This window comes from Nilaparvata lugens, chromosome 8 (genome assembly GCF_014356525.2).
Source record: "Nilaparvata lugens isolate BPH chromosome 8, ASM1435652v1, whole genome shotgun sequence".
Taxonomy (NCBI): Eukaryota; Metazoa; Arthropoda; class Insecta; order Hemiptera; family Delphacidae; genus Nilaparvata; species Nilaparvata lugens.
In genome coordinates, this window is record NC_052511.1 from 41,303,270 (window position 1) to 41,583,737 (window position 280,468).

Sequence of the window (280,468 nt, forward strand, 5' to 3'; positions counted from 1 at the left end):
TTCAAGGACGCGCCCACCGAAACCGGTCTTTCTAACTATCAATAAAATGTGTGGTATTTGACAATTTCTTAGTCTTTTTATTTAAAAAATGACATACATGAATATTTGAAAATTAGGAACGCAGAGTGCTGCCTGTAGGACGTGTCTATGTTTTTGTCTTCAACTCACGACTGAAACAATCAATGTAAACAACATCTAGCATGTGGATTTTATTACCAATGTTGACAACTGTAGGTACAGAACGTCCCAACTTTGTAAAATGAATACAATCCTACTTATTACAAGAATAATAACTTGGCAGCACGGAGTGCTGCTACGCGCCCACCGGAAGATTAACCATTGTCAATCTCTGGTAAATGGTGTAGCAACCAAAACCAGTCTTTCTAACTATCAATAAAATCTGTAGTTTTTGACAGTTTCTTGATCTTTTTATTCTAAATGAATAATTACCACAATATCAACTTCTCAACTACACAAAAAGTCCTCCTTTAGCATGAAAGGAAGGCTCTCTTGCAGTAGATATTATGGATAGTATGGTGAGCTACGGTGTACGTTGTCTGATATTAATTCATTTATTCCATTCACATAATTACAACATCAAATGAATGATTGAGAGAGAATCAACCGGATAAACCCAAAACTGTTTCTCTCCCTAATTTTTATAGAAAAAATAGTCCGATGAGGTTATGTGAACAATTCTCATAATAGTCGCAGGATCTCATTGGTAGTTATACGGTTACACCCAGTTTTGAAGAAGCCTGTTCACTCAAAATCCCGATTGAATTTCACGAGAACCAATCAATGAAGACTCCTCTTATAAAAACCTTTTTCGATAGGTTCTCGGGGAATTAGAGCGTGATTAAAATTAAACAGGCTTTTGTTGTGGCAAGCCTTATAGGTTTGGAAGTATTATTTGAAATATTTGAAATATTACATCCCACAAGTATTATTTGATCGACTTGCAGTGGCATTATACTAATACTTGTAGAACTATGAATATGAGTAAAAGTACTAGTACAGTACTATTACTCGTAGTTTAATGTTACACATGTACTGGTACTAAAATAGTGTTTTCAGTAGTGTTTTCAGTGTTTCCAGAAGCTTTAAGGGCTGTAATTTGATATTAGGTATTGATATGAGTATCTACTGAGCTCCAACTAGAATCAGCATGAACTCTGTTGTAGATTACTCTATAGATATGAATATTTTAGAATCACTTGTTAATTAGACTACTTTTCCTTTCAATCATCTTCCTCTACTTTTCGCACTATTCTCTCCCACAAATTCTCCAGTCCTCTTACAATTTTTCATTTCCATACCCCTTTCATCAAGTAATCATCGGACTTGATTACATTTGAAACGAAGCATGATCAACAATACATAGTGAACTGTTGGCTTATTCTACCGGGGAGAAAAACTGGGCGATATTGAATTCTGGACTCATCGAATGTCAGCTTAGCAGGGTTTTGTCCTGATAGAGAGGGTTTAGCTCCCACACACGCGTCACGGTATCAACAACGATACACCGACTGACATTAAAAATGATGCAGTGCCGTTCCACGGGAAGTGTGACGTACAGGAGAGGGTTGGAAATTTGATAATGGGAATTTTTAGGGTGTGGAAGGAGGAAGGGGGAGGACGGTCATTGAAATGGATATGAAAACAAAAGCCGCGTAAAATTGCAGTAACAGCGTCGCCATTCATTCATCACTGCATAATCAGCAACGTTACAAGTCATTGCACATTCGAAAATGACCTTTTCCCATCCCTCTCCCATGCCTTCGATCTCGTTGTGTTTATGTTTGCAAATTTAGTGGCTATTATTATTCAACCACCAAAATAATAACATTTTACAACAATTCAAATCGTTGGTTTGGTGAAGCCTGTATTCTGCTAGCATGGAGGAAAGGGTGAGAATTTTCCATCGTCCCTAAAACGTTTTAGTGCGTTTGATGTTACTTTTTATTGATTCTCAATGGTATTCTAGTGAGTATTTTAAAACCTCTGTCCAATCACGTGCGATAAGACGTGGGAGTGTCATTTTTTCTAGTGAATGTCATTGAGCATTGTCAACGAACGTGTCATTGAACATGATAACAGATAAAAAAGAAAAATATCCAACTGTTATCCAGGTGACATTTACGATTTCCTTTCATGCCTTTTTATTCGACAAGGGGATTCTATCAGTGACTGATACACATCACTTCTTTGATCATTTGTGCACGTCGAACATAACGCAGAAATTGAAGAGTGAAAAAATGACTGAGCGGAATGCACTTCTGTTCATAGGATTACAAGAATAATCCACACAAAGAGAAATTTTGTTCCAATAGATTGAATGATATCCTTGCAAAATGAGCTACGAGTGTATATGTGTTGGAGGAGAAAGACCATTCTGGGGATTTGGAGCTTCATGATAATAAAATATTATCATCATTTTCACTAGTGGGCCAATGGATATGGTAGTGAAATTTGCAAGATGGAGAAGGAAAGAATCTATGGTATCTGAAGCAATTTCAAGTAGTAATAAAGTAGAATCTACTCTATTGCTTTTGAAATTTTTTATCGATAGAACGAGAGTTCTCACGAGCAACAAGCAAACCGGAAGTCTAAATGCAGACGTGAGCAGACGCAGACAGACGGACGACTGTGTGAGTTCATTCACAATGGGAACATTCGGTAACCTGGGGAGGGATTTTTCCTCTGTCTGTCTTCATAAATCAGTCTGTTGCAGTTTGCGCTGGCCTATATAGAATTGTTAAAGTCTCTGTCTATTCAGATCGAAAAGAAAAATATCCTTTCCACATTGAGTGATGATTGAGATATTATGAGAATTGATGTACTTAGGTCTGTTTTCTTTTAAATATTCTACAATTGAGTTGGGAATTATGAAGCAAAACTCCACAACATATAGCCAAGTGTATATACAAGTGTACATGAAAATTCTGATAGAATGCTTTTGAAACGCAATGATAAGTTAGTGATAAGAAACTCTCTAAACTCTCAGTCTCATTTTCCAGTTGAACTGTGAATCAAGTTTGGAATATTCTGATACAATCGTTCTTGGAATATATCAATAACTCTTTTATTGCTTTCTTATCATTAAATACACTTCTCAGGGGAAAAACATAGAATATATCTAGTAGTGGCTGAATAAGCAGTCTACCCATTCAAAACCAAGGAGCTGCCTGATTGGTCAATGTGTTGATAAGTCGCCATTTCAGCCTCACAGCCTCACAGCCTCACCAACAGGAAACAAAGAGCTTGAGAATGCCAAGTCAATGGTCCAATGAGACTGCTCTTGGTGGTCACTCCATATTCTCTGATGCCTTAAGTTAGTTCAGCCTTTCTTCGCTGCAATTATTTTTCTCTAAAACCTCAATAAGTGATTTTAAACCAGTATATTTTTAAAACAGATAACTATGATAATTATGGAGTTCCATTGATATGGTGTTCAAGCAATTAGCATAATTGGCCCGCTACAAATTATTAGAATATACTCCAGGATAATTGCTTAGGAAATTTGTTTGAAGATATGATAACTGGAGTCAGGTTGGAAAGAATATTGGACCCAGGGGCACCAAATTGCTGAATTCGGCCCCGCTGATAACATCTATTGATATCCATTCATCCAGGTTATTCATGTGATTCAGGCTTATAAATTATAAACTATAGATAGATTTTTTGTGGATACTTTACAACAATGAATGAAACGTTTATTGGAAAAAGCAAAGGAATTTGTTTACTTGTTCAGAAAAGTAAGTTTCATATTCCTATTGAGAACTGAATTCATTTGCGTACGATCTTGAAGTATCAATTTCAACCAACCTTGAAATTAAGATGATGTTTTGTACCTTTTGGTCTGTTTCTCACGTTCTGAATGAAGCCCCCTGAAAAGCATCAGTTGTATCTTGACATCTAATACAAAGTCCAAAATCCAAATGAGTGTAAGGTTGTAGCATATCGAAAACTGAATCACGATGTGTTTGGGATCATATGAAACTCCATACACTTTTTGAAAACTCCATAAACGATTGTTAATCTTGTAGATCGGAAATTACACAAGTTATACAAGTTCCAATCCCCGAGTTGAACCTTGAATCACTCTGAAACTAATTCTAGTCTCAACTCTCCGGTTATCTTGTTTTCAATCGACAGAGCTGAGATTGAGATTGGAATTTTATTTTGATAGAGTTTTGAGAGAGAACGGGAGACATAGAGAACCCAGAAAAAGTTATTATTGAGTTTCGGAGTTGTACTCAAACTGAAAATAAACTTTTGCAATCCGAAATGACGTGAACTGGCGGATAACTGAGTCATTCAGAGTTTTCAAATTGAGAATATCTCTTCGGTTTGAAATAACCGCAGGGCATAGAGCTCCATCAAACTAGAATCAATACTGGATACTTGCCTACAATTGAAGGACAAAGTTCTTGATTTCGTCAATAAAGAGACAAACTTATTCGACCTATTCCCATATCCTATCGCAAGAATAAAAATATAATTTTTCAAATCAGAATCAATACTGGATACTTGCCTACAATAATAGAGGACAAAGTTCTAGGTTTCGTCAATAAAAAGAGACAAACTCATTCGACGACCTATTTCTATGTCCTATCGAAAGAATGACAATAATATTTAAATCAAGTTTGCTTGAATTATCAAGCTAAATAAATCGAATGAGAAGTCGATATCAATAAAAAAGAATCAGTAGGATGTGAATGCGATTTTAAATTATGAGACTTTCATGATGTTTCCAACACTAGACTAGATTCCATCAACAGAGGCAAATTGTCCGATCTATTTTGACATCCTATTGTGAGAGAAAAAAGTCAAAATAAAATCTAGATTTGTATGATAAACGTTGAAAACAGCATAAGATGAACACTCCCAAAATATTATCTAATCCATTTTTTTCGAATTCAGCAGTAAGTTCTACAAATATAACCCTACAAGCTTGGAACTCATGAAATTAGAAACATCCATAATCAGAATTTAATGACAAAAGAAGAAAACAGTAATAAATTAATAAGATGTTGGAAGAATTATAAGTAACAAGATGTTGGAAGAATGACTAGCTTAGCAGCATTAGGCTATCGTTCTACTTGAGCTCAAAGCTCACTCAATATAAGTGAGCCTATTTCGAACATTGTAGCTTTAGACTTCAGAATGGGATTCACCTTCACACAAATATCAAATTTTATGAAGTAGAAGGTTGACAACAACTGAAATGTGTGATGGATAGATTAGACATCATTTAATCACGTAACTCTTGAATATTTGGAGAAGCGAAGTGTTACATCCTTATTTCAGAAGATAGTGTTTTTACTGACTCTGTGAAAGGGAGGAAATGAAAATTTCTTGAAAGCATCGTTCCGAAAGCGTTACCCAATTTCGTATGCACTTATAGTACAGACTAAGTTCAAATACTTTTTTTTAATTCAAGTTTATTCACAACACTGACATTTTTTTACAAATATTTTTTAATGCAATTATTATATAGAGACAGTATCATAATGGAAAAAGAACGATATATATATATATATATAGAATAAAGAAACTATATCTCAATGATATAATAGCCTAAGGCTCCACCATTATTAACTTGTGCCATGTGCTAACACTACGTTCAACGCTAAACCACGTTTACTTGTAGATATGGCTGAATAATGTTTCATACGGGGTTTAAACGAACAGCTGATATTTCACCCTGCAAACCAATGTACCTAGAATGTATTCTAGATACCTTGGTTCAAACCGAGTTACAGACCCCAGTAAACTGGATTAGAAAATTTGTTTCTACTGATTTCTGGATCGAAATTTAAAATTACAAGATGATTCTACGATGTACTAAATGAGGTCCAATGAGTTATGAGATATGTAGTAGTACATTCTCTTTGATTGATCACATCCTAACCTAATAAACCTAAAAGTTCCGCCGATATTAAAACTAAGTAAATCAAATTGAATCTCACTATAGAAAATAAAAACTATTTGAGTGATGAAAAATAAACTATTCAAATGATGAAAAAATAAAGGCGGTGTGTGAGTAATGTGTAATTCAGAACAGAAAATTTGGATAAATATTTTTTTCATTCCAGGAACAACAGTCACGTCTTCAGCAATTTTTCCTCCATCAATTTTTTCATGTTTTGCTGAACATTTCTGAGCTCAATCATACCTTCCAACTTCACATTTTTGTCACAGGTAATATTCTCTAGTGGTGTACATTGATTTCATTTCCTTACTTGATCTCTCCACTCTCAACACACGATCAATCACTTCTTCCTGTTAGTTGAAAATAATTGATTATTTCAATTTAAATTTGATTATTTTCTTTCCAATTATTGAGATTTGTTGAGAGCATCATGTAATTATCACTAGAGCAAGGGAGCTACAATTCTATATACTAAAAAAAACATCTCAGACAAATGTGAGTATTTTCCTGCAAAATTCAAAAATTCAAATTGTTTTTTTATTCTGATTCAAAAATCAAATACATACAAAATTTCAAATACATCAAACATCAAAAATGGAAATAAAATACAAAAAGCACTGAAGAAATTGTATAAAATATAATTTATGTAATAAGGCTTTCTACGTGTATGATGTATTATGAAAAAAAAAACAAAGCTTTTTTGAAACAGAATATTTCTAGCTTGCTGTAAGCATATAATGCTTAACGCGTGCAAGCAGGAGTGCTTATACTATAATTGAATAAAATCAGAAAGAAGAAAAAAAAATTTTTGGGCAAGAAAAAAATGAAAACACACACTCACACATTCACTCACCTCTCATACATTTCCAGTTTGGGCTTAATTACTTTTTGATATGATTTTCAAAAACTATAATAATTATTATGTCGAAAACTAAGAAAGAATAAAAAACATGTGTTCTAAACAATCAGGCAAGATATTTCTAAGCCATTTAAGAATGTAATATTTGAACATTTTCCTATTATCAATTCTCTTTGCCTCAAAAGGTAAATTATTGAAAAATTTCAGACCTAGAAATACAAACGATTTCTGGAAACAAGTTAGTGGTATATGACCTGGGAAGCCTTAGCAGATCAGAAGTGACTCTCCTAGTTTGATAATTTGTTCTCTCCCTGAAAAGTGCCTGACCACTGTTTCCAGACATTACAAAGAATAGGTATAAAACTTTGAAAACATATATGTATCTTAGAGGCAAGCATTTTATATCTTGAAAAAGGGGAAAGGCATGTTCATATCTTCCTGATTTTTTAACAGCTCTGACAATAGATTTTTGTAAGGTTATAAGTGGTCTCAAGTGGGTAATGTAAGTAGATCCCCAACAACTTATTCCATAATTCAGTTTAGAGTCAACAAGAGCAAAGTATAACTGTCTAAGAATGGTGGTTGGAAGAATCTTATTTAGAAAATAGAATTTTCTCAGGATATGTAAAAGATAATTTTTAACATAACGTATGTGTAGAGACCAGGTAAGCTTCCCATCCACTATAACACCTAAATATTTGATGGAGTCAATTTGCGTGACAACTTGACAGTTACAATAATTATTCCGCAAACAATCAACGTGGAACTTCAAACCAGATGGTAAATTCCAGCTTGACGACAGTGTGAACAGAATATACTTGGTCTTTGACAGGTTAAGAGACAGATTATTGTATTTGAACCACAACAACAACCTATCAACATCAGTCTGCATCACACCCTCCAAATCCAAACCATCCAACCCACAATATGCAAAAGCAGTGTCATCTGCGAATGACACTGGCACACCATTGTAGTTGCATGAGAAAAGGTCATTTATGAATACAAGAAATAGGATTGGCCCAAGGACCGATCCTTGTGGTACACCACAATCTACTACCTGGACCTCACTATTCACACCTCCTATGACAACATATTGCACCCTTTCTTTCAAATAGGATGAAAACCACATATGTGCAACACCTCTGATACCAGCATTATATAGTTTGTCCAGCAGAATTGTGTGGCTTACTGTGTCGAATGCCTTTTGCAAGTTGCAACTTTGCAAGTTGCTCGGAAGTCCATATTATTGCAAATTGAGATTCATGATCTTTCAAGTCTGCCGATAAAAACCGATGGTAGATTCTCTTTCTTGTAAAAAAATTAATTGAACAGCAGGGCTGAATAATTGTTTTCAAGACCAATAAGGATCAACCACTACTACTCCAACCAAAAAATTACAGGTCTGATGCCAACTATAAACGGAAACGGAGTTTGAAGTATTCAATATTTGAAAAGAGTACAAAATGTTGGTTATAAAACTTCAGCTATAGTAAGGTCCACGTTATAATGGCAGTGTTTGATTAGCAATGGAATTGCTATCCTTGTCTATCATTCAACAAAGCGTATATCTCTTTCTCGCTTTGCTCTGTTGCCAGATCGTCTTTCAACAATGTAGTATTAATAATTAATTAACAAAATATTTCATCTTAATTTTGAAATTATTGAAAGAAATAATTTCTCGCTTAATAAAATATAATTCATTATTTTAGATGAGAATGAACAGTCCTATCTTTCTCCACTGCCATTATAACGAGGACCTCAGTATAGAAGATATAATGCAGTCCATAATGGCAGAAGAAAAGTTATCGTCGAGAAGAAATTAAATTGAAACGTAACGATCATTTCAAATTCACTTCAAACTTTCAGAATATATGTACGGTACTGGGGTACAATATGGGGAATATATGTACTGAATATATGTAATGGGGAACATTGATATTAGCGATGAAGAAAATTGAAAGTTAATCTAACTCCTGGAACGGTACCTTAAATAGCTGAATTTTGACTTGAAAATATTAACTTACAATAATAACTCGTGAACAGTCTCTTGTAGGATTTTTCTCTAGGTGGTGTATTCCCAGCCATCCTTCGGGGTAGTAAATATTCTGGATGGTTTGTACAGTTCTCTCAACAACTCGATCTCCTGCTTCACTATGCAGAGAAACCATTGGTAACAACAGAGTAATGCGTGGCTTTCTCACTGTTTGGAACAAGTTCAAATAAAGTTTTATTTGAGAGAGAACTTGTTCGAGATAATGAAGTTGAAAGGTGGGTTTGATATAAAATTTATAGTTTTGAAAATTCTTGAACATCTTCTCTCAAGAGTAAGAGTTGCGATTAGCAGACAATATTTTGAATTGATTTCACTTTTAAAGCTGTGTTCACATCAAAGTTATTAACAAAATGTTTATTTTTCCGTCCTTATAGATTCTATCAGATTGAACATAACTCTTATCATACACATGATGTTTGTAAGTGTTTGTCAAGTTCCTTTTAATCTAATTAACATTGGAAATGTTTACTTGGTATAATAGCACCATGATGTGGTATGTGAAACACAAATGTTATGCTACTTTTTTGCATAAAACGACTCTGTTTCATTAGTTTTGAACTACTATAGATGTCAAGTGAGTTTTACTGATCAATCACTGTAAAACCAAGAGTAGAAGAGGAATATCTTGTGTGTGAGTTTTGAAAACTAGCATTACTCTTGCTTTTCAATTACAAGACAGAGCTCTGCCAATATTCTTTTCAATAAATGCCAATACTTAGGCTACCTACATCAAATCATAATTCTCAACACAGCTCCATTACATAGATTCAGAATATTATGTTGGAAGGTGAAGTGATAAGGATCGAGATTTATCAGATTCTTTAAAGGAATCGAATTGAATGAGCTTGGAGATGAATTTGAATTAATTAACTTAGGGGTATGATAAACATAGACTGAAGAATGTGTCAATATATGACATAGATAAGTGAATCTGTCAGAAGACAATGATAAATAAAGATCTAGGATGTTGAACAAACTAGAAGATAAACAAAGCTGAACAATATGAAAAATTTAGTAATAAAGAGTAATTGGTTTGAAAAATTATAAATTATCCTCAAAAATTTAATAGTTCAGCTAGAATCTGATTGATTACTCTTCACTCCCCCACATGACAAAGAAATCTGTACAGTATAATTTTAGACAAAAAATTAATTGGAGTAACCTAGATTAAATAGAATTAAAATTTAAATTCAGCCAAATTATCTACATAACTAATTCAAAACTAATATATCAATAAAACTATCAATAAAAAATTCAACATTTATCAAAACAAAAACGAATAATCTAGAATAAAACAACTACTACAGTGGGTACAACAAAAACTACTGTCAAGCAAGTTAAAACCCCGCAATCTACTTTGGATTTATCCCTTATCTCACCTCTTTTTCGCTTACGTCGAAACCGACAAAATTTCAACCATTTGCAACAAATCTTTCATGCATGAATGTACCTGAAAAAATCAGCAAAATTTTAGCTATTTTTGACGTGAAAACTGTGTTGCACAGTCATGAAAAATCAAAACAAGGGAAGATTTTTATTTTGGAAATTTATCTGATCAGGTGATAAGTGATAACTTGAATGTAGATTTCATGACAAATGGGGATTAGGTCATGAGAGAATATGGTAGAAGTTGGGGGTAAATTTCAGGTGTTTCTGACTGTATTCCGCATTTAATCACCTGTTTCATTTTCTAAGGAGTTGCTCACAGGAGATCAAAACCTACGTGATTGGTAAAAGTGACGTCATTCAGCTACTTGGTAATCGTGGTACATATTATTATTATATCATGACCCCCACCGTATAAGTCTATGAAAATTAATTCATATTACTAGTTGAAAATCTATGATAATCTCATAGAAACCCATTGAGCTGTATACACTGCAAAGAAAATATCGCAGTCCGATTTCATATATAAGCATCTAGAGACGTGGTGTGGTGCGTTTTTGGACGTTACTTCAACCATCAGCACTCTTCAACGAGAGTATTGAAATCCTTTCAATGTCAAGTGAAAAACGTCAATAACAATCTTCATTAAGAAATGTAAAAAATTAACATAACGTCCGACAGCGCTCCACCACGTCAGTAGTAGACGTTGCTACTATATTTACATCGAACTAGACTATTATGGTCCGGTCGCATTTCAACCGTGATTGATTTCAGAGGAAGGTCTTTTTGATAAGACGGCTTATCTGATTGGTTCTCGTTGAATTAATCACGATTAAAATTAACAGGATATGTGCAACCGGCACTATATCGTTGAAAAAGTGTATAACAGTTCGTTGTAAAATCGAAATGATGTAAATATTTTGAGTAAAATAATTATTGAAGAAAGATACCATTTTTCTACACAAAAATACAGTCCCTCCTATTTGTTTACATTTTTATCCTTTTTCATATTTCCAAGGAATATTTCAAGAAGGGTGAAAAATTGAAACAATTTTAATGTAAATACTGATAATTTTAAATAGGTTTATTATCATTCGAAATCATCTCGAGATAATATTATCACAGAGAATGTTAACGTAAATCATAATTTATTATACAAAATAATTTTTTGTTCAATCAAAATATGAAATTAATAATATCTGGATCTATGATTACAATAAACTTACTTATCAATTCTAAAATTCAGATACTGTAACTCAGGTAGTATTAAAACCCACTTTTTCTCCATTGCATATTTCGGTTTGAATCAATGAGAAGAGAACATGAGAATACAAAACTCTACATAAAAATATGTTTAACTAATCAATATTTACATAAACTTACAATCATCCTAGACATTTGCTAAGGAAAAATATGAGATTGGAGGATTTTTTATCGAAGTTGTGAGCAGCAACAGGCCAAACTCTGTACTCTATAGCAATAATATTTTACACATTGGTGAGTGATGATTAGTCGTATCAACTAAGATTTCATCAACTTGAAGTATGAAAAAATAATAAGTTATGAACGTTTATGCTCACAACAATTAATCAATAACAGGTTTGAATTGAATAATTATTCAACTGATACACTTAAAAATTACTCAGGTTATAACACATATTCTATTATAAAATTACTCACATATTCTATGTGATATAACACATATTCTATGAGAGAGAAGTAAAACCAACGTAACTCACCAACCACACAAGAAATACACACTACGGATAGCACCATTAATTTTCAATACAATAAGCACCGTCAAGTTACTCAAACTATCAAGAGAATAGTGTTAGCGGTTTTATTATTTGAGGTAATTGGAGAACTAACTATGCACTTATTCGAAAAAAATGAGATAACAATTAGGTTTATATTATTCGAGATAGTGGGGAGAGACAGGGATGTATAATTGTTTCCATTACTTGACATCCATCCCTTCCATACAATATTTCACAGAAATATATAAAAAATACAATATGTCATAGTTTTACTAGACAACTCAATTACTTGATTGTTCCTGTATTCATAAAGTAAACATCCAGGGAAGAAGTATACTATATTAATCGACTGATAATTACTGTACGGGAACAAGGAATTGAAGAGATCTACATAAATTTAATATAAAGGAGGGATGATTATTCAAATTCTACTAAAATTAATGTAATTTCCACATATCGCATTTTGGTTGGTATAATTTCTCAAGAAACTATCATATTTAGCTGGTCTCAAGTTATCAATAATATTATTTTCCTACAGTTACCTTGAAAAGTGAACATTCCTGCACCTGATTACAGAATTCAAAGAATCACTATTTCGCACCAGTACTACTTTGCATATCACAATGTAATTTTCTGCACTCCAGACTTGCAACATAACAAAACACAAAATAAATATTTTTCAAATTAATCGATAAATTTTAATATTAATAAGTTGAATTATTTTCAACAATCAAATTATTTTAATTAAAGCAATTCATATTTGAAATATTTGTTTTCGTTCGAATCAGGTATTAATTTGTTTAAAAATTGTGAATTAAGTTATCACTTGAATAGTAATTATTAATAGCCTAAATACTTGAATTATGTATTAAACATATTGTAACCAATGAAATATGAAGAATATCTAATCATACAATTATCATAAATTATTAATAATCAATAATTTCAATTAAATCAATTGTTTTTAAAATTATTTGTTTTTAGTTTAATCAGTTATTAATTCGATTAAAATTGAAAATTCAAAAATTATGTTAAATTTTAAAAACTGTTGAATAGTGGAAATTTATTAATAATTATTCTGTTTCTGTTTATGTATAAGTTTATAAATGAACTTCTAAATGGAATATTTTAGGCTTTTATGACAATACTCACTTTTTAGATTGAAAATAATGGTGACTTGTCATGTATCTGAGATATCAAAATAATTGAGTTCGAGGTAACTCTGAAGTATCACCTTTATAGTCATGAACACCAAATTCTGAACATTTTTGTGTGGAATGATTGCAACCTTCATCATAAGCAAGAACAAAATCCCAAAAATCACACAAATATTTGATGAATCATAGGACATTTTTACACCTAATTACTCACTTTTCATATTCAATGGTAGCTGTAGGAAAATGCAATGTGTAATAAGTGCGCAAAGTTCCTTTGCTGCACTCAAGAAACTATTCCCCACTCGCCTATAAACTATTCCCACGGCTTGTGCGTAAACGTTTCTCTCGATACAGCAAAGTGTCACTTTGCACTCTACTTACACAAACAACTATCTCTAGAAGCAGTTTCTTCTATTGCTCCAATCAGACACTTTTTCGCTTATTTTCCAACCGTAAATAGTATTGTTCAATAAAATCATTGTAACTCAATGTGAGTGTTCATTACAGCGAAAATATTCGTAAAATGGTTCAGATCTTTTAAAAAATCCCAGCAATATTCCAGCAAACTCACTTAACTCCAGTTTGATTTCTCGAGACTCAAGTCACAAATACTCGAGTACTAAATCCTCGAGTTTCACGTTTTTTATTCGAAATGAATTTGTTGGAGTCTAAAAACTGATGAATGAACTCTAAAGTCCATCGTTGAGTCAAACTTGTTTCTCAGGAGTTGAGCTTTGTTGAGTTGAGCCGTTTTTCATAGAATCGCCAATTATTGAGATTCCTATGGGAGGGCTTTTCTTCGGTTCTTTCTCAACGAATTCGTTTGGCTCCACCAGGAACACGTATCTGTAATGGAAAAATATAATAAGAGTAGGAAACAAAACAACCATACCAAATTATGCTTTAACCTTGAGAGATTTGAAAATTTCTTCATTCTTCAAGAATATTCATATCTACTGATGTGTGCCTGTAATAGATTCTAATTAAAAATATAATCTCTAAAAGAGATTTCCATACTTGAAATTGTTAGTGAATCAAAACAAGAATGTATTGGTATTTCATTCTCTGCTGTTGATTCCACATCAGCCCTAGTATGGGTCATTGAGGGATAATGAAGAGTTATTGAAGATATTAGATAGGATATTGATTAGATATTGAAGGATATTGAAGATAGTTGAATCTTCCATGATTGTAGACTCATCTTAGAGGTAACATTTTCAAATAGAATGAGAAAAACTTCTACATTGAATATCAGGAGAAATACTTATAATAAACATACTCAATGATGTTCAGAGAGAAGTTTAATAGGAATTGTAAAAAAATATAATTTAAAAATACATAAAACGTTGGAAAACCCTCCAATTGAAGCCAGAGTTATTGTTAATGCGTTTAGTTACTATATCATTATTTAGTAACTACATAATGTGATGATATTCAGAAATTAGGCATGGAATTTTAGATGTTGTACAGTATAATGTAATGGAGAGGGAAGGTTATTTAAATCCAGCATTAGAGGCAGTTCTAACACATAACATAGATGAAAACATTCAAGAAACCGATTGACATAAATCGCACAGAGGCCCTTCAAAACTTTGCGATTTCCATTGATTCGAAGTGAGACAAATAACACTAAATTCAGGATAAAACAGCATATAGCAGCCGTACACAAGCGGAATTCAATGATAAATTCGGCACTCAATGTTGGGGGACCACGATAACACAGTCAACAATATTCAATAATATATTCGGCTAGCAATGCTGTTCTCAGATTCATTTTAATCTAGCAGCATTGGTTGAATGGGAAGCATCAGTGATATATGAAAGGAATGCTGACAGTTCAAAGTGGATCTCACTATAGAGAAAAACTTCCAACTGTCAGGATTGGTCAGATGGAAAGCATCGATGTTATTTGAAAGGGAACAGCTGACAGTTTGAAGTGCATTCAACTATAGGGAATCACTAATACAGAGTGGAAACTGGAGTAGGCAAATGTCATAACATGGGACAACAAATCCGATTCAGAGCACAATAAGCAGGGAGCCATTAGAGGGAGAGAGATGAACAGGGTGAGAGGTGCAGAAACGTTCGAGCAATAAAAAGCATTTGTGTCCCCAGCAGGGCAGCAAGGCCCTCTAAAAAGGACATCGCGAATCAAGACTACCACCCTTTTCCAAACCCTTAACAACAATTCCACGATAATAACTGGTTTAAATTCTCACACGTGTTGCTCCTGCTATCTCTCTGAGAGAGAGAAATATTTCTCACAAGTGTTGCTCCCGCTATCTCTCCCTGAGAGAGAAAGAGAGAGACATGTGTTAGTTAGAGAGAGCAAGGAACGCGCAAGAAATTAAAATCGCCACACACGGAAATAAATTGGACACTTTATCAAAACGGCCGGACTTTTAAGGCCACTTATTTATTAGAACAAAGCCCACCGTACGAAAAACTGTAGCCACTGCTCCCACCCACTTGCAACTTTTTCCACGTTATGATTTAAAGCAAAGGAAATGAACATACTCTGGAGATTAGCACGATGATAGTATGTTGAGAAAGTTTCTATAATACTCTCACGAATAAATATGTCGTAGCTACCAGAGAGGAGGTTTCTTGTTTTTGATCTCGAATATGTTGTAAAAGACATTTTGCAAGCAAATAGAGAGGTAGAACCTGACTCACGTAGATCAATGTCTTGGACGCTATTTTCAAACAAATGGGCTAACGGCTAACTATGAAAGTAGTAGCAGAAAGTTTTGGAAATGTTGGAAGTATTACAAGGTACATTTTAAAAGTTGATTGCGCTTTGGGAAAACAAACACATTATACAAATAAGGAAGGAGAACATTCACGTCTTTCTATCTTGAAATAACATTTCAAAACTGTAAACTGCAAGGTTTCCGTAATTCAGGTATCAGGGACTTCCAACTGGATGTTTGATCATATCAAATCAGGAAGAGAAGAGAGAATAGTATCATCATTCCATGCAGGCGCGGATCCACTGGTGTTTGACAAAAACTACAGTTACTTTAGTCCAGTAAGTATATACATGGAAAGGGGGTTTGCCTGCATTTTATATCATAGTTCCGATTTCTCAATATATTATTTTGATACATAAGAGAAGTCCAGAACCAATTTTTCATGCGAAATGTCCTTGTGATGGATACAGAGTGGCCCAAAAACCTCGTATTTTCGGTTCATTTTCCAGTTTTCAATTATTTTCGCCAAATCCTGTAATCAAGAGGAAAAATATGCTTTGGCGTTTCATTTAGATTATGAAATTTCTAATAAAATGAGATCATTTAGAACTTCCTATCTTCAAAAATACGAAGTTTTTACGCCACTCTGTATCTATCAAAAGGAAATTTTGCATGAGAAACTTGGTTCTGGACTTCTCTTATGTATCAAAACTATTTATTGAAATATCAGAACTGCAATATAAAATGCAAGCATTAATGTATTATAGTGACTGGACTACTACTGTAATTGCTGAAATAAATATCATGACCTTGGCATTTTATTACTCAAAAATCTAATCAATTTTAACATAGAAGATCGGCTTTTTCGATTGAAAACTTAACAATTGAGGCGAACCCCTCCCCCCCACAGCTCAGGGTCCTGGATCCGCGCCTGACTCCATGTACCAAACTCATAATTGTGTGGACCTACCAACACAAGATAATGAATAGGAAAATATAGATATTGATGATAACGTTGATCATTACTTTTTGGAGCATTCTTGTGAATGAAGATTACCTTAATTACATAGAAAAGTAAGTATTAGTTCGAATTCAGTGACATTCCACGCCATTCTCCGCCATAATTATAATACGGACAGTACCTAACATGTCAACTATTAATTCCTTACGTAATATGCTCTGAATTGTAATCACATTTTGCATTGCATGACTGTTGTTTAGGGTCCGTTGAGTTTTGTTCCTGTAATTAATGTCAATGGAAGGTTTTTGTTTTAATTCCACTGCTGGAATGAATTTGGAGCAATTTGCAGACATGATTATTTCTCAAATAATACATGATTTCGAGAATCGGAGACTTGAATGGAAGTTACATCATGAACTTGGAAAATGACGGGTTTTATATGATTTTCACGCTACGCTACTCAAGAAATTGGAAAATAAACTTTTATTATCATGACATATCCGGTGGATTGGCAAAGATAACTCACGAAGTTATGTAGTGTACTAAAATTTCCATAAAACAGAGCTTGTACCTACTTCAATACCATGTTCAATAAGTACGTAACAAATCTCTATCATCTTCTTTTCCATCTTCAATCTATATATCTCTTTTCATTCAAATTCAAATTTGTTCAAAATATTCAACTGAGCAATATTATTAGAATATTATTGTAACTCGTTTTTTTTGTAACTGGGCACCCGCCGAAAAACCTTCGGGCTTGGCAAGACCCTCAATTGTTTGAATTGCGAATGAAAAGTTTTATTTGTTTTGATAAAAAATCAGAATATTGAACTCTCTAAGAAAGAGTTTACAGAAGCTGTGGATCAATAATGTTGAATGCCGATATTACAAATCTTACATTACAGAAAATAAAACCGAATAGAATATTGGATTTGAAAAGGCTTAAAATGAAAAATTGGGATTCGAAATAATTGAATAAGAAAAATTGGAAAAGTCCAGTTTTTATGGACTCAGGGGATGGAGAGATAAGAGCTATAAGAGTTTGGTCACAGACTCTCTTTAGTCAAAGAGAGTTTTACCGAGAAAAGAAAGATGAAAGACTAGTGGACAGGAGAAAAACATGGGAGCACAAGTTGATTTATTATGACCGCTGAGCGCGTGTAGGAGTTTCAAAGCAGAACAAAATTGAATTCAATGTGCAAGAAGTAATAACTCACATGAAGAGCACCAGAGGAATAACACCCATCACGGCAGAAAGCAGGAAAAAAGAGCCGGCGAATGTTTGGAAGGTCTGGCGGTAGACATAGTTGTACAGTGGATAGATACCCAAAACTATCACATTCTCCGAGACGGCCATTACACTGTTCAATTGTCCTGCAAACATAAAAATATTTGAAAAATATTAAAATGGAAACAATATAAAAAATTTTAGTACCCTTTTATTAAAAACTTTAAAATATTTTAACGACTAGTTTCAACCATAGGTCATTTTCAAGTTGAAAAATATTATATCATTCGGAATGCTGATAATGGAAATGAAACTTAATAATGAGAAAATTGTATACAAAAAATACAACGTATGCAATGGAGGCTAAGCGTTTTACACTGATCACACTCACTGGAAATAATGATTAGTCAATTTCCTTGTTTTGCGGCTTTTCTTGTAAATGATTTTTACTGGGGGAAATAAATTCACTCATCCATATATATTTTTCATTTATAATTCTAAGCATGGTAACTGATAAAAATAATTAATTCGAGCATTGTGAGATGCTCATTGAATCCATGATGGATTTAAACATAGCTCATGCTATACAAAGAACTAATAAAGTATGAAAACATGCTGAATAAATTTGTTAAAAGTGGTGGCTCTAGTGGTGTAATTTTAGTGGTTAATTTTGTGTACAACTTTCAAATTCACTTGGAACATTCAAAATAATCATGTAGATTATAACATCAAATCGTGATAAAGTGTTTGGAATTTGAAGTATTCTTATACAGTATAAAACATGGATATTTTTCAATAAATTGGTAGCAGATCAACTGCAAAATAGTATTTTAAACGACAGCTTCTATTTCTATTTAATAATTTAGCTGACAGAAGTGGGATAGGACTGAAATAAATGAGAAGGACTGTTTAGTAAAATTTGGAGATTACTCTCGATTGAATAAATGATTGGTATTTATTTATCACATTGTGTACAAATACTTAACATGAGGAAAGGCACAACAGGCTCATGCCCAAAACTGTCCCATTTCCAGTTTATACCAACCATACTGTCCAAATGAAAATGTTGGCTATGTCACTTTCACTTTTCAAGAAACAAATTTACGCTCTTCAATACTCCGATAAACGAGTAAATTGTTAATCAAATAGGTACTATTAGAGTCTAAAATCAAAAATATATCTAGAACAATAACTTAGTAATAATTCAAAAAGTCTAAATTTTGAATGAAACTAAAAATTTGTCAGCTAAAAACTTTACACTTTACAGAAATCTTCTGTATTAGATCTTGACAATAAATTAATATCTATATTGTCTTCATCATTGTTGTGAAACTTCTCCATGAACTTATTTTGTGGATTTGACAATATTTGTGTAATCACTTTTTCACCTCATAATAAATCAATACTTGAGCTAGATAATAATATGAATGGATCAATTAAAGAAAATGCTTGACCCATTCAATTCCTTCTTCAAACTGAATGTCTGATGAATAGAGAGATAATTATATCAAGACTGAAATAAACCTGGGAATAACTGATTTAATTTAAATAAAAATCAATAAACTAACATCAAAACAAAATCAATAATTGGATGATAAGATCTTCAATCTATTCAACTTCTCACTGAATGTCATTGAAGCTAACAGATCTTATCAAGAGTGGAACAGTGCTGGGAAAACAGACAAGACGCGGCAACTGTTCGAAATGTACATTCAAATTGAAAGCTCGAAGCCCGCAACAGAATTTGCAACTTGTCCCGTCCCAGTTATTAACAGGGTGGTCGCCGACTGAATTCAATTCCCAGCAGCCCGGCACTACGGGCAGGAAAGCTCTGCACGTAATTGAGGTTCCATTCATTGCGCTGCTCTCCATTCACTAACTCCTGCTTAGGGACCCGGACACACTTCCAATCGCTTCCCGTTTTGTATTCAAAATCTCAAGAATCATTATATCGGACGTGTTCGAAGGATAAATGTTTTTGAATGTTCGATTGGGGAAATTTATTGTGAGATTGTATTCAAACAAGAATCATTATATGGGAAGTGTTCGATGGATCGATATGTTTGAATGTTCGATGGGAAAAAACTATTTTTAGATTGTATTCAAACATCTCAAGAATCATCAAATCGGACATGTTCGATGAATCGATGTGTTTAAATGTTCTATTTTGGAGGAATCTTCTGAAAATCTGAAAATTGGGATGCAATCCGCAATAGTCTATAAAAATATGTTTCAACTAATACATGAAAGGTTAAGGCTTCAAGAAGAACGAGAATCGCTCATGAATGAAATGGATGAGAAAGTGTATGATTATGCAAAATGTAAAATATTACAGATTGAAAGCTTATATCGAAATATGAATCGTTGATAAAAGAAGTACCAAAAAATTGGATGATTGGTTAATATATGGGATCTAAAATAGATTAAGGTGGAGGCTGAAGAAGGTGACTCGTTATAATTGTTATATGGAATGTTTAAAAAAGTGTCAAGGTAGAACTTACCAAGTTCGTTATTGAGAACAATTTTGGAAGCTATTGATTTAGCCACTGCCACACCTGCTCCATGCATCATATCTACAGCAGGATCTGTTGTAAAAACATAACAAATAGAGAATTATGTGTTGAAATAAATGTTGATACCATATATAATCAGGATGAATAAAGATACAATATTAAATATAGGAGGTTTTAAATGTTATCATACCACTCAAAGAAAGGATAGAAGTGTAGCCTGTCATAAAAAACATTATTCTTGCAAAATTGAAGTTGTACTTTTTCTTTCCTCAATACCTAAGAAACCGCGTTAAGCAATCAATTTTCCATTTGAAACTAATTCTGTAAGTAATTTTTTATTTGAAATACCTTCTGCAAGTGATCATAATAGAATGCACTTATACTTCAAAAAAACACACCTCAGGTATGAAATAACCTATATAATATGTAACTAATAAAAACCTATTCAATCTATGAATCCTTGAATAACCTCTATTGTATTCTTTCATAGTGTACTTGAAACCTCCTCGATGTTTCTATGAGGAAACTATGTTTCTTCAAAAGCATAGCTTACAATGATTCATTAGAGAAATCTCATACAAAAATAAATATTTTAGCGAACCTCTGAGATGTTTCTCATAGAATGAAGAATATAATTCAAGAAAATAAAAATAAACCATCATTACTTGCAAGCTTGTCAAATCATAATAAGAAATAGAAATGAATCCTCTATTTGTTGTTGCTAAAGAGGTGGAAGGGACTCGCAAGTGCTGAGATTATTTTGTATGAGAGTTTGGAGGCTAAGTTGTTTGGCCGGAAATGATACCTTGCGCCGTTTATCATAGCAGCCAGAGGAAACGGTGGGCGCCCAAAATATTGCCCGTCACAAAGATTTGCGAGAGAAAACCACTGTGAGAGAGAACGTGGAAAAGAGAGATATAAATATATGAGGGGAGAGATTGAGAGAATCAGTGAGATACCGTAGGAGGAAGAATGAAACGGTGAGATATAAATTTAATGTGTAGAAATTTGAAGGGGTAGAAGAGAGAGAGGTGGTGGTTTGAAATGAGAATTTTCTGTTTTGTTATTGCGGAAATAGAATCATGATCATAGATACAGTGATGATAGCGATCATACATTGATAGGATTGATAACAATCATGATAGGGATGAATGATAGAAAGTGAAAGGGAAAGTGATGTGTCTGATAAACACGTTAATGAGTTGTAGACTATGAGAGGTTCTAGAGCAACAGAGAGAGAGAGAGAGAGAGAGAGAGAGAGAGAGAGAGAGAGTGAGGGTGGGGAAAGATGGATAGAGATGATTAGACAAAGATAGCCTGGGAGAAAGAGAAATAAGTGGAGAATAGGAGGATGGAATGTGAAGGTAAAAAGTTGAAAGAGAAGCCCTTGAAGAGAGGTGAGAATGGATTGAGAAGTATAAGAAATATGAAAATGATTTTGGCAATCCTAAGCCTCTATGGTGCTTTCATATTGAACAGAAAAGTACAAGGTCTAAACTAATTTGAAACTATTTTGTCCTGATAAATTGAAAATGAGCATTTGAATAGAATTGGATTTTACTTAAAGAAAAGAGAATGTTTGCCATCTGTAATTAATTTGTAAGAATATTATAGAAAAAGGATCAACAAAAGATAGTGATTGTTTTTATTGTTATAAAATCACGGTTATTAGTATGGAATAGAATATGAGGAATATCAGAGGAAAACAGATACAGAATAGGAGAGCTAAATTGGGGAAGAGAGAGAAAAATTGACAGGGGGTGGATAAGGGAGGAATAATAAAGAAGTTTAGGAGAAGAAGCGAGGATGTGATAAACAAATATAAAAATAAAGAGTACAGGTGTGACGAAAATTGAGAGAAAGACAGGGAATATATAAGGGAATAGTATGGGAAATTTCGAGAGAGAACCAGATAGATAATGAGAGAATAAGATGAAGTCTTGCAGGGAAAAGATTTGCGAAGAAAATCAGTGAAAAATATAAAATCAGAGAGATTGTGAGAAGACGGGAGAGGAAGTCTATGAGAGAGGTAGAGAGTGTAGTGAGGGAGGTGTGTGAGACTGTGTTTGAGAGAAATAGTAAGAGAAAGAGAGAGAGCGAGTGAAAGGGATCGCAAGTCGATTGCTGACTGCTAGATTTAATGGCCAGCTCGGAACTTACTGTCCGAACTTGCTTCCTCAAGCTCAGCACCCCCCCTCTGGGCATTTCTGTTGAATATGTCAGCCATCAGATTTATGGCGATTGCTTGTTTTGAAATGTTTCACATGCATTACCTACTCTCTTCTCTCAGAACAAGTCATCTATCTGCTCATGCTCAACTACCGACAGTAGACAAACAACTCTGGGCTCGCGGCTGCCCTGCTACAAATTTGTGGCCGAAATTTCATATTTATTAGGTAGGGTTTTATCTATTTCTACATTGAAAATCACCTTCACAGATTTCACATCGATTTGCTTTTAGTTTTGAAAAGTGTGATAAATGATTCTATATTGTGGTAGACGATACAATTTAGGGTTTTGTTTGTTTGACAAAATTTGTACTTCAAATTCTAAAAAGAAAACTGGAATGATTTGAAAAACGGCCTATATAACTATATTACGCTGATAGCGAATGAATAGACTCCTAATTCATAATTTTATTTTCCAAAACAACCCGATTTCTCTATGCTTAAAACATAGAGTAGCAGAGAAGATAGAGTGACACTCAAACTTCAACCCTCGCCACACTCTGCCTACGCAATTCTACCATGTTTTCACCCTTAGTGGAAGGACAAATCTACTTCTAGGGAAGTAGAATCTGTATCTGAAAAACATAAAATCTAATTTCAAAACCCACTACAGCCGACGTTGCTTGCTGGTGATTTTCAAGTTCAATGAACTTGGTATGTATTTTTGATTAAGTGAGAGATAATAATTCTCTAGTAAATTCATAATTTTCTATCATCAGCAAATTTTCAATGTCTTGAGTGAAGTTGAACCAATCCAAAAATCTACTTTGTGAACATATTTAAGGACTGAAAATTTTGTGAAGTGGATGAAATTTACTCACAACACTGACATGTTTTACAATATTATTATTATACAAATGTAATGGACGTTTCAGGACAATAATATTGAATTTATACACTAATTGATTACATCAATGATTTTATATAAGAAGTACAAGACTTAACCTATTTCGGACTATGTGTAACCTTATCTAAATTTGGGAGAGGAATAGCACAAGGTTACCTTATTTTTCTCTCCCTATCATTTTGATGATGTACTTATTGTATAAATAAATGAATGAATAGAAAAAGAATTTCAAGTATCCAGCTTTTTAATATGCATTACAATACTTATTTATGAGCAATCCTGGAAGGTTTATTTTTCATGAGTACTTTTATGAAGGAGACTAATGGCAAAGCTCGAATACATATTAGTGCTGAATAATTATTGCATTCAAAATCCAATCTATTGACGCAATTCCTCAAATCTTTAAATCTATGGTTCAACTCACTGAGATTAACAATTTAATAGTTCTAAGCTAGACGTATATTGATATCAAACTGCAAAACAACATTTTTCAGTCTGAGTTCAGAGTTGATAACATTGATAGCAAATAATACGGGTCCGAAATTCGAGATACTTCGCTTCGGTTGCAATCCATTACTGAGCTGAGTATAAATCTCAGGTTCCGATCCCATCAACGGATTAGAGCCGCTCAATAAGCTTCTGTCAGCCCTGGATTTTCTAATTCGTGTTTTTCACACCAGATAAAAAGTCTCCACAGATTTTCGGTGTAGCGACGAGCATGAATTGATTGTATTCCAAGGTAAAATCGCTGAAATGCGGGTTGAGAGAAAGAAGATAAATAGCAATGAGGAGGATAAGAGAGAGGCGTGGAGGAGGTAGTGGCGAAGGAGAAGGTGGAGGAGATGGAAGTGGGAAGGAGAAGAGGAAGGAGAAGGAGCAAAAGGGGGAGAAGAAGGAGAAGAAGGAGAAAGAGGAAAAGGGGGAAGGTGGAGGAGAAGAAGGAGGAGGAAGAGGAGGAGGAGGAGGAGGAGGAGAAGAAGAAGGAGAAGGAAGAGGAGGAGTAGAAGAAATAGTATTGGAGAAAGTATAAGGATGAAAAAGGGCAGGGTGAGGAGACAAAAATGTAAAAAGTAGAAAGGAAAAACAACATAAAAGATGGGAAGCAAAGACGGTGAGAAAAAACAGAGGAAAAATGAAGACAGAGAAGGTGAAATGTGAAATAGAGAAACAAGAAGGATGATATCTCCAGTAGAGGGAAGTGGAACATTGAAGAGAATAATGAATACATAGGAAGAGGAGAAGGAGGAAAGAATTGGATATTTAGAGGAGAATGATGAATGAGAAGAGCAAGGAAAATTAATAGAAAAGAGGAAGAACAAAGATGAAATACAGAAAAAGAGAAAGATGGATGTGGTGAGGAAATAGCCAATAGGAAATAGAAAAAAATTGGAAAACCAAACAAGGAATTAAATATAGCAATAGAGAGATAAGAGAAAGGGGAGGAGAGTAGAAGACTTGCAGAAGAAGAGTGTTCTATGAAATTGACAAAGAACAAGTATAAGAAGATGATAGTGTCATGAGTAATTATTTAGAGAAAGAATTGGAATATAAGAGGATGATGAACTAAGAAGATGGAGGAAATTGGGAGGAATAGAAAAAGGAAAAGAGAGCAATATGTTTGAGTTAGAAGATGCTCGAGATGGAAAGAAGAATGATTACAATCAAGATAGATTGTGTGAAGAAAGGTTACCAAAAAAATAAAAAATGGAAGGTGGGATAGAAGAAGAAATAGAGTAAAGCGGAGGACGAAGAAATAAGCTTCAAACGAGAAGATTAGTACTCAACACCTGGAAAAGCACTTTGACGAAACGTAATTATAGCGAGGATAAGAACCAAGGATTAGTTTCCATGAATTTATTAAAGTTGGGTTGGAAATTACAGCAACGCTGCCGCATATCAAAACAAAAAGCTTCTTGTTGGGCGGTACAAAATATTTTTGGATCTACGTACCCAAAACACAATGCTAATTGAAAACTTTGTGGAGTGGAAACCGCACTAAGTTGACTTGAGAACCGAAGATTTAAACTGAATATAAAATGTATGTTACGGGTATCTTTGGTGTGATATTATAAGAACCAGAACTTTATGAATGAAAAATGCACTCGTTATTGAATATAATATATGGTACAATTCTCTTTGGTGTAATATATTGAGAACCTAAACTTTATAAATGAAAAATCTACCTGTTTTTGGATTTGACCAAAGATCAGACTTTCGTAGAGTTGGATAAACAATTGAATAAGTAATATTTTCAACCCAAAATCAAATCCGCTCACATACTATTGAGAAATACAATACCTGATGTTATCCACTCATTTATGCTGTGAAATAAACGATGATCAGTCGATTAAGTGAATTTCAATCAATAGCCAGAAAATTTCTCTGGAATGCTACGTCTAATTGGGAATCGAACCCGAGGCCGATGCACAGATGGAATCCAAGTTCCAAAAGTATGGTAATTTAAATGATTACCCTCATGTGAACGATTCGGATTTATTCAGACATGAAATATTTCTCAAATGTTATTGATTGATTTCAGATGAGTTGTGATACATCGTTTTTTATTGGTATTCTGTTCCAGAAATCTATTTTGTTCTAGAGTACGACATTGGATTACAGGAAGAAGGCACAGTAAAGAATATGGATTTCAATTGAAGTTGTATGAATAACTAGCAGGTAACCCGTGCTTCGCAAGGGTCTTTCTCAAAACTTGACGTAATGAAATCTAGAATTCAAAATAGACCTATGTACAGTGAGTCAGTCATTCTATCAGGGCTCGAATAATTTTGAAATTTTAATTAAATAAAAATGGAAGAATATAATTTCTTTATGTAAATAACAACACCTTCATTGGAAGACATATCAACTGCATGCGTTTTCATATTGGCGATACAGCATTGATGAAACTGTAGACGTTTATTTAGCATTTGTCTCAAAAATTGTTCTAGCTGAAAAATTAATAATCCATGTCACGTATAGGCCTAAACATTGCATCAGGAAAACGAAGATTCAAAACTATGTTTTTCAGGTAGAAAGCAATATAGAAACAGATGTTCCTTTTTTAATTTCGACCATATGATTTGGTGATTTTTTAATGAAATCGAATGTACCGTACAATTAATGAAATTTAAACATTAATTCTGAAAAATCTAGAAGGAAAATCAAAATTTGGGCTTCCAGGTGCACGAGATTGATATTTTTAGAATCTATGTGCAAAATTTGGAGATCTAAATCATTCCCGTTTTTCCGGTATGCAATCCACAAGTTGACATGTTTTGATGCGAACAAACGAACACACGAACAAACACAACCCTACTCTCTCTTATTATATAGATGAATAAGATGATTAGTTTTCTTAATAAAATCATAAAACCTCCTTCCAAACTATAGATAAAAAGCATCTAAAATGTAAAAGGAACATAATTTCTCATCTAGATAGCTGCACAAAAATTCCAGAAAATTGAATTACAAGTTGGGAATAAAAACTTGAGCCAATTTAAATAGCGAGTGGTGTTCTAGTGTTGAGCTATTAAATTTGTCTGGAACTACTATAGTGTGGAACACTTGAGATCCTACTAAATCCGTAGCAGGAAGTAGCGCTGAGGAAATAAGCTCGTGAATTTATTCGCTGCACATCTCATTTTAAACGGCAATAAAGAAAGCGCTTAGACAAAGGAATGCCAACAAGTACTTGCAGCACTTCAAGAATTTTCCATTACGTTCTAGTTAAGAGCGCTTCAATCGCCTGAATCTAGCTCAGTTCGGATTTACAAAAGAGTTCACTGAATATCTTCTCGAGACGAGTTCAAGTTTTCAGGTTTTATAACTCACAATTTGAGATGAGATTATAAAGGAGGTGTGCAGACCTAATTTGGATTCGACAGGGGTTTCCAATCGCAATTTTAATTCATTCATTTATTGTACAAAATACTACAATCACAATTAATATTATGACATTCAAGGGAAAACTAGGCTGAGCCTGTACTATTTCTCTCCAAAAATGTTAATGTTGTCCGAAGGTTGAGGCTATGATATCACACACTGCTTCGTCACTTCATTTTTGGTCCAGGAATAATGATTTGAAGATTCTGAATTTCGAAGAATAAAATTTTCAATGAATGCACTATGAAATAAGGGTTGGATTTTCTCTTTAAAAATACACCCAGATTTGGAAATAAAATGTTAATCGTCATTTGTAGACATTATTTTATTTGGAAAGTATGAAAACATTAACTCAGTCACTTGTAACATGCTTTTTGTAAGTACCTACTTGACCGATGATATTGTTATTTTTTGTAGGATAATACAAAAGATGACAGTCAAAGTTTGGCATATAACCGGGACAGAGACACCAAAGCCAAAAGTAAAAGACAGTTCTGAGTAGTGGTTTTTGGAAATGAAAATTCTTTTTTTTTCAAATAAGTCTCAGTTATGAATTCAGCTACTATGTGGCTTGTTATATGTGGGGGGAAAAGTAAAGAAAGATCGAAAAGTCGTGCACATGTGAATGAACTTATTGAGCGTATTGATGTGCGCGACTTTCCAATCTACGGTATCTGTATTTACGACTACTATCAATTATTCACAATAATCACAGATTTCTCCTATTTACAGGAACATCCCTTAACAACAAATGAATGAAAATCCTTTTTTTCTATATTCTTGTGGGTAATCAATCAATCATTTTATTCAGTAAAATGCATTACAAAATTGGAATGCTAAACTTTAACAATAAACTAAGGAGAAAATTTCATGAAACTGAGAGTTTAGGAATTTAAAAAGGAGTATGGGGTATTAGATGAACTAAGGATGATGAATTCAACATTTTTAAGTTTGAGTGTTGTGGTGCTAAAAACTGAAGGTAAAGATAATTCTGCAATATCAATCCTTTCTTTTGAATAATTTCACTCTATAATGATGGAATGAAATTCAGGATATATCTCATTGGAGCTGTACGCTTTTCAAAGTATTCATGGAAACTGGAATCCGATCATTTATCTAACGATAGTTGTAGAAATATAACTTGCCCAGCTCCCTACAGAACAGAGAATAGAGGCATCGTTATAAAGCAAATAAGACACAACAGATAATCAGTACAATGTCGAAATCTGACAGACAGACATGTCACAAACTAGTACCCAATTTGCATCTAGTTCTGTCTTAACTAGAGATAACTCAAAGAAATACGCTTTTGAGATCGCTGTTTCAGGTGAAGATTGGCATCTGGAACACGTCTGATTAGATATTGAAATTTGGTGCTTTGAGATATCTTTCTCTGAAAGGAACGTGTCATTTATAATAATAATAAGTGCTGTAACTTGATATCGTATTTGCTTTTGAACTATGATCGACGACACTACAGTCAAGTTTTTGAATAAAAGTTATCAATGTACTCACTGAGTGTTGAAAATGGATTTAAAAATCCGAAAGAGCTCCACACGTGGGTACTAGTTTTTAATAACTTTTATTCAAAAACTTGAAATTATTGTCGTCAAAAATAGTTCAAAAACGAATTATCAACTAGTTCATCGTGGAAAGTGAAATGGATGAGTGACTTGATGATCTAATTATTTTCAATTAATCGGATTTGAAATAGGAGTAGAGTGAAGAAGCAGAATGCGAAATTAAATAAGCAAACTAGGATTATAATAGATGAATATAGATAATAGATTGAATCATTAATTATTATTGTATGCGAATATTTAATGAAAAAAATAATATGAATTATATTGTCTTTTTCTCTTTAGAGCTACTTTTCAATATAACTATTTTGACTTGAAAATGGCATTAGTAGCCGAAACATATCGTTACGAAATAATTTAAAAAGGATACTCAGATTTATATTTTCATTCATATGGATTATATGTATGTGGAGAATATTGATAGATTGGATAGTTGTCAAATATTATTGAAAGGAATAATGAAGATAATGAGAATGAATAGAGAATTCTTGAAAGTACTCAATTCAGTGACCACCCAAGTTTACACGAAGCTAGCGTATTATCAAGGAGCGCGGAAGTTTGCTTTTGGCGGGAGTGTAAACATAAACCAAGCTGACCGACCGGATCCTTTCCCAAACTTCACTTCCTGCCAGGGACTTTGCTCATAATGGTTCTCGAATATCGAAATTACACAATTAGCTATGAAGCATCGGCTACATCCACCCCTTATAATAGGTAAGCTCCATGGTGATAAAGTCATTCTCAATTATTGATAGTTCAGTTTCGTGATAGTAATAAGAACAACTTGATCTTTTATTCATGTTCGGTAATAGAATTTTAAACTATCGTTGATCGGAAAACTTTCAACCTCTGCTTCAATGATATAAGAGGATAGAACTTAGAATAATTAAAATAAATACTTAGAATAATAATATCTATACAAATACTTAGAATAATTCTATCTAATTATTAGTAAGGTACAAGAAAACAGTGCATTGCTACATGAAATCGAAGACCCAACCATTTTATTTCTGACTAGCAGGTCACCCGTGCTCCGCAAGGGCCCTATCAAAGACTTCACTAACTGATAACTTGACGTAATGAAATCTTGAAGACTTGAAAATAGGCCTATAGCCATCCTCGGTTAATTAAGAATCTATATGCAAAATTTGAAGTTAATTGGTCCAGTAGTTCAGACGTAATGATGCGTCAAACATGATTTTCCTACCCCGTACGTGTATAAGCTAGTTCTTTCCTTTATTATATATAGTATAAATGAAGTTTTTAGAAAAAATATTGATGTTGTGGAACTTTTCCATAATTGAAGAGACTTGAGATTTTGACAACATTCCACTTTATTTCAATAAAAATGGAGGAATTTATATCCTTTTATATTAAAATACAGTGAAGTAATGATAAAATCTCAAGTCTCTTTAATTATTTCATTTCTAAATTATAGTTGAAAATCAATAAGACTGGGGTGATGAGAAACAACTTCCATTTTTGATGATTTGGAAGAATCTAGTTTTTGAAATACCTTGTGACAAATTTATTCATGCTCATGCGTTCACGTCAAATCGCTCTGTCGATTTCATACTCCAACTATTATTTTTAAAGAGTACAAGAACAATACTACCATTGAACTATTGAACCAACATACATGTCTTCGAACATGTCTTTCACAATGTCGAATAACATAGGAAGAGGAAACGCTCTTCATAACCACTTCTCAAGACACTTCTGTATAAAAAGGTAGCCCATACAGAATTGAGAGGATACATGATATCAAATTGATGAGATTATTTAACCAATAGGATATGAAAATCGATACAGGAGAATATACAAAACTGAAAAATAAGAAGAACGATATGCAACATATGATATGATAATCGCTATGATATTGAATTATTGATAGGATACAAATCGGTATTAGAACGAAGATAGTAAAGGTGCGTACAGATTTACGCGCCGCGAAAATGAGCAATTCACTTTCAATCAGCTGATGCCAAGCTTTTTATATCTGTATCTTACCGTTTCTGTAAAAATACAGATATAGTCAGCTGATTAAAAGTGAATTGCTCATGCTCGCGGCGCGTATATCTGTACGCACCTTAAGAGTACTTCCATAATACTCCTATAGAGAGTTCTTACTATTATAAAATGATAAAAAATGGAAATGGATAGAATTAACAATCAAAACCGTATTGAACTAGAAGGTTACATCAAAATAATCAATAGGACAGAAAATCTGTGTTGAAAACATCATTACACCTTGTGTGAGTTGCATGAATAAACAATTGATGTAGTGTGTATCGATCTTATAGATGTTATCGATTTTATAGTTAGGTGCATCAATTTGATTGTAAATAGTAATGGAGACTGATCTGGTTTAATGCCTGCATTCTTCCTTGTTCTTGAAATAAATGAAATTAATACATGGCATGGATGGTAATCCAGAATATTTATAGATAGGACAGGGAATCTTCATTTCAATATTGATCGAAACAGATCGATAAAATATAAAAATCGATATTGAAGTTTACTCACAGAAATAGAGTTCCCAGGCTTGATCGGCGAACGCGTTTCCGGTAGCGGCGATCACAAGCGTCGAGCAGGCCGCTAAGCCTATTATTGAGTCGCGAACTTTTAAGCACCTACTTAAAAGTCCCATCGCAAACGCCGTGCCTGAAATAGTCAATTCGAAACTTATTTGAAAGCGAAAAATTACGACATGCTCCAGTTGTCATTGCTTTTGCAGAAGATCCGACTGAAAGTTTTGGAGTTACTACTTGTTTTTATTGAATTGGATGAAGTTCGTCTTGGATTAATTGGATCTCTATCAATATGTTGAGATATTTCAGGTAAAATCTAAAATTTGTATATTGGTATGGATGCAGATCGAACAGAGAACAAGGAATAAGTCAAATTTATGTTCTCAATGGATAGAACGAAATATTGTTTCTTTTAACAGACGAACAATTTCATAAGTGAAATTGCTTCAGACGCCGGTAAATATTGGATTTGGTCCTCCATCAAATTCAAATTGATATGCAAATAGAAACTGAAACCACTGTCCATCTTTAACAAATGTGACGGATACATCAATTTCATGGTAAAAGAACAAACATACTTTTTGTGTAGCTGAGAAGTTCATATTGTGGTAATTATTCAAATTATATACAAATACTAAGGAATTGTAAAAAACCACAGATTTATTGATACATAGAAAGCCGGTTTCGTTTGTTACACCATTGTCAATCACTGATAAACTCCTAATCTCATAATCTCTGAGTTTATCAGGGATTGACAATGGTGTAACAACCGAAACCGGTCTTTCTAAGTATCAATAAATCTGTGGTTTTTGACAATTTCTTAATATTTTTATTCAATAAGATCAAAAAGAAATAAATTGAAAACCAGATTAAGATTTAGAGAGAACACCTATGTTTTTTCACGTATTACAATTATTTTAAAAATAAAACTTTACGATAAGTATGCAACAAATTTAATAATAGAATTAAAATTCAGATCGTCAGATAAGAGTAATAGCATTTATTTAATTTACTACTACTTTATAGTACCTTGAATCACAACTCTACATAAACTAAACTGCTCAACTCTACAAGTCTACAACTAAACAAATCAATAAATAAATAGAATGATGATAAGAATGATGGATTTGGATGGTCTTACATAATATTATTTGACTGTATATTGACTATAGTTTATTCAAATGAGTTAATTACTCTTCTACATTGAATTACTCGAATTATGTAGCACTTGAAGCATGTATCGTACTTAATTTCACTAAGACCACTCGACTATTACGTTGGAATACTTGATAAATATCTTAAAAATTGATTCAATTGAGCTTGATTATAAAAGTCCACTCTTTGAAGTTTATGGATGATAAGGATCATCATCTACCATAATGTTATCATCATATCCAATATTTAATATTTATCATAATGTCATTTTTGATAGAATCTTTTCATGTCTAAAACTATCATGTCTGATAAAAGCAGACTTCAATTCGTATAATATTGTCACAACACGGCAGAAAGTACGAATATGAATCATGAAAACTTTTATTCACATTCAAAGCTGTTGTAAATACGATACGACGATGTTTCCAACCCGAAAATATAATTTTATTTTAAATGCTTCGTAATACGATAAGAAGAAACATATTAAACGAGTATGCAAATTCCACAACTCAATCCATTCTTCGAGCAATTTTATTCAGAAAACTACGATTCCATATCAGCTTCTACATCTTGATAAAAGAATCGTGAGATATTCTCAGTTTGTAAGAATGGCCGTTTTATATGATTTCAGAGAGAAATGTTCAAAAATCGACTGTTAGAGATTTTGCAATAAAAATCGCACAGAAATAGTGTAAGATTCTAGAACAGAAATGTTAAACAACATTCACTTTCTTGACAGATAGCTTTGCAACAGTCGACATACTTTCCTGATTTCCTTCTATCAATTCCAAAATAATAACAGTTGTATTACAGGTTGTAATGAAAGCCTGCAATTGCGTTTTCAAATACATTGAAAAAGGTTGTGGTTTCAGAGAGCAGAGCTTATTTCTTAAGGCAAGTAGAAATAATACTTAGGCAAAGTAACACAGAAGCACTCTCTCTTCGTAAATGGAGTTCTTGAGCCTGAATACTTTGAAAAGGACAAATTCATTCTGAACTAAATAGCTAATAACAAGGTTCTATTCATGAGATTAATTTCGGCTCCATTTGGCATCGACTTACAATCAGATTTCAAAATAGAATTATCTTGAATCTACTTTCATATAATTATTGTAGAATTGAAAAATCATCATGTTTAAATATTCTATTTTCTTGACAAATGAAGATATAATACAAATACATAATCATGTATATATATTCAATTTTCTTGACAAATGGAGAGATAATAAATAAAAGGAAATTGTAGAGGTGGGAAAGCATAAAAGCCAGATAAATTATGAAGAGATAGGCCTAGTTCATCTGTATTATAGTGAATAGATTTTGGAATAATTCATATTGTACTGTACCACTATTATTTCGTTAAGGTAACTCAGGAGGAAAGGGTTGGAAAAAAATTAATCTCATATAAACATGTATGTAAGGATTTGATGAAAAACACTCACCTATTAATATCACAACCATTTTGTATAAGACATACATTCCATATGTCACTTCATTCCAATGGAACTTGTACCTTGTGTAGAATAATAGGACTGAATACTCTCCTGAAATACAGAAAAAATGTATTGAAAATGTGAATTGAAAGATGGTTTGATGAGTTCAGCACTTATTTATTTGATAAAACAATAATCTATGTACAGACTCACGATAGAAGTTATGAATCGTGACAAGCTAACACTCTGAACTGAATAAATGTATTGAATAAATTATATGGTTTTCATTTCATATTAATTTATTATCAATCAAATCAATTCTTTTCTCGTAGGTTAACAACATTCAGAAAGCTGAATTTTTCAGTTGCAAGGTGGTAATACAATGCAATATTTTCATTTGGAAGTACAACTAATGGAAGTTTATTTTAACCAAACAAAATAAGATGTGGAATATTTTATATACAAGAAATTGTGGTCTTGGTAAGCGATTCATTTGAACTTCATGATTCCATCTATCATCTTGCCCTACAAAAAAGCAACTCGAATTCTCATCTTAATGAAAATGATTGGGCTCATCAGATCAGAATCGTTTTTATGTAAAATTTCAATTTCGGTTGTATTCTTCCAAGTACGGTGTCATCTACTTCCAAGTAGTGGAAACATTACATTGAATTACAACCATCAGAGACAAATAAATAGATCAGACAAATAGACAAATAAATTTTTGATCAGTATCTTGTAATTATATTAGTAGTATATTAACAGTATAACGTATCAGTATATTGAACAGTATCTTTACTCTATGCTACCATGTAATTGACAATATTCTGTGTCATGGAAAATAATATTTTAAATTCTCAATTGGAATCTTTTTGTACAGAATTTGTAATATTGTTGATAGATAGAACTGATAGATAATTGCCTTTATTTATCACACTTTAAAATGTTACAAGTGTTGTGGGCGTGGATTATAGAGATACAATTTCAATTCATTTATTCATTCATTTAGCTATAAATTCAAACCATATTAAATTGTAGGAGTTAAACTGACCATGCGCCGGACAAGCAGTCATAGTGGATATGACAATCATGGAGAGAATGATGAACCTCTCGTAACCGTCTCGTTTGCGGAAGACGGTCTTGACGGATCGCACGATCTGATTGGGGTCGAGGAGGCCGTCCCACGTCCCCGTCTTGGTGGGCGGGTGCTGGAGGGGCGGATTCGACACCAGCATGTAGCCCAGCTGCAGAGAGAGGAGATCGCAGAAGATGCTGAACAGAAACACGCCGTAAAAACCAACAAGCGACCTCAGGAAGCCGCTCAGGCCGGCACCGATCGGCGTGCCTACGAAGAATATGGCGGTGATCACACCTGCAAATAAAAAAAATTATATGATAGAAAAACGTTGCCGAATCCTTAGGCCCGGTTAAAGAAAAGTCTGTTGGAATTCATGATTCCACGTGAAAGAATCAGAGAAGGCAATTTTGAAAAGAGAGCTTCTCTGATTGGTTCTCGTGAGATTCAATGATGGTGAAAATTGATAACAGGCAGGTATTTAAACAAGAATTATAACAGTTATAACACTTTAAAATGGCATTAGTAGCCGAAACATGACGTCGTGACGAAATAATTTAAAAGGGTACTCAGATTTATATTTTTTATTCATATTAAAAGTAGCCCTAAAGAAAAAAGAGAGTTATAATAGGCTTTTGTGCAACTAAGCCTTGAAATTGCTGCTATGGTAATAATGTTAAGTTATAAGTATTTTCAAATATCAGATATTGTAGATGAAATGAAATTCAGAAAAATGAGCTGGTTAGGTCACATTGAAAGAATGAATGACTCTCTAGAGCAGTAAAGATCTTCAGAGAGAACCCAGGGGGACAGAGGCTACGAGATCGCCCACGCAAGCGCTGGCTGGAGGATGTGGAACAAGACTTGTGGAAGGCGGGTGTCAGGGGATGGAGAAGGAAAGCTGCTGAAAGAGAAGAAAGGGAGAATAATAATTAGATCACACGTGTATGAATGAATAAAAATCCTGAATTACTGTAGATGTCACTCACAATTGACGGAATAAAACATTTAATTTTGAGAAATGTTGTACTGCTTTATCTGGCATTTTGAAGGAGGTCAAGGCCCTAAATAGGCTGTAGTACCAAGGAGTAAGTATTTTCAAATAACATTTTCATAAAATGGAAATTTTGTACGATAAGACCTACTTACGGAGTTATATTCATATATTATCTTCTAGTTGTTTATCAATATTTTTCTAGAAACGCTTTCCTGAAAACAGGGAAAGTACCCTCACTTTACCGTTGAAACTTGAAATAGAAATAGCACCTACTAATTTTAAGTACGAACTTCTATTTAAATTATTATTATGAATGGAATAAGGATCAGAGAAGACAATACTCTTCCTATCAAAAACCAGGAAACCATTTTCTAAAAGCTCTCCATGTACACAGTCACAATCGCTCTACCTTTAGTCTCCAATCATTTTGATTTTTTATTTTCTTTGAACGTTTCATTGAATGAGAACTTCCTGCTAGGGATACAGATGTGCAAAAGTCAATATTTCCGTAATTATGTAGATAGTTACCTCTGAGCGCAATAGAAATTTATTTCCTTAATTATTTAATTTGCGACACACTTTTCTTTATAAATTGAGCAAACAAATGCAATTAACGGACCTTATTTTAGCAATCCTCTTCATTCCTGAACCACAATAATCCAATTGTTATCCAACGATTTATCTTCCTGATCAACCCATGTCCTGCGGAGAATTGATCCAGTTTTTTATTGAAGTGAAAGCTGCCTCAAGGCAATAAGGCAATCATATCGGAGCTGCATAACTGCATCTTGGTTCATAAAGTGAAGAAGAAAAAAGCCTTGACACCAAAATAGACACGTGAAGATCATCTCAACATTGCGATTATGACACGCTCATGCACATGGTGATGGTTCGTGCATCTTTGTTCTAGATCTGGCGTGATCAAGGTCTAATTGGGAGTTTCAATGAGTAGGTAACAATGCAAAAGATACAGCACTGAATCTACTCTACGGTCTGAGAATCGTACCCAACTTTTAATGTGCTATAATAAAAATATAAATAGCCTATCAGAGATCTAGATTTTTTGTGGTTGGGAGTCTAATGGAGCGTACATACCGAGTAATTCGCGATAAAGATCGAAGCCACTAAACAGAAGTGTAATGATTATTTATTTTATTTTTATTTTTATTTATTTGTTAATACAATAACAAATCATATGAATATGATCAGGAGAGAACAACAGGCATAGCCCAAATCTATTCCGTTCCCAAAATTTGATATACATAATAAAATGTCCATAAAAATAGGTTATGTTCTTACTGTGGAAAGTTGAAGCTCAATTTTTGTCCAAAAATATATATGAACTGAAAATTTTGAATTTAGAATGATTAAAACACCAAATTATAGTCAAATATTGCACTTAATATCACCATACATTAAATAAATCAAGTTAATTCAGAAACTTTTGAAGCCAAAAATACAGACAACGTTTCCAATAATGATAAAAACATTTGGGCCCGGTAGCACAAAAGCCGGTTAAAGTTTAATCGTGGTTCAATTTTCGAAAAAAGGCTTCTCTGATTGGTTCTCGTGGAATCAACAACAATCCAAATTTAACCGGCTTTTGTGCAACTGACACTTGAAGTCATTGATATAGATATAGATATAGAAGTTCGATAGCGAGCTGAAATCTGCATAATAATATAAGTTAACGACCGTACCGTTCTGTTCGTACCCCAAAGATGGTGTGTGCTCATAATATATGATCGAATCGTCCTAGTTAGTACAGAGCCTGATGATTTATAGGACTCAAATGCTCATGAATGAACATTCCAAAACTTTGAAGAAATTTCCTCTTCACGCTGTAGGCAAATAAGGTTGATGGAAGGAAATGAATGAACTCAACATTTATCAAGTTACATCGTTTACACTTCCGAACAAATAAGGGAACGTTCCTATTGGAGTTGTAATAGATATGAAGTGAACTTCATTCAACAATGATAGGCCAACTTCATTCAACAAGCGGCACTCAATGAATGGAAGAAATACAAGAAAGAGAGCACACAAGCAACAAGAAAAGAGTTATAAGGAGAGCGTGGATTGTTTGCAGAGTTAAAAGAGAGCCCTCCGGAAGTAAATAGATTCCTTTCCATTTAATTAGCCGAATCCAGAGCTAAACTTGAAATGATCCGGCTCGATTTACAAAATGTTCACATCCTATGTTTGTACAGTACTTGTTCCTACATACGTTCTCCATTCAATTACCAAAAAGCTTCGATGAGTATCTTTGGTCTCGCTCGCATTCGCACCTCAAATGTCTGGTGTAGAATGTCTGGTTCCTTCTCCTTCACTCATTAGGCGAATCATAAATGCTCTCTTGAAATAAGGACTACGTGTTACACCAAGTCTTGGTGTATACACCGAGGTTTCAAGTCTATTGTTTGGAATTGATCGGAATATAGTTGAGAGAGTCAGGCTACTCTCAATCAAGTTGTTGTGCAGTGATAATTTCTGGTGGTAGAATGAGACTGATATTCCGCTGAATTCATTCACCGACTGTTAAATTTCATATTTGGAAGAACAGATGGTATCTTGGTTATTAACAATGATTTTTTCAACCATTTTAAGCATTAGACAGTTTTCCTGCGTTTGAAAACAGGAAAATCAAAAGTTGGGAAGTCACTAGAATAAGAAAATACAGAATAATGATTATACAGAGTGTATAATAATTAGATGGAAAAAATTCTCCGAATGGCATTTAATCGGGATTAAGAGTTAATAGAATTTTGTGCAACCGGGTGTTACTATATTAAAAATCAGGCAGTTCAGATTATTCGATTATAAAGGTAGGTCCTTGTAAAGTGGGACTCAATATGATTCATTATTTCGATAAATCGAAGACGATAAGATACCTTACCCTCTAAAACTGTCAGTTTTATCATATTATTATCATATATTAGTATCCCGAATGAGTAAATTTACTTTCAAAATATGGATTTCCAATTTATTGATGATTGCGTCGAAATCCTTGAAACTATTGTGAATAATAAAAATGTGAAAACTAAAAAACCATCTTCCAATGCAAATAACTGAGTAGAAATCGATATTTCCTACCAGGAAAGTGGTTGGTAAATGTCTTGGACTGATGCTAAATGATAGGAATTATATTATGCACGGTCACCTTGAACTCACGATATTTTGATCATATACTGTACTGTGATATGGAATACTGATTATAAAATCACAAAAAGAGAACTTGACAGGAAAAATCCAGAATCAAATAATTTCTAGTTATTATGAGCCGGATGGTTTCATATCATGTAAGTAATTTACGCAGCAGGATATTATTAAAGCCCACGAAATCGCCTACAATTTCATGGAATATTCTGGGTAAAGATGCGTGAATAATAGAATAGATTGAAATGACTTTTAGTTTGATGACGTGGCGAATTTTGGACTCAAGCACACCACGACGCTATTAAAAAATACAAATACAATGCAAATACAATAGCGGAGCGTTTGATGGTTGTTTCAGGGCATGTTTATTCTGTTTTGATCCAGGAAAAGAATGAGGGAAACTTCGTTTTCGGAAAATTTTAGAGGTAATTATTGGTAGCCTATGAAAAGTATGGAATGTGAATCAGAACTATCATTAATGAAATTGAATTAACTTTACGAGCTGAATAAATAGTAATTGAGAAAATATTATTAATTCTAGACAAATTTTTGTTACAATTGAAAATTCTCCACATACAGTACTATTCTAAAATCAGCTCATCTTCTGACATAAATAGATAACATTTTTTTTATTGCAGATGATGCCCACATGAGATATTAGTTTCAAATTCAAATTCTTCATTGATAAACCTACAATGGTCCCGCTAAACCATGCAAGGTATTTCAAAGGGTGGAAAAGCACTCAACACTTGTGCGTGGATGATGAGATGAACAAACGTCCATACCTACTGGCGGGATTCGAGCCCACGACCAGGTAGGTAGCGCTAATAGCATACAGAAGGGCGCAATGTCTTACAGTCGTCTCGGCTAACCTGGCCGGCTAACCTGGCCGGCAACTGGATTACTACTTGAAACTTGAAAGAATTCTGTTATCAGAAGTTGATTACTGTAGACTAATCCATGTAAAGACAAAATTTCAGAATTACTGAGATGATAATTCAACTAAGACCAACTCCAAGAAACTCCTCTCATGAAACCAATTTGAATATAAATTATAAGTAGAAAAGTTTGCTTCTGATTTAAGAGTAGCCTACTACTAGATCTGAGTTGACTTTGTTCTGCTAGTAAATCAAAACTTTGTCTGATTTTGTAATTATTGAGCTTGAAGGTTTTCTGAGGCGATAAAACTCATGTCACAGTTCCATTGAGTTTTTAATGAGACCGTTCTTATTATCTCTAGGTTTGGCAATGTGTTTCTATCTAAGTTTGAAACTTAAGAGCTTAGTTTTTCAAAACCTCGAAGTCTTCGCAGACGAGAGATCAGACATCAGAAACTCTATATTATTGAGAAACTCTACTATTATTGAGCAGAAGAATAAAGGAAAAATAGAATCTGGCCGGATTATAAGTATTCCGTCTTTACCAGAAATCAATGCTGAAAAATGAAATAGGAACTGCGCGATTCTTGATTATTGGTTCTTCTAACTTTGGTTATTGGTTTGATTCGATCAATCCAAAAGGTCCCAGATCAGCCGGTTTCAAGATCCTACAGAATACATTGTTACTTTTGAATAGATGAGATTATTCATAGTAATGAATCAAATTCTGTTTAAGTTGATCTACTTTATAATAATCTACAGAAACGGTTTTAATAGTCTTGGAGACTTTGAGAGACTTAACTAGTTTGAGAAGCAGTGATATTCATAATATATCTGCGCTCTCATCTCTCATATATTACCCATGCATTGGCCTATTCTATCCTAGCACATGTGAGCATCATCCTTGGCAAAACTGAAATGATTTTGGATGCAATACATAGGTTTTCAAACTTCAAGATGTGAGCTTTATTTATTTCGGTTACTCCAAATTAATATATGAATTCGAGTTACTACTCATTAGAAATGTTTCCTTCGAACGTTTCAAACTTTTTTATTGCAGATGATGCCCACATGAGCTTTTGGCTTGTGCGTGGGTAATGGAAAGTGTGTTGACGAAATGATGATATGATAAAACGTCCATGACATTGGTAGGATTGGAACCCAGGCACGAACCAGGCGGTGCTAGCAGACCAAATAAGTTTGGAACGCTCCTTACCACTAGAACAACCTGGCAGCCAATTCACAATAATATATCCACATGAGCCTTGGTAATTATTCTTTGGAATGTTGTGTGTGACGTGTTCATAAATGGGCACGTGATATAAAATCAAACGTTTCAGTGAGGCACGGTGTAAATTAGAACAACCCGGCAGCCAATTCACAATGATATATCCTCATGAACCTTGGTAGTTACTCTTTGGAATGTTGTGTGTGACGTGTTCAAAAATGGGCACGTGATATAAAATTAAACGTTTCCGTGGGACACGGTGTATATTTCTGTAGGTAGCAGCTATTTATGATTATTCAAAAGAGGAATTCAATCGAGGTTCAATTCAATGAATATAAACAAATAATATGAGTATATGATACAATAAAACTAGTATATAACTGAATGCAACTCACCCAATCTAGCAGTCCTCTGCTGATTGCTGGTGATATCCGATATATAGCTGATAACCCCGATGAAGAGACACGCTTTCCCACCAGTTATCCCGTAGAATATACACTCGAAAACTGCGGTGACCTCCGGCGGCCACGTCCAGTAATAGATGTTCAACAGAATGCCCAGATCCGTCAACACTTGCCCCACGATGGGCAGAAACATGAGGGGCCTCCTGCGGCCATGGGAGTCACTCCAAGGGCCGGCAAAAACCACGAAGAGCACAGGAACCAGGTTCTGGAGGATGGGCTTCCAGGTGTTGATCTTGGTGACCATGTCCTGGGCGGCAGCCTCATCCCAGCATTCGATGTCAACTCCCTTGGGTGCTTCGGTGGGGTGACATGCCTTCTGTAGCAGCAGGTTTAGGCCGGCGGTTTGTGACATGGCCACAGTCATGAAGTAAACTAGCAACATCGGCTCCACGGTCACATTTTTCAACATGTGTCGCCATGATGCGAACATGGCAGTGTCGGGTGGTTAGTTAAAGGTTAACACTTCCACAAGGTCAAAGTTCAAATTTAAGATCCAACTTTGAAGCCTCCACACGGTAGTGGTGGAGAACTGAGCAACTGTAAGTTGTTGGTAGTTGGTGGAGGTGGTCCTGAGACGTCGTTTTCCATCCAGGTGGTTCAATCTGAAATTGAGGAAACAGGAATTATTCACTGGTTACATTCTAAAGTAAGTTAGAAGTAGAGTTAAAGTAAGTAAAGAATCTGTAATGCAGGGGTCAGGGTTTGGTGAGAATGACGTTGTGTGAGTTGATCTCCATTCTTCTTTATTCATTCATACAATAAGTACATCATCAAAATGATAGGGAGAAAAATAAGTTACGGTAACCTTGTGCTATTCCTCACCTCTACAGTGAATAGTGAGTTATCTATGATAAAGGAAACAGGAATAAAGAGAATAAGGGTGAAAAGTACTTATCTCATAACGTATGATTTCTAAATGTATTTGAAACGATTAAGACACTGTTAATATTCAATAGGAAATAGGGTAACAAAATACAAATAGCATAGTCAAGGTATAAGTACAACTATTAGGCCCGGTTACACAAAAGCCGGTTAAATTTTAACTGTGATTAATTTAACGAGAACCAATCAGAGAAGGCCTTTTTGATAAGACGGCTTCTCTGATTGGTTCTCGTGGAATTAATCGCGATAAAAATTTAACCGGCTCTTGCGCAAACGGCACTAAGTTTTATTTAATTTTGAAGTCTATATTTTTGAGTTTAATTCAACTTGAAATATGAGTTGTAAGTTCAATAACTTCTACTCTCGATATCTAAGTGTGACGATCTTTTCGTTAGGTCTCGTCAGATACTTGGCTATGATGCAGAGACACACGAGGCGTTTTTCAGACAAGTCGGCACGGCATGATATTGGACGGGAAGCTCTCCGATTGACTGATTCTCGATACGCCAAACCAATCAGCCAACGGAGAGCTTCCTGTTCTGTCGTGCCGTGACGACTCAACTGAAAAAACCGCCTCGCGAGTCTCTGCCCTATAACTTATGCGTGTAACGAAAATATGATTCGTGCATTGAGGAAGAGGCGAGATTTCCCTCTAATATGAAATTTTTAGAGCTTTTCCGATCAGTCCTTTCCAGTGATGCTTCCCTATTTTCTAGTGGGGACGCTTAAAAAAATAGACGAAGTTCAAATACCTATGTATGTCTTTATTTTTCAAAATAGCAGATATCTCTCATAAAATTTATAGTAAAATTAACCTGTCACAAAAAATCCATAACAATATATTTAACTCAACCGACTAGAATTTTCCTCTTATCTAACTGATAAAATCGCATAATTCTGAGGAGAATTGAATTTAGTGCTCTATGTAGCCAACTAATATTTGTTGAGGAATTATACTGTTATCATATTAAGTTTCAGTTACCGACTGATAAACAGTCATTCATATCTGAATAAAATTTGAGTGAATTTGAGTGTACAACCACATTCCTATTCAAGACTATTTATCTAGTCTATGCGGTACAACGTACTGTATTACATAAATGTATTACTGTGCTGAAATATGAATGTTATACAAGTCTCTAAGTGGAGAATAATTATATTGAATTCATAATTCTGCAAGTTCGATTCAAGTTCGCTTTTCAGAAGAGAAAACTCAATGGGGAAGTGCAAATTTTCCGCCCGGAGCAGACTTTTCCCCTATCAAATTTTCATATTTTGTCACCGACGATCGCCTCTGTCCTTTGGCGGAATAATAAATGCTCGCGCTTCGCCCAACGCACAGAGATCGAAATTTACAGCCTCTAATCCAATAGCACCTGTGTCCGACGCAATTCATTACATACCAATCCCCCTCATAATATTTCACGCAAGGTTCGTTATTTTCAAACTTTTCCAGCGACATATTCGGCTGTGAGCTCCCACTCCCACTCTCGCTCTATCTATCTCTCTCTTTCGAAATTTGGCAAACCTTTTGTGGAATGTATTCACAGGCAAACAATAATGTTGAATTTATTCAGTTCTATGAAGTGGCATACACTACCAAAGCATCATTTATTCTACGACTTAACTTTGATACAATAAATAGTGGAGGAGTCACATAAATTATAAAATAAATAAATTCGTATGGCTTTTGTTGGTGGGGAGTTCCTTGCGGGAATGTTCCACCGCCTGAATATACAGGGTGTTTCAGAAGTAGTGTCGAGAATTTTAGGGTATTGTACCTGGATGCTAGGAGACTACAAATGTCATATTTGAAGTGTCCAAAACTCAGCGGTTATCCTTATAGCTGCCATTTTGTTTTTTCACTTAAAAATTTTTATCTCAAGAACGAAATGTTGTATTGATCTGAAATTTGGCATGAAAATTTATGCTATAAAGACTCAACTATAAAAAATAAAAAAAAATTTTTTCGTAGAAATTTTTCAAAATGGCGGCCATTTTAAATTTTTGATGGCGAATATCTCGAAAACCGTCCATTTCACAGAAAATTTACAAGAGACAAGAAAGTTAGCAAATTTTTTCACAATTGCAATGATACCTAATTTATTAAGATTGGTCGAAGAATAACAGAGAAATTAATTTTTTTCGTACTGCATGCATGACCACTTTTCACCATTTAAAGATCAATATTAATTTTTTAATTCCAGATGTATTTAAGATGAAGCTTTGAAACTCGGTATGGCTCCATATGGGCAAACAGATGATTTTACAATGGTTTTCAGATGATAATGTTTGTCTTGTAAAAGTAATGTTGTTTCATTAAAAGTAAAGAACCAGATGTAGTGCTTCCTATTTCTTAGTCTCACGTTTCCTAGGTCTTATTTCTATCTTAAATTTCCAGTTTCAATATTTTCTTACGTTGCTTCTACACAAATATTTAATTATTGTAATGGAATTTAGTTCGCTGGAGTACACCGATATTCACTTCATGTATGGAGCAGCTCTTGGCAATGCGACCGAAGCAAGAAGAATGTATGCAGCTGCATTTCCAAACCGCCGTCTCCCTTCCGACAAGGTGTTCACAAGAACTCACAATCGGCTGAGAGAAGTTGGTTCATTTGAACGGAACAGGGTAATTGCTGGTAGGCCTCGAGCAGTTCGAAATGTTGCTTTTGAAGAGGAAGTATTGCAGAAATTCGATTTCAATCCTAGAACGAGTACGAGAGCAGTTGCAAAGCAAATCAATTCAAGTGCTTCTTCTGTGTGGCGTGTACTAAACAAGGAAAGACTTCACCCCTTCCGCTTTCAAAAAGTTCACTCATTGGTTGAACGCGACTATGAGCCAAGAGTAAACTGTGCCCGTTGGTTTCTTCAGCAAGACATTATCCAACCAAATTTTCTAGAAAATGTGTTATTTACCGATGAGTCCAGCTTTACAAGAGAAGGAATCTTCAACTCTCGCAACAGTCACGTCTGGGCCTTAGACAATCCTCATGAGGTCAAAGTGCGTGGTTATCAGCATAGATTTTCGCTGAATGTTTGGACGGGTATCTTAGGTAATCGCGTGATTGGACCATACATTCTTCCTAATCGTCTGAATTCTCCCACGTACATTACTTTTTTAAGAGACATACTACCAGAACTTTTGGAAGATGTGCCTCTTGCAAACAGATATAATATTTGGTTTCAACATGATGGTGCCCCTGCTCATTTCGGAAATGTTGTTACGGACTTTCTGAACATGACCTATCGTCAGCGGTGGATTGGGCGGGGTGGACCAGTACCGTGGCCCGCACGTTCACCTGACCTCAACCCTCTAGATTTTTTTTCTGGGGCCATATGAAAGACCTTGTTTACAGCACGCCAGTAGAAAACGAAGAAGACCTTGTGGCAAGAGTGGTTGCTGCAGCAGGTGCCATTCAAGATGATGAAAATGCTTTTATAGCAGTTCGACGGTCCATGATTGAAAGGTGCAGACTGTGTAATCAAGTTGAAGGACGGCATTTTGAGCAATTGCTGCATTAGTATCAGTGAACCGATTTGAGTGAAATTAATATTTTTCAATGTAAAATAAAATTTGGAGGAAAGTTATTCTTGTATATTTTGTAATAAGAACGGTTTTCATGAAATTATAAAAAAAATTAATATTGATCTTTAAATGGTGAAAAGTGGTCATGCATGCAGTACGAAAAAATTAATTTCTCTATTATTCTTCGACCAATCTTAATAAATCAGGTATCATTGGAATTGTGAAAAAATTTGCTAACTTTTTTGTCTCTTATAAATTTTCTGTAAAATCGACGGTTTTCGAGATATTCGCCATCAAAAATTTAAAATGGCCGCCATTTTGAAAAATTTCAACGAAAAATTTTTTTTTATTTTTTATAGTTGAGTCTTTATAGCATAAATATTCATGCCAATTTCAGATCAATACAACATTTCGTTCTTGAGATAAAAATGTTTAAGTGAAAAAAACAAAATGGCAGCTATAAGGATAACCGCTGAGTTTTGGACACTTCAAATATGACATTTGTAGTCTCCTAGCATCCAGGTACAATACCCTAAAATTCTCGACACTACTTCTGAAACACCCTGTATAATTTAAGCCGTCAATGGGCCTTACGACTGTCATACTTCAGCCGGGACCGACGGTTTAACGTGCCCATCCGATAACACGGGAGTGATCTGTTTAAAAAACTTTTGGCTCTCAGTGGGGTTTGAACCCGGGATCTCTATGCTGCTACGCAAGCACTCTATCCACTAGACCACGGATCACTCACATAAATTATTTTGAAATGTGATGGTGTACGTAGTGCAACCACTCAAAAATTGTCAGTCGTACTGTCTTTTGTACAGTTTATGAATTTCAAATAAATATAGAATTTTCATGTTGATATTTTTCCAATTCAGTGTTCTATTTGTAAAATAATTCGAGTACATTCTTTGTTGTCGAAAGTGGAGTTTCTAACAGTAGAATTTGTGTTCTATTGTGAGTTTTATAATTTGAAAATTTTAGAAACGAGCATAGAATGGCTTCATTTTTATGAAATTAATGAATTTATTATTATTAATTGATAAATATTAATGGAATTAATGTTTTCATGTCTGGGAAAGTCCGATCAACGAATTCTAAGCTCGCATTTCCCATTGATTTTATCTTAATCGCTCAAGTTAACTTTGGTCAAAATGATCAATAAATTAACGATGTTTATCATCAAACAATGTACTTTCAAGGTGATAATTTTGTTGGAAATTTTCTTGGAAGCTCCTTCAACATCTGTTCAAATATTGTTTTGGGAATCAACAATTATTCAAAACTTCTGCAAAATGTCACTGATTTTCCAAGAATAACTTTGCCGGAAATGTTTCAAATTATATGATCACAAAAAGATGACACTTAGGCCTGCCAGAACAATTTGATAGTGAAGATCGTCTACATGTCAATAACTGTGGAAAATGAAGAAAAATCTTGAAACGCCCTCTGCTTACTGATTTTAAAGATGAATTCAGATTATGGAGATGATGATTATGATGACGATAACAATAATGATGATGATAATCTTGAAGAAACGTAATGTTATTGGAATAGGCTGTATAGAAAAAAATTAATAGGTTACTGGATTAAAAAGTAGTATAAAATAGAAAATGGACTGAAAATAAAATGTCAACAAGCGAAGATAATGAAGTAGCCTATACAGTTAGTGACTGTTCATTGCTTTGTAAATAATGTGAAAATGAGAATATGGTTTAGACTACCCGGCTCCATCGATATAGACTATCAACTTGAACGATACGGTCCCTAACTATGTAGCTATGTAATTACATAGCTATAGTAGCCTATTATGTTGAACCTACCTCACTATTCATCATGCTATCAAACTCCCTCAGCACGGGCTAAAATTGAATGTCAAAATTGATTTACAATCAAATCACGCTCTCATCTGAGCCACACTGCGGTGGAGAAGTGAGTGATTTATAACAACCATTAATCTGTCCTATTACTTAATCGAGCATCATATTATTACAGCAGGAAATTGAGTTTATAGTAAAGGGTGGGTGACAATATAATAATTGTAATTTATTATATTGAAGGTAGAAAGATGAAGAAGAACAAATCAGAGTGAACGAATATTTTTGAAGTTACATATTTTTACTTTCCTTGTCCTATTACCATAGGTAAGGAAAGTATTGCTTTCCAAAAAAATTAAGGTACCCCAATTTATGAATTTCTATACGTTTTAATGTCCCCAGAGTTCAAAAAAGTGGTTTTTGGGTATTGGGCTGGATGTGTGTGTGTGTGTGTGTGTTTTTTTTTGTGTGTGTGTGTGTGTGTGTGTGTGTGTGTGTGTGTGTGTGTGTGTGTGTGTGTGTGTGTGTGTGTGTGTGTGAGTGTATGTGCGTCTGTGTACACGATATCTCATCTCCCAATTAACGGAATGACTTGAAATTTGGAACTTACGGTCCTTACAATATAAGGATCCGACACGAACAATTTCGATCTAATGCAATTCAATATGACGGATAAAATGGCGAAAATGTTGACAAAAACAGGGTTTTTCGCGATTTTCTCAGAAACGGCTCCAACGATTTTGGTTAAAGTTATACCTGAAGTAGTCATCGATAAGCTCTATCAACTGCCTTAAGTCCCATATCAGTAAAAATTTCAGGAGCTCCGCCCCATCTATGCAAAGATTGATTTTAGATTCCCAATTATCAGGCTTCAGATACAATTTAAACAAGAATTCCGAGTAGAAAAGATTGAGCATGAAAATCTCTACAATTAATGTTCAGTAACATTTTCACCTGAAATTTAAAATTTGCTCGAAATTTGAGAAAATGTTATTATTTCAATTGCAAACTGTTGGCAACTGTAGATTCTATTAAATCATTCACTATGAAGAGATAGCAGACTTCGTGTGTCTCCAGCGTTATTGTCCTATCACCAGCTGGCTTGGATCTTTGAATAGTAGACTTGAGATGCACGCGTGAACACTAGCGTCAGGTGATAAATTTTCAAAACGGCAAGGAAAGTTGTGTGAGTGCACCACACGAGATTTTTCTTCAGTGATCTAGTGATCAACGGAATGTTTCACTTTTTGTGTAGTTGAGAAGTTGATATTGTGGTAATTATTCATATTGAATGAAAAAAGACTAAGAAATTGTCAAAAAACCACTGATTTATTGATAATTAGTCAATTTCAAAATTCAATCAATTCATGTCAATCAGAGATTGACAATGGTGTAATAACCGAAACCGGTCTTTCTAATTATCAATAAATCAGTGGTTTTTTGACAATTTCTTAGTCTTTTTTCATTCAATGGAATGTTGATGGATTGGAAATTTGAATTAAAATTTATATTACAAATCAATTTTGAAAGAGTTCATAAGCAAAATATAATAGTAAGTAATCGCCTAAATACAAACTCAATTATCAAGGAATAGGTCAAAGTAAATACTCTGACCAATCAATACTATTTATAGAATCGGAATTGTTTGTTAAGAACACTAGGCCTATTTATACAATAATCTTGTTATAATATAGCAAAGTTCTCCGTTAGAAACAATATAAGATATAAGTTTGAAATCATTCAAACAGAGATTTTATGGACTTTCGTTCACATTAGTTTCATTTTCAAATACAAAATTCATATGTAAAAGAGATAGCAAGCGAAGAGATTTTGACATTATTAATGAGAGGGTTATGAAAAATCGCTAACCGTACGGTATTGAGTTTGATTCATTAATAAGACAATCTTCTGCTTGGTTTATATTTATTTGAGTGAAGATAGATCATGGCAGGGCTGAGGATGCAGACTCCGTCCTTGAAATTCTTGGAGGTTGCAAAATTATTCCTTGAAGGGGGGAGGGTTCCAAACCTCTCTTTTGCGAGGGTGAGTAGACTACCGCTGATTAAAGTATTCACTTGAACTATAATCATCCTCACCTTATAATATCTATCTATCTCTTTATCTTTATCTTTTTCTACATCTCTCTCTATAGATTGAAATCTATGTGATCGCAATTTTCAGTTTTTTTGTCGCTGTGTATGAATGTGTGAATAAATCCAATTCAAGATATCCACTCTATTCTACGTTCATTCACCCAGTCAGATAAATATTAAAATATGAATTGGACCCGATATTTATTAATAAATCACAATCCGATTCCGGTATCACTGACATTGCAATCACTCCGAAATCTGATTGCATTCTGCTCGAGTCACTTGAATTATTAACTAAAAATGTACAACGATGAATATTCATGAACGGATTTCGTACTTCAGGCTAGACATGAATCGCTAATGAAAATGAAAAGTTCGTTGTTTCATGAAGGCTATACTGTGTGATTATTGGTTGCCGCTGGACAATATCAGAATTGGAGATTAAAAGCTTTATTCAATTGGAAATTGAACCCTAGTAGTTCATTCATAACAGCTATTGAGCCTGGAATTAATTAATTTTTATTAAAATAAGGTAGGCCAACTTTACAGTATGGATGAAAATGTGATGCTAGAATGAATACATATATAATACAATGAATATGTTGACTTTTCTAGTAAAATAGTTATTTTCTCCAAACAGAACGATCCCAAGTAGTGGTGAAATAAAAAAAAGATTCATATTTCATTATGGAATGAATAAATAATCTCTAATTTCTTATGTACTATAATTTATTATATTTGTTCTTCTTTTTTTAAGGATAATGCCTACTGAGTTAGCCCTATAGTGAGGTCCACGTTTTAATGGCAGTGGAGAAAGATAGGAGAAAAACGTTGCCGATCCTCTGTTTTGTCAATGCCTTCTGTAGACGGTAGCTGATACAGGTTTATTGATTGAGGTACGGTAATATTAACGGTTCATTCTTGATTAAAATAATCAATTATATTTTATTAGACAATAAATTATATTTTTCAATAATCTCATAATGAATTTTCATAATCAAGATCAAATATTTTGTTAATTAATTATAAATTCTACATTGTTAAAAGAAGATCTGGCAACAGAGCAAAGCGAGAAAGAGATAGCGCTATCCACTTTGTTGAATGATAGACAAGGATAGCAAACCATTGCTAATCAAACACTGCCATTATAATGTGGACCTCACTATAGTAATTGTCCAAAAATATTATGTGTCTGCCATGAGAGAGGTGATGATAACATGATTGAACATACAGTTTTGGGTGGATACGAACTACCAGAAAGTGATTTCAACACATGTATTACATTAGGACAACAGGTGTGACACCAAGTGTACGAGCTAGTCGCGGGGTATTAGTTCACATTGACTTCACACAAGGTTTTGGTGTCCAACTGGTGTTTTACTTGGGTTGCCAGCTGGTACACCATTGGTGTCTCAGCTCGCTCCCCACATCACTGGAGTCTCGTTGGTGTCCGAGCTTGATGTAACAGGCCCGCAAGGCTCAAGATTTTCATTCAGTGAAGCTGGCACCCATTCAACGAGACTACTGAGAGCACAGCCACTAATTCAATTTATGTAACATAATATAGCAGTCTATAATGGTGGGAAAATGTATAAATGGTATAAATAAGTATCTTCATTTCATCAAATTCTAAAGTCGGGTTCACACTGAACAAATGTTCGACAAACATGTTTGTTGAAACAGTTAAGGCAAATTTTATCATATTTGACAAACAATAATGTTTGCCCGTGGCCAGTGTGGACGCGTCATCAAACAAAATATTTACAGCAAACACTGAAAATGTTTGGAAAAACCAGTAATTTTTTGTTTGACAAACATGTTTGCCGAACATGTATGTCGAACATTTGTTCAGTGTGGACCCGGCTTAAGGGGATTTCCAATATTTTTTTCTAATGAGTTGTCACTAGCAGAATTACCGTATTTAATACCTACATTAGGCTACCTATTATTAAATCTACTGGAGTTCAACAAGAGCTTGAAATCAAAAAATAAATCCGACTCAGGTTCCTAAACACAGTTTTCTAATAATTATATGAGTTATAACGTGAAAGTTGATTACTTGAATGTGAATGAAAAATCACGTTGTGATATGATACTTAAATACACTTTCAAGTATTTTGTAAATGTAACCTCTTCGAGTGATGTGCATATATTTATAGAGCAATTTCGAGCTGGTCTGTCAAGTGGTGCTAACATCCTCTTCAATTTATGATGAGAGGTTCACTCGCTCAGTAAAATGCCGATTAAAGTCACATTTTGTGTAGCAGGGATTAAAACATGATAAGTTATAACATCCGTCCTCATATACAGACTCGTTTCTAGGTGAGGATTCTGTAATATCTTTGTATACCGGTACTAATTTACATTTATAGTGTTTGTAACATGTCAAGTTTTTCATTCATTCAATTTCACTCATACATCGATCAATCATCAATTTTACTCATCGTAGTAATCAAGGTTTTGAACATTTTTATGGTAGACTATGAAGTAAACTTTGCTTTAGCTAATAAAGCTGATGCAGGGGTGCCCACAAGGGGGGGGGCATGGCGCAATTTGATTTTTTTATATTTTATGTCAACATTTTGAATCATGGCTAAAAAATCAAGGTATTAAATAGAGATATCCTAATGTAGTTAATTTTATTACTTTTTCCCACCTTTATAATGTTATATTCTGCAAAGTGTAACTCATATAAAGCATAAAAAATACAATTGATAATAATATGTTGTATGCAGGAGTTTTAGTAATTTTAAGCCTATGAGTTTGAAGGTAAGTCTTTGAAAAAAACTAATTATAACTTCATCATCCATTATTATTCTGATTTCCTTTGCTTAATTTTAATTTTTAATGGTCCTGTGTTTGAGTTTCCTTGCTGTTGCAACCTAATTTTCTTAAAAGCACAATTATAAGTTAAATTGTAATGTACATTTTAATCTAATAATTATTTTAATTTCGAAGGCGTTTTATGATGATATTAATGTCTCTGAAATGGGAATGCAATTATAAACAACATCGCAAACTAAAAGAATCTCCTCTTTTATGTGAGATGAATGATTTTTGTAAAAATATAATCGTGAAGTAAGATACGTTTAATTCAAAAAATAAAGAAACTTTCGATATTTTTCTCATTTCTACAGTCTCGACAGTTCTTCGATATAAACAGTGATGCAAGATCAATTTATGGCAACTCAGCTTATAGAGCATGAAATTTTCTCTCATTTAAGACCAATCGCAACCTTTCATGTATTGTACTCATTTTAGAGACTCTTTAATAACAGTAAAATCGAAAGAAAAATTAGAAAATAAAGATCATCATTCAATTGGCTGTAACTTTTTAACGGCATTGAAAACAGAAGTAAAAGAGTGAAACATGGAAGTGAAAAGAGGAGAAAATTCATCACAACCTCGACTACTTTCTGGATGTTTTGGAGTGTTCCACAAGATATGCAACGTTGCATATGCGAGACTGTGAAAATGGGGGGAATATCACAAATTTCTCGCACATTCAAAGTTGTGTATCTTGTGGAACACTTCAGATAAAAAATCCAAAGAGTAGCCATGCGCGACCAGTCAATTCATTGGAAATAAAATTTTATTATCTTTAATATTATATAGAGAATGCTTTATCTCGATAAATTCAAGGTTCTCGAGATTAAATGGAAAACTTAAAAAAAGTCCAAAATTTTGGGGGTGAAGTCGCCCTCTGGCGTGTGAGCAAATTTCAGATTAGAATTTAGCGCCCCAAAATACAGATAGAACCATCGAAAAAAATTCTTTCGGGGCTGTTTCCTGAAAAACGACCATTTGACTGGACTATAAGTTGTTATCCAACTTAAGCGATATATTAAGCGTTGTTATATTAAGCGAGCAATCTCTGTATATCTGTTTGTATTTTTCTATTTTTATATCTGGTTATATGGTTATTTATGTTCAACGGATATCGGAAACGGCTCTAACGATTTTCACGAAATTCGGAATATAGTAGGTTTATGATATCAAAATTCTATTGCACTAGGTCTCATCCCTGAGAAAACTCCCTGAAGGACATGAAAAGGATAATTCATCCTTGGAAAAACAGATGATGATTTCGTCGTCTGTCGATAACAGAAGATGCGTGTGCCTGTGTGGGAGATCAGCTGTGTAATCAATTAGCTCATCGTATCTCGCGAGAAATCTAGAAATTTTAATTGACTCGATCAAAATACAGTAATCTGATTTGTTGACATGAGATGGTATATATCATAATATTGAAAGTTAATCATTATTTTACAGTGATTAGTGAGTGTTATTTTGTTATTCAATTATTTGGTATGTAAACAATCTAAATTAGAACTTTCATGTTTTCAAATATTTGGACTGAAAATTTCACTTGGATTCAAGTCTATGAAACATAACCTACTTTTTGGAATATGGAATATTCCAACTATAAATTTTATAGTGAATAAATCAAAATTCGAGGAAGAAACAGTTTTGGGCTGTGCCTGTTAGTCCTTCCCCAATCATTTCAAAGAATTGAGTTCTGTTTATCAATGAATAAATAACGAGCAAAGCTTGGTGCCCCGATATTTGGTATTAATAGATAGAATTTACAAAATGTACTTGTTCGGATGATATCTTTATTCCAAAAACCAAACCATTTGAAGATACATTTTGTTCGACTTGTGTTATTATTTACCCCTGTAATGTTAAAAAGTAAATACTACTACCAACAACACAACATCAGTGACAACCTGTTCCAATTTATGATAAATATCGGGGCACCGAGCTCCGCTCTGGGGTACCTACAAAAGCATATAAAAATTATTATGAAAGAAGAAATTATAATAAATATTAATAGTTCATATAGAAAGGCTCTATCTAATCACAGTGGATTGAGATTAATTCGCAGAGGAATGCAAAAATTTCTCTCACAAAAGCATGTTAAATTAATCCTGATTAATTTCACGTGAACCAAATCACAGAAGACCATCTCAAAAAGATAGCTTATCTGATTGGTTCTACTGGAATTAATCAGGATTAAAATTTAACCGGCTTTTGTACAATTGCCACTAAGTACCTGATTGAATTAGGTACAAAAGTTCAACAGCTGAGTCATAATTTTGTCTGAGTCCCACACACATGCACTCGCTCACTCACTTCCATCATCAACAGACGACGAAATTATCATCTGTTTTTCCAAGGATGAATAAATTCTTTTAATGTCCTTCAGCGAGTTTCCCCAGGGATGAGAACTAGTGCAATCGAATTTTTATATTATAAACATACTATATGTTCTGAATTTCGTGAGAATCGTTAGAGCCGTTTTCGAGATCCGGTGAAATACAAATATATAAACATCTAAACAGAAATTTCTCGTTTAATAGTATAGGATTTAGAATACCTAAATTTGCCGACATTATATATTGTATGAATAAAATCGTTCCAAAATTGTATGAATGTTCACCAAAATTGCTATGCAATATTCTTTTGCAATAAAAGAATATCAATGATATTATTATTCAACTTTTTATAAGTAACCTTTACATTTAAAAAGCAAAGCCTCCCTTACTTATCTTTTAATATCCTATTAAAATTTTTGTCATGTAGTTTTTCCTGATGTAATGTAGTACTTTTTATTCCTCCCGAACAAGAACGGGTGCACTGCTAGTCTCAAAAATAATATCAAAAAGATTCTTTATTTCTATTTTAAAAAATATAAGAAACGATGGTATATATTTTTACAATATTATGAAAACAGAAAGAATTCCTCACAAGAACAAAGGTAAATAATGCCCTTTGGAAGATTAGAATGTAAGATGTGAATTTTATTGTCATACACTGACTAATGCAAAAAACTAAAGGGTTGGGAATTGGGATACTTTGGGGGGGCATTACACTTGGATTGGGGGGGGGGCTTGCGCCATTGCCCTTGGGGGGGCTGGGCACCCCTGAGCTGATGTATAGAGGTATGAGGTCTAATAGATGAGATAGTTTGTGAAATATGGAAGTATATGTTGATGAGCTGCATTGTACAATACGCCATATCATCGAAAGCTTAACCTTATTGAAAGCTGTCCTAAATATTTAATTATTGAGAATATCCTTGTTAGATTTCTGTGGAATCATCCTAGAAACAGTAGCTAATCTACAAAGCATTTCACCACAGGCTAATTGACAATTTCAACAAGTGGACATCGATTTGATGATGGAAAAAGATTGTCCAACTGGAAGATTTTCCAACTGGAAAAGATGATTGAAAAAGATTCCACTGTTGAGGAATTGAAAATCTTGCTTCAGGAGTTGACAGTATAGTTCCGGCGGCTATTTTAAATGAATATATTTGAACTTCATCAACTTATCATCAATGAATAAACTCATCAACTTATTGATGAAGGACCACATTGGCTAATCTTTAGAACACCTCGCTACAAGTCAATTCATTCCATGTTAATCCTAACAATTCGACATTGATTTTATGATGAAAAGGTTGTCATTGTCACTGTTGAGAAATGGAACAATAGCTAGTTCAGAAGTTCACAGTAGTTAATAGGACCACAGTTCTAATATTCAGAACACCTCATCAGTCGATTAATTTCAAGTTAGCTCTAATAAATCGACATTAATTTATTGATAAAAAGGTTGTCATTGTCACTGTTGAGAAATGGAACAATAGCTTGCTTGAAAAAGTTTACAGCAGTTCCTGCGGCTATTTTAAATAATAATGAATGATGAAAAGTTTGAATGACCGGAAGGCGGAATGACCGCGACAGAGACAGAGGAGGACATGACGCGACTTTCATGCATCATGACCACCGGAAATAAAGCATGCAAGCGTGGTTCTGTGTCCTATCATAGGTGTGCGAAAAAGAACAATACAGAAACACTCATGTTGAATATTGTAGCGATCCTGTTATTCGGTGGGCTATTTAACGAGTTGACTGCTTTATTTTTCAGTACCGTACCTTGTCTAATTTTCACTCAAGAGAAGCTTTATTCGTTGTGGAAATGTTTTTTTTAATTATGTTTTTATGTATTAGAGAGAGGTTGTTCTTCACGTAAAATCTATCATTTTATTAGAGTAGTTGAAGCTATTTGATTTTTATTTATATATTCTGGAATTTTTCAAGAAATATTTGCAGCATTCAGTTACAGAGACATATTAATTAATTTCCTAGATTAATTATTTCCCATAATGAGAACAAAAGCCTGTTAAATTTAAATTATGATTAAATGCCACGAGAACCAATCAGAGAACGCTATTTTGAGAAGAAGGCTCCCTGATTGGTTTTCGTAGCATTTAATCACAGACACAATTTTACAGGCTTTTATGTAATCGGTCCTTAGAGTTTAATATGAGAGAATAAGATTTTTTGGGGGGTGCTGTTTCGCTGTATAGTATTAGACAAACCAACTATTTGATTTTCATTACCCTAAAAATTGATTCTAATTTTTATCGGACTGTAGTTTAGAATAGCCAACTAAAAGTGCGGTAAAGAGGTTTATTAAAGTGTTTTTGAGTAATTTTTGCTGTGGAGAAAGGATTGGAATGTTTTCAGTGAAAGAAATAACTGATAGTTGTCAAGTATATAAACTGATTCACTTCAGTCTATTCAATTCTTCATTTATAAAAGCTGTTTATAGAATAAAAGGAAGTCCAGGCAGTCACCAGTCATACCCCATTAAGAAATTGTTGAGCGTTATATTACTCAATCAGCTTCTATAACAATTATTACAGCAACTAGTTATATTCCCTCAAACTGTTACCTAATTATGACAATAATTACAATCCAATGGAATCCAACTTCCTGCAATCAGAAACTGGTAAATTTATGAACTAATGAGAAGGTGTTGCAAATTTTAAAACGATCTGGAATATTATGACTGCTTTCTCTGCTTTCACTTCATGTTATAGACCATTAAACAAGGTGAATGATATATCTGTAAGTTATAGGTACGGTAATAATCTTCAAGTTATCATGGTAGGAGACTACTACTATTTTCAGTTGTTACTCCATCATGAAGAGAAAAAATAGGAAATTAATATTTCTGGTTCCAAATTTAAGGAAAAATATCAAATATTTTCAAATTGAAATAAATTTTAGATCTTTTATTTATTTGAAAAAACGCATACAGGTATGGGAAATACAAGCATTATAGCCCAAAACTAAAAAATTATGGAATATCTTGGCATATTGGACATTCAAACAGAAATCTTTTTTTTTAATTGGAAGTTATGTTAGTTGAGTAGGGTATGTAATTGAAGTTAAGTATCAGCCACACAGAGTATAATAGTAAGGCAGGAACTGCACAACTTCTTCACTATAATAATCAATCATCCTAATAGCTGATTACAGATATCATACTGTTTATACAGATATAATTATACTTGTTTTATTGCTATTCACGTACTTATATTACCATAATAGCACATGAATACTAATAGATCATACTTATAACAGACCATATGAATCATGAACGCTATACTCAGTACTATGGTATTTTATATTCTTTCGTGATGTGAGGCGTGTTTGATATCCTATAATGTTGTTTTCTAAAACTCTTAATTGAAATCACTTTAAGTTAAGACATGAATATGCTCATATCGAATGATTCACTGTTAAAGTCTATCGTACATACAGAGTATGAAGTGCAAAACGTTGAAAAATGGTAGGGTATCTAAGTATGATTACATAATAATTTGTGACAGTTATATTTCGTGATGAAACTGCTTGTCACTGTTAATGTAAACATAAATTCTGATAATATTTCTCAACTTTTCTAGGACATATCAAATTGTTAAATGATCATTTTGTTGGTATCTTGCCTCAGTTTATTTTGACTTGCCACTACTACCAACTTGATGCTATGAAATTATCAAGAGTGTCGACAATGCTAATGAACTGAAGTAAACCCAAATATTTTGGTCTCTAAAGTCATTTGTAGGTAATGATCACCTTATCACAATTCTGTCAGAAAATTAAATGAGGGAAAGTGTCTATCTATTATGCAGGAGTACTACTATAATCAATGCAAAATTTAGATTGATTAATAATAATGACAACTATCATTTTTCCATTATTTCATTAAATTTGACAGACAATAGCTATATGAAGCTAGGTTTTGACTATATAAAAAGAGCAGTTCTCTATGAAATAGAGCTCTCTCAATATTATATTCATGTTTATTAATATAAATATTCAAATGTTTATAACACAAACGTTTTGTTTATTTATATTGGCTGTATTTTCATAATAGAGCGGTCCCTTAAATAAGGTTAATAATAACCTTTAATTGAGAACGCTCTTGAGCCATACACACTCCCGGTGGCCTGGCAGTCAGACATTTACAGGGACCAATCAGAACGATCCTAGTAGTTTGTTGCTAGTCAAACAAAGCGTGCTTGATCAACTACGTTCTTAAGAATTGTGTATAAATACGAACCTCAAAGTTGGAAATTGCAATGAAGTACCATTTCACTTTAAATTATTACGATAGAGTCATTATTATTCATAAAACTTATAATATTAATTGCTCCGTGATTTCTTTTCTACTGTTGGAATAGAACAAAAATGTTAAGATATCGTTAGATTAGGCTAAGATTCGGTCACAAAGTTCAGTCATACTATGTTGACTAAACCTATTCACTTCCTACTGTAACACAATAAGTTATTCCACACAAGTCGCAACATATATTATCTTTAAAAATCCAAGCACTGAGTTTCGCAAGCGAATTTGACGAAAAGGATATTGCTAACTTTTTATAAACTTAAAGGATACTGAATTCCACAATCCATTTAAACCCTTGAATCAATCGCGCAATCATCCACCATTATCTAAATTAACAATCATGTACTATTGATGTAACATTTCTTATCAGAAAGCTTCCTACCAGATAAGTGGTTGCAGATTGACAAATGAAAGTAGATTAGTCATAGCTAGTCAAGGCACAAATAGAGCGTACAGTATGAATTATATTGTTTACTTTTATGCTATCATATCAGATTCTTAAAAGGACTGATTCACATGTTTTCAACCTTTAATTATCATTTTGTTGAACTTCTCAAATTGTTACAAAGATATATCAAATGTGTTTTTGGTACACTGTTAAATTATTCATTGATGTTATGTGATGATGCAGTATAAGATAAATATTACTCTTTCATAACTTGTACAATATCAGACAAAGCTCTTTGCTGGCAACAGTCATGAATCATACAGTTGGCTTAGCTTATAAATCAACTAGTAACGTTTATTAACAGCGAATATGTCATGTATGATAATAATAATTATTATACCATTATTATATATAATGAATTGATATTCATCATCAAAAGTATGATATTTTTTATCATTTATAGGCCTAGTATTTATTTTTATTATCATGATGCGTATATTTTACTGTTATTTTGATAGCTACATCTACTCTTGAATTGAATTAGAAAAGTTGTAATAAACTCACCGTGAAAATGTATAAATCCCACGTGTAGCAACATTCAATCTATCGCACTCAAGCTAGAAAACCAATTGTAATTTACACCTTAGAAAAACAAATCGTTAAATTATTTGCAACTTATTATATAAAACAATTTACAATTATTGGGAACAATAAAGCTAGAAACGTGAAAGTAAACACTAACGAACTAGGCATGATACCGATCCGGCGCTAACAGAGTACACTGACACGAACTAGTAAATAGAATTAAGTCATGCTGTCAAGACAAGCACCGTACTTCACACAGAAAACAGTCAATGCTGACTAGTGACTGACTGACTGCTGATAACTGAACTGACTTATCCGCTCAAGACTAGACAACTTGTAAAACTACTCTAGTATCACTCTTTCTCTCGCCCGCTATCACATCCTCTCTCTCTTTCTCCTGATAGCAAATGAGGTCACGTGGTCAGAATTTCTCCCACTCTTGGAGAAGAGTTCACAACTCACTCATCCATCACATTCAGACGCAACTGAAAAGAGTGAGAAAATTCGTGCTTTTTTTCGAACTGAGTGTTGTATATAGCCTACCTGTTGGCACACAAACAGAGATGCTGTTAGACTTGTCAATGACCTTGAAATCTCAAGAAAAAAGAAGAGCAAGATGATATCTGCGCTCTTTAGAGACGCTCTTCTTGGCTTCAATCACCGGCAAATTTTTTGTTTCTTTTAGGGAAGACAACTAAATTATGGTGTTACGATACTTGGGTTTTAGATTCACCGGCAATTTCTTTTTATGAGCAGACATAAATTTTATCACTGCATCTACTGGTTTGAGCGTTGGAGTATTAACTTTAATAGTTTTATTTTGTTTTTCAGATAGAAGTTGCGAGTTTATAAGGATGCGCTCACATAAGAGATAATTTCTAACAAACATGGTATTGCTGTCTCGTTTTATCTTCTGATTTATACATATATATCTGTAAGACAAAGCAATTTTAAATGCTCACCTCACGAGTACTTCTTCCTGCTCTTTATAATAGTGTGTTTCTAGAAGATCTATCTGTTATACACATGTGATCATGTATAGGAGGAAGGATGTATTAAAGGCCAAGTTACTTTTCTTCTTTTGGAAGCAGGGGTATTTTTGCTCTTAGACGTAGGTTTATAATTGGTGTTCATAGCTATTGTATTCGTAACATTTTTGTTTTGTTTTCAAGAGATGTGATGATATAAAGTAATATCTTCTTCCCGGATCTATCTGACAACTATTGAATAAAAATAAAAGATTGAAGAATTATTGAAACTGGAGAGAAGAAAATGATGGTTCTTACAACAAAAGGATCGGAGTTGAAAGTCCTATATGTAATCTATTTATAGCAGCAGGGAAAAAAAGAATATTGAAAAAATAAAATAAAGCTTGGGAAAATGGAAGACGAATTATTAACAAAATAAAGATAAATACAACTATGAGAGGTGAAATCTATTGAAGTGAAACAGTATCATAAGGATTGGTATAGCGAGTTAGAAGAGCACCTTTGTGGGTGAATGGTATTTTATTGATAGAATGAAAGTTCTATATTAAAAAGTAGGGATACCTATTGAATCAGGGGAAAATTAATAGATAAGTCTTTTTAAAAGGAAAGAAAAGAAAACTTTGGGAGAATAAATTTATGACACATAAAACAAAACAACGCGATGGTTGAAGGAGTAACGCTGTAGTTATTGGGCTAAAATAACTTATACTCTCTGAAACCCTTAATTTTTTCAAATGCAGTATGTTAGTAATAGTCTTTTCAAGTTGAGGATGCCACTCATTTCTTTTCAATAATCAATGTCAACAACCTATTTCAAACTCATCGATTTATTTAAAAACAATCATCAAGTCCTTCTGCAATTGATTTGGAAATTTGGATTTCAATACAGGATTCATTACAAAAGACTCATTAATATGCCACTGCCTTCCTATATCATAAACACAGCTCGTTTGATAACAAATAGATAATAAAAAAGCTAAAGACATTTCAAATTCAATAATTACCTAGAAGCTTATTGCTTTTTTATGCTCATTTAAAAGCACATTAAATAAAACCTGCGAATACATGAGGATGTTCCAGATGCCAATCAAAACCGTCAGCAATTCGAAAGCATTTACAATGTAAACATTTTATAACGCAAGTATTTGAGAATGATGAGTCTAGTGTTGTGCTCTGTTTGTGCCTTACGCTAAATAAATAAATAAACGCAAAGCATAATAAAAGGTAATTGTGACATTATAATGGCAAAATATATTACAGAGAAAAAGGCACATGGATCCATCTAATAAGCTTTACATTTATAATGCATATCAAGTAATACTGGTCGATATCCAAATGATTTACACAAGATAAAATGTATTATAAGTTAGTATAACTGCAACAGTTACTTATATGAGGAACCAGAAAATCTAGTATACTGCATCATCTAGTGTGTTAGTTGAGCATTCCCTCTAATACAATATTGATTGATGATTTCAAAATACTCTAAACATACAAACTAAACAACAGTATTTTGATAAGTAAAATCTGGTATAAAACTATGAAAATAATTAATAAAAACTTGTAAATTTACTTCAATATACTTTCAACTGAATACTTTGTAATACTGGAACAATACGGTAAATGAAAGAGACTATTTAAACTGAACCAACAAAACAGGTAGATATTTTTTAACTCAGAGTATTGTGTTCATAAATTCTCAAGTAATTTTTCTAGCGTCCAAATATAGCCGAAGATTAGCAACAATACGGTAAAAATTTAGAGATTTATTGTAAAATACTTGAAAAAGATCAGTTTTGATAAATGTTTTTCCGCGTTCTACGAACATCAATTTTTAATCGAAATTGTGATTATTTTATTAGTGTTGTTCAATACAATGAACAGGGTCATTCATTTCAACAACAAAATATATTGTGAAGGTATTGGAAAATAACTAAACAATAAAATTGAATAGTTTTTCTCGAAGAAACGTGAAAATAGATTCAATGAATTCGAAACAGGAAAGATGGAGAATAAACTTTGAATATCATTGAAAAAGTACTGCACTTACAGTTTTTATCGTACAAAAATAATGATACATCATCTATTTACAGTTATTCTAATTAAGATGAAGTTTTACATCTGAATGATAGTTTTAAAACTAGAAACTAACAGTATCACAGTTTACTGTTTAATATTAGTTACAATATACTATCCCATAGTTCAGTCATTAACATTATTGTCCAATAAATGATCTCAACATTAATATTTCTTCAAATATTCAGCACTGCTTACCAAGTTTCGTCCATACACTAACACTCAGAGATCAATATTGATGATGTTTAAATGTCAATGGGAAAATTATTCGATGGATATCACGCATTGGGGCAGTTTCTTCTAGTGTGACCTGAAATTAATAAAAAAATATATAATTAATTTAAAGTTTTGCATTGGCTCTAAGCAATAAAAAAACAAATGTACAATCCAAAAGTTTGAATTATCCAATTAAAAGACATAATTTAAAATCTAAATTCTGAAATAAAATCTACAATTTGTCAGAGTATGTTGGAAAATGTTCATAAACATTATTTATGAAGTAATCTATAAAAACAAATTTGATCGTCGAATCCATCAATCAGTTTTTCAATTAATGACTAAGGCCCGGTTGCACAAAAGACGGTTACATTTTAAACGTGATTAATTTCATGAGAACGGCTTCTCTGATTGGTTCTCGTGGAATTAACCACTATTAAAATTTAACCGGCTTTTGTGCAACCGGCACTGAATGTTCGAGAATATTCATTCAAAAGGTCGTCAGTCGTTATTTTGAATACTACTTTGAGAAACCCCCCCCCCCCCAGAATTGCTTTTGTACACCCATCAAAGACCCCCCCCCCACCTGGTAGACAACCCTGAATTCTAGGAATAATTCTTATCACTCGAGATGGCTGTTAAACGTTACAATCAAAATAAACAATATTATTCAATTCCAGGATTATCGTGAGATTATACAGAAACATTGCAATGGATTGGATCATAAGAATGTTATCATGGGCTTAAAGTCTAGCTGATAGTAGACATACTACAACTATCCAAATAATGAACAGTAATTTTCCGATGCTTTGTTCAAGTGTGATAAGGATACTTCGAGTCTTTCATGATCAATATTGTTATCAGTATCAGGTTTGATCAATAATACTGGTACGCAATTCATGAACAAAAGATTTCTTTTCTTTTCTGAGTCATCATGAAAGACCTTGTTTTCAGAGCTAGATAACAACAATATAACCATGGAAATTTGGAGATTGTAATTTTGTGAAAGTACTTTACCTGGCTGATGACAAATTCCGCATTTTCTTGTACCGGTACTCTGAGAACTACTTCCTCCACTCTTGAATGACTTTCCTCTACCAGCATAGCTTGGTCGATCTTCAAAACAATATCACACATTAAAAAATAATATACAAAGTGGAAACAATATCAAAGATTTCCAACAAAAACAGAGAGGAATATAAGAACACAGCATGAAGAAGAGAACGAAGAGATTGGTAAAAACCTTATTCTATAAATATGAGAATTTCTGATGACACACAATATTGAAATATTACTTACATACAGTACTACAATAATTTTCAAGTTAAATTCATCAAATATTCACTAACTGCACTCACTTCTGACAACGTCATGAACTAATTAAGTATTTGAAACAGAATATTTTCTAAGAAAGAATTTGGAATAATACTAAAACGTAATGTTACTGAATGTTATTACTATTAGAAGTAAAATGTCCAGACCCCACTCATTATTTGAAACATATCATTTTTTATGAATTTATTTGGAGTTCTACTGAATAATTATACAGATTACAGATTTTTACAGATATTTCTGATGGACACGTTAAGCCGTCGGTCCCGACTCCCTAAAAGTGGTCAGGTCATGTCAGAGGCCCTGAAATTGATCAGTTGCGACCTGAAAGCTCTGACACCAGCCTGAGCCAGCCAGGTCACTCGTATTATTATTATTATATAGAGTGTCCCACGAAGAGGTTTACACGTTTAATTTTATATTACGTGCCCATTCATGCACAGAATTTTTTTAAAATTTACACAGTTTACAAATTAGGTTCAAAAAAATATTCTGGGAAAATTTCAACACCCTAACCTTCATAGAAACAAAATGGCGGCTGATTGAAAAACGATACTTCAAAAACATTAAAAACGTGTTTTTGGTTTTATAAAATATTTTTATTGTTGCACTTTAGGGCAATATGATTTTGAATGAAAAAACTAGATCATACGAGTCAAATGAAAAGCCTTGAAGTTCAAAATTATTCAAATTGAAACCCATCCACAGCAACACACTGATAACAGCACTTAAGAAATGATTTGTAAGCTCTCACAAAGAAACTCCGCGGTAGCCGGAGGAGTTCCTCTTCTATTGGTAGTTTTTGCTCCTCATCATTACATCATTATTGAAGCTAAAACTATAAAGATATGAACTTTTTTCTTCAAGTAACTTCATAAAAAGTAGTCACAAACAGTTAAATCTGGTGATTGGGATGGCAAATCTAAAAAATCCCTTCCACGAACGGTCATGAAGTTTGTCATATAGTAATTGCTTGGCATGATTTGTGAAATGAGGTGGAGCACCATTGGAAGAATGGTGGAAGAATGAGGCAAGTCCACCGCAACGTAGTAAACAAATCAGATAATAGCTCATGAAAGTAGTTTTTATAGGAAGCGAATTGATAATATTTTCAATATGCCGCCATTTTGTTTCTACGAAGGTTAGGGACCTGAAATTTCCTGAGTATTATTTCAGAATCTTCTTTGTAAACTGTGTAAAATTTGAAAACGTTCGGTGCATGAATGCGCAGGTAATATAAAATTAAACGTTTAAACCTCTTCTTGGGACACGGTGTATATTACAGATATTGAATTATTATCAATATAAGAATGATGTTGAACATGGAATGACACAGAATTTACTTTTTTAATCACTTAAATATTTATTAAATTATTGAATGTTTTAATTTATTGATTGCATCTAAGTCTACAGCTTGTACCGGCACTCACCATCAGTATCGGAGAATCCCCGTTTGTAGGGCGGCTTTGACGGAGGCTGAGTGGAAGAAGGTCCCTGGTTGTCGGCCCACATGAAAAAGTTGCAGCCTTCAGGCGCCATTTGCTGACATTTGTAGAATTCCCGGCCCTTGTTCACGCTTTCCTTCCGAACAGTAAATCTGAAAAAGAATCATTCATTCATTTGCAAAATTGACAGTTGCTATAAATTGATAATATTCTAATGTAGACACTAGTCTTATTTGAATCATACATGATTTTCATTTATTCACGTAATTATAAACAATTCATTGAAATTATTATGAGAGAATCAACAGGCACAGCCCAAAACTGATAACTCAAAACACATATTTATTCCTCAAAACCATAAAACATGAAATTATCAACAACATTTTTGAATTTATTCAACAAAAAAGATATGGAATAAAACTTGTATTAGTAGATTTCCGAGAGAAGAGCGTACACTTCCATACTGTGAGATATTGTATGTCTGTGTATCACAGCGACAACTGCATCTATTCATTAATAAAATAAAAAATATACATACAACATGACAGGAGAGATTTGGGAAAAATGAAGCTGGAAATCAGAATCCAAGCAGTATCTCTGCAGAATTTCATTAGGTAACACACTGAAATGCGTGATCCTATGAGATTTTACTAATTTGGGATCAACAATCTATATCTGGTAATTTTCCTTTTTAACTTAATGAAGCATTCAATTATCTTAATCTCTCAATGATTTATATGAGCATTAGAACATCATCAAGTTTCGAAAATAGAATAATTGAATATGAACAACTAAGAATACAAATTACAGTCTAGAGTTACAGGCAGTTTTCCTTATTGAAGGATAAACCATTCAATTTCCGGATTTGAATTATTCATATGACATTGGAATTTTGTCAAGTTCTCAAAATAGACTAATGTAAATAAATATAGAATATAGATAGGAATCTAGAATCTAGAATCATTGGAATCTAGAATTATAGGAATTTAGAATCATAGGAATCTAGAATGAAAGGAATAGAGAAAAAAATATATTTCACACTCACTTTTTAGCAGGCGTCCCACAATTGCACACCAAATCATCTGTGAAATAAAAATATACTTATTTAATTGAAATAGAATAGTGAGCACAACAAATATGTGAAATTCTGACAATTATATTATTTATCAAGTATTTAAAAATTTAGTTCAACAGTCGAATAATTGTAATATTCTTGAGAGTTAAAAGTAAAAATTATAGTTGAAAACATAGACTATTGTGAAAAGCAGTTTCAATTCAATTATGATAGATATTCTTCTTATTCTTCCATGGCGCTACAGCCCAAATCGAGCCCTGGCCTCCTCAATACTGCACCTCCATCCATCACGATCTCTTGCCTTCATTCTCCAATTCCTGATGCGAAGAAGTTCTGCAGCATCCTTTGAGATGCCATCCACCCATCTCAGTCTTGGCTTTCCCACCGGTCTTCTGCCTCCTGGTTGCCCCATATATATTTTTCCGGGAGACCGAGTGTCTGGCATCCGCTCCACATGCCCTGCCCATCTTAAGCGGTCTGACATATACAGACAGGGGCGGCTCTTTATAAAGTGCAGCTAATTCATTGTTTTTTCTTATTCGCCGTATATTGTACGCAGCATTTTCCTTTCCCAGCGGTATAGAATTGCTGCAGCTTTGGATGATAATATCCACACTTCACTTCCATAAGTGACCACTGTGCGTATTATAGTTTTATATATTCTGATCTTTATGTTCCTGTGGACACTTCTTGACTTGAATATCTGCAGCATAGAGAAGTATGTTTTGTTTCCTGCATTGAGCCGTTTTTGTACTTCTTTCATCTCATCACTGTCATCCGCTATGTTAAATCCCAGGTAGGTGAAGTCATTCACTTTCTCAAAGCTATACTCCCCCACTGAGAGGGTTCTTCTGTTGTGATGACGTCTGCTTTGGTGCATGAACTTGGTTTTTTCACAGTTTACTTTTAGCCCTAGCTCATGAGCTGCCCTTTCCAAGTTTTCAAACATCTTTATGATAGATATAAGTAGCCGAAACTAGCGGCGTTTCATGAAAAAAGAAGGGTACCAACTAGTTTATTAGAAAATACTAATGAATATCACTAGTTTCTCACTTATGTGAGAATAAATTAATAGAAATATGATTAAGTTATTGAGGATTTTATTTGAAACCCAAATAAGTGACGGAAATCTGTACTTATTTTATATAATAAAATAATTATACATTTTTGAGATTGGAATTTGAGAATATTCAAGTGAATTCTCACCTGGGACATCATCGCCACCAGGCGGACGTCTTGGAGGGTCTGGTGCTTTAACTGAAACAACTTATAAACAAGCAAACATTAACAAAATTCAAATGAATAAATATTGGAATTCTCATGAAAAGGTAATTCAAGTCAAACACAATTGCTTTAAAATTACAGTATTAGAATTTCTCGTGGCTGGAGCTCAAGGCTTCTTTTTCCAGTGACGCAAAAACCTATTGTATTTTTAATTCAATTAATAAATAAGATAAATGTTATCTTTATTTGTAAAAATGTTTCTTTATTTGGCGATAAATTCATTAGTGATTATCCATTATTCACAAGCCAGAACTATAAGTTTTAAACTATAGTGAAATAGATGAGTATAGTAACCTTATAGACTTGTTGGAAATTTTCGAGAAAAAAAATGACGGAAAAATTGGATCTTTTTCCATTCCAAGTTATAATAAGAGATCGAATTTGAATTGATGAATGTAAGAATAGATGTGTAATTGAAGAATTTTGAAGTGACACATAACCTCCAGCTACATTTGGACTGTTGTAAAAATTAGAATTGGAACCGTTTTGGGCGTAAGTTAGCCTGTGGTACTTTTCTGTAAGTTGAATAATTTATTTTTTATTTTTATTTATTTATTTAATCATCAGAATTACACAACTTATAGAAAAGTACCACAGGCTTATAAGCCCAAAACGGTTCCAATTCTAATTTATACAACAGTCCAAATGTAGCTAGGTTATGTGTCACTTAACATTATTCAATTACACACTCAATTTACAATTAAAAACACACAAAAATCATTTTTAAATTTAAAAAATACTTCAAAATTGAATGAAATCAATCACAATTGATTAGAAAAGTCCAAACTTTAAAAAACTATAAAATTTTGAGACCGAAAAGACAAACACACTATCTAGATCCAGAACTTATCACAGCTGTGATAATTATGAATGATTGAATAAATAAATAAATAAAATGAATAAATGCCTTAGTTGTCTCGACCACTCTGGACGGCAACCAGGCCTATCTGGCCATCAGGCTATCCTGGCATCAATTGAAGTGTATTGGTAATTATTACAAATCATTATCACAACTTTTGACACATGATAATGGGATAAATACCCGCAACTATAGTGAGGTAGACGTTATAATGACGACATTTGATTAACATTGATGTTTCTATCCTTGTCTATCATTCGACTAAGCAGAGCACTATTCTTTTCTAGCTCCGTAACGTTGCCAGATCGTTTTTTAACAAACTATAAATATAATATTAATTATCAAAATTTTAATCTCAATCATGAAAATGTATGATTTGTTCAATAAAGAATATTCACCGTGTCCCACGAAGAGGTTTACACGTTTAATTTTATATTACGTGCCCATTCATGCACCGAAACTTTTTTAAATTTTACACAATTTACAAGGTAGGTTCTTAAAATATTCTGGGAAAATTTCAGCTCCCTAACCTTTGCAGAAATAAAATGGCCATATTGAAAATTTTAATGAATTGGTAAAACTTTCAATATGCCGCCATTTTGTTTCTACGAAGGTTAGAAATGTTCATGTTCCTTTATGTTCATGTTTATTCATGTTCCCAGAATATGTTTAGAACCTACTTTGTAAATTGTGTGAAACTTGAAAAAGTTCGGTGCTTGAATGGGCACGTAATATAAAATTAAACGTGTGAATCTCTTCTTGGGACTCGGTGTATCTTCCTGACAAATGCAATATAATTGATTGTTTTAAACAAAAACAGTTGACTTCACATCAGATATAATTGTAGAGGCGGTGAGATAAACATGAACCTTTAACTCCCACCGCAAGGAACTCAACTCTGATCTTTTTAGGGTAGGGGTAAAAATTTGATCATTCTGTTCTCGGCAGCCGTTATCCTCACTTCCAACATTCTCTACACTGGCTGTATGTATGAGAGTGAGAGGGGAAAGATGTGTGAAAGAGACAACCTCACCCCTACATCCCTACCACGCCAACCACTCTTTCACCGTTGGAGGGGTAGAGGCTCATGTTATAACTCACAGCCTATATCAGCTATCCTCTATAGAAGGCAGTGGCAAGGCGGAGAATCGGCAACGCCTTTCTACTATCTTTCTCCAATGAGAAACATGTTTTAGAAAAGAATATTATGATGACCCCGACACATATTATGATAGTCGGGTATCATTATTAGGTCTAAGCTTATTATTAGCAACTTTTGTATGTATATTATAATAATTATGTAGTTTTGTCAATAAACTCCTCTGGTTGCAATTCATTGGCAATCAGAGAAATTATTATCCTATTATATTAAGCGAGCAATTTCTGTATATATCTGGTTATTTTTATATCTGACTATTTTTATATCTGGTTATTTATGTATTACGGATCTCGAAAACGGCTCTAACGATTTTCACGAGATTTGGAACATAGTGGGTTTATGATATAAAATTCGATTGCACTAGGTCTTATTCTTTGGAAAACTCGCTGAACGACATTAAAAGGATAATTCATCCTTGGAAAACAGATGATAATTTCGTCGTCTCTCGATAACAGAAGATGCGTGTGCCTGTGTATTTATAGTGTATAAATCAAAATTCGGGAAAGAAACAGTTTTGGGGTGTGCTGTTAGTACTTCCCCAATCATTTTAAAGAATTGGGTTTGGTTTATCAAAAGTCAATAAATAAATAACGAGCGAAACTCGGTGCCCCGATATTTTATTTATAACTGGTTATTTATGTTCAACGGATCTCGAAAACGGGTCTAACGATTTTCACAAAATTTGGAACATAGTAGGTTTATGATATAAAATTCGATTGCACTAGGTCTCATCCTTGGGGAAACTCGCTAAACGACATTAAAAGTATAAGTCATCCTTGGCTGAAACAGCTGTGGATAGTAAAAAAGTGAGTGAGCGAGTGAGTATGTGAAGAATCAAAATATTGCATCCCCGAAATTCATAAGATGACATATAGCCAGATGTGAAATATAAACACGATCATTTTAGAGAATATTGTGTTCTGTTCATCAATAAATTAATAAAAATAACGAGCGAAGCTCGGTGCCCCTATATTTATCATTAATGCCATCATAACATGAACCTCACTATAGTCGTGCCTCAAAGGAAATAAAAAGGGAACTAAAGTAGTAATTCTAATCTATTCACAACATATTTCTATTAGAATTTTGGTGACAAAAAATTGAAACAAACCTTGACTATATCCCCCTCCAGTCCCTCTTCCAAAACCGCCTCCTCCTCCTCCACCAGAATTGAAATTGCTTCTCCCTGAATTTCCATAGCTTCCTACTCCTCTACTATTACTTCCTCCTCGACCTCCTCCTCCACCCCAACCACCTCCTCCTCCTCTCCCACCTCCTCCTCCACCCCAACCACCTCCTCCTCCTCCGCCCCATCCTCCTCTATCATCATCATCGTCGTCATCGTCATTTCTGCCGTATCCCTGGTTCTGGTTGTTGCGATTGTTGGCGGGTGGTGAAGGGGGAGGGGGCTGCCTGGCGGTGGGGGGATTGGCCCCCCCTCCATCCCTCTGCAGCGGATTGACGTTGAGCAGCTGCAGGAAGTGCTCATCGCAGCCGTTGATGCAGCCAACGTAGTGGTTCGGATAGTAGGGAGCCAGGGATCCGCGTTTAAATGTAAAGTCAATTTTCCGCACGTCGGTACCGCACTGAAAACAAAATACAAAAATGACAAAATGAACATATTGGTCCATATGGATAAAGTTTAGCATTTGCTTATACTTCTAAAATATTGAGCATATATTTCATTTTCTGTGAATAAACGTGAGCAAAAACTTTTGCTCATGGTCGTAAAAAAATTAGTTTGAGCATTTGTCTCAAAAAAAGTTATGCTCAAATTTGTATGAATAAACTCAACTTTTGAAGCAAATGCTTCAAAAAAGGTCAGTATAGTCTGGAGCAGATTTTCACCTTCATAGTATAATGGCTCAATTAATTCGTGTGAGGAAGAGGAAACTATACCAGATACGATCACAACAAATAGTTGAGAACTATAGAACTCTTTTCAGATTCAACCATGATAAGCATAACCAGTAGTTGCCATTTTAAACTGTGGCAACTACTCACGAAACAAGTTTAAATTTGTGATAATTTTATAAATAGATGCATGCATAAATATCAATTATTATTATTCATTTATTCACAAAAAGCACACTATTGGATGAATAAATAATTTCAATCTTGATTTCCTGATCTATTAAAAATGTCTCATCAAGTTCTCAACTGGAAGATAACACAAAAGTAAAGTATTAAAATAGGGATACTTGGATTGTTCAATTATTATAGAGATAGCTTATGCCCTTTTTGAACTTCTTTTAAAAATGGCATGAGTGCTGGAATTAGTAGTGTTTATGTAAAAAAAGTTTATAAAGGGTACTAGTTATTTCTATAATTAAACACAAAAGTAATTTATTACAAATTTAGCAGACTAATCAAACGAAGTTCGAATTTCAGTTATGATTTATTGATCATACTTAATAGCAACATACTAAAAAAGTATGAGCTATCAAGCCTGAAGTATTAAGTATTGAGCCCGAACTGACTCAGCAGCGCTGGGAATGGCGGAGAAGGATTAGGATGGCCGACCCCAAAAGAAATGGGACATAGGCTCGGGAGAAGAAGAAGATCATACTTAATAGCAACTAGAGATGTATCGTTATAATGCTATCCTATCTTATTGATGAATGAAAGAATGGAGAAAATATAGAAGTTATGACACTGACCGTAGAACAGGTCTCCTCAGCAGGCTGACAGTTAGTGACAAGTGACGGCAGCCATATTGCTTTCCGACAGGCTGGATAGCCGAGACACGAGATGAAAAATCCAGCACCATTGGCCCGCTGCCTGATCACCATACCAGTGCCGCAGTTCGGGCATTTCAGTATCGGCCTTGAAACAGCTGATCTCTGCAGCGTCTCTTCATAGGGCAACGGATTCGTTTCCAAATACTTGGCGAGGGCTGCGTCTATTTTGGGAACCTTCAATAGTAACAAAGAATCGTCAATAAATCGTGAATTTCGTTAATATATTCTAACTATAATTATATTTTACCTATAATTCAAAACTATGATTTAGATAACTAACTTCAATATTTCATAATAGATTTTACCTATTTTCAAATTTAGTAACATAATTCTGTTACAACAGTTGCTATTGTCAAGAGGTAGAGATGTGTTGTCATTCGGTCATGACTCGTTCAAATTAAACGGAACAGTCGGGAGAACGAGTGATCCGGATCACACTAATTTAGAAGACCCGTTCATTTCAGACTCGTTGAGAGTTGAGAAGAATCGTTTTTCACCCATCAACTGTTTTTTTTTTTTTTTTTTTTTTTTTAGGAAAGCTGACTGTCGACAGACCGGTTCAATTGAACAGGTCGTGGCAGTGAACGAGACCGATTGACCCGGATCAGTAAAGTGATCCAAACTTCCCAAATCTACTTTTAGGCGAACTGAACACCGAGGGAGCGTGTTTAATGTACATGTATGCATGTATACTGAAAAAAATATATATATATTTACATCAGTTTCACGATGGATTTCGAAGCAGTAGATGTGATTTTGTACTAGTGAGTGAAAATAAAGAGTAGAAGAGTGAGAATCGAAAGTGCTAGATCCCTAGATCTCTTGATCTGGGATCGGCAACTCAACTGCATGCGTATTACCATAGAGAAAAGATAGCTTACGAAGATATCCCATGGTTTTGGTAGTTTATGTTTCAAATGTCAAGCAGATTTTTTTTAACCGTTAACTGTCAACTACTGACTATTATTACTGTTTTGTTCAGGTAAGAGTATAAGAACGACACAATATGAGAGACTACCAGAATCACATAGCTTCACGAAAAAAGTATTAGGACTATCAGCTTGAGGTAGCATTGAAAATTGGAACATGAACGCCCTATACTATGGGATATCCTTCTAGTGCTATCTTTTCTCTCAATCTCAGTAGTTATCCTGATGAATTCAAGAATTTATCTAGAATGTGAATGCCACTTATTGATCGTCCGTAGGCCCGTGCCTATTACATTAGAACACCTGGCTGGGACACCACTGACGTCCATGTGTGAAGCAAGCTGGGAGGCCGGTGTTATAGTGAATCATCCATGTTTTGTTGAAATTAATTTATGAAGAAAGTTTATCGTTTGGTAAGAATTTGAGGGAACAAATGAGATTGTCAAATTAATATGGATTTCATTTATAAACTTGACATTAACAACTATAACTAGTAAAAGGCTAGAACAATCCCTGAATAGACCTTGAAAATAAACCTTGAAAGCATTGTAAGTCTTTAATAGAGATCTTGAAATTTGTGACCTTATTGATGAATGAAAATCTATAAAAATGGAAATTCACTCTACAAACTTAATCGATAAATGAAAAGCTAACCTCAGCGTATGCTTGAACGTAAACTTCCTTATACTTTTCAATTTGAGATCTGAGAACTTCACTTGGATCTTTTCTTCCATCACAGATACTGAAACAAAGTTTTTAGTACAACATTAAACACAATATTTAGACACACATATTTACGAAAAATACTCAAACAAGCATAATATATAAAAAATGGAAGCAATATTTATTTCACATTTTATAATTTGTGTGTTATGAGAGCAATAATGGGGTCTCCCTGGTGCTCTCACACATTGTACCTTTTCAATAAATAAATATTTGTTTTCAATATTTGAATTTGATGTTTGTTTAAAAACAATGGGATCTAATAGCTACTGCAACACTATAATAAATGTAATACGGCAAATTCTTCAGTTGTATAAAATTGACTTCAAACTTTCTATTCCTGAAATTTGAATGTTTGTACGGAAATTGATTTATATTATAGAAGGAATTTCAATTTATAGAACGTTAAAAACGTTGTAATAGACAAACAAGTTGATATCATCAGAGAACAGCTATTAATCTACTTCAACAAACAAGTGCACAAAATAGGTTCACAAATTGATTCACAATCAATACATTAAAGTACATAATAGTATTAGCATTTCATTCCATCAGTACATTCATTACATTAGTATTCACATTTCATTCCATCAATTTATTATCGAAAGATTAAGAGGATTAAATCAATTAAATTGAGAAAAAATAATGGCATACTCTTCAATTTTCAATTTTTCTTGAATATCCTCATCTTTCTTATTTGGAAAAAAATAATACTTTCCTTCTTAATTATCTATTTTATGTGAATATGAGGTGAAAAAATCAAATTTCACTTACTCTTTCAATTCAGATTCAAGAGATGAGCGTAGATATGGTTTGGACATTCCGAATCCCATGCTTTCATATCCCTCAACAAGGCCAATTCCAAGTTGCCCGGGAATGAAGTACTTTTGCTCTGACAAAGCTGCGTACAAACGGGATTTCACCGTTTCTATATGGTCGGCATGTGTTGCATCAGTTCCTGTAATAAATATTTACTATATTCATTCATTCATCCATAACCGTATTCAAGTCACAACAAAGATAAATCAAATTCAATATAAAAGAAAGTAACGTTGTAAACATTCCTAAGACATGAAATTATAATTTTCTGTCTTGAAGGAGATTAAAAAGTAGACATAATATTAGCTTATTTAAGAACTCGGAGGCTCTCCTATTTAATCCCTGCATTTAAAGCGCGTCATCTTTATCATCATTATCTTCATTTCTATCATATGTGATACATAGAGTACAAAACATGTTTCAAACTACATGCTGCATCCCGATACAAATCATAGAGGAAAATTACACCATGATTCAATTATTATACTAATATACAGGTATTACACTGACTAATATAACCAGATTTTCAACTAAGTAATAATATAAACTTTTCATAGTGCAGTAATCCCTTGTATGAATTAAGTTTCATCAACATGATTACTCTAAAGAATGGAACTTATATTCATATTATGGTCTTCAAAAAGTTAGATTCGAGCAATTTAACTGACAATAAGCATTTTGTTTTCTAACCAAATGAAAACTCATGTCATATTATATAGTTTTAATTACTAGTTCTGGAGATACTCCCAATAAATGCTCACTGCTAGCATTTTAGAATCGATATTATGAACAGCATAAAAAATGTGGAAGTGAAATTTGTGAAACTTGAATGATTACTGGTTTAGTTGGGCATTATTTCCTAAGTTAACCAACTTTACATGGAATGAGATACACTGAGTTGCATGTAGTGGTTGATACGCTTCCATCATAATTATTTTCCAATAGAATATTATTTAGAATATACAATCAAATTGCAGCGATTTACCACATAAGATCTTTCAAATTTAAAAACAAGAATTAAATTACAATTTATTCAGACAACGGGCAAACATTGTGATAATTGGAATGTACTGAGATCCATTTACAATATGAACGAGATAAATGAATACATACAAAGCATTATCATCTAATGTCATAAGAATAGCTCAATAATATCATAGAGAAAAGATTGCATAAGTTATCTTTTCTATCTATGATATATTATGCTATCTTTCATAGATAGATAAGATGTCTTATGCTATATTTTATTTATGTTCAAACAAAAATAATTTCATGCAAAGTCAGAATTTCGTTTGGACGTACTTCATTAGGTACTGCTGAGTACCAAATTAAAAATCAATGTTTCACAAAATGCAGTAGTTAATGAACTCACCAATTCCATGCTTCTCCATGAGCGATATTAGGTCAGCTTCAGTCAATAGGTTGGGAGCAGACGTCTCCCCGTCCACAAAGTTGATGTTGGTTGGGTTGAACGTTTCACCCTGTCTGTATTCGTGAATCTCTTTCGAGTTCCACTTCTCATAAGGGAACACCAGCAAGTAGTTTCTTTCCAAGATAAGTAGACCGTTCGCAACAAACTGGAGAAAAATAGAATGTATTCATCAATAAAACAATGATACAGTTAGATACATGATATGTGTAGTAAAAATACAATGTGTACAATCCTAACAAGACAGTGTGACTCATAATATAACCCATATTTTTGGATACTGTTGTATAAATTAGAAGAAGAACAGTTTTGGGCTTGAGCTTTTTGTTCTTTCCCACAAGTATTATGTATTCTATGTAATTAATGAATGAATGACAACCATCGCAAAGTTTCAATAAATCAGTATGATGCTAGAGGAAATTTATTAAATTTACTACAATAAAAAAACGATTATATTCCACGTTTATTCTGTATTATAACTTGACTATGTTGTATGGGTTTTATAACTTATGTGGGAATAGAAGGTTTGATTGAAATTCGTAGCTCATGTCTCCGATAAACCTCGAACTACTCGTGAAGCCGAAAATTCTCTTACATAGTATATCTAATTCAGAATGTATAAATAATTGATAAATATTGAATTGACAAATTCATTTTCAAACAAAAAATTGAAAAATATGATTTGTAAAAGTATAAATGAATGAATAAATAGAATCTAGGAAAACAATGACAACCAGGAAGATGGCGGATCTGCCGAAAGATCTCGTTGTCACAGTGAGTGATTAATTCATTTATTGGAAAATATCTGACTGCTAGTCGTTCTTTTTAATAGCAAAAAGTAATTGAATAATAAGCAGTTCGTGATGGAAAACAACATTGAAGAACTAATTTTAGATTATAAATCTTCTCACTTGAAACATTAATATGAAATTACTGAGAGAATGGAACTAGTATGAATTATTTTAGACAGAAAAATCAATCCTGAGAGAATTGAACAAATTTCATCAACAACTAAATAATAAAAATAATGCCCTGCAATATTAAATAAACTCAGAAATAGATAGTGCGATTTCGAATCAATTTTGTAGTACTCCAAAGCTAGAATAATATTATAAATAAAAAATCTAGAGCAGATGCAATAATAATGATTAGTTTTTTAAATTAGATTGCGTGAGATCGTTTCATATCACTTACCCTTTCTTCATTTATGTCGATTTCAACAATAGTTTCATGACCTTTGGCATCTTTCGATAAACATGCCAGAAAATGCCTGACAATGTACTCGTAGATTTTTTGTTCATCACCTGTTGAAAACATAAATAAAATTTGCATAAATATTGGCAATAACATGAATTGAATAGTTATTAATTCGTTGAAAGTAATGCAGTACTAAAAAAACTCCAGTCCATAGTAGGAGGAAATAGCAAAACATGAAGCAAACATTTTCAAAATCAGATGAAATTCAATACTTCAAAAATACACAAAATAAATAGAAGTTACCTAATGCAAAACAATTTACAAGAATAAAGTGAAGAATGATAAAAATGTTTGGAAGTCTCACGTTCCATGCAACGATATAACTAGGCTTAATTATTGAAGTAATCAAGTTGTCAATAATAACTCACCACCTAGTGAAGCATGCTTTATAGGATGTATGGGAGGATGAGCCTCGTCAGTCTTCTTTCCTTGTCTAGGACTAGGCCCATCAGCTAGTACCTGAGACGCGAATTCTGAAAATGAATTTAAAAAATTAAAAAATCCTAAAAGTGTTATAATGTGTTATAGATAGCTAAGAACATCCACACAGAGAGGAAAATGTTCACTCATCTAAATGAAAGAACAGTATTAAATTTCAAATTCATATGAAAGTTGAGACATTTCTCAAAACTGCTGCTACAACATTCAAATCATAAGTTGAGTCATACGTTGTATCATTACATTGATACAATATTGAATAATCATGAGATATCTTTAATAACATAAACTCACAATATTTCGTTTTTCTATTGATCTAGTTTTGTAAATACTTTTACAACACATCAAGTTTTTATCTCATTATGGAAAAACTCTGTAAACATCTCTTAAATAATATATAAATATACCGGGTGACCCAGAATAACGAGAGCATTTGAAAACGCCATAAAACATTAGTGGGAAGGACAAAAATGATTTTGTTCAAACTAATGTAAATTTCAAGACTTGCCATTTGAGAATTATTAATAACATTTATCACTTTTTCACAATTACTTCTTCAATATGGCTTCCTTCTGCGCGAATACAATCTTGAAATCTGTGCTGAGATTACTGAACGATTGCTGCAACATTTTACCTGGGATATTGTTAATTTCATTTTGAATTGTCTGTTATGATTCAACCACAGTTATTGGTCAAGTTGTGAAAACGTTCGATTTGAGATAGCTCCACAAACAGAAAATCGCAGGTGGACAGATGGACCAGGAAACGCAGATGTTGCAGCGATCAATGAGGAATCGTCAACACAGATTTCAAGTGTGTATTCGTTCAGGAGGAAGCCATCTTGAAGAAGTAATTGTCTAAAAGTGATAGATGTTATTAATAATTCTCAAATGGCAAGTCTTGAACTTTAGATTAGTTTGAATAAAATCATTTTTGCCCTTCCCACTAATGTTTTATGGAGTTTTTAAAAGTTCCAGTTATTCTGTGTCACTCTGTATAATTGGAACGTCTGCAAGCAGATGTGAGCAGACATATGCAGACAGACTGTCTTCCTCCGTCTGTCTGCATAAGTCCGTCTGTTGCTGTGTGCTTTGAGGACCTGAAAAAAATATAATTACCTCCCCAATTTGAATCAACCGTTTGCAACTGTACAAGATTGGAAAGGTTCATCTCTTTGGGGAATATGTTGGTTTCTGTTCTGGGATAGCTGATGTATCCTTTTGTGTAGAGTGACTCTGCTATTTTCAATGCCTCCTTTGCATTCATGCCAAGTTTCCGTGACGCGACCTTCTCCAACTCCTTGAATTGAGAAAAAAGTTTTATCAAATAAATAAATAAGAAATATAGTTTTTATCAAGAACCAATTTCATAAAAAATTAGACCGGATATTCTGTGACGGAACTTTACTTATATAATTTAACCTGAATCTTTAGCTCCAGATTATTTATCTAATTCTTTTGTTCCTTGAATACTTTGAAGAGACATATGCCTCAACTGTATTTCTGTAATTTCGGCGTAAATTGGTTTGTTTTTCAGATTGATTTCTACATTGATTGCAGGTTTGATGCCTAGTGAGATCGGATTCCCCATATAGAGATACTCATTTAGTGGGTCTACAGCCCATATGCTTACAGCTCGGTCTACAAGAATCTATGAGGTTAACACTTGTAATCTTTCAATAACTAGGCAATATTCTAAAGACTATAATGTATATACAGATAAATATTATAAAAATGATTATTAAACTATAGGATAGGGCCAACAAATATAATATTTAGTAAAGGAAACCAGACAATTGTATAAAACTTAATCTATTCAAAAAATTTTAAAGGTTAAATTCAACTACAACAGTATTCAAAGTGATTCTAAAGATAAATTTCCACATAAAAAAATACTTCAAGCCAAGTTTACTCATTTTTAACTTGAAAATAATAATTGAATTGGACAACTTGATAATGGTATGGATACTATCAAAAAGTAAAAAGGATACTAGTGATTCTATTAACAGAACTCCAACGAAACTATTTTATAAGACAAAGTAGCCTAGTTGCAAATTCAAAACATCTACAACTCCTGATTATTTTCAATTATATACAAAAAAACAATGTACATTTTCGTATGATGGGTACAAAAATTGTATACAGAGTGTTCTGAAAAAGGTGCCCATAAGTCAAGGCGTGATTCTTCACATCAAAAGAAGAAAAAAGTTCCAATTAGCATAGGTCCGAAAATGCTTGGTTACTAAGTTATACAGGGTGAAAGATTTCGTCTGAATTTCAGTTCCCCTGCTGAAACGAAGCCCTACGGGTATTTGTTGGCTGTTAATTAAGATGTACAATTTAGCGTACTTTATTTAAAATGAACTGAAAAATTGGATAAAACCGTTTTCAGACCAGTAGCTACAGTAATTTCTAAGATATGTGACGAAATACGCGAAACTTGTTACCGAAAAACAAGTTCCTCCAAGGTTTGAAGCAGATTTACTTTGTTAAAAGTACAATAAACAAAACATATTTTTTTACAGAACGTGTAGAAAATTCAATTTTAAAGAAAAGGTGAAAAATAAGTACAAATGGTCTACCATAACAGACAAAGGCAACCTTTAAAAAATAATCCTTAATTACATACAAAACGCATGAAAAATAGACAAAATCTGTTGAGCTCTCTACAAATGTAATATTAAGGATTATTTTTGGGCACCTTTTTTCAGAAGACTCTGTATAATAGTTAATTGTAAGAGAAAATTTCAAGATTCATTGGTAATTTTTGTACAAAAGAAATGTCTACTTACAACAGTGTCTAACGGAATCGGCCGCCATTTTGATTTGGGCTTATTAGTAACAGTGACAACGGTGGCTTTCGGCTTTTCGAGGCATTTCTCGTGCAGAACTCGACAGATGTGCTCGTCGAACATCCTCACTCGCTTCCACGAGAAGTCAACTGTCAAGTCGTCGATTTTGTGGTCAACTGTCAAAAATATTATTTAAATATCAGTTGAGATGATCAGGCGAGAATTACAGGGAACAAAAAATGAATTAATTGACTATCAACAATTAATTAACAATGAATTAAACATATTATTCAAATATCAGATGAGATGATTAAGCGAGAATTACAGTAAAAATGAATTGATTGACAATAATTAACAAATCGAATCAATTATTAAAAATGTCATCAATGACTTGTCTTATTGGTCATATTGAATTGCTTGAGTCAACTATTGACGCTATCAACTACTTTTAGTATCGTGTTATTAGTATTTAAGCTAGAATTACAGAAAAAAAATTAAATGACAAAAACAGAGAAAGAGGCATATGGATTGGATCTTAAATTATCATAATGCCTGCCTTTCACTGGAGGATGAAACTTGAAATAGAACAAGGAACTTGATTGAGAAATAAAGCAAGAGAATAATTTGGAGAGTATTAGATATCTGTAATTTGGGAAGTTTCACACAACGCTGATCCAGAAATAATCCGGAGTAAGAATGTTTTCAACTAGATCCTTAACTACAGATCGGTTAACCCCACACAGGCTAGGCCTCGGGGTGTTTTTTTGTTTTATTCATATAAAATAACCGTATTATTATGCTTAATCTTTGTAGTACTATAAAAAGTTATATGTTTTGATTATGATATACTGATTTTTCTTTAAAATTGTACTATTCTTTGAATGAATAAACTATTTTTCATTTCATTTCAACTACAACCAGATCCTTCTTTTCGTGTTCCAACTCACCATGTATTTTCCAGAACTGCTCAGGTACGAAACTGTTCACAGCATTGTATCTTTCGACAATGAAACCCAGAGTTGGGAATTGACAACTTCCATAGCTAATAAGACAATCGGACAGCTGCTGGGGAAATACTTTCTGCAGTCTTAGCGTTTGGAATCTAGTGAATGCGGCACCTGAATAGAAACGAAGATACGATTATTCATTTATTACAATCACAAATCATTATATTATACGATAATATGATTGGAAAAAGACAAAAGGCATAGCCCAAAACTGTCTTTCTCCCAAATTTCGATGAATAGAAGTTCCAAAAAAATGAATCAAGTTATCAACTTCTTTCAAATGAAAATTAGAATCTATTCACTGTCTAATGTTAAAAATAGGTCTTGAAAACGATTTCAAGTAGTTAATGTCACCCTTACAGTTACGCCGGTTACACATTGCACGGTTTCTGCCGCGGCGGTAATTACGCCGTCGCCGCCATTCGAGCAGTAGTCTATAGACTTAAATGGAAGCTTACACACTGGGCGGCAGAAACGCCGCGCGGCCATATTGCCGTTGGCGGCAGCTGTGCAGCCGTCCACTGCCACTGGCGGTGTTTTTGCCACTCTTGTCTACGCAGTGGCGTACGTGACCAAATGATCGCCGCTGATCAGTCATCTTTCCCAGTTGCTCCAAGTCAGAGGTCTTTGAAAATCAGCCTTTTAATTTGTGTCTTGTTGTAAAGTTTGTGAGTTGTTTATAACATTTATTTATTGTTTAAAGTGTTTGTGGTTGACGAGTGTGAGAAAATGAGTGAGTTAATAGACAATGAGTTGTTAATATCATTTGTAGAACAGAGGCCAGTTTTGTGGGACAAAACCCTCGACATATTGAAGAGACTGACATACGAAAATAATTAAAGAATTTTGCCTCGTCATTTCTCAAGTCTTCAAACAACGTACAAAATGCTCCAAGGCGATTTCTCTGCTGTCCTTCTTTCCCTTCAACGGAACAACAAAAGTGCTAAAAGTTGTTGCTTTTCCATTTTGAGTTATACACTTAGTAATATATACTTTTTAAAAAATGTGCAAAATACAATTAACTGAACACTCATGAAACAGAGAAGTCACAACACATTTGCGATGAAGAACTACAAGAATTATTTTGGCTACTGATCATACGTGGCGGTAATTTTGCCGCTCGATGTTTGGCGGTATTTTTGCCGTTGAATATGTAAGCTCGACTTTTTTCGAGGCGGCGACGGCAGTTTGGCCGCCGCGGCAGAAACTGCCCAGTGTGTAACCAGCGTTAGGGTGATGCATTCACAGGTAAACAATCTTCTCCGAAGGAATATTTGAAATTTCATTTATTTGTTCATCAATGATAAAAACACACATAATCATAAAATAGCTAAAATACAGAATGAAATGTCATCAGAATTATAAATTGTATGAGTCATTGTTGGTCTTTTTGTCCACAATGAATTAATTGAATAAATTATTGAGATTATCAACTCTTTGTCTTATTGGCCACATTAAATCACTTGAGTCTTGAGTCAATAATTCACGTTATCAACTGATTTATGTATTTTGCCAATTTATATAATTTTGAAAGAATTAAGACGTTGATGTTGTCAATACCACTATATCAACATAAGACTACTATAAGACAACATCAACGTCTTATTCTTTCAATTATGGAGAAATACCACATCTCATACCATACAATCAAATCATTAAATCATTTTATCAATAAATATTGATAGCATTGCATTGATAGTGATAATATATTTTGAGGCTGTCTGGTTCTCTCTTCATATTTTTGGCAAAATGAAAATGTGATTTGTGAAAAAGAAATTTATTCATTTTCTTACTTGAAGAATTTCTTCTTTCTTGAATAAAGAAGGTTTTAATAAGAGCTATTATAAATAACCATAGAATTACATAGCTCAACAGATATTGAAGTTCTGTAATTTCGAGAAAAAAAATCATATTTTTTCTTAGAATTTCTTCTTTCTTGAAAATAATAATAATATCGTGTTACCTTAGATCTGATATCAGAGTTACAGATCGTCGGTCTATCTTATTTATTTCTGGAATATTATAAAGAACCATAGTTTCACATGGTTCCACAAATATTGTAGTATTATAAAGGACTTGTTTATGTATTCCTACTCAATTCATGATGAGAGAGTTGAAAATAGTGACTATTTATTTGAATATTGTCTCACCTATTCGCAAGTCCAACTCGGATCGAACATCTACAGCATCGCTCACACGCTTATTGGGTTCAGCAAGGTTATTCAGAGCATTTCTGATTGATGGTCCTGTGATTTCTGAAAACTTCGCTCTGGGAACAGAAAGTTGAAGATCAAGACAAATGAAAACAATCTATCGATCAAGTAATTTGTTGAGAATTGTGTTGAATAGAGAAAAAGTAGACTTTATTCAACAATATGCATTTGCATCAAATTATTAACAGAATCAGTTACCTCAAAAAAATCTGAATTAATGGTACTGTACACTTTACTCTAGGTACCTCTTATATGATCAATATATTATGCGGCAAGACGTTACGTTACATGTGAATTGTGAAAACAAGTTGTGAAACTCGATACCTTTGACTGATATCACGACTGTGCATGATTTAAAATAAGTTGAGCTTGTTTACACAGGAAAATCTATAGTCAAAATTATTTCAGAGTGCATGATTAATTTATTCCCAATGTTCTCTATGTGTACGAAAAGCTACACAAATACAAAATACCCTGATCTACTTTGGAGGAATTTATCATTGACATACAGGTTCTACTCGTCAGTTTGATATAGAGGAGAAGCCAGTGAGAAACTCAATTTCAATAGGTCTCACATTGCTTATCAAAGTGCTGTACTTTATTTGTATCTTACTTATTTGTGAAACAGATGGAAATAAATTGGAAGTTGCATTTGTTCAAATGCTAATTAATGAATAATAATTATTATTGAAAATGAAAAATGAAAATGAAATTTATTCTCCTTTTGCATAACCAAATTTTTACAAAGAATCTCTATCTTAGAATTAAATTGGCAGCAATTGTGTATAGGCGCTGCCAGTGCCATGAATCTGAGTTACATAAATTAAATAATATATAGTTGCTATTTTCAAAACTTAAGCAAAGTATTATACGGCCATTACGGTACAAGTGTATATTCATGTGTGAACAATGATAAAACATAATTTAGAAAAACAATACAAAAGCGCAGTGCTATTAAGTTTGATAATAATGGAATAATACTATATTGATCAAGTATGTACTAATTTAGATAACTAATGAAAAAAAAAAGAAATTTAGAAATTGACCGAAACATTTATAAATTTCATTGTAGCTGAGTTATGTGATGGGTTCTCAGGAGAGAATTGAAAAAAGTTATCTATTTCTTGGTTCTGAAATAGCCAGTTATTTACTATGGATGAAAATTCTTTCAAAGTTCTACTTCTTCTACCAGCATTTGGGATGGTGTTGAAAAGTTTTAGATCTAGGTATAAGAAAGATTTTGAGAAAAACTAAAATTTATTCTAGGTAGTCTTGATACTAGGTCCAATCTTTTTCTAGATTATTAAGATTATTATTTTAATTGGGATTTTCGTTTAATAATAATTATTTGCGAAAGTTTGAAATGTTGCTTTTCTCCTATGATTTGGTTTCCAAAACAATGGGACTTAAAGTCAAGAATAAATTAAGAGTCGATCACATACAAATCAATTTCTTCAAGTCCTTCACATAAAAATATTTTCTTAATTCAATTCGATAAATTCATTTTGATACTGTAAAGGCAAACACACACAGCACCATGAGGACGTATGCACACAGACGGAGGAACAAATCCTCCCCAAGTGTTCGAATGTTGCAACTCACACAGACGTCCGTGTCCGTCTGTCTGCATGTCTGCTCACGTCCGCATACAGAAGCTTGATCTTTCTCCATACTTTCTCCATAAGCTTGGTCTGCCTGCATACAAATGCCTGTTGCTGTATGCGTTCGCCTTAAGGTGCAGTTGAAGAAATAGTTCAACAAATGCTTTTCTAGCTCATGTTTGTAGAATTAAAATGAATTCCATGCTGGCTTTCATAATTTCAAAACGTACACTAGTCTGGTTTCATCAAGCCTAATCAAGACATTAAAACTTTGTCAAGCGGCTACGATTTAAAAGTTTGTACTGGAACCATCTAGTAACTATTCCCATAGGAATCATTCATGTTCCAATGCACTAAAGGGCAGGTCACACCAACGTCTGCTAGCGGTAGCGAGCTCGCTCCCGCGGAGGTAGTTTTTCTGGAAGCAGTTCACACCAAAAAACGTCCGCCAGCGGTAGTTTGGTTTTGTTCTTGTTTTGATGAGGCTGGTTCTCTAGAAGTGGGGGAAGGCCGGCAACCAGAGTAGTCTCGGTATTCTGCGCATGCGCTACCGATGGCGAAGTTCTGGAGTTCGCTTTCCATGTTATTAGATTGGCCAGGTCAGACCGAGCTCACTACCGCTAGCGGTACTCCCACTAGGAGACGTTTCAAAAGTTCGCCTGGCTCGCGAAGTGAAACTACCGCCGAGGTACTACCTCCGCGGTAGCGAGCTCGGTGTGACCTGCACAACTTAATAACATGGAAGGCGAGTTTTTTGACTTCGCTACCGCCGCGGACGCGAGCTCGGTGTGACCTGCCCTTTAGTGTAAATCGTACCGATTTAAACATGTAAAAATGGCTTGACCAAGCTTGGTGAAACCGAACATAAGAGTGATAACTAATCTCTCTTAGTAGTTCTTTATGTGTTTCAGGATCATAAGTGGGATAGCTATAATATTGAACAGCATCAGAATTACCTGTAGATTTGTAGATTGGGATTCACGCCTTGGCATACTGATATTATCTCAAAGCCAATATTTTCCCCTTCTCTATCACAATCTGTCCATATTATTAGCATTCTTGCTAATCGAGCTTCTTTCTCCAACGTTGACTGTAATACAAAGCAACAGGAATACAATCACATTTATCACAAAAAAGTGAGAAATATAAAAAGAAATAAGCTGTGAATTAATACTTCATGAATTAATAAACACTGTAACATAATTAATACTAGGCCTAAATGAATTAGAGATGAATTGATGAATACGGTAACATTCTTTCTCATTCATTATGTTAGAATAAAATTAACTCTTAAAAGTTCATCTGGATAAAATATTTTCATAAATTAATGAATACAGCAATGAATTATTGCGTACTACGTACTTCATGAATTAGAAATGATTTGATGAATACGGTAACACTCTTTCTCATTCATTATGTTAAAATAAAATGAACTCTTGAAAGTTCATCTGGATAAAATATTTTCATAAATTAATGAATACGGCAATGAATTATTGCGTACTACGTGCTTCATGAATTAGAAATGAATTGATGTAAACGGTAAACATTTTCCTGATTCATTCTGTTGAAATGAAATGAGTTCTTTCACGTTCATCTGAATAAAGTATTTTCATTCATATTTAGTAGGATATTTATTCAGCCAAACTACATTTTTTCACTAGGTTTTGTATCATAGGAGTCTGAAACTCAAAGCACCTAGAAAGCGCGCCACGCCGCATGAAACAGGTATAATGTAGTCAAGGAATGATTGTCAAGGATGATTTTGTTCCAATGTTACGAAAACCAGAAAGTTATCTGGATAAATAATATATTATTAGACGATTCTACAAAAATGTAACCACCGTAGAATGAAGTCAGATTTCATCATTTCAATAACGGGTAAATTTGATTGTGAACTGACCATATTTCTCTGTATTTTTTACAGTATTTCTGGAGGAATAAAAAATGAAGTTCTGAGAATTAATCTGCTAGAGTCCTGCAACTGAAAATAAATCTCACCTTGATTTTGAGCGAGTTTTCTGGACAAACCTTGACGACCGGAGCTTCAAACAGCTCGACGGGACGGCACTTGTTCCAACCTCGAAAGGCGGCTACGAATTCATAGCTCAGCAAATGGCCCGAAACTGACGTCATAACCATTTTCTGGTTCTGTCCGTTGACAGAGCACTCGAATTCGTAGATTTTATTGAACGGCGAATTTCCTTCTCGCTGCAATCATAAATATATAATAATTTATAACATTATTTATGTATAATATATAATAGCATATAACAATTTTAGCTGGTGTTGATCTTTTTTACATAAAGGACGGCAGAATAAATTAATGCACGGATTTTTATCTAAAAAACCCGGAATTCTTTTTCTTACTCTGGTTTTTACTTGACATCAGAACAAAGAACAAACTAATACAAAATATTATTGAATTATAACAGTATCAAGCTGGATTCCCATACAACAGTCACAGTGAAAATTTATCCCCATAAGTTCCCCATTATTGAATAATGGAATCATTGATATTCGCTCGGCTGGGCTAAGTTGGAAAAATAATCCAATCAGAACTAGTTGGAACCGTGAGCTAGCCAGGAGACGCCTCCACCGATCGTAGGCCAGTTATAGGATTTCTGCCTGATATTCATAAAAAAGCAGCCTCCTCTTGTGATGCAGTTGGATGAGACTGCCTTCAAGAGAACCGTCAGCAAACTGTTGTATGACAAGGCGTATTACAGTGTAAACGATTTAGCATAATTATTTTTATTTCTACTGAAAGCGGTCACTGGATCACTGCCATCTGAAAAGTTGTGTTGATTTATGTGTATTAAGTTTTATGGTGTCATCTATCCCACAAGTGTGGGTAATAGATGAAGCAGAAGGTATTGAAGGAATAACTGTTCACTGTCCCAGTTGTATGCGAATCTAGCATTATTATCTTCAACTTGCAACCGCTTTCTACGAAATATTCCATGATTGAGACATTAAAAATAGTCAAACTAGAGGTTATATCATATGTCTATCAGCCTCTATAACAGGCTGCCTCTGTTGGCCAGGGATCTGCCTGCTGTGCGGTTTCGAGGGGCTCTGAAGAGCCTCCTGGCGGATCACCCTCTGCACTCACTTCGTGAGTTCTTTATGTTGGAGAGCAGAGTGTTGAGGCCTATTTTCTTATTTAATTTCTGCCTTAGGGCAGCTATTTTTCTTTTGCTTTTCTTGACGTGTCCCAGTGGGCTTCACTTTAGTGATCCCTTTTATGGACCTGATTAATTAAATACTAAATCCATATGATCAAAGATTTTCATGATATCAAAAGAAAATAATTTAATCATAAATAATTTTGAAAAATGTTATTCTACTTAGTTTTAGATGAGACAAAGTGCCATTTAACATAAATTGATACAAGAATATGTTTGAATAATATTTCGATATACAGTATTAAGTGCAGTTTGCACAGTGCCAGTTCAAATCAAATATCAATTTAAGCTGGATTAAATCCAGAAGATATGTAAAAATAAGTCTTGTTTGTTATAATGTGGCTCATTTAGAGTTCAGGCCTCCAGCTGATTCAATTTGTTTAAGCTTTCACTGTTCAAACGGCACTAAGATATAAGCAAAAATACATGTATTACTTACTCTACGCGCAGTCCCACGTGACAGGATTCCGGCAATACCCTTGGCAGCATCATTCTTTTCTGCCACATTCAAAATTCTCATTTCACACTTTTGAAGTTTCTTTGAATATTCAGCAGCAGACAGTTGAAATCTTCTCACTGACGAGTCAGTCAATACCAGCCATGCTTCTTGTATTAGTTTGCTAAATGGATCCCTTCTACAAAACATTAACACAGCCAAGCTATCAAAGTGGTTTATTGTTGATATTTTCTTCCTGTGAACAGAATACCAATGCTCAGCAACACTGACAGGAAACCAGATGTGTATTAAAAAATATAGCCTAACTCAAACAGGTTTCTGATAATGTTTGGAGAAAGTTTTTAATAATATAATAAAGCTAAAATAAAAATTTCAACGCCCAAAATTAGATCAATAGCTTTAAATTAATATGAAAGGATAAATATGAGGATTTCAAGTGAATAATCTTTAATCTTATAATAATCTCTAGTGTTTTTGCTCACTAGGGAGAAGGGAGGTATGCTGCATTAAGGGCTAGAAAAGACCAATAGGGTGCAGAATAGGCTGTGTTCGAACGCCCACACAGAATTCGGGAAACTATGAGAATCTGAGAAAATTCAGGATTTAGGTACATGCAATTATTCTTCATATGCCAAGATAAATATTGATGAAATGAAGTGTTCAACATTTTATTTTTGTTTGCGAGAGTGCATAGTTATTAGTACAAAGTTCATAGAGCATAGTTATCATAATAATAGGTGTATAAATGAAATACTCACTGAATATAACACTTTAAGAACAATTATAGAGTACTGTACAAACATTTTTATCATTATTTCAAATTCTATATTATTCCCTCGCTTTAGGAGTCAGTACCGTACACTACGGTAACATAACTGCAGATATTAATTTTCTCAAAAAAAAGTTTTATCAGAGTCTTAAGATTGATTATTTAAATACAAATGATTATTGAAAAGAATTACAAATTGTGAATGATAACAAATCCAAGGTAGTGAAATAATAATTAATAGGCTATCCAAATTCAAATCTTCAATAATAGCAACATAACCTTAAAGAAGCATACAACTGTACTACCACAACAGCATAATTACCAGCTGTTTAATCGGACAACTTCTCAGCGTGTTCCATATTATAATGTGTATTAAGGTCATCATGAATTTTACTTGCTTGAATTGAGAGTAATCAGTTATCAGTTACTTGAAACGTTTACCAAGTCTAGTATAAGTTTTATCACAAATTAGAAGGACTTTTTTCTCTGTGGTTTTATTATTGAAATATTATGGATTACTTCACAAAGTAAACATGGAGTGACTTTTTTAGAAATCCAAATAATATCGTTGTTCCTCTTACTTAAGATAAGATTGGGATGGACCTCACCATAATGAGTTCCACTTTATAATTCAGTATTTTATTAATATTCAATTATTCATTGATATTCTTATCTTCATCTATCATTGGTCAAAACGTGTAAAAATAAACTTTTTGTGCTGAGAGTCAAATTTCTTTTAATTTGGAAATTATGGCTTAATTGATCAACAAAATATTTTATTCCGATTGAGGAAAATTATCTTTTCGCCCCACTTGGATGTAATGAGCTGGTTTACGTGCGTCATATGGAGGCCGAAAATGATTGTTTTCTGACCAGGCCGGTAAATTTTTATGGCCCTAGGGCTGTAAAATAACCTTGAAGTCAGCTGATTCTGATTCGATGTGAACATGTTTACAAAATAAGTTATGAAACGGAATCAGCTTCTAGAATTGAATAAAGTATTTTGCAATAAGATACTATCATTTTATTTGGATGGATGAAATATAAATAAGATATTATGAATTATTCAAATTCAATTTTCAGAGTATAATTGAATCTAACCTCTAACCTGATCATAGTACTGCGGTTATCACGAAACCTGGTGGATAATTTTGGAACTACTTGGGCAAATCCTTGGTGCTGAACATTTTTACAAATAGTTTATGAAACGTAATCAGTTTATGCTTCTAGAATTAAATACAGTATTCAGCCATAAGATACTATCATTTTATTTGGATGAATGAAATACAGATAAGATATATTATAAACCATTCAAATTCGATTTTTAGAGTAGGATAGAACTTCTAACCTAAACTTCCACAGTCGATGACAACAAGCATTGTTGACGTTGACATTCAGATTGGCCAAATTTCAAGTGTGCTAAAACAGCTGATCAAAAAACTTTTCCTTATTTGTGTTTATTATTTAAGAATCAAAACATTTATAATAATATTATCCCATTGTCATTTGAAAGAATTTAAAAGTATAAACTCAACCGACCACATTAAAACATAATAATTGAACATAATCTTTTAGGTTATTTAGACAAATCAGAATAAAAAATAAAAATACTTGGACAATTTCCTGATATTCAGACCTCAGATTTTCTAGAGCTATGACCTTCCAGTTTTGCTTTTGGAAGTGCCTGACACAATTATTCTCATATATTTATATTGTTTTTTTTCTGTGTGGCGAAAAATAGCGTTCACATCATGGGCAAAAATGTTTTTCCAGCTCTCAATCTTTTCTAGTCCTCGGCCTACGGCCTCGGACTTGAAAACCGATTTCGAGCCGGAAAAGTCTCATTTTCGGCCCTAGGTGCGAAATATACTATTCCTACAGATACCTTGAAAAGTGACCATTTGTGCACTGATTGCAGGCCGCAAAGAATCACTTTTCCACACTAGTGCGCAAAGTGAGTTCTTTGCGTACTCCAGATTTGCAGCATGACAACGCAAAATAGTTAGTAGGTTATATGGAGCACCAGTGCAGCAAAATCAAAATTAAGTTGGTAACACTCATGGTGAGGCCCACGTTGTAATAATATCAAGGACATCGTGGACAACAGTGGATGACAGCGACAGCCACCACCCACACAGCACACAGCCGCCCCTTCAGACATTTACTACTACATTATTCAATTCTATTTATTTATAATAGAATTACACAGAAAAACATCTGATTCCTTTTAGGCAATTTTACCCATAATTACCCTCTTTTCATATTCAATGGTAACTGTAGGAAAAATTTAATGTGAAATACGTGCGCAAAGTTCCTCTGCTGCACTCAAGAAACCAGTAGACGTTTCTTTCGGTGCAGCAAACTGTCACTTTGCGCACTAGTTGCACAAATAAGTAATTCAATCGATGGAAGATTCTTAACGCATGTGTATAATTAATTATCAAAGAAGGAAAAGAGAAAGTATCATTTTAACATAGTAAAGGCAGAGAATCGGCAACGCTGTTCTTTTATCTTTCTAAATTGTGGTTTTCACATTTTTATACTATAATATTAGTATGTATGTACCGGTACGCTAATACGAGTATTCATAAAAATAGCTCTGTAAGTAGAGCTTTGAGTATATTCAACAGCGGTCAAATTTTACAGCGTAGAATTTATAGATTCTCTTTTATTTTTTCCAAATAGTAGATGACAAGAAGAGGCTTCTTTAAGTTATGAGTTTCTCAAGTTCATTGGATTGGGATCCCGATCGTAATAAAATCAGTTTCAACAATGATACACCTCCATACACTTGTACTTTGAGGATAAAAAGGTATCTTAATTTTTATACACTTTTTACTGATATATTGTGAGTTATGTATTGCAATATCATTATTTTACAAAAAATTGAAATACAGCTGATAGCCTTTTTATCACCAGTCCTTGTTTAGGAAACCACCTAAATCGTTATCAATGATTATATTTAGGTTTTACAATTATGCGCTTTTTACAATTTTGATCTTACTATTTCAGGGATATGATGTCAATATACGATGATCCACCTCCCGGACTCTTTGTGGCCCCAGACGAAAAAGACCTAACCTTCATTCACGCTCTCGTCACCGGAACTTTTGACACGCCTTATGAGGGTGGATTCTTCTACTTTGTGCTCAGATGTCCTCCCGACTACCCAATCAGGCCGCCACTTGTAAAACTCATGACAACAGGAGCAGGAAAAGTTAGGTTTAATCCTAATTTGTACAAATCTGGGAAAGTTTGCCTCAGCATCCTTGGGTAATTGAACAATTATTATCATTTTTTTATTATTGTACAAGCGTTAGCAAGTTCCTAATTTTGACTCAAAGCCAAAATCGTTGTTCGTCTGTCAGCAGAAACATTCCGTCAACCAGCTGAGTTGTTGAAAGCAATTTGAGTCAATTAACGCAGTTACCTAATAGTTGGGAATACAGCCGTCAAGCAGGCAATGCGCACAGTTTGCTTTCTTCCACTTCCCTTCGCATCGAAAATCTAGGGATCAACTTTTCAGACCACTTCTATGCTTTTACATGTTAATATTATTTTAATAATTTGTGATTTGTAAAAACATGTTTATTTTATTGTAGGACTAAGCAATTTTTGTTCAAGAAACCGAACGGGTAAACTCTTGAGTTTGAACAAAATATATGTTTTTTACATGTAATGCTGCATCCACACTCTCGCCCAATGCGCATACAAATGACAACAAGTGCGAGAGTGTGGATGGCTGCTTTTCCAGCGCTCGCCTCCACCGGCCTTTGCTTGTTATCTCTCCGATTTTTGTCGAACCAAGGCCAGCAAAGCTGAGAATCCACAAATAATGATAACATTGCAGTGTGGATGGCAAGACCAACGTAGCCAAGCTTACCAGCATGATCAGCTAATTGACAAGCCACTTGGCCAACGACTTGGAAATAGTGTAGACTAGGCATTAATCTCTAATACAGTATTAGATTTGTTTCTTGATCTTTGAAAGCTTAGCAGTCTTCACACTACAATTTATTAATATAATATTCACATCCTTATTGGCAAGTTTTCCATTTGTCTAAATTTTTCGTTTTTGACACTAACGTCAATGAATATTTGACTTTTACATTCACATCATTTAATCTACTGCGGTGCATTTTTACTCTTTCCGTAGTTTTATTATTACTTATTGTTCAGTTGGAAGCAAACATGTTTTTGAGAGGGATAGTTAGAACAAATCATTCGTCTATTCATTGAAAGTGATTGATTCACTCATTTGGAAATAAAAATGGACTATTTCGATAAATTTCGTTCAAAGTTTAACACTTATTCGCAAGTTTTATGTTATAATTTGTGTTCAAATGGACTAATTGTTATTTGTAGGACGTGGTCTGGACCAGCGTGGAGTCCTGCACAGACTTTGAGCAGCCTTTTGCTCTCCATCCAGTCTCTGATGACAGAGAAACCCTACCACAACGAGCCAGGCTTTGAGACTGTAAGCTATTTTTGGATTTGATAATAGTTACTAATTATTATTTAGGACTCATTTCTATTTATTGTATTGCATATATTTAAAATTCTATCAAGAATTGAGAAGTTTATAAATTTATAATTTATGATGAACGGTTGTATCCTTAGTAAAATACTCTAGGCCCAAGTTACTTATGTGAATTGTTACTAATTGTTATGCTAATACATAATATGTTACTTAATTGAAGAGAAGTCAAATCTATAATTTAATAAAGAAACGAATTGGCTTATGCACGGTACTGGATAGGAAATTTACGAATGAGGCATCATCACGTCTGAACTACTGGACTGATTAACTTGAAATTTTACATGATATGGATTTGTCCTTTTTCAGCATTTGATGGATAAAATTAGGGGATAGTAGATAGTGGTTGTAGGCCTATTTTAAATTATTCAAGTTTTCAATTAGACCCTTGGGGAGCACGGGCTACCTGATAGTGAACAACTAATTCACAGGGAATCATTCAAGTATTTATAGAAATCGTTCTGTGTAACAGTAAAGTTGGTCAATATCAAATACATTCACAAGCTATTTGTAATAAATTACGTAACAACCGAAATTAATTTTTCCAGAATTGAATTTCTGTCGAACTTTAACAAATAATATGCATTGAAATAGTTTAAACTTGGAGTATTCTCATTCATTATTCAGTTTTTTCGTTATATACTGAAAAACATCCGGAAAGGCGCAAAAGGCAAGCTCAAAGCTTTTTCCATTGCATTTTATACAACAGTCACAATAATTTGTTCATGAGTCACATTTTTGAATTGAACCATTTACACTCCAAAGCAACATTTCAATGAATTTAGGAATAGTAAAACAATAATTATCTAAAACTCCGTGAATCTTCTATCTTATATTTTTTATCATAATGAGTAATATATATATATTTTGTCATAATCAAAATATATGTTGCTTCTAATTATTTAATATACATAAATTAATATAAATGGAATAATTAAACACTGGGATGTTGTCTAGAAATATTACGAATTTATTGGAAAATTACAAGACACCTTTTTGAATTTTTATTGTAGAAAATCTAATGACAAATTACAAATTTCTAGACAACATCCCAGTGTTTCATTATGAATAAATATCACTACATCTCACCAACAGCAGTATCTGAATATTAATGAACATTGTTTTGGTCTTCACCTGTAGTCTTCCCAACATTGTAATGAATAAGTGAATGATTTCAACTTGAACTTCATGAAAACACTTGTCAGAAACATAAACTACTAAATTTGTATGACTCAATGTCTAGCCTAACTGTAATCGTTGCATCAACTCTACTAAAACTTATGAATATTTGCTGTGGACCTCTCCACAGATTTTTTGAGTTGACGGTGTAATTTGTTTAGTAATTGGATTTTTGATTGAGATATATTTTGTATTTTAGGAGCGTAACCCGGGAGACGCGGCCCGCTACAACGACATAATCAGACACGAGACAATCAGGGTGGCCGTGTGCGGAATGCTCGACAACGACTATGGCCTTAAAATTCCCAAATCGTTCGTCGAAGCGATGGAGAAAAACTTTCTCGAGTTCTACGATCTTTATGTGGCTGTGTGCAATGAGAAGATGCATCTCACTGGCCAACTGATGCTGGTAAGTCTCTCACTCAAAATCAAATTAGTAGATGCAATTATTGATTAATGTAATCATTAAACAATGTATATATAATTATCAATGTAATTATATCATTTTTTATTTTATCGGTTTTATCCCAATAAGTTCATAAAGTGTTCAACTGACCAACTGATGCTCGTCAGTTAACAAAGTGGTAGGAATTCACTTTTGTTTATTAATGAGTTTTCTGATTATATTTTCTGTGGTGTATACTATTTTCTTTGAAATTGTAATTGTTTTGATTGACAAAATAGATTTGAATTTGAATGCAACTTGGTGACAAAGCATGATGATATAATTGGAATCGGCATTGATAATATGAAATGGAAAGATTTCTTGGGATAATGCGAATAAAATTCAATTTTTCATTTGATTTAAAATTAAGAATCAATTGAACATTGATCATGTTTGTTGTTCCATATTATGAAAGTTTGATATAACACTTTTCACATTATTTTGTCAAGAGATAATTCAACGCCTTGTGAGATTAGATTTCCCGGGGCCAAATTTTGCTTTAAAATATTAGAACGTTACTTGCAGTGTTTTCAATAAGAAAATATGAGAGCTATTTCCATTCATTTATAAATTCTGCATTTCCCCCAATTAATTTGAATGGGGATTCCAGTGCTATTGCTCATACATAAAAACTTTGCCTCATTTATCATTCTAGTATTAGTCACTGGATTATTGTGATTAGATGATGATTGGTTGATATTAACCAAAAAGGGATTATTGGTACTATAAAAATAACTAATTCACTGATTAATCAACTAATCTCCTATTTCTATCATCCAACTATGTTGGATTTTCCATTCATTCAAATAAATAACAAAATTGAAATTTATTGATAGCATTCATTGGGATGAGTTATTCTCATTATACTTTAATTGAGATCCTTTAAATACTATTTGATTCATGAAACTTCCTTATGTAGATCATCAGCAGATGTTCTACGCTATGATATCGCGATGTTGGATTTAGACGACTATTCGCCAACTCCTGCTATTTACTAAGTCAATACTAGTAAATTACAAAAAAAATATAGCAGCTGATTCGTGTTAGCGAATAACACGACTTAACTGGTTACCTCAATGTCTTGAATACTCCCATAGTAGAATGTTTCTCACAATTTTTTTCCTGACTATTTGCAAGCATTTTATAATTTACTAAAAAATCATGTACAAGATTACTGATGAGATTCCGATTAAGTCTGTTATATGAATAGTGTGATTTTGTGTTATAAGATTGTCTTTCCTGAAGATTTTTCCCTTTGTACAGGATCCTTTTGGTGATAAAAGAGGAACATTTAACTACAAAGCTCTCCTGGAAAGACTGCAGACCATAAAGGACAGATTAGTGGACAAGTCTGATTCAGGCAGCACATCAAGTTCCAGTCCAGACTCCACAATCACCAGTGGTGGACTCAGTCCTAATGATAAGTGAAAACATTGTCATGTCATGTTATGTTGTCATTTGTTGTCGGTTGGTGGAATTCTCGTTGTATATTGATGTGAATAAAATTTCGTATTAAACCCACCTGAAAATTTGTATAACTCGAATATAAAGCTAGTATTAAATATTGTAAGGATCTAACGAAAAAATATTATTTGGTTAACGGTTACAGTAAATCAGTTGTCCAAATTGGGGCTCTTACAAATGTAATGATTTTGATTCAGTTTATGCTCTCTGTTGTCAGTTTATACTCAGTGAAACTTCTTGAAGCAGGATTTTCCAAACCATGCTTTATTTTTTAACGGACAACTAACGTTTTCAACGCATGCTTTATATATTATTTTAGAGTGTCAAGCTATTCCATGACCTACATTATCTACTAGCATTTCAAAACTATTTATCATTCAAACTATTGAAAATGTTCGTATCGTACGGTTGATTTTTATCACTTGTGTGAATTCATTTTCAAACCGATTTATCTTTCTTATTAGAACCAAAGTTAGTTTGGAAATTTTCATCTTTAAATTGGGTTTCAAACTTTTTGGCGATGCTCCCGCCTCATTCACGGTTTAAAGAGCTCCTATTCCTCTTCCTATCTTATTAAAATCTTATTTTGTTTCATTTAAATGTACAATGGTATCGGCCATGTTTCAATTTACTTTTTCATCTCAGATTCCACTGTCTTACATTTCAATGTTCTCTTTGCATAATATGTTCTGAGTTGTCTTTTTCTTAGAGCTACTTTTAATATAAATAAAATGAAAATATAAATCAAAACATCAGTATCACAACATGTTTTGAACATTAATGGCTTTATGTCATTTTGGCTTTAATGTCCAAAACATGTTATGATAAAATAATTTTAAAGTGTACTGAGATTTATATTTTTATTTTATTTATGTGCTGACTTGTATCCTTGTGTATTTTTCTCGTTATCATTTTTGTGTATTTTGGTATTCCCTGTTTAATATTAGTGCATATATATATTCATTTATTATCATTTTTGCCTTGATGTCCTGTTAGAATGATTTTTGATAAAATGGATCATGAATACAGATGGGCATAATTATTATTATAATTATGAAGGTTGAAGCTTTTTCCATCTCACGGATGATCAGTATTCAAATATGATTGAAATTATTTTGTGGGAAAATCCATAAATTTTCACATCTAACAGGTTTTCCTAAATATGACTCACGAAGATGTTGCTATTCAAATTAAAACTTGAATTTATTGCATTCACTTGAGGAAATTTTTGTCATTATACAATATTTGTAATTATGTATTGTTATTCCTACTTTGAATGTATGAAATATTCAAGACGCGAAACGTACATTCCGATTTACAATATGTTCATGCTGCCAATACTAAAGTCTTTGTTGAATAATAGAAACAAGATCTATTGAACTTGTTTATCTCAGATATGTATGTTTGTTTCCTGCAGTATTTACAATATTTAGAGGTTTCACTGTCTAGAGAAATACTTTATCAAAATAATTTCATGGTTATTTCAATAAATAATATCAGATACAATGTACAATACTTTGTAAACAACTAATTTTCACAAGGTCTGTGATAGAGCAACTTGCGTCTTCAGTTTGGATAAACCTTTGAAATTGCTGTTTGTGTCATGTCTAGTCTAGACAAACCAATATATATGAATTTACTCGACACCATTCCTAGATTTGTACGAGTTATCTTTATGCTAAAGCATATTCATTAACCAACTTGTTTAATTTTTTTAAAGATTATCTAGTTATGTTGAAATAATTTATAGTTTCTTAGATGACGTTTAATGTAAACAAATAACGTTTATAGTGATGTTAGTTTTGATTTAGTTATTTGTTGAGCATTCTATGTTTATTGTTTAACATTTTGCTACCGCATGAATGAATGTTTTGTATTAAATAGTTTATACTTTGGAAATCATTCCTCTATTATTCTCTTAGTTTTCAAATATGAGATACTTCTGAATCTATAATTCTCACTTAAGTTTGCCATATTGTTTTGTTGATGTCGGGATGAAAATCAGAATTTCATCTCAATTCTTAAAATCAAATTAAAAATAATAATAAATTTTCAATGTTCTTCAATTGGATGATAAAAAATCGTTTTACTCATTTCATTAGCAGATATTACGAATCTCCCTACAATTCCCGAAAATTTAATTCAATAAGTTAGCTTGTATATTAAGGTGTTAGTTTCAGAATTAAGAAGCCTCATATTGAATTTGATTGCTGGTATGTTTGAAATTGTTTATGGGCATTTTTGGAAGAGTAGGCCTATTTAGAGTTGGTTCAGTTGTTTACTCGAAGATTATAGCCCATAAACTTATTCCTAGGTTTATTACTAGTTTTTCCTCTTAATCAGTATATTATACCAAGAAAATTCAAGAAATTAATAATATGAGAATAAGATTTTTTTTCACTAAAGTATATGATGTTGAATCATTCATTTTCAGTTGTAGGTTGTTTTCTAAAACTTTGTATTATATTATTCTAGTTGCGGTATCTCATAATTCCATTATTTCCAACAAGCCGTTGACTTTGATGCTAAATACAGTTTCAAAGCCAATAATATAGCCTACTGTTTACTAAAAAATAATCATTTGTGTACTTAAACATTTCCTAAAGAAGGAATGTCAGAATCCATCAAGTAAAGGTAACTTTGAGCATAGAACCCTTCAAACAAATTTGTTTATTAAGATTCCTAAACCCTATATTGTATTCAACTTTGTTAACACTTATATTGATGTTTATTTAGTTACTTATTTGAGAATTATGTGTGATGTACAATGTACTCGCTAATTCGTTGAAAATATATCGTTCTATTTAACCTTTGTCTTGTATTTTTACTTACAACAAAATCAATCCTCTTTCAAGATACATTACGGTATACTAATTTATTTATTCTTCGTCTTGTATTTTTATTTAGAAGCAATTCTTCACCTCTTCTGTTTTAACGAGTGAACTAATTAATTTCGCAGTAACCCTAAGCTATAGAGGCTGCTGTGAACACCGACTTGCCACTGGTCACATATGTTTATAATAGTCTATAAAATAGGCTATGTATACCTATGATGAGTTGGTAGTTGGTACTGCCCAGATAGCGCCATTTCACTTATTTGAAGGCGTCCGCTCGGTGATATGCCGGCTTTATCCTTAAGGGCCCCATACACTAGGGAACTTGGATCGGCGAACCAAGATCCCCAGTGTATGTGGAAAATTGGCGAACCGCGAACCAAATTCGTGACAAACTTGGTCTTCAATCTGGATTAAAACATTGTTCGTTTCAATCTTCAATCTTTATTTGTAGGACCATTAACCAGCCAAATGAGCTGGGTAGGTCATCTCGTCAATATACAATTTCATACTAAAGTTTTTGACAACACTGTCACGTCAAAGACAGCACTGTCACTGTTTGTCCGCCAGGGCGATTTATTCTATCTATATATATTCAGTATATTTTCTTGTCACAGCAGCTGCAAACTTTGAAACGCTCATCTCTAGACCTCAAAAGACACTGAAGTAACGTACGGTTGTTTGTTCTCCCCACTACAGTGTGTGGGCAAATCCTACACGAACTTTGTTCCCCGAACCAAGTAGGCCGATCCAAGTTTCCTAGTGTATGGGACCCTTAATTCATGAGCTTGGTAAAAATTGATGGCAGACTTATTTTGAGAATAGATAATTTATTGACGGCTGAGGCTGAAGAAAACAGCGCAACATATTCAAGCAAGGTGGAGCGGCAACGGTACCGCTTGAATGAGAATAATTTATTTCTCTACTTTGTTCTGTACTTCAGAAATTATTTATTAGAATTGTTTTATAATTAAAAACAATAAAAAATTAGCCTATTAGAATGTAGAATGTATTTACGTTGCAGATTTTTTAGATACTACACTTGTAGGCCTTGACTGATTCACAGTTGATTTTTTTTCAGAAATATCGATAGCCGAACTCCACTTGACTCAAAGTCGACATTTTCTGTCGATGTTAATTTTCTACGCAACACTTTGTTTACATTGTTCTAACCTCTTTTCAAGAAAATATATACCGTTATATTATCAATAATAAATATATTATCTTCAACTCCAAAGTTTAGATATTCAACAAAAATATATGGTACATAATTTCAGCACCTATTTTTAGTCAAATTGGTATATTTGTGGAATAGCTTGTACTTCTGACAGTTCAAGTCAGACAAGTTCAAGTTTTAGTTGAATAGTGGAGACTGTATAGTTTTTATACTAATAGGAGTAATTGACATTTTATTATCTCTGCTCATTCTTCATAATAATCAGTTTTTATTGCTCTCATGACGTCATCTTATTGAACTTGGTCTTGTAAATTTCTTGACATTCTTACTCTGATAAAAAGCCATAGCCTACTCTTTCTCCTTCCACCGAGTTTGTAGATAAGGCGTTATAACTTATTTTAATTTGTTATTTTAGTAGGTAACACTCTGAAATGGCTGGTCATAGTGATTTGACTAACATCGAAGATGTACTCGACGCTTACATACCAAAAGAGCAGTTAAAGGAGGTGAAAAGAGTTCTTTTTGGCAATTCTACAAGGTAAAACTACCAACCAATTAACTTATCAGATAGGCCTACTGATACTGTGTGATGTTATCTTACACATTATTCATATCACGTTCAAGTAGTAAAGCTACCGTAATGAAATATTGTTCTTTATTTGTTTGTAGCTTAGTTCAGAAGGCTTTATATCTATATCTATAATTAGCATTTTGTGAAAGTTCAAAATATGAACTCATGATGACTAGGGGTGATCATATTATAGAGATTTAAAAAACTGTATTATTTAATGGGTACTGGACAGTAAAGCAAGTAACATGATCACCGGATGCGCCCTCTTGCTTAAAAACATTCCCCTCTCTTTCACATAAACTTCCTGACATACAGTTTGAGATCCTCGCAGGGCATTCACAGTGAAGCTACTATGGGACCTTGGTATATAGTCTGGCAAGAGGCAGATCACGTTTAGTTTCCAGGTTCTATACAATTGTGGATACCGTACTTGGATAAGTAGAGTGATGGCCGCCTGTCGGTAAGGGTCAAGCCACATGAAGCGTTTTTGCACTGGCGGCAGGGCAGGAAGCTCTTCCGATTTGCTGATTATCAGCTGATTGAATTGGCGTTCGAAAATCAGATGATAATCAGTCAATCAGAGAAATTCCTGGCCTGCCGACTCGTCCACCGCTAGTGCAAAAACGCGTCATATGGATTGGCTTCAAGTCTCCTTCACTGAACTGAGTGAACATCTGTTTACTTGATTTTCAGAATCTTTGAAAATCAGTTTGGCTGCTGATATCTATTGCATGTACTGCTCAACCTAGTACGGGAGGCCTCAAGGTCAGCTGCTTGGCATGTATCAACATGATCACCGGAAGCGCCCTCTTGCTTGAGAACCTTCCCCATCCTCTTACATGAACTTCCTGACAATGTTTAAGATCTACAGGGCATGGACAGTGAAACTACTATATGGGACCTTGTTAGTCTGGCATTTACGGTATTGTAATCGTGGATTTTACCTCTTCTTGTCCAGGATCCCTGGTTGTCCATTAATTAATTGCATAAGAGAACACAACACTTACTGGCTGTAAATGTTAAGGACCTCCAAATCATTGAAAAGAGGTTCGCAGTGGTCCCTACTACGAGCTAAAGTGATGGGACGGAGAGCACTTTTTTGAAGAAACAGCCCTATGGCTGACACATGTCCCCAGAAGATTAGCCTGTACCAGAGAAAACTTCTATACATAGATTGTTTATTCTATGCCCGTACATTAGATGGCTGTGAAAGAGTGAGTGTTAAGCCATCACAAAAATCTCCCTGTCTACTATGTGGCTGAGTATTTTTAGCAGGTTTCTTACTCAGAATAGCTTCCGATACACTTGAGACAAATGGTGACTCCATCTCAGCCTCCCATCACAGCTTGACTGGTCCAGGTTCTGTATCCTGTCGACTCAGTAAGCAAATGAGGATGTTTGTTCACTCACTTTTGAGCTTCCATTTGTTTGCTGAGAACCTCTTTTTGCAGCACCTGATAGTTCTGCTGACTTTCACACTTGGCTCACCACAGCTTTCAGAGAACCACTTTATTGTAGCACCTGATAGTTCTGCTAACCTCAGACTTGCCTCATCACTTGTTACACCTCTAGCTATTATCATGGTGTCGTCTGCAAAGAGTACTGCTTACTCGTCTGCTGAGAAGTCATTCATAAGAAGAATGGAAAGCAAGTGTCCTAGCACCGGACCCTGGGAAACACCATGATCTACTTCCTCCTCCCTTGAAATAATCTTAACAGGCAGCCACCATCTTGCCTACTACAAGCCCATTTTTTCTCGCTTTGGTGTGCTGACAGTCATCAGCCATTACATCCTCCTGTGCATGGTGTATGTCAAGAGGATACCGTACAACATGTACTGGCTGCCCGTAGTGTCATACACCACCACAACACCAGGCACCGTTAGCATGGATGTCTCCAGGAAACGCCTCTTCAAATTCTGAAATTCTTCAACAAGCTGCCTCCTGGTGTGAAGGTGAGGCCGCCTTCAAGAGAACCGTCAGGAAGCTGCTTTGTGATAAGGCATAATGTGACTGAAATTATGAGTGATGATTTGAACTTTTATCAAAAGTTGCCACTGTTTTATCTTCCATCTGAATAGTTGTGTGTGTAATTACGTGTATTTAATTTTTCTGACACCATCGATCCCACAAGTGTGGGTAATGTATTAAAGGTACCTTTCAGAGAGACAAAGACAGCTTATGTTCTATTCAGCAAACAGTTTTCAATACACCTTATCTCATTCCAATATATTCTTATACCCCTTTCACAGGAGGTCACTGGATGAAATTCATCAAATAAATGAAAATAGTTTTTACACATCTCTCTGCTCTCTGCTGAGATGCATGCCAGACAATTTTCAACGGAAACAGAAGGAGCTAATAAGGTATCGCCTGTAGACTATTATAATATAGGTCAGTCAGTTTTCAGACTGATATTCGACCTAATCATCAGTTTTCTCAAGATCAACACATAATGTTCTTGTCGTGGCGGAGAACCTTCTTTTGCTGAAGCGGTATCTTTCTGCTTCCACCAGCAATTTCTTCCTACAAATTTATAATCGAAAGATATCTAATCAAAGGCTTATCTTTTTTATCTTTTTCGGTAGCACCTAGTTAAGTTAGTTAACCTAGTTAGCACCTAGAATAAGCTATACTATTTTGACTTGGATTGATGAGAATATTGTTTGTGGAAGTAAACCCCATTGGTCCAGCCTTCTATATCGATCAAAATAGATTAAATCTATTTATCTAAAGGCTAATCTATTTTAAATTAAGTTTCAGCTTTAATTGCTGAAATTCTTGAATTTGTATCAATTTTTCAATTTCAGTGCAGCATCAAGTGAATATATATCACAGGAAACTAAAGAAATAGCTTCCAAAAATGGGTTTGAAGTAAAGAATTGGACATTTTCAGCTAAACCAGAAGAACTACGTTTACCAAGGTGAGCCACTCTAAATTTAAATGTATAAACCTATTTATGCTACATTTCAAATGTTGATTTGGCTGACAAGAGAAATTGATTCATATTAGAGTCTTTCTTGGAGTTTCCCTCCTGCGTACAAAATTGTTTTCTTGATATTGTAATTTTTGGAATTTATTTTTTGTATCTACGTAACTGAAATGTCGATAAAGTATTTGATTTGAGTGTAATTTATTGTAATATTCATAGGCCAATTAATACTATTATAGAATAGTAACTTTACACGTTGAACTATTGTGGTAGTATACAATTTCAAACCCATTTATTTTCCGTGAAAGTAATTACATACAAATTAATAAAATGAATAATCTCAATTACAATAAGGCACTACCAGCAAAGAATAACTTGTGCGCCGGCAGTGATTTCGAACAACTGTGATAAACATATCAAAAAGAAAAAAATCTGGTGTGGTACACTCACACAACTTTCCTTGCTCATTGAACTGTGAGCCTCATTCTCAAATGAGAATAATTTAGAGGAATAACATAATGACGATTGGCGGCAACATATTTGAAACTACGATCAGACTACTGTATAAATGTGTATATATAATTATTGTTTTCAGAGTGCATTTTCCTCTGTTTAAATAGTGAAATTCAATGATTTTTTTTTAAAATTCGTCAAAACAGCTGTTCTACAGATGAAAATCTCGACTATGTGTTCTTTTTATAAACTGCTCTACCTACCTACCTCATGCACGAGAAGGAGTTTACAAAGTTCATTTCTCAAGGATGGGGTGGACCCCATTTGTTTCCAAGGAAAAAGACTCATGCCAGTTGATAGAGCTGATAAATAACTATACAGGGTATAAGTTTGAAATAAATCAGTCAAGTCATTTTTGAGAAAATCGTGAAAAACATGGTTTTTTAGTAATTATCCGCCATTTTTCTCAAGAATATTATGGAACTCCTGCAATTTTCCCAGAAATGAGACTCATGTCAGTTGATAGGGCTTATAAATAGCTATCCATGGTAGAAATTTGAAGAAAATCGTTTGAGCCGTTTTCGAGAAAACCGTGAAAAACATGTTTTTTTAGTAACTATCCGCCATTTTTCTCAAGAATATTACGGAGCTCCTGCAATTTTCCCAGAAATGAGACTCATGTCAGTTGATAGGGCTTATAAATAGCTATCCATGGTATAAATTTGAAGAGAATCGTTAGAGCCGTTTTCGAGAAAACCGTGAAAAACATGTTTTTTTAGTAACTATCCGCCATTTTTCTCAGGAATATTAAGGAGCTCCTGCAATTTTCCCAGAAATGAGACTCATGTCAGTTGATAGGGCTTATAAATAGCTATCCATGGTATAAATTTGAAGAAAATCGTTAGAGCCGTTTTCGAGAAAACCATGAAAAACATGGTTTTTTTAGTAATTATCCGCCATTTCTTACGCCATCTTGAATTGAATTTTATTGAATTTTTTATTGTCGGGTCCTCATGGTATAAGGACCTTAAGTTTAAAATTTCAAGTCAATCGGTTAATTAGGAATGGAGTTATCGTGTTCACAGACATACACACACACACACACACACACACACACACACACACACACACAGACCAACACCCAAAAATCATGTTTTTGGACTCAGGGGACCTTGAAACGTATAGAAAACTTGAAATTGGGATACCTTAATTTTTTTTGGAAAGCAATACTTTCCTTACCTATGGTATTAGGGCAAGGAAAGTAAAAAAGTAAAATGGTATTGAATGTATTTCAATTGAAAACATTTGAATTGACAATCAGAGTGACAAATGGAATGAAGTATTCTTCAATGTTGTTTTCCATCACGAACTGCTTATTATTGAATCACTTTTTGCTATTAAAAAGAACGACTAGCAGCATAACCACCTCTAATACAAGGCCCCGGCCTACGATATTGCAACGTCGCAGCGTAGGCCTAGAATCTAATACATGATTGGTGAAAAAAAGATTTTTAAAAATACCAGCTAATCTTTTTCACCAATCATGTATTAGATTCTAGGCCTACACTGCGACGTTGCAATATCGTAGGCCGGGGCCTTGTATTAGAGGTGGCTATGCTAGCAGTCGTAAGTTGTCCTTTTTAATAGCAAAAAGGAATATAGTAATTCAGAACAACACAGAGTGCATTAGCAAAGTTAGTTAGAAGCACCCAAATTTTATCAGACTGCTTGATGGTCCCTTCAGGTCGTGAGTTCGAATCTCGCGAAACAAATGGAATTTTCCTCAACTCACCACCCCGCACTCATGTGCGTGTCACCCAGCAAAAACCCCCAAAAATGATTCGAGCAATATTATCAACCCTACAAAAAATTACATAATAAAAACCCCAAAAACTGATTTGAACAATAAATTATTAACATTTTATTTGGGATCAATTTCAGAATAGTGCGAGTGGGCCTCATCCAAAACTCCATCTGTCTGCCTACAACTGAGTCGGTTGAAAAGCAAAGGAATGCAATTTTCTCTAAAATCAAGGAAATGATAATCGCTGCTAGTCATTCGGGAGTGAACATTGTCTGCTTGCAGGAGGCTTGGAGTGAGTGAAAATTTATTTGCTCACCAGAAAACAGTTGATTAATAGAAATTTATTGAATAATGAACAAAAATATATAAACGAATAAGCTTGTTCGTATCAGAGCTGGAATAATTTCTAGAAGTTAATTTTATAATTCTAATTATAATTTCTAGAAGCATTTCTAGTAGCTGTTAATGTTATTGACAAAGTTAAAAATAGATGATAATGGTTGTGTCAACTATTATTATAGTTGAATTATCAATCTATAGTGATACCCCTGGATATTATTTACTAGAGCTTTGATTTTTCTAGAGATTGGTAATGGTGCACCAAAATAAATTTCCTGATATTTGATAGACTAGTGGTTGTGACGACTTGAAAGTTATTCTAGTCTATATTGCATGTAGAAAATATGTATCAACTTCCTAGTATCTATGCTTACATTCTACTGATACTGATAATTCAATTCTTGTTATGAAGATTATAAATATATTCGAAATTTATTCAATAGTAATGCATTGAATTAACAATGACTGGCAGTTTATATAATACTAAATAATATAAAATAAATTGTTCTGTACTGATTACAAATTTCATTCGTTTCTAAACATACTTAGGCTATATAACTTCTTCTCATTTTCAAAGCTATGCCATTCGCCTTCTGTACCAGGGAAAAACTGCCTTGGAACGAATTTGCAGAATCAGCTGAAAATGGACCCGCTACGAAATTCCTTCAAGAGGTAATTGTTATATTTTCCATTTTAGAATTATACTTTATAAACTAATATTTCTAGTACCTGAACGTCCATAATCTTCCATAATCTTGAAGAAGTTCAAGGACATATTCTCATGTCAATGCGTTTCTCTCTATATCTAGAAACTTTAGGTACGGTACTTAATTTTTAAAATAAATATATTTCACAATCTATTATTTGAATTTACATTCATACCAAATTTTCAATTAGATTATACAGTAACAGAACTGCATCATTAAAAAATCCCAGCTTCCTAGTGCCACTCTGTATTTGAACGCCTTATTTTTTAATCCATTATTCAAATATCAATCACATTCGTTTCTCAACTTTTGTTCAGTACATAATAATCTCACTCACATTTGCAAGTGAATTGAGAATATTTCATTCGTCAACTACAGTCCACTTTTTGCTTTTGCTGAGGGTGATGCCCACTTGAGCTCTAGGCTTATGCGTGGGTAATGAGGCAGATGATAATGAGAGATGAATGGACCTACTGTTTTATATTGTGTTTGATTGATATTGGTATTCAGATAGTAAATCACAATTTACTATTTGTTCTGTAATTGTTAGCTTCTGTCTCCACTCCACCTCTGTTATAATTAATCAAAGGTTCATATTTTTGCAGCTCAGTCGAATGTACAACATTGTGATAATTTCGCCAATATTGGAGCGAGACGAAACAACCGAAATTATCTGGAATACGGCAGTTGTGATCGACGAGAATGGCAGAGTTTTGGGCAAACATAGAAAGAACCACATTCCACGTGTCGGAGATTTCAACGAATCTACATATTATTCTGAAGGAAATACTGGGCATCCTGTATTCAAGGTAAAACAAGTAGCATTCCACTGTAAAAATAATCATTATAGAAAAATATAGACCCAACAGATAAATTTATAGATTATAAATTGGTTTATAGAATCTATAAATTTCTGATTATGAAATATAGTAAAACTATCAAGTAGGTTATCCATACAGAAATGTATGAACGATTATATGATGTATTGAAAAAGAAGTACCTATTAAAAATCCTCAAGGAGATGTCGAATCAATTGGAATATGAATTCTAGAGATAAATGTCTTCATACTCTGCAGAGTATAGAAGCCTTTCGGAGGAATGAGGAACATGGACATATAGCTGATTAAATTTTTTTTCTTGGAAGGTTCTATTTTCATATTTTATATAAATTCGGAAGAGGGATAGTTTTAGGATAAGCTTGTTGTTCTCTCCCAATCTTTGAATAATCTGTATATCTATAGATAGTTTGATGAAATTACAAAATAATTCTCAATCTCTGCCAATGTATTTATCAACGTTTGAACTTACTAGTTGAAATTGAATGAACGCATATAAAAACTCACTACAATAAGTTATTTTACCTGTACAATATTGTGATTCTCTTGTCTTGTATATCACATGTATCCTATTATATTTCTCCTTGGTGAAAATGTTTTAAAAAAATGATAGACCGGTGCTTTGGATTTTTAGCTTTTGTAATTAATTCATTTAATATGGTTCAATGGTTTTATCATGAATATTGGACGAAATTCAGGTTTTTTTCGAGCCATATCCACTTTTAAAGCTTTAAAAAGTAGAAAAAATTCCTTTGACGAGTCTTGGCCATAGTAGGATAGTAGGTACACTTTAGAATTTATTGGTAAATTATTATTCAGACCCTATTTTTCCATATTACACTTGTGAATCTAATGTAATATCAAATTTTGCAGACCACATTTGGACGCATAGCAATTAATATTTGCTACGGACGTCATCATCCATTAAACTGGTTGATGTTTGGATTGAATGGAGCCGAGATTGTATTCAACCCTTCAGCCACGGTTGGTGCTCTCAGGTACATGTAGTCATATCACTATTAGTTCTAAAATCCTACTGTATATTACAAATTCCTCGATTCATAATTATTTCATCCATTCATACTGTTTTGCAGTCAGACAAAATATATTGTAGTTGTAGGTCACTCAACAGGAATAATTTTGAGGATTTATTAGTGCTCGTACAATAATGAGATTTCATGTTTTTGTGATGATCCATATTAAGAGCCAAATCACACGAGGCGCTTTTTCGGGCGTTTTGAGACGAGTCGGCAGGGCAGGAAGCTCTCCCATTGGCTGATTGTCAGCTGATTCCTGAGCTTCAACCCAATTAGCCAATTGGAGAGATTCCTGCCCTGCCGACTTGTCTCAAAACGCCTAATGTGGTCTGTCCCTAATGCCCAAGTACCTCTTTCAGGGCTCACATAATCTGGTTGGTCTTATCACAGAATTTTATACTGTCGTTTGATTTGTATTTTTATTACGTTTTTATTACTTGTATTACTCTTCACTTCTTCAATCACTTACTTACTCCTTGGCGCAACAGGCCGATGTGACCCTTGCCCTCCTTTACACAGCCTCTCCATACAATTCGATCCTCTGTTTGCATCTTTCAATTACGCATCCCTAGGATCCGCAATCTCTTTCTACGTCATCAGTCTACCTATTCCTCGGTCTGCCCTTCCTACGTCTATTGAATTTTTTTTCTCGCCAAATACGTTTGGATACTCTGTTCACATGTATTCTACACAAGTGCCCAATCCACCGTTTTCTACCTGATTTGCTGAATCCTTACACTTTGCAAGAACTCATTAATCTCACAGTTCCTTCTTACTTTCCAAATTCCATTTTCATAAGTGGGACCAACAGCTCTTTTCATCACCCTTCTTTCGAAAACTGTAAGTTTTGACGCATCACTGGCAGTAAGCATCCAGGACACAGGTCCATAGCATACCATAGGCCTCACCAACGCTCTGTATAACTCGAGTTTTTAAGCTCCAGATAGGTAGGAGTCCAGACTTGAAAATTTCGATGCTGGCACACTTCTTTAATAGTGCTTGTTAATTTGGTTTTAATATATTTACAATACTTTATTCTTATTTTTCCAATGCTCCTGGCCTTTCACTGACTTTTGTACTGTAGATCGCTTTTTATTGCTACCTACATCTTGATAATGCTTGTTAATTCGATGTTTATTGAAAGTTCTATTCACAGATGGAAATCACAGATTGTCAGTTTGATGTAAAGGTGAGCATACCTGTCTAGCAATTAGAAGGTACCGGGCTGCCATATAATTTTTGGATAGTAGCTCTCATCAAATTTACTTCTAGCTGTTCACCCTGTTGTCAATATTTTCAATAGCAGAAATCTTCCAAGTGGTGGATTTTATCATTTAAGATAACTTTGGATTTTCGTTTAATAATAATTGAAGTTCATTTTGTTGACAGTGAACCGTTGTGGGGAATCGAGGCGCGAAACGCGGCCATTGCCAACGGATATTTCACATGTGCCATCAACAGAGTGGGCACTGAGACGTTTCCCAACGAATTCACATCAGCTGATGGCAAACCGGCACACAAAGATTTCGGACACTTCTACGGGTCCAGTTACGTCGCTGCTCCAGATGGCTCCAGAAGCCCAGTCAGTATTTTAATCAATCTAACACTAAAATACATATTATTGATCCAAAAATTGGACATTGAAGTAGACACTACAGTCTTAGTGGGGTTTCACACCAAAGCTGGGCCGAGCCGAGCGGAATCCGCGTGCGGGCTAACTATGCAGGAGTTAGTCGGGAGCATTCAAATCAACGTTGGGCCGAGCCGAGCGGATTTGTGCAGTCGGCTTGATGCCCAACTCGAGCGTTTTCGGCCAAGCGGATTCTGCCTTCTTTCTGTTTAGTTCCATCTTCCCACGTAGTGAGTTCTCACTACAAGGCTAGAAAACCTACTGAGTGAATCGGCTTCAGTGCGAACGCAGACAGATTCCGCTCGGGCCGGCCCGGCCCAGCTTTGGTGTGAAATGGGCCTAAGTTAACTTACAGTCTGGCTCTAATAAGTCTAGTCTATACTTCTAATTTTAATCAATTTAATAACAAAATACAAACGATTGGTTCAAAAATTGGACATAAATGTAGACACTACATTTCAAGTTAACTTACAGTTCAACTTGGACTGTAGTCTCGTCAAAAATAGTTCAAAAACGAATTATTAACTAGCAGTTCGTCATGGAAAGTGAAGTAGATGAGTATCAAAGTAGACTTTACTGGACAGTAAATTGACTGTGTAAACTGTACAGTTTATCTTGTACAGTCCACTTTCAATAAATTGACATTTTTGTTAAAGGATAAATAAATTGAATCGACGGTTTTGAAGTGGATAATTATGTAGGTTACAATTCAGGCCTATATAATTTCTGTTTGAAATCTGTAAATTTCAAATTACCCTTAAATCAATGTTGAAATTGTTTACATTTGATCGATTAAATTTTAGACAAACTCCTTTCAATAGATCGAAGTTAAAGATCTAATCCATTCTTAGCATACTCAATACAATAGTCTTAAAATATATAAAATTATTCATTTCGACAAACATGAATTTTAATCAAATTCCTTTTTCTATGAATCAATTTCAGAGTTTATCCAGAGTTCAAGATGGTCTACTGTTGGCTGACATGGATCTGAATCTTTGCAGGCAAATAAAGGATTTCTGGGGATTCCAGGTAATTGATTTATATTTTTTCTGTTCTATGATAATAGTTATGCATCTTAAAAGATACTTTGTTGTGTACATTAGGTTAAGTTTCAAATTGAGTATTGGAAACTTCATTACCAATGAGGCTAACGATTTCTAATGAGGCTCCTCAATCTCTGAGCAGATTATATAATCAATCTGATCATAAAGCTTTATAATTAGTAGTTACTTTTGGGCTATTCTGTATACCGTACACGTATGTTGTCTAGTATTTCAAGAACCATTTGTTGAAATGAATAGAAAAATATTACTTTTAATGTGTGTCATCTACTGATATTGAAAAAAATACCTTCATTTTACATGCTGACTTTCACTAGAACCAATGCATTCTTGTTTTAGGAATCATGCATTCTCAATTGTTTCATTTTTCAGATGACCTCTAGACTCCCCTTGTATGCTGACTCTCTGTCTAAGGTTATAGACAATAACTATAAACAGCAAATAATCGAGTGAATTAATCAATAGAACATTATATTACGGTAAACTCTAAATCATTGAATATATTATGCACATATGATTTCTCAATAAATATAATACGGTATATATTATATTCTTTATCATAAAATATAGCATTAGTTTTGCTAATCGTCTATTATCTATCAAATACATATTTTTTACAATCAATTTTAATAAAATGAATTACTGAAATATTATTTTAGATATTAATGAATATTATACATAAGATTATTCAATATATATCTTGACTATATATATACATACAAAATACTATATATTGTACATTTACCAAATAAATTAAGTAGTTTCATAGCCATTTCTAGTTGAATAAGCGATGGCTGTGGTTATAGCCATGCAACTATAAACTATTGTTATTGTGTTTAGAAATTGTGAGTTGAATAATTTGCAACATGATTATATTAAAATCTTTATTGGTGAATAAAGAAATTACCAGAATACATCATTGTTCATTTTTCACAGTCTTTGCTTTTTATTATCTAATCAATATTGTACTGTACATTGCGAGAGTCTGTAGAAGTTTTATTCACAATAGAAATGCCGTTGATTAGATTATATACACCTTTCCTAAAAACATGACATATTTCACTCGTATAAACTAGATATTTTAGGTAATCTCATTTGTTAATATCACGATGGCACGTAAGATGACAGTATAAATAGAGGTAAAATGTATAATTTTCCATAAATATTGCAATTGAAATATCAATTAGAGGTAAAATTTACAATTTTCTATAAATATTGCAATGGCGATGTTATTTATTTCGCTATTTTCAATATAAAAGCTACAAGTATTGATACATCAGAATAACTGTAAATAGATTATATCAAGTACAACAGAGACATTTCTTATATTGCCGTTCAATGGTGATTCAAAATCGATAAAATAATTATTGTACTCGCAAATACAGTTATGGAAATCTTATCTAAACTATGCTATGCATTCGTTTTATTGCCAATATTTCATGTTGTAACTTCAGTTACATGCTATTAGAGATACCGTACTTCTAAAAGTAAAAAAACTCTGGTTAGAGTTATTCATTATTACAATGTTTTACGTATAAAAACGAACAAAATTTTGATTAGCTGATGGCGATAATGAGGTACAGTACTATTAAGTGCTTTTTCATGAGAAAAAATAAGTTTTAAGAAATCAGTTTTAATTCAAATAAACTATGTTTAACGTATGAACTGGAACATATTTAAAAGCAATTGAAAAGTTAATTCAGATTGGTAATCACTAAAATAAAAATTATCAAATAACAGTGGAAGAACATAGATGTAGGTTATACTGAACAAACCTTAAATATTCACTCATAACTTCTGAGTGTCCAAGTAACTTTTTTTATTTCTTCTATTGATAAAACGTCCTCAATCAGACAACCTACCTAATCGGAGGGTGAGAATTATTCGCTTCATGCATTCCAAAGCTAAGATGCTATTGTGGAATTTGGTGTGGAGCAACATTAATAAAAGAATAGAATGAAAACAATTCAAGAACCAATGTTGGTAATCTACTACATTAAGATAAATAAAAAAAAATCTTTCGAGATAATAAAATCCAAATTCACCCCATACACAAATGAATTAACCAACAATTACAATATTGATGAATTACTAAAAATAAAAAACAATTTTGATACTACTAAATTTTTCGTTACTTTGATATTAATGTTTTGAACTACAACCGAACAAAATTAATATAACTAAAGATTTTCAACAAACTAAAATAAACTATGAAAAGAAAAATTACTATTCTATAGCACAATAGTTATACTAATATCCCAATAATACATAATCAATTTTTATTTGGCGAATATTACCTTGGAGGTAAAAAATCTGCAAAATTATGACTGACTTAGATAATATTCTTCGTCTTCATCTAAGGTTGATAAACTATTATCACTGTTGAAATGTATTAACTTCTGATAACTTATCATGCTGTGGCCTGAGTTTCTTTCACGCTGAAAAAACATAAATTAAAATTAGCAAAGGCTAACAAGAACACATTCAAACGATTAATAGATATAGAGAATTGGAAAAAATCAAATATAATAACTTGAAGTACAATTTGAAAATTTCAAGTAAATTGAGACAACGACAAAAGAAACAACAACACTCAAAAATCATATTAAAATCAACACACTACATACAAGCAGAAGCATGCAAAATAAAATTAGTAGTGACTATCATGCCGGTTTTGTTGGAATCTAATTAACCATCACCACAATAATTTTCAGAAAAATGAAAAATTATACATAAATTCAAGTATTTTTAGGATAATAAAAAACCCTATATATAACATATAACCATATATAGCATATAAATACCGACAATTACAATACAAACTACACTTAATAATACATAAAATAATGATAGGATGGAATACTATATATCCAACTCAAGAGAATGGAAATAGAGGAGACTAAAGAAAAGAATATTGGTGAAGAGGAAAGCTACTAGAAAAATAAAAAGGAAGTGATGATTATATTTTGATGATGGTGGACGTTGTAAATGATTTGGAATTACGACAAATTTGAATGGAAGTGAATGAATCGTGAAGAGTTTGAAAAGTATTTGAGTACTTCAATGATTCATCATCCCAAAGAAACATGAAAAAGATAACAGAATGGAAAGATGACTAAATTTGTGTTTAGAAGAAACCTTTTTGCTACAAAGAACAATATTATTACATGAATAAAACTATAACTACAAATTAGCTAACTAAATTTCGTATCCAATCCTAAACTAATATTTTGAATATTAACACAGTTCAAAAAATAATTCAAAGTCTTCACTTTTACATACGGTACTCAATGAATTTTAAAAGTATTGAATCTGGAATAATATTCAAAATTTGATACTTTACTACTCTTTAATTTTTCAAAATTTTACATATTTAATGAATTTTAAGAGGATTGAATCTAGAATAATATTTAAAATTACTGCTCTTTAATTTTTCAATCAATTTTATATTTCGATAAATATTGATGTGATCCGATTTCTCGCTTAATTCGAGATCAATATTGTAATACAAGATCAGTGCAAGTAATATTATTTAAAATTTGATACTTTACTGCTCTTTGCTCTCAATAAATAGCAATGTGATCAGAATTGATTTTAAGTCTTGCACATCAAGTTACTGTGCAGATTATACTAAAAATTCAATTCCTAACTAATAGAGCGAAATATGAATACAGTAATGTGTTTTAAGATCTGATGTTATTCCTTTTTGTCTAGCATATGCATCAGAGGAACAGTTTTGGGCTGTGCCTGTTGGTCCTTCCCCAATATTATTTTGACGAATAATTGTGTATCTTGAATCAATAAATCAAATAAATAAATGGGTTATTATGAAATAGAACAAACCAAAGACAACATTACTATCTAAATACGCTGAACAAGATCTACATTACAGAAGAAGAAAATTGTGAAACTTTGAAAGAGTAATGAAGTGAAGGAGTGTAATGAAGATGTTTTGTGGCGTGATAAGAATATTTACCGAGGAGTACAGTGGCGATTTGGGTGAATGTATCAGCGGTTCTTCCAAGCATACTCACTCATATCACAATCTTACAACACTCACTATAGTGAACACTTTTTCTCACTTATTTTCTGCCATAGCCTAGAAGCAGAACCAATACTAATGATAGGAAACATTTTCAAAATTATCGACCATACACAAAGGATGAGTTAGGCACTTTTCTCGCCAGTGAAGATTCAATCATGGAATAACAATTAGCAGATGTAAAATAATGAGAATTGCTGTCAAGTTGGGTTGCATTAACCGAGATCATTTCCAACAAAGCATGATTAGCTAACTAAAGATAATTGATCCCGGTTTACAACCTAGAAATTGAAAGCACTTATCGTCTATTTTCAACTCATTAACCAAAGCTTAAATAGCGTATTAAAGTGAAATGAAAGAGATATTGTCAGTTCTACATAATTAATGAGGAACTGACAACATTTCTTTATTTCATCTTAATATGGGGCAATACCACAACATCTCTGTTTCTAGTGGAAATAGCGTACATTAAAGATAGATAAGGAATATTGTAATAGTGATTCCAAACTTTGATTTTCAGATATGACGTACTAAATTCCTAGTTTATAAATACAGAGTGTTTGAAAAAGAACTCCCTAGTTTTAATATGTCATAGAATCTGTAAAAAGTGATATACACTATTCTAGTTTGTGGTGTTTGATTCAGCAACTGTCCAAGTTTTGTCCCCCTGCAGTTAGCAGACCTGGTTGGGACAGTTACGCCTGATATGTTGGTGAATACATGGCGAGAGCTTGAATATCGTCTCGACGTGTGCTGGGCAGCAAATGGATCCCATGTTGAAGTGTACTGATTTTAAACAAAACTTAAAGGTTCTCTCTTTCATTGTATGTCCTTTTTGATGTAGTTTTTCATCAATTTACACATTAAATTTACACCTAAAACTAGGGAGTTTTCAAACACCCTGTAATTTGGACTCAAAATTGGACGAAAATCATGAAGTGTAAACATAACCTATTTATGGACAATTTCTATCTAAATTTGGGAAAGGAAAAGTTTTGGGCTTTAAGCCTGTTGTTCCTTTCCCAATTATTCATAGTTGAGAGAATGATATTGTATCTATCAATGTATAAATAAATAATATCAATTTTAAACGAGTCAGGTTGTGATTATAATTTGAAAAGGGACAATTATTTTGCGCATCTGGTACGGCCTCATGAGGAGGAGTTGAAATTTTGCTGCAAAGCAATACATCCAAACCAGTCATGTTATTATCAATGTAGCGTAAGAAACTGCAATCACATACCAGTTCTGGAATGGTTTTACTGTTACGGAATGTTTAGAAGCGATTATATTTTAATTTATAAATACATACGATCAACGTCAAAACTTTCCCTTTCTATACAAAAACTTACAACTAATTCAAGTTAAACTTTCGAAGAAATTTCAACTGTGACTTTTAAAAATCTCGACGAAAAATCGTTGACCTATAATTTAAAACCAATTAAACTACTCATATCAGTAGTACGTATACTAATACGTAGTAGTATATTGGAGGTTATACAAAAGGTGAAATTTACAGCATTGAACGGAAAATCAAGAAACAGGAATGTTACTTACGAACAGTATGACATGTTATTTTCAAAACTGCATCGACTATAATACACACATGCTATCTCATAATTATACGCTTTACAATTAATCAAAACAGTTCCAATTGAAGTTTGAAAATAGTATTTAGTATTCTTTAAAACTTCTAGATTGCTTTAGATTTCCTTATGAATGTTTTCTTAGAAATATAATATTTTATGATATCAACATAATATATCTGAAATAACTAAAATAGCATATTTTATGTCTAAATAGATGTACATTGTACATTATTTATATAATAAGACTTTCAATGCACTCGTAATACGCTATGTCTGAATAAATGTGTATTGTCTACCATATAAATAAGTCGCTTGATCCCGCTGTAAATCAATAACTCAGACAAACTATCCTATTTTTATCCATTATGAGAATATTTTCATACATGCTGTCTGCAAAAATTAGATACATGCTGTCTCTTGGAAATAACTGATATAATGAATCATGATGGATTGGTGAATTATTTTCGATGACGCCATGATAAAATGTGGAAAGGAACAAGCAAGCCCCAATGTTGTGTCAGACCAATTCACAAACATGATGTTTAATTAATGTGGAATCAAACCAACCAAAATGATGTAGCCACTGTATCGAGTTATTAAATAATGAAATGACTGCTATTTGATAAGCAAAAGCGATTCTGTGAAACAATTTTGATTAGCAATCCCAACTCAAATGACATTCTTTCAAAAGCATTATTCCTCCAATTCATCAATATTGACTGAGAAGAACCATTCAAAATAGATGAATAACTTCCTCAATGGTTATAACTAGTCATCTCAAGCAATGCTAAACTAACTGGCAATACTGTTCTTTACGTCCAAACTTGGTGTGAACAAATAAAACAAGTGAAAAGTGTTGCCAGTTCGTTGGGCATGACTTTACAATGATAGTTCCCAACAGAACACATTGAAGTTGTAAATTAACACTCAATGGAATATAGGCTAATAATATAGATTATTTCAATCACAGCAGATTTGCTCTGTAGATGATGCAGTCCACATCTCTATAATCTCTTCTCATGCTTTAGAATATTAGCAGATGATGACTTCTACAACTTGTCCTCAGAATAAATGATGATAAAAACAGGCTTTTCAAGAGAAGAAACTATCTTGCAGGTGATAAATTATTTCAAATTGGACACCAATTGCATCTGCACCCCAATGATCAAAAGCTTGCAATCATGTATTAGACCTATTGTATAGTATAAATGCAGATACCCCTTAGAATTGGAAATGCAATATAATATAATTCATTACAAAACGATTATTTGAATACTTACGAATGCTCTGGATGGAATCTGATGGCATCAATAAATTTTGAAACTGGCATTTCTCCCACACATATTTTATGGACAGCAGTGAACAGAGGAAACCTACAAAAAATGGAACACATTCTTAATTCGTGGGCACTGTAAAAACAAATATGAATTGTACAAGAAAGTTGTGGTGTCAATGAATTAAGTTTCTAATTCATCAGTAGAAACACATATTATAAGATGCAGTAATAGCAGTATTCGACACTACGCAGCTAGGACAGGTTCATCAAACGTTTCACCAAAATTTACACTACATACACAAGTAAAATGAGACGATGTAACTCAGACAAAATAGATACTAGTTACAATACACTTTATTGCATAATTCTCAACAATTAAAATAAGACGATGTAACTCAGACAAACTCTCTTATTTTTTCCAAGTAAAAATAGTTACTAGTTACAAATCATTCACTTAATTGAATAATTCTCAACTAATGTTTTATCATTAGTCAGAAACTATTATTGAAAGTAAAGTCTCCCACAACCCAATAGCTCAATATTCATATAAATTCGTTTTAAGAGGAAATATATTCAACCAACCAGAATACATTCATATTCTCATAAATACTGTCTATCAACAACTACTGTCTAGCTAGGGGTATTCATTAACTGTTTCACTTGTTCACTCAAGATATTTATCTCGGGCCACTCCCGTGTTTCGGATGGACACGTTAAGCCGTCGGTCCCGGCTGCCTAAAAAGCAGTCGTTAGGTCATGTCAGAGGCCCTGAAATTGATCAGTTACGACCTGAAAACTCTGACACCAGACCTGTGCCAGCCAGGTCACACGATATTATTATTATTATTATTACTTGTTCACTGATATGGTGATTCTGTCTCACATGTTACATTATCTGAGATACCACACAGAAATCATAGGTTCCTCTATTCTTAATCTATGGAGATACCAATATTGAAATGGCAGGAGTAATATCTGATTAGCAGTTGATTATCATTAATTTTACACGAAATGTATAATGAAGGTACTCACTTTTCTTCCAAGTTTTTGCTCTTGAGCATGTAATTGACTTCATCGGCAGTGAAGGGTCCCTGCAGTTTTTGGCCGTTTAACATTTCCTTTTCCAACTCTTCAATTGACTGCAGCAACAGAATAAAATCGAACAATATAAACACTTTTCAAAACAAAAGAATCGAATAATTTCAAAGTGAGAAATAGTAATTTACTTTATGAAAAATGTGTTTATAACAGGGTAGCATGCTTAGAAAGAGTCACAAAATGTTATGATTTGAAATTTCACATCCCAAAATCTTTCAAGTTATCCGATAACTCAATTTTTTCTGCCATTATCAAACAATAACAAAAACCTACGGACCCACAATAGTTTGAATTGTGAATAACATTTTTATTCGATTTGATATTCATCAAGCTACCACTGTGGTAACACTTCCCTTTAATTTATTAGGAAAATTACATCTAAAGAATATTTGTGGTATTCAAAGCCATGTCCAAACTGAACAAATGTTCGGCAAACATGTTTGATGAGGGGCTCAGGGATAAACATTTTAGAAAGTTTGGACAATTGTTTGTCAAACAAAAATTACTGTTTTCCAAACATTTTCAGTGTTTGCTGTAAAACATAAAAACTGTTCTCCCTACTTACAATATTTTGTTTGGTGACGCGTCCACACTGGCCACGGGCAAACATTATTTGTCAAACATAATAAAATTTGCCCAAACTGTTTTAGTAAACATGTGTGTCGAACATTTGTTCAGTGTGAACACGGCTTTAAAATAGATTTTTTTATTGCGGATGATGACCAGATTACAATTTTTGCTTGTTCTTGGTTGATGGAATGAGACGAGATAATTAGTATTAACTGGCTGGATCCATGTCGCAGGAGAGCAAAGAAACGTTTTTTGTATGTTTTATCAATTTCAATTTTACTTTCAAGAGAAACAAACTACTGTATTGAATCAAAAAATGTATGGTGCAAATTCAGTAAAATTTACATCGATCCAAAAATACAACACATTTTCATCAATGAATACCGTTGAATTTCAGGGGAACTTCCATTATCAAAGTAGTATGGTGTGAACTACCCCACCAGTAGTTACAAGAGCTACTAGGCTATATCTTTCAGTTTCCAGGAAAATTAATTTTAGAATTTACTTTCCAGAAAAATACAGCACATTTTCAACAACGAGTACCGTTGACTGTCAGTTTATTTCCAGTAAAACATTGGGATTTCAGAAAAATACAAAAAATGAATAACGCTGAATGTCTGTGTACGCACCTTACCAGTACCTAGTTAAAGAAGATTACAAATCTTGGTTTTTTCTAGGTTTCTGGAAAATTTCTAGGTTTCTGCCGGTTGAAATTACTTTCAGAATTTACTTTCCAGAAAAATACAGCACATTTTCAACAACGAGTACCGTTGACTGTCAGTTTATTTCCAGTAAAACATTGGGATTTCAGAAAAATACAAAAAATGAATAACGCTGAATGTCTGTGTACGCACCTTACCGGTCGTGACGAAAGCCTCGGATATCTTTCGGTTTCTGCCGCCGTAGCAGGTGGTGATGAGGTCGGCGACACCACAGCTCTCGAAGAAGGTGGTCACCTGACAGCCGGGGTAGAACAGGTCGACGAACTTGATCATCTCCATCAGACCCAATCGAATGACAGCCGCCTTCGTGTTGTCGCCCAGCTTCAAACCGTCCACGAAACCGGCTCCACACGCCACTATGTTCTACAAAATAATTCAACGATTACAAAAAAATAGATGTGATGGTTTCTTCATCCATTCCGAGCTGCAATGTATTAACACACTTTTTCTATGTATTTCACACGACATGCAGTCAAATATTCAAGAAAATAATCAAAAACCTTTTCTTACTAATTGAAGTACTTTTGACCGTATCGCGATCATTTTCAACAGTGCCGACCGGAAATGTTTTGTTGGTTAGGAAGATTTTTGGTTTTTATTATGTAATAAAAAAGTTTGTTTGATTTGAAATTGAGATGTTCATTTAATATGGTGTTTTTATCGAGGATGGTGGCTTTGTAAATTTCGAACTGCTCTGATGTAGGTATTTATTCATATCCATTTCTTTTTACTTTTAGTATTGTGAGGTTGGTATTTATGTTTGTGTAGGTGTACCCGGTTTCGTTTGAATGTGCAGCAAAAGCTGATTTAGTTTTGGTTTTCAGTGCGTTAATAAGTTCTTTAAATATTTGTTTGAATGATCTTCCACTTCTACCAATGTACATTTTTTCACAATCTGTGCATTTCAGTTTCTACACCCCAGTTAGGTTGTATTTATGGGTGTTGTTGGTGGCTTTGGGGGTGAGGGTAAACGTTAGTTTATTTTCAGTTTTGAAAGCCACATTGTAGCCTGTTTTTTTTTAATACTCTGGCGATTTTATTAGATTGACTATTTATATATGTGAGTGTTAAAAAGTGTTTTCTGTCATTTGTTGGATTGGTCTCCTGTTTATGTACGGTTGCTTTTGTTTTCTGGTTCAGTTTTTCTATTCGGTTTGAGTCAGATCCATTAATCTGTGCTAGGTATTTTATTGTGTTGAGCTTATTTATCTAGTTTTCTGGTGATTTGTTGAGTCTATGGAGCATGAATGCTGCATGAGCATCTGAATGCTGCATGTTTGTACCGTGTTAGATGGCTGGAGGAGTTGTGGATTAGAATGTCTCTTGTGGTTGGAATTAAATACATCAGAACAGTTCAAAATTGACAAAGCCACCATCCTCGATAAGAACAACATATTAAATGAACATTTCAATTTCGAATCAAACAAACTTTTTGATTATATAATAACAAGTAAGTGTAAGAAAACAGCTGAAATATTAACAACTAGTACCAATTTTAACTCTGCTGTTTGGGAGGTAATTAATAGAAATAGGAGAGCAGCTCAAAAAGATACAGTTACTAATGTCCCTAGGATAATCGATAAACATGGAAATTATATGGATGATAGTATAGACATTTGTAACTTTTTCAATAAGTATTATCAACAGGTTGCATATAATCTCCAAAAGTCACTGAACACTAATACAACTACATTAAATGCTGAGCCAATTGAAGAGGTATTTAAATTTCATCCATTATCAAGAGATGAGTTGTCAAGAATAATAAAAAATTTGAATAACAAAAAAACAGTAGGATTGGATGGGGTCTCAAGCAAAATTTTAAAAGAATGTGAAAATGAATTACTGGACCCTTTACTGCATCTCCTTAATACTTCACTAGAGCAGGGTATTTTCCCTGATGATCTGAAACAAGGAAAAATTTTGCCAATTTTCAAGAGCGGTGATTCTGAAAGAGTTGAAAATTATAGACCCATTAGTATTCTAAATGTAATAAGTAAAATTTTTGAAAGAGTAGTTTTAAATAGGCTATTGATGCACCTGGAAGAAATTAATTTCATATGTGATGAACAGCATGGGTTCCAGAAAGGGAAATCTACTAAGACTGCAATAGTATCCCTTGTTGAAAGACTAATAGATATAATAGATTCAGGTGAGAAGGCAGCCGCAATATTTCTTGATTTATCCAAAGCTTTTGATTGTGTGAACCATAGAATATTATTGGAAATACTAAAAACTGTAGGTGTGAATGGTATAGAACTAAAATGGTTTGAATCATATCTCATAGGTAGAAACCAGTGTGTTGAGCTTACCAAGGTGGATGGGAATGAAATAGTAAAAATTAAATCTCAAAAACTGGAGGTCCAGGCTGGAGTACCTCAAGGCTCAATTCTGGGTCCCTTACTGTTTCTGTTGTATGTGAACCAATTACCAAAAGAGTTAAAAGATCACAGAGCTCTGTTGTTTGCTGATAACACATCGCTTATCTTTAACAATTATTTATTAGATAGTCTAGAAATAAATGCTTTTACTGGAGTACAGTCAATTGTCCAATTCTTGAAACAACGGCAATTAACAATAAATAGTAAGAAATGTCAATTCCTACAATTCAAAAGTAAATATAATTCAGTAGAGGATAGAGAAATAAATGTGTTTGTAGAGGAAAATGAATTAGACCAAGAAGAGAAAGTAGCATTCTTGGGAATATTATTGGACAGGAAATTAACATGGCATCCTTACATTGAGAGGATATGTAATAAGATATCATCTGGGGTATTTGTCCTGCGGCAGCTTGCTAGGCTGAATGATAAAAAACTACTGTTAACTGCTTACCATGGACTTTTACTATCTCATATTAGGTATGCTATTTTAGTATGGGGTAATTCATCTCAACAAAATATGGACAGGGTGTTTAAGATTCAAAAGAAGGCACTCAGATGTATAGAGAAAGTGAATAGGTTAGACTCTTGTAGGCCTTTATTTAAAAAGCTTGGTCTATTAACTTTGCCATCTTTGTATGTATATGAAGTTGTAATGCATGTGAAAACGAGTGGTGTGATCCAGAATTCAGATGTTCATGAGTATAATACGCGAAACAGAGCAGATTATCATATAATGGGTCACAATAGTAGGTCATTTGAACAAAAACCAGATTATATTGGTAGGAAATTTTATAACAAGCTACCTCAAATCTTGAAAAGTAATGATGATTTGAAGATTTTCAAAAAACAAATTAAAAAATATTTAGTTGATAGAGCTTTTTATAGTGTACAAGAATTCCTTTCAAACCTAAACTAGGTTGAACTACTTAGTGTTAGAATTATTATGTAATAACATGACTTGTCTTATACTCCATGACTGGAGTCTTTAGGACGTAATCTTAAAAAAAAAATAAAAAAAAACCACAAACCTTCCTAACCAACAAAACATTTCCGGTCGGCACAGTTGAAAATGATCGCGAGACGGTCGAAAGTACTACAGTCAGGGAGTAAAAGTTTTTGATTATTTACTTAAATATTTGACTGCATGTCGTGTGAAAACATAGAAGAAAGTATATTAAAAAATATATGAATAGATTGAATGAATAAATTAATGGATAAATCCGTTATTTTTAAAGTTAATGAATCCCGCTTCAAACACCCTCTTTCCCGGCATGGGCATTATGTTTTGGCATGATTTGTGGATCGAAAACAGGATGTCGATCATGATTTACTGTAATTTTATGTATTGTCTATAATTTGTAAATTTTTGAAAAATTTGTAAATTTTTGAAAAATTTTATTATTATAAAAGAATTTTGGAACGATGAAAGAATTCTAAGATATAAATCTGTAACAACCAGCCTATAATAGCAAGGATAGATTTCCTTGTTCGTTAGCCAATTAATCAGATAATACCGAACTGAGTTTGAACTATTTTCAAGTTTTTGTTTTAGTCACCTTGAGCGCTCCACAGATTTCCACGGTGTTGACATCATCAACCACCACAACACGGAAATGATGCGTTTGAATGAGATCTCTCAGCAATGGAGCCAATTGTCTGTCTTTGCAACCTGTAATCAAAATCCAAAAGATACCAAACATTATTCACAATTTAAATTAAAAAAGATGTGCATAAATCATTACACCATAATCTATTTCGAAATAAACTGTTAATATATAACATTTTTTACAAGTAAAAATTTAAAACGAGTTGAATTTCAATTGCACTGAATTCAGTTGCATGATTGAAATTAGCATGAGCTCAGATCTTGAGTGGGTCAAATCTAACACTATAGTACTATGATAACTGTACACTGTTCATTTCAATATCAAAAATTGATATTTAATATAGAAACCATAACCTTCCTAACCAACCCGTTGACATTTAAAACATTACTAAACAGAACATTATAATATTTTTTTAGATATTTTTTCTCGGGCCACTCCCGTGTTTCGGATGGACACGTTAATTCGTCGGTCCCGGCTGCCTAAAAAGCAGTCGTTAGGTCATGTCAGAGGCCCTGAAATTGATCAGTTGCGACCTGAAAACTCTGACACCAGACCTGAGCCAGCCAGGTCACACGATATTATTATTATTATTTAGTGGGTGCTTCAGCGAAAAGGATCTACGCCAAAAAAATAAACAATCAATCAATTTATTCTTGTATGAAAAAATTAATCAAGAACTATTGAAAGTTATATAATGAATGAGTAAACAATCAATCAATTTATTCTTGTATAAATAAATTAATCAATAACTATTGAAAATTATAAAATGTTGAGAATATTTTACTTGTTTTCATAAAGATTTGAGAATTATCAAATTAATGTGTTACCTATCGTTGTTTCACAGAAATTCTGCTCAGCAACTTCGTTGGCTAGGTTAGCACCCATTAGAACACATACTTGAATTTTCAAAAGTCTGGAGATGATGTCTGAGATAAGATCGATTCCACCACCTTCCGCCTTGTCAAATCCCTGAAAAAATAAAAATATAAGAATGAATCAAGAACACAATAGAAAAATAAAATTAATGAAACACTGTGAAAAGACGTAATTTTCCAATTCTCGTCTTCTTTTTGGAGAAAATAATAGCCTATACTTTTCTGAATTATACTATTTTGGAATAATGAATTTGGATAACTGAGGATTGAAATTTCAGATGTTTGATGTTCTGAAAGTATGGATTGTATGGGTGCATGAAACATACAGTAGTTTGTAATGTCATGACAAGTTCATATTTTTTTCAAAATTATTTGATTTTTAATAAAAAGTGATTATGTAGAAAGTCCCTTCAATTTTGTTCAACTCTTGTACGCTTAATAAGTTTTTTCTGTTTTGAAAAACGGTTTATACTACTTTTTTATCAACCTTCAATCAAGAGTAGGTAGTTATTTCTCGCAATCAATCTACAAACATTAGGCTCCAGTAGTTGATTGCATGTATATAATTGTACTACTACTTGTCAAGCAAGCAATTTTATTCAAATGGTTAACATAGTACTGTATATAGACAGAGATTGTTAACAATATAATTTATTATTGGTGAAATGGAAGGCTTACTTTGATCAAAGAGAGACCAACGGCGGTTGGTTTAATTTTCCCTAAAAGTGTAGCACAAATCCTCCTAATGAACTGATGAGGAATCACAAATATTAGAATATCGGCATCAGTGGCGGCAACTGTAACATCTGGAATGGCAACCTGTAAATAAACAAAAAACAAAAATTGAATTCAAATTTTTCTTCCAGAGTTCTAGAAAATTACAACATTACAAGTTGGACTGCAATTTTCGGAAGTGAATAGCTTATTTTCAGGAAGCTTGCAACATCAAAATTCGACAAAAAAAAACAGTTGTAGCCTAAACCCGTTGTTCTATCCCGATTAAATTTTATAATTTGCTCAGTCATTGTATGAATAAATTACACATAAAATATACATAACCTCTAGCTAAATTTTGACTGTTGTAAAAATTAGAATTGGAACCGTTTTGGGCGTAAGTTAGCCTGTGGTATTTTTCTGAAAGTTGTATAATTCTGAATGATTAAATAAAATAAATAAATAAAATCTGAAAAATTACTGGTTAAATTGGTTCAAAGCCACAATACAGTATCACGGAAAAATATTTCTTCTGACACCAAAGTATTTACTGATGAATTTTCCTTCCTCAACTCAAGATGTGTTTTTTATCTGAAATTCAAATTTAAATGTAGGTGATAAAAATGATTTTAAATAGTGTATTTTCTCTTTTCTAATATTTTGTTTACTGTATTGTGACTGATCCTCTGTCTTTCTACGTAAGAATATTTTTGGGATATAATAAAATCTATCTATCTAGAACTATAAATAATTCAAAGCACGAACTAATTTAGTCAAGTAGTTAATTTTGCGCAACCGATAAAGTTCAATAACAAAAATGGTAGTTGATTGGATGAATATTGATTATATTTTCCAAACAATCATCAAGATTTTATGCCTGGCGTTGAAATTATAAAGCACTATTTATGTCTACTCAACGTCCCGGCTTGAAAGAGTGAAGAAGGTTAACTAGCTGTATTTCTTCTGAATTTTAGATTCGCTTTAAATTTGAGATAATTGATTATTGTATATTATGATTTAATTGAAATAATTAATAGTGAATATTCAATTCATTAGATGGGTCAAAATTTTGCCAGCTTCTAAATTTTCAAAATGCTTGTTTTTGATGATAAAGTGACCTGATCCTCCAACATTCAACTCTTTAAGAATAAAAAATAAAATATTTATTCCGTGATAGTTCCAAACTGACAAAAATTATTAGAAATTTGATTATTTTATAAGTTGAATCTCTCCAAGTATTTTTTTTTAATTGTTTCGAATTAAGAATAACTTTTGAAGTGGAAACACTTCTTCCACTTCCACTTCAAAAGTTATTTTTAATTCAAAGGTTAATAGTGGGAAAGAAATTGACTTACAACACAGCAATAATAATATTGTTATTTTTATTCTCAACAAATTTATCAAATAAATGAATTTTACGGTCATATAATCAACGTTTAATAACTGATAAACTTGCTGTCAAACGTTCAAGCTTTAAAAAGCCTTATCTGAGTTTAAATATTAATAAACATGACAGCTAATCTTCCCATGGAAAACTCCCACTATTTAAAAATATAATATTACTTTGATCTTATATTTTTATTTTATTTTTCACTATATACTAGTTATATTATAACTAGTGCAGCTGAAAATGATTGAAAATACTTCAGTTATGATATCACATAACTGAATTTGAATGAGTATTTTTTTGCTAATCATACAATTCAACAGTAATTGAATAAAATCGTTTTTTGGCTTGGTTAGAGGAAGGATCCTTGAGCCTCCGAATTCAATAATGATGATGAACATAAATTGTTTTGAGAGCATGCAATGCACTCAATCAAAATCTACCACAGAGCATCGACAATAAAATTCAGTTGATAAGCTAATTCCATTAAATTCGTAGGCATACAATTTTAAAAGTAGAATGGTGGTCCCTAATCGACCAATTACAGCGAAATGCCGCTCCAATTGTGATGTAACAAAATCAGAGGTCAAACGATTAGAGTTTTTCAGGGTCAATTTTCAACGGTTAAAGATCGAAATGAAACAGGAAGGAGACAGTAAGAGGGACAATAAGAGGAACAGTGAAAGTAATAATTAGAAAGATAATCAAATTCGAGAACTGGAAACAATCAATCATGTCCTAATTAGGAGTTTTGTCTATCAAAATTGATATGAATCATCGGATCTTAATTTCATTTCCACTTGGATTTTTTTTCAGTAATGAAATAAATTATATACAAATTATTTATATAGCCTATTTCATGAATATTTCTTGTAGTAAGGGTGGGCATGATTAAGATGCAATTATGAAACGATTCATTAAAGTGAGAAAATCCATGTTCGATAAATTTTGGAATTTTATCCACAGTTTTTATACTTTATAAACTGGCTCAACTCACACTACCTCGACTCAAATCGTACAACTCCTGTCGAGGATACTCCAGCCTCTCAACCTTATGACTTTCTTGCTCATTGTCACTATGCTCATTGTTCAGTTCCATGCTACTCCATTTCTTTACAACCTCACATTATTAAAAATATGAGATCCAATTCGTCACTTCTGCGCATGTAACAAATTTTATAATAATTATTATGAATATATTGTCTTACCTAATTCTTATTATTGTCTTATCTAAAATGATAAAACATTAATTTCATAAAACTTAAAATTAATTTCATAAAACATAACCTCACTTTCATTAAAAAGGCAAGGTACTATGAGGCTCGACCAACATGTCTCGACGCTCGACTCAGTCTCACAGTCGTTAGGTCGCGGAGACTAGAGTTGACTGGTCTGAGTGTCACCATTGGAAAGCACATGCTGCGTCGCAGTCTATAGTCGCAGTCTCTTCTCGACTTGAGTCGCGTAAGTGTGAGTTGAGCCTTAGTCGAAAACCTGATGTAGTATGATACAAATGACATGTTTCGTAAATTTAGACGCGTTCCAAGACACTGAATCCTATATTCAGCATACAGGGAATAATTTGATAGCATACTTCTAAACTTTCTGAGAACTGAAGTTTGCTGGAGATGGGCTCAATGCCATTCAAGTAAATACTGTAGTGAGAATGTAACTTTTAAGATACTATTTTGTTGTTTTCAACACCGATATGCAGTCAATTATTTATGAAAACAAACGATTTTGTCCACTTACTGGATTACTTTCGGAAGTCAGTCATCCATTTTCAACAGTGTGATATCAATGCCTGACATCCGAAAGTAATCTAGCCCGTAAGTGGAAAAAATAGTTTAGTTTCATAAATAATTGTCTGCAATTCTGTGTGAAACAAGAAATAGTAAGTTAATACAACGAAGTTCGGAATTTATCAAGAAATCATCATCTTTAAAACTTTTTATCATGTGTTACATGATATGGCCTCAAATGTTCAACGGTTGTTCATTTTCACTTATTAAAAAATAGTGTTATTACTACCAGCATTATCACAACAGTTAACTTGATAGGAATTATTGCTTGATAATGTCAGAATCACTGGAAAACTTGAAAAGTAATGTTATATTGTCAGTTTTAAAATATTTTATGGTATATCGATAAAGTGTCATTTGGTCACATTAATCTATTTTATGAGCTACTTATGTATGGCAATATTGCAATCTGTTGAGAGTGATAGTTCAATTATTTCTCTAAAAATAATCCTACATGAATTTATGACCGATACTTTCAATCATTTTATCTCCAAGATAGTAATCTCTGCAATAATACTTGAAATCTCTGAGTATGGAGTACATCGATAGTACTTGCGAATTTTTCAATGGAATAACAGTTGCAAATGAATTATCCGAAAATGTTATTTTCCTACAGAAATAAAATGAATTAATGGAATAAGTATCAACAAAATCTTATGATGACATTCGTTTGTGTAATGGTCAATGGTCAATATTGATTTCATTCGTTCATTGTCGTAGGCTATGGAAAACCTCAACACCATTTCTGAATAGATTATGAATTTCAAAAATAGAATAATTCGATAGGCTTAACACAAATAAAGCATATCTTTTCCACCTCACAAGGGTTTTGCTATTGTTTTTCGATCACAGTTAATTTATTTGACAGCAGAAGTAGAGGTCAAGTGAAATGTACAGTCAAGCTGGCATCTATCACAGCCTATGAAATATAAATAGAACATAAGCCAAGTATTGGATCCAATTCTGTTAGCGATATAACATATTTAGATTGCCAGATAAAAATATTTCGAGAAATAATCAACTGAACTTAACGCGTAAAATTCAATCGATATTCATTTATTTTTCACTAAACTGTATTATTTAACCTTTTTCATGACAAAATTAATAAGACAAAAATTTCAATTGAAATTGAAAAACAGTCTTGAATGGTCAAAGAATAATTATGATGAGATAGGTAATAGAGTAGAAAGGATATACCTTTCTATGAATCACAGCAAAAAAAACGATAACAAAGAACATTTTAGGTAAACAATTTTCAAATTCTACATAAAATAAATATTAAATTGGAAGAATTAAAAAATAGAAAGTGTGTTCTATTTTTTATAAGGAATAGAGGAAGTTTAGTATAGGAATGAGATAAGATTGAAATACTAAAATGATATTGTTGGGAAGGCCAGAGTTCAATTTGATTAAAACAATAATAATTGTATTATCATAGTATGGAATAATTCAAGTTAGGTAACTCAAAAAACTAACACTTCGATAAATAGATGAAGAAATAAATAAATAGATAAAAATAACAAGTGGATTGAAAATAGTGATAAAGATATTTCATTTCATTCAGGTTGTCCATCAACCCATGTTTTCTGAGCTAAATTTATAAAATTAATTTCAAATAGAACTGGATATCGTTATGTTGAAGATTATTCATTCTTATACATTTGAGGTGGATATTATATAGTAACCTGCAATCCACATTCTGACTCTGTTCTGCAGATGATTTGGTAAATTTATCATCCCCATAAGTATATCCAAACGAATGACTTATTTCATTATAATGTAAATAATAGGTTTATCAATTACTCAACATCACAAACCAGGTTTAGATTTGACAATGTTGACAAACACAACGTCATAATAATATTATCTTGACTTGGATCATTACTGATATCATACATGTTGATCAATTAAGATTGGAAAGTTTTGGAGGAATCCGTCTACAATAGTAAGTAGCATTCCAAAGATAACGGGAGATACCGTTGAATAGTATATTTCCATTAGTCTATTTATTTGAAGAAGTGAGCCTGTAATAAGATTATGACATATCGAGTTAATGAACCTATTGCTAAAAGTTCCATTCATTTTGAATAATTATCACTGGAAAAGTTTAGTAGTGTTAATAAGAATAGAGAGAGAGAGAGAGAGAGAGAGAGAGAGAGAGAGAGTAGATAAGACCATGTACAATAATATGTGATAGGTCAGATTATTACCAATATTGTACTCATATTATGAACAAAAACATGATTAGAAAGTTAGGGAAGGATGGGTGATCATAATTCTAAGTAATAGTTTGAGAAGTAGTTCCATACATAGCGGAAAATTACCGAACTTCGCTCATTATTAGTTGATTATTACTTTTTATTTGCAAATGTGAACAATCGCACCTTCGAAATATAACTTACTGCTTCAAATTGAGACAAATTATAGTTCAATTGCTTTGAGTTTTAAATATTTCTAAAATTTGTATCTTACAAGTTCTTGGTTATTAGATTCTGGAACCAAAATTTATAGAAAATAGTTTTAATAAACTCTCTATTAAAAAATGATACAATCTATAATTGAATCGGCCTGAGGAGAAAGGGAACATGTCAAAATTTTTCATTTTTTTATGGTTGAAATGAGTTGTTTACTGTGGGATACATCGATTGGAGTTGAAAGGGAACATGTCAGCATTCTCTTTATACGAGAAACATATATAGTATTTTTGCTGTACTGGAGTGAAAGGGAACTAGTCATGACACACATGTTCCCTTTCAACGCTGAACATTCGAAAATTAGCTGTGAGTCAGTTGTGATTTCTATGCTATTGTTAGGTTACCTTTGATTCATGCGTTGCTTTGAGGTTAGATTGCTTTCGGTTGAGGTATTTATTGTGAAAGTTGAAGAGTGATAATTTATAATATCATCATGAAAGAAAGAAAGAAAGAAATATTTATTGCCAAAATCATTAAACAAACTTTACAAATGTGAAAAATATAAAAATTTTCATATACAATACATTGCAAAAACTTAAAATTAAATATTTTCCATTTAAAAATCGATTATAATATTATCATTGGCGTTACCAGCAAAACTAAGTAGTTTGAGCGATGGCAACGAGTAATCAGTCGGCTATAATTAGTGGCTTGAGATTCAGTCGAAAATAGAAAAAATATAATAAAGAAAAAAGTAACATATGGAATGTATGAAAAACTAGAAAAAAAAATAAAATTTCAATCCGAAAAGAAGAAGTACTAAGAGTGAAATACTAAGAGAGCAGAAAAACTAGAATGAATTCATAATAATTTAAAAACTCAAAAGAAAAAGAGATGATTCATGTAATTATTAATCTACAATTCACTTTACATATGTAATCCATTTAGTAGCATAATGTAATTCATTTGTAGCATATATGCGATTCCTTTTGTAAGCAAAGAGAGAATTAGAAAAACAATACAATACAGTACACATGACACAAAAAATAAAACTTAAACTCAGAGAGAGAAAATTAATCTGGGAGTATAGCCCTACTAATAATAAATGAGTAATAGGAAGTTAACAAAAAACTCAATTTTAAGGGTTGAATCTCATATAAGTGCTTATAATGGATTAAAATTGTTGTCTTAAAAGAGTTTGCACCCTAATGACAAAAAACAATCTTGAAATTATCAATACTTTTATCTGTATTCAGTTTTTTCTCTCCCCTGAAAAATTATGATTTTTGACATGTTCCCTTTCTCCTCAGACCGATTCAATTTTGAAATTCAATAATAGAAATTATTCTTAATACAAATATCCTATCCATTGTTTATTAATTCTCAGATATAGGTTCTAGTGCCATTATGTTTATATGAAATAGAAATGGGATATAATCATCTCTTGAAAGTTGAATTGATGAATTTATTTTTCAAGCTACAAATTCTTTCAATTTGTTGTTAAATCAAATTTTTCCTAACTCATCAATAAAAATGATTAGCCTACATTTTTTCACGGAAAATTCATCTCATTAAATTAAAAATAGCAAGAGGGTTCTTTTAAACAGCTACTTCTACACTATGCTATCAGTGTTATTATTTACGCTTCTATCCCTTCTAACAAACAACTTTCTTAAATTAAAAACAGGATACTAATCAAGGTGCCAAACAAATGATTGACAGGTTGGATGTGAAAATTAGAATACTCACGAGTACACTCTTCTATTTATAACAGTTGCGTATAACTACGTCATTCATGCCTCCCCCAACAATACATAGTTATAGCGCTCTACATCAGCATATGATGACTCTCTCAATGACATTATATAGTCTCTAAATATACATCAACAACTCTTCCCATATATGATTAGATTCACTTTAAACTGTCAGAATGAGTTGAATGGGAGGCACTAATGTTATTAATATGGGGAATTGTGACAGTTTGAAGTGGTTATTACTATATACAACGTCTACAATCTTATAAGAATAATGAATTTTATTTCCACCATAAAAAACAAAGAAATTTCATAAACACTTTTTGGAATCTAACTGACCACTGCATCAAGTATGCGTGGCCAGTGTGTTTTTACGTCGGCTGTTCATCTTTAAAATCTTCTCGTCTTTTTTTACGACCAGCTGATGTTGTCAGAGGAAAACAACAAAGCAGTGTAGTACGCTAGGAAGATGCGAAGTGGGAGGGAGGCAGAAACTATCTCTATCTGTGTTTATTGGCAGAAGGCCAATCGTGCTTACAGCGGCACAACTGAAATCAAGTTATGCGGGCTACAGGCCTTGTGAAGGGCACCGATCTAATGATGAGTGCGTAGTGTGTATTCTCATTACAATTATTTTCTCAATGACAAACAATTATTTCATTCATTCATTCATTTGTGTACGCTTTACAAGGAAAACAAATTGAGACCCTAATTTGCATTTACACAGTCTTTGAAGAATGACTAGCTTGTAAACTGATAAATGACTGCTGATTGAATAATATATTAATTTACGTATTTTGTACATTTTTATTTACTGCCTATCACAGGAAAGAACTAGTTGCACCAGCACCCAAAAATTTACATACCATTACAGAATGTGTTGCTTTTTACTATTTTTAAGTACTAGCAGGTAACTCGTGCACCGCAAGGATCTAGATAAAAACTAGACCTACCGAAATCTTGCAGAGTTCAAAATAGGCCTATAGCCATCCTCGGTAAATGGAAAATCTATATGGAAAATTTCTAGTTAATCAGTCCAGTAGTTCAAACGTGATAATGCATCATTCTTGAATTTACTATCCCGTACGTATATAAGCAAATTCTTTTCTTTATTATATTATACAGGCCTATAATATAATTTTTACCAACTGCTCAACATGCATTTTTTCAGTCAGTCTTCGATGTATAATTTTTCGCACAACGTCCATGAAAAGTTATTCTTTTCAGCAATATTCTATTCGTCGCATTCAATACATAGATGAACATCTTGTCTTCACATTACGAATTTATAGTCAATTAAAAATAGTCTCCAATCATGAATCGCATTGTTACAATCAAAATTGCAAACAATGAATATTTAATTCGATTTCTTTATTTGATGAATATTGCTGTTATGAATTCAATATGCATAGAACTAACTAACAAGTATGCTGGCAAGCCGACATACAGAATCATAGCTCTTGTAATGGGGGACCTTGAAACGTCAAGTCGAAAATTGTAAAATTAAAATCTTTAACTATGTATAATAAAGAATCAATTGTAGCATGAGATATTGGAGGAATGTGAAGTCTTGAGAATTGAATTCTGATCACATAAGAATATGTTACACTAAAATATTTTTAAAAATACAATTACAAAACTAAAAAATTCGTTAACCCCAGTGGTTTGTGTATTATAGATTCATTAGAGTATCAATTTTCAAGGTTTAGATAATATTTTAGATATTCATTCTACAATATACCAGCATATTATTCGATAAAAATGATCTTTAAGTTCATTTTATTAACATTCATCAGTGCAGTTCGAAGTAAGGAGTAAAAGTCAAAACAACTCAACATGGGCGAGCAAGAAGAAGTAAAATAATAGCACCAAGCTTCTGGGAGCCTTGAACAAGGATCAAGGGCAGAAGTTATTCTACGTTCCATGATACAGTTTTACAAGCTGAAATCGTTGTAATGGTTGTGTTTGTCTGTATGTAAATACGTTATGTGATACTGTACTTGAATAGAAGTGTATCATTGGAAAAAAAGCAAAATACACAGGAATACGATAAAAAACCAATAAAACTTCACTGTAATTACAAGCCCAACAGATTCTACATCCAATTAAAGGGTTTAAATAGATATGATACAGTATGTTAGAATATCCTATTCTAATTAGCTTATGTGTTTGTTTTGCGGTTTGTGATGAAGAATACTACTTACGACATTAGGAGGAAGCTTATGCCCTGGAAGGTATTTGACGTTTTCGTGAGTTTCGTTGATGATTTCAGTGAGCTTTTTGCCGTCTATCATCTCCTCGTAGACATACATGGTAACTTCGTTGTGGAAGGAGTCCAGTTTGGCCGCATTTTCACCAACTATTTTTGCTATTGCTGAGCCCCTAGAGAAAACAAATTTATCCTATTAAAAGGGTTTATCTAATTTCAACTGTACATAAGCTATTGCATCTAATAGATATTAAATACTTCTAGATGAATATAAGAGCGATTTATTCTTCTAACTATACTGAATAGTTTATCAATTTGATAGACTAGTATAATAGTTCCCTCTTAAAAGACCCCTCTTTCTTTTTTATGACCCCGCTATAAAGTACTAGTCGACATAATTATTGAAGATTGTAAATTGTCCTGTAAATTTTGGCAAACCATCACATAATTTGATGCAGTTGAAGTTCAAGTTCAGTTCATGTTTCGTCACGTCAATTACAATTCTTTCAATGTTTTTTTTTACTACAGAACATCACTCTGAACTTTTCAGCGGCAAATTAATTTCAACTAATCTGAAAAAAATTGTTCTCAGAAGTTAGTTAAAGAAAAATTAGGGCATGGGGTCATTGATTCTTGAGAATACCCATTTCAAAAAATAAATACTCTTGCAAAAAATGAGTCACTATAAACGTTATAACGGACCAAATCACATGCGCTTTTTACCAGAAAAATGATAACGGCCCTGTATGTGCATGTATCATTTGAATTTTCATATAATTATGTTGATTAGGTCAAAAACGTGGTGCCAACTTTTGTCAGAGCTTAAACATTACTGTTTTTAGGAGACTGATTGTGAGATAGAGTAAGTAGGCTAGTATTAGATATGGCAATCGCAATGGTATCTATATAGCAAGCAGCGCTTGGCGTTGCTAGTATAGTCTAGTGTTTATTAATGTTGAAGAAAATCAATTATCATTATCTATTATTATTTAAATACATTTTTATGAATTTCAAATAGTTGAATATACAGACATACCGTACAATGTTAATTGACTAAGAATGTATGATAATGAAAACAAATGAAATATTTCAATATAGAATTCAAATAGAATGTTTGAATATTGAAAATAGTGTTGGTGTTTATAAAACACCAACTAATGTTTGCTCAATGATTCTTTGTTTAAAGAGCACACATGAAAACAAATATTCATTATGCTGGTATAATCAACAGGCATTTTCTATTGAATTAACAGCCTTTGGAAAACTAGTTGTATTGTACCGCTGCTTTCTCTTTGAATTGAACAATAATCGCAGACTATGTTGCAATTTTAAACAGATCGCATTTTTAATCATGCATTTGTACACTGAACAGTTCAATGATCAGAGTAGATGGGTAGCTTCACAAGTAGTGTGAGAAGAGATAAGATAGAAGGCGAGAATGAATGATAAAAACATATTAATTTTTAAATTTCCAAGTTAAAATAATTTGAAACTATTTTTTATTAATATATCAGTTATTTATTATTTTATGTTGAAACGTTTGATTTATTGGAAAACACAATGGGAGCTAAAATTATGAAACAAAACAAATTATTAAAATCAGATTATGAGTAAAATTAAAACGTTTAGATTGAATAAATTTATTAAATTTCTTGCTTTATAATTTCTTCCTTTAGAGCCATTTGTGTGAGTAGTTATTGAAAAGTGATTACGATAATATTGTCAACTAACATGACTTTTCAAGTCCTTAAAAATCACTGATAAAGAAATTTTCAGAAAAATATTGGCAAAAACTGTAATCACAAGACATTTAGGCCAACGGGTAAATGCAATTTTTATTAAAAGATCGATAGGCTAGTTGTAAGATACCGGGCATGAGAACAACAATTTTCTTATTATCTAAGTCTAAATGAATGAGTTGTACAACGCCAACTCAAGGTAAACCAGTTGTCTGTTTTGAAAACATTCTGAGATTCAGACATTGCAAACTTGTTTTAAAGCTTGACTGTCTCAAACGCTCAACAGACCGCGAAAAACTGAATTAATTTTTTTGCGAATTGGATAGAATGCGGATGCTAAGTACTATTGATGTACCGTGTTACCGTGTAGTTGAAAAATCTCCCAAACTAGGAATGTTTATTATTGGACGTTTCTAGAGTAAATAAAAAAGTTATTTCTACTTTCTCTCCAAGTTTGCGCTCGGCGACCTTGATGATAAGAAAAGGAAAAGATAAAAGCCTAGGTAAACTACAAAACTTACAAAAACGTCAAGTATTCTATAGCTTGAGAGGTTGAGAAATATATCAAAATTCTTCAAAAGAGACACCCTAAATTCTGTATTTAACACACAGTCCTGTAAATTTACTTATTCTTCATTATTTGACAAATATAATTTTTGAAATATTATTTTAACGCCTACTCAAAATATAATTGAATTCCATTGAAGCTTATATCAATCTGAACTTTAAAGGGGTCACTAAAGCAAGGAGTAAAAAACATATACTTTTTCTGTGACTGAGGATAGTAGCTAACTTTAGATTGTCAAGGGCTCCTACAGTTATTTTATATTCAAATAATTAAATAAACAAACAAATACAACCCAAAAAGCAATCACAATATTGTTTTCTAATTTATAATTTTGTGTTCCCATTTAGGCGTAGACTATTCAGGGTGGGGACACTTTTTCAATGAGAAAAAATAAAAATAATAGTGAGAAATGAATTAATTAAAAGTTATTTTCCATTATAACATAACATCTTGTTTAATTATCAGATCCTATTATAGCAAATTTTCAAAATACTGTATATGGTATCAAGCAAATGGAGTACGCTATCAATGCATGTTTAGGGAGCAATCACCTTTTTTCAACAGAATGGACTATCTTCAGAGGATGCAATTATTTTGGGGGCAAAAAATCAAGGAAAATAGATACTCTACAATCAAGAAGCAGATAGCCTCGAGTAAGAATCAATCGATAGTTAATTGCAAATAGGATCAGGAAGTAATTATATGTATAGCCCCTAGGCCTAATGTTTCCGGAAGGTCTATAATAATGGAATCAGTTTTTTGTACATTGAAATTGAATTATTACAATTTATTAGTAAAACTCTTATATTCCGGAAGGATATAAGAAAAATTTGTACTAAGTACACTTAGTTCAAGTCAACTTATGACATTTAAGTTTTCATAATATTGAGAATTAGTTAGGAATTTATAATCTGCATTTGTCAACAAATTTTGCTCACGGTATGCCTACCTACTATTTAAAATTAAAATGATAAACTAAAAATGATAGACTGATCAGAAATATTACTGTATTCGAACATTAGAAATGTTATATGCAAAAGTAAGATAGCATAGTTTTTTATGAGATTTTCTTTCTTTACAGTTCCTTGAAGCAACATGCTCCACTGAAACTCTTGTAAGAAAGAAATTAATATTATAAAGTTCTCATAGGTCTCTGTAATTTTATACTCAATTTGATTTTGATGAATCTGTGAAATTCATCTGGATAGGAGAGAATATTGTTTTCTTATCAGTACCTAGATAATATTTTCCGCATGTGGCATTGATGGCTTGTCAAGGTCTTCAAGACTGATAATTATTGAGGCGAGGGAAATAAATATTTCTATTCTCGATAGGTATAAAAATCCGACACCCAAAATAGAGACATAACACAAGAACATATTTATGAAATTCAGTTGATATATGTTTATTGATAAAATAAATAAGAGAAATTAAATTTTTAATCTGAGGTTAAATATTTAAAAAAGTAACATGATTACAAATATACATTATTGTAGCTGTACTTACCAGTTCCCAGAGCCAATGATGCAAACTTTCTTTTTAGAGTCAGACATTGTTGTAAATTAAAATAATAAAAGTAATTTGTTATGATGATTACTTGAAACAGAATATAAACTAAACGGTTTCTAACCTACAAGCAAAATGCGGAGACTGAGCTGGAAATGTGATTGCAAGCCGAAGACATTACCAAATGAAACGCGCAAGCGCATTCGCTTCTTCCAAATCCCTCCTTCAAAACCAGTGCCATCTATACAGAAGTCGTTGCCTATAATAAAAAAAAATTATTTCATTTCTTATAAGCGATACTTTTCAAGTATATTTATTAACTGATTAATTCAATTTTTAGAAAATTGATATCTTTATTCCTTTGATTATTCGAATAATAAATACACTGCTGATCATTGGGCGTCTGACCGGGAAGATTCAAACATACCATATAGAGTAAGCAAGAAACTCTTTTTTTAGTTTAACTTTTTCAGCTTTTTATTTAGAATAAAAGAGCTTATATATGTATTTGGTGATAGAATAAATAAAAGAAACATCTTTATATTGATTGATTTGTTGATTTTTCCATGAAAACCAGACATTTAAAAATTTCTATTATAACGGAAAAGGTTCATTCCACTGTTACTTGAGTGTATCTTTGTGGTATAGAATATAGTACGGTAGCTTGCTATGAGTAATATATATTCCTACAAGTTTGTACCTCTAAATTCAAATCTCCAATTTTTTTCTTGATTCCACTTAGAAAAGACTATCCAGATTGTTAAATTCCCAATGTCAAAACTCCAATCTCTATTTTTTCTTTATTAATTCATGAAGGAAAATTGAAACATTCACATAGACTTTCTATTGAGGATATTCTGTTCTCTGTATATTCAAAATTATATAAAAAGTGAATAAAAGTAAATTCGGCTTTTGTTGGTGGGGAGTCTCTTTATTCAAATTATATAGAACTGAAGACATGGAAACTATTCAATTTTGAATTAGTTGAGAATATAACTTAATTATTGATTAAGATTTTTTCTAAACTCAATTTTTTTTCAGTACGGTACCATACCTATGCCCATATGTATATATCTTGGAAAGAAAATGGTTTCATTGAAATTTTAGTAACAGCAAAGAATAATCAAGTCCTTCTTTAAAAAAATTAAAGATTCTTAAGCTATTATAAGATCTATCATTAATATTATATATTATCGTACTACTAAAATATTATCTTTATTAATACATATCGTACTAGAGATTTAATAAACAAAAACTAGAATAATTTATTATTGTCTCACATATTCAAAATATAAATCCCCCCCCCTACCTACCGTGTAGTAAGAGAGAAACTTTTGTGGAAAAGTAATAATTTTCCGCACAACCAAATTGACTGTGGACAGTTTTTGGTGGCCTTCAACAATCCAATGCACTACTTTTACTCTATATTTTTATGTGAATCTTAAACGTAAAGCAAGATTCTGGGAAGATACATTATATCGTGTTAGAAAAAATTCAAAAAACGTTTACAACACTTCAATCTATTCTTTCTTTATAATATAGTGCTTAATAACTCATTAACTATATGGGTCTCTCATTGATGTTTAACAGAGAAATGAATTCCACATTGTCAAAAATATATAAATTTCACATTGCGAGTTCAATATTTTCAAATCACTAATTTTTTCACCAAGTTATTAATTTTGAACAGTTGGCACACTTTTACAACTAACAAAAAATTTCAAAATATCACTTTTTACTTCATTTTTTTCAATTGATAAGTCTAACGTTCAATGTGAAGAAAACAATCTGTACATGTGCCAATAATAACCACTGTACGTGACAGTGATAACAATACAGCCGATCAGTTTCGAACTCACAATCATTCATAAGTTTAACCAAAGTTTATATCTGACCGTTTCGTGAAACAAAGGTAATTACTTATATATTATCCATACAGTTAAATTGATTATATTTTGAGAATCGAGAAAGTGAAAATGGGTCGTTTATTGTATCTGAAAATGTATATAGTGTGACCTCTGAACCTTTATTTATAGATAGGAAGAGCTTGGGAGTAGTTCAAAATATTCAGCATCTAGGCTAGATATTAGATCATTTTTTCTTTATTTGCTTTCGAATAGTTTTCTACTTCAATTACTATCTTAAAAATATTTTCTGATTCTTGATAATGTGATAGATATTTTTAAGTGAGTACAACATTCGCAGGGTCTTATAACTTAAATTTCTATTGTCATCTCTGTAGCCTGCATGATATGTGGAGAATAATGTTGTGAATTGCCTCTATATATAGCCTACTGTACTTTCAAGATTTGGTTCCATTCATTAATTTATTTGATTATCTAATGTTGTTGACTCAAGAAATATTCTATTGAATTAGAAGAATGCCGTATTCTACTTATCTTGCAAGAACAGGGAAAGTTTGTCGAGCTATTATGAAAGTCTCTTATCCATAATAGTCAGGTTGTCATTCACTTTATTAGCAAGTGAGTAGGCAAGGAAGTGATATATTTTGTATTAACAAGCTACGGTACCTATTGTTGTAAAATACTCTATTAAACTTATTTGTGATAATTGTAACATGATAAAAATTTTATTATGTATGGTATATTTTTGTCGCTCACACAAGTAAGTAAAGGTACTTAGAATATTTTATTAGTTTATAGTCATCCTCCTAAAAGAACAGATGATAATAGTTTTTATTATTCTCATAACTATGTGAAATAGCAATTAAGATGACGATGTAGATCCTTGAATAGGCCTACTTATAAAAATGTCATTTTAGACTTGGCACTTATAGAACACGATGTCTATGTCTATTTGAGGAAATTGTACAATGATATTATATTATTTCTGAAAAAGGACTAAATTTATTTAACAAAGGACTCTTGAGAATGACATCAATGTCGAAACTAGTCGTGTTTCAATTTGAAAATATTACAAGGGTAGCTTACTAGCTATTTCCTACAATCGAACATTCAAGTTCGATAACCCTATTAGAATACTGCTTTATTAGATTACCTATTTCTGAAACTTTCTCCATATAGGAGGTTTTGGGGAATCTGACTAGGATATAGTAATGATAGGCTATATCGATCTATTCTTGAATTTATTCCATAGAATAATAAATTATCACTATATCTATATCAATCACTGTAGGATATTATATAAAAAGGCTAAGAAATTGTCAAAAACAATAAATTTTATTGATAGTTAGAAAGACCGGTTTCGGTTTCCGGTTTCTCAAACTCAAGTTCAGAGATTGACAATGGTGTAACAACTGAAACCGGTCTTTCTAACTATCAATAAAATCTGTGGTTTTTGACAATTTCGTAGTCTTTTCATTTGATATGAATAATTACCACAGTATCAACTTCTCAACTACGGTACACAAAAAGTGAAATTTAGGATATATATATCTGTTCTTGAATTTAATCCATTATTATCACTTACCAAGGAGTTAGGAAGTGTAGCTTCACTTCCCACTTCCCCTTCATTTATATATATTTTTTATAAGACTGTTTATTATCAAGCAAGAATAACTTCAAGATTGATTCAAAGACAGACTTTATTCATAATGTAAATATGTTTTTATTTATAAGATAGATTTAATCAATGCATATTATCAAAGGAAATTACTTCAATTTATCATTTTTTATTCTAGTATGTTGTCCAAGGAGAAGAACTTGTATCAAGAACAGGAGAGGAAGTCCAGCAGTTTCCTGTATTATTTGTACACTTTGACAATATTTGCCATATTCATACTTCTAATACCATGTGTGGTGTTGTTGTACTTAGGTAAGTGGACATCTATTGATTCAAAATAATATTTCATCTACCCTATCTATCAATTTATCCGCTATCCTTCTTATAAGACCTACATTTTTTATTCAAAATTACTAAGAGTATATAATATATTTCAGGTGGGTAGTCAAATTCCAGTTGTCAACCTTTTAGACTAGATTTCTTCCAGGACCTTCTATATAGGAGGTCCTAGTTCTTTTCAAAGTATACCTAGGTATTATTATTTTATTTCAAGTAAAATGATTCAGAAATAGAGTGCTAGTCGTTCCTAATCGTCTAATGTATTCCAATTGAATAATTGATAGTTCGTTTTTTAACTATTATGACAACATTACTTACAGTCTAATCGCGCGGCTCCACGTGAGTACTAGTTTTTATTAACTATTATTCAAAATATTAGACTGATGTGTCGACATTAGTTCAAAAACGAATTATTAACTCGCAGTTCGTCATGGGTAGAAAAATAGATGAGAAATAATAGTAATAATTGTAATTCATGATCGAATTCAAAATTAATTAATTCTCAGTCTCCTCTTAAAATTTGAAGATTATGACTAAAACCTCTGAATATACATGGAAACTCTCCAAAACTTCATCTCTCCGTTCACTTTGCATGATGAGAAATATAGAGTGGTTGAATGATAAGAATGATTGCTGGTAAATTGATGGTAATTGCATTAACATCAATTATGACGATAGTACCCTTTGTTGGAAAACCATATATGACTCATGGAGAAACTCTATAAATACCAATCATTAATATAATTATTACTACCTAATTTATTTACGCTTGGAACGTTACAACTCATCACCTCAACTCAATATTACCGTTACTTTATATGTAATGATATATAATAAAGTTAATAGGTACTAAAATTGTAATACTTTATGTATTTCCACCTTCATTCACACAACATTGATTCAAAGTACCGAAAATAAAAAAATGAAAGGAAGATTGAGATTAATTTTAATTACAACTAACAAGCATAATCAATAATCTTCAACACATGCTTATGAAGGCTATATTCGGGAATCTATACATAGAGGTTCTGTCCTTCTTCCATCACAAACATTTTTTTTATATTTGTTTACCGTAGTTGTTGAATTTATAAAATCGATGAATGTTCTTTCGAGAAGGGTTATGCTTCTGTAGATTTTGGACACAGTGTATTTTAAACCTTATTAAACTTATTTTATTTGATCTTATATAGTTTTAAATTGCAAATCCACATTGGAAATTTAAATATTTTTTCGCTTTCCACATAAAACATTGTAATATTGTTGCTTTCCACATTATTGAATATTATTTTAATACAATAATTAATTTTTGTTGTGATTACAGTTGTGGCTGCATGTCGAATTGTGTGGCTCCGCTTTTTGGAGCAACGCTTTCCTGAGCTCGAGTTTGTGAGAACAACCAGTGTTCGAACATGCGTGGATACCTTACGGAACCAGGGGATCATAACACTCCTACTGCAAGTAAAAGGGGCCTGTGATCTGAATCAGTTCAAAGCTCAACTGAAGGTAAAATTTTACACGAAACTATGACAAAATATCATTTTATTTCGTTTTCTACCAATATTTATTATTTATTATCTATAATTTTTGAAGAGGAAACTCTTACTTTTTAGCAGTGACTAAGTTTTGAATTGAATTGACAAAATCTTTATTCATAATCATGTGCAGGTACATCAGGAACAGTGTCAATATACTAAAAACAAACATAACATAAAAAAGTAGTAGAAAACAGTCTTAAACACCCTATAGAAATAGCAAAAATTAATAAACAACTAACAGTCATAAACGTATAGTGTGATCTGTCAACTCTTGTAGGGAGTACAGAGAAAAATATATTAAATACTCCTTAAGTTTTAGGCTATACTATTTTTTATGTTCTCGATTGCCTGTTATTCTAAAGGCAGCATTGTGAAGTATTTCCTTCCCGTGTAGTGCGTCCCAAAGTTTTTCATAATATTCTCTTTTACTGAGATGCGATTATGAAGCAATCTCCAGGTTTTCCTCTCTCAGATAAAAATTCATGAACTATTTATCACTTGGTATTTTTGAGAGCGATTTGTGAGATATAATCCGGAATTCAATTTTCAGAAAGACATCCTCAATAAAACCAAAGATGGCCAGTTGGTTTTTCCACACTTGAAAATGGCTTTGACTAGCAGGTATGGACGTTATGCTTGGCTACCAGACTCCAGGCAACAATTCGACATTGAAAACCATGTTGTCTCAGCAAATCCACTCTTCAGAGGGCGCTCAGTTACTGGCTCAAATATACAGGTAATAAAATTTATAGCTTTTTTGGAAAAAATGCATCTTGATCGTTTCTAATAGACCTTATAATGAGCCTATTGATTTTTTATATAACAGGTGTGACTTTAACTCAATTTCTTCAATCATGCAAGAAAAGTGGGAAAGTGAAAACTCATCTATCTTCTATATATAATAAAAATGTTATGTTGGTTTGTGTGTAATGCAAAAACTCCAAAAGTACTGGACCGATTGAGTTGAAATTTTAACATGATATAAAATCCGCATCAAGGATGGTTTTTATCTACTTTTTACAATTTTCAGGGGCGCTACGCTCGCCCGAAAATTTTTAACTTTTTTGTTTATGGATTTTTCCGATTTTTGACTTCACATTCGGGGTCAGCTCGCGAAAATAAGTCGATTAAAAAAAAAAAAAATTGACTGGGCTCGCAGGGTGGCCCGGGGGGAGGGGGTGAAACTTTGGCCATTTTTGGCCAGATTTGAGCTGAGCGCTGCTGCAATCAAAGTGCAAAATCTGACCGCTAGATAGCGCGCATGTTTCAAAACGCAGCTTCAACAGGTTCGTGAGATATAGAGTACCGGTAAACTACACTCTTGATTACCGTATGTTTTCCGGTACAATTATTGGATTTCAATTACTTTCGCAATTCAGAACAAAGAAAGCATACCGATGCTTTTTTTTCGATAATAAATTCGTGTTTCAGTGCAAATAATCGTGTTACTTGTGTTAATATTGTAGTAATTTCAATCAGTGAATGGATCGATACCGGTACCGTGCTACAATCAATTGGCGATTCAGTCGATAGTGTGAGTATAATCTTATCGATGTAAATCAATCTTGTAATGAATAATAATTATTGAGGCTATTATTCTTGCATTTGTGTATTCATAATTTCTCAATTGTCAATGTTTCATAATCCTCCAAACCTTAGTTCATAAGCTGATCGGCTTATCTTATAGTTTCAATATCTTATTTCTATTTCATATTCATGCTATTTTTCCTTCTATCATAAAACAACGAGAAATAAAAAAAAATTCTTATCTCTTTTCTACTAACATACCGGCATTTGACAACGGTGTTGTTGATAATACGATCTGGGCTGTGTTGCATGCTAAAATACAAAGTAGGCTAATATTTTAGTAGTCAGCTGGTTATTTGATCATATAAACAAAATGAAGGGATAGATTATAATATTATATTAGTCTATTAAATAATTGATATAAGTTGATTGTTGGAAAGGATTTATGTACAGTAGTTTCAATACGCAATGCGAGATGATCACTCAACGTGACCAGCGTTTAATGCTCAGCCGGTCAGTTTCATTCCCGTTGCATCAGAGGCTCAGCATCAAAGATCCTCGCGTCGGTACGGTACCACTTGGAAAGTTACCGAGTGAGAGCGCTTATCAAAAACTGTTTTTGTCTTTAAAACGCTCTATCTCCGGAACCACTGGTCGGAAAATTTTCGTTGACCACCCGTTTTGTAGGGAATTTAATGTCTTTACTTCTGATATAGTGAGATTTTTCATTAAATTGAGTATAAATGGTACTGGTTAATATATTTAAAGCAAAAACAAAAACTTGGATAATTGAAAATAGAATAAATTATAGTGAAGACCTTATTACAAACTAGATATTATGAATATTATTAATTCATTTTTTATCAATCCTTTTTAAGAGACTATTCTCAAATATTTTTTTCTTTTAGAATCTAATTATTTTCCATCAATAATTTTCTATTTTATATATAGGTATTCATTTACTCATTTTAATTTCTTTTTTCTAAAAATTTTGCTTTTTTTTATTTTATTTCTCACATAAACATTATTTTTCCTTTTAGTTTTGTAATTGCACAATAAACCAGATTTAACAGCTCACATAACACAGATGTTCATAATTTATTTAACAAGCATAATATTTGTGGTTTCCCAACACATATTTTATATATAGTGGGGGCCACAGAAAAAAAAAATAAACATTCAATCACAATGTGCCACTGCGAAGCGTGGCAGGGTACAGCTAGTTTCATTTATAATTATTAGAACTTCAAAACTCCCCATTCAGGAAACATTGATAGCAATATTATCATTTTTTTGAAAATGACTTCGTTTGAATATTATCATTTTTTTTGAAAATGACTTCGTTTGAATATTATCATTTTTTTGAAAATGACTTCGTTTGGATGGCTTTCTCTTATATAATATTATTGATATTATGTGTTGACTATTTCTCATTGATCGCTTTAACATCTCAACTGCGATATTTCAAATTTAATCCCGAATTCTCTGTTTCAATTAACCATAGTTATTGGTCGAGTTGTAATCACAATTTGAGATAGCTCCACGAGTAAAAATCGCAATGAGGGAAAGCAATCCTCAAGACACGTTTCAAGAATAAATACTATAGTGTTGGAGAAATTAATCAGAAGAAGTGATTTAAAAAAACATAAATGTCATGAAAGTTTTGAAGTTTAAGTTATCATGAATGAAATTCTCCATAATGGTTTTAAAAATTTTTTAAAAAGTTCCTGTGTAAAAATAAAGAGTATATGTATAGCCTACTATGAGATCCAACGTTATGCTTTGTAGTGTATGGTGATGAGTTTATAGCTCATATCTAATACTTTCTTTATCGAAGAATACTGAATGAAGACAACAGGCTACACCTGGAGTCTTCTCACAATTACAGCATAAAAAATCACTCCACAGTATTATGGTTTCTTCTAAAATTGGAAATGGAAATATCTTACAATAACAATAGAGATTGAATGTGAAAAAGGCTATTGAAATGTTTAGAAATAATAATAATTCTCATTTTATTGTCAGAACAAGAAAATATTTAGTAATTGTATTTTTGTAGCCTAGCGTATTATCCCTGAAAGAAAGAATCCAGTAAATTATCATGATGTGCTTGATTAATTGAAACCTTGAAAGAAGAAGAAATTTATGTTTTCAATAGGTACCACTATAATACAACATCAATATCCTGTAGGATAAAAAAATCTCTTCCCATATAATTAAATTCTTGAAACCTATTACCACCCTATTCTTCAAACCTCTCCAAATCTTCTCAACCCCCTTTCATTCCTCTTCTGTTGAACCTCTCTCCTACAAACCTCCACACACATTGCTATCACTTGGAGGAGGAGGTGGACGAGAATAAGAAGAAGGAAAATGTGGAGAATAGTATTACTTGTATAAGGCTATCTTTACTCTATGCTTCAACTCAACATCTCCCTTTCTTACTTTTTCACAATAACAGAAATCTAAAAAACTTGTTGATCATCAGGAGTACGTGAGCGACATAGTGTCGAAGTACCTGGCAGCCGAGCTGCCTCCGTGGCAGATCACAGTGATCCCTTGCGCGGCTGAGTTCTACGTGCTGATCCGACTGCACCACCTCTACCTGTCCGAGGACCAGCTGGGTCTGGGTGACCTGCTCATGCTCCGACCCAACGAGTCGTCCGACTGGTGTGAGTTGGGTCGGACGACAGCTGTCTCCGGGCCGGATACGGACAGCACTCAGCATTTGCTCACCGGCACCTTCCGCCCGCCTCAGGTATAACAAAACACTTGAAATATATGAATGCAGGGCTACTTATTTATAGAATAGAATTATAGTATCCTTTTTTGAAACTAGTTGTTATAATTTGTATTTTTGATCTATTATTTCATTAATTTCAAAAAAGGATACTATAATTCTATTTTATAAAAAGCACTCCTATTATGTGCAAACCTTAGATATTTCAGAAAAAGGTATCAACCTATTAGGTACTGCAACCTTTGTTAATACTCTTAGGCCCGCATGCAGAAAAATACTTGGTTTAAACGGAGAAATGTCAGCTGTTCATTTAAACCCCGTATGAAACTCATTATGATAAATGCAACCATATCTACACTACAAGTAAACGTAGTTTAGCGTTGAACGTAGTGTTAGCATATGGCCCTTAGGTATCAACAAAACTGATTTCTATTTTTAGTCTGTCATCCAACATCTGTTCATTGGCACCTTATTTTGGCCACCACAGGTATCAACAAAACTCAATTCAATATCTACAGAAAATAAAAATGTCTTCTATAATATAAAACACCAGAATTACGAATTGTCGAGTAACTTTTTTATATACTAGACACTGTGTTCCACGTTAATATTGGAAAAAAATACTTTTTGATGAGAAATAAGGAATGTATTTCACTCCTTCATCAGCCTGACACCTGGGGCACTTGCCTTTTGAGGGGTGAACTGTGTGAATGAAATATTCGAGAAGATTGAGTCTGATTCGAGAAATTGATTTGGTCGATGATTGAATTGAATTTGATCGACCAAATCAATTTCAAATCAAACGCAATCTTCACACACATTTTGGCCACACAGTCTAACCAATACCACAAAGTAGAAAGAATTTCTAATTTCTACTTTCTTCTCTGTGCCAATACCTACTATTACTATTAAGTAATAGTAGGTATTGGTCTAACCCTTAAAAAGCAAGCCGTCAGGCTGATGAAGCTCCTCCTTAGGAGTAAAATGTATTACTCATTTCTCATCGAAAAGTGAGTGTTTTTTAAATATTTACAGTGTCTAGAGTATAACATAGTTATTAGCAAGTGCTTCGTATTTTCAACACGTTTTCGTATTTACAACAGAAATCGTTGAATCTTTCAAAATGAAGGAAATAACTATATAATTAAATTCCATGAGAGGATATGCTCGGTAATTTGAATCAGATAAAATCAAATAAAATTATTTTTTCTAACTGGATAAGGTGTTTTCAATACTAATAAATTATTTCCCTCTATATAGAGAGGAATATGAGGATACAATATCGTACTTAACTTATAGAAATTTTCAATTTCAATGGACGAGGCACACTTATTACCTATAAGATTATAGATCCTTTTTACTTTGTGCTCCCTCTAAGCTTTTGTATATAAACTTATTAATATTATATTCTTCTATTTTTCAGGCTCTTCCTCAGTTATATGAGCATGTGTGTGAGTCATTTGCCAACTCGTGGAATGAGATAGTTTCTCTGTACGATCCTCAAGAAAATGTAGAAATCACCAAGAAGCAGCCAACGCTCAGGACATTCTTCATTTTGTTTGCCATCATTCTGGTTTCGGTCGCCAAAGAAATGGTGCGATCTAATAAAAGTGACATTTTCAAGGTAAGCTCCAAGCTTGGAAAGAAAGAAACATTTTTTCATCCATTTACATATATCTCGTCCATTCCAATCTCGTCAATTTCAATATCACCCCATCAATTTTCAATTTCTTCCATCTCAATCTCAATTTCTCTTTCTATTTCTCTATTCTGTCATTCTCTACTCTCTCTTCCTCTTCAATTTTTCAATCTCTCTTCAATATTCAATCTAAATTTTTCACCTCTCAATATTCAATCTGTTCAGGTGTTTATGGTGGAATCTAGAAAACGGAGCTTCACAATGAGGTTCTTCTGGAGGAGCCTGAAACGATCAGTGCAGCCGGATGTGATAATCGGAGGTGTGGTGCTGTGGACGTGGTGGTTTGTGGTGAAGGTCATCCTGCATGTGCCCATGACAGTGCTGTATGCCATTCGCGACACACCGCTCTATATCTACTGGATCATCACCCTGCTTAGGGTCGTACAGGAGCTGCTCTATCTCTGTCGTATTGTATATACAGGTGATTTAATCAGGTACTCTATCTCTGTTGTATCGTATATACAGGTATTTAATCAGGGGTTCTATCTCTGTTGTATCGTATACAGGTATTAATCACGGGCTCTATTTCTGTCATATCGTGTATACAGGTAATTTAATCAGGTACTCTATCTCTGTCGTATTGTGTATACAGGTAATTTAATCAGGTACTCTATCTCTGTTGTATCGTATATACAGGTATTTAATCAGGCCATCATTTTACAGATATAAATTCCAATATGAAAATACTAAAATTATGGTAATAAAAGTAGAAACTGAATGTTAGAGAAGAATTTCATATTTATAAAGCGGCAAATTAAACAGAGATAAAATAATAAACTTAATCCAATTAGACACCAATAACCCCATTTTTGATAGAATCATGCGAATTTAAATCCAAAATTTATAGTTTTAGTTCATAAAATCATATGAATACACTAACATAATTATGATCAAAATAGTAATTTTCCAGCATCATACTACATATCACTTGAAAATGGCATCAATGTCCGAAACATGTTGTGATTAAATAATTCAAAAAGGGTACAGAGATTTTTATTTTCATTTCTATTTTCATTACAAGATGCCCTATACAGAAAAGAAATAAATAAGATTTTATAGATGTATAAGATCACGTTAAAAGATTAGAACACCTACACATATAATAGAGTCAAAGTCAATAAGTTAGTGAATGATATGGTCATTAAGTGATTATGCCTATATGGTTTCAGCAGTCGTATATCATGACGCCACTATAACATATAGTGGAGCGGCGAAGGTAGCTTCAAGCTTGGGTGTGTTGAATGTACTGCATGTATTTAAATGAGTCGAAACATACAGCTCCACTTTCCACCACCATTTAATAACATGCATCGAATGCAACACTCTCAAACTTGACCACTGAATGATCTCCTTTTTTCTTCAATTTCAGGTCCTCGTGTGCTGCTGGAGGAAATCCTGTTCCCAGAGAGCGCCAGCAACAAACACAGCCTTCAGACAACATCGCTGTGTGGACGCAAAGTGGTCAGCTGGTCTGAACCAGTGCCTCTTCAACTCATCAAGGCCATACGTAGCAATGCGCCCACCAATGCTGCCAGTTGTGAGGTAGGTCAGCAAGTCAGCATTAAAGTAACCTAAATTACTGTGACAAAGAGTTCGTTAGTCTATTGTAGGGTATATCAATTTTTTTCTTGTTTCTTGTGTGTGTGAATGTATAAGGAGTCGTTGGGAGATTTCCTTCAACATAAATTCGGCTATTTAGGATGTATAGTCCTGGGGCTGTATTGATATTTAATTCAATAGAGTGTTGTTTACACGAGTCCATCTGACGAAGGTGAAGCATGCATCAGATAGCTTTCTTTTGCCACTTTAGTACCTGTATAGCATCAGATTCATTCCCCCATAGAAGATTCCCATAGAGTAAATGGGAATGGAGAAAGGCAAAATATGAGAAAAGCATCAGTTTATTGCTTACTGAGTCTTTTAACTTAAAAAGCAGAAACGTTGTACAGGCAAGTTTCTGGCATAGTATTTCAATATGTTTATGCCAGGTCAACTGTTGATCCAAATAGATTCCAAGCAGTTTAACACTTTTGTTTTCTTTGTTTTAAGATCAAATATAATTTCTTCTGTTCTTTCCTTGTTCAAATTTAGTGAATTAGCCTGGAACCAAAGGGACGCTTTCTCCAACATTTGGGAGTTTCTATTTTGAACAGTTTCAATAAGTAATTAGTAGGCCCTCTATAGGTAATAGGTATCAATTAGTATAATATGATAATTAAATTAATTATTATAATTATATTATATAATTGGATATCATAATATATATATATATATATATATATATATATATAATATATATATATATATATGGATAATTATAATAATAATTGACGATACTGGATTGTATCGTCAATGTTGATGAAGTTAGCATATCTATCTATCGATTTGTGACAATGATTGATCAACTTTAAGGTGATCCTGTCAGCGATGGCGGGTGCCCTGAGCGACTACTTCCCGCGAACGGGAGCGCCGCAGCCCGACTCTGTAGTGACGATAGCGCGCTTCATGCCGCAGGAGGGACTGCTGCGTCAATCCTCGTCGTTGGCCCACTCTGGCGGCGGCCTGCTGTGTCTGCCTGTGCCAATCAGGGTCGCCGCCGCTCAGCCGACACCCACCGACCGCCTAGCCGCAATGCACAAGGCTCTCTCGCAGGCTAGGTCCAGGCAGGTAGGTTGACAAATTTACATGCGACAGTCCTTGTCGTTAGTCCACTCTGGCAGCGGCCTCTACACTCTCTCGCATGCCAGGTCCAGGCTGGTAGGTTGACAAATTTGCATGAGACAGTCCTTGTCGTTGGCCCACTCTGACAGCGGCCTCCACACTCTCGCAGGTAGGTTGACAATATTTACATGCCACAATCTTTGTAGTTCTCTTGTATACTCTTTCAATAAACGAGAGAACAGAACGTCAGTCCAATTGGTTCAACCCTGATACTAATATTGGTCAACCTAAAAAACTGTCTATAATGGGATTCACCCTATAAAGTCAGTGAAAATAATAGGATGGCAGGTTGCCAATTTTATTTTTCCACCGCCTTCTCTACTAAGTAGGAGTAAAGTTGTATTTGGGGGTTGCCTAAATTACTCCTTCAATAAACGAGAGAGCAGAACCTCAGCACTGGTTCAACCCTGATACTAAATACTTGTCAACCTAAAAAAATGTCTTAAATGAGATTCACTCTATAAAGTCAGTAAAAATAATAGGATGTCAAGGTTGCCAATTTTCTTTTTCCACCGCCTTCTCTACTAAGGAAGTGTGCAGTTTTGTTAGGGTGGTTGCCTACACTACTCCTTCAATAAAATGAGAAATGAGATCGCTATCGATCGAGTCAACTCAATAAGGGCCAAGACACATGAGTTTATCAGACGAGTCGGCAGGGCAGGAAGCTCTCTGATTGGCTGATTGTCAGCTGATTCCGGATCGTCAACCGAGTTATCTGATGATAATTAGCTAATCGGAGAGCTTCTTGCCATGCCTATTAGTCTAAAGAACGCTTCATGTGGCTTGGCCCTGAAACTGCCTATAGCAGTAGCGTAGCCAAGATTTGAATTCAGGGTGGGAGGTTTACCAAGAATTTTTGGCCCCTTTAGATTCTTCACCTGGCGGAATTTGATTGGTGGCGGGAGGTGTTATCTTGTATTTTTGGCCTCTTTTCGGGGTGGGGAGTAGGTAACCTGGAAACCCCCTTTCTTTACTCCACCAGCCTATAGTGCGAGTCTCCCTATAAAGTCAGTGGAACTCTTTTTCCACCTACTTTCTTTAACCACAATTCTATTCTTTAAACCCGACGAGACATATTTATGTTGAACATTATAAACCCTATTATGTACTTTTATTCGTTAGTTTGTCTATTTGTTGTTATTTGTTTATTTTATTACTGAAATGGGCCTGAAAAAAGCATAAGCATATATTCTTTTACAGGCCTACTGGTAGTGGTCCTCTACCGATCATTGTACAACATTAGGTATATGATTTCTGCATGTATATTGTATATTTTGAGTTGAATATAATTATCACTTTCCAATACTTAAATTACGACATAGCAGTCAGATTTTTATTAATGATTAAAAGCTATTAGCTTACAACATAGGGAAAAGAATACTTCTTTATTATAGAAGTATATTTGTTTTTCTCTGCATCTACTCACATTTGTGAAGCGCTTCGGACGCTAAGTCCTTTTCAACACACAAGAGTGTAATATTACTATAAAACGAAAATCCAAATTAAATGCTTTAAATCACCCCGAAAACTTCTGCCATACAAAGAAGGTTAGAGTAGTAGAGAGGCTACTATACTACTAATATAGAGTAGTATAGTAGGCTATGGCCCGGTTGCACAGAAGCCGGTTAAATTTTAACCATGATTAATTTCACGAGAACCAATCTGAGAAGGCGTTTTAGAAAGACAGCTTCCCTGATTTGTTGTCGTGGAATAAATCACGATTAGAATTTAACCGGCTGTTGTGCAACCGGCACTAAGAGTAGTATAGAATACTACTCAAGAGTTTTATTTATTGTGATATAAGTATTGATCATTAACAATTAATTCGTAATGGAAAGTGTTATTAAAGAAGAATTGTCTGGGTTTTTAGGCAGCGCTCTACTTGGCGTCAGTGTACCGCCTGGACTACGGGCTGCTGCCAAAGGTGTTGCCGACAGTGGTGGCGCGAGTGTTGCTCAACATGCTGTCCCGGCGCTACTCGGTGACCTTGACCCAGGTCGACAACTCATCGGCTGCCGACTGCGATCAGCTGACCAGGCGTCGTCTGCTCTGGGGCCAGCAGGTCGAGAGCATCATGTACTGGCGACCGCCGCAGGCCAACATCAGTCAGTACATTTACATTTTTTTTAATAATTCAAATTTATTTGCCACAAATATTAATTCTTTTGTTGGTGTTTATATTTTTCCCACATTGTTAAAGAACGATCTGCAACGTAGCAGAGCTAGAAAAGGATAGCGCTGTCTGCTTTGTCGAATTATAGCAACATCAATGTTAATCAAATACTGCCATTATAATGAGATCCTCACTATAGAAGATAGAACCCAACTGTAGCAGATTAAACAGTTCCTACCATTCTGTAGTATGCAACTTGTAATACTTATGTGTATTGCGGGAAGTATTCAATCAAACAATAGGTGCATGTTTACATTCCGCCATTGCAAGGTTTATAGATACTGCATTAGTACGAGTACTGAGTTTGCGTGATTATAGCAAACGTAATTCTTCTTCTTCGTTGTAGGCTTAATGATATTGTATCACAATGTATAAAAAAATGACCCATCCTTTGCTCCACGTCCTCAACCACGGTCGAGCCGCCATCTTCAATTCGGGAACAAATCTAAAGCAACCAAATTGAAATTCAAATATAAAAAAATATAATTGTAGAGATTTAAAGAAGAAACTATAATGAGATTCACGTCATGATATTGGTGGAAATGAAAGAATGCCATAGTAGCCAATCATATTATGTCTCCACCGCCTTCTATAGTAGTGGATATAGCTGTGATTCAAGTCATCCTGTAAATCTGATCTGATGATATTTATTTGCTGATTCAATAATGATCGATAATTATATCTTGATTATATTTCGTCAAAAAAATAATATAGTTTCATGATCCAATAATACATTTTTCATAATTGAAAACTCTGGTAGTTTATTTATTCATTTACTAGCTTACCCGGCGAACTTCGTACCGCCAAAAAAGCAATGTATCTCATGTCACACTTGACTTTATTTGGTGAATCATGAAATTTATCTGAAAATCAATATATCTCAATACGGACTTCCTATATGTGCTTAGTCATGCAGCATTTATTATTCCGAAAACATATTCTTCTCAATAAATTGGTAGTAATATCTATCAGCAAAGTGTTGAATTTAGAAAATAGATAGGTTAAATCATTGTTTCAAAGATGAATTTGATGTTTTCATTGTTGTTGAATGTCAATAGATGGTCCAGGAAGTATGCGATGTACGATGAATTACACAGAATTCCATATTCTTTCCATCTTCCATTTTAGAATGAATATAAGCGAAGCTAAATTCGAAAAAAATTGATTTAGTATGTCATTCTTCAGTAATTAATGAATGCAATATGAACAACCCTAATTCATGAGATGAATAATTGTTTCCAATATTTTCCAGTTTCTCAATGATAGGGGAGTGGTAATTATTTGTATAGGTCTTCGACCAATTATCTACAGCTGGTACCAATCAACTACACTAACTCCAACTCCAAACTACCGTTTTAATACCAGTACACAATTTATTACAGGGTGACGTGTTTATTATACAGCTGGTAACTTTAGATGCTAAATCATAGGTAGCCGCTCGGCCAAAAATTTCGAAAACATAGGTCTGTAAAATTAATTAATAAATAATTATTATTAGCCCCCTATTTAAAGTTCTGGTCAAAAAACATCCTCAATATTCACACAAAATATTCCCAAAGTTTCATGCCGTTCTTTCAAGTAGTTTTCGAGTCTAAAGGGAACAAACAAACAAACATACAGACATTCATTTTTATATACAGAGAGTTTCAGAGGTAGTGTCGAACATTTTAGGGTATTGTTCCTGGATGATAGGAGGATGAATAGGTCGTATTTCAAGTGTCCAAAATTCATTGGTTATTCTTATAGCTGCCATTTTGTTTTTTCACTTAGGGATTTTTATCTCAAGAACGAACTGATGTATTAATCTGAAATTTGGCATGAATATTTATGCTATAAAGACTTAACTTTAAAAAATAAAATAAAAACTTTCCTATGTGAATTTTCAAAATGGCGGCCATTTTAAATTTTTGATTGCAAATTTCACGAGAACCGTTCACTTTACAGAGAATTTACAGGAGACAAAAAAGTTAGAAAATTTTATCAAGATTTCAAGGATACCTAGTTAATTAAGATTGGTTGAAGGATAACAGAGAAATTTATTATTTTCGTATTGCATGCATGACATCTTTTCACAATATTATTGAACATCAATATTACATTTTCAATTCCAATTGTATTTAAGATGAAGCTTTGAAACTCGGTATGGCTCCATATGGCCATCCAGCTGATTTTACAATGTTTTTCAGATGATCTTTTTTGTTCAAGATCATGCATGCTGTACGAAAATAATTGATTTCTCTGTTATTCTCAGACCAATCTTAATAAATAAGGAATCCTTGAAATCTTGATAAAATTTGCTAACTTTTTTGTCTCTTGTAAATTTTCTGTAAACGGTTTTTGTGAAATTTGCAATCAAAAATTAAAAATGGCCGCCATTTTGAATATGTATATCGAAAATTTTTCATTTTATTTTTTAAAGTTGAGTCTTTAAAGCATAAATATTCATGCCAAATTTCATATCAATACAACATTTCGTTCTTGAGATAAAAATTTCTAAGTGAAAAAAAACAAAATGGCAGCTATAAGGATAACCGCTGAGTTTTGGATACTTCAAATACGTCATTTGTAGTCTCCTATCATCCAAGAACAATAAAATGTTCGACACTACTTCTGAAACATTCTGTTTATATATTTCTTCATAGCCCACAAACAATACTCAACTGTGCGGTGTTGTAAAACGATAGAGCTATCAGCTTTGTCTGATGACAAACAAGGATAGCAAACCAATGTTGATCAGGTACCGACTTTACAACGTGAATCTCACTATAGGCGAGCGAAGCGAGCCTACAAACATATAAGGATCAATAAAAACCTTGACTATTACAGTTACCAGGGTGCGCAGCCCCTGGAAAAAATTTCAATAAATACTTTTTAAAAACACAGTTCAATCAAACTCCAGGGAGAAAAGCCTACTGGCTTTAGTATACCATCTCCACTTTGGCATTATTTTATGGGGCAAGGCGACTATAGTGAGGTTCACGTTATAATGGCAGTGGAGAAAGATAGGAGAACAACGTTGCCGATCCTCACAGTCTTGTCAATGCCTTCTTGACGTTAGCTGATACAGGTTTATTAATTTAATATTAATTGTTCATTCTCGTTTAAAATAATCAATTATATTTTATCATTTTTAATTAATTATTACATAATGAATTTTTATAATTAAGATGAAATATTTTGTTAATTATCTATTCTATATTGTTAAAAGGGCAACAGAGCAAAGCGAGAGAGAGATAGCGTTATCAGCTTTGTTGAATGATAGACAAGGATAGCAATACCATTGCTAATCAAACACTGCCATTATAACGTGGACCTCACTATTATATAGGTTTGAAGCTCTTTTCAGGGCTCAAAAGAAGGTTTTGAGACGAATCTTTGGCCTGCAGATAAGTAGACCCATATTTAGGGAACATTGCCTTCTCACAGCGCCAGCTATTTATGTATTAGAGCTGGCTCTTTTTGTGTTAAGAAACAGGGACCGTTTTATGTAGGGTCAAGTCACACATATAGTGCGGTCCACGTTATAATGACAGTATTTGATCAACTTTGGTTTTGCTATCCTTCGACAAAGCCGGTGGTTCTATCCTTTTCTAGGTCCACAACAATGCCAATTATGTTTTTGACAGTGTAGAAATATAATTAATTAATGCATAGGAGAATCGGCATCGCTATTCTTCTATCTTCATCTACTGCCATTATAAGGTGGACCTCACTATAGATAAAACAAACGATTCGGGGGGATCAGCTATGCAGAGCATGGACTAACTCTATCGGAGAAAGGCCCTTACTACATGGGCATGAAAGTTTTCAATGCCCTACCACAGATTATCAAAGAGAGTGCTACTCCGGATATATTTAAGAATAAATTATTATTTGTTTATGTCGTCTTCATTAAAACATCATTGTCTTCATTGATACATCAAATTCTATCTCTGCTTGGATTTACTATATTATTTGATGCCTCCAGTGATTTTATCAGATTTCCATATACTTTCTTGTTCAGAGCTCTGGTTCTTTCTATATTAGAGCATAGCTCCTTCATCTGGTCACCTTATCATTAATGCCACATTAGCATGATTGAGAGTAGGCAGAGGCGGTTTGTTAAGCTGCGTTTACACCAAAGTTAATAAAATGTTTATTTCTCTGTCCTTATAGATTCTATTTAATTGAACATAACTTATCATACACATGATGAACATAATATGTTTGTGAAGATTTATGTAATTCCATATATTTTTTATATAAAAATTGACCCTATGAAATCAGAATTATTATTCATTTCTCTTCTAACAGTATACACTCCAATTAAAAAAAATAATAATGCATGTAAAATGGGAATAGCAATATATTATACAAGCATCCTCAAGATGTGTTCACACCAAAGTTATTAAAAAAACGTTTATTTTTCCGTCCTTATAGATTCTATTAGATTGAATGGAACTTGACAAACACATAATATGATTGAATATTCAATCTAATAAAATCTTTAAGGACGGAAAAATAAACATTTTGTTAATAACTTTGGTGTGAACGCTTCTTAAGGATGCTTGGATAATATATTGCTATTCCCCTTTTACATGCATTTCAGAATGAAGTACATTTTAAAAAAATTGTGTGTGTACTGTTAGAAGAGGAATGAATGATAAATCTGATTTCATAGGATCAATGTCCATTTTAAAGATAGATGGAATTTATCTTTACAAATTAGCATTACTATGAAAAAGCTGTTTGACAATATTACATTGTCGTTTTACATACATGTAATTCATACATTTTCTAACAACAAAATTGAACATAACTAACTACAGGTATACAAGAACTTATACTCATCAACATAATAATTATTATCACATTTATACATGATTGATGGCTCAGCTCTCACTAGATCAAACTGAATAATTATTTAAACTGGACTTGTACAATAACTTAAATTACTACATTGGACACATAATTCGAAAATATGGATTCTGTTCATTATTGCAAATGAGCACGAAATCAAACATCAATGAGTAGCCTATAAACAAAATTGAAAATAACTACAGCTATACACAAATTTATTAGTGTTAAATAACACATAAACAAGTAAAATTAGCTAGTTTTTATTCTTTTTAATAGTAAGAATCTCAATGTACTCATTTATATCAATTTTGGATGATTTATTAGTATCTTCAATAAAGTGAATATCTTTGGAAGGGTTTGAGATAACAATGTTCGGTTTTTGCAATTCATTTTCTCTTAGAATTCTGTATCATAATCATGACTTTATTTGTGTATCACTATCACATGATCACAATCTCATTTAAGAAAATAGAGTTTGATTCATATGACAGACAGAAATTTTGAAGCAACAGGAGAGTGTTTTTTTTATATTTCGAATAGGATCCCCAATGAAACCTACTGTCAAATTTATTATCCTTGCAAAATAAATATTTAGCGGTTTTCATAAATTTCAACAACTCTGTATAATTAAAAGTTGCAGATTCCAAAGATGACAATACAACAGTTCATGAGCGGGTGCTCCAACCAAAGGGGTCACTAGTTTATTAAATAGGATTTGAGACATACAGTAATATTCATGTTGAGCAAATTCATTAGAGTTTTATGGTTTTTTCTCTCATTATTTTCTATTCTGTTGAACAGCACCTGTTTTTAAAAAGTGCCTACCTAAATAAGAGCATTTTTAAACTTTTCTTGAGATTCACAAATAGCATAGGTACTGTAAATTGGGGAGAGAATAAAAACATTAATATTAAAAAATCTGGTGTGGCGCACTCACACAACTTTCCTTGCCGTTATGAAAATTGATCACCTGACACTAGTGTGCACGCGCATCTTAAGTCTATTTATAAACAAAGATCTGAGCCAGCTGGTGACAGGACAATAACACTGGAGACATACGAGGTCTGCTATCTCTTCATAGTGAATCATTTAATAGAATCAACAATTGCCAACAGTTTGCAATTGAAATAATAACATTTTCTCGAATTTCGTGCTTATTTTCAATTTTAGGTGAAAATGTTACTGGACATTAATTGTAGAGATTTTCATGCTTAATCTTTTCCACTCAAAAGTTTTTGTTCAAATTTTATCTGAAGCCTGATAATTGGGAATCTAAAATCGAACTTTGCATAGATGGGGCGGAGCTTCTGAAATTTTTACAGATATGAGACTTGTGGCAGTTGATAGAGCTTATCAATTACTATTTTTGGTATAATTTTAATCGAAATCGTTGGAGCCGTTTTTGAGAAAATCGCGAAAAACCCTGTTTTTTACAACATTTTCGCCATTTCAGCCGCCATCTTGAATTGCATTTGATCGAAATTGTTCGTGTCGGATCCTTATATTGTAAGGACCTTAAGTTCCAAATTTCAAGTCATTCCGTTAATTGGGAGATGAGATATCGTGTACACAGACACACATACACTCATACACACACACACACACACACACACACACACACACACACACACACACATACAGACCAATACCCAAAAACCACTTTTTTGGACTCAGGGGACCTTGAAACGTATAGAAATTTAGAAATTGGGGTACCTTAATTTTTTTCGGAAAGCAATACTTTCCTTACCCATGGTGATAGGGCAAGGAAAGTAAAAACCTACAACCAACCCTGGTAAACTCAACATATTTGTGCTAGGTTTTAAATCATCAGTGGTCTAGTTATGGCATGCATGAGCATCACATGAACCAGCAACACCATATTTATTGATATTGGGGAGAGAAACAACATTTATGGTATTTTTCATGAATGAGTTTTCCTCTTATGTATATTTAAACTATTCTTTCGTGTGAATGCTTTATTGCAGACTGAACATTTATAGGGTTTTTCTCCTGAATGGGTTCTTTCATGTATAATAAAATTTGACTTTTGAGTGAACTCTTTATGACAGATTGAACACTTATGGCGTTTTTCTCCCGAATGGCTTCTTTCATGTACATTCAAATGTCCCTTTTGAGAGAATACTTTATTGCAGACTGAACATTTATAGGGTCTTTCGCCTGAATGGGTTCTCTCATGATCATTCAAGATTGCCTTCCTAATAAACCCTTTATGGCAGATTGAACATTTAAAGGGTCTTTCACCTGAATGAGTTCTCTCATGGTTATTCAAGATTGCCTTCTTAATAAACCCTTTATGGCAGATTGAACATTTATAGGGTCTTTCACCTGAATGGGTTCTCTCATGTTCATTCAAGATTGCCTTCCTAATAAACCCTTCATGGCAGATTGAACATTTATAGGGTCTTTCACCTGAATGGATTCTCTCATGTATAATCAAATATGGCTTATGAGCGAACTCTTTATGACAGATTGAACATTTATAGGGTCTTTCACCTGAATGGGTTCTCTTATGGTCATTCAAGATTGCCTTCCTAATAAACCCTTTATGGCAGATTGAACATTTATAGGGTCTTTCACCTGAATGGGTTCTTTCATGGTTATTCAAGATTCCCTTCCTAATAAACCCTTTATGGCAGATTGAACATTTATAGGGTCTTTCACCTGAATGGGTTCTCTCATGTATAATCAAATATGACTTATGAGCAAACTCTTTATGGCAGATTGAACACTTATAGCGTTTTTCTCCCAAATGGCTTCTTTCATGTACATTCAAATGTCCCTTTTGAGAGAATACTTTATTGCAGACTGAGCATTTATAGGGCTTTTCGCCTGAATGGGTTCTCTCATGGTCATTCAAGATTGCCTTCCTCATAAACCCTTTATGGCAGATGGAACATTTAAAGGGTCTTTCACCTGAATGGGTTCTCTCATGTATAGTCAAATTTAACTTATAAGCAAACTCTTTATGGCAGATTGAACACTTATAAGGTTTTTCTCCAGTATGGGATCGAAAATGTATCTTCAAATGTACATTACGGGAAAATTCTTTATTGCAAACTGAACATAAGAAAGGCCCATCCCTGCAGACATCATTGTGCTCTTCTAGCACTGGATCATTAAATTCATCATCATCATTATCATAATCTTCTCCTTCTCGTATTTCTTCTTCCTCTTCCACTTCATCTTCTACGTTTTCTTCTTCTCCTATGTCCCAAATATTGTCAAATTCTTCATCTTTTATTATCAACTCTTGATGGGATAGTAATTCATTATCATAATCTTCTTTTACACTCACATCTTCTTTAGAAGTTTCAAGATTTTCATCTCGTATTGAATCATGTGATTTTCCTTCTCCTCCAATGACAGCATTCTCTTCCTTTGCCCTTGCACTGTTGTCATCTCCCTGTCTTTCTGCCTCTTTATAGTCACTTTCTTCATCCTCTATAGAATATTCTTCTTTCACTATCACTTCTTCAAATGCATGGACAAATGCTTCTCTTTCTTCCCATAGTTCTTCTCTCTTCACTGTCACAAGTTCTTGTTCAATTGGTTGTTCAACTTCACAATTTTCACGAATTTCTTCCTTCACTAATGTCACTTCTCCTTGTTGGATTGTTTCTGCACTGTTCCCCACCCATTCTGTTTTCTCTCCACTTTCTCCATCTTTGGTAAAATTACCATCATCCATCCTCTCCTCTCCAGCTGGATATTCTGAAAATCACAGAAAGTCATATCCAATCAAATAACAGGTTTTGAAGATGGATAAATTATTTCAAACAGCTGCAGTTCATAATAATTTATTATAGTTAATAATTTATTAATTGGTCTTAATAATTTATTACAGGGCGAAAGAGTTGTCTGGACACGTACTAGCATGAAGACGCGTGTCTCCTGAGGCTGTGGACACCTTCCTTGCCTCTCTATCGGGGCTGCACCGGACTTCACCTCTCTTCCTCGGGCCTTCGCAGCTTTCTGGGTAGTTGTAGCACTCTTCTCCCCGAGTTGAGGCTCCCATTCCGCCGTGCGTGCGCGGGTGTCGATTTTCACCCTGTGCTCCTGCAGGAACTCCATGCCGAATAAAAATTCGGGGGATAATCCTTCCATGATCGTCATCACTGTGGGAAGAATTTCTTGGCTGATTTTCAGGTTGATCTCCACCTTTCCATATAGCCGCGCAGCGGTTCCATTCGCCAGAATCGCGCCTCTCTCTGTCGCAGTTCTCCTTGCACACCCAGCTGCCTCTAAGCTCGCAAACGTGGCCAAGCTTAAGTAGTTGGATTCCGCTCCTGTATCGAGTAGAGCTCGATACTGGTGGCCAGCTACCTCGACTGTGGTATACAGTCTGTTGTCGAACTGCGACTCCGGTTCCAATTGGAGTTGGTTCCTAGTTCTCACCACTGCGGCTTTGTCTGTCGCCCTCTTCTGATCCTTCCCACAGGTGCAACCGGGACGAGGCTTTCTACAGCCCACGCAGAGAGAAATCTCAGGGCATTCCGACCTCCAGTGACCCTCTTTCTTGCAATGCCAGCAGGTAGGTCCTACTGGAGTCGGCTCCACTCGCCGTTGTGAAGTTGTAGGCTCTGGCTCGGGGCGTGCTTTCACAGGTTTACGAACCTCTTCCTGTTTCACAGTCCTCTGCCGCTGTTGAGCACTCTTCTCCTCTGACTTTATCCTCTCATACTGCCTGGCCAGCTTGAGTAGATCGTCCACGGTATAGATTTCAGCTTCCCTAATGTACAGCTTGTACCGGGGTAGAAGATTCTTGTACAGCCTCTGTAGCTGGTGATTGATGGAACAATCTCCTCTTCTCCTCATGAGAGTCTGAAGTTCTTCTACGTAGTCATCGATAGCCTCGCCTTCACGCTGCCGTCGACCCAGGATTTGAGCATCCAGATCCTCCTCATAGGTTGCTGGATAATAACGGGACCGAAAGTCCATTACGAAGTCGTTCCAATGCCGCCAGAACCCTCTTCGGTTCCGCATCCACAAGGAACACCTTCCCGCTAGCATTTCTGGTAGCGCCGGGAACAACTGCTCCCCTGTCAGCCCGTAGGCTTGTTGTAACTCCTCGAGACGCTCTAGGAAGCTAGGAGCGTCTCCGTTGCCATCATATGACAACCTCCATCCTCGCACCTTATCGCACACCGTCCCTGGGTCCATAAATGGTGTATGGTGGGCTGCAGCCCGGACCGGTGAGTGCGGTGCCTGTCGTGGCCTGTACTGGTGCGCCGACGACTCCTCTGGTCGCACTAATGCAGGTCTCGCGTGATACCGTGGGCCAGCGTCCACATGCGCCGACATTGACCTCGGTGGCGCTGGCTGTATCACCGCCTCTTCAGCGGGAGGCAGCGGTAGCATCGTGAGGCATCGCTGCCGCTGCTCCGCTAACGCCCTCCGCAACTCGGAACAGGTGCCGTCTGTGGGCACCGAGTCTAGGAGTAATTCGACCGCGTCTCTGTTCCGCAATCGATACACCCATGAATGGCATGATTCGCCATCGGAGGCTGGTGAGGCCTCCTCGGGCAGCTTCCCGAGTCTGGAAGACTCCTGATGATCCTCCTCTGCAGGAGGCCACAAAGATGTTGCTCCTTCCGCCTCGTGGTAACTTGTGCTAGCTCCATTGCTAGCCTGGTTCAGGTTGCTGGCTTCCTCTGCCGTCTTCCTGTGATGGTCCACAAGAACCTTCCTCAGCTCCGCCATCGTACCTGTTGTAGGTAGCCCTGCTGCTGCTGCTAGGTCCACTGCTTCTTTCCGGTGGAGTTTGTAGATCCAGGTCACTCCTGGATCGCTGTTTTCCTCTCGCGCCTCCTGGTCTTCTCCGGCGCGACTACATTTCTCCTCTGCACTCATTGCTGTTTTTCTCCTCCTGCCTTGGGCCCCACGTTCGTGTGCCAATCTTCTGAGTAGATTTTTGCCCACACCTGTCTCTATCAGAATTCCCAGTGTCGCTCTGGGCCGGCTAAGCTCAGTCGGCGACTGGGGAGGGCCGCGGCAGGGGACGGGAGTCTCGGTGGGGCGTCCGTCAACCACCCTCGCTCGGGTTGGGGGTTGAAACAGGGCTTTGAGTGCTTTGGAGGAATGTTTCCCTCTTTTAGGAAAGAGGGGCCGTGCTTTCGCACTGCCAAACAGGGTTGGTCGCGGAAAGAAGGGAACAGGAACCTTGCAGTGTTAGTCGTGAGAAAGGGCTTCGTGTCGGGACTGAGTCCTAGTCCTCGGGCACGGGTGTCTTCCCGGGGTCCGGGTTGGTTGCGGGGCTCTGGTAAAGGCCTTCCCTGGCCTTCCCAGAGGTCCTCTTGTGATCCCGCTCTGGACCGGTGCGCTGCGGCGGCCAGCACTCTGGACTTTCCTAAGTCCTACTGGCCGGGCACTAGCTGTCCTCCCGGGCTCCGGATCGGCCGCGGAGTTGCGGGAAAGGCTTTTCCTGGCCTTCCTAGACGTCCTCCTGCGATCCCGCACTGGACCAGCACGCTGCGGCGGCCAGCACTCTGGACTCTCCTAAGTCCTACTGGCCGGGCACTAGCTGTCCTCCTGGGGTCCGGATCGTCCGCGGAGTTGCGGGAAAGGCTTTTCCTGGCCTTCCTAGACGTCCTCTTGCGATCCCGCACTGGACCAGCACGCTGCGGCGGCCAGCACTCTGGACTCTCCTAAGTCCTACTGGCCGGGCACTAGCTGTCCTCCTGGGGTCCGGATCGTCCGCGGAGTTGCGGGAAAGGCTTTTCCTGGCCTTCCTAGACGTCCTCTTGCGATCCCGCACTGGACCAGCACGCTGCGGCGGCCAGCACTCTGGACTTTCCTAAGTCCTACTGGCCGGGCACTAGCTGTCCTCCTGGGGTCCGGATCGTCCGCGGAGTTGCGGGAAAGGCTTTTCCTGGCCTTCCTAGACGTCCTCTTGCGATCCCGCACTGGACCAGCACGCTGCGGCGGCCAGCACTCTAGACTTTCCTAAGTCCTACTGGCCGGGCACTAGCTGTCCTCCTGGGGTCCGGATCGTCCGCGGAGTTGCGGGAAAGGCTTTTCCACACCTTCCCGGATGTCCTTTCTCGCCTCGATGCCCCACTGGTGGCCTACCAATGAGGAGTCAGGTTTCGACCAAACCTGACGTGTTGTTGTTGGTCGAAACTGGCAACCCGTCGTCCAAACAGGTTAAGTGTCGTTTAACACTCGCCCAAACGAGTGTAGAGCAGTGGAGTTCACTGTGTGAGAGGCTAATCGACTTTAGCCTCGACACAACTGCCGGTCGCTGAAGAAATCGGAGTTCACGTAGTACGGGTGTACTGTGACGTTGCTAGCTGCTCGCTGCTTCCTTCTCACCTCTCTCGACCGCTCGACTTGGCTCTCCGAACTCGACTGCCTCTTGCTGGCCTTTCTCGAGCCTCCCTCAGTGACCGAGAGGGAGGGGGGAGAGGATGCGCAGCAACGCTGAGCGGTAGGCCAGTGGCTGGCTTGAACGTTGACCCCTCAGATTCTATGAAAGATAGCCGAGCGTCGAATAAATGAGCCCTAAATTCAATGCCTTTCTCTAGTTACGATATACATCGTGACAAATTCAAATATCTAATGAACCCTTTATGGCAGATGGAACATTTAAAGGGTCTTTCACCTGAATGGGTTCTCTCATGGTCATTCAATATTGCCTTCTTAATAAACCCTTTATGGCAGATTGAACATTTATAGGGTCTTTCACCTGAATGGGTTCTCTCATGTATAGTCAAATTTGACTTATAAGCAAACTCTTTGTGACAGATTGAACACTTATAGCGTTTTTCTCCCAAATGGCTTCTTTCATGTACATTCAAATGTCCCTTTTGAGAGAATACTTTATTGCAGACTGAGCATTTATAGGGCTTTTCACCTGAATGGGTTCTCTCATGGTCATTCAAGATTGCCTTCTTAATAAACCCTTTATGGCAGATTGAACATTTATAGGGCCTTTCACCTGAATGGGTTCTCTCATGTATAGTCAAATTTGACTTATAAGCAAACTCTTTATGACAGATTGAACACTTATAAGGTTTTTCTCCAGTATGGGATCGAAAATGTATCTTCAAATGTACATTACGGGAAAATTCTTTATTGCAAACTGAACATAAGAAAGGCCCATCCCTGCAGACATCATTGTGCTCTTCTAGCACTGGATCATTAAATTCATCATCATCATTATCATAATCTTCTCCTTCTCGTATTTCTTCTTCCTCTTCCACTTCATCTTCTACGTTTTCTTCTTCTCCTATGTCCCAAATATTGTCAAATTCTTCATCTTTTATTATCAACTCTTGATGGGATAGTAATTCATTATCATAATCTTCTTTTACACTCACATCTTCTTTAGAAGTTTCAAGATTTTCATCTCGTATTGAATCATGTGATTTTCCTTCTTCTCCAATGACAGCATTCTCTTCCTTTGCCCTTGCACTGTTGTCATCTCCCTGTCTTTCTGCCTCTTTATAGTCACTTTCTTCATCCTCTATAGAATATTCTTCTTTCACTATCACTTCTTCAAATGCATGGACAAATGCTTCTCTTTCTTCCCATAGTTCTTCTCTCTTCACTGTCACAAGTTCTTGTTCAATTGGTTGTTCAACTTCACAATTTTCACGAATTTCTTCCTTCACTAATGTCACTTCTCCTTGTTGGATTGTTTCTGCACTGTTCCCCACCCATTCTGTTTTCTCTCCACTTTCTCCATCTTTGGTAAAATTACCATCATCCATCCTCTCCTCTCCAGCTGGATATTCTGAAAATCACAGAAAGTCATATCCAATCAAATAACAGGTTTTGAAGATGGATAAATTATTTCAAACAGCTGGAGTTCAATAATAATTCAAATATCTAATGAACAATATTTTATTAGAACTAAGGATTTCTGCAATTGCAAATAATCAGAGATTCCCAGTCTGGGCTCAGTTTTATCAATATCTACTATTACTTAAGTAATAGTAGGTAGCCTATTGGTTTTATGGACAGTTTTTCATCCAACAAATTTTCCCCTGGTATTTAGTTCTTTGATGGATATTTGCAGTACAGAAATCCTTAATTCTACTTCTATAACTTTCATTTGATATTCGAATGCATTATTATTAAAATAACAGGTAACTGAAGAGCACACAACTTTCTCTACCATTTCTGTCAGTAATCTTAAACTGAACTGGCATCCTCTCATTTTGCTTGATCTGTTATAAGGCTTTATTCAAATGTGAATATATTTCAAAGCTTTGTATATTGTTTGATATATTGTGGTTCTCTCTATCCATTTTATCTTGAAATTTCTTATTGAAATAATGTATTAGATGAACACCTTCTAATTGAGAAGAGAACTTGCATCGAAAATTACTGATCCAAGGTAGACAAAAGCCACAGAGTAATCCTGTTGAGTAGCATTTTAAATATGAGTAGGCATCACATTCCTATTCAAATCTATAATGAGATAATCTTTGGGTGAGAAATATTGATCTTCAATTTTTTATACCAACTCTGTATACAGAGTGGGTGAAAAGTCACGAGAACGGCTTAATATCTCATACACAAAGGTAATTTGACGGTTGATGTAATTGGGGATCCTACTCGAATCAAAAATACTACTTTACCATGACTTTTTTGAAAATCTGGTCCACCATCTTGGATCTGCCATGTTGAATGCAACTTCATTTTTTTTAATTGGAAGGTGGTCATGCGATTCATGATTTTGATACAGAATTTCAAGGAAAAATGAATGGCAAAAACTGCATATCGATATCTCAAACCGTTTCAAAGATATTCACATTATTAATTAATACTATTCAAAGCAGGAAAGAGAGAAAAAAGTATGAGAACGGCTTAGTATCTCATAAAAAATGTGAATCCAAGGTGGGTGTGATTGGGCATCCTACTCAAATTGAAAATACCACTTTACTATGACTTGAAAAATCTGTTCTGCCATCTTGGATCTGCCATATTGTCATGCAATACATGATTTCGATACGGAATTTCAAGGAAAATTGAATGGCGAAAACCGCACATTGATATCTCAAACCGTTTAGAACATATTCACATTATTAATCAATACCATGCAAATAAAAATGAAATACATAAGTGGTATTGGCTTATAATGTGAATATATTTTAAATGGTTTGAGATATGGATGTGCGGTTTTCGCCATTCATTTTTTCTTGAAATTCTGTATTGAAATCATGTATTGCATGTCTACCTTCCAATTCAAAAAAATGAAGTTGCATTCAACATGGTGGATCCAAGATGGCGGATCAGATTTTCAAAGTCATGGTAGAGTAGTATTTTCAATTTGAGTAGGATCCCCAATCACACCCACCATCAAATTACCTTTGTGTATGAGATATTAAGCTGTTCTCGGACTTTTCACCCATCCTGTATAATTAATATTGAATGGAAAACTTGACAACCAACCTGTTTCAAGAGTATTGAGGGAGATCTGTACTGCAGTATTGGTGTCAATTGCCTGTGGGAAGGAAGGCACCTGTATTCAAAAAGAAATAATAAACCAAAGATTAGCAGAATATCAGAAATATGGAATTATTTTTTTAAATTCAGACTTGAAATAATTCACTTGTAACAAAATTATTAAATTGGTGTTTAAAACCTGCACAGCTGGAACATTGGGCCGTATACATAAAAAAAGATATGCTTATGCTTGTAAAATCTGAAGGAAATCCTTCTACTTCTATTCATAATAATTTCGAGCAAAACCTTGTACTTCTAGAGCAAAAGCTTATCCTTATACTTGTGAAAAAGTAAATGGGTATTCATAAACTAGACCATACTTCACATAAAAAGCATATCCTTGAAAAATTATGAGTCTGGTCAACTCATTTTGGTGGTGAACGGTTGTTTTCGAGATTTTCGGCATGATGGCAGATGTTGTGAATATGAGGGACTCTAGGTATTACAAGACCCGCTTACCTATACTTTTTTGTGAATTTAAAGCTTACCTACACTTTTCTATGAATTTAAAGCATGATACCACTTTGAAAAATAGAATGTACAGTGGCGTGCAGACACTTAGGAACAAATTATGAAACTCGGGCAGATGCTTTGTCATCTGTTCATAGGATGAAGGATTGTCTGCATTATCTCAGTAATTCTGACATTGACTAACTTGATAATAGTCTATCAACTGAATCTCGGACTGTGAATGCAGTGATTGACAGCATACTTGCACATAAAGGTACGTCCACTCATGCCAAACCGAACCTCGAACAGTGCTGCAAACCGCACAATACAAAGTACATCACGCCATTTAGCGAACATAAGCAGTTCATAATGTTAAAAATCAGCTGTCAACCATCCACCACGCCACTCGCCGCTTTTTTAACCGTTTGCTGTACCGTTGAACATGAACACATAAGTATAGACCTCTTCTTATTTTATTAAATTTATGTTTTGGAGAATTCAAATAGAATAACTTCTGAAAAGCTAATGGATGGATAAATTCCAATATTGTTGAACAAGAACTAATTAACATGACAATTCGTTTGATTAAATTATTTCATTTAAAGTTATAAACATCTCATTATTTTATGATAATGATTAATTTAATTAACTAATCATAAATTGACTGGAATAGATTAGGTGAATTTCATACTCTTATTTATTTCAATGAATTCTCCAATATATTTAAAATCACAAAGCGGGTACATGATTGAAAAATAAAACATCTAGCTTTTTATCTATGGTTAACGGCTGTTACAACCTTGGTGGGACACACACCCTGTATATTATATTTATCTACTCTGAAGATAGGATTAATCAGACTATAGAATTATTCCTAATAAATCAGCTGACAAGTGAATTACACAGATGGCTGGAGAAGCCATGTCTATTTCACTTGACACTGGGGAGCAACACAAGAGAAATGCACCATTTAATGGCGCATGCGCTTTGTATTCAATTGTACTTCATAGCCGCTCTTTCATGAGCTTTCTCATGGTCTCATATATACAGCGAGAATTCGAACGAGACTACTACACCTCAGAATTTTGCATTCATTCATTCATTCTGCATTCATAAACTGATGCACTAATGTGTGTATAGGGCATTCCTATTGCTTTCTCTCTTTAATAACGGCGCATGCACTTTGTATTCAATTGTACTTCATAGCCGCTCTCTCATGAGCTTTCTCATGGTCTCATATATACAGCGAGAATTCGATCGAGACTACTACACCTCAGAATTTTGCATTCATTCATTCATTCTGCATTCATAAACTGATGCACTAATGTGTGTATGGGGCATTCCTATTGCTTTCTCTCTTCAATAAATGAGTCTCTCAATTTGAATAGGCTGATAATAATTATTTGTACCTGATAATCTGAAAATTCAGTTGAAAGAACTGATAATTCTGAATAAAGAAATTGGAGATTAAAGAAATGTTTAAGATGTTGAATATTGTCTACAACTAAAATAGTTGTTGATTTATTAGTTAATTAATTTTTATGATGATAAATATTGTCCACAGAAATAATTAGATGAAAATTAAATAAATGAATTGAAAATAATTAAATGAACTAAATAATGCTGGAGAAATTATAATATTTTTGACTGAAAAAATAATAATTTTCAAATATTTGAGGAATATTTTCATCAGATGGGAAGATTCGACAAGAGAATCAAAACTTTATTTTCGTCTTTAACAATGTTAACAGAGTATTTGGCCAGATAACGTCGACGGATATCATTGTACATGGGACATCTAATAAGAAAGTGAAACAGACTCTCCTCCTCTTGAAAATTACATAGAGGGCATAAGATAGTACAATCAAAGAAGGTGCCACTTCCATCCATAAACAAATACATACTCATCTGCGTTGCCATCCACAATTGTGTTATGCATCTGACTCTAGAAAATGACATGATACATCCTAGCTGCTCCCCTAAAATGAAATTTGGATTTAAAACTATGTAACCAGGAAAAGATCTGGCCTCTATTGCTTTACTTATATCTGCCATATACAAAGCTCTTGCATGTTTCCTAATAATATAGTCACTTTCTTTCTCCAATATAGTGAAATCTACATTTAAAAAGTGTCTTAAGTTAGCAAGAGACATTTGTTCTTTCATTAGATTAATCCAGTTGTTTCTATTCTCATTTATTCTATTATCATTAGTGCTTAAGTCTAACAGTTTATTCATACACATTTTTGGATATCTATGAGATGGCATTTTCAAAACGTTGATATAAAAATTCAATGCTTGACGAAAAATTATATGTGACAACCTCAAACTTCCAGTTTCAAGTCTTAAAGCAAAGCTAGGTGTGTACTTATTCAATAGTAGAAGTCTCTTAAAAAACTGTAACTGTGCCTTCTCTATCAAATCCAGATATCCTAGAGCCCAGATTTCAGAGCCGTATAGGACAGCAGGCAGCACCGTAGCCTCATACAATTTCATTTTACTGTCCCAAGACTCAGACTTAGCTTTACCCAGAACTCCCATGACACAAGCGGTCACACTCTTTGCCTTACTCAGAACTAATTTACAAAAATTTACAAACCGACCTGAACTACTAAATTCTACTCCCAAATATTTATATTTATTAGTAACTTCTATTTTTTCCCCTTGATAACTGAAATTCAAATTTCCTCTTAACCTGCCTCTATGAAATGGAACAATTTTAGTCTTATCTGTATTAACCTTTAATCCTAGCTCATTGCAATATTCAGATAGACAACTTAGTTTATTTCTCACATCAGGAACGCTGTCAGCCAGAATAACTATGTCGTCTGCGTAGAGCAACATTAATATATTATTATGTTCATTTATTCTGGTACCGCGAAAACCCTTTCCTCTGAAATAAGAGTCCATATCTGATATGTATAGAGAGAACAACAAAGGAGAGATTGTGTCCCCCTGCAAAACCCCCCTCTCTATTAAATAATAGCAAATTGAATATTAAAAATTAGAAATCTAAGAAAGTTTCAGAAACCAGTTTTTCCAAACCTAAACATTTTAGAACTTAAAAAGTCATTGATCTGCTAAATTGAATAGGCTGGATTTTTATAAAAAAGATACATCTTTAATACCATAATCTTTTGCTTCAACCACGATTTTTATATTCAATGGTAACTGTAGTAAAAATTTAATAAGAAATACGTGCGCAAAGTTTCTTTGCTGCACTCAAAACCCCATTCAGCACTCGCCTACGGCTCGTGCATAAACGTTTCTTTCAGTGCAGCAAAATGTCACTTTGCAGAACTACAAATACTTGTAATTACACACATAACTATTTCTGATTTTATGCAAACTGTGGACTTGTCGTGTTCCAAAATCAATACATAGACATATAATATTGTAATTTATTTGTAATTTGTTTGAATTTAAAAAAATGTACTAACCTCACTTTCTCTAACACCTCAGAATAACACTGTATCTATAAGTTACTTTTAGCCATTAATGTTAGACCTGTAGACATGCATATGCAATTCATAACGATAATCACATAAATTTTGGTATATACTAGAAATAGGCTAAATTTTTAAAAATGTGTTGCTTCTTTAACCTTCTATGAACATAACCTGGCAATGAAAACAAAACTCCTTCCTATCCTAAGTCGAAGCTCTACAGTTTCAATATAGATATTATCGATATCAAGGATATAATTCAATATTTTTGAATCGATATTCACGATTTTATATCGATACTTCCATTCAGATATATCGAAGGACTACTGTCGATATCTATCTATATAAATAAAAATCGAGCCTCAAACTTTGACATTCAATAACTTTTTTATGTGTGCACCGAATTCGATGATTCTTTTTTAGTTGTATTTATGTTCAGGACCAGGTTTATGGCCTATCAAATTTAGCCTATAATCCGATTTCAGGACTCTTTCCTACGGTCCTTCAAAGTTTACATGTAATCCTTATGGGAGAATATTATTTGTGAGCTGGCCACACACAAAAATAAAAATCAGCTATTATACAACAGCCGTCAGTAGATAGTAGACAAGAGTGTGTGCTGCTCCATAACCGCCCATGTATTTTATTCTAAACGCCCCTACTAAAATATTTATTTTCCTACAGATACCCTGAAAAGTGACCATTTGTGCACTGAATGCAGGCTGCAAAGAATCACTTTTCCGCACTAGTGCACAAAGTGAGTACTTTGCGTACTCCAGATTTGCAGCATGACAACGCAAAATAGTTAGTAGGTTATATATGGAGCAACAGTGCAGCAAAATCAAAATTAAGTTGGTAACAGTGAGTGGGCTGCTATAGTGAGCAGAGGTGCAACGAAGCACAACGCGCTAATTATTAAGTAGATATTATAACCAAGGACAATGACAGCACAGTGCCACCACAGCACACACCACACAGCCGCCTAGCAATTCAAACACACATACATTATTCAGGCAATTTTACCCATAATTACCCACTTTTCATATTCAATGGTAACTGTAGGAAAAATTTAATGTGAAATACGTGCGCAAAGTTTGTTTGCTGCACTCAAGAAACCATTCCGCCCTCGCCTACGGCTCGGGTGTAAACGTTTCTTTCGATGCAGCAAACTGTCACTTTGCGCACTAGTTGCACAAATAACTATTGTGCAACTAGTGCGCAAAGTGACAGTCTGCTGCACCGAAAGAAACGTGTTTATGCCCGAGCCATAGGCGAAGGCGGAATGGCTTCTTGAGTGCAGCAGAGGAACTTTGCGCACATATTTCACATTAAATTTTTCCTACAGTTACCATTGAATATGAAAAGTGGGTGATTATGGATAGAATGATGGCTGAAAACCATCAAATGTTTGTGTGTGTGACACTGTTATTAATAACAACCTTAATTCATTTAAAAATTAATAATTCAATTGAAGTTGAAAATTCTCAGCCAAAGTTCTCATTTTTATTCATTCAAGAATCAGAAAAGATACAGATAAAACAAAAAATTCGCATTCAAAATATACGCCAACAGCTGGTTGGGATAGCTGCAATATGGCTGAACCGACAAGCGCGCGACCTAGCGGGAAGAATCGTACCTAACTTCGTTTCATCCAGCTAAAAACAGTTTTCAGATATTCAGACTTATGGTTAACTAAAATTACCGAAAAATACTATAAGTAAACTAAAATAACATAGACAACAGAAAATATTTTATTTTAGTATATTCTAATGTTATTTTATTAATTTTATTGACCTGGATTTCGAACGGTAATTATTTAACCTGAAAATTCGAATTTCATAATGTGTTTTTGCTACATTTCTCATTGCTTGGAGTTGAAATAATTATTACTGTCAATAGAAAATAAACATTATTTATTATTAAATGATGAGAAGTTATTATTTAATTATGATTTAGATAAACATTATTCTTGTTTTGGATTTCTAGATTGGGATTTTATCATAAATGTAGGGTAGCTATTGAAATGATTCTTTATCTAAATCTAACCACAATCATTGTTACCAACTTAATTTTTGTTTTCGTGCACTAATCCTCCATTTAACCCACCAACTATTCTGTGTTGCCATGTTGCAAATCTGGAGTGCAGAAAAAATTTTTTCGCCCCACTTGGATAATGTAATGAGCTGGTTTACGTGCGTCATATGGAGGCCGAAAGTGATTGTTTTCTGACCAGGCCGGTAAAATTTTTACGGCCCTAGGGCTGTAAAAAAACCTTGAAGTCAGCTGATTCTGATTTTATGTGAACGTGTTCACAAAATAGTTTATGAAACGGAATAAGTTTATGCTTCTAGAATTGAATAAAGTATTTTGCAATAAGATACTATCATTTTATTTGGATGAATGAAATACAAATGAGATATTATAAACTATTCAAATTCAATTTTCAGAGTATAATAGAATCTAACCTCAAACCTCCTAGTACTGCGTTTATCACGGAACATAGTGGATAAACGGAATCATTTTATGCTTCTAGAATTCAATAAAGTATTCTGCAATAATATACTATTATTCTATTTGGATGAATAAAATACAGATAAGATATATATTATTATAAACTATTCAAATAATTCGATTTTCAGAGTAGGATAGAACTTCTAACCTAAACTTCCATTGACATTCAGATTGGCCAAATTTCAAGTGTGCTAAAACAGCTGATCAAAAACTTTTCATTATTTGTGTTTATCATTCAATAATTAAAACATTTATAATAATATCATCTTATTGTCATTTGGAAGAATAAAAAGTTTAAACTCAACCTCTTACATAATTGAACATAATCTTTTAGGTTATTTAGACAAATCAGAATAAAAAATGAAAATACTTGGACAATTTCCTGATATTCAGATTACCTCAGATTTGCTAGAGCTATGACCTTCCACTTTTGCTCTCGGAAGTGCTTATAATAAGACAATAAATTATTTTCATATATATATTGTTTATTTTTCTGTGTGGCGAAAAATAACGTTCTCACCATGGGCAAAAATGTTTTTCCGGCTCTCAATCTTTTCTAGTCCTCAGCCTACGGCCTCGGACTTGAAAACCGATTTCGAGCCAGAAAAGTCTCATTTTCGGCCCTAGGTGCGAAATATACTATTCCGGCTCTCAATCTTTTCTAGTCCTCGGCCTACGGCCTCGGACTTGAAAACCGATTTCGAGCCAGAAAAGTCCCATTTTCGGCCCTAGGTGCGAAATATACTATTCCCGCACTAGAGCAGAAAAGTGATTCTTTGCGTTCTGTAATCAGTGCAGGAATGGCCACTTTTCAAGGTAACTGTGGGAAAACAAAATTACTGTTCTGTATGTGAACATCCAGCAGTTCGGCCTCAGGTTAAAGACTTACATGCTCTAAAGACATTGCTTTGTTTCAAATAATTGTGCTGTCTTTGGTGTTCAGAATTAATTGATTTTTAGTAAATTATTTATTTTGCAGTTGGAAAATTATCTATATAAATAAAATACCGCCAGTGGCGTAACGTTTCCAAACTGCCCCCCCGCAAAAAATCCGGACCCCTTTTCTAAAATTGTACCACATTTACTCCAGCCCCCTTCTCCCTTAATCAAAAGCATTTCACTCTAATGTGAACGTACATCTTCGAGTGAATTACATAGCTTAGTTGAAAAAATAAAACTTGTTCTTGATTGAATTTGTTAGAGCCAATGTAATGGGCTTCAAATCACGTTACTTAGTAGCTCAAAATAAAGTCGTTACCTTTAAGAAGCTGCTCGTACAAGGATGGCGGGTTCGCAGTGGACTGTAACAGCGGTTTTCTCGTTCGGGTAGGCGGTAGCACATTATTGTAATAAGAAATCACTTGCACTGGCTGGGGGGAAAACATGGGCCCATGTCGCAGCGAAGAGGTCGTACATTTATAAGTTCTTTCAAAGGGAGGAAAAATTGGTAGCGTTAGTGCACGTTTTAGAACAAGCCATCTTGACAAAGCGGAAACGGGCGAAGTAGTAGTGGGGAGTGGAACAAGCCGAGAGAGAGAGCAGTGCCATCTACAATGGGCTTGGCGATATCATTGCGGCTGATGGCAGTGGCATGTTAGATGGCCATGGGTGAGCGCGGTTGATTCAAAACACACAGCCAACTTACCGACAGATATAAGAGGGAAACTGCCGAAGTTATATTGGCGGTGACATACCCCCCCCTCAAAAACGAACAGTTTTTCATAGCGGTGGAAACAATCTCCAGCGGGTCGGTGACAATACACAGTGAGAGCGTTGCACAAATGACCAGAAAGGTGGTGCAGACAGGAACAGTGGTGTAGCTAGGAGCAGCGGTGTAGACAGAAACAGCAGTGTAGACAGGAACGGCGGTGTAGACAGTAACAGCGGTGTAGACAGTAACAATCCTCACGGATGTGAGCGAGGCGGTCTTCATGCGGTGTGTGCGGTAACTTGTAGAAGGTTTCAAATGATGTGGTGAACTTTGCGTATGTCTCGAACAATGTTCCCAGATGCGCATTTGATAGTGACTACACGTACTAGTCCATCTTTACCAGGGTGTAGCGCAATAATCCTGCCTAACGGCCAGCTGAGAGGAGAGGTTTTGACAGATTTGATTATGACCAAATCGTTAAGTTGCAAGTTTCTTTCAGCGGTTTTCCATTTTGTGTGATTGATCAAGGTGCATAGGTACTCCTTGGACCAGCGATTCCAGAAATATTGGGTCATTTGGTTTGTAAGTCTCCAGCGGCGTGCGACCAATAGTTCCTCCGTCTCTATGGGTTGCGGTGGTGCGGTAAGAGGTCTACCAATTAGGAAGTGCCCGGGAGTGAGCACGGAGGCAGCTTCAGCAGGTTCAGAGGACAATTCTGTAAGCGGTCGACTATTTAGAATACTTTCAATTCTAACGAAAATGGTGTCATACTCTTTGTATGTAAGAGCTGTGTCCCCAATACAGCGGTGTAGCAGTGTTTTGGCGGATTTGACGGCGGCTTCCCATATGCCTCCTTGATGCGGAGCAAGGGGGAATGAACTTCCAGTTTATGCCGTAGTTAGACAGAAAGCACTTCACTTCAGAGGGCATCGTCTTCAAGAGTTTTTCTAACTCATACATTTTTCTTGCGGCGGATGTGAAAGTCTTAGCATTGTCTGAAAACAGAGTGTGCGGCGCACCTCTGCGGGCAATAAATCGGTGTAGAGCGGCGATGAAGTTGTTGACAGACATCGAGGACAGGAACTCTAGATGAGTAGCTTTGGTGGTCAAACATACAAATATGCACAGATAACCTTTTGTTGTTTGTGTGCGTTTCAATAAAGATGTTTTGCATGAGAAAGGACCAGCAAAGTCCAAGCCAGTTAAATTGAATGGTCTATTGGCGGTGACTCGTTCAGCAGGTAGCGGGGCCATACGTTGCTGTAGGTTGGTGCGGCAAAAGCGGTTACAAATGACACATTGATGTATTATGCGGCGAACTTGATTGCGGGCAGAGATTATCCAATACTGTTGGCAAACAGCTGCTTGTGTGGTGCGGGGACCGGCATGACAATTTTGAAGATGTATGTGTCGAATGATGAGTGAGGATACATGCTCATTTTTCGGCAGCAATAATGGATTTCTAGCTTCACTAGAAATCGGAGCATGCTCAAGACGACCAGATAAGCGTATCAAATCGTAATCATCAATGTACGGTTGCAACGTTAGTAGATGCTTAGGACATTTTCCAGCTTTCAACTCTGTTATTTCCTTCTGAAATTTATCCCGTTGCACAACATGAACAATGAGTTTTCTAGCTATTTCAGCTTCACAGGCGGTGGTGTCAATTGAGGCAGGCGTTTCACAGGTTTCAATCTGTTTGACTATTTTGCAGCGATATTCATAATGGGCTGGTTTGATGCGGTTGACAAATCTTAGTATGTAGACAAAAATACGACATAGCTTTCCAAATTTGGATACACGTTCTATAGCGGTATACAAACGATTCTCAATTGGTTCTTCAACAGTAGCGAGAATGTACAGCGGGTTAGTTTTCATCTCAGGTACAATGTTGGAAACAAGATGATTGGACACGGGAAAGTCAGTGGCGAGACAACGAAACGCATTGGTAGTGTGCCACCAATCATGGCAGGAGACGATTTCAGCGGGAGTCAAGCCTCTCGAAGCAATATCTGCACAGTTGTTAGCAGAAGTAACGTGATGCCATGACTCAAGTTTTGTTAACTGAGTAATTTGCTGTACTCTGTTGGCAACAAAAATCTGCAATTTGTATGTGGGTGTGTTGATCCAATCCAAGGCAGTCTTGGAATCGGTGTAGAGTCGAATTTCTTGTAAATCATATTCGGACAGCGTAGGTAAGATGGCGGATAGTAAACGAGCAAGCAGCAAACAACCCATCAATTCCAGGCGTGGAATTGTCATAGTTTTCAGCGGGGCGACATGACTTTTGGCGGCTATGAGACGGCAGTTAACATATCTATTTTCAGTCTCTTCATGAATATATATACAAGCAGCAAACCCCTTTTCGGAGGCATCGGCGAATCCAAGCAGCCGGGTAGTAGAGCGGTTACAGGCGAGTAAACGCGGGATTACAACATTGTCCAAACGGGAAATTTCAGCGGTAATCAGCTCCCAATGAGCTCGAAGTGAGGCTGGAACCTCAGTGTCCCAAGCTAATTGCTGAGACCACAGCGTGCGCATGAATAGCTTGAACAGCATTATGAGAGGAGTGAGCCACCCAAGGGGGTCGTAGACTCGAGCGATGAATGATAGAACGGTTCTTTTAGTGATTTGCCCATTAAAAGGAGAAATGAAATAGCGAAAGTTGTCCGCGAGCGGGCTGTAGACAATTCCAAGAACTTTTGCAGTAGCGTTGTCATCAAACATACAATCTTGATTTTCCAAAAATTCTGCAGGCAAGTTAGCGATCAATTCAGGAGTATTAGAGTTCCATTTCCGAAGTTCAAAGGAGCCAAGCGACAATAACTCAATCAGTTCAGAAATAAGCGTTTGTGCTTCAGAAAAATTGTTACTTCCTCCCAGCAGGTCATCAACATAAGTTTGACTTGTTAAAACTTTACTTGCCAGAGGGAATGCTTCTCCTTCATCCTTGACAAGTTGTTGCAATGTGCGTTGCGCTAAATAAGCACTGGAAGTAAGCCCATAGGTTACGGTTTTAAGTTCAAATTCTTTTGCAGGTTCATGATAATTAGGTTTCCAAAAACATGTTGGTGACGGCAGTCTTCAGGCCTTAACAAAATCTGGCGATACATCTGCTTGCAATCAGAAAGGACAATGTACTTGTAAGTGCGGAATTTGGTCAATACTTGAATAATATTGGACTGCAGTTTTGGCCCTGGTAACAAATTCTCATTTAGTGAATGCCCATTGGTATCCTTGCTGGAAGCATTAAACACCACCCTGATTTTCTGAGTGGGGTCCTTATTTTTAAAAACTGCATGGTGTGGAATCACATAGTCAGAAGCGGATTTGGCAAGTTCCAAATGGCCAAGCTCATGATATTCTGTCATGAAGTTGTCGTATTTCTTCTTTAGTTCCGAAGAATTTTCCAAGCGTTTTAATAATCCAAGGTGACTTCGATAAGCTTGCTTGCGGTTTGAAACAAGAACAGGCGCACTAGGCTTGAAGGGGAGTGCGACTACATATCTGCCTTCATCATAGTGGACTCATAGAGCTGTTCACAGAGTTCATCTTCAGGTGATAAGAGTTTCGCATTTATTTGGACATCTTCAGTCTCCCAAAACTTGTTCATGACCTCAGCAAGCGGTTCTTCGCGGGCAAACATGGTGCAGATAAGTTGCATCTGATGAAGCGGAGCAGGCGAGTCCTCAATATTTAGCTTTCCACTCAGAACATAGCCAAATATAGTGGCGAAGGCAGCGGGATTTCCTGGTATAATAGCATTGGCGGAAGAAACAAATACATTAGGATAAATGTCAGCTCCAATCAAGAGGTCTATCCTATTGGGTTGGTCAAAACCAGGGTCAGCGAGATCCAAATGTGAAAGTGAGGTTTTGAGCTCACTGCTGATTGGAAAAGCGGGTAGGTCACCAGCTATTTGCTCTAAGACAAGGGCTTCAGTTTGGAGAAAGGTGTTAAACTGCGGTCGAGATAGCAGTGTCAAATGAGTGGTACCTTTTACAGCGGTCGCTTGTTCAGAGATACCATTAATCTGAATGCGTGCGGGCATGATGGTGATACCAAGTTGCTGGGCAGCTCGGGTAGTGATAATCGATCTCATGGAGCCACAATCCAATACAGCACGTAGTAATTGTGATCGGTTGTATTGATCAACAACGGCAACGATAGCGGTGCCCAGTAAAGCAGAAGCGTGTACAGCTTTCACTTGTGCACAGCCACTGAAGGTGTCCGGCATGCCGGTGGATGAACTGCGGGTTGGGGTTGAGATATTGGTCACAGGCGCTGTGCCAAAAGGTGACGAAGAAGACCGTGAGGGACTGGCCGTGTTTTGCGGGATTCTCGAATCGGTACAACATGAATTACTTACATATTGTGATGAGTGTATGTCATCGGTAAACCGCTGTGTTGACATTGGTTCAAATCCTGGTGGCGGGGAGCGACAGCTAGCACCTCCAGAGGTGGAAGCTGGTTGGTAACTAGATATGGTAGGCCTATTATGAGAGCCAGAAGGGTAGCGATCTGGTCGGCGTTCAGCAATTAAAAAGGATTGTGAACTCTCATTATTTTTGCATAGCAGGGTATGGTGATGGATTGATTTACATGCACGACAAGAGGACAGTGAATTGCATTTGGCTTTGAGGTGGGACCCGAGGCATCCGAAGCATCTGCGGTTTTGCTTGACAATATCCATTCGTTTGTTGATAGGTTCCTTCCTAAAGCGCTCACATTTGTACAATGGATGAGGAATGTTGCATAGTACACACAGATTGCTGCCACTTTTGTTTTCAGTAAATTGCGGTTTTACTACTTGTGAATGATCTTCAGTCTTCACTTTTGCGGTTGGTATAGCGGTGTAACTAGCACTAGATAACTGTTCGCTCACCTCATTGATGGCGGTTACCTCCAGCGATTTTTCTTGGTTGGAAATGAATTTCATCAGGTGGTCAAAAGCAGGTAAGTCGTCAGGGCCCAAAGAATTCTCAAATTTGGCTCTTACAGCGTTAGGCAATTTCTGAAGGCAAATCATTGTTATTAAGAAATCAGCATGGTTCAATTTCAAATTAAATAGTGATTGCTTAGCTGAGCCTAATTCAATGGCAAAATGTCTAAGTACTTCAACAAGACTGCCCTTCGGCTGAAAGTTTGTGATTTTGCTGTATAAGGCATAAGCTCGATAGCGTTTGTTGTCATATCGGTTATGCAAACTTTCGAAGGCAAGCTTGTATGCATTTTCAGTGTCAGCAAAGTTTTGAACTAAGCACAAGGCGTCTCCACGTAAATAGGATACAAGTAGATAGTATTTTTCATCATTTGAAAAGTCTTTGCAATTATGTACAGCCGCTTCAAATACGTTTTTAAAGGAAGCCCATTGCTCCATGTCTCCAGAGAATACTGGGATGGACAATTGCGGCTTGATAAAATTTGACGCTTTAGATTCAGTAGGAGTGCAGGTATTTACTTCTTCTTTTAATTTAATTTGATCAAAAGTGTCTTGAAATTCCTTTTGAACGTTATCGAATTCGGTCAAAGTAGCTAAAGGCATTTCATCACGTTGTAGGTTGTTAAAATCATCAGCTAATTTTTCAAATTTTTTGTTTAAGTCCAAATAATAATCGCATAATTTTATCGGTATTTCAAATTCATATTTGTTGGCTAAAGCGCAAAGCGACAGCTGAGTGCGTTTTAGCTTGTTGAGCAAGAGTACCTCGGCCATTTCAGCGAAATAACATTCAAAAACAGTTCAAAAAATAATTTTGTAAACAAAATTTTGAGGCTAGGTCGATGTTTCAGTAAAATCGATAGTCGATAGTCGATATCTCGATGATTGATGACGGTTAATGATCGATATTTCGATAGTCGATGCTTGCACGCTACTGATTCGATTCATCTAACCTCAACCTTGAGAAATTCGAAGAATGCGAAAATAATTGAAGATTCATCCATAGGTCGATCGTAATAATTTCATGCGGCTCGGTTGGACCAGAATCGTGTTAGAGCCAATGTAATGGGCTTCAAATCACGTTACTTAGTAGCTCAAAATAAAGTCGTTACCTTTAAGAAGCTTCTCGTACAAGGATGGCGGGTTCGCAGTGGACTGTAACAGCGGTTTTTGTTTTCGTGCACTAATCCTCCATATAACCCACCAACTATTCTGTGTTGCCATGTTGCAAATCTGGAGTGCAGAAAAAAATTTTCCCGCACTAGAGCGGAAAAGTGATTCTTTGCGTTCTGTAATCAGTGCAGGAATGGCCACTTTTCAAGGTAACTGTAGGAAAACAAAATTACTGTTCTGTATGTGAACATCCATCAGTGCGGCCTCAGGTTAAAGACTTACAAGCTCTAAAGACATTGCTTTGTTTCAAATAATTGTGCTGTCTTTGGTGTTCAGAATTAATTGATTTTTAGTACCTAAATTATTTATTTTGCAGTTGGAAAATTATCTATATAAATAAAATACCGCCAGTGGCGTAACGTTTCCAAACTGGCCCCCCCCGCAAAAAAAAATCCGGACCCCTCTTCTAAAATTATACCACCTTTACTCCAGCCCCCTTCTCCCTTAATCAAAAGCATTTCACTCTAATGTGAACGTACATCTTTCATGAGTGAATTACATAGCTTAGTTGAAAAAATAAAACTTGTTCTTGATTGAATTCTACAATTATTCAAGTCAGGAATTATGTTTTAAGCTACAAATATAGAATCCAACCTTTAGAGCTAGAACTAGATAGTAAATAAAGATAACGATCTACTTTAGAACCATTCTGACAATCTTTGTTTGAATCAGAGAGAAAAGAAGTAAATCTTATCTATAGTGAGGTCCACGTTATAATGACAGTATTTGATCAACTTTGGTTTTGCTTTCCTTTTCTATCATTCGACAAAGCCGGTGGTACTATCCTTTTCTAGGTCCACAACGATGCCAATTATGTTTTTGACAGTGTACAAATATAATTAATTAATGCAGAGAATTGGCATCGCTATTCTCCCATCTTCATCCACTGCCATTATAACGTGGACCTTACTATATAAGTACGGTAAGTGATTTGAATAGTCTCAGTCTGAATTGTCTCACCGGATGTATAAATTTTAATGATTTGTAAACAAACAACATTCCTAATTTTTCAACCAACACACAATTATTGAAGCTACAGTATTATTAAGGTACAGTATCATATGGAAAACTTTCAGATTGTGTCTATTTCAGATTCATGGGGTTTTAGGATTTTTCTAGCCATGGGCAAAAACGATATCGGTCAAGTTATAATGTGTTACAGTATGTGATATCGGCTTCAAAGTTATAATGTGTTTTGAATATAATAAGGTACAGTAGCCTACAAAACTAATTTATTGTCATGCTGTAATGAGTTCACTTCTTCTTCTTCTTCTTCTTCTCTTCTTCTTCTTCTTCTTCTTCTTCTTCACCTTCTCCTTCTTTTTCTCCTCCTCCTCCTTCTCCTCCTCCTCTTACTTTTTCTTCTCCTTCTTCACCCCCGTTACTTCTCTTTATCATCTATTCATCTCCTTCTTCTCTTCAACTCCTTTTCCTCCTCCTCCTCCTCTTCATTATCTACTCCTTGTTCTTCTTACTGATAGAGGGAGAAGAGAAAAACGGTGAGTGAAAGAAAATAAAATGAGAAAGGAGGAGAAGAAAAATAAAAAGACGATGATGATTATGAGGAGTTGAAGAAGAAGAATAGAAGAACATGATAAGTTGATAGAAGGAGAAGGATTGAAGGAGTTTTAGGAAAAAGAAGAGGGATGAGGAGAGGAAGAATGAGGGAGGAGGAGAAGAAGAAGAAGAAGAGAAGGAGGAGAGAAAGTTGAACAGAAGAAGACGAGTTGATGTTAAGAAGAAGATGAAAAAGTAACGAAGGTGGGAAAGGAGAAGAAAAGGGAGACGAAGATGAAGGAGAAGAAGAAGAGGATATAGATGAAGAAGATGATGAGTGGAAGAAGATGAAGAATATGAGAGCATGAGAGCATGATAGGGGGAAGAAGCAAACGAAGAAGATGATAATATAATAATTATTTTAATAAAGAAGGACTTCTTATCATCTTCTTCTTCTTCTTCTTTAATAATTTTAGTATCAAAATTAAAAACAGGGCCTATAAAAATGATATGTACGGTAATAGATCAAATACATAATATATACATAATATTTAATCATGACATGAATGATTCCATGATTAAAACATGAATGGAAAGTCTCATTGAACATGACATCAAAGAGAAGTTTGATTCCTAGATTATTGATTCCATAAAAACTTGATAATATTATTTCTGTTTCAGGTGTGTCCCTGACACTGATGAGCTATGGTGACTCTGTGCGCTTGGGAGTGATGACTGATGCATTGTTGGCCAATCAGCATGTAGAAATCGCAAACGACTTCAACCACCACATCTATCGGTTGGCGGCCGCTGTTGGAGTTTCAAGCTGAGAAATTATCAAATCTCCAATAGCAGCAGGGTCTCTCCGCCTCATATACATTCCCCATTCCCTGGTACACGGGAATAAATCCATAGAGGAAGCATAGGTACTCAAAGGTGGGTTTTCGTTTGTGCGTAAATAATGCCGTCGTCGACCACGACAGGGTGAGGATCTCAGATTGGGCAGATTTTGGTATATCTTGGGGGAGGGTGAATTTAGCTGACATTTTTTCGTTCAAACCGAGTATCTGCTTACGGGCCTTGGATAATGAACAAAAATAACGAAAAAAGTTATAGGGTAAGCTATTCTAGCACACTTAAAATTTGGGCAATATGAATAATAATGAAAATTTTGGGCAATATGTCTTCAGACAACAATGCCTATCGTCGTCGACTGCGGAAATTTACGCACAAACGAAACCCCACGTTTAGAATAGCTTCTAGCTTGTACGGTATCTGCTTTCTCTGTGATAAAGCTTTGTAGAAACCCTTATGATTCAATGAGTAGCATTTCATTGTGATAGATTCTATCTAAACACTGTGACACTATTGCAAAACATAGAAAAATGTGAAATTCATGAACTATACAATCGCGCAAAAATTAGCGTATTTGGCAGATGATTAGACTTATTTATCTCATAATTTAGGCTTAAGAATATTTAGGTATAGGTTTAATCATAATTTTGACATGTTACCAGTCATTTGAGTGTTATGTAACAATTATTGCAGAAAAAAATCTGTAAAAAGTGACATGAAACTTGTCAATTACGGTATAAAATCCATACCTCTGTAGGTAGGTAGCTTTAATCATGTTACTTACATTATTAGGTTGAATCATCAACAGCCGGATAAAAGTTTATTGTATAAAAGATAAAATAAAATCTTTATATTGGATAAGTTTATTGGTTTAAAGTTCAAAGTCTTTATAAATTTAGGAAAGCCAACTCAAGCTCACGATATTTGCCTATATTAATACCAAATATCAAGGACATAATAAAGGTGCCATGAAGGTTTCATCGAGGTAAACCTTGTTATATGATTTATATTAGGCTACTATAGAAGAGGCTCACGATTGTAATATGATCGAGACTTAAGTTTTAAACGTTTTATCAAGCTGTTCAGTGTCACTTTGTCCTCTCCCGGCAATATTGATCTCAAAAGAGAAGGAAATAGTCGTAGAAAATGGTGAAAAACTCCTATATTCATCCATATATTGAGAGAACTGACATTGATGATAGACATATTTTGTTATCGATTTTACTATAGATCTATTCACTATTCATTCCATCTGTATCATATACTGTATATAGTTACAAAGTGAACCTAAAACTCACAACAATCATTATAAAGTGATAGAGAGAGGATTTTATTTTTAAAATAAAATGTAACGTTCACAGTAAACTAGATTTTTTGTTTATTTAATAAAATAATATGCTTTACAATGTTGAAAAGAGTGTCAAGTGAATCTGAAACTCCTTAATTGATTATGACCGAAATAAGTTTAACGCTTTATACTTCCATTGAACCGGTGTCCGCTTCTAACTTGGCCAAATACTTTTCAAAAGCTGGATTCCCTTAATTTCAGTGTCACTGAAAGTTTGAGTCTATTCATTCTTAATACTTTGATTGGAATTTGATTCAGACAACAATCCTCAGTGGAAAAATAAAAAAGAAAGAGAAATATGTTCAGCTGCTTGTACTTATGGACTCTGTCTCTGTTTGCGGTGTTGTAACCATTTCTTTATCCCGTGGCAAAACTCCTTTCCAGGAGTTCTCTGCATCATCCAACTCGTTCTTCATCCATTCAGGAATCTGGAAGTTTTGAAAAATTATAAGTCACATTAGGCATGAGATGTCTTGAAGTTTTCTCTTACAGTTGCATTAGTAGGAGTGGCTATCTTGAGAATACATACCCTATATATTATCTTCAGTTGCATTGGTAGGCAAAAATTAGATGTCACATTAGTCATGAAATGTCTTGAAGTTTTTTCTTTCAGTTGCAATCTTGAGAATATATATATTATGTGAGAGAATCTTTTAGGGCCCGTTTCCAAGCTCGGGACTTAGCTAAGTTCTAGACTTTAAAAAGCTGGAGTCAGAAAATTGGCTTTCCGAAGCGGGGCATAGTCGTAGTTTTTATGATAATCTTTCTTTCTCCAAGAAAAGTAAGTGTTTTTACAAATATGTACAAGTACCTAACACAGTGTCTGAACCAAGGTACCTAGAATAGAGTATTCTAGGTACATTGGTCTGAACTATATCAAAGTTATTATATACTGTAGTGTTTCGTCATGTAAAACAACATCAATAATCTTTCTTTTCTCATTTCTATAATAAATTGGAAACGTTTTTCCTTGGCGAAAAGAAACATTCCTAGATAATCAATAATAGCTGAAACTTTACACTATTTTCTCTTTATTTTATTTTGTGTTCAATTTTCTAGTTTTTCGAAATTTAATTCAAACGTAGACTGTGACTACGCCCCATTTCGGAAAGCCAATTATCTGACTTCAGCTTTTTAAAGTCTGGAACTTGGCTGAATCCCGAGCTCGGAAACCGGTCCTTAGTATCTTACATCTGGGATCTCGCCAATTACCTATCTCTTGCAGATAGGTTCTCTCTTGAAGTATGCATTTGATAGTACCTACCATGTAGGTAACGGTACCAAAAATATGAAAAGTCACTTGACATTTTTTATCTCTATGCCTGCAGCCCAGTGTGGGCTATGGCCTCCTCCACAACATTCCTCCAAGCATCTCTATTTTCTGCCTTTGCTCAAATAATTATGCCTTTGCAGGTTTTTTCCTTATTATTCTGTAAAAAGTTAGTCCGTAAGATTTTATTTTGTATTGTAGCAGAAAGCAGATAAATTTATTTTGATATTTTTATTTCTTCTCAATCATCTATAACCTATCCTTATTGAACCACCCCTAATCTCATCTACCCTTCGTATTCTCGGTCTGCCCCTTTTTATTTTCTAGTAAAGTTTCTCTTTGATCACTATATTCAAGTTAGAAAATTTATTAATCATTTCAAATTAGAAAAATATTGAAAAAACTCACCGGACCAAATGTATCGTAGTCAAATTTACTTTGAATATTTGTACTGGAAGCAACAACCTTAGCTTTTGTACTAAGATCCTCATACTGGTTGAGCTTGGGTAGTGGTACGGTCGTGTTCACATGAACCAGGATGCAATGCCACAGTGGTATCAAATCCTTCAGAACTACAATCTCTCCTTTGGCTATCTGATTTGCAGATGCATATAATCTGGATTCGAAAGCATATAGGAATCAGGGCATTTCAATCACACTTCAACAAGTATTGATAATGTCAGCATCATCAGCAGCAGCAAAAATTATTTTATTACATTATCGTATTTCATTGAATTTAAAAAAAATCTATTTTAGAAGAAGATGAGGTGTTACCATTAGAATATAATAGTATCAGTACCATAATCCAGTTCCTAGATAATAGAATATTATTGAATTTCCCAAACTGGAGAAGTGAATAAAATTGTTAACTTATTTTTTCTATCAACCTGAATAACCATGGATATTTTCATTATTCTATGGATTATCATGATCAATCATGAATAATATTAATCTATGGATTTTATTTATTTCACTCATTTTTTTCAAGGAAGTACTGACCAAGATTATATTGAAGTATTTATTTATTCATAGGCAATTAAAATAAAAAAAAACAATTCATAGTATTAAAGCACAAGATTAGAGTACGGTACAGTATTACTTCTGAATGGCTTGTAATCTACGCGTAGTACATTTTTGAAGTATGATTTTGTTTTTCAAGGATGAAATTCAAAAATGCTTACGCCAATATTTCTTCAGGTTCTTCAGCAGTATCTGTTTTTAATAGAGTCGAAGCGAATGAACTCCTGTTAGAAGATCCAACTCCCTGAAATCAAATAATTCTATTCAATCTATCTCGAAGATTATAATGAAAAATCTAGAGATAATCAATAGTCAATCAGTTAAATAGTTAACTATTAAAATAATTGAAAGAATAATTCATGATTCATAAAAATCACTAGTCACCCAATCACTCACAATCACTATAGCGGTAGTCAATTCAACTACCGATACAGTGATTGCACACGTAAGGACGTAAGTATAGTTTTCCACTTTGGTTTACCTTATATAATAAACTAGCCGTCAGGCTCGCTTCGCTCGCCAAGAGTGAGATCAGCAGGCTCGCTTCGCTTGCCTGCATTTTTCATTTGAGCATTTTTATCATATGTTAGGACGATCCAGTCGGGGGTCCAGACTAAACGTCTGGCTAAACGGATATGGCGAGCGAAGCGATCCTGACGGCTAGTAATATAATATTCCCAGGAATAGCTCTGATTGAAGTAGGCAGTGCCCAATCATTTTTTCCGCGAAAAATGCATTTCAATCTTCAACTTGGTGCCAACCTAACAAAGTCAACTCAACTTAATGCCAACCTGACAAAATCATTAATCTAGTTACCAGTTAACAACTGTTTCGAAGAGGTACTCTCTCTAGATTATAGCTCTATATTAACATATGGTATGGCCTTTTTTCAATTAAGAGAATAAGAAGAATATACATGCTAGAAGACGAACTTTAAACCCTTAAAAACCACCCTTAGAGTTAAAATACTGCCAAAAGATTTCTTAGTGCGCCTCTAAGGGGCCAACTGAACATACCTATCAAATTTGAACGTTTTTGTCCGATAGATTTTTAGTTCTGCGAGTGAGTGAGTGAGTCAGTCAGTCAGTCAGTCAGTGCCATTTCGCTTTTATATATATGGATTATATTTCTGTATCTTATGTATATTATATTCTATAAAAGTTACTAGAGAAATATATGACTTTCCATTGAATCTCTTGTGTTGTATCAATTAATTTTCTGTAATAAATTATATTATGAGTTCGAATGTGAAATTTACCTGAGTATTGTGTACAGGTGTGTAACGAGTCCCCCAAAAGTATACAAGGTTCTCATCAGTTCCAAATACGGTATAGGTGGGGCCACATCTTAGCATCTGCAAAAAATGAAATGTTTGTTCAAAAAATTAATATATTTATTGTAAATGATTGCTGGTATAAAATTAATGACATTTAATCAGTAATTGAACATATATCAACAATGAGAATAATTGAATTGAAATAATTCTACCGATTGGAATCAAGACGCGTTGTTTCAATGTGAATATTATTAATACCTACTACTTGCACTAACTTTTTTGGTTGAGGAATGTGGAATGCATTTCACTCCTGAGAAGGAGCTTCATCAATAATAATAAATTCATGCTACATTGAAGATAACTAGTAGTTCTGTGAACAGTAGACCACACGCAGTATTCTCATCCACAAGTACCTGATTGAAACTATAGACCTTATGGGAATACAGCAATAGACTGGCTTCTCCACACATCTGTGTAATCACTTGTCAGCTGATTTATAATGAATAATTCTATAGTCTGATTTTTACTCTAATATTGGCGTATGAAGGAGGCTCCTTTTTCCTTTTATATTATCCTTAAAATGCAAAATTTCCGAAAACCTTGTATATACGTCGACGCGCAATTAAAAAAGGAACATACCTGTCAAATTTCATGGGAATCTATTACCGCGTTTCGCCGTAAATGCGCAACATTATAAACATTTAAACATTAAGAGAAATGCCAAACCGTCGACTTGAATCTTAGACCTCACTTCGCTCGGTCAATAATTATAAGATTATCTTCTGCTATTTTAAAAGGGAAACAATAATAATAATGGAAAATCCTTTGGTTTTGATTTGACATATATACATACTATGATACACTATATTTTGATACACTATATATATCATACTATGGATGATTCTATTGACTACACTCACTTCTATAGAAATGTCCTCATCATCCATTATCTCCAGAGGACTCTCCATTTGACTTCCACTGAAGGATCCATCAACATTGCCCATTTGTATGATTTTCCCACATTCAGTCAGCACAACTGAGTAGCTGTTCGACATGGAGATCAGTTTTACTTTCCACTTGGAGAGAGCTGCAACTTTGGTGAATTCCACACATTTTTCAACTTTATTTCCAGGTTTCTATGGAGAAAAATAATAATAAAAAATTATTTGTGTAGTGCATGATGAAGCACTCTATACCAGTACTTGATAGCTCTGTTGAAGTAGACCTTTGAAATAAAGTGTCTCAACTTCAACAGGGAAAATTGTTTTGCAGAAACACTAATCAAAATGATTCTACTCTGTTCTAAAGTTTCTACTGTAAATTAGTTGAATTTGAACCTAAGTTTTCTGCATTATTTTGAAATATTATGTTTTTCTTTTACTGATTGGAGTTTTACAACTCTCTCACCAGCGGGCAAAGAGTTTCTTTTTGCTGGTGATACCTAGATTTTATATTTCATTTTATTCAAGTTTATGTTAATTTATTTATATTTTTAATGATATGTCATATTATAAAGAGTTTGTAATATGAACTGAATATTCTTAATTGGCAATAAAGAAATTGAAATTATTAATTCTCAGAAACGTATCATAATAGCCTATTATAAATACTCAGATACACAAAGTTTTAGTTTTGAAGTCTTCATTTCAAGTTGAGAAGACTTTCAAATTCAATTGAGATTCCCTCAATGAATGTGTTCCTTGAATCTTTAAAGGTTTGGATAAAGGTTTTGAGAAACTTAAATTGCATCTGGGTTCGGTTGGATATAATCTAGGCCTACATTATATAGGCATAAATTTTCACTTTTTTAGTAGTAGGCCTTTATTGTAACTTATATTGTATGTTCACATTTGAAGCCTGTTGTTCCTATCCCAATCATTCATAGTTCAGAATAATATTGAATGTATCAATGTATATATAAAAATTGTAAAAGCATTTGCTACTGTGCATTCAATTAAAATTCTGTTGAGAAGTGAAGACTATTTAAACTATTCAATTAAAATTCTGTTGAGAAGTGAAGACTATTTAAACTGTTCAATTAAAAAACTTTTACAAATATTAAAATATTCTCAACCCGAAATGATGTATGGATGGTAATGATTCGTCAATAATAATATAAGTTACAAAATTGAACTATATGCCTCACCATTGGCCAAATATAATAGGAATAAGTCCGAGATAATCCAAGCTTATTGTTAGCATTACTTCCACATGCGTATAGGACTCCATCTTCAGTTATTAGAGCAGTGCTATTGATGCCACAGACAATAGTTTTGATGCACCCAAGTTTTGATTTGTTGATCAAATTTGGTTCACAACTGCAAGAAAGGAATTTTTGTTAAGGCTATGTAATAATATTTTTTGAAGCCTCTCGATTTATCTGTTATTCTATTGTCAATATTGTCATCCATCAATTTTTACTCAAATACAAATTGAGCGTATTTCCGGTTTAGGTTCATTGTATTTTTCCCGGTAATCTTGTGCCATATATATTACAATAAGTATGTTCCTGTGAAAGTATTTTTACATTAACAATATACAACACCATGATAGACATTAGAATAAGGAGTGAATTATATAATTCGCTCCTCTTCTAAAAGATAGACCTGGCTATTACGAACAGTTTCCCTGTATTAAACTGTTCCCGTATTAAACTGTTCTTAAACACTTGAGAACTGTTGGACTAAGTCGATTTAGTTCAATCTAAACACAGAAAGGCTAGTTTCATTACCTTTAGACTATGTAACATATTTAATTTGGATTGATTAATAAGAATCCCTAGCTAAAATATTTATAGGTCTAAGTAAAGTAACTGGCTAATATCGCCAAAGAGATAACATAAAGATTAGATAATATCAGATTGTCCTGGCTAAACTAAACTGTACAACAGCCTAAGAGGAATTGAAATAATTTTTTGCTAATATATAATATATTATAAAATATTGAAGGTTGAGGTTAGGCATAAACATTTAGTGATCGGCGACCTAACGATCGACCGAGCCATGCAACGTAGAATCTGACCAAACACCTTGGCAGAAATTTATTGTGGCAAAACGGTATGCAATTTGAGGAAAAAAAGGTCTCACGTGGCTAATTATTATGATGCATGAAACAAATAATAACATATAAAAAATTAACTAGCATGTAGAGAGCATATTTAAAAAACCCAATAAAAATAATTAAATGTATCCAGGAAATAGGAGGTTACCAGGCGCATGAATACTGAAATAATTTGCATGCACCAATCACATAATGGCAATTGATAGGCGGCAATAGTATGCCGATTCAAAAATATTTGTATATATTTCTACAAATAAATAGAATTATGCAATTTTTACAGTTCATGATATGGCCTATCTATTATAATAATTGTGATTTATGAATAGTGAAGAAACATGACATGCCATGTATGCGGCAACACAGCTACTACATTTCAGTGCCACTTGTTTACTATTTTTGATAGCATGTTGTCGACCAAACTTTTTTATTAGGTTATTGTAGCATATATTGCAACGACCTCTCTTGGTTCTATCAGTTTATGATTAGGCCTACTGGCAGGCTGCACTACTTGAAGAGAGGAATCATTTATTCCAAGCAAGCTTTGAGCTACAAACTCCCTAAATGCAATAATGCCTATTCTTTTGCCTGAAATCTTTTGGTACAGGAAATGTGCATTTACCATTGCTGTGTTGCATAGCAGCTCAATTGCCACCTTCCTGTACCATTTTATGCCTTTCCTTATGGGACTAGAATAGCTTTTGATTTGATCTGACAAATCAATAAAAGTTTTTGCTGCATTATAATCAATTATTACATTTGGTTTCATGACAGGGCCTCTCTTCGTTTGAACCTCGACCAGTTCTGGAACATGTTTCGTTGTGAGAAATAAAACATCCCTCTTATCATGCCACTTTCCTACAATTATTTTGTTGTTGCTTTGCAAAGCACACATCTCCCCTTTTTTCAGTTTTTTCCCTATAACAGTTGATGGGTTATGCTTTCTCCTAGAACGCAAAGTGCCTACAAGGTGAGTCTTTTTCTCTAGTAACCTACAAGCTAAATCTACACTTGTGTAGAAATTGTCTGTGAATAAGGTTCTATGAGTGTCAAGCAGTGGAGTCATAAGCTCCATCACTGTGTTTGCAGTTACATCCCTAGATGACATTTCTTTTCCTGCATAAACCTTCAAATTCCAAGTGTACCCCCCAGCTGCACACACTTTATATAATTTGACACCATATTTGAATCTTTTCCCTGGCACATATTGTCTAAAATGCAAGCGTCCACGAAAAGGACCATGGTCTCATCTATACAGACATCTGCTGATGGGGTATATGCTTTTTGAAAATTTCCATTCAACCTATCAACTAATTTTCTTATTTTATACAACTTATCATTCTCATCTCTGTCATCATTATTGCAGAAATGTAGCAAACTTAGAATTAGCTCAAACTTATTTCTAGACATAACTTGTGAAATTTTATTAGAATACAAAACATTTTTAGACCAGTAATTGGAAATTTCTGGTTTCCTATCCAGTCCCATCCAAATAATTAGTCCAAGAAACTTTTTCAAATCACACACATCAATATCGTTCCATAATGTAAGTCTGGCTGAAGGGCCTAATGTTTCAGTTGTAATACCATGAACTATTTCCTGGTCTGCTTTCCTGTTCGTTTCTTCAACAATAAAATTTAGCAGATCATCATCAATTAGCTGAAGAAAAATGTTAGCTGGATCAACTTCGGGATTGCATGAGTCTAGGAATTCATTGGTTACCCCACAAATATCATCAAATATGAATTCAGTCAGATTTCCTTCCACATCAGACCACATTATGTTGAAATCAGGACCACGAACACCATCATTATTATCTATCACATCTGGGATTGGAGCATTTTGGTCATTTATGTTACTTACATTTCTGTCACTTTCATCAGACGAAGAAATGGATTCATTCAAACGCCTTCGTTTTGAAGTACACTGCGTTATTCGAAAATACTGTCACTTGAGTCACTGTCAGAGTTATGTATGTTGGATCACAATCACTATCATCAAATTGTTCTAAATACTCATCATTAGATGAAGAAGCAGCAAGAAATTCTTCAACCTCTTTTTGATTCATTTCAAAATATATTTATTAGCCTCAATAAACTATGAACAAAACATAATAGCACTCAATAGGTCTAACACAAACGTTTTAGCATCTTCAACCACATCAAATGAACTACACATCAGAAATTTCAGGTTAGAAATACTGTATATTTCAAGAGTCTTGTTTACAGAAATCACAGGTCTGCCAACTGAACCAAGAGTAGAATTATTTTGCTACAGGCCAGTACTGAACGTCACAACTGTAAATAGCACCCAGCTGTGCTTCTCTGTGATGCACAAGGCAGAGAACTGAACCATTGCATGTGATCAAATATGATGCACATGGCTGGATTGGAAAGTTGCTTGTCCTCATATATGATACACATGGCAGTCAATGTGTTAATTCTTCAAAAAGTTTCTTGCTTGGGTATCGTCGTGGTTTACCCAGTGCTGCCCTTATAAGATGCTTTTGTAGTGTAAAGACTTTATTAAAGTGACAATCATATGCACCACCCCAAGCTTTAATCGCATATTGAAACAGCGAGTTGGCATACTAATTTAAATAGTTTCAAGTTCAAAATTATTTTGTGTACCATAGTAGAAGTATATAGGATTAAGAATTTATTAGGTACCTACATTATTTATTCCAAAATTTTCAGAATACACAGTTCTCCAATTCTAAGTCTAATAACATTTTACATGCTGGCTCTATAATTACAGGCACGGACTCAAATCCCGGCTCAGGATAATGCGAGATATTCTTCTCGGGACACTCCCTTGTTTCAGGTGGACTCGTTAAGTCGTTCCGGCAGTCTAAAGAAACAATCATGTAGAGAAGCTCTGGAATTGATCAGTTGCGAGCTGGAAACTCGGTCTGACACCAGAACTCAGCCAGCCAAATCACACAATATTATTATTATTATTATTACTATATCATTACATGCAATATACATCTCAACAATAATTACTATCTGTATAAAATTCGTTGAATGAGAATTGATATTATGGAATTTTCCCATAATTGAAAAATCAAACACAGTTTTATTTTTGTCACATCCACATTTATTCGATTTCCACACAGGACTGCAGTTTCGTTTTGAAACCAACATATCTTGTGCAAATGTGTTTTTTCAATTCTAGCTGTATGTTATACGAGCTGTAAATCTTTCATTTGAAGAATATAGACAATTATTATAATAATTCACCTATAGCTCTACAGCTCATTGTGGGCTTTGGCCTCCTCCTCAACATTCCTCCAAGCAATACATTTCTATCCTCTATAAATTATAATAATTGAAACCTGTTTACCTGTCAATCTCGGATCCATTCGCAAGTCTGCCCGACTCTCCTCTTTCCCCATGTATAGAGATGACCTTCACTTGTCATCACTGCACAGTGGTGTTCACCACAACTCATCTCCACCACATTTTCACTCAATAGTCTCTCTAGAAAAAGTAGAGTAGCCTACTTGAAAACACTTATTTTATTCAATGCGGGTGATGCCCACATGAGCTTTTTGCTTGTGCGTTGGTAATGGGAAGTGCGAGGATGAATTATGGGATGATCAAACGTCCATGCCTATTCGATGTTGGGGTTTGGCGGGATTCGATCCCTTGACCAGGTAGCACTAGCAGACTGAATGGTGCAATGCCTTAACTATGGTGCGTACAGACTTTCGCTCTGCTCCGCAATCGAACGTCACTCGAGCACATCGATTGATGATCGACCGGGGAGCAAGAGTGGCACGCGAGAAGAGCTAACATCTCCATTAACGTTCATGATAGGAGCGATTGCGGAGCGAGTGCGAAGCGTGCGTGGAGCGAGTGCGGAGCGATTGTGGAGCGAGTGCGGAGCGTGCACAGAGCGTGTTGGAGGCGCGTATATCTGTACGCACCTCTAGTCGACTCGGCTATCTGGCCGGCAATAAAACTCTATCAATATAATATATTAAAATAGATTGTTGGATTTGATTCAGCCTACATTAGACTAGGAATAACTCATATGTAAGGTTCCTCTACCACGGAGGAAAGAACAAAGAAATAGAGAATTAAACTTATAAAGGAATAAACTTATTATTCATTCTTTTTTCTGTGCCTCTACACACTTACATAAACACAGATTATATACACTCATACATAATTCGAGTTGAATACAGTGCATTGAAAAGTACGATTAATATCAATGACATATGGTTAATTATTTTAAACTATCTATACTATAATAACTAAGGAAAGAACTGGCTTAAACACGTACACGGGATAGAAAAATCATGTTTGACGCATCATCACGTCTGAACTACTGGACTGATTGACTTGAAATTTTGCATATAGATTTAACGAGGATTGTTATAGGCCTATTTTAAATTCTTCTCAGTAGTTCAGGTTTCAGTTTGTCAAGCTTTTTATTAAACCCTTGCGGAGCACGGAATACCTGCTGGTATGATAAGGTCCACTATGACCTTAAAGGGTTGCAGATCATATCTAAGGATCATCATTATTGGGTGATAATTCCTTACCAATCAGATGAGGCTTATGGACGTTTCTCCATTCACCATGACCAAGAGATCCGAAGGTGCCATCTCCACATGTCATCGCCATTCCTGTGTCACTAACAAATATGCTGAACCCATCCCCGGCTCCAACCCTGATGAAAAATATTGAGAAGAAAATCAACATATTCATCACCAACTAGCTGTTGAATAATAAAGCAGTTACCCAACATTATTTGATCTACTTCTTCACAGTGCAGAATTACAAAACTATAGTGCGGTGCACGTTATAATGGCAGTGGATAAAGATAAAAGAATAGCGATGCCGATTCTCTGCATTGATTAATTATATTTCTACACTGTCAAAAACATACTTGGCATCGTTGTGGACCTGGAAAAGGATAGTACCACCAGCTTTGTCGAATGATAGACAAGGATAGCAAAACCAAAGTTGATCAAATACTGTCATTATAGCGTGGACCTTACTATTATACTCACCTATCGCCCTTCTCTCAGTATTTGCAAAAATCCTAGAGAAAGTTGTCAGGATAAGATTAGTAAGCTTTCTAACCAAACACAGTTTTTTCAGCAAAAATCAATTCGGGTTTCAAAAAGGACTAAGTACAGAGGACGCCATGCTTAAATTTATCTCTGAAATATATAATGGAATAAACAATAATAAGAAATGTGCCGGCCTCTATTTGGATATCCGAAAAGCGTATGATACTGTGAATCACGATATATTGTTGGGAAAATTGCAAGACTCAGGAGTTAGAGGTGTATGTAATAATTGGTTTAAAAGCTTTCTAAGTAATAGGTCACAACAGGTAAGGATTGGGGATTCGCTAAGCGAGCTAAAACTTATAGATACAGGGGTAGGTCTGCCTCAGGGGTCCGGGCTATCAGCTGAGCTGTTCCTTGTGTATGTTAATGATCTTTGTAACGGCAACTTTGAGGGATCTGTCACAGCCTTTGCCGACGACACAGCACTGAGTTACAGTGCAGATGATAGAGGTCAGTTGGCTCAGATGATTGGTGAAGATTTAAAGAAATTGAATTTATGGCTGCAGGTGAACACCCTAGAATTAAATGCCAGTAAATCCCACATAATTGTCCACAAGCTGAGGCCTGAAGGAAATGATTTAATGAATATATCATTTCATTCAAATGAATGTGATAGTCCAATAAACTGCACCTGTGAAAAGATTTCAGAAGCACCCCAAGTTAAATATCTAGGTATTATAATTGATTCCAAGCTTACTTGGAACCAACAAATAATTAAATTGAAGAGGGAACTTACGTGTGTATGCAGAAAATTTTACTATATAAGAAATTTATGCCCCGAATATGTCATGGAATCGCTGTACTATGCACTCGTAAACAGTAGACTACAATATGGAATAGCGGTATGGGGAGGAGCTTATTTTAATAACATTAAACCTCTTGTCACCGGGCAAAAATACATATTGAGGACCATAGACAATAAACCAAGATTATTTAGCTCTTTGCCAATTTTCAGAAAATGGGGATTTCTACCACTAAGGTATCTGTATTTCTTCAAAGTATTGTCAATTTTCTTTTTTAGAAGTGGGCAAGTGAACGTTGCTAACCGCGAATATTATCTCCGATCCGCAAGTAATTTAACCAGGCCAAGACCACACAAAGAAATCTTTAAACGGTTTTATTTATTTATAGCCCCAAAAGTATACAATGAAATTCCAATTAGCATAAGGCAGCAAAAAAATCCGAGAAGTTTCAAGTTTTTTCTGAAGAATTGGTTATTGGAAAAGCAGGATGTTGAAGTGTGGTTTAGAGATCTCAGATAAAAACTTAATAATATTGCAATAGAAATATAGTTACAGGTCATTTAAAGAAATCTATTCAATGTGTGAAATATTCAAATCTAAGCTTAGTAGGTATTTGTTTCTGTTTGTGATGTAAATAGATATTATTATTCAAGGTAAAACAACCCAAGTTGGAGAGTGTAGATATAAGTGATTAAGTGCCCTAAGATTGCTCTAGAATAGATAGATGGCAAGGGATACGTTAAGTTGAATTTTTCACCTTATGATGAATGGATATAAGTGGAAGAGTAATTATATTGTTTGTTTTTAAATAGAGAAGACAAGTTTTGTTGATTCTAGTACCTAACAGTTTTCTTCGCGACAGGGATGTAGTAATTATTATTTATAGGTTTATAATTTTTCTAAATGACTAAAACTATTTGCTGGTAACTCCCATAAAGGAATCCTCGGGAGTACCTAATTTCTCTGATAAGGAAGCAATTGTATGATTATTTTGTTATATAATTTCATTGAAAATTGAAATGTTTCTTCATACTGTTATGTTATATGTTTTCATTTGAAATTGTAATTGTGATTTTTCCTTTTTACGAGAAATAATTATTATTATTATTATTATTATTATTTAATAGATGGAAATTACTGAGATATTGCAATTATTCAAATGCTAATGAATTGAATTATTATTCAACGAAAATCCAAATTAAATGCTGTAATTCACCCCCAAGTAGACTTCTGCTACTGCAAATATTGGCAACAGGGTAAACAGCTAGATGGAAATTCGACGAGCGCATTATTTGATTAATTATTGCATTATTTCTAGCTGTTCACCCTGTTGTCAATATTTGCAGTAGCAGAAGTCTTCGGGGTGAATTACAGCATTTAATTTGGACTTTCGTTTAATAATCATTTTCATCTTTAATAGGTCTATTGGGGGTTTTCAACATTTGCATTTTAGGGAAAAAGTGATTTCTCAGTCAATTGAAAAATGGAAAACTGCGATTCCAAGATTGAATTCGAACACTTGTAGGCCTATCACTTGTATCAATTACATTAACTAGGTATATAATCATATAGTATAACTATATATATCTTATTTAAATTACTAATAATTTAATATTAAATTAATGTGTAACCTTATCTAAATTTGGGAGGAGAATAGCACAAGGCTACCTTATTTTTTCTCTCCCTATCATTCTAATGAAGCATTTATTGTATTTATTGTACGAATATTTATTGTATGATGTATTTATTGTATGTATAGTATCAATGATTGCCAACCAATATGCAAAACCTATTTATATTCCCATGGGAAAAAGTTGATTAACAAGCAGTAATTCAACTAAAAGTAAATCAAACTATAAATATGAACAATAAGAGTTCGGTACGATTATATTTGACAGTAACTTTATCGAATGATGGAATAACTACAAAATTTCTCATTATTTTATGCCTCATAGTGATTTTTCATAGAGATTTAGAGGGAAAAAATCAACGAAATTCATTAGTTTATGAGAGAAGTATCCATGACACTCACTTGACAATACCTCTTCCTCTTAAGCTGTCCACCAATCTTGGCTGCTGACACCAAATCATGGTTTCATCATGACCAAGTTGGCCTCTTCTTCCTTCGCCCCATGTATATACTAGCATCTCTGTAATTAAAAATAACAAATTATTATAGAGAGTATATAACATCTTTCTGTTTATCTGTATGATTAGTAATTTATAAAACTATTTTTGCCTTGTGATCTTCCCTTTTTATCTGAATAAAGATAATTGAAAAAAATATATAAGCTCTATTTAGAAATATAAATCTAATAAGTACGGTACCTTTTTTTAAATTGTTTTTTCACTTTATTAAAAACAATTCGATTTTTATTTTTTTTATTCAAGAATAGCCCTAACAAAAAAAGACAAGCTCTATTTACTCTCGTATATCTATGAGATGGCAATTTGTGCGAATTTTATTTAGCTTATGGCAGATACACAACACATATAGGCCTAAAGCTCATGAGTTTTAAATGCCTACATTATACACTGTATATTTGTGAAAATAATAGCATTCTTCAATTCGGTCGTAAATTCGTTTTGTCAAAGTGAAAACATAAGTAGGGTACTATTTAGTAAGATAGCTATTTATTTATTCTTATTCCATGATTCTACACATTGATATTTGATAGTTTTAAAAATTGAAATGTATAATTATTTGAAAATTACCTACCTGAACTTAGAGCTACATAATGTGTATGGCTGGCAGAGATATGGATGACTTTACATTGAGCCGGCATTTGTACTGGAATCAGTGAGAAATCTCTGCCTTTTCCGGTCATTGTATACAAGACAGATCTGGAAATAAATTTAAAATTCTGGTACTAATCAAATATGCTTATAAAATAAAGGAAAATGGCAAAGGAATCAAATTCCTTACAACCAACTCTTGAATAATAAAGCAGTATAATGAGATATGTGTAGCTTATTCATGAATATTGTTCAAGTAGATAGAATATTATAAAAATAACTAATAGAAAATAATTTTTTATTGGACTGCTTTATGATAAGAATAGTCTGACACATGATACAGCCAATAGTTCGATATCCACCTACATATTATTCAGAAGAATATTACAATTTTAGTCACAATCTATTCATTTTGCATTTTATTGAGAGGATGAACATTTCAGTTGCTAATTGCTATCTTTGAACGGAGCTTATTAGAAAGATAGGTATATTATTAAGAAAAAGTATCAATTTTCAAGTATTTTAACTGTAGTGGAGGGAAAAATCTTACCTTTGTTTGCGTGGTCTAGCTCTTATAAGTTGTAGCATGTAAAGAAGACAAATTTATTGTTACAAGTTTAATAATAGTGGGTAATATTATAGATATTAAAAGTATTCAATGAGAGTTCCATGAAAGCTCAAACTATATTGAACTACACCGTATATAATATTATATGCTATTCATGGGAATTATCTTCATAGCATTTTGTCATTTATAGTAAGTGGATGGAATGAATAATAATGAACATTGATATTAAGATTTCACTTAATTTTATACTGACATTGGATGATCAAGCTGTAGGTAGGCCTACAGCTTAAATTTAAATTTATGGATAATATCAATAATTCTGCTTCTTGTACAAGCATTTCTAGTTGGTAAAAGTGGCTTCTCTTGCTTCTTATTATATTTTCAATTGTTTCATGATCCGGATTGAAGAATGAATATTTTTGTGCTGATGCTCATGTAAAATAGGATGCTTATGATAGTAACAAGTGACGCCTTTCCATTCAACCCTTGTCACACGTTTTTTATAAATTAGTTAGTTTCTGTAAGTAGATATATTTGTAAAAAACAGAAACAAAATTAACATGCATAACATGTTTTAGTAGAAATCGATAAATTAAGAAATAATCGATATATAAAGAAAGTATAATTTTGAATTCCTCCCTCTCTAGTATTGGGAAAATATCTTCTATAGTAATGGTCTAGCCTATAATTGAATCATGAATTGAGTTTAAACATTGACTTTTAGTTAAACACTCACTCTGAGATAGTCTTTTTATAATCATCAGTCCCAGCTAGAAGTTGATCTATCCTCTCACTGCAATAACAAAAAGAAGACTACCGTAATAAATATCAAATATCTGATAGGTATACACTTAGAAATTTTTTCGCTGTAAACTATTTTCTATTGCACAGTTCAACCAGTCACAAATAAACGATTAAACAGTATCTTTACTCTATGGTTCAACTTATTCCATGTGAATTATCAAACATTATTGTTCCAGTTACAGAGATAGAATCATCGATAGAGAGGTAGAAAAATACCAAATCATCTATTATTGAATGGCTGTGTATATTGTATTTCTCATTAATATTTGTTGATCAGTTTATTATGCATGGAGAAATCTTTGAATCAATAAGGAAATTATTATCAATATTTTGAATTAGTATCCTACACCTGTAATAATTTGTCAGAATAGCTTGAATAAATTCTATATTATTTCACATTTGACCAATACAATTTATTACAACTTATAGAATTTATTTACAATTCTCATAATACTTCCTTGTGATAATCCTCTTTATAAATGTATACATAGGTACTTTACTCTGTAATAGTATAACTCTATAATTGAAGTATTCATCAATCATTGAAACAACATGGGATAAGTACCTATCCTTCATCTGATCAATCTCATTTGACAAGAAAATATTATGATAGTATGTAGTGGGCAATATTTTGTAAATATTCTAGGCATCAATTTTACCAGACTTCCTGAGCAGAGGGCCGCATATCAGGGTTCTTTGATAGCAGAGAAGAAACTAAATCCCTGAAACCTGTTGAATATCCATTTGGTACAGGCTGGAAGTCACCCTGAAATATATGTGAAAAACATTTCTGTATTTCCTTGGAACATTTTTTCTGAAGCCGATTATTTCAATTTTAAGTAATCAATTCATAATAGATAAGGAGTCCAATAAGACTTTTTCACGTCTTTTGGTAAGAATACTTGAAAGTATACTCACCTTCATAATTTTGTTGACAAGGGCTGGAAGATTTGTTCCTTCAAACGTCTTCTGAAGACAAGCGAGCTCATACAAGATACAACCAAGAGCCCAAACGTCCGATTTGGAACCATAATGCTTTCCTTCACACTATAACATGAATTTCATTTTTGTAAATCAAATAGTAGGTTTAAAGTAGAATGTATACCAAAAGTGATTACACTCATCGATGGAAGTGGAACTTTGCTAGTTTAAAATAATATTTCAAGTAGTAGCCTATATTACGCAGAGTAGGCTGCTTAACTAGAAATGACTTTCTATAGTCTATTGTTTTCAACAATTCTGACAGGCCCAAATCTGGAATAATATATACTACTATTTCATTGATACCACTCGGATCCTCTTGATAATCATATATTATATCATTGAATAGAACAACTAGTAGTGAAATTTCTTCAATAAAAGGATTTATTCACTAACTGTGACATTGAGATCTTTCGGCAGGTCCGCCATCTTCAAGTTGATAAGAGATTATTGATGAAGACTAGACTGCTAGTCGTTTTATTTGATAACATAAAGTGATTAAATAGTAGGATAAGATCACAAAATTGAAGAATATTCTTTATCTGGTTACACAATGGGGTAATGTACGTGGTACCGTAAATAAAAGTTTTGTAATAAATTTCTAAGGAGACTTCATGTGTTTTATTTTACCTACCATCTCTGGACTGATGTAGTACGGTGTCCCAAGAATTGTATGCGCTTGCGATTTTGTTGACATCACCTTTGAAATACCGAAATCACCCACCTTCACCACGTTATCTTTTGTCAGAAATACGTTTGCTGTCTTCAAATCCCTATGGAAAATTCATCAAAATTTCAATGAATAGATAAAAAACAAGAGAAAAGTATGCTAGAAAACGGCACAGCTTAAAAAAATTATTTTCTTGATGCAAATAATGATCTATTTCCATAAACTTCATGTGCGAAGTTCTAGTAATCTTTATTTTTGTGTAGCTAGTTCAGCAACTCCGATATCCAAAATATCTTTTTTAAAAGATATTTGCAAAATTCTTTGGATTTTGTCTTGTAAGCCTCGATAGTTTATAAGAATTCGAAGTTGAAAAAGTATTAAATTTATATTCGTATTCCAATTAGATCCTACTCAAATTTAATTTGTGAAATTATTCATGACTTCCATAGCTTAGTTACATTTCAACACTTTCCAACAGAGGAAGATATGCATCAGTAAAAATGTCTGTATATCAGCAGAGAAAAGTACCTGATCAAATAATGTATCTATACATCCAACAATTGATAGGCAGATAATAACAATATTCTATAAATTGATTCATTACAAAATGAATCTATTGTGCAATTTTTAATACTGAAAAAAATGTATTTCACTTTATTTTAAGCACTTACATGGGGTATTACATACATACGATTATATAGACGTATTACCTATGAAGAATATTATGCTGATGCATATGGGCAATAGCACTGCATATTTGCCTGAAGAATATAAGTGCATCTCTCTCACTCAGCTGCTTGGACTGTTGAGCTATGAACTGGGCCAATGTGCCACCATCCGCATACTCCATCTCAATCATCAGCACACCGTCCACTTCAAAACTGCCCAAATATCTGGCAAATTTATCAGAAAAATTCAATATTCACTAAAATTCACATAGAAATAAAAAGTTACCTATTAGAGAAAATAAAAATTTAGGTAGTAAAATTCTTCGAGTATGCTTTAGAGTAACGTACACGGTACCTATCTGAAGATTAATATTAGATTTAACAAGTTTTCACTATAATTGAAAAAAAAATCGAATTACTAATAAACCACACCACTAAAAAGTCACTCATATTTTTATAATTTTCATGCTCTGGTTAAAAAATGAAACATGAACTTACTTTCACTAGGGCCTACTAGAAGAATTAAGAGTCATGATCTTGTACCAACATAAATTTATTATGATATATAGGTCTAAGTTACTGTTCTTTAATGATATTATCTTGTTTTAGGACTCTTCAAAAGTTATGAATGTGTGATTATTCTCATTTTAGTAAGCTTTAATCAAATAATTGATTATTACAGCGACACTATGAAAATAATTCAACGAATACAATGTAAAAAATCCCTCATTCTATAGCAAACTGGAAAATAATCTCAGTTGGTGGAAAATAATTTACTATTGTCCTCAAAAAGAAAGTATCCATTCTATAGTTGAGAGTTTTTGTGTTCTATAGTATTTTATAATAATATGCATCATGTATATTAATTTGCTACATTTCTATTACTGTATTTTTGAACACATTTTTTTTGGTAGACATAGCACAGATAATTCTGGTAACTTGATACATTTTTGTTCAGCCCATGTTTTTATTCAATATTCAATTCAATTTATTTTTTCCTTCTGAATACAATTCGAAGCAGTTACATAGAATCTTGAGCAATAAAGTTTATTTCATATTATCTTAGTACCTAAATTACAAATTAATATTATTTCATTTCTTTAGCAGTCTTTGACTGATTATTATAAAATACTCTAAGAATAAACTTTCTGGTGGGCTACTCTTATTACTCTAAATCCAAGTTCCCTTATTTTAAAAACTTCTTTAATGTTCTCAAAAAGGGTACTTGGATTTTTAATATTCTGATAGTTGAAAAAATATATATTGTCCTCAAATATGTATTTTAGTTTAATTGAGTAGATAAAGAATCTGAATTTATCCCAGTACGGTACCGTACGAACTTTATCTGGTAATTTTTAATTCCCTCAATAATTTACTCACCTTATTATATTAGGATGAGTAAGGAGAGACAGTACTTGTACTTCATTCAATGCCATTTGGCGTTCAGAAGCGGTCAGCTCAGTCATGTTTATCTCTTTAATCACAACCAGTCTATTATCCTTATCGCGTTCATATAGAATGGCCGTTCCAAATGCACCTTCAAAAACAAATCATACAAACTCTGTATACACAAGATCATATTATCGTATTTCATTACCGTGATTCAGTTACCGTGGGCTACATTAGTATAAATCATAGTCATCAGTCCACTGATTCTGATATATCATCAAAATAAACATTTATGTTACTGAGTGAATATAATGGTTTTCAGTATATATTTTGAAGTGAGTGAAGTGAGGAGAATATTTATTACTACTATACCATCAAGTGAAAATAGCAGACATTACCTTTCCCAACCATTCTAATCTTTTTGTAACCAGATAAATGTTGGTTATTGGGAGAATATATCTGTTGTCTTAGAATGTCATCTTTTCTGGGGTCAAAGTAGTGATGACTGATAGGATATCCATTCTCATCCAATTTACGAAAATCTTCATTCAGTGTAATTGGTACCTATTGGAAGATATGGAAAAAGTTGGCATTAATGTACGGGTACCTTATATTTGATGTAGGACAGTTAGGATTCTCTCAAATTTACAATTCATTTTTATTTGAGCCGGTGAGAGGAAAAGTGGTCTAAGTCAATTTTTTTTCAATTTGAGGTTATTATGTGTATCAATTGTTTGTACGTCATTCTATCACATGGAAAAGTGATCCAAGTCATAACCTGTTTTTTTCTGATTTAGATGGCAGTGAATAATCATTGGCCAACGGAATAGGTGAAATACTGAAAGCAAAAGTGGTACAAGTCTGACTTATACCACTTATCCGTGAAGGTACTTGACTTACTTCACTTTTCCATGTGGTGTGTCTTGTTATGTTGTGCTTCCTGCAGATTTATTCACACTCCCAATGATTGGGAGAGAATCAGAATGATAAACGTAAAACTTGTAGGCCTTATGACATGTTATACATGTTTCCTATCAAATGAATAGGCCTCAGCAATTGAATTGATAATAATAATCTGTCTCATTTGTACGGTACCTATGTATAGTGGACATTTATTTGTTTAAGATAAAGAAAGGAAAAAAGGAAAAAATGTCATGTCTTAATTTTTCCTTTCTTTATCTTAATATGGAGAAGTTCCACAATATCTCTGATAAAAGTGTTAAATTTATTTGTTTCTTTTTGATATAATAGATACATAATAGTCTACAGCATTAGGATTGATTGATTTGCACAATCTCCATTAATTTGCAAATATGAAATTAGAATTGGTTCGGTATCGATAAATTATCCGAAATTGAAAATATTAAAGAAAATTTGAAACATCTATGGTAATGTCCAACACGAATGAATAAATTTCTAGATCAGTGTCAAATTATGAATAGCCTGCAACTGATACTCACTTCCATAATTTCTTGTAACAAATGTTGAAAATAAAGAGTGTTCATAGAAGCAGAAACGTTAAAGAAGTCGATTCTATTATTGACAGACAAGTCTTTATTCAAGTGTCTGGTGGACAAGGCATATAAAAAGTCTCGAATCGCTGGGTCATGTCTTAATGATTCCGTATTGATAATCTGAAACAAAAAAGACAAGCTGAAAATAATAGGAAGCTCTTATCTTAATAGGAATGGGCTAGCCCTAGCCCACTATAGAATGTAAATTTAAAGAAATGGTTTATATAGTTGCGTTGCTTAAAATCCAGTTATTTCACAAGAAATAATTACTGTATTGTTTTGAATCAGTTGCGTTGCTTAGAATCCAGTTATTTTACAAGTCATAATTTATTATTGTTTTGAATCAGTTGCGCTGCTTAGAATCTAGTTATTTTACAATAAGGCATTCTTTTTTTTTGAATCATATATTAATTAAAAATGTATATTTTGAACACTTCAAAAACCAATGAATAGGCCTATAGTAAAGTTCTTTCAAGAGATTAGAATCCTACCTTTTTATCAGTAGCACACACGAATAGTCCTCTTGAATTTCCATGAAGAAAAATGCCTATATTGGAGACCTTATTCAAGCTCAATACTTTTCCAATTTCCACTGGAAAAAAGGGCACAAATTAAAAATTTGAAGAAGTTCAGTAATGAACTTCCACCTACTCAGTCATTGTACTCCTACTATAGAACTTCTATTTTTTTAATGTTGGTGCAACATTTATTATTCTAACATAGTAAATACAAGTTATATAATCATTAGTACCACTTGGTGGTTGAAGGAATATCAATGCCTGACATGATTATTTCTCCTTTGAGATTTATTTCAGAATGGGGAAATTTCTTTTGAAAATAGTACAAGCAATATGGGATAGTTTTATGAAATTGCATTTACAATCTTATTTTCACCCACATCTTTCTATTTCCTTTGGTTGAAGTATGGTAGAGATTTCCATGTAGTCATATATTTTTTGTGACAGGAGAGCAGCGATGTAAAGCAATAAGAACTATAATGATCATTGAGCAATTGAATTTTTTGGTTTATGAAGATAATAAACACTTTTGTACTTGATAAAAAACAAATTGAGAACGATTTGATTGATCTATCCAATAAAAACCCGTCTAATGCAAACTAAATTGAAAATATCTAGTTCATATACGTACCTAGGATATCATACAATGTGAATGTTTGAAAATCGTAAGTAACCAGAACAGTTGAAGCCTTCACACAATTCTGTACATATTGTAATCGAGGAATGCTATTTGAAACGATCAACAAGCTTTCAATAGCTTGATCCATTTTCATTCCAATCTGGTTCCACACAGTTGTACGCTAGAATATTAACTTCTCACAGTGGGTCTTTTCTCAATAACACTCATCCTCTGTGAAAATTTGATTATATTTCAAGAAATATTTCAGGGCTACCGGTAGAATGATGTTGAGAAATAATCCTTCACATTTGGGGATTCTGAAATCAATTAGATGAAATTAATAATTTACTTTTTAATAAAAAAATAAAGCCATCAATATTAAACAATGATCTAAATAGAAATGAATGATCAAGTTAATCGACTAGTGACTTTTTGGAAGTATAGGCTACCGTATACTTCTCTGTCCATTCAATGAAGTATGATTAATTTGTAAAAATATTCAAATAACGTTGCCTTGAAAATCATCCTTTCCTCTTCTGCCACATGACATGAACTTGCTCTAATTTGGGAATATATATTTTAAATTGGTACAATACAGTCAGGTGTATTATAAAATGAGTAGATTTTCTAAGTGAACAGTGTTCAATTCAAGAACTATGAATAATTTATTCCAAAATGTACTGGTCGTTGTATGGATAAGAATCTCTTTTGAATGAACCGTATAACTCAAGAAAAATGTGGAATTTATTCGATGAGTAAGTGATCTAGAAGTGATCTGGTGTAATTATAAATGAGATGAGTATTTTAAAAAAATAAAGATGGTAGGATTCTTGATATATATATATAGGTACGGTAAAGATCTATATCAATCATTTCAGCCTGCTTGTACACAACGTTGCAGATCGTGTGTGGAAGTCTAACGCTGGATGATCGTTAATTGACCATAAATGGCTTGAAAACATTTTCCGATCCCGTCTACTTTCCTCACATGATGAATCCAATTTGATAGTGCCTCACAACAAAAGAGTGACACCAAAGGTTGCCTAAAAGTAGAATAAAATGTTCAAGGCTACAATTTTCTCAATAATTCTAAGTGTAAATTGTGTTTACCTTGGTTTGTTAGAACTATCTTCAGTGTAAATCTATGATTATTATTGTACATTATGTATAACTTTAATACCTGAGAATAATGAAGTTACAAATGAATGGTTGCTCTCCCAGACGAATTCACATTTGCCATGGAATCAATATAGCTCTTGGCAATACAGTATAGGCCTACAGGTGGTATCTACTAGCCGTCATGTTGCCATAGTAATGGCATTGACAACAAATCCTTTCAAGTATAATTGTTATTGTTTCGTTTTGTATCATTGTTCAATGTTCACAGAAGGATTCTACGATTTTCTGAGCATTAATCAGCTATTGCATTTTTCGAAACCAACATTAAGAAAGAATGCTTAACGTTGAGTTGGTAATTGAAAAATCTGGTGTGGTACACTCACACAACTTTCCTTGCTCATTGAACTGTAAGCCCCATTCATGAAAGAGAATAATTTAGGGCAATAACATAATGACGACTGGCGGAAAAATATTTGCAACTACTTTGTATGTGTATAATTATATATATAATTGTTTTCAGAGTACTTTTTCCTTCATGTAAATTGTGAAATTCGATTATTTTTTTAAAAGTCGTCAAAATAGCTGCTCTACAGATGAAATATCTCGACTATGAGTGTGTTCTTTTTATAAACTGCTCTACCTACCTACCTCATGCACCAGAAGGAGGTTACAAAGTCCATTTCTCAAGGATGGGGTGGACCCCCCATTAGTTTCCCAGGAAAAAAAACTCATGCCAGTTGATAGAGCTGATGAATAACTATACAGGGTATGAATATGAAAAAAGTCGGATAGAATATGAAAAAAAAATCGGTCAAGTAATTTTTAAGAAAATCGTGAAAAACATGTATTTTTGGTAATTATCTGCCATTTTTCTCAAGAATATTACGGAGCTCCTGCAATTTTCCGAAAAATGAGACTCATGTCAGTTGATAGGACTCAGCTATCTATGGTATGAATTTGAAGAAAATCGTTGAAGCCGTTTTCGAGAAAACCGTGAAAAACATGGTTTTTCAGTCATCATCCGCCATTTTTCTCAAGAATATTACGGAGCTCCTGCAATTTTCCGAAAAATGAGACTCATGTCAGTTGATAGGACTCAGCTATCTATGGTATAAATTTGAAGAAAATCGTTGAAGCCGTTTTCGAGAAAACCGTGAAAAACATGGTTTTTCAGTCATCATCCGCCATTTTTCTCAAGAATATTACGGAGCTCCTGGAATTTTCCCAGAAATGAGACTCATGTCAGTTGATAGGGCTTATGAATAGCTATCCATGGAATAAATTTGAACAAAATCGTTAAAGCCGTTTTCGAGAAAACCGTGAAAAACATGGTTTTTTAGTCATTATCCGCCATTTTTCTCAAGAATATTACGGAGCTCCTGGAATTTTCCCAGAAATGAGACTCATGTCAGTTGATAGGGCTTATAAATAGCTATCTATGGTATAAATTTGAAGGAAATCGTTGGAGCCGTTTTCGAGAAAACCGTGAAAAACATGGTTTTTTAGTCATTATCCGCCATTTTTCTCAAGAATATTACGGAGCTCCTGGAATTTTCCCAGAAATGAGACTCATGTCAGTTGATAGGGCTTATAAATAGCTATCCATGGTATAAATTTGAAGAAAATCGTTAGAGAATGTGAAAAACATAGTTTTTTAGTAATTATCCGCCATTTTTTCCGCCATCTTGAATTGAATTTTATTGAATTTCTTATTGTTGGATCCTTTTGGTATAAGGACCTTAAGTTTAAAATTTCAAGTCAATCGGTTAATTAGGAATGGAGTTATCGTGTTCACAGACATACACACATACACACACACACACACACACACACACATACACACACATACACACATACACACATACACACACACACATACACATACACACACACACACACACACATACACACACCCAAAAATCATGTTTTTGGACTCAGGGGACCTTGAAACTTATAGAAAACTTGAAATTAGGGTACCTTTATTTTTTTTGGAAAGCAATACTTTCCTTACCTATGGTAATAGGGCAAGGAAAGTAAAAAACCCTGTAATTACTGGTTTATGATAGTTGAGGAGCGAGTTTTACAGTGTAATATTACCGTTTCTTTAATTGGTACCATTTAAATTTGTATAAATTGATAAAATTCTAAACAGAAAGTTTTTTCATGCAATTTGTTTGATGACTAGAGAGTGTGATATGATTGATTGAATGAATGAATCTTGATAATATTTATTTCGGTTTGGACAATAAATAACTACATGAATATAATTTTGCAAATTTTCTATTTCGATTCTCTGAAAAAAATTGTTTTAACGATTTTTATTAATACCGGTATCATAGATAGTCGTCAATTATAAGCTCTTTCAAATTACTGGTATGCGTCTCTTTCCTAGGAGACTAGCAAGGGCTATCACATCATCCTTTAAAAAGTAACTTGTGCCCGCTTGGTAAGACATAGGCAACCCGCATCACAAGGCCTCAATTCCAAGTGTGCGGATACACAGCGATCCTATTACATCACAGATAGCATATTAACCAGACCCTGAAGGGGGAAGCATTTCACAATATTCAATGGCAGCTTTGTCAAAAACAAATAAATAAGAATCTAGTGAATCACATTACATTTTTTTCAATATCTAGAAAATATTGTGCAAGAATCCAAATTCCCATTCATATTTTTTTTATCAATTTGTTAGGTTGGTGTAACTGTGTAACAGTACAACAAAATCAGCTGTAGCAGAGTCGAACAGCGAACAGTCGAGTTTTGATTTCGTCTGCTCTTTTGCAGTTCGCTTTGTTTGTAAATTTGTGAATACAAAATACTTTTTTAAATTTCATCAATAGTTATAATTATATCGGTGGGAGAAACGTTATAATTTCTAATCTCATGACACACTAAATTTATAAGTGATATAACGTTTTGAAATGGCTGAGTCTAACACAACTTACAAAGTATTGGTTTTGGGCGACTCCAATGTTGGAAAAACCTGCCTTGTGCACAGATATTGTGATGAAACTTATTATGATACATATACTGCAACTATTGGTGAGTTCATTCTCAACAATACATTACATTCCTTGCCAAGTAATCGCATAAGTTTTTATTTATGTTGTATCATTAGTGTAGCAATTTAATGCCAACAAAAACAATAATAGCTTGTATACCTAATGCTGTTTGACGATATTTAGATAACTCAGCTATTATATAATATTTATTTTTTAAATGAGCCAATTATTACTTGTAGCTTTTCAAACTTTAAGCTTTTTAAGTAAACTATTACTTATTACTCATAGCCAATTATTACTTGAAGGACGCTGTCAAAAGAAGCTATAGGCCTATCCCAGTATTTCTACAAGCTATCACCGCTATCATGAAACTTTTTCTTGTGTTTAATTTTTCAGTAGTCCTATAATGTAACATCCTTCTCCTCTTACATAAACCAACATTTTAAAAAACACTAGTAATATTTTTTCCTCAACTCAAATAATCATCAGAAACGTTCAACTATTTTTATTATTACCAGGTATAGTCAGATCAATAATTCTAAAGCCGATTCCAATACAATTTAGTATTATTAAGCACTGGTGCTGCGGTGTATTAGTGCACTTCTCATTCACTAAACCAAATTTTAAAACTAATTCTTGAAGTTTTTTTACATCGTTGTGACTCAGCATCCAGTCTGTGGACTTAGCAGCCTTGCCAACTCAGCTCATAAATCAAAAATAAAATCCCTGAAATTTTTTATTGATTTCAAGCTAACATGGACAGGCCACATCGATGGAGTTTGACCCAGGCTGGCACGGGTAGTCTACTTACTTCATAGACTCGAAGTCCTCCTCAGCAGAAAAGATTTAGTGACGATGTACTTCGCCCTTTGTCATTTCCATCTTTTGTATAGACTCCTGCTGTAGGGCATGCGGCGAGTTGCAAGAGTGTGCTGATGCTCCAGAAAAAAGCACTTTGAGGGATCACCTCAGTGGGGCATCTTGAGCACTGTAGGCCAATCTTCGTTGAGCTGGTTCAACCGTACGGTCTTACAACTGGTATAGTATTTACTGTCCAGTCTGCTGCATGTCAAGGAAACCAAGGATAGTCATATGCTGAGAGCTGATCTTTATGCACATATCACAAGGAGACTTGAAATTATTATATCAATGATTAATAACATTGCATTTCCTCCAATCCATAGAAATGTAGCTTTTGAAAAAACTCCATTTTATTCAGGAATGAAACTCTATAATAGGCTGCCAACAAACATTCGAAACATTGAATCAGTCTATTCAAGCAGACAGTCAAAAAAATGTTATTTGAGAAAAGCCTTTACGCAATCACATAATTTTATTAACAAGAAAATTGATTTTATATATATATATATATATATAATATATATATATATATATATATATATATATAATTACCTTACTTAATGATACTTGACACTTCCTGAATAAATATTTTATTTTTCGATTGTATGTATTATAGTATTAGTATTAGTACTGACAAGTTACCTGTCAAATGGGATTATTCCCAAATTGATGTAATGTAATGATTATCATTAAATAAATAATAAATAAAATTGACATACCACGCTGCAGAACCAACAAGAGAAAGGACTCATTTCCTATCTTTGCATTTGTACAACGACCTGCCTGTTGGTGTGAATAGCCTGCAGGGTATAACGTTTAGAAAGCGAGTTGAGACCTGGCTGAAGAGAAATCTATTCTACGAAGTATAGGAATATTTTGATGAGCACAAGCTTAATATAGTTTGACCTGCCATCTTACATTTTTGTCGCCATCTATCCAGTAAACTGTTCATGGATGTAGTAGAGGGAATTTAGGAAATATTGTACGTCCACCATTGATAATCAGTTTTCAACATTGTGATCAATCAATTTTATCTGGTGCAATACAAAATCTTGGGTATCAAACATCTAAAGTATTCACCTTCAAGATACGCTTCCTATAAACCACTGTTGCAATAATAGTATTGAATTGCTAAAGAAATGCTTTCTGTCTCAGGGCAAAGAGTCCTTTTCCGTGTTCATTTTCGAAAGCAATGTATAACTATAAAACTTAGTTATTCAAAATTAATGTCCTAATTTCAAACAATTATATTTTATTTTAATATACAATGCACACAAACCAATTTCACATCAAATTACTCAGAAGCATCAAGTTTATGGTGGTGTATCATGGGTGTTCTATGTGCCCTCCTTTTTAGGCGCGGACAACATCTACAGAAAAGTAGGTTTCAAACACCATGGTTCGTGAAAATTCACTTGAACGTTCACTGAGGTGAATCTCCTTCATGCTACACTGTTTGATGAGGGTTTTCGATCCCCCATTTACGTCGATTGACTTTGACGCTTACAGGTCGAACTCATCACTCGACTCCGGCTTACCATAACTCATATATTTTAATTAATAGAAAGTCAAAACCATGATGAGCTACACACTAGAGATAAAGTGTCTACGAGGTCAGTAGATTAATACTGAGAATATAAAAGAGTCAGGTAACTGCATGAAGTGAAATAGAAAATCAAACTAGGTACCTCATTGCTATGAACTAGATTCACCTAAAGCAGAGAAAACTAAACTTATACGGAGAAAAACAAAGTTGTACATTTCAAGCATAACCAGAGAAAAGTTATACGATTGTGTATAAAACCATAGAGAAACGATAAGCTATTTGTTTGTCTCTGATAAAACTCATAAGATTGTTTTATTCTTAAGTGAAAGTTCCTATAGTGAAGTCCACGTAATAATGGCAGTGTTTGATTGGCAATGGTATTGCTATCCTTGTCTATCATTCAACAAAGCGGATAGCGCTATCTCTTTTTCGCTTTGCTCTGTTGCCAGATCGTCTTTTAACATTGTATAATTAATAATTAATTAACAAAATATTTCATCTTAATAAAGAAAATTCATCATACGATTATTGAAAAATATAATTTTCTGCTTAATAAAATATAATTGATTATTTTAAACGAGAATGAACCGTTAATATTACATCAATAAGCCTGTATCAGCTACCGTTTATAGAAGGCATTGATAAGACAGAGGATTGGCAACGTTTTCTCCCATGTTTCTTCACTGCCATATAACGTGGAGCTCACTATAGTAAATGTTAACAAACCATGGTGTATGTACCTTTTGATGTTTCAGTGAGTAATTTGATGTAAAATTGCTTTGTGTGCATCGTTTTAAAAAATAAATACAATTGTTCGTAATTAGGGCATTCATTTTGAATCACTCTGTATATTAATATTGAATGTTGAAGTTTTTAAAACTAAGTCTAGGGCCCAGACCACTGAGCCAGTTCTGCTCCACTGATTTTAAATCCTATAAAGCAGAATAAAACTCCTTTGATATGAATATACACAGGTCATAGCATTAAAACGCAATAGAATATATTTTCCATTTGAAAATAGTTCTTGAAGAATTGAGATTAGTCGTGTTGTGATAAAATGAAAGGGTTCTTGATATATTCTATTGTGTTTCAATACTTCCAGTAGCCCTGAAAATAAGAATGTGATTATATTAACTTATGTATTTATTCATTAGAGCAAACAATACAATAGTTGGAAAAGAAAAAACAGATACTGGATAAACTAGATTATCTTCCGTAAACTTATGATAGCTCACAATAATTGACAACAAAATAATTCTATATGTTTCTATATATTATTCTAAAATAAAATGGAGACTGTTATAGTGGGATTCACTTGAAACTGTCAGCATTCCTTATGAATAACATAAGTGCTTCTCATTCAATTAATGCTGACAGATTGAAATGAATCTCAGTTACAATGTACTGGCAGAATTTTTCCTTATGAATGCAATCAATGTTTTTCATTTAACCAATCATTCTGACAGGTTATATATCTTACTATAATATCATTGCTTCCCATTTACCCAATGCTGTCAGGTTAAAATTAATCTTACCATAGCTATTTGATTCAAGAGATCAGCTGGCTAGGGCTAATTGTGTCCCAGTATACTTGCATTATTGAGCACCTTTGTGACCTTCTATGTGTCATTGCAATTTGCCGGGAATTCCCGAGTAAAGACTCCTCTCACTCCCATTCCCTACCTCTCTCCCCTCGTAACCTTTCCCTATTTTCCCTCCTCCAGCCACCCACTCTTGCCCTAATTCCCTGCGGCTCCAATCCCCCAATGTTGTTGTAGTTTCAGCCGACCAATTTCGCATTGTTGCCATTGATTACCTCCCTTTTTATATTGTATTCCCTTTGCGTGTTTTGTTCAATTGGTATGAAATCATAACAGTGCGTGATGACGATCCATTTCAACAGTTTAATTGTGTCCCTTCAACAGTTGTCTATTATTGTGCAATCTGCATGCATTCATTTTCCTTTGGAGGGAGTTGAATAGCAAGTGCATTGTTATCAGGCAATAAATCATTTCGTTCGTGTATTATTTCAAATGGATGAATGAAATAAACTTACTTGAAAAATTAAATGATATCGAAAAGTTCTCACTTCAAATATAACCTAATCTATATTTTATATGTTATATCTCTTAAGGCTACCAAACCTGCATTCTCACACCACAGTGATAGTGAAAAGTGAAAATATAATTATAAAATATAATCTATAGGTTTGATGGTCCATTAGATTCAATAGAAGTACTAGAAACCGGTGCTAAGAGTTTATAAAGGGTTGATTTTTCAAAATTTATATTTTATATTATATATATCTCTAATACTTTTCTCTATTTTGACAGGCATTGATTACAAGCAAAAAATCATCACAGTCGATGGAGCACGAGTGAAATTGCAAATATGGTATGTACCATGCAATATTTCCTAAACTTTAATATCAATATGTATTTATGAAATATAATTATAGTACTTTTTTGAAATTAAAAAAATTAGCCCTGAATTCATACATTTCAATCAATATGTATATTTGATCCATCAGGATTTCATTCTAATAAAAATTCTCATAATTCTTTTTTGGCCCTATTTAATTGCAAAATTAACTTCAAATTCAATATTGAAGCTGTGCTGAAATAACAAATTAGGACATCAATTCATGTGCATCTTTCCAGGTGTTTGTTTCGGAAGTCACTTCAATTTATGAATTCGATCATTTATTAAGTGATCACTCACTTATTACACTTGAAAAACTGCTTAAGAATTGATTAAGCGCTTCTCATTTTGATCTAGTACGAGGGTCATTTTTTGAACCTCCGATCACATATCAGTAACAAGATAGTAACAAGCGGTAGGGGGGTGATTTTTACAGAGCTTAACAGCTAGTCATCCCCACCAAACGGCCAGTGATCTGTGTGGCTAGATCGTAAATTTTTATCGAGTTATAGACTCCGAAACATGGTCGCCCCACTTTAGTATCCCGCTAAGCTTCCTAGCCTTATTCGTTTTTGCAAGCAAAAGGCTGTAATTCAACATAGCTTGGATCCAACGAAGAATTATTCAAGTTTACGCAGGAAACGTTATAAGTGATGATACTGTGGGTGCATGGTGTCGGAAAATTTAAGTCAGTTGAAAGGATTCTTTGTGATCCATGACAACTCGGCCTCACACTGCTGGTGTAACCAAACGGCTTCTCCAGCAAATCAAATGTGATAATTTCGATCAATCACCATGCAAACCTGACTTGGCTAATGATAACTTATACTATTCCCCAAACTCAAGACATGACTTTGAGTGCAGAGCTTCCAAACTAACGAGGCGATCAAACGTCGTAGTCTACTTTTGGCGGCAGCATTTCATGAAGAGGGTTTTGGTAGGCTGATCCACAAGTATGACAAATGCCTCAACTTTCACGGCTATTATGTTGAAGAATAATAATTATTTTGAGTATCTTTTAGTGGAAGATTTATTCTTTTATATACATTAATTTGTCCTCTATTTATGGCCAATCGGAGGTTGAAATGGCCCTAGTATTTATTTTTGCCAATATAGATGAATGCAGAGGCTTTCTGAAAGAGGCCAAAAGCTCTGAATGGGCTGTAGCACCAAGGAGTAGTATTAGTCTATTCATTCATATGTTATATTTGTGTGCTGCTTGAATCTTTAGTTGTAAGGGTACTTCCATTTATTATTAGCTTTTGTCATAAATTCAATATGAGTACAAGTCCAGCTCTAAAATTGTATGGATAAAAATTGACTGATTTGCACAGGGATACGGCCGGCCAAGAGAGGTTCAGAACTCTAACGACAGCTTATTACAGGGGAGCCATGGGAATACTTCTGATGTACGATGTAACTAGAATAGAGTCCTTCAATAACCTTTCTCACTGGATGCACGATATTAAGGAGGTTTGTACCGTACTCTCATGCTCATTTTTGTTATCATCCTTCTGTTAACTAAGACTGTTAGTCTTATTTTCCATTGTTTTTGGGACACGCTTATCAAAATATGAGAATTCTCATCAAATTTTTGTTACTATCCTTTTGTTAACTAAGACTGTTAGTCTCATTTTTTGTCCTCTTTGGTGCTCGCTTATCAAATTCTGTTTAATTCAATTTTGAAAGCCCTCAAAGAATACAGAGTATCCCTGAATGGAAGACCCCATTTCAAATAGATTGCTTTGTGAAGAAGAAAGTTTCATGATGGAGGAAAAACACCAACAAAATTGTTTGTCAATCAAATTAATCATTTTCACATAACCTCTAGACCGTGTATTCTAAATTAAGGTTTAAAGCAGTTTTGGGCAAATGTCTGGTTTTCAACTGAATTGTATACGTACATGAATAAATGAGTGAAATTTCTTTGTTTTCTACGGTGGAAATAAAATTCCTTATTCATTCATGAACAAGCTGCATACTGCGGGTGCTCTTTCTTAGCAAGAGAATAGAATAGAAAGAACGCTGTATTATTCAGGTTCACACAATACAATATTTTAAAAACATACATTTACGGCCTGATTAAACAATTGCCAGCCGAGATATATTCTTAAGAGTAATATGATTTGAATAACAAATAAAATTATTGATAATGAAAGAAAATGTTGATTGTTCAGAATGCAGTGGCGGCTCGTGTTAAGGTTGCATGGTTGCACAACCCCCTTCATTTTGATGATAATAGATAAATTATTTTTTAGGAGTAAATGAAGTGACTGAATTCTATTATTATCTCAATTACTGATATTAGCTTCACAATTTCATCATAATCCTATAATAAGAGCAGCAAACTGTAGAACGTGCACGCAGTTCACGCGAAATCAGACGCTGTGGTGGAACTGAATATTGAATATAGCATTGGAGGTTGCAATCCTCCTGCAACCAAACTCATGTACGTGCACTATTACTATGTATATTAGTAGTGTGATATATTTTTCTAATCGAGCCCATAAGACCAATGTGGTGGCAATTTTTCTGCAACCATCCGCTTGAGGCGCTAGCAGTCCATACCACACTAGATGTGAAATTACCCCCTACCAGATTCTGATCAATGTGAAAGTCTGCTATCTGCTCTCCCATGAGTATATAATCTTTTGATGGGGCTGTAATATAATAGTATAACAGCCTCAATAGCATGATGTAATAATTTATCATCATGATAAAATAACATTATAATAAATATCATGTTCAATTGTTTTGATATTTTCGAAACAAAACAAGTAGGTCCAATAAAAAATGGACTGTCCTGAATTATTTTTGTGTCGTAATATGCAATCTCCATTCGTCCAGGAAACATGGAATATAGAATAATTATTTATCATTTTGTAAAAAATTACATTGTTCATCTTTATCAGAGTTGAAAATTCTCAGCTGCCAATTACGCCATATTTCACTTGGAGAATGCTTTGTTTGGATGGGCTTTTATTGCTGTGTAAAGATAGAATCAGAAATTGAATAAATATCTGTTTTAATCATTAAGTTGAACTCTCACCCGCCTCCCCACACATCAGACGCGTGTCAATTAAGGTACCAGTTATTGAAGATTATATTATAAAAACAGCACAGCAACCCCCAGTATTTTCAATCACCAGCCGCCACTATCAGAATTACTAAATCGGATTCTACCCTTAATAATCTTTCTTCCAATAATTATTTGCCATCAATCTGACAAAAAAGTTTTCCATGCTCAGATAGATACATAGATAGATAAATGACTTTATCCACACTTCTCAATATTAAAAGTGATGTGGGCGAAATTGAGGCAATAAGAGCCCTCTCTTCCACTTAACCCCCAGCTCAGCATAGATAGTCAGCCGGAAAAGTTGAAACTTATATACAATTTTGTTCTAATTTATTACTCTGTTATTTTTGCAGTACGCTTCTCCTGGTGTTGTTATAGTATTAGCTGGAAATAAATGCGACGAAGTGTCACAACGAACAATTGCTTACGACAGTGGACAGAAGGTAAGATTAGTCCAAATTTATTTAATTTACATAGATATTTGTTGGCAAGAATATAAGAAATAATGTATTTTGAACCAGGTGATTCATATTATGATACTTCTTATTATTATAGTTGTGAATAAATTAATAATAGATTGTAAACTCAGCAATATTACTCTCTGAGTTTTGAAAGAGAGCTCTAATAATCTAAGAAATAATTACATCATTATCTCTAGCTTACTGATTCCCAAGTTCATTTTCCTTCAAATGTGTATAATCCGTTGTATCAAGGAACGTTGTTGCTGATTAGGTAGATCATAATTAGTTACATAGATTATATCTGCATGCTTCCAATCATTAATGTTGTGAATAAATTAATAATGCTGTGAAACCTCAGTGATTCGACCTTGTTTGTATCATTGCAAATTATCCATAATTGGAATATACGGTCATGTATCTCCTACATAAGATACAGTAAGAAATAATATGATTAACATATTCTTCGTTTTTCCGGAGTCCCATGGGTTTCGAATTAATGTGGTCTCGTTAAATGTATTCTCACTACTTGTTAAAAAATAATTCCTTAGTCCCCTTTTGTTTTAAAAAAAAATTTGATATAAAACACAATAACAACTAGTTTCGGTTTGTTCAATCCATTTTCAAGTTTTTCTTTAATATTTTTTATATTTTAAGTTGGTATTGTATTTTATAGAGAACGTTTTTAAAAACCAAAGGGTACTATGTAATTATTTTTAAACTAACATATCAAGTAGCCCTGATGAAATAATAGATTAGAAAATATTTTTACTAATATATTTGTGAATTCTCTTCTGTTTTTACAAATAAAAGCAAAAATTCAAATAAGTATAGATATTTTATGATCCTTCAAATATTGATATACACCACACATTACACATTTCCCCTTTTGATTTACACTTCAATTTTCAACTATCAACTGTTTGGTTCATAAAATGTCTAAATTTTTGTCAATCTACCTACAGAAAAATAAGCAAGCTAGTCTTCTTCCAGCAACCAAACACTTATGAATTATACTAGTGTGCATATTGTCAGTTTCTTTTATTATGTTTTATATTTAACTCTATCAATTTCTTTTACAGATGGCAGAATATTATGATATGCCGTTCTTTGAGGTGTCTTGCAAACGAGACATAAATATCGGTGAAGCATTCCTAACTTTAGCTAGATTAATTCGTGATAATTTAAGTCGTCAAAAGGTGAGCATGTTCGAATAAAATTAACTAATTGAATATTTAATTGTCATGTAACAAAAGTTTGAATCAAACATTTTTTCCGTATGGACAAAGCTTTCAAAATAACTCGAGTAAAATCGATTAATTAGAGCTACAATAAAATGAACAAGTCATGTTTATTTATTTATTCATATGCAAATACAATCCAGATAAAACAACAGGCATTTGCCCAAAACTGCTTCAAACCTTAATTTGGAGTACACAGTCTAAAGGTTATGTTACTTACGTAACCTAAATGATAACTTAATCCGCACAAAATTTTGAGTCCAAAAAATGTATCTAAAATGTAAAATGTTCTCGTCTGCAATGGTTTCTTAGCTGTTGAATTATTCTATCCCCAATTATTATTTCATAATCATTTCTATTGATGATTTTACAAAATTAGAGTTAGTGGGCTATCACATTCAGCCAACAAGATGATACAGTCTTATGATCATTTTTCCCAATGATTAACTTGTATGTTCTCAATCACCGATTCTGTATGAAGTGCCAAATTTATTTCTTGCCAGATAAAAACTTGAATTAAATTTTACATTGTCAAAACTGGCAGAACATTCAATATTAGATTTGAAGATCACACAATTGTTGGAAGCAATCCAACGAATCTTTTCACCTTAGCAGAACCCATTATTTACCCTAACTATGGTGAGGTCCACGTTATAATGGCAGAGAAGAAAGATAGGAGAAAAACGTAGCCGATGTCTTGTCAATGCCTTCTGTAGACGGTAGCTGATACAGGTTTATTGATGTAATATTAACTCTCGTTTAAAATAAGTATATTTTATCAAGCAAGAAATTATATTTTTCAATAATTTCATAATGGATTTTCATGATTAAGATGGAATATTTTGTTAATTAATTATTAATTCTACATTTTTAAAAGACGATCTGGCAACAGAGTAAAGCGAGAAAGATAGCGCTATCCGCTTTGTTGAATGATAGACAAGGATAGCAATACCATTGCTAATCAAACACTGTCTTTTTAATGTGGGCCTTACTATATACTTGCGTATCCACCTGGATGTTTTTGAGATTTGACAATTTGAGATTCATAAATATACAATACTTCAACCGATAAAAATAAAATCTCAAATTAACCTTTCCTGCCAAAATAACCAAATTAACTTTCCCTGCACTACAAAATGTTGCCAACTCACTTGAAACCCCCCATACTTTGTCTTTCCCCTCCACCACTCCCACTCGTACTATAAAACCTCTCTTTGTATTCAAATTCTAATGAAATTGTTTATATCCCATTGAAATAACATTTCACAAAAATGGAATACGTTATCAATGGAAGAAATCGTACAGCCTACTATTGATCAGTACACGAGAAAAAGCTTATAATTTAGCTATCACCATTTTAACTTATTGTACAAGTATGCAAAGTTACGTTTTCTCGTCCTCACTTAAACTAACTTTCAGAATACTTCATTTGTTGCAACAATATTTTATAAATTTATTAGCTTAATAACTTTATAATATTTAATAACTAAATTTAGTTCGTTTCGATCAAGGTCTATAGATAGAGTTCATGACACCAATTTAGTTTGAAGCGAGACTCAATATGTCTAATTCTTATTATATCAACGTTTACTGCACTATATATAGGTACTATAACTTCTTAAATGTATGAATTCTATTGTACATATAACTAAATTTAGTTCGTTTCGATCAAGGTCTATAGATAGAGTTCATGACACCAATTTAGTTTGAAGCGAGACTCAATATGTCTAATTCTTATTATATCAACGTTTACTGCACTATATTGGTACTATAACTTCTTAAAATGTATGAATTCAGGTCTACTCATTATTATTTATAAAATAGAATTATAGTACCTTTTTTTAATTTAATGAAATAATAGATTAAAAATACAAATTATAACAACTAGTTTCAGTAGTCTACATCTTCAGGTTTTAAAAAATAAATTTTAAATCACATTTAAGGTACTATAACATCAAACTAGACTATAATATTTTTACTAATAACACGTTAATCAGCTCATCAGCTCAGACTAACAGCAAGTAAACAAACTTCTTCATTATGGCCGCGAGTCCAGAACTTTCTTTGCTCCTCCCCCTCCCCTCTTTACATAGAGACGTAAAGTCTTGTTGGGGAATTCCGGTTATTTTGTGTATATTTGTCCACATGTCATATTGTAAACTGCAATTCTGTGGAATATTGTAAACTTTTTATAGATCTTGATTTTGATAAGTTTCTATAGTAAGTTTTTCATCAGTTTCTATAAATATATACATGCTTTTTTCCTGTTTGTGTGACTTACTTTTGTTACTCAAATTATTAAGTGATCATGATTTAAACTGTTCTTGCCAATACGAAACAATTGTCGGCCACAAACTTTGCATTGATTTATTTCACAATAACTTGCTTATTTTCACAGTTGGTATAAAGTGTCAAGTGTGATCTTAAGTATAGAATCATTAAATTTGTCATTGTTATTTGTGCAGGAATCTGCTCCGGACAAAGAGCAAGAGAGATTCACGTTACCTCTTCAGCTGTCACTACAGAGCAAGGAGGAGGAATCAAAATGCTCGTGCTAGTGGCACATTTGGAAAATATCGTCGATGGAACGGGGAGGGCAAGAATTGTTTCTTTGGGTGATAATCCCCTACATTTTTTCAACTTCTTTGAATGCGCTTCAGAATCAGGTGCAACGCCTAATAAAGTCATATTTGATCGAGCCTTCCGACACTTGGGACTCCTGGTGATATCGGCGCCACCTTGCCTAGAGGGGTTCGGCCTTAGAGGCGTTCAGGCATAATCCCACGGATGGTAGCTTCGCACCATCGGCCGCTCGGCCGAGTGCGTGAACCAAATGGCCGAACCTGCGGTTCCTCTCGTACTGAGCAGGATTACTATCGCAACGACATGTCATCAGTAGGGTAAAACTAACCTGTCTCACGACGGTCTAAACCCAGCTCACGTTCCCTATTTGCGGGTGAACAATCCGACGCTTGGTGAATTCTGCTTCACAATGATAGGAAGAGCCGACATCAAAGGATCAAAAAGCGACGTCGCTATGAACCGCCACAAGCCAGTTATCCCTGTGGGGATAATACCTTCTCTTTGTGTTATGATAAGTTATGTATTTATGTATTTATTTATTCATATGAAAATACAATTCAGGTAAAAACAACAGGCATTTGCCCAAAACTGCTTCAAACCTTAATTTGGAATACATAGTCTAAAGGTTATGCTACTTACATAACTTAAATGATAATTCGTACACAATTTTGAGTCCAAAAAATGTATCTACTACAATTTTGAATTTATCAGATTGATCAATTTCCAAATACAAATCCAAACAAAACTCTTCCTTCACAATTGCAAAAAATATTGAAATTTTCACTCAAATCCACAAAAATTAAATTGTTATCAGAATTAGTATTCAATGATTTGCAGTATCGAAGGTATTTTTTATTGTTTAGTCTTTGGCTAACAACGGACGAAACGTAGGGTTTAAATGTGACTAGAAATATTATCTGCTGCTGCCCTCTCACATACTGCAATATCTCATTTCAACATGAAGAATCTTGCAAATTAATGTTTCCTTATATCAAATCTTGTTAATAATTAACCTTCCTCATTTCGGGGAAACATGATTATCTACAATTGAAACAATCTTGCGAATGTTTTCATGTGTTATTTCATGTTAACAATATACTTACCTCTTTTGCAACAAAAGAATATATTGTTAAGTAATGTTTCCTTATGATATTATGTCTTGTTGACAATAACCCTTTCTATGCTGGGAAGCATGACAATGGATACAATCTTGCAATAATGTTTTCATGTGTTATCTCAGATTAACAGTAAACTTATCACTTTTTGGGGAAATCAAGAGTTGTTTTCAACTTGGGAAAGTTCGGCCCTCCCCAAATGAAAGTCCTTCGCCACGAGCTAGTGATGAGAAAAAGACTTTTCGATCTACGACAGTGTGTTCGTCAAAAGTAGCGCAATTTGATACGCATATAGCTTTTAAAGCCTTTTCTGTAAAACAGACTGAATATTTCTACTACTAAACCGGCGTTTCAAGCAACGTGCTTCACTGGTTGCCTAAAGTTTTCAACTTCAGTTGGTTTCTCCAAACCAGGTTTTTCAAACAGTTAATAATTTATATTATGGATAGTTTATTGCATTGTACAGTGTGTTCTATATTTCCCAGTCAGTTTCTGTAAACCAGATTATTTGAATCTGTGAGTTTGTTAATACATGCTGTATCATCATTGTATGATTCATTAAGTGTAATTAAATCAGTTTATTCATAATAATTTCATTTATCTAATCATGTATTAATTTATTCCAGTAGGCTATAAATATCATTTCGAGATTGGAATAAAAACAACAGGTGCCTGATTCTTAACAACTTGTAAGAACCTAACAATTAAAGAACGGCAAATTCTAATGCCTATAAGAAAAATGTAATTCAATTGACATTTCTACAATCTTCAGTACTTCTATCAATAAAAAAAATCACCAGTATTTAGGAGAAGTTTTATACTTTCACGAAGTGTAAGCCTCTGGCCTTTCAACTCATATTGTCTCCTCTCTCTCTCTCTCTCTCTCTGAATTCTTACAGATTATTTGAATGGTTTAAATATGATGTTATAATTGAATATTTGATTGCATTGTACAGTATGTTTGATATTTTTTCTTAATATTTCAATTGTATTATTGTCATTTTATTGTATTGTATAGGCTATATTTTATATACTACACTTGATTGAAGTGTCATTATTTTGTGAATTCAACATCTTTGACAAGGTATATCGTTTCTAAACACTGAAGACAATGAGAATGATAATTTTGTCGATGGTATTTTAACTTGATTTTTCAAGAATATTTTTCACTCTTTATAAAATATCATTTATGTATAATATTACTCGATAGCTCTGTTTTGTAAGCTATCTGACGACTGTTTTCATCAATTTAAAATAACTTTTAGAATCAGTTCTACATTCCTTATGGAGATCTCAAGATCTCTAAACCTATTTCCCAATTAAATGTTATATTTATTGGTACCTTGGGTCCAAAGCTGTTAGATTATTGCTCTTATTTATTTGTTGAATAATTTCACCACTATTGTATTTTTAGATCAGTAATACAAGATTGCATAATATATAATGTAGCACATCGACGATTACAGGGCTTATAGTCGCTATAAACTCATGCATTTATGATAACTACTATCGTGTCTTAAACTAATTATAAGTAAAAAATACTTGTAAATATTGGAAAGTGTATCATCTTACACTACTGGCAGCTTTCTTAAATCATGTATATAAGGAATGTTTACAGTAATATTGTTCTCCACAATTCTACTAGTCACTGAGAAACTTTAATTGCTACTAATATTGTTAAGATTATTGATGATATTAGTATCCTTTTTTATATTATTTTTAATAGAAATGATTTTGTGATTTTTTATTCTAATTTATTTTTGTCAAGAAATTTATGTGGTCCAAAATATTTGATTTTAAATATTATAAATTAATTATAATTAGGTATTATATTTTTATTCCTCCAGATTAATTAAATGTTCATAAATTGGCAGAAAATACAAGTATTGAATAACTGAAGTGTGTTATTATCTTACTTCTAATTCCGAAACTCCAATTTATTATTACAATATCACTGGCCAACACTCGCCAGACAGCCCCCACGCTCGTCTATGAGTGATAGTTATCATGTTTACAATTTTAAATAATTGCATACATGAAATTCTAACCTTACCACCTATAAATTTGGAAGAAAAATAGCACAAGGACTACCTTATTATTGCCTACCAATGTTATCACATAAGTGTCTTTTGCATTGTAAATTTCTTCAGCCTCAATATATCTAGCCGCAGGTATCCTTAGGGGTCGCTTTACCCTTAATGCCCTCATTTATGCATTGCGCTGCCTAGGTAGAGCACGGTTTTCAGGCCTACCCCTACCTTTCAGGCCTTGCATCGCTCACCTCGTCTTTGGAAGTCCATCCTACGCTGTCGGTGTTGTTCATTGTGGGAGGACTCCGATGAAGATGATCGGAATAAAGAGGATGCTGATGGCAACATCGGGCGCATCCCCATCAACAGCTGCAGCGGCATCAGGTGCATCCCCATCTGCTGCCTCCTCATCAGCTTGAGGCATAGTGTTGAGCTCCTCCCAGATATCTTCTATAGGAGAGCGTTGTCTTCCTCAGGGCGAGACGATGGTAAAGGGAACCAGAGGGTTCTTGTCCTCTCGGAGGATCTCGTCAATCAAATTAAATTAATCACGGGCTGCTATTTCACAAAAGATACTCATGTACAATACAAACATAAGATTCTTCCTCAAAACTTTCTTTTCATATTGAGCTTAAAAGCTGTTTATTTGTATGATAATCCAGCCCCTTTCTATAAAAACACTTAATATTAAAACAGGAAAAGTTGACTTTTTTATCCTCTCAACTGATATAAGTGTTAGGGATCAGATAGATAACATCCTATTACTATCCTCAAGGCTACAGAATAATTATTGTTGATGACCTATAGTGAGGTCCACGTTATATTGACAGGTTTGATCAGCAATGTATTGCTATCCTTGTCTATCATTCAACAAAGCGGATAGCTCTATCTCTTTCTCGCTTTGCTCTGTTGCCAGATCATCTTTTAACAATGTAGAATTGATAATTGATTTAACAAAATATTTCATCTCAATTATGTAATTATTGAAAAAAATAACTTCTTGCTTAATAAAATATAATTGATTAGGTACGGTATTTTAAACGAGAATGAACCGTTAATATTACATCAATAAACCTGTATCAGCTACCATAATATAGAAGGGATTGACAAGACAGAGACTCGGCAACGGTTTTCTGCATCTTTCTCCACTGTCATTGTGGACTTCACTATAGTTGATATTATGCATCAGTATGGATAAGTGTGTATGAGATAGCAAGAGAGTTGCACAAGCCGGCTCGTAGAAACTTTCCTACAAGGGTTGTTATTGTGAAAGGTCTCAATGACCTCTATCACCATATATAGATGTTACCATATGCAAGACAGAACAATGCTACAGATACATTATTACTATTACCGTATCAATAATTTTGTCTTAATAAGTTTTCATATGCTATACCGATAAAAAACAAGTCTGTTGATCTTATAGTAAAGGCAATGCAGCCTATATTTGATCAGAGAAAAATGAAGCATTTGCAAACTGATGATGGTAAGGAATGGTTCAATAGTAAATTTCAACAACTTGTGCAAAAGTATGGTATCATTATTATTAATAGGCCTAGCCTAGCCTATTATTATTTTATGCGATGTCTGTAGATATAACTACCTTATAGCAGAGAAAACTCCTATAATGAGAATAACAACGTAGTGCATTTATAATATTACGCATAAGTTAGCATAAGTTAGTTCTGCATTGTCCCACCAGATTGCATAAGCATGTCAACAGTCGCTTGTAACGGCTTGTAATGAGTGGAAGGAGAAAAGTGGGCTGGCATGGGAATATGGAAGGAGAGTGTCAGTCTTTTGATCCGGTTTTTTATAGCTGCATCTGGCAGCCTGCCAGGCTTTCAACTCATTTCTGAGGAAGCCTCAAGAATAATATTGCAAGCACAACCAAAGGCCAATTAGTGGCCTATTATAAAAGACAAACAATTTCATTCCTTTGTGACATGTAGCTTTCTGCTCTGACAACTCTAGAGCTATTATTAATTCTGTGCTTATAGTTATAGGTATCTTATAGTTATAGACAACTAATTCTTTATGCTAACCCATGACTTCTACTTGATATATTTATATAAATGAAAAAAGGGCACAAATAAGGGGGAAGAGGCGCCAATCTATGCGCTGGATTATCTTTAAAATGTTTTTGGCGCCAACTTTCTGAAAACCTTAACCTCGACTATCAAACAAGCCTCGATCATCAATAGTCGATACCTTGCTAGCTGATAGGAAACAATCGATATTGGATGAATAATTTATCGGAAGATTGAGGTTATATTTTCCAATACTAAAATCATCCATATTATTTATTAATTTTTATCACAATGTTATTATTAAAGTGACAGTTAACAAGAATGGCAATGCTTTAAAATTATATAATTTTTAAATCTGGTTTTTCAACTTAGAAATATTAAATATAACTTACGGTAGCCCTTCGAGTTGTTATAAATGTAAAATGTTATTCTCCGGCTTTTCTGCAACCTATAAATTTGCAAAATACTCTTCAGTAAGAATTCTCTTCTGCAATATTATATTTATGAGAAACTGTATCGGTGTATCAACAAGATTTAAATGTACAAAGGTTGTTTCAAATTCAATTACAAAGAAGAAAACAACTGATGAAGCACCCTGGAGAATAATATTTTTTGGCTCCGATGACTTCTCACTTGCAAGTTTGAAACCTCTGACAGCCAAATTGTAAGTAAATTTTTTCTCAGATTGAGAATTAATATATCTTTCTACTGTACTAAGTTTTAAAAAGACCTGAGAATGAGATAATGAAGCAATATAGGTAATTCTAAATAGGCCTAATTAGTAGAGGTAATTTGTAACATCATTAGGCCTACTCTACGTACCTACTTCAAAATAGTCGTCGCAAAACTAGTCCAGTCAAATGGTTGGATTTTAAACAGTAGATTGCAAGCTAACAGTAGCTCTTGGAGTAATTTTGTGTAGCTCATAGCATAATCCTCAATAGCACTCCAGCAATAACAAATAATATGTTATCGTTCTTTCAAACTTGAGACAACAATTTGATTTTTAAATTGCAAAAGCCTAAAATGATTGTGGTGCAATTCATCAACTCTCCTTGTAAAGATTAAGTATTTTGCTAAGAAATTTTACTGGTGACATTTTATTCAATCAACAAACCAAGAAGAATTTATCTTAAAAATGTCATGGATTTATCTCTAACTCAATTTGAAATTATCTGTTACAAAAATTCAAATCTTGGGCGTCATATCTCAAAAAGTAATAATCGGAAAAAATCATGAGGAAACCTTTTTATTTTGATAGCTTAATAGTATAATTACAAAACAAAATCTTTAAAAAAGTTCACCAGTAAATATTTTTTTAGCCTGTTGCTTGGCCTTAATTTAGTATACGTTCTTCCATTCAACATATTCTTTGGTAACTCACTACTTTAAAACATAACCTTGACCACTGCTTTAAAATATAATTATGTACTCTATTATTCTAAAGTAACTTACGGTATCATAAAATCAAAACTTATTTTACTTTATTAGTTGTAGAAATGAGTAGGTATGACGCTGAGAAGATACTGAGTATTCGGTAAATATTTGAATATTTCTGAGAACTACTTCCCTGCACAAAGTAGATGTTTATCTTCCTTCTCTGTACTCTCTGTTTGAGTAAAGCCGATGGCAACTATTTGAGCAATAATGCAATTTATCGTGTCGATGCAAGTCATATTTATTAGAATGTAGCCCAATTGAAAGAATAAGACATTGATGCTGTCAATACTACTGATTTGAATGTATTTCCTTTAGAAAAAAGAACAATGCAATCAGGACGTAGAAAACATAGTAAGCTACCGCTAGTTATGGAATACTAAGCTAACGATCAACTCAGTTTTCTTATCCACAATTTTTAAACATGTTTGCATTAACAAAGCTATATTCAGGAATTTTGTATTTTTCAACAGGCGTACAGGAACTCTATTGAGTGAATTGGGAGTGGTGAGTTCACCAGGTACAATTGTACATAAATTTGCTACTGACGAAAACTTACCAATCCATGAATGGCCACCTGCCACTTCTATTTTGCAAAACTACGATCTTGGAATGGTTGTAGCGTATGGAAAACTAATACCAGCAGAAATGATAAACTCTCTGCCTCTGTAAGTATTGTATCATATCATACGGCATGCAGCTAAAATCTGCCACAATAATGCAACAGTCTCCGTCTGCTCTGAATGTCATTTGTAAGCTATTTTAGATCCCTTGGCATGCACTGCAACTGCAACCAACCCCCAGCGGTGTTCCATCACTAAAGCTGCCATATCTCAGTTATTATTGGTCCAATCTTGAAAAATCAGGTACCAATCGATAGGTAATAAAATTTAAAAAAAGTTATTTGTGTAATTTTTTTTTTTGTTAAACCAACGGTTTCTGAGTTATTAAAGGAATAAAATGTTAAATGGCCGCCATTTTGATTTATGAATTTAAAAAATTATTATACATTTTTGTAGCTTTGTCCAGTTGTTATAAATTATTGTGCAAAGTTTCAATTTCGTATGTTCAACCATTATTTATAGAAAAAATAATGAGTGAAAAAAGCAAAACGGCCGCTGTGTGAGTAACTGAAGACTTCCGGACAATTCAAATATGATATTTAGATATGTTTCTTACCCAGGAACAAAGCCCTAGAGTATTGGTTGGGAGTTCGTAAACACCCTCTATAAGTATTTTCTATGTTCTATCCAATTCTATTTTCAATTCCTGTTGCTTCTGGAAGCAATAAAACTCTGCAGCAGAATTCTATTCAGTTTAATTCAGGATAAGTTTTAAAAATCAAGATCTTCAAGTTAGTTCCTTATTTTATATTTTATTTCATGAATATAATAATTGTATTGCCCTGAATTCAATCATGACTTAATCTCTTCTCAAAAAATAAATAACTGGCTTCACCTAGAACCTTTTTTTGATGTACCTGTTAACACACGGTTTTGATGTTTTTTACAACGACGTGCAGTAAATTATTTTATTCCAAAATGGACGCTTGCCGTTCAAAAGTACTCTAGTCAGTAGGTAAACAAAATTGCCTATTTACTTGAATAATTGATTGCATGTCGTTGTAGAAAAAATACATAGCTGCTCGAAATTAATCGAGAAACCATCTTACATTTTTATTGATCGTAATATTTGTGTAAAGTGCATTGATGGAGCATGATTATAAATAAAATGTCCAAGTAGCCCATCCAATTAATGTTTGTATTGAGTATGAGAGCAGATGCAAAATGAATTAGACTTTTTTAATGTTTCGTTTCAGAGGTATTTTGAACGTACATGAAAGTCTGTTACCGCGTTTTGTTTCAGAGGTATTTTGAACGTACATGGAAGTCTGTTACCGCGTTGGAGAGGCGCAGCCCCCGTTGAGCATGCTATCATGAACGGAGATACTGAGACTGGGGTCACGATATTCAGAATCAAACCAGAAAAGTGAGTAATAAATGTGGCCTTGTTCCGTTCTCCAATTGGTTTGCGCGTCTATTAACTTGGCGATTTATGTAACATTCTTGGGTGGTCTCACTCATGTTTCGAGTTCAGATAGTAAAAACAAAAATACTAGAAAATCAATTAAGCTACATAATTAAAATAATCACATTTATTGAATTTAACATTTGTTTTGATTTCATATCAAAAGCAGAATACAATGCCCTGGTAGAGTCCCACCTGAGATATGGGCTTATTGTGGGGGGGGGGATCGTCTGCGGGCAATCTAAAGAGGGTTCTCATGCATCAGAAGAGTGCTGGCAAGTCTCAAACAAAGAGAGACATGTCGAGATGCCTTCCGTCATCTGGGCATCATGACGGTGACCAACATTTACATCATGGAAGTCATCACCCATGTTAGCCGGCTAAATCTCCTCCTGAGAGACACAGATGTACATAAATATGTCACTCGTTAGGCAGACAACTTTGTATTCCCAAGGCACAGGACTGTAATCTTCGAAGAGAAACCTTCGTACATGGGCAGAAAACTTTGGAATCACCTACCGGAGACTATAAAGAGGCTGGATTGTGTGCCATTGAAAAAAAAACTTGGTGAGTTTCTCAAAGTAAGGCCCATGTATGAAGTATGTGAATTTCTTGAAACAAGAGACTCAGACTGGCAGTGGAAAAATATACTGAATCTATTTTTGAAATAACAAATATTGATAATGAATTATGCTCTTTGTATTTACCAAACAATTGTAATATTTTTTCGACAACAATTACTGTTCTTGAAGAATATGTAATAAAGAATTTTCACTATTGACTATATTATAATGTCTTTGTGCATTCGTTGAACAACTAAGTGCTGTTTCAGGTTTGATATAGGAGATATAGTGAGACAATACCGTTGTTCGATTGCTCCAAATGAAACAGCCGTTGAAGTGAGGACAAGGCTGGCCACATTTGGAGCCAAACTGCTGTTGGAGTGTGTCAGAGATTTGCCTCGTTGCGTGACTATGGCTACATCTCAGCCTAGCGAGGGTGTGTCCTACGGTGAGTCAATTAGTTATGCAAGATAAAAAGTTTAAACCACTTAAGGCCGTTTGCACAGTTAAAGCTTAAACTGAATTTAATCAGCTGGTGGCCTGAACTCAAAATGAACAATAAAATAACGAACGAGACTTGATATGGATTTAAATGCAAAAATAAAAATATTTATAAAATGAAAATGAAATAAATGAATAAAAATTGAATTTAGTTTAAACTGTTCCTGTGCAAACGGCACTTAATGTGGTACAATTCGGGCTTGAACAATATCACCCGATTTTCAACTTGAGGACTAAATCAAATTCGGTTTAATGCCCGAATTTATTCACCCACCTGAACATTAATTCTCCTCTAACCACAGACTTGTTCCATATTGGAAAAGTAATTTCCAGGGAAATGTATTATAAAATGTACACTTTCTAAAAATAAACTAAATTTGAATAATTTCATAATTCAGGTCCAGATTTCTTCTAGCTGAATTTAAATGACATATAAAAGAATTGATTGTTATTTTCCAAGCTCCCATTCAATGATTTATCAATATAATGATATAACCAAGTATTTTCCAAGCTTTTAATGATCGAAAGAATAAGACTTTTATGTTGTCAATACCTTAATATATACTATATTTGTTCAAAATCAATTTACAATACAGAGCCAGGTTTCATGGCAATATCTTCACCTGCCATATATTTAGCTCAACTGATTTTTGCCATGAAACTTGATTCTGTAATTTAAATTTATTATGAAAAAACATAGTGGTATTGACAACATCAACGTCTTATTCTTATAATATAGAATAATATCACAACATCTCTTTCCATACACTCAAAATTTCAATTATCATTTATTTGTTCATTCAATGATCTAACCAAGCTGCTTCTAATCAATTTTTCGTTATTGAATGTTGACATAATATCGGTAGACCTTGCTGGCTAAGTGTTTGATCACATTGGATGTGTGTATGTGCAAGTACATTCTTGGTCATGCATGATGAAGCGCGCAGATTAGAGGAAAATCTTGAAAGATCAATAGGAACACTCGTGCACTTGCTGGTTACGTTCAGTGTGAACAGCTACAGACAAGTCACAACGTGTTTCAATGACTCTTTCCAGATTTTGTCTCGGCTCATGCATTATCTGACGTGCACTTGCACATATACGCATCCAATGTGATCATTTACTTTAAGGTCTGATGCTGGAGTTTTCAGGTCGAACCTGATCAATTTCGACCTAATGATCAAAGACCTAACGATTGTTTTAGGCAGCCGAGACCGACAAATTAATGTGACCATCCCAAACAATTTGAAGTTATTTTAAGGGCCGTTTGCACAGTTAAAGTTTAAACTGAATTTAATCAGCTGGTGGCTTGAACTCAGATAAACCACATTATAACGAACGAGACTCGATATGGAATTAATCCAGTTCTAAATGAAATTAGTTTGAACTGTTACTGTATGAACGGCACTAAGTAATTTTAAATTCAAGTCCATACCGTATTTTTAATGTTAATTTCTATGACGAATTGTCATGATTTGTTGTTGCTATAAAATTAATAAATTAAACGAATGAATCAATTTTAAACACTGTAGGTAGCTTGTTTGAGTGTGTTCACATTAGCAACTTTCTTGAGAGCAACTTTTTCTGTGAGGAATAGAACACAAGCGTTTCCTATGTACTGGGCACACTGCACCTGCAACTTTTCTATTCTGTAGGGTGGCTGCAGTGAAGCATGAATAACATTATTACCATGCTTCTACCCCTAGTAGACAATAACACATCTGACCGTAGCTTTAGTGTTTAGAAGGAATGAATGTCCTTTAGTTACCGCTTGCAACCAAGTTGCTTTAGTGTGCCAGGGGTGTAAAGTTTTGAAGATTTCTACCAGCTGTTCAGCAACTTAGTTGCTCTATATGAACACGCTCTTTGTTGTTGCAGCACCCAAACTAACCCCCAGCTACGCCCAGTTGACGTGGAACAACCAAACGGCGCAACAGGTCTACAACAGACACCGGGCGCTGGCCCACATTCACCCCCTGACCACCTGGTGGTACGGCCGTCCCGTCCGGCTGCAGAACATCTCACTCGCTCCGGTCTCCCAGCAAACCACCTTCAAACCGCAAAACTCCACAGCATCCTCCTGCAAATCGGCGCTCGATTTCCTCAACGACATTCAACCGGTCAACAGAGCGAACAGCGACAGCAACTCGAGGCCAGGTCGTATCAAGTACAGTCACAAAAGTAAAGTGTTGACAATCGAGTGTGCCGATGGCGCTAGTGTTATTTGTGACAATCTACGAGTTTTACAAAAAAAGATGTCCGCCACGGATTTTTATAACGGTTTCCTGTCGAAAGTCAGCGAGGCCGATTGGGTTTTCGGTGTACAGAGTAGGGAAGTAGGTTGAGTATCACCTCAGTTATTTATTGTAGATTTGAATGCAAGTTGTAAAGACCCTGCCATTTGGTTGATTCATTACAATGGGTCGATTGAATAAAACTATAATCTAGTGAGTAGCAACCAGTCATTGGTTGTAGCTATAAAAGTAAGATTGAAGAGCTTTCAAATCCTAGCATTAGCTTAAAAATTAGAACTAGCAATTGCTAGCTATAATTCAATTGACCTACTAAAAGCTAGCAATTTCTAGCTCTAAGTAATTTTCAAACAAATGCTCGCATTTGAGTCAGCTGTATAATTTTATTTTTATAGCTGTAACTCTTTACTAGTTGCTAGTCAGTAGATTCTAGTTTTTATCCAATCGACCCATTGTGAACACTTTCATCATAAGAATTTATGTTATTCAAGGTGATGGTTTCTTGATCCATTGCGAGCTGCGATGTATTAACATTCTTTTTTGATGTATTTTACACGACGTGTAGTCAATTATTTCAAGTAAATAAGCAAATTTGTTTACTTACTGACTGGAGTACTTTTGAACGGCAGTCTGTTGAAAATGAACGCTTGCCGTTCGAAAGTACTCCAGTCATTAGGTAAACAAATTTGCATATTTACTTGAAATAATTGACTACACGTCGTATGAGATACATAAAAAAAGAGTGTTTATTCAAGATGTTGCACAATGTGAACACAGCATAGATAAATTCTCTTTTATTCAGTTTTGGCTAGATTCTTGTCACCGTTTCACCATCTTCGGGCTAGTGGTCAGAGTTGTATCTAGTCGCTCAAATGAGATTAGTGACGTGCTCTCGGTCCTCCCGTTGAGAGGGTGACTGCTTGAATCCAGCTCCAGTAACAGTTAGGAGCTTCAAAATCACTCTCACTATTATTGACTGTAGTCAGATCATTAACGAGTAATGATCCATACTGTAATATTATCAATAACTTATTATTGTCGCAAATATTTGTAAATATTGCTACATGATAGGAATGTTACCACAATAAAAAAGTTGACAAATGAAGAGCGAGTATCAATGTTGTAAAAGTGGAAGTTTCCTAAAATGTTGTGGAAAGTGCAAGATTTCATGAAATTTGTTAACGGTCGGTTGTTAAGTTGAGTGGTGATGTATTGAATATCGAACGACCATGGTCAGAATGAAATTAATTGAAGGTATGATGACCCTGCTAAGAAAAAATTTAGAGGTTCATCATATTGGAGTAGAAATTTAGTTGAACTATATTAGTATAATAATCAGGTACTTGAAATATATTTGAGTTGAAAAAAAATACAATGTGATTATCAACTTGTTTTTTATTACACAAAAATTTATTTTCAACTAAGTTTATACAAATTGAATAAAAGCTAAGTTATTAAAACAAAGTATCAGCTCTCAAAAACCGATTTACAATAGTTAAAGTTATGATCTAGTTCGATAAGTTCGAACTTAAGTTTGATAGGTTGTATAAAACCGATCAATCAATTGGCCTATCAACCAAACAGTTTAATCCGTATAATAATTGTCATGATAAATACTTAATAATAACAAATTTGAACTTATTATATTCCAGGTCTTGATCTCTTTGGATGTTGGAAGGCTTTTCCCTCTAACAAAATGGCTCTCCCTTATCGAAAATTAACGAAATATATTTCATTTTACAGTCTACATCCATTCACTTTTAAACTGATCAATCTTTAAAAAATACTCGTATCCTAGTAGAACTGTAATGCAAAAGTACTTGATGTACTCTTGTTACGTATCTGTTTTCTCTGAGCTACGGTAATTATTATCACATATTGTAACATCACTTTCCAGTTCGTTCTTGTACTAACACATTATTTTCTGAAAATTCATTTTGTTACTAAATTTATCTACTTACAACTAATATTACAGAATAGGACGATGAACCAAGAAAATAATTATTATAAACTAGTGGACATCTATAGGTTATTTTGTTCCGCAACAAAACCAATTTACGATAAGGTTACTGCAGTTGTAATCAAATCTTGTAACTGAATCTTGATATCAAAATATTAGAGGATTTATTATTTCACTTTTTGTGTAGTTGAGAAGTTGATATTGTGGTAATTATTCATATTAAATAAAAATACTAAGAAATTGTCAAAAACCACAGATTTATTGATACTTAGAAAGACCGGTTTCAAACTCTGAGTTTGAGTTTATCAGAGATTGACAATGGTGTAACAACCGAAACCGGTCTTTCTAAGTATCAATAAATCTGTGGTTTTTGACAATTTCTTGGTATTTTTATTTAATATTTATTATTTCTGTACTTATTTCTGCAATTGTAAAAAGTTTAGTTTCTTGATATCGAAATATTAGAGGATTTATTATTTCTGCAATAATTGTAAAAAGTTTAGTTTCTTGATATCAAAATGTTTTAGGATTCATTATTTCTGTACTTATAGGAGGGGCCATTACCGGTCTTCAACCGACTTCCTCAACTGGTCAATTTTGTCTTGGTCTTCTGAATACGGATATTTGGGGATCAGAAGACTCAGAAATCCTCCTCCTGAAAAAAGAATAATTCATTCAATTTTTGCAATCAAGTAGTTTGAATAATTAGCCTATCACTATAGGCTCACTGTGAACATACCAAATAAAGCCATCAACTTAGATTAGACAATAATTTAGTTTTTACAAATAAACTAGAAAATTACTATATTTTTATACTTCCATCTTTCTACAGCCTACAACACTTACACGTGAGTAGCGGATGCATTTTGAAGAAATTTGTACCCAAAGTATGGATTATCACAACATGAATAAATGTGAGAAACATGAAAATTTCGTTCGAATTACAACTCAAGAAGAAGTCTTCAATGGTGAGTTTAATAGTAAATTTCAGTAATATCTTGTACTTTAAAGTGTTATAATAAATTTGGTTTGAGCCATATGCTCATAACAGTAGAACATGTTTAAGAAGTAAATTACATATTGAAATAAATATAGAAGTTAATTGGTAAATCATGCCGTCGTAAACTTCATTATTATGCTTATACAGAATGACACAAAAAAAGGTGATCATAATTGATTATTTTAAACGAGAATGAACCGTTAATATTACATCAATAAAGCAGTGGCGTATTTTCAAGGCTAGCTAGGCTAGCTGCGAAGCCCAACTAGTTTTAAAAAATAATTATTATTATCCATATACTATTCAGAAGAGGTAGAAAATTTCATAAGAACAGTAGTGGCTTCATGTTTTAACTCAAATTTAGCGTGTGTGATGCGGCGCGATGAGGCCGTATACGCAAAGCTTATAGGCAAAGCCGAGCGCTAGCCTATCGGCCTATAATGACAATGTTATTCTCAAAGGAGGAGGGGTGGGGAGTGAGTAGGTTCCTTTTGCATTGTGGTGAATTGGAGCGAAGGCTTCGCTGATGGGAGAGCATGACTTCGTCCAAATATTGACGATAACAGCCGAATAAAGCCGATGAGAGTTGACAGTTGAGTGCAGGCTTGAAATGTTATTGTTTGAGGTTATATTTTGTCTTTGCCAGTTTTTGTTCGATCTGTTCAAGCTTATTGCTTTTACAAGTTTGTTTTATTTCTTATTGTTCAATAGCAGGTAACCCGTGCTTCGCAAGAGCGATTTGAAGCACAAATAGGTTGAATTTAGTTTAATAGTTCCATGCTGATATTGAAAGTATAACAACTGTAATAATTTACAATGAAGTTTTTTGACTTTTGAAAGGTAATTTTAAAATTACTGTGCGGAGGGTTGGATTTGCCAGAAGAGCTAGCCTTGGATAAGTTTTGAGGCTACGCCACTGCAGTAAACCTATATCAGCTACAGAAGGCATATAGAATGTATCGTCTATAGAAGGCATTGACAAAACAGAGGATCGGCAACGTTTTTCTCCTATCTTCCTCCTCTGCCATTATAACGTGACCTTCACTATAGGGTTAATATTACAAGAAAGTGTATGTTACCAAAACTGACGGCTGCAACTAAGAGGATTGGCACAGCGCAACTAATGTCCAGTAGATGGCCAAACACAAGATTACTGACCATTGCTCCCAATCTTCCCGAGAATATGGTCAAGCAAACGCCCATGCCACTGAAAACAAAAACAGTTATTCAATCCAATTTATCAAGTACAGAAATGGAATAGTAACGTAATGTGATAAACGTATTCCAAATTTGTGCGATATACAGTCTGATAAGTCACTCCCTATTTTTATACAGCTTTAATTTCTTTATTTATGAACCAATTTTGTTAGAACTACATTTGTTAGATAGAGCACTCCTTGATGTTGTGTTCAACACCAATTTTCATTTGTTTCAGTTTGAAAATGCCCCCTCTCTTGACTGTGGAAGAACGAGCTGAAATAGCAGCTCTTTATGAGTTCTGGGGATCTGTGGTGCGAGTACAAATGTGGTGGAGGGCTAAACGAGATATCCATGCAACAATGGATGCAAAAACATTGAGATCTTTTTCAAGAATCGTTGCAACAGAACAGAGTAACGTGAAAGACCACTTTCACGAGATCCTTGATGCAATAATTTCCTAGGGCTCCTCATGAACATTTCACGAACTCTGTCAACATTCTCTGCTGTCCTTGACGTTGATGGTCTTCTATCTGCGACACTCCCATTTGTTAGTAATTTGGAATGGAATTTTGGAATTTTCAACAGTTACGCATCCAGTGTTGCATGGATCCCTCGTTCAGCCCTCCAATATATTTGTACTCGCATCACAGATCCTCAGACCTCATAACGAGCTGCTATTTCAGCTCGTTCTTCCACAGTCAAGAGAGGGGGCATTTTTAAACTGAAACAAATTAAAATTGGAGTTAAACACAACCTCAAGGAGTACTCCATATAACAAATGTAGTTCTAACAAAATTGGTTCATAAATAAAGAAATTATAGCTGTACAAAAATAGGGAGTGACTTATCAGACACTCTGTATATCAGAACATCACATCAATAACTCATAAAATACATTAAAGCATGCATCAAACATATCACAGGAGCAATCAAGTTGCTAGTCACTAGATCTTAGTTTTAATTCAATCGACACGAATTCACTGCCTCTCAGGCATTATTTGATATGATTTGAACAATAATTAGAAACTTCCGTAAAATTACCTTATACTTGGAGGAAACATATCAACAATCAGTGAATTGATGACAAGGTGCGCAGTTCCAATAAAAAACTGGAACAAAGCTGAAACGATCAGATTCTGGGTGGAGTTCTGAAGGAAGTAGATGACAAGAACGCAGAAGCCAGAGGCAAACATGAGGAACGCTGAAACATAGCAACGCATATTTTATACTTGACCAATTTTAAATTTATTCATTGCAAAAACTCTAAGAAATAACTACCTAGTGAAAGAAAATAATCTACTTGCTCAGTACAAAAAATTTGTACAATAACAGTGGATTAGTTACTGTTTTAAAATCTTATAATAATTATTGTGAATTATTGTACAAGTATAATTATGTACAGTATTCATGTATCCTGTACATGTATTGCAGCTATACAATCAAATTGTATTTAATATATGTTTAGGGTTGTGTGGTAGAGAGGACGTATATAGTCCTAACTCCGCAATTATTCAATTATTAGTCCCAAAAAGGCAATTATTGAATCCAATTCACGAACTTCTAAAATGTTATCTGAATTTGGGAGAGAAATAGTGCTTTCTTGTTAAATAATGAATAACGAAAAAATCTATCGTTAGTTGATAACTTTCAACTGTGTATTTCAAATAAAAAATATTTATATTTTTGAAATCGTATTTATATATCTTGTTCAATTTTTAATAAAACACACAATAAAAAACAAAAATTCAAATCAATATGTGTCAATGACAAAACATTTAACAATAGAAAATTTAACAATATCAGTAGAAAATTAGGATGTGAAGTACAAGTAAAGCGTGAATCAACACAATAATCTCAATTTATAAAGTTGAACGAAATTATTCCAAATTAATTGCTATCATCTACCCTTAGATTCAGGCGCGGATCCAGGTGGTGGATCCACCTGTATACCACTTTTCCAAGTGGTGTTTGATAAACTACATTTGCAGAAATAAGTATCATGTATTTGAATGAACAAATCCAAAAATCCAATCCAAGGAATATAATACTGCTAAATATTAGCTTAATATTAAGAGGACCACTCCAATCACCCCCGGTCAGAGTCCTGGATCCGCGGCCTGCATAGACATTACTGCTTAACTGGGAAATTTGTTCAGCATTATATAATATATCCATTAGCAGTTAAATTAATAAAATATCTCATTATTCCTACTGATCATGGATTTTTAGATTTTCACAGATAACTTTTGAAACTTCTTCAAGAGCAAATGAATTGTTATTTGGTGATTCAAATCCATTGGCATTTCTGTTTAGTTTTATATTCCATAACTGGAGTCTCCAAGACGTAATTGAAAAAAAAATGAATAAATGCAATCAGCTTTCATTTTCCCTCTATTTTTAAAACCTCTCAATTTCTCTTTTAGGCCTTCTTTAGGTTCCGAAAAATATTTTCCAGACTGCAAAGTTGTTGTATTTATCAAATTTATTATTGAAGTATCATTTATTGTAATAAAAATGAACAATTAACTGTTGAACTGTCTCTTAGAATGGTTATGGTATTTTTTGGATGTTGTGGTTTAGTTACTCACCCAAACATGTTTGTGAAAAACAGAGTGCAAGTGAGTGTCGTAGTTTTGAGTGTTGGCATCAAGAACAAACCCTGACCTTGTTGAGCCAGGTCACTTATTGCCTGCCATACTGAGCTGCTCGATTCATTTTGACAGCAGCTGTCCGATTTCCTTTCTTCACACCACAATGATTTGACCTGTCAAAATCACAGAGCAAAATCATAATTTATGAGATAATAAAGGAAAAAATTGACTTATAAATGTGAGGAGGCAGCGTTCAAAAAAGAACCTGTCACAAAAATCAAAAATCGAGTTATTGGTATCATTTTAAAGGTTATGTTGATAGCTACAAGCCTGCATGCTCAGAACTGGCCAGAAAAAATCTAGTCCAATGTTATTTAATAGTAGAACTTGACACATCAAACAAAAAGAGTTTCGTTCACAAGTAGTTTCTGATCAAACAAGGTTTAGTCACAACCAGCCAATCACAAAGCAGTAACCATGGAAACCGCAACCCATGATGCTTTGCAAATCTAGACACCCGGCCTGACTTTTACATAATGTTTGAGGTTATGTTAGTGAGTTTTGACTTTTGATAGTGATGAATTACAGCAGTAAATTTGAAGCTGAGTTTGAATCTGGAACAACAAAAATGATATTATATCATCCCATTTAAAATCAGATAATTTTAAAATTAAGTATTGGAAAACAGATGAAAAACCCAAGTAATTGTTTTTAGTGAATTTGGGCCTTGGATTGAATAATAATATTCATCCTGGCTGTTTTCAAATCACTGATTAAACCGACATTCAGGAGACAATCCAGTCACATACTGAAAGTGTAAAGAAGGTCGTTCAAAAGAAGTTTTGTCCACATGTGTCAATCAAAGACATTTTAAGCTTTATTATCCAAAACTAAATATTTTAGGAAAAAAAAGTTGATGCCTGACTAATCATGTAAAAAATTCAATTCTCTACACTGGTTAATATTGTTACAACAGTTTTTTGTCATTTGTGAGAAATCAGCTTTTGGTGACAAGATTTTTTGGAACGCCGCCTCCTCATGTACGGGATAGGAAATTCACGAATGACGCATCATATGATTAGCTTGAAATCCTGCATATAGATTCTTAATTCACCAAGGATCGTTTTATAGGCCTATTTACAATCATTCAAATTTCATCACGTAAAATTTTCAGTTTGTCGAGTTTTCAATTCGCTATGCTTCCAGTTTGTTATACTTTGATAGCGTTGCTTGAGAGTGAATTTCCTTCACGAATGACGCATCATCACGTCAAAACTACTGGACTGATTAACTTGAAATTTTGCATTATAGATTCTTAATTACTGAGGATGGTTATAGGCCTATTTACAATCCTATAAGATTTCATTACGTGAAGTTTTCTTTTTGTCGAGTTTTCAATTCGTCATGCTTCCAGTGTGTTTGCTATACTTTGCTAACTTTGCTTGAGAGTGATTATAGATACAATGGTGTATTTAATGGTTTCATTTTCTATCTACTTATCCTTCTTCTATCTATATATCCTCCATATATTGTGATATTACAATTTTGTCCCTAAAAATCGAATCTCCGATTCGATACTCAAGGTCAATAAAAGTCAATAATCAATATGTGGTGATTATCTATATATCCATATCTTATAATATCTATATATCTATATAGATATTATCAATATCTATATATTTTTAATTCTACAAAATCTCAGTAGGTTATATTTTCAGTTTGTCGAGTTTTCAATTCGTCATGCTTTCAGTTTGTTATACTCTGCTAACTTTGCTTGAGAGTGATCATAGATAAAATGGTGTATTTAATGGTTTCATTTTCTATCTACTTATCCTTCTTCTATCTATATATCTATATAGATATTATCAATATCTATATATTTTTAATTCTACAAAATCTCAGTAGGTTATATTTTCAGTTTGTCGAGTTTTCAATTCGTCATGCTTCCAGTTTGCTATTCTCTGCTAATTTTGCTTGAGAGTGATCATAGATAAAATGGTGTATTCAACGGTGTTATTGTCTATCTTCTCATCCTTCTTCTATCTATATATTTTAAATTCTTCAAGATTTCAGTAGGTCAGGTTTTTAATTACAACCTTGCGGACCACGGGTTACCTGCTAGTCTCTAATAAAATCTTCCATCTCACTTTCTATTTATTTATTTATTCATTTATTAGGTTAGTAAAAACAATACAACGATCGGAAAAGAAAAAACAGGCTATTGCCCAAAACTTCTTCAATTTCCTAATTTAGTTGCAAATTTCCAATAGCCTACTCACCACATATTGGTCAGTAGACGTGCCAGTGTTGTAAGCGTAGATGGAAGCGAGTGTATCACGCGCCTCCTGTTGTCTGCCCTGTGTGAGCAGGAACCGGGGGCTTTCCGGCAATAAGGAGAGCAGGAGAGCACTGAGGAGGCTAGGTAGCGCCACAATCGCGATCAGAAATCGCCACGAGTTGAAGATGAAACTGTTAATCGAGTAGGACCATTGCATCGGGATCACAATCCAGGCTATAGCTGCATCCACACATAAAATTATGTCAGCACTTGAAATGAATTATAAATTATATTCAATAAATAATAATAAGTATGGAATGAATAATTTCATCTAATAATTAATTCTACCACCAAAATTTTCAACTTTACAAACAATATTAAAAATTATAATCAAGAAAAAATTAGATTGTTTAATGTCATATATGACAGTATGAGGGTTAAGTTTAAGAGAGGGCCGACTGCGCCCTAACTTCGCCCTCCTAGGTCAAAAATAAAGGCCCCACGATTCTATTCTATTCTATTGTATATCTCTCTATCCATGTTTGGGTCAACAGAGAAATAAAAATGTACAAAAGATAGATGAAAAGATAGTGAGTCAACAAAAGGTATATCTATTCATGTAGTGGGTAAACAGAAAGATAGACATATAGAAATGAAAGAAAATATAGATAGATAGTTAGCGGGTTACAGAAAGTATCTCTATCCATGTTTGTCTACAGGGAGATAGTAGATTGAATAAGAAGATTCACATTGATGGAAACAGAAATATTTCGGATCTTTTCCTTGTATTTATTCATTTATCAATTTTTACTATATTAATGAATAAAACAGATATTTTGTAAATTTTCACATATTGAATTCATATCCATATGTTCTATTCACAATCATGTAGCCTACGGTATTTATTATTGTAAATTATTGAATGAGTCAAGTTCTCAAGTAATAGGAATTTCTGAGTCGTCCACGAAATATAAATAGCAATCAATAGAGCAACATAAAAATATAAAATAACATAACATATTTAATTAAGATTTTCGTTTAATAATAATAACATAGCAGCCTAATATTTATTAGTATAGGCTACTATATAAAGAAAAATTATAGATCAGTTTGAAAGTTGATATATACGTAAAAGAAGGGTATAACTTATAGAAGAAAAAAATATAGTGTAAAGTTTTAAAATATTGAATTCAGTTATCTTCATTGATCAATCTCTAAAAATTTTGTATCTCTGTTTGAATAAAGTTTTATCTAAAGTTTTGAATGAGATTGGAACAGAATACGGAAATAACCCCAAAAAGAGAGGATAAAGAGAATAAGCTGATAAAATGGTCAGGAAGCCTCAACATTCATATGGAAGACGCCATTGATTGACTAAAAGTAACTAATGAGGCCAAAGCGGACAAAAATAAAATTTATTATTTTTCTATCAATTGAAATTGAATGAATAATATCAAAAACAAACACAGTAACAAGAATGAATAAAATAGAATTAGAATTTTGTTGTTTTTTATCCATTGAAATTAAATAAATATTGTGATGCACATCAACACGAATGAATGAATAATTGAAAACAATCAAGTTTGAGCGATGATTCAGCCTTGATGTTTGCAAGTTAACTATGACCGTTTCATTTATTACTCACCTGGCATGATTGCCCAAGAAAGAGTCCATGAAACGCCTACATAGCAAATCATTTTGGCTCTCAGTCTTTCTGGAAAAAACTCTCCCATATAAGCCAGAATCAGAGCACTTGGTCCTCCCACTCTGTAAAAGTAAAATATGATTAGTTAAATAAAATATTTTTCTTTGAAGAGTGTGAATTGTTATTTTTTAAGTGAAATTGACATAACCTACATTTTGATTCGGACAGTATATAGTACGGAGATGAGACAGTCTTGGGCATAAGTCTATTGTGCCTTTCCTTGTGTCAAGTATTTTTATTCAATATGATGAATAAATAAATAGATAACTACATAAATAAATATTTCACTCTCTAATTGTCATTTTAATATGTTGTTAAATCAACTTAAAATCAATCATTGTAATTTTTAAATAAATTACATAACTTATTTTTCATCTATGATCTATTTTCCACAACATCTTTCAATAATCTTCAGGTGAACTCAAGTATTGACCGAGCGAAGTGAGGTCTAAGATTCAAGTCGAAGGTTTGGCATTTCTTTAAATGTTTATATGCTGCGCATTTACGGCGATACGCGGTAATAGATTTTCATGAAATTTGACACGTTTGTTCCTTTTTGAATTGCGCGTCGACGTATATACAAGGTTTTTGGAAATTTTGCATTTCAAGGATAATATAAAAGGAAAAAGGAGCCTCCTTCATACGCCAATATCAGAGTAAAAATCAACTATAGAATTATTCATCATAAATCAGCTGTCGAGTGGATTATAAAATGCATGCCATGACGCATGCAATTCAATATCTCAATGTAACTTGTTAAAAAATCAGCAGCTGTGTAGACTATTAATTTCATGCCTCATTGAATGCAATTTTTATGCACTATTAAATGAACTATTGATTGCGTGCAATAACGCATGCAATTAATAACTAAAATAACATAGTATTGTCACTCGAACTTTATCTGCTTTGAACTCGGGCTGTCCAGTTGCCAGTATGCCTTGAAGGAGATAAGCTTTTGATGTTAGCATTTTTGATACACCAACCCCAACAGCCATTAGTCGTTTCACAGCGATATCTCGCCGACACGACATACAGGCAGGATTTACTCTGATGGACAGTATAAGAGGAGGCTGCGGTTTATGAATGCGCGAGGTTTACTGTTCACAGAACTACTAGTAAGGATCGAGTCAAATTTATAAAAAAATCACGGTAATTCACCAACAACCTTTCCAGATTTCACAGTTCACATTCGCAATATCATGTATACTGGTGATAATTCCACTGCTAGATTTAACTTTAAAATATGAATATAACATTTTTAATATTATAGTTTATAATAATTTTATAATTATCCTGGCAAATAATTTTTGGACAGTAGCTCTCATCGAATTTTCATGTAGCTGTTAAACCTGTTGTCAATATTTGCAGTAGCAGAAGTTTTCGGGGTAATATATAACATTTTCCACTCCAACAATATAAGAGCAGAAATTCATCTGCTGTTAGACATAATTTAGAAGCGATTTGTTCTTGATTACAACCAATTCTACTATAGCGAGGTTCACTACAAACTGTCAGCATTCCTTGTGAAGTACATCAGAATGCTAACCATTCAAGAATGGTGACAGTTTCAAGTGAATTTCACTATAGTGTCTATATGTCTGTGAGTGAATGCGAACAAAGAGGCAAAAATAACACCTGCGAACACTATGAAAAACTACCTATCTACCGTATCTCTGTTTGCATACCACCTAATAGTAGAGGCGTTCATTCATTTAGATATCCATCTGTATTTCCTCTACAAGTGACATATTTTATAGTGTGTAGCATATTATTCACTCAATAAACTTAGCAAATGATCCGATAATATCAACATCTATGTTCATTCATCTGTTGGACTTGTTTGCTCAAATGTTTTAGTTTTTATTTATTTATGTTAGCTTGTTAGGAATATGTTAAGTGATTAATTCGTACTATATTAGTATGTACTGAAAAAGTAAGACAAGGTCCAACCAAAGCTCAATGTTTTCGGATGAATAGGAGTTTACATATATCTTAATATCTTGTAGATTATAGTAATGGATGTAATTATATGAAATAATACTTTATTTGTAGACCAATCATTTCGATATATAGCATTAAAAAATATAAATTAGAAGCTCGTTAATGGATGTAACTATTATGATATATTTCTTCTTGTGTCTTCATCCTACTTGAACTGTTGATATAAATATCTTGTAATTAAAATAATTAATATTAATCTTGCACTTTTACAACAGTACTTACGGTTTACTTGTTTGACGGACGCGTTTCCTAGTACCTTTTCTAGGTACTCCTAGCTAGGTGTACCTAGCTACTCCTTGTACGCTGAGGATGTGGCTCAGTGCCATGAAACGCGTCCGTCAAACAAGTAAACCGTGAGTACTGTTGTAAAAGTGCAAGATTGATATTAATTATTAAAATTACAAGATATTTATATCAACAGTTCAAGTAGGATGAAGACAAAAGAAGAAATATATCTTAATAGTTTTATCCATGAACGAGCTTCTAATTTATATTTTTTAATACTGTATATCGAAATGATTGGCCTATAAAGAAAGTATTATTTCATATAATTACACCCATTACTATAATCTACACACTATTTTACACGCCCATTCATTGGTTATTCACACCTTTATTGACGAAGATTTTTATCACTCCAAGATTTTCCATTCACTAATATCAAATTAACATGTGCTGACGTTACACAAATGCACTACGGCTTTGTTTACGGAGGTAGTGATATGAGTCACATGAAATAAATTTCGTCATGATACGTTTGATGCAATTTTTTCCAATACATCTCTTTGTGAGTGTGACATTAAAACCATTTATCTGGATATATGGATGTACTAAAAAATATACACACATGAAAATCATTGGATTCAAATGTTAATCGATGAAAATAGACAAAAAATTAAATTATACAATTAAATTTGATCTCACTCAAATAAATTATCATATTTTTTCAATTCAACAAATGAGGCACAATGATGTGTTTCATAAAGTTTTTTTTATCTTTATAATTTTCTCAATTCAACAAATGAAGCATAGTGATGTATAATTTCATAAAGTTTTTTCTTCAAAAGACTTGAATAATGAAAAGGCACATGAACTTACATGAAACCGTTGAAATATCTGAATATGAGGAGAACATAGAATCGCTGAGACAAACTGGAGAAGAGAGTTAGAAGACCATCGATCAGCATTCCGCTTACCAACACCTTTCGTCTGCCAATCATATCAGCCAAAGCTCCCCACAGAAAACTGCTCGTCAGGGCACCTGAAACACCAAAACCAAATTTTCAACCTCATTCCCAAATTCAATAAAGAATTTATAATCTGATGAAGTGCTGCTTATTTCATCAAATAAGTGGAGAAAATCAAGGCTACCTTACTTCCCTTCATAACAATTGAAGCAACACTTCCCTACATAAAATTGTGTACAGAGCATTTCCAAGTTATCGTATGGAGAACTTTGGTTTCTTATTTCTTCATAGCAAAAATTAATATGATCCGCATTGATTTCATAAAAAAAAACAATGAAAATAAAATGGACCTTCTTCTAGGAAACATATTTTACTTGTTTGAAAAAAACAATAAACCTTTTTTAAATTATAAAAAAATAATTTTGAAACACGTATGAAGTGAAAAATGCACCATAAGTTTGATGATGACCTACCCCAGGTCGAAACGATCGTCACTGCTATAATAATAATATAGAAAACTGAATTTTAAAACACTTATGAAGTGAAAAACGCATCATCAGTGTGATGATGATCTACACCAGGTCGAAACGACCTATTATCACTGCTAATAGTAAGTGCATTTTTCACTTCATAAGACAGTGTTTTGAAATTCAAGTTTCAAATAATTAGTGAAAAAGAATATATATGCAACACATTAAAAAGTTATTGAAATAATCCGGGACTTGTTTCATCTCCAGGTGCAAATTAAAAATGAAAATCTCATTTTTATTACTGAAAGTACGGTATCCTTTTTTTATCCATAATTTATATTCAGAATTTTTGTTTCATTTCCCAAAATAAAAGCATTATGGAGTGGCAGAGAATCGGGCCACTTGTTAAAAATTCAAACTATTTGAAACTTGCTCAAACTAATTCAAAATAAAAATCATAACTTTGTTGTAGTTCAGGCACTGTGTTATGGTACTTGTAAATATTTGAAAAAACACTTACTTTTCTTGGAGTATTGAGGAATGCATTTCACTCCTGAAGAGGAGCTTCATCAGCGTCAATAAAAATATTTTTTTCATTTCATTTCTATTACTGAAAGTAGCCCTTTTTATCCGTAATTTATATTCAGAATTCTTGTTTTATTTCCCAAAAAGCATTATGAAGTGCTGGGAGAGATTTGGGGAACAAACTTTCTTGGAGAAAATAGGTGCTCTTATTGCAGTTTTACTATTTTATTCTCTTCCAGTTTCAGTTTTCTTCCATCTTGTATTGTTCGTCAATAATCGAATGTATTATCAACTCGTATAGCCCAGTCATATTCACAATTATTTATTTACATTTACATTTCATAATACACAAATCAAATACATGGCCAGAAAAGGACCAATAGGCCTAGGCCAAAACGGTTCCCTTTCCGAATTTTGATGGAAGTATTGAAACATACAAAATCTATCTTATTGTATTTGGTGTTCAATTTTGAGGTTTTTTCTTACCAGCAAGGAAAACAGCATTGAGTAGTCCCATCTGCTCGGATGTGAGGGAGAGGTCACATTGAGCCGATGGCAGGATGTAGGCATTCAGGTTGGTTTCCAATCCTGCCGCCAAAAATGTCAATCCACTAACAAGAGCAAGTAATGTGTGGAATTTCCCCGTTCCTGAAAAAAATATTAACGTTTTTTTATTAATACAAACATGTATTAATTGAATATTACATGTTATTAATATATTTTACAAACTCAGGTAATCAAATCTGATTAGTAAATACAGAGTGATTATAAAAGGACTTTACAACTTTGAAATCACATAATTATTTATTGAAATTACTCACAGAATTGAGAAAGGTGTCATTTTGTTACAAAACACTTCAAGTTTAAGGTGTGGGAGTTATTTTGGTTGGATGTGACAGCCGTTGGTAATGTGGCATACATCCCACCGACAATCGATTTCTTGCGACACTCGTGCCAGAATAACTTGTGCAACCGCAACGATGATCCCATTTCGGAGGTCATTGAGATTGTCTGGTATACCAGACGGTAAAGAGGCGGAACATAAACCTTATCCTTAATGAAACCCCACAGGAACAAATCAATCGGTGTTAAATCTGGTGAACGAGGTAGCCATACAATTGGCCCTGCACAGCCAATCCAGCGAAGTTGAAAGCAATTATCTAGAAAATCCCGAACTCCTCCATAGAAATGATAGGTGGTGCACCGTCATGCTGAACAAGTGCTTTTTTACTTTCAGCACGACGGTGTACCACCTCATTTCCACGGAGAAGTTCGGGATTCTCTAGACAATTGATTTCCACGTCGCTGGATTGGCTGTGCAGGGCCAATTGTATGGCCACCTCGTTCACCAGATTTAATACCGATGGATTTCTTCCTGTGGGGTTTCATTAAGGATAAGGTTTATGTTCCACCTCTATACCGTCTCTTCACCGTCTGGTATACCAGACAATCTCAATGACCTCCGAAATGGGATTATCGCTGCGGTTGCACAAGTTATGCTGGCTCGAGTGTCGCAACAAATCGATTATCAGTGGGATGTATGTCGCATGACCAACGGCAGTCACATCCTACCAAAATAATACCCACACCTTAAACTTGAAGTGTTTTGTAACAAAATGACACCTTTCTCAATTCTGTGAGTAGTTTCAATAAATATTTATGTGATTTCAAAGTTGTAAAGTCATTTTATAATCACTCTGTATTATGTAAAATAATTATTATAAAATAAATGATTAGTAAAACGAATCGATTCTTATTATTCAATTCGTAGTTATCTCATTCATTGGATCCGGAAAAAATAGAAATATTATTGGTTACAGAAAAAGGAGCATTTACTTGAAAATTTGTGAATATAATGAATAATATAATAATGGAAAGAACTGGCTTATACATGTACAGGATAGGATATTCACGAATGACGCATCATCACGTCTGAACTGATTAACTTGAAATTTTGCATATAGATTCTTAATTTATCGAAGATGGTTATAGGGCTATTTTAAACTCTTCAAAAGATTTCAGTAGGTCAAGTTTGCGGTTAGTCAAGTTTTTAATTGGACCCTTGCGGAGCACGGGTTACCTTATGCTAGTCAACAATAATAGTAAAATTGAGACTGATGACCTCAAATTTTCGTTGTCATCACAAATATATGTATGTTACACACAACAAAGCAAACAGTGCAAGCTCAAATATATGTCTACCGGTATTCATAATGCATAATTCACAATATTAGTCATCTTGCTTTATGGGTATTAGTGGAAAATCGAAATGGTTTTCAACTTTTTAATGCGTAATAAAGGGCATTTAATTGGTTCAACATCAACTAATTCTGATAAGAAGCTGCTTCAGATCAACACTAATCATGTAATCATTGTATGCTTTTGCTAGGACAAAATTGCTTAATCAATCATTGAATACGTATTATTAATCATTTTGTTCACATCTTCAAAAATTTACTAGATAAAATACTTTTTTTCTAAAATAATTAAAATAGGACAAGCAGAAAATAATCAATAAACTGTTGAAAAATGTTTTCAATTGCACTGAATCCAGTTCATATAGGTACGGTGTAGGCAGCTCAATATACTACTAAAAAAATGATTTTGAGCCAAACTTGAGTGAAAATTTATTCGTTGCATAATACGTCATCTATTCAACAAACTTATAAAAAATATGCATGAAATGTAAAACGTGAGAATATGAAGTATTATATTATTTATAAAAAAACATAGGTTTCAGTAGGATTTAATTACCTGTCAAAGACAATGCTTCTTCATAGTTGACATCATGCTTTTCCTCTTTACTGATTTCACTCTTCTCTGTTACTGTAAAAAAGAAACAAATAATTCTACTAACATAATAAAAATGTATCATAATTCATTTTTTATTCAAATTATTATAACGAACTTTGAAGTAAATAAACTCGTTAAATCAACCAAGTGAATTATATGGTTTTAGCTCATACCAATCCACATGTCTTTTACTACATTTATTTCTGTTGCTCTATGAAACAAGATCAAAATTTTATGTATCGAAAAAATAAAAACTCCTATTGTTTCTTTATCAAAATAGTATATGTAACGTAAGTACCCTATAGATAGATATTCTAGGCGAAACAGCTAACAGAAGATTTTAGCACTTTTGCAGCAAAAAAATGATCAGTTAATAAACCCGTCATTCAAGGAACCATGACCTGAGCCCACTGAAAAATGGGCTATTTGAGAGAATTAAATTTAATAGCCGATGATAGCTTCAATTTTTCTCTCTCACTTCCTCCTGCATGTACGCCGGCTAGTAAGTTTCTGAATCCCTTTTCTTGTAGTGTCTTTCTATCTTTTTCTAACTCGTCACATCCACCTTTTATTTGAACTGCATCATTCCTCTTTATGTTGGCGTGACCGAACATGTAATTAAAAATTTATTGGCTTTTCGACAAAAATTAATTGATGACAACTGTCAGACGGTTAGAAATTTTCTCTCACAATTATTAACTTTTGTGACTCCTCTAGTATGTTGTTGAAGATTCAAAATATCTAAAAATTGAATGATAGAGAGGATTAACTCTTACTAAAGGAGGGTATTCCATTATCTGTATGTTCATTGATCTTATCAACAAAAAGCAATCCTTATCATTAAACAGCAATCCCTTGAGTAATTTTTATTCATCTATCCTCGTTCCTCAAATCTATGCCTTTGCCAATCAGTTGAATTTACTCATGAGGAAAATATTCATTTTCGTAAATTCAAATATTACAATGACAAATTAAAAGGTTTCACAATTTCAATATGAGTTATAACGTTTTTATACAATTTTTATGTGAATTGAAAAAATAAGGAGCATAATATCGGAAAACAAAAATCAGAAACAACAAAAACCAGGTGTGATTCAATGATTGATTCCACATGAACCAATCAGAGAAGCCTTCTTTCCGAAAAATCCTTATCTGATTGGTTCTCGTGGAGTTAATCATGATTAAAATTCAACTGGCTCTTGTGCAACCGGGCCTTTGAGAACTTCACGTTGAGTACAGCGATAAACAGATACGTTCTCAAGTCGGAATGAATCAATCAAATCCTCAAGAATAAACTCTGTGGAAGATTTATTTGAACCACAAAATTAATTTTAAATTAATTTAATTGAAGGCAAGAATTTGAATGAATGAATCAAAAACACTAATCACTCACTCTTCTGAATGAAAAATACTAATATTTATTTATTTATCATTTACAATCAACTTAAGGACAAAAAAACAGGCTACAGTCTAAAACTTCTTTTCATCCCAATTTCATAAAATAAATTGTCCAAATAAAACTCATGAATTTATATGCTTGGTCATTTTCTTGGAAAAAGTATAAGAGGTAGCAAGATGTATAAAAGGCTTCCACGAGCAATGATATAATATTCAGATCATCAGAAGGAGGTGCAAGTTCACGGCATTTGGTGAAGGTATAACTTGTTTACCAGTTCATTAGTCTGAAGATGAGTTTACCTTTCTTGCATAGACGCCGGTTGTGAGGAGGGGGGGGGGTTTCCAGAGGTAGAGGTAGACTACTGCTGCCATCCATTGTCACCAGCCGATTGTTATCTTTTGGCAAGGTCATTAATCCATACTCCACTATGTCTGATACATTTTGTGTGATGGAAAGATTGACACTGGAATTCGCGTTTCCAAAACAATATCGAAATGTTTATGAAACTCTTCAATTTCACTTCACATCACGAACTGTTCAATGATCACTTTTTTAATAATTTATTTATGACTGCAGTTTAATTTGAAGCATTTGAAGTAAGAAATTTTTAAAGGTCGCTATGGATGAATATAATGCGGTTTTTTCCTCTCTCAACCATCGTGATAATTTGTAAATTAATAAATTCAAAAACCAGAAGGTTTAAGGCCCAGCCTGCATGCATTTAATAATTTGCATTAATTATATTTATATATTGAATATTGTCAAATTAATACATATATACATATAGTTTCACACTTAGATATTGATTAATCTAGTGGTTTATTAAATTTGAAAGCAGCATGAGGATAGTTTTTGGCGTATTTTAAGAGTGGCGCAACATTAGAAAAAATAATATTTGGACTGGATATTTCAGACCCTTTATATATTATAGAACTATTTATTTGGGTAAATTATAATTAAATAAGATCTGTGTCTAGTAGTTTACAGTTGAATGTAGGTACCTAGGTATTTTAGTTGAATATTTGAAATTACAGGTAGATCAGTAGCAGAACTCCCGAAAACTAAATGCTAATATTATAGAGCTTTTCATTAATATCAAAATATAATACAGTAAAGCATTATTACTATAGTATTCATAATTCATTAAGAATTATCACTATCACTAAAAATGGCAGCTTCAGGGACTTATATAATTTTATTGCGATCGTGAATCTAGTACAATTCATTTATTCATAAAATGAACTTAAACTTTCATAATACTATGAAATTGATTTTCCGATTTCAATAAATGACTTTATTACAACTAGTAGATAGGTAGAATGATGAATCTACTAAATACAGAGATAAATATTGAGTTGTAAATTAGATTGAATACGAGAATGACAGGATCTTTATATTTTACTAGATTTGCATGGCATTTATAAATTAAGCTTTCATAGAAGTTTTGCTTTATGAAATAATTTGCAATAATATTTACATATCTGATGAATAGCAGCATATTTATCGTATTTTATGTAAAATTTGTTCCATTTTAATGTAGGCTACAATAATCAATTATCAATCCAACCATACTGAATAAAGTTGCAAAAATTCTCATGCGTTTTCCGATAATCATATTCTTTTTTTAAATTCTACACAGAATGATGACCACTCTTTAAACATGATCAAGCTGCGTTAAACATCAGATAACACCGTGCAGTTGCCAATATTTTGAATTTTTTGTTAGTAAAATTAGTTATATTTGAACTTGATTTGAAGAGATAATTATTCCTAGGTACAAAATAAATAAAACATTATTTGTTCGGTTTTGATTGTATATGAGTAAGTTACGTTATGAAATTGAATCACGTGGAGTGTATTTAATATTTAAAATAATAATCAATAGAAGCAATAAACAGAAATTATTAAACATTGTGATTGTTAGTTCTTTAGGACCAATATTTGAACAATGATTATAATAACTACTTCAATGATTCCCATTTTTATAAGGATAAGAAAGTTCTAGGTTGCGGTGGGAGTTTCTGATTTTGGGCAAAAGATAAGAAATGTATATTGTATATAATCATATTAAAGCTAATTAAATAAGGACTGTGGAAGTGATTGTTCGCATAAAACCTGATTCAATATATTATTTGATTGGGCTAATGATTCATTAGGTGAATAGCTCTGTTGACTCATTTATGGTGGTCTTCTAGACTTAAAATTACTTCTCAAATAGGACTAATGACTCATTAATTGGGTTTATAGTCTGCATACTCGAATCATTCAAAATAAAATGTTGAAAAATAACTGAGTCATTTTGAAAATTAGAATGAAAATCCCAAGATTACTGATGACTATAATGAATCTTTAAAAAAAACTAAAATGTAGAAAAAATACTGTATATCCAGCTTATTTCTCAATAATTATTCAACTACAAATACAAAAATAATTTGACCATATTTGCCTTAAATTGATTGATACCAACACATGAAACTTACAATAACAATCTATTCAGGCTATTATTTGTCGTCTGCTCTTCTATAAGTTCCTAGAATTGAATTTACCCTTACCCAAATACAATATTATCATATATGAGGATTTCGGAATATTCCTATCACATTATATATTACATCATAAATGCATTGATGCTTTTATTTCTATAAGACATTTGAATAGGAACTTGAAATTATTATTATTATTATCATCATCATTATTCCTCACATCATGCACAAGTAGTTTAAAGCTGGGTTTACACCAAAGTTATTAACAAAATGTTAATAACTTAATCCTTATAGATTCTATTAGATTGAACGGAACTTGACAAACACATACTATGTTCATCATATGTGTATAATAAGTTATGTTATTAACATTTTGTTAATAACTAAGGTGTAAACCCAGCTTTAGAAGAAATTTGCGATTATCCTAAAGAGGTGTGAATTATTAGAATTTACAATTTCTCAATCACTATTGTTTTCTCTGGGAAGGCATACAATTCAAATATTTTATGTATGTTCAATTAAAAAAACAAATAGCTACAACTATTTGCAAAAAAATACGGTACTGTAGAATACAACCATTAGAATATTTGTAAAGTGAATGAAAATATTAAATTAAGTTATCTATCAGTAATTTTTGAATTGTTTCACGAATTATAATAGGGAGTCGTCATGCAGAACAATTTTTGAAAAATAGAGAAAGTATGGCCTCAAAAAAGACAGAATATTGTAGAGAAAACAATAAATATTGAATACAAATTATAATAGAATTATGTACTTAATACCGGTATCTTATAAATTTATTCATAATTTTTTACTTACTGTTAGTTTTGGTCAACGTTACAGTCCATAGATTCTGATTACTCCCTGAGTTTTGATAATCCTCGTTTAGTGAAGACATTTTCTCGAATTTTCTTTTAGGAAAAAATCAAAAGGAAATCTTTTAGAAAAGTGGAAAATTAAAGAGGACTATACGTCCTCACCCTAAATTTCCACTAACTTTTCGCGTCTTCCACTAAATTTCCGCTCACTTTATCTACAACTTGAAGAAAATAAAGTTGGATGTGGAATGCGTGAATGCGGTGAACTATCGAATGTGCATTCCTTTCAATATCAAATTTGTACTTAGTTTCTTACAGATAGTCGACTCTGTCACGTACTGTACATCTGGGGCAGTGAATTTGATACATAAGACCGTAAGAGTGTATTGGTTTAATGTAGGACTAGCAGATAACCCGTGCTCCGCAAGGGTCTAATTAAAAACTTGGCAACTGAAAACTTGACCTACTGAAATCTTGAAAAATTCAAAATAGGCCTATAAAACCATCCTCGGTAAATTGAGGATCTATTATGCAACAATTCAAGTTAATCAGCTCAGTATTCCAGACGTGATGAAGCGTCATTCGTGAATTTCTTATCACGCATGTGTTTAAGCAAATTCTTTCCTTTATTATAGACTAGCAATATCCCGTGCTTTGCATCGGGAAAATTTTGTGTTATAAAATACAATCTCCTCATGTCCAGGAAACATGAAAAATACAATAATTATTTATTATTTTGTCAAAATTCTGTGGATAATCTTCATCTGAGTTGAAAATCCTCAGCAAAGAAAAATTAGTTTCATATTGGTCTCAAACTTCCAATCTTTCATTTAAGAATCGGATGTGCCACCAATTAAGCCACTGAATCACTTGGAGAAAGTTCTTTTGGTCGGGCTTTTTTGTTGCGCAAATTTTGAATCAAAAATTGAATAAATCTGTTCTAATTACATTAAACTGATGAATAAGAATGGAAATAGTTCTTTAATCATCCTCATGTTAAAAGTATTGTTGATAATGAAATTTCAAGTTAATCAGTTCAATAGTTCAAACATGATGAAACATCATTCTTGTATTATCCTATCCCGTTCATAAATTAATCAATTATTTTCTTTAAAATATTCTAGAGTTATATATGAATAATCAAGCAAAGTATCAGAAACTGGAAGCTTGACGAATTGAAAACTTGAAAAACTGAAAACTTGACGTAGGCTACTAAAATCTTGAAGAATTGAAAATATGCCTATAAAAATCATCGGTAAATTAAGAATCTCAATGCAAAATTTCAAGTCAATTAGCTCATTAGTTCAGACGTTATGATGGGGTCATTTCCTATACCGTATTAATTATATAAGCCAATTATTTTCTTTATAATATTATAATTTTTTTTATGAGTTCTCCAAAGATGAGATGATTTATGATCTGTATCCATGAATAACATCAAATTAAATATTCTTCAAAAAATTGATTAGTATAATATTCTTTTTATATGCTTAATTATTATTTTGTATTATCTCATTGTGTGTTTTACTTAGGTCATTTTAACTATTGTATACTTTTTTTGTAAGACATTCGATTTAATATTCTTTGTAAGGAAGATTAAATATAGAATGATATATTTTCTTTATGATATAAGTATATTTTCCAATGATGTAAGTATTAGTATATTTTCTATGATATAGATATTTCCTTACACTCACTGTCAACTAGACTAGAGCATCAATGGCACTCTCTTGAGAAGATCAAAATAATGTCTGAAATTCAATATCCAACATTATCATATCTGCGAATTTAATGCTTTTTCTACATAACATGGTCTATATTAGAAACAGCTACCTACATTGGCTTCTATATTTTAACACAAAATAACAAGAAGATATTAATTTCTATTGACACTCTTGAGCAGATCAAATGTCAAAAATTCAATAGCCAACATTATCATACCCGCGAATTTTATGTTCTTTTTACATAACATGGCCTATAATAAAAACAGCTATAATATGGGCTCACGCATAATAAAAGAAGATATCAATCCATATTCACATATTATGACTGAATTCGATTTTATTGTTGTTGAAACAATTTTATAAGATCAACTTATATATCTCATTAACTTTCGTCTTTTAATCGTATTCCATTGCTGATTATCCAATTATCATACAAAATATAGCACTCATTCAATAGGGCAAGTCATACAACTCATATAAGGCATACGGTATCGTACCGTGTAGGCCCTATCTCTATGGTACGGTACCAGATGGTACTGTATCTACTCCATTCTCCATATAGTAGGGTAAGATTACAACTATTCTTGTGTGATTTCTCATCTTATATTGACTAAAATCAATAAATTGAGGAGCTTGATGCAAGGAGGGCTCGAATGCTGACGCTCTTGTAGCTTAAAACAGTTTACACCAAAGTTTATTAAATTCTATATAAGTAATTTGAAAAAAAAATCTACTGTAAAAATTGAGCAAGTTGGGCCAATACAAAAATTGAATTAATAATATTTATTCCAACTTAATATAGGCCAGTAAAAAAACAGCTCCGTCCAATTTCTATGAATTATGGCCGGGACACACATATCCGCACCGAGCCCGCGCCGCGGCACGGCCGTGTGACGGATGTACTACGGCGAGTGAGAAAAAATGCTTTCGAACACATACTACCGAACTGCGTCAGCGTGTTTCTTGCCCGAACCGTGCCCGTACCATCACCGACTATAGTGCGGTCCACGTTATAATGGCAGTATTTGATTAACTTTGATGTTGCTATCCTTCTCTATCATTCCACAAAATAGGTGGTACTATCCTTTTCTAACTGCATAACGATGCCAAAATATGTTTTTGACAATGTGGAAATATAATTAATTAAGGCAGAGAACAGGCAACGCTGCTCTTCTATCTTATCCACTGCCATTATAACGTAGACCTCACTATAGTTTAGTTTACTTTTTGACGGAGACGGTGCGGGCTCGTTTAAGATAGAGAGTGAAAAACGTTTTGAAGAGATACGGAATTTTCCAGTTTTTTACGATCATAGTGATGAGAAATGTGGTTGAACGGAAAATAAGTTTAACCAAAAGTAAAAGTATAACCAAATAATAAGTCAAGCTAAAGGTATGATAGACATAATATGATAAATAGTAAAATAAACAAAAAGTATATAAGAAGGAACCCGTGACTGTGTATTAAATTTTAAATTTAAAACTAATAACGTTTAGATACATGAGGCAGAAGATAACAATTTTATTGCTGATATATATTTCCGATACATGACTAATATCGTGGTGTTATGCACCGAAATATAGCACTATATACCAGCACTATGATTCTCATCGTCTACAGGTAATTAGTTTAAAATTGAAAAATATAAATTTAAATCGGATCGGATGTAACAAGCTTTAATAGTGTTATATTATTAACAATAGTTTAGCACATTCAGAAATCAGACCACAGTAGCACTACAGAACTGAGACTGCTGCCGCTCGGCTGTCGCACGGATGTGTGTTCTCCTTATACCATAATCACCGAGTCGCGGACGTAGCTCGGCCGTACCTTGGCACGGGCTCGGTGCGGTTATATGTGTCCCGAGCTTGATTAGTTTATTCCAACCATAAAATATCCTATAGTATTCAAACATGTTAAAGCCAAGTTTTTATTAATGTTTGTATCGCAGTAACACTGTATTTTATTATTTTGAAACTGTGCGCCATTACATATGGATATTTGTAAGCTTACTTGATTTCGTCGTCAGCTTGACTTGGACAAAATTTCTTCATATTTTTTATTATTGTTCGTAACATTAAATAAAATCATTCAAAACTCTCAAATTAAAATTATTCTTGCTCTTATCAATTATCAAGTAGTCGTTGTAATATTTTGAAAAGTCATAAAACGTTTGTTTTCGTCCTAACCTAAAAGCTACAACGGTTGGACAAAATGGCATTGCATTTCCAAAAAGTAGTTGAAGCACTATCGTAAACATAACCAATAATCTACTAATTTGTTTTATTATTTTGAGTTTTAGTTGATATTGTTTTAAGAATACATGACATCGATATGGAAAAACAGGAGAAGAAGACTATTTCATTCGGCTTCAGTAAACTTCAGAAGGCTCCAGTAATAGGGAACAAACTACCGACTAAAAGTGATGATGTAGTTCAGTTTATTGACTGTTTAGAAAACAAATCAATTAAAGTGAAAAATGAAGAGCCCAAGAAAGGTTTGCTAGTTATACCGCTTAATAGACCGGATAGTCATAGTATAGTGCAAAGTAGAATAGTTCGCAGGCAACTCAAAGCAACTGAAACAGAAACAAATGATGCCAGTGTTAGTGGAAACTCTTGTGATGACTTATCAAAGACTCAAACATCTACATCCAAAGATGCTGCTAATACGGTGGAAAGTGCACCAGAAAATTTGGACCAGTTAGCTGCTAAAGAAATTCTAGAAGATTTGAAAAAAGCAGAGGAAAAGAAGGATGAGAAATCTACATTTAGTGTTCCATTAGCAAGTGCTCCAGTTAGTGAGAAAGAATCAACTCTTGACGACTATGATAATATTCCTATTGCTGAATTTGGTATGGCTATGCTTAGGGGTATGGGTTGGAAACCTGGCAAGGGTATAGGAAAGAACGAGCAGTTAGTTACAGCTAAACCACCAGTTTTGAGACCTAAAGGACTTGGGTTGGGTGCTGATAAAGTGATTCAACCAGAGAAAACGTCAGAAAGTAAAGAAGAGACTCTTAAATTGGTAAAAGGCAGTTACATTCGAATAATAGCTGGATCTCATAAGGATCTTTTTGGTGAGATAATGGGATTTGATGAGGAGACGGGACGACTAATTGCGAAAATGGCCATATCTGGTTCAGTACTGACGTTCAATGAATTCATGGTGAAAGCGGTAAGTAAAGATGAATACATAAAAAATTCAAAAGTTTTGAATGTAAAAAAATATGAAGAATTCAAAGAAAAAGAAAACGCTGGTGAAAATCCGAAAGACATTATTGAATCAATGAAGAATAAAGCATCAAAATCTGATGCAAATGTTGGTTCTTCACGTCATGGTTCAGATAAAACGAACAGGGGCAAGTCTGATGAGAAGGATTATTCACGCTATGATAGAAGGGACAGATATAAGGAATCTAGAAATCGCAGTGATAGGCGAAGATCAAATTCTTACTCAGATAATGAAACAACGTCAAGAAAATCGCAGGTGAAAGATAAAAGGTATGAAAGGAGGAGGCATTCGTCTGAATCAGATGTGGATAATGATACCAGAACACAGAAATATAGTAAATCAGATAGATCAAATATTGAAATTAGGAAACATAATTGGAAGGCAAAAGAAAAGAACAGATCAGATTCGTCGTCAGAGGATAGTGAACGTGAAAAACGAAGAAATAGGAGAGGGAAACAATCAAGCTCTGTATCAGATGATGACAACGAACGCTCAAAGAAGAGGAAACACAAGAATCCACATCATTCTTCCGAAGGAAAACGAAAGAAGACGTCTAGGGATTCTGCATCATCTTCAGAGGAGGATGAAGAGGAAGAAAACTATCGCCGAAGGAAGAAGAACGACAAAGAAGTGGTGAGAAAATCTTCCAAGGACTACAAGTCTCGTCGTGATGGTAGTAGATATTCTAAAGATAGGAAGAAAAGTAGCAAAAAGTATTCAAGTAGCAGCAGCTCATCATCTTCAGAGGGAGAAAATATTAGGAGTTCCAAGAAAAGTAAGAAACGACACAAGAAAAAGCACCATAGATCAAGATCTAGCAGCTGAAATTCGTTCAAATCTGCTTCAATCCAGAAGTCATCTTGAATTGTACTGATTAGGCTGTGTACATTATCTGACTGATTATCTGTAAGTGGCATTATTACATTTACTACCTACATTACCTCCAATACTCAATTTTTACTCATATATTCACAATTATTTATTACCGTACGTATATTGACTTACCTTACCTCAATTACACAACTGACATTTTTCTTCCACATTTTATTTATTCATGTATATCTATCTACCAACTATTACTTAGTTTCCATCAAATAAATAAACTAACTTATACAACAATATTATCATTACTTTTCCGTTCAATGAATTAGGATATCAATCTTGTTGAGGTCATTTCTCATTTTGTGAATCTGTTTACAAACTTGAATAAACGGAAATCAAACTTCACAACAAAGTCTTACTATCTAGCAACTAATTACTTTAATCAATTGAAGATATCTGTGATTCCGTTTTAATACAGTTGAATAATGAGTCAAGTTCATTTTTGACAGTGGTCTAGTATAGGCCTATCGTGCTATCAATATCAGATCAGTTTTTCCATAATTAAAACATACAGTACATACTTGAAATATTAGTCTTGTGATTCCAAAAAGAAATTCGAATTGAGTTAGACCACCCAAATATGATGGATGATATGTTGATGCTGTTCATAACTGCAATGTCACACATTCAGATTTTGAGTTTGTCTCCTTCTTAATAAAAATATAATCTTTTATTAAATCTCATTCCCAATTGTGCTGTATGAAATAATCCCATTTAGAAAAACGAATATTAAAGTCCAGCTCCAGTGCTTATTTTTAGAATGTGGGAACACAAACAAGCCAATGAGGCTTGCATTTCAACTCAGTGCCTTCATTAAAATTTTAAGAACATTTTTTGAGAGTTGAGTGTTTTTGCTCTTACTTTGGGAATACCAAGGTATTTCTCTTGAAGTTGAATTGTCACTTAATTCATGTCTTCAATCATCAAACATATTCTTTGAGTTATTCTTCACAAGAATTAATCTACTCTTGAATTAATTTGGTGGACTTGTTCCAATAATAACCTACCGGCAATAAAATATAACAGTCTATAGCCATATGACTGTGGTCCAAACTTGGTGAGTCAAAAAATCAGCTTGTATTTGTAGTGCTCTCTGTCAACTTCTACTGATTTCCATACGCTATCAATATGAGTTCAAGAAGCATCCATATCTTACAGAAGTTATTTTCCAATTATCTGATTCCAGAATGCGCTCAACAACATCGAAGTTCTTTTTCTTCATTTATTACTGTAGACTGAACCCAGATTCAGGGACTTATGAGGCATTTTTTATCCATATCATAAACTATTTTAACTTACACAGAGCAATAATTAGACTATAATTAGCAATAGACAGGTAATTATTGAACTATTGATAATTTTGTAGCTTTATCATTGATCAATCATTTGTACATCAGTATAATTTAAGTGCTATTTGAAAATAATTATTATTAAAACTCATTCTTGTCGTTTCATTCAACCTTTTTCAGTACAATACTTACCTACTATGAAGAAAACTTGAGTTCAATTGAAAGTTCTTGCTGATGATTTGTTGAAATCTTCAGATTTGAAAGTGAGGCTGCAGTGTAAAACACAAGGAAGAATGATCTGCAGTCGAATAACACTTTTTGATATTAATAATATTGAAGTGATTATCAATAATCTGAGAGGAGCAAACTACTATGGTGAGTAATATATAAATATCTATGCAGTTATAATCATTTGAACCATAATTCAATCATATAAATAAAAACTGATTTGATTAATTTCAGCAACTTGGAAACTCGTAACTTCTGGTAGACAATTGCTTTTCAAACAGTTCAATATAGAAAAAACTTGGCGTTTAAATATATTGGACTCCACTTGGATATTTCATAACAAATGCATTAATGTAAAATATATTATACTATGTAATTCCTACTTTTTATTCAGCATTATGGCAATACTCTTCAAATTTCAACCATTAATAGTTTAAATGAAAATAGTAGGCTACTCTCTATTGGAAGCTGTGACAGTTTGAAGTCAGTTTATTCATAATCCATCATGATAATTATTATTCATGCTAGTTATGATAGAAGTGAAAAATAGCTTAGTAGTCATTACTAGATTGCCAGTGAATTCTTAATAATTATCAATTAAATTTTTAATTATAATTAAAAAGTGGTTGAAAACTACTACATACTTAGAGCAAAGAAACACCAGGTGTTTTTCAGACGAGTCGGCACAGAACGAGAGGACAGGAAGTTCTCCGATTAGCTGATTGGATTGGCATATCGATAATCAGCCAATTGGAGAGCTTCCTTTCCTGTAGTGCCGTGTCGACTTGTGTGTATTTGCCCTTATTATTCAGAACCACCGAGTGGAGTCAATTTAAACGAGTATACAGCAATTAGAAACAGTGGTGAAGCACTCCAGCTGAGGCACCGACAAGCGACCCCATTGGCAACACTCGGCAAGCGTTCCTTATAGACATAACAATAATGGTGAAAAAAGAGGGAACTATGAGCTAAAATTATCTACTGATTGGTTAATTCATAAGGTACTCAGGCGATATTTCTTTTAAAATTTAAACAAATAATGTCTTAAATAAAATAAATCAATTAATCTTTGTGGTACAGAATGGAATGACTCATTAAAGAATTATACTTTACTATAAAAAATAATACATTATCTATAAAAAAATAGTAGTCCACTAGAAGTGATTTATAGTCTGTAAAAAGAACAAGGTTTATAGACCTTGTAAAGAAATATCTAGCTCCACGACATCTAGCTGTTAAACATGAAACTAGTCGAATCTCGTTGGAAGTTTTCAAGGCAGATAGCAGACAAGCTCTCATATTGACTGTAGAAGTCTAAAAAAAATCATTCAGGTATTGTAAAATTAAAAAAAAACTGTCTAATTTGTTATTTTAAATACTTAATTTCTTTTCTCTAGTCTCTGTTAATTTCATTTATTTAATCGCATAGTCACTTTATTAAAAAATAAGAAGTGGAGTGACATCCAGGAGGATTATTCATTTTTGAAAATTTTATTTTGGGAATATTTTTTCTCATAGAATTTCATATTTTTTATGCTGAAAAACCCAAATCTACTGCCTTGCTCCACGGTATATTAAAAATAATATACCATGGAGGTATAAGAAGTTATGAAATTATGGAGTATATGAAATTATACTGAGAGAAAAAGTTTTGAAATGGAGGTGAAAGATGAAATTATACTGTGAGGAAAATTTTCCGAAAGTAGAATATTTCAAACAATTCATAATTCTCCTTGATCTCAGTTCTCTTTAGTTTTGAGTAAAGTTACTTTAAAATTGAATGTTTATTAAAGTCACTATGAAATTGAATGAACAGTGACTAAAGAAACGTAATTAGCTAGGTAAAGAAATATGTAACTAGGAAAAGAATTATTTTCACCTTGTAACAAAAATTAATGAGGGTTTCAAAAACCAAGTACAGTCCAGTTTTCCAGAAAAGATAAATTCTCCTATAAACAAAATTGGGAAGTTTCAAGAATCATGAATAAATAGGTGCATCTTTTTTTTATTTTCATGAATTAGGCCCAATTTACACAGAGGTGGCGTGGCGCTGACTTTTTCAACTGCCATATAGGCCTATAAACATATATCATGGTCCAATATAAAAAGAAGTGGCGTGAACCACCACTTATGTTTGCATTGTATTGGACTATATGTTGCAACGTCCGCTCTTCATTATAAGAGTGATGTGGAAGTGACAAAAAGTCAGCGCCACGTCACTTCAGTGTAAATTTGGCCTTTGATGAATCAATATTCAATGATCAATATCATCATTGAAACAATATTCATTATTTATTGATTCTGAACTCAGTTTAAAATATTTTTAGACATATTTAATTTTTTATTATCTATGTAGAATGTAGTATAGCTTCAAGTTCTTTATTTTTTGTTGAAATATAATATTGATACAATTCTATAGATTGTAACCAAGAATGGTTATCTCACGTTCTATTATGCATCCAGTATAAAAATACATCTGCTTGAACTATTATTATTATTTTTGAAGGGACGGATTCAAGGATCCAAAGGTTCAAAGAACTCCACACGTCAACCGAGGCTTATTGTGTTCCCAAGTAGTATGTTAGTCAGGCAAACCAATACCTGTGTCCTTTACAAGAACCAGGAGTTTTTCCCTATGCTAACATCCCATTCATCACCTGGTTGCTTGTCGCAATCCAGTGTGATATGCTTGACAGTCTCTTCAGACTGATTGCTCCTCGTGACCTACTGCTTGAACTATAATTTTTAATTGATTTATATTCAATTCAATCATCTCTTGATAAGATTCTATTGAGTAGATGAGTGTTAAATGATGAGAAATAAAGGTGAACACCTCTTTAAAATAACGTAAGTCCGAGTAGAGTGTAGTTCTCTTAATGAATGAAAGTAAAGATGAAGATACTTTTGGAGAGAAGTATGGGAGAACCCAGTAGCAAGCCCTATGACTGAAATTTTTCCAATATTCAAATTTATTGAATCACGGTACACTATTCAATGACTGAAAACATTTATATTAAAACACACAGATAAAATCTAACAAAACTAATAGTGAAGTTGTGTTTCTTTTCTGGCTCAAAATTTTGCAAAATTACTCAAAAATTTCCAATTTGTAGTGATTTAAGTGAAATATTTTTGTTTTTAAATATCAGAATTTAAATTTTTTAGTTAAGTCATTAGTTTTGAAGTGGAAATTGGACTTTTTAAAGAGAAAAGTGTAATCAAACCTCATTCTTTTTTGAAACTTTTACTTGTAAAAATTTGGGAGAAGACAGTTTTGGGCTAGGCCTGTTGTCTTCCCCCAATCATATTATATATTATAATTATGATTTGTGATTTTAATAAAATAAAATTGAAAAAATAAGAACGTAGTTAAGACGTTTTTTCAGCAAGTCCAGTTATAGTCTACACATTAGATCATAGAGCATAAGCATTCAGTAATATTTGAAAGGTGAGATGAAACAATGCTATTAATTGAAACTAAAAAAATGCTACTCAACGTTATAAACTAAAACTATAACCGAGAATTTTTATAAAGGATAAATTTGATTGAAGAAATGTGAAAATAATCCTAGTAATAATTGAAAAAGGAACAATTTCTGAATAGAATCTAAAGAAAAGAATCATCTTCCAATAAAATAATGATTCGATTTTCAAATGAATATCATAAGAATAATATTATATAGTGGAATTAGAAAGAAAATATGCAGTAATAGCATTCCAATAATCTATAAAGTATACTATATTATCAGTTTCTATGAATGTGAACATTCTATCTAGATAATCATTTGAGAATTCTTTGTTCTGTAAGTGCAGTTACATACACATCGATTTTTAGACGTACGATTTTTTGTCGTCCTTATAAATTCTACCAGATCAAATGGAACCTAACTAAATATTAAGTGTGCAGTTAAGATACACATCATGTGTTTGCCAAGTTTTGTTCAATCTCATGGAGTTTATAGGGACGACAAAAAATCGTACGTCCAAAAATCGATGATTCCAAATTCTCAAAGAATTCCAAAGAATTCTCAAATGAGTATCTAGATAGAATGTTCACATTCATAGAAACTGATAATATAGTATAGGCCTACTTTATAGATTATTGGATTGCTATTACTGTATATTTTCTATTCAATTCCACTATAATATATTAATTCCACTATAAGGCTATTATTCTTATGATATTCAATTTAAAATTGAATCATTATTTTATTGGAAAATGGTTCTTTTAATCCTAGTATTCTATTCAGAAATTGTTCCTTTTTCAATTATTACTAGGATTATTTTCACATTTCTTCAATCACATTTATCCGTTTTAAAAGTTCTCGGTTATAATTTTAGTTTGTAACGTTGAGTTACATTTTTTTAGTTTCAATTTATAGCATTGTTTCATCTCACCTTTCAAATATTACTGAATTATTATGCTCTATGATCTAATGTGCATAACTGGACTTACTGAAAATACGGCTTAACTCCTTTTTGTTCGATTTTTTGTTATGTGTTTCAATATGAATTTTCTCACAGTCATTATATAGTGTACCTTGATTCAATATATACTTATGATATTCAATTAAAATTTGAACAATTATTTTATTGGAAAATGGTTCTTTTCTTTAGTGATTCTATTCAGAAATTGTTCCTTTTTCAATTAGGAAACTAGAATTATTCTATCACATTTCTTGAATCATAATAATCCTTTTGAAAACTTATCTGTTATAATTTTAGTTTATAACGTTGAGCAATTTTTTTTAGTTTTAATTTATAGCATTTCACCTTTCTAATATTACTGAATGTTCATGCTCTAAGATCTAATAAATGAGCTTTTGGTTTTCTCGTGAAATCCAATAATTCTTCAAGAAATAGGTATTTTCAATACGGTAATTTTGAACTGTTGAGCATGAAGAACAAACATTTGCCAGCAGAATATATTATAATACACATTTACCGGCACCAATAATCGCGTGTTTCTTTGTAACATAGCGCCTCGTGCTACAAAAATTTCGTGTTCGATCATAATAATTTTTTAGCAACTTGCTCATGTAATGTCGGCATGTAATTAAACACATCATTAATTAATACAGGTTATGCATGAACGCGAATTGTAATAGCAGAACCAATCACTTTCAGACCAAATAAGTTGGAAAAGTATACAAAGTTATTATGACAACTAATATCCTAGTTGCTCAACTTTTTCAAATCGTGATTCAACTGTCTCTGATGGTGAACGACTTCTCTGCCATCTTTTCATCTTCACAATTTACGTCTATAGAGAAATTCACACGATGGTAATTTGTTTTAATAGCAGAATTTTATTAATTTGACAGTCTAACGAAGGTGCAGACTTTTGATCTTCACAATTTGTGAAAGTTGGCACATGCTATCTGGGCTGCAATCATCCCTGGGATTTGGGATGCATGCGAATTATGAAAGGTTTCAAGAATGATGAAAGGTTTCAAGATTGATGAAAGTCTGGGCTTTGGTTTGAAAGGGGATCGGTCATTGAATCCTGTTGGAAGATAAAACATATGTTTATATTATTCCTTCATGATTGACTCATTCAAACCAAAATTTGATCTTAATATAATAGTTATTATTGAGGGTATGTCTTCGCTCTTTTTTATGCCATACATAACACTATTCCACTTTCATTAACTATTACAAACTTTTTCCCATCGAGATTAATCAAATAGTTTATTCATCAACTCATTAAAATATCGATTACTTGCAATTCTTCAGGTGTTTCATAGATACCACATTGCAATACTCCATCTTACTACTATTTACTACAGTCATTTTTTTACTATTCATTATAATACGTTTTTCACTACAGGTGAAGTGTAAGGACAGTGGGTCACTTTTTCGGCTGACCTCTGAAATCATTCTCTCAATGCTTGCAGTTTTGTTTCGACTCGAACAGCCTCATGCCTGTTTTTCTGAGTTTTTCCTAGTCATTATAAATTTCTTATTTTTTCATAAATTCAATTCATCCAATATAATGTTATATATATATATATATATATATATATATATATATAAAAATAGTTGATTGTCTTTTCTCTTCAGGGCTACTTTCAATAAAAATATAAATCTGAGTACCCTTTTAAATTATTATTTTTATTTCTAAAATATTTGAATATGGAATTATAAAACTGACAACTCTGTAGTCCTATCTTCTTTACTGACTTTATAACGTGAATCTTACTGTATTCTACTAAATCTTAATATATCAGTCCTTTTCTGGTCAAGTATTTGATTTGTGTATTATTAAATTTAAATAAATCACTTTTTGTGTAGTTGAGGAGTTGATATTGTGGTAATTATTCATATTGAATGAAAAAGACTAAGAAATTGTCAAAAACCACAGATTTATTGATACTTAGAAAGACCGGTTTCGGTTATTACACCATTGTCAATCTCTGATAAACAGTTTATCAATGGTGTAATAACCGAAACCGGTCTTTCTAAGTATCAATAAATCTGTGGTTTTTGACAATTTCTTAGTCTTTTTCATTCAATTTAAATAAATCAATAAGACACACATTGATCATGAAATATGGCCTCAAGGTAATTATAATACGTACATTATTCCACTTACCTTGGGTTGTAATGAAACGTGAAGCCCATGAATAACTGAAGCTCATCCACTTATCATATTTTTCAGAAATAAATGTGTATGCATGATTAAATATGTTTTTAATTGGAAAAAGCAACAAATTTTGTTACTTCCAACACAGAAAGGGTTTTTATTTTTCAACAGAACAACTTTTTCTTGGTTGTATTATAGAGAAGGGATACTATTTATATATAAGGGATATTTATATGGGAATAGATTATTTATTCTATGGTCGTATGCACCATATATGATAAAAACACTGCTGTAGAACTGCCACCTTGAAACAAGAAATCACTCTGAAATTGCAAGAGGTCCACTTTACAATATGTGGCTTGACTGTAATAAGCTCACCCCCTCCCACTATATTTTTTTAGTTTTGAATATACTAGTTTTAATTTATTTCACAATAATATCTATCTCTAGAAAAATTGGCTTATAGGCTAGACTTACGGCGGACAGGAAATTCACGAATGACGCACCATCCACGTCTAAACTGTTACTGAACTAATTAACTATAAATTTCGCATATAGATTCTTAATTTACCGAGGATGGTTCTAGGACTATTTTAAATTCTTCAAGATTACAGTGAGTCAAGTTTTCAATTAGACCCTTGCGGAGCACGGGTCATCTGCTAATTAGTAAATAATCTTGTGATTTGTA

The 280,468-nt window shown here is 33.7% G+C and overlaps 12 protein-coding genes across 18 annotated transcripts; 6 read left to right on the forward strand and 6 right to left on the reverse strand.

Annotated features, from left to right (window-relative positions):
* Positions 1 to 11,305: 11,305 nt before the first annotated feature.
* LOC111045392 lies at positions 11,306 to 61,126 on the reverse strand. Its single transcript, XM_022330791.2, has 8 exons — positions 60,762 to 61,126; positions 41,931 to 42,601; positions 35,253 to 35,573; positions 34,211 to 34,312; positions 31,609 to 31,746; positions 20,534 to 20,617; positions 18,022 to 18,178; positions 11,306 to 13,996 (listed from the first exon to the last, which is right to left on the reverse strand). The coding sequence occupies exons 2-8, from the start codon at positions 42,427 to 42,429 to the stop codon at positions 13,858 to 13,860; spliced, it is 1,440 nt and encodes a 479-aa protein (XP_022186483.2). The 5' UTR covers positions 42,430 to 42,601; positions 60,762 to 61,126; the 3' UTR covers positions 11,306 to 13,857.
* A 2,469-nt stretch (positions 61,127 to 63,595) lies between these two features.
* On the reverse strand, positions 63,596 to 91,882 carry LOC111054193 (DNA topoisomerase 3-alpha). The gene is made up of 20 exons (XM_039435146.1): positions 91,566 to 91,882; positions 90,790 to 91,042; positions 89,164 to 89,373; positions 88,122 to 88,255; positions 85,502 to 85,620; positions 83,292 to 83,462; positions 82,345 to 82,520; positions 80,672 to 80,852; positions 79,484 to 79,588; positions 79,053 to 79,162; positions 77,802 to 78,006; positions 76,385 to 76,568; positions 75,542 to 75,629; positions 73,878 to 74,132; positions 72,509 to 72,803; positions 69,122 to 69,181; positions 67,886 to 67,922; positions 66,826 to 66,992; positions 65,081 to 65,179; positions 63,596 to 64,157 (listed from the first exon to the last, which is right to left on the reverse strand). Exons 2-20 carry the CDS (start codon positions 90,994 to 90,996, stop codon positions 64,126 to 64,128), a joined length of 2,835 nt encoding a protein of 944 aa, XP_039291080.1. The 5' UTR covers positions 90,997 to 91,042; positions 91,566 to 91,882; the 3' UTR covers positions 63,596 to 64,125.
* Positions 91,883 to 94,275: 2,393 nt separating this feature from the next.
* LOC120348880 (ubiquitin-conjugating enzyme E2 Z-like) lies at positions 94,276 to 102,014 on the forward strand. The gene is made up of 5 exons (XM_039434781.1): positions 94,276 to 94,388; positions 94,589 to 94,849; positions 95,942 to 96,053; positions 97,492 to 97,701; positions 99,001 to 102,014. The coding sequence occupies exons 1-5, from the start codon at positions 94,291 to 94,293 to the stop codon at positions 99,163 to 99,165; spliced, it is 846 nt and encodes a 281-aa protein (XP_039290715.1). The 5' UTR covers positions 94,276 to 94,290; the 3' UTR covers positions 99,166 to 102,014.
* A 983-nt stretch (positions 102,015 to 102,997) lies between these two features.
* On the forward strand, positions 102,998 to 116,586 carry LOC111054195 (beta-ureidopropionase). Of its 3 annotated transcripts, XM_039434788.1 has the most exons (10): positions 103,158 to 103,298; positions 103,628 to 103,750; positions 106,593 to 106,706; positions 109,110 to 109,264; positions 109,889 to 109,983; positions 110,624 to 110,827; positions 111,728 to 111,852; positions 113,281 to 113,473; positions 114,467 to 114,553; positions 114,958 to 116,586. In XM_039434788.1, exons 2-10 carry the CDS (start codon positions 103,644 to 103,646, stop codon positions 115,036 to 115,038), a joined length of 1,161 nt encoding a protein of 386 aa, XP_039290722.1. In that variant the 5' UTR covers positions 103,158 to 103,298; positions 103,628 to 103,643; the 3' UTR covers positions 115,039 to 116,586. The 3 variants fall into 3 exon arrangements, with proteins under 3 accessions (XP_039290721.1, XP_039290722.1, XP_039290720.1); XM_039434787.1 differs by having other exon boundaries at positions 102,998 to 103,750; XM_039434786.1 differs by lacking the exons at positions 103,158 to 103,298; positions 103,628 to 103,750 and adding an exon at positions 106,040 to 106,148.
* On the reverse strand, positions 115,456 to 143,025 carry LOC111054196 (glycerol-3-phosphate dehydrogenase [NAD(+)], cytoplasmic). 2 transcript variants are annotated; one of them, XR_002606279.2, is made up of 10 exons: positions 142,836 to 143,023; positions 139,018 to 139,195; positions 129,421 to 129,561; positions 128,695 to 128,836; positions 127,817 to 127,929; positions 124,015 to 124,245; positions 122,525 to 122,631; positions 121,497 to 121,589; positions 118,562 to 118,684; positions 115,456 to 117,023 (listed from the first exon to the last, which is right to left on the reverse strand). XR_002606279.2 is itself a non-coding variant. In XM_022341175.2 (9 exons), exons 1-9 carry the CDS (start codon positions 142,880 to 142,882, stop codon positions 116,996 to 116,998), a joined length of 1,080 nt encoding a protein of 359 aa, XP_022196867.1. In that variant the 5' UTR covers positions 142,883 to 143,025; the 3' UTR covers positions 115,456 to 116,995. The 2 variants fall into 2 exon arrangements, 1 of the variants encoding a protein (XP_022196867.1); XM_022341175.2 differs by lacking the exon at positions 118,562 to 118,684 and having other exon boundaries at positions 142,836 to 143,025.
* A 1,568-nt stretch (positions 143,026 to 144,593) lies between these two features.
* LOC111054198 lies at positions 144,594 to 192,222 on the forward strand. 2 transcript variants are annotated; one of them, XM_022341177.2, is made up of 11 exons: positions 144,594 to 144,747; positions 146,497 to 146,630; positions 147,979 to 148,160; positions 148,743 to 148,928; positions 152,208 to 152,477; positions 153,883 to 154,083; positions 154,324 to 154,579; positions 155,528 to 155,700; positions 156,571 to 156,825; positions 158,750 to 158,984; positions 190,716 to 192,222. In XM_022341177.2, exons 2-11 carry the CDS (start codon positions 146,498 to 146,500, stop codon positions 190,862 to 190,864), a joined length of 2,040 nt encoding a protein of 679 aa, XP_022196869.2. In that variant the 5' UTR covers positions 144,594 to 144,747; position 146,497; the 3' UTR covers positions 190,865 to 192,222. The 2 variants fall into 2 exon arrangements, with proteins under 2 accessions (XP_022196869.2, XP_039290719.1); XM_039434785.1 differs by lacking the exon at positions 144,594 to 144,747 and adding an exon at positions 145,310 to 145,460.
* LOC111054197 (zinc finger protein 271-like) lies at positions 164,306 to 178,491 on the reverse strand. 3 transcript variants are annotated; one of them, XM_039434784.1, is made up of 5 exons: positions 178,255 to 178,491; positions 174,311 to 174,380; positions 171,513 to 172,646; positions 166,574 to 166,825; positions 165,548 to 166,489 (listed from the first exon to the last, which is right to left on the reverse strand). In XM_039434784.1, the coding sequence occupies exons 3-5, from the start codon at positions 172,621 to 172,623 to the stop codon at positions 165,813 to 165,815; spliced, it is 2,040 nt and encodes a 679-aa protein (XP_039290718.1). In that variant the 5' UTR covers positions 172,624 to 172,646; positions 174,311 to 174,380; positions 178,255 to 178,491; the 3' UTR covers positions 165,548 to 165,812. The 3 variants fall into 3 exon arrangements, with proteins under 3 accessions (XP_039290716.1, XP_039290718.1, XP_039290717.1); XM_039434782.1 differs by having other exon boundaries at positions 164,306 to 166,825; XM_039434783.1 differs by having other exon boundaries at positions 165,548 to 166,788; positions 171,476 to 172,646.
* Positions 192,223 to 192,510: 288 nt separating the features above from the next.
* LOC111062227 (serine/threonine-protein kinase Nek8) lies at positions 192,511 to 215,471 on the reverse strand. Its single transcript, XM_039435147.1, is given in 21 exon segments — positions 192,511 to 192,665; positions 193,916 to 194,123; positions 194,689 to 194,771; positions 195,786 to 195,881; positions 196,724 to 196,939; positions 197,950 to 198,121; positions 202,206 to 202,249; positions 202,251 to 202,342; positions 203,413 to 203,540; positions 206,725 to 206,842; positions 207,412 to 207,536; positions 208,733 to 208,789; positions 209,460 to 209,566; positions 209,719 to 209,847; positions 210,416 to 210,554; positions 211,162 to 211,344; positions 212,500 to 212,656; positions 212,907 to 213,072; positions 213,969 to 214,142; positions 214,514 to 214,614; positions 215,172 to 215,471. Coding segments are annotated over 21 exon segments (2,763 nt in total). The 5' UTR covers positions 215,314 to 215,471; the 3' UTR covers positions 192,511 to 192,539.
* A 3,553-nt stretch (positions 215,472 to 219,024) lies between these two features.
* LOC111059241 (ras-related protein Rab-13) lies at positions 219,025 to 231,555 on the forward strand. The gene is made up of 6 exons (XM_022346864.2): positions 219,025 to 219,323; positions 224,024 to 224,084; positions 225,446 to 225,584; positions 227,544 to 227,633; positions 228,731 to 228,847; positions 231,355 to 231,555. The coding sequence occupies exons 1-6, from the start codon at positions 219,203 to 219,205 to the stop codon at positions 231,445 to 231,447; spliced, it is 621 nt and encodes a 206-aa protein (XP_022202556.1). The 5' UTR covers positions 219,025 to 219,202; the 3' UTR covers positions 231,448 to 231,555.
* A 5,302-nt stretch (positions 231,556 to 236,857) lies between these two features.
* Positions 236,858 to 244,533, forward strand: LOC111059244 (methionyl-tRNA formyltransferase, mitochondrial). Its single transcript, XM_022346867.2, has 5 exons — positions 236,858 to 237,311; positions 238,558 to 238,752; positions 239,951 to 240,073; positions 240,945 to 241,123; positions 243,055 to 244,533. The coding sequence occupies exons 1-5, from the start codon at positions 237,070 to 237,072 to the stop codon at positions 243,519 to 243,521; spliced, it is 1,206 nt and encodes a 401-aa protein (XP_022202559.1). The 5' UTR covers positions 236,858 to 237,069; the 3' UTR covers positions 243,522 to 244,533.
* A 272-nt stretch (positions 244,534 to 244,805) lies between these two features.
* Positions 244,806 to 266,115, reverse strand: LOC111059246 (synaptic vesicle glycoprotein 2B). The gene is made up of 10 exons (XM_039435149.1): positions 265,839 to 266,115; positions 261,099 to 261,170; positions 258,831 to 258,992; positions 257,261 to 257,423; positions 254,102 to 254,223; positions 252,458 to 252,696; positions 250,173 to 250,351; positions 248,629 to 248,808; positions 247,468 to 247,595; positions 244,806 to 246,043 (listed from the first exon to the last, which is right to left on the reverse strand). The coding sequence occupies exons 1-10, from the start codon at positions 265,915 to 265,917 to the stop codon at positions 245,949 to 245,951; spliced, it is 1,419 nt and encodes a 472-aa protein (XP_039291083.1). The 5' UTR covers positions 265,918 to 266,115; the 3' UTR covers positions 244,806 to 245,948.
* A 3,641-nt stretch (positions 266,116 to 269,756) lies between these two features.
* On the forward strand, positions 269,757 to 273,117 carry LOC111059240 (G-patch domain and KOW motifs-containing protein). Its single transcript, XM_022346863.2, has one exon. The coding sequence runs from the start codon at positions 269,896 to 269,898 to the stop codon at positions 271,618 to 271,620; it is 1,725 nt and encodes a 574-aa protein (XP_022202555.2). The 5' UTR covers positions 269,757 to 269,895; the 3' UTR covers positions 271,621 to 273,117.
* Positions 273,118 to 280,468: the final 7,351 nt, after the last annotated feature.

Excerpts from the sequence above, each read along its gene's own strand:
- LOC111045392 (XM_022330791.2), bottom strand. The coding sequence starts at position 42,429 with ATGTTCGCATCATGGCGACACATGTTGAAAAATGTGACCGTGGAGCCG. Across the intron at positions 35,574-41,930 it reads GCAGAGGACTGCTAGATTGG|GTGTGATCACCGCCATATTC; the intron begins GTGAGTTGCATT and ends TTTTATTTGCAG. Across the intron at positions 13,997-18,021 it reads ATTCCTCTGGTGCTCTTCAT|ATACGTGTTCCTGGTGGAGC; the intron begins GTGAGTTATTAC and ends TTTCCATTACAG.
- LOC111054193 (XM_039435146.1), bottom strand. The coding sequence starts at position 90,996 with ATGTTTTGTAGAAGGGATCCATTTAGCAAACTAATACAAGAAGCATGG. Across the intron at positions 85,621-88,121 it reads CCCAATCTACAAATCTACAG|AGCGAAGTTTTCAGAAATCA; the intron begins GTAATTCTGATG and ends TTCTGTTCCCAG. Across the intron at positions 80,853-82,344 it reads CGATTCCGTTAGACACTGTT|GAGTTGGAGAAGGTCGCGTC; the intron begins GTAAGTAGACAT and ends TCTCAATTCAAG.
- LOC120348880 (XM_039434781.1), top strand. The coding sequence starts at position 94,291 with ATGAGTTTCTCAAGTTCATTGGATTGGGATCCCGATCGTAATAAAATC. Across the intron at positions 94,389-94,588 it reads TGTACTTTGAGGATAAAAAG|GGATATGATGTCAATATACG; the intron begins GTATCTTAATTT and ends TTACTATTTCAG. Across the intron at positions 96,054-97,491 it reads ACGAGCCAGGCTTTGAGACT|GAGCGTAACCCGGGAGACGC; the intron begins GTAAGCTATTTT and ends TTTGTATTTTAG.
- LOC111054195 (XM_039434787.1), top strand. The coding sequence starts at position 103,644 with ATGGCTGGTCATAGTGATTTGACTAACATCGAAGATGTACTCGACGCT. Across the intron at positions 109,265-109,888 it reads CTGCTTGCAGGAGGCTTGGA|CTATGCCATTCGCCTTCTGT; the intron begins GTGAGTGAAAAT and ends TCATTTTCAAAG. Across the intron at positions 111,853-113,280 it reads GCCACGGTTGGTGCTCTCAG|TGAACCGTTGTGGGGAATCG; the intron begins GTACATGTAGTC and ends TTTTGTTGACAG.
- LOC111054196 (XM_022341175.2), bottom strand. The coding sequence starts at position 142,882 with ATGTCTGACTCTAAAAAGAAAGTTTGCATCATTGGCTCTGGGAACTG. Across the intron at positions 127,930-128,694 it reads TTTCTGTGAAACAACGATAG|GTTGCAAAGACAGACAATTG; the intron begins GTAACACATTAA and ends TTTTGATTACAG. Across the intron at positions 122,632-124,014 it reads CTTTCGTCACGACCGGTAAG|TCAATTGAAGAGTTGGAAAA; the intron begins GTGCGTACACAG and ends CTGTTGCTGCAG.
- LOC111054198 (XM_039434785.1), top strand. The coding sequence starts at position 145,414 with ATGATAAAAATTTTATTATGTATGGTATATTTTTGTCGCTCACACAA. Across the intron at positions 155,701-156,570 it reads CCAATGCTGCCAGTTGTGAG|GTGATCCTGTCAGCGATGGC; the intron begins GTAGGTCAGCAA and ends ATCAACTTTAAG. Across the intron at positions 158,985-190,715 it reads ACCGCCGCAGGCCAACATCA|GTGTGTCCCTGACACTGATG; the intron begins GTCAGTACATTT and ends TTTCTGTTTCAG.
- LOC111054197 (XM_039434782.1), bottom strand. The coding sequence starts at position 172,623 with ATGGATGATGGTAATTTTACCAAAGATGGAGAAAGTGGAGAGAAAACA. Across the intron at positions 166,826-171,512 it reads CCATGAGAGAACCCATTCAG|GTGAAAGACCCTTTAAATGT; the intron begins GTGAAAGACCCT and ends GAACCCATTCAG.
- LOC111059241 (XM_022346864.2), top strand. The coding sequence starts at position 219,203 with ATGGCTGAGTCTAACACAACTTACAAAGTATTGGTTTTGGGCGACTCC. Across the intron at positions 224,085-225,445 it reads CGAGTGAAATTGCAAATATG|GGATACGGCCGGCCAAGAGA; the intron begins GTATGTACCATG and ends TGATTTGCACAG. Across the intron at positions 228,848-231,354 it reads ATAATTTAAGTCGTCAAAAG|GAATCTGCTCCGGACAAAGA; the intron begins GTGAGCATGTTC and ends TTATTTGTGCAG.
- LOC111059244 (XM_022346867.2), top strand. The coding sequence starts at position 237,070 with ATGTTATTCTCCGGCTTTTCTGCAACCTATAAATTTGCAAAATACTCT. Across the intron at positions 238,753-239,950 it reads ATGATAAACTCTCTGCCTCT|AGGTATTTTGAACGTACATG; the intron begins GTAAGTATTGTA and ends GTTTTGTTTCAG. Across the intron at positions 240,074-240,944 it reads TTCAGAATCAAACCAGAAAA|GTTTGATATAGGAGATATAG; the intron begins GTGAGTAATAAA and ends GTGCTGTTTCAG.
- LOC111059246 (XM_039435149.1), bottom strand. The coding sequence starts at position 265,917 with ATGTCTTCACTAAACGAGGATTATCAAAACTCAGGGAGTAATCAGAAT. Across the intron at positions 258,993-261,098 it reads AGAAGCATTGTCTTTGACAG|GAACGGGGAAATTCCACACA; the intron begins GTAATTAAATCC and ends TATTTTTTTCAG. Across the intron at positions 254,224-257,260 it reads AGATATTTCAACGGTTTCAT|AGTGGGAGGACCAAGTGCTC; the intron begins GTAAGTTCATGT and ends TTACTTTTACAG.
- LOC111059240 (XM_022346863.2), top strand. The coding sequence starts at position 269,896 with ATGGAAAAACAGGAGAAGAAGACTATTTCATTCGGCTTCAGTAAACTT.